Genomic DNA, 272,619 nt, shown 5'->3' on the forward strand with positions numbered 1-272,619 from the left:
GCTCACGAAAGCTTATGCTCAAATACATTTGTTAGTCTCTAAGGTGCCACAAGTCCTCCATTTCTTTTTGCGAATACAGACTAACACGGCTGCTACTCTGAAACCTAGTTCTTATGTTATGAGAAGGAGTAAATAACACTTCCTTATTTACTTTCTCCACACCAGTCATGATTTTATACACCTCTATCATATCCCCCCTTAGTCATCTCTTTTCCAAGTTGAAAAGTCCCAGTCTTATTAATGTCTCCTCATATGGAAGCTGTTCCATACCCCTAATCATTTTTGTTGCCCTTTTCTGAACCTTTTCCAATTCCAATATATCTTTTTTGAGATGGGGCGACCACATCTGCACACAGTATTCAAGATGTGGGCATACCTTGGATTTATATAGAGGCAAAATGTTATTATCTATCCCTTTCTTAATGATTCCCAACATTCTGTTAGCTTTTTTGACTCCCGCTGTACATTGAGTGGATGTTTTCAGAGACTATCCACAATGACTCCAAGATCTCTTTCTTGCGTGGTAACAGCTAATTTAGACCCATCATTTTATATGTATATTGGGATTATGTTTTCCAATGTGCATTACTTTGCATTTATCAACATTAAATTTAATTTGCCATTTTGTTGCTCAGTCACCCAGTTTTGTGAGATCCTTTTGTAGCTCTTCGCAGTCTGCTTGGGACTTAACTATCTTGCGTAGTTTTGTATCATCTGCAAATTTTGCCACCTCGCTATTTACCCCTTTTTCCAGATCATTTATGCATATGTTGAATAGGACTGGTCCCAGTACAGACCCCTGGGGGACACCATTACTTACCTTTCTCCATTCTGAAAACTGAGCATTTATTCCTAACTTTTGTTCCTTATCTTTTAACCAGTTACCAAACCATGAGAGGACCTTCCCTCTTACCCCATGACTGCTTATTTTGCTTCAGAGCCTTTGGTGAGGGACCTTGTCAAAGGCTTTCTGGAAATCTAAGTACATTATATCCACTGGATTCCCCCTTGTCCACATGCTTGTTTACCCCCTCAAAGAATTCTAATAGATTGGTGAGGCATGATTTCCATTTACAAAAAACATGTTGACTCTTCCCCAACAAATTATGTTCATCTATGTGTCTGACAATTTTGTTCTTTACTATAGTTTCAACCAGTTTGCCCGGTACTGAAGTCAGGTTTACCGGCCTGTAATTGTCAGGGTCACCTCTGGAGCCCTTTTTAAAAATTGGCATCACATTATCTATCCTCCAGTCATTTGGTACAGAAGCTTTTGATTTAAATGATAGGTCACAAACTACAGTTAGTAGTTCTGCAATTTCACATTTGAGTTCCTTCAGAATTCTTGGGTGAATACCATCTGGTCCTGGTGACTTTTTACTCTTTAATTTATCCATTTGTTCCAAAACCTCCTCTAATGACACCTCAATCTGGAACAGTTCCTCAGATTTGTCACCTAAAACGAATGGCTTAGGTTTGGGAATCTCCCTCACATCCTCAGCCGTGAAGCCTAATGCAAAGAATTAATTTAGTTTCTCTTCAATGGCCTTATCGTCCTTGAGTGCGTCCTTTAGCAGCTTGATCATCCAATGGCCCCACTGGTTGTTTAGCAGGTTTCCTGCTTCTGATGTACTTAAAAAAATGTTTGCTATTACTTTTTGAGTCTTTGGCTAGGCTGTTCTTCAAATTCTTTTTTGGCCTTCCTAATTATATTTTTACACTTCATTTGCCAGGGTTTATGCTTCTTTCTATTTTCCTCACTAAGATTTAATTTCCACTTTTTAAAGGATGCCTTTTTGTCTCTCACTCCTTCTTTTGCTTTCTTTTAGCATTTAATTTCCACATTGCAGACATGCCAGTGGTAACCAGGATGCCATTGTGCTAGGTGTTGCACAAGTACATATGAAAACATGATCTTTGACCCAAAGAGCTTACAGTCTAGGACAAGGGGCATACAAAAGTGGGGGAACATGTATACTATTTTATATTTGCAGTGTTTTTAATTATAATAGGAATAGTGACAACTCTCCCTATCTTTTCACCAACCTGTCCTTAATTCACTGATCTCTTATACACACCACAGCAGATGTGTAATTCTTAACCGTACTGCTACTGAGTTTCTTTCCTGATCATGAAAAATGAAAATCAAGGATAAGACCTTATATAGAAATTTTTAGATTAGATAAAATAGTTACACTAATTTCTTAGTACTAGGAACATTAACCTCCAAGAGAAGCAGGTGGTGGCATTTAATGAATGTGATATTTTTCTTTAGCTCTCCATTGAACTCTGCGAAACATACAAGACATGGAGTAACAAATAATTTGGCTGGGTTCTCAGTTATGTTCTGTCCTGTCATTTATTTACCGATTGTTACTCCAACGCCATACATAGGCTAGGTTATGAAGTGCAGTCTTGTTCAAAGGTTTATCATGTAGTTGGAATAACTGGTTGATGCAATAATAGAGAAAACATACAGAAATTGCAACACAGCAGCTGTCTGATGTTGAAAGAAGCATTAACATGAAAATAACCATTAGATAAAAATTATGAAACTAAATGGGCTATTATAATTAAGACATTCTTTGCCGCAGGCATTTTTTTTATTGTCACTGGCAAGTCACTGCTGAGCTAGTGTTTCTGCACTACTTTATAAGCATCTAGTTACCACTTCCTCCTTCACTGTGGCAACTTGAATATCCTCATGCCCTTTGCTCTGCTAAGCTTCCCAGTCTTGATACCCTTTTCATTTCCTTCTCCTTCCACCCGCCCGTTTTCATGCTTTCTGTGCATGACAGGCACTCCCACCACTAGTGCTCCAGGCACCAACCTTTCATTTCAGATCTCACTAAAAGACCCACCTCTGCTTGGAGCTCAACAAATAAAACCATGTAAAATATCAAATTCAAATGAGAGGGAAATGGAATAAAACACTAAAGATAGCTCGTTCCTCTGCATTCCCCCAATTAATCTTGTCTTTCTATATTTTCTAGACTAAGGCCTTTGAGGCAGGGGCTTTCTTGATCTTTGTGTCTAATGCAGCACCAAGCACTTTGTCTTCATTTATATAATACATAACAACAGATTGGTTATTAGGACCAGACTGAGCTGTGGCTAGAAGTGTTCAGTGCTCTTCGGTGGCGGGGAGAATTTGTGTGCATAGCCTCCTATACGATGTGCATGTGTTTATGCGCACAGCTTTCTGCCCACTTTATGCTTTCTCTGGGACCATGCATTTGTCAATCTACTGACTAGCATAAATTTGAGGTGCCTTAGGCCCTCTGCTCCTGAAGCCTGCTCTCGTTTATGCCAAGTGTCAACAAAGAGTCATTCCAGCAGCTGGAAATTGCTGGGGTGTAAAGAAATCCCAGTTATGCTCTTTGCATCGGTAACTGGGTGGAGATGGCATCGGAGCTACTACATCAGCTCTACATCACACAAGAATCTCCCTACAGTACCAGGATCCTCTGGTGACTAGATCCACTTGCTTGCGGGCAGTTTTGCAGATCCAAAGAGGCACAGAGCTGCTTCTTCAAGTTTCAGGAATCTGAGCTTCAGCCCCACAGACTCTTATCACAGTTGTTCCTTCTGATAAATGCAGATGCATCTTTTACTTTCTTCGAAGCCCCCAATTAGGCCCAGCAAACTTGAGTATGTTAAATATAAAGCTCAAATAGAACCAGTTAAACAGATAATTTATAGTGTGCCACTGGTGTACATGACACTTTACAGACAAGTGAGACCTTGGCCTGGGGAACTTACAACCCAAGGCCCTAGTCCAGCAATTGACAACTTATGGACAGAATAATGTACCCACCAAGGAGCCCCACTAGGAAGACCCCTTTTGTTGGATGGAAAAAAGGAAAACCACATGAAAAATAAGGGACAGTACTGTATTTTAAGGGACATTTTAGGGAAACACCATGTTCCTTAGCACATCATGTATTTTTCTCTCAAGTGTACATTTCTCCTGCCCTTAAGTATACAATGCAATTAGCATAAGCTTCAATTTAATGTCTAGAATGGTCAAGGGACAATCCTTAAAATAAGGGATGGGTGATCACCCCAAGCCCCATTGACTTCAGTGGGACTCCACGTAGGCGTAGCAATCTGCCCATGCATTATAAATTGCAGGGTTGGGGCCTAAATAAAGTGGAGAACATAAAAATGACAGACCAAGATGTGCAAAAGAGAAGGGAGGAAATAAGAATGGAAAATAAGGGGTAAATTGGGTAATCTTGACATTTGTATCAATGAGGTACAGTCATAAATGGTCCTCTTTGAAGCCATTGGGCTCCATGTGGGCAGAGGCGTCCACCCACATGGCACTCATTGCAGGACTGGGGCTCATATTAGCACCTAGTTTAATTTGTATGACTTAGCCACACCTATGCTGCTTCAAAGTTATTGTTAGTTTCTTTTAAAAAATCTGTTACTCCAAATCACATTTCTGTTTAACTAAACCTATTTCTCCAACTCACACAAGTCTCCCTGCTGATTAACATTTTCTCAAATAAAGTTAAAAATACAAGATGCCTCTCTTACATTAAGGAATCTTGCTAAGAGAAATTTCACCCAGTGTCCATGGAGACAGTGACTCCTACTCTCCCTATAAAGGAACTCCATACTCCGTACAGCTAATAGTCATTTGATTCCGTCTACAGAAATTAGCATGGCACTCAAGACAACACAGAGAAGCGTCTCAAGTATTTTAGAGTGCACCACTGAAGATTAACAGTCATAAAAACATGACCATATTCAGAGCACGTCTAATAAACAACATGGTACTAAAAAAAAACTGAAGGCCTCAAGTGCCTTGTTTACCAGGAGTAGAGCCAACATGATGTTAGGACCAGTACACATTTTTTACTCCCAATAACCCAAGTGTAGACAATACTAAATAGGCAGCCCTTCACTGATTGATCAGGCAATATAAGCCCTGATCCTGCAAAGACTTAAGCATGTATTTAACTATACACACAATAGACCCCATTGAAGTGAATGTGAATACTGGTGTGCATAAAGTTCAAAAGGGAAAAGTAGAATATTGGAACAGCAATAGTGAAAAAAAGCTTAGATTTACTGCTTTATATTTAATTGTACTTACCTATGCAGATATGCAATAGAATAGCGAATGAATACTGGGGCCTCATATTTTAGTCTCAAAATTAATTGAAATTGACTTGAAGAGGAATTATAAGATTGAACTAGATAGGAAAGGAATTTCAAGTGGATTAAAAACTGGCTGGAGGACCACAAACAAAGGGTAATGAAAGATAAACACCACTATTTTAATTTAGGAGCAGTTATCTGCTGCAGGGACCAGTGTTCAGCTCAGCCTAATTTAACAGCCTTAATTAATGATTTTATAACAGGGAGTAAACAGAATGCTAATGATATTTGTAATTAATACTAGCTTGGGAGGAGCTGCAAATACTAATGATGACAAAGAGATTATACAAAGAAACTTGGAAAGTAGAATCAGGAGGAGATCCAACTTGGAAAAAAATGCAATCTAATACATCTAGCATGGAAATATTCCAGAACAGATATTCAAACAGAAAGACTGGAAAGGCAGTACAGTTGAAAGAGACCTAGACGTGACAGTGGACAGCAAATCAGAACCAAGTGAGTAATACAATACAGCAGGGGGGAAAAAAGCCAATGCAATTGTAAACCGCACCACAGGGACATTGCACTATGAAGCATGGAGGCAACTGTATCTATCTCTATGGATATGGCAGATTTGCCAGCCCTAGGTAACCGTAAGCCAGGCCTCAAACAAATACAACTGACTTTAAGGTAATAGGATTTTAAAAAATAATAATAAATTTAGGGTTCTATTTATTTGCCTTCTGCTTTTTTAACCTTCAGGATTCATGTTTTCAAGCTTTCTCCACAACCATAAAGGCTAGAAATTTACTTTAAAAAACAGGGCGACAGGAAGGGATAGCTCAGTGGTTTGAGCATTGGCCTGCTAAACCCAGGGTTGTGAGTTCAATCCTTGAGGGGGCCATTTAGGCATCGGGGGCAAAAATTGGGGATTGGTCCTGCTTTGAGCAGGGGGTTGGACTAGATGACCTCCTGAGGTCCCTTCCAACCCTGATATTCTATGATTCTAAAAGAAAACCTAGAAAGTTGAGATTCTCACAGAATCATATTACTCCAAGAGCTCGGGCTTCACAAAAAAACACCTAAAATCACAAGAGTTGGCAAAACTGGTTTAATGCATACCTGAATGAAGTATTACATTAAATTGTGGGCACTTGGTGGAATGGACATTCTGAGAAGAACATGCAACAAATCTGAAATGCCCACTATCCCACTGAACTCCAAAAAGTAAATGTTTTGTTTCCTTCCAAACTTGAGAGCGAGCAGACCCCACAAATGATTCATTACTTTGTCCCAGTAATAACCCACTCTCCTATTCTTTCTCTGCTTCTTTCTTTAATAAGGTTTCAGAGTAGCAGCCGTGTTAGTCTGTATTCTCAAAAAGGAGTACTTGTGGCACCTTAGAGACTAACAAATTTATTTGAGCATAAGCTTTCGTGAGCTACAGCTCACTTCATCTGTGAGCTGTAGCTCACGAAAGCTTACGCTCAAATAAATTTGTTAGTCTCTAAGGTGCCACAAGAACTCCTTTTCTTTCTTTAATCAAAAACTCAACAGCTTCTGAGTGCCCTCTGCAATGGTAGTGATGTCTGAAAGAAATCCAAAATGGTGACCCGGACATTCATAGAATGAGTTCCTCCTCATTCTATGAGGGAAGGGATTGTTAATTAGGAGGTGGAACTAGGCCTATATGTATACAGCTCAGGATATGAGAGCAATGATTCTAGATTAGTTTTGAAGAAACAGAAGAGTTTCTCGCTGCTTCTCTTTGGTTGGTGAAAGTGAGAACAGGCGTTTGCATGGCACTGTTGTAGCTGGCTTCGCAAGACATTTACGTGCCAGATATGCTAAAGATTCATATGTCTCTTCATGCTTCAACCACCATTCCAGAGGACATGTGTCCATGCTGATGACGGGTTCTGCTCGATAATGATCCAAAGCAGAATGGGCTGACGCATGTTCATTTTCAATATCTGAGTCAGATGCCACCAGCAGAAGGTTGATTTTCTTTTTTGGTGGTTCGGGTTCTGTAGTTTCCACATCTAAGTGTTGCTCTTTTAAGACTTCTGAAAGCAAGCTCCACACCTCGTCCCTCTCAGATTTTGGATGGCACTTCAGATTCTTAAACCTTGGGTCCAGTGCTGTAGCTATTTTTAGAACTCTCACATTAGAACCTTCTTTGCGTTTTGTCAAATCTGTTGTGAAAGTGTTCTTAAAGCGAACAACATGTGTTGGGTCATCATGCAAGACTGCTATAACATGAAATATATGGCAGAATGTGGGTAAAACAGAACAGGAGACATACAATTCTCCCCCAAGGAGTTCAGTCTCAATTTTAATTAATGCATTATTTTTTTAACGAGCATCATCAGCATGGAACCATGTCCTTTGGAATGGTGGCCAAAGCATGGAGGGGCACATGAATGTTTAGCATACCTGGGACATAAATACCTTGCAATGCCGGCTACAAAAGTGCCATGCGAATGCCTGTTCTCACTTTCAGGTGACATTGTAAATAAGAAGCGAGCAGCAGTATCTCCCGTAAATGTAAACAAATGTAAATGTCTTAGCGATTGGCTGAACAAGAAGTAGGAAAAAAAGCCTTTTAAAAAGGAGGCTTGAATCTGAGGTTTTCATTCAGAACTTGAGGGACAGTCTCGAAGGCAGGAGCTGTCTGTGAACGTTAGATCCCCCCATGGCCTGTGATACACCGGGAAATTCTTCAAAGGCAATGAGTAACTTATATTAGAAAAGAGATTTTATCTACTATAGAAGTGTAAAGCCTGAAACTATGTCTTCATCTTTATTTCCTGTGTAACTTGTATATGTTTGCTTTCCCTTTCTATGTCATCTTTGAATCTGTGTGGTTTTACTAGTAAATAAATATTTTGTTTATTTTTACCCTAAATAGGTCTCTGTTGTGCAAAGTGCATTGAGTGTGTGCGCCAAAGTGGGCTGATAACTAAAGGCTGGTTTCACATCATTGGGGGATGATGAACCAGAGGGGAAATGTTTGAATGTCTGGTAGTTAAAAATTCAGGAAGGATGGATTTGGGGTTACTTGGGATTGGAGTGGCTGTTGGCGTTACCCTGAAAGGAATAACTAGGTTGGTGGAAGACAGGGCGAGACTTTGTGTTTGTGGGCAGAGATCTGAGCCAGAGCAGCACAACTTTAAAGCACTCCCTGGGTATGGGGCAGGTGGGGACAGGACCCCATACTGGTCTGGGTGATCCCCAAAATATCACACTGTGGAAATATGGTCTTGTGGTCAGAGTGCCACACTGATGGGTTGTATCCCAACACTGCCATTGTGTGATCTTGGTCAAATTACTTCATTTAAAAGAAAACTGTGAACTTGACAATCACATTTTTGTCTGAAAATGTACCTACAGTAGTTACAACTAACACCAAAGATTAATATAACAAAGAAGTTAGTGGAAAAATATTTTCTCTTTATTTTTCAGTAAAGACAACACATTTCAAAGCTCAGATTCTAAATGTTTAGAAGGCTAAAAGATATTAATAATTAGTAGGGCTGTTGAGTAATTGCAGTTAACTCACACGATTAACTCAAAAAAATTAATCGCAATTAATTGCACTGTTAAACAATAGAATACCAATTGAAATTTATTAAATATTTCTGGATGTTTTTCTACATTTTCAAATATGTTGATTTCTATTACAACACAGAATACAAAGTGTACAGTGCTCACTTTATATTATTATTGATTATAAATATTTGCACTGTAAAAATGATAAACAAAAGAAATAGTATTTTTCAATTCACCTCATACAAGTCCTGAAGTGCAATCTCTTTATCGTGAAACTGTAACTTACAAATGTAGATTTTTTGTGACATAACTGCACTCAAAAACAAAACCAATGTAAAACTTTAGCGCCTACAAGTCCACTCAGTCCTACTTCTTGTTCAGTCAACCATTAAGACAAACAAGTTTGTATACATTTATGGGAGATATTGCTGCCTGCTTCTTACTTACAATGTCACCTGAAAGTGAGAATGGGTGTTCGCATGGCACTTTTGTAGCTGGCGTTGCAAGGTATTTACGTGCCAGATATACTAAATATTAGTGTGCCCCTTCTTGCTTCAGCCACCATTCCAGAGGACATGCTTCCATACTGATGATGCTTGTTAAAAAAAAAATGTGTTAATTAAATTTGTGACTGAACTCCTTGGGGGAGAATTGTATGTCTCCTGTTCTGTTTTACCTGCATTCTGCCATATATTTCATGTCATAGCAGTCTTGAATGATGACCCAACACATGTTGTTCGTTTTAAGAACACTTTCACTGCAGATCTGAGAAAACGCAAAGAAGGTACCAATGTGAGATTTCTAAAAATAGCTACAGCACTGGACCCAAGGTTTAAGAATCTGAAGTGCCGTCCAAAATCTGAGAGGGACGAGGTGTGGAGCTTGCTTTCAGAAGTCTTAAAAGAGTAGCACTCAGATGCAGAAACTATAGAACCCGAACCACCAAAAAAGAAAATCAACCTTCTGCTGGCGGCATCTGACTCAGATGATGAAAATGAACATGTGTCAGCCCGCACTGCTTTGGATTGTTATTGAGCAGAACCTGTCATCAGCATGGAGACATGTCCTCTGGAATCGTAGTTGAAGCATGAAGGGACATATGAATCTTTAGCACATCTGGCATAAATATCTTGCAATGCTGGCTACAACAGTGCCATGTGAATGCCTGTTCTCACTTTCAGGTGACACTGTAAACAAGAAGGGGGCAACATTATCTCCTGCAAATTGTAACCAAACTTGTTTGTCTGAGTGATTGGCTGTAGTAGGACTAAGCGGACTTGTAGGCTTTAAAGTTTTACATTGTTTTATTTTTGAATGCAGGGGTTTTTTTGTACATAATTCTACATTTGTCAGTTCAATATTCATGATAAAGAGATTGCACTACATTACTTGTATTAGGTGAATTGAAAAATACTATTTCTTTTGTTTTTTTACAGTGCAAATATTTGTAATCAAAAGTGAGCACTGTACACTTTGTATTCTGCGTTGGAATTGAATCAATATATTTGAAAATGTAGAAAGCAGCCAAAAATATTTAAATAAATGATATTCTATTATTGTTTAACAGTGCGATCAATCAAGTGATTAACTGCAATTAATTTTTTTAATCCCTTGACAGCCCTAATAATTAGAATTTTGAAGTATTACAGGACACACCATGCAAGTTCCATTCTGAGTAAGAAAAATGTCCAGGTACTCTGAAAAATATTCTTATTTATCAACTGCGCTGAGGATCTGATGATGCCATAATCTTGGCTATTTTCCAATAGAAACACCCATTACTTAACTACTATGTCCTCCAGACACTTCATAGTCAGCATCACCTGTATGCGTACTGTATGATTTCATATTTGCTCAAAGTTTGACACGGCATAGTAAGCAATGACTTAGCCAATCACCTGGGCTTCAGCTATGGCTCTCAAAGGGATTATAAAGAAGGAAATGTACACAAGGAAAATCATATTAAGATAAAATAAAGTTTGTGAGAAAATGACCAGGATAATTTACAGCAGGGATTCAACCTACATTACCTACAGTAATGTGACTCAAACACAGCCTACATAGTTTTGCAACACGGGGCCCATGATTACTTTCAATATCATAGAATCATAGGGTTAAAAGAAACTCAGAAACTAGTCTAACCCCCTGCCAAGATGCAAGATTTGTTGTGTCTAAAACCACCCAAGACAGATGGCTATCCAGCCTCCTTTTGAAAACCTCCAGTGAAGAAGCTTCCACAACCTCCCAAGGCAATCTGTTCCATTGTCCTACTGTTCTTACGGTTAGGAAGTTTTTCCTGAGATTTTATCTAAATCTGCTATCTATGCTGTAATTTGAACTCATTGTTTCTTGTCCTAGCCTCTGTGGCAAAAGAGAACAACTTTTCTCAATCTTATTTTATGGCAGCCTTTCAAGTATCTGAAAATCACTATCATAATCTCCTCTTTTCCAAACTAAACATACCCAGTTCCTTCAGCCTTTGCTCATATGGCTTGCATTCCATTCCTTTGATCATCTTCGTTGCTCACCTCTGGATCCTTTCCAATTTCTCTACATCCTTTCTATACACTGGTGACCAAACAATATTATTATTCATACAACAATGTCCCTCTGAATGGCACTGTGAATTCAAATAAAAAAGGTAGACCTTTGCCCTGAGGAACTTACAATATAGGGAGCCTCAAACTTTTTCACAGTGTACCACAGTTTAATACAGTGGTTATCTTGTGACACTCCTTCCCTCTTATTCATGACAATGCAAATCAACTCCCCTCCCATTTGCAATTAAACAGACAACTTCCTCCTATTTGCAATTGTTTAACAGCCCTCTGGCAAGCAAGGCAATTGTTTACATGAAAAAATATTAGGAAGATACTGAATGTATTTGTATCGGTCTCTTAATGCAATTTAGTTACTGGAAATAAAGAGAAGAAACCGGTATTTTGTGAACAGCTAGCTCTCAGCAAACAACAAGCAACTGCTTCATGGACCATCAGTTGTTCAGATACCATAGTCTGAGAACCTCCAAGTCAGATAAAACATGACAAAGACACAAAAATCTCACACAGCACAGAATCATACCTTTATACCACAGTATGATCCTTTTCACTGTTAGTTGATCAACTGTTTCTTTCATGCAGTGGGGCACTTGACTTGGAGTTAAGAGACCTGGTTCTATTCCTGGTTCTGCCACTTAACTGCTGCATGACTATGGACAAGACCCTTCACCTCTTTGTACCTCAGTCCCCATCTGTAAAATGGGGATAATGATACCTACATTCCTTTGTAAAGTGCTTTCAGATCTGTGCTTAGGTAGCATAAGTGCTAAGAAGTGGTAGTGCCTAAACATATATATAAAGGTTGCAGGATATTAAGCACCGAAGAGGGGGATGTCACTTAAAACACAGGGCAAGTTGTCATCCTAGTGGAAAGTGTGATCTGTGGAGACCAGGCGTTAGCAAGGGATGATGTGACTGGTGTAGCACCTGATCTGATTATCACAGGTGACCTGTCTCCATTTAGTTTAGGGTGACCAGACAAAAAGAAAAGGAGGACTTGTGGCACCTTAGAGACTAACCAATTTATTTGCACATAAGCTTTCGTGAGCTACAGCTCACTTCATCGGATGCAACCAGACAGGGGGTGGGGGGGGTAATAGGAGCCCATATTAAAAAAAACCCAAAATATTGGGACTGTCCCAGTAAAATCGGGACATCTGGTCACCCTAATCTAGTTATCGCTGAGGGGGTGGGCATTATGTGGGCAGCCCATTGCCTTAGAGGCATCACCGTGCCTAAGAGACCACTAGCTCGCAGTCATTACATACACAGTACAGAAGGGTCCATGGGGCCTGTGTGGGCTTGCTGGGCTCAGCCTGTGGGGTAAAGGTGTGGTGGGGGGGGAGGGGGGTTGCCACTGCCAGATCCCCTATGGGGGAAGGGAGGAGGAGCTGCTTGGCTCCCTGGGGGGCAGGGGGGAGTGAGCAGAGGGAGGTGGGGGGAGGAGCTGCCCGGCCCCCTGGGGGGGAGGCGGGGGAGGAGCTGCCCGGCCCCCGAGGGGACTGGCGGGGATTGGGGCTGCCTGGCTCCCCGTAGCCCAGCGGGGAGTGCTGGGGGCGGGCGCACTTCAGGGCCCGGGAGCGGCGAGTTAAATATCGGCTCCGGGCGGCGGCTGCGCTCCGGCCTCCGTCCCTCCCTCCTTGCGCCGAGCCCGCCCCCGCCGAGCCCCGGGAGCAGCCAGGCCCAGGCCAGGCCCCGGCCCCGGCGCCGAGCGAGCCCCCGCGAGGAGCGGCCATGGCCGGGCTGTGGGCGCCGCCCGAGCCCCTGAGCGCGGCGCAGCTGAGGCGGCTGGAGCAGCATCGGTACAGCGCGTCCGGGCGCTCGCTGCTGGAGCCGCCGCTGCAGCTCTACTGGGCCTGGCTGGTGGAGCAGATCCCGGCCTGGCTGGCCCCCAACACCATCACCCTGAGCGGCCTCCTGCTCAACCTGCTCACCACGCTGCTGCTCATCGCCTACTGCCCCAGCGCCACCGAGCAGGTACCGCCGGCCAGAGGGTCCCTCTGCCGCCCCCTTCAGCGCCCCCCACCCCCCTCAGCCTCCCAGAGACGCCACCGAGCAGGTACCGCCGGCCAGAGGGTCCCTCTGCCGCCCCCTTCTGCTTCCCCCAGTCTCCTAACCCAGGCCGTGTCCCTGCTCCCCTCACCCCGCAGTAGCCTGTCCCCTTCGCCTGCAGTAACCCCCAGCCACCCCTCTCAAATCACCCCCCCTTGCCCCATACTGCCCCACCCCCAAGCTAATCTTCCCTCTACCCGAGAGCGACCAGACAGCGAGTGTGAAAAATTGGGACGGGAGTAGGGGGTAATAAGCACCTATATAAGATAAAGTCCCAAATATTGGGACTGTCCCTACAAAATTGGTCACCCTACTCTACCCCAACCACCCACTGTCATCCCCCCAAACTACCCCACCCTTTCCCCCACAGTAACCACCCTCCCATGCCCAGCACACTCCATAGTAATCCCAGTTATAACCCTCTCTAGCCAGCTCTCACCCCCTGCATCGTGTCCCTTCCCCCACTCAAACACCTTCTCCTCCTCCCTGCATATATGCTCCACTGTAAACAACTTCACTCTCTCCTGCATTGTAATCACTAAATCCACCTATGTTGTAACTGATCTTCTGCCCCCGCGGTCCCTGCTCTGACTGAAACTTCCCCCAGCAACTCTAGCGTTCAACTCACATTTTTCCCTGTAACACCTTTTGTGCACATTGTATATACTCGTTGTGTGAGAGCTTATAACCCTCTCTCTAGTGTAAATAACAGCCACACAAACACACCCTGTATTCCTCCTGCATACAGTAATCTCCAGGTGTAACACACAGCACTCACTGCAAAACAAATTCCTACACAAACTGAGAACCTGCCCCCATTTTAATCCCTTCCTACTGTAAACCCCAGGATGCTGTAAAAAACACACAACTGTAGCACTATATCTTCAGACAAAAAGAAAAGGAGTACTTGTGGCACCTTAGAGACTAACCAATTTATTTGAGCATAAGCTTTCGTGAGCTGTAATAATGCTCAAATAAATTGGTTAGTCTCTAAGGTGCCACAAGTACTCCTTTTCTTTTTGCGAATACAGACTAACACGGCTGTTACTCTGAAACCTATCTTCAGATAGTGTTTCGAGCCTACGCACACAGTAAATCCTACTGTGTTGCATCAGTAGTGCCCCACCTGTGTTATAACTATGTTTGGCCTTCTCTTTCTAGAAGGGACTAAACCATGTCTACGAAGGAAAGACCAAACTGTTATAATGCCAACCAACAGGGTCTGTACTATGTAGCTTAGTTCTAGCCGTATTGGTCCCAGGATATTAGAGACCAGGTGAGTGAGGTAATATCTTTTATTGGACCAACTTCTGTTGGCGAGACAGACAAGCTTTCAAACCACAAGAGCTCTTCTTCAGGTCTGGGAAAGGTACTCCCAGCATCACAACAAGGTGGAACAGATTGTTTAGCATAAATAATTAGCACGTATTGTAAGGGGTCATTCAAGGTAGAGTGGCCCGATAATGCTTCTGCAGTCGTAGGACAAAAAGAAGGGTTAGTGGGTTATATGCTGTTGTAATAAACCATAAATCCAGTGTTTGTGTCCAGTCATGACTTTAATATCTAGCAGAGTAATGAATTTGAGCCCCTGGGCTCGTATTTCGAAAGTGCTGTGGAGGTTTCCTTTGAGGTTGAGGACTGATAGGTTAGATATAGAGTGATGGCTTTATGAAGTGTTCACCCGCAAGTGATAGGGTGTTTTTCGTCTTTTATCATTTTTCTGTGTGAGTTCATTCAATATCGTAGTGATTGGTTTCACCCACATAGTTTTTATTGGGGCATCTAGTGCACTGGATGAGATAGATCACATGTTGTGATAGGCATGTGTAGAACCCATGGATCTTGAAAGGTGTGTTGTGGGGGGGCGGGTGTTGATCATTGAAGCAGTAGAGATGTGTCTGCAGGTTTTGCATCGGTTGTTCTGGAATGGTCTGGTGCAACTTTGAGTTGGTGCGGCCTGGTCTGTGGGGAGGTTGCTTCTGATGCTAAATAGTTTCTAATACTTTGACTTACTCCAAACCTCACTCGTTGGATGGGAAAGGAAACTGCCTTTGGGGGGATTAATTTCAAGCCTGTTTTTGACATTTCTAGAGAGAAGATTTGTCTTGTGTATTGCCAGCACTCATGGATTTTATCATGAGAGACACAATATTGGTGTCCTTAAGTCCAAGCTCCTGGAGTCATGACATTACATGAAAATCTTGGCTTTCTGCAATACTAAATGGTTTTTTTTCCTCACAATATCCAACCAATCTCATCTACAGTTCGGCTCCAAAGATGGGAGCACTAGTGTAAAGTGCCTAATGCTACTCTGTTAACTTAAGCCAGAGGTTCTCAAACTGTGATCCATGGACCACCAGTGGTCCGCAAGCTCCATTCAGGTGGTCCGCAGATAGTTCCCTCTAAGATGCACGCTTGGACAGCCACACACAAGAAAATGAAGGGCCACCCACCTAATTAGTGGAGCCATGCTGGCATGGTTCCACTAATTAAGTGCTTGGACCCTGGAGAAGATGCACATGTAAGGTGAGGTGGTAGCCTTGGGGGAATAGAGGTAGGTGGGAGGGGGCAGTGGGGGGGAATTTGGGATGTGTAGGTTTGCAGTAGCCAGAGAAAGAGGCGACTTTCCCCAGCTCCAGGGCTGCGGCTGCCAGGGAGAGATGGCCCTCCTTCCCAGCCTAAGTTCTGTGGCTGCTGTGGGTGGGGGAGAGACGAGAGACCCCCCCCCCAACCCTTCCCAGCCCCAGCGGGGGAGAGAGGGCACATCCATCACATTAGAAAGGTAAGACTACTGATACTAAAATGAGTTGTGTGCTTTTATTTATAGAACAAAAAAAAGTTATTTTTTTTTCTATAACGCTTTTATCCAAAGCACTTTACAATAATTAGCTAACTGTACAAACAACATTTGGAAAAATCATTAAGTGGTCTGCCGAGACCCTCAGCAATTTTCAAGTGGTCTGCAAAAAAAAAAAAAAAGTTTGAGAACCACTGACTTAGGTTATATAGCGTCTGTACTGGAGCTGGGGCTGTAATTTCCAGCTTGGGTGGACATACCTGTACTAGCTCTGACTCAGCTAGCATGCTAAAAATAAAATTGTAGTCATGGTAGTGCAAGCGCAGGAAGGGGGTAACTGGTCCAAGTACATAGTTGGGGTCTTGAATAGGATCATAGTTGGGGTGACTAGGCCCTCATGCTGCCATGACTGCACTTCTGTTTTTAGTGTATAGCACTATAGTGCACTAGCCCAATGAGATATTTTCCCCACTTTTTTCCATGGTGTTAATTTTATAAAAGATGAGTTTTGTAAAACCTAAATGCTGGGTCAGATTTCACCTGGCAGTCTAAATTAAAAATCTCATTCAACCATCACAACATCCATTGTAAACATGTAATATGAAGCAGGAACCTTTTATTCTGTGTTCTTGTTCTTCTTGTTTTAATTTAGGGGGTCATTTTATGCCTCCCATCACAACATTCTCTCTCACCAATGTATGCATCTCCTTACAACACAAACTCACTCTGTTATCCGACTCCTGTTTGTCCAAACAAATTCTGTCATCTTTTCATTCCAAGAAAGAGAGCATGAGCAGTGTGGGAGCCCTCTTGCAGTTCTGAACTACTGCACGTGTGGCAGGGGTGAAGAGGGCCTAGACTTTTCTATCACAAGGTGGAAACGATGGCCTTAGCCCTGCAAGTGCACTCACACAGTCAGACTCTTGCAGCGCCTCATTGATGTAAATGGGGCTTTGCAAAGGCCCATCTGCGCAGATCCACTTGCATGATCTGGATCTGACTTCTGCTGTGCTTTTGGGATGTGGAGAAACCTGTGTTAGGAGCTAAAATTAAACCTCCAAACTTGTTTTCACTTGTGACCCAAAATGTAGAACTCTTGCCTTCACAGGTTAAAGACTAAAGGGTTAACCTGCTGTTTTAAATATCACCCTCAGATATTTTCACTTCAGGAAAAATACATGTGGATCATACAGAAAAGAATTTACATTATTGGGATTGTAATAATGCAGTGAGATGGAATTACAAACTTGTAGTTAGTTGCAGCTTGGTATGTGGTAACAGACAAAAATTCCTCAGGGTTTATAGGAGTGCGGTTGTTCAGAGATCTGGCTTGTTCATAACTTTACCCATACCAAGGTTGAAACTGTGCTAGCCACAACAAATTGGAACATAGCTGTTAGGATTAGTGTATTACAGATCTTTTGATATTGTAACACTTGAGCATCTTGGCTTGTCTACGTGGTTTTTTTTTTTTTTTTATTACCCTAAACTTTTGCATTCTAGCTGTAGATTAAAGGCCTGCAAACTTATGTTTCTTTATTTAAAAAAAAAAAAAAGTTTTAGTTGGGCAAACTGAGAGAAGCATGCAGATTTGCTTTTTAATTCTTAATATCCAAATTGTTTTTATGCAGTGTAGTTGTACTGTGTCAGTCCCAAGATACTAGAGAGACAAGTTTCAGAGTAACAGCCGTGTTAGTCTGTATTCGTAAAAAGAAAAGGAGTACTTGTGGCACCTTAGAGACTAACCAGTTTATTTGAGCATGAGCTTTCGTGAGCTACAGCTCACTTCATCGGATGCATAGCATATCGTGGAAACTGCAGAAGACATTATATACACACAGAGACCATGAAACAAAACTTCCTCCCACCCCACTCCCCCGCTGGCAACAGCTTATCTAAAGTGATCATCAAGTAGAGCCATTTCCAGCACAAATCCAGGTTTTCTGAGAGACAAGGTGGATGTGGTAATGAAACACTTCATGAATTATTAAATCATTGGCCAACCTGACAGCATAGTAGTATACTTCAACTTCTCAACTCTACATAATTGGCCACAAGAAGCAACCTTTCCCATTATAATTGAGTGAGAGTCTTGACTATTTAATTGTGAGGAGTATTACAACACTGCATTTCCCTCTATAAAATTGTGACTATTAAAGAGACAAAAGATTCTATATAATTAAAGTCCCCTGCTAGTAGTACCTTAAATTACTGAAACTGAATTTTAATACTTTTTTTAAAAAGCGTAGGTAAGTGTAAGTACACATTTCATAATATATTTTAAAAGTGTCGGTAATTGAAAGTCCTGGATTGAGAGCCCTCAAGCCTTGATATGAGTTTTAAAGGCACAGGGGAAAGATGCACCAAGACTGTGACTCCGTGACAGGTCACAGGTCTCCATTCTTACTCCCAATCTCTCACCAAGAGTACTGTAGCATTTTGAGGTGTTTTCTTCCCAGCAGAACAAAGTTAATTGTTCACTGCCAAATGGGGATGGTGTGGAGGAAATACGCCTGCCTAATCCTGGAGCTTTACAAAGACACTGTGAGATAGTAAATGTGTGAACACTATGCATACACTAAAGGAAGTGATGCAACCCCTGGTTTCTTCTGATGGGTAGGACATGACAGTGATGCAACCTTAGTATCTTGATAAACATCTTCAGAACAGCTGCGACAACAGTCATCTGTTGTAGCACACTGACTGATGTTTGCCTTTTAATTGATTTTGACAATTTGATAGAAATTTCACCCCAGGTCAGACTGGCAGAGACTCTGAGGGTTTTTCACCTTCTTCTGCAGCATGGGGCACAGGTCACCTGCAGGTTTAAACTAGAGCAAATGGTGGATTCTCTATAACTTGAAGCCTTAAATCATGATTTCAGGACTTCAGTAACTCAGACAGAGCTTATGGCTCTATTACAGGAGTGGGTGGGTGAGGTTCTGTAGCCTGCAACGTGCAGGCATTCAGACTAGATGATCATGATGGTCCCTTCTGGCCTTAGTGTGAGTCTCTTACCTCCTGGTTACCTGCCTTAAGAACATAATTTCCACTAGAGAGACACAACTCTGTGAATATTAGCCATCCATACATTTCATAGTGATTACAATGACCAGTGGGCTACCAGGTCTCGGTAGAAATCTCTCATGCCACGGTCTAGTGAATTATAATGCATATGTCTGACCCAGGGGAGCTCTGAAAAACCTGTGCACCTCCTGTGCCCTCTGCCTGGTGCCATCACGAGATTCCTAGGTCATGGGGACGCAGTGATGAAATCTATCAAAAGTATAAACATAGTTTTTGATATTCAGGAGACTACTGTCAGACTCCAGAGGGTATAAGCAGTATGCGAGGAAATGGGAAGAAAAGCAGATAATGAAATTTTGTTTGTAGGTGTATCTCCAAAAATCAACCCAAAATAGGCCCTTTTTTTTGCAACTGGGCATGTGGGAAAGGAAATGTGATAGTACAGGATGACTTGAAGGTAAGAATATGTTGTGCAGTGGCCACAAAAAGGCTAACAAGTGTCACTTAGTTGTATGTCAAGAGAGCTCTTAAACCACCTTAAAAAATATTGTGCCTAATATTTGGCACAGAGTTAACAAGTATATAGTCAAACTCTTGAAAGAGTGCTTGGGAAGCCTATAAAGTTTATCAAGGAATTGGCTCTATCCTGTGAGGAAAAAAATCTCAGCTTTGTGTGTTCAGCCTTTAAAGAAAAGTAATATAGGACTTAAATGTACATCTATAAAAGGGTCTTTTTAAGAGTGGGTGAATGGGACGTGTTCATATTACAGGGAGATGGCAAAATGAGAGATGGCGATCCTCTGTGAATCGATGAGAAAGTAGATGTGATTTAGCTGCACTCTCCTGAATAATAATCTAATTATTAAGAATAATTACCAACTTAATTACTGGGTCCAACACTTCTTCTCTTTCGCTATTCTGTCACTATCTCTTTCTTTCACCATATCTTGATCCTTTTTACCATTTAGCATGCAGTAATTTTACCAGAGTCCTTTATTTACTCTCTCTGAACTTCCAAAATATCCCTCAGTTTGTAAACATTTTACTGGTGTTTATAAATAACTCCTTAAGGTTTCATTAAAAAACAAAGCTACTTCAAGCTTGCCAATTTAAAGCTGCTCAATGGGACAGAAAGACAGTAACATTAAATTTTAATTTTAAAATTTTTAATTATTTTAGGTTAATTTTCCAGGCCACTGGAACCTCTGTGTTCATGACATTACATAGCTTTAATTTCAGCATTTGAATGTTGGATTGATGCAAATAGCAGAATTATTTGTCTTCAGAGTGGGTCAAGAATCTGGACTCCTGAGCTATTTTGGCTTCCAGAAGCCTGCATCCCAAGAAAAGGTAAAAAATTCATAGGCAGGAGTTGTAGACCAAGCTGGATGAGCAAGCATCTCAGAGAGGTGATTAAGAAAAAGCAGAAAGCATACAGGGAGTGGGAGATGGGAGGGATCAGCAAGGAAAGCTACCTTATTGAGGCCAGAATATGTAGGGATAAAGTGAGAGAGGCTAAAAGTCAAGTAGAGTTGGACCTTGCAAAGGGAATTAAAACCAATAGTAAAAGGTTCGATAGCCATATAAATAAGAAGAAAACAAAGAAAGAAGTGGGACCGCTAAACACTGAGGATGGAGTGGAGGTCAAGGATAATCTAGGCATGGCCCAATATCTAAACAAATACTTTGCCTCAGTCTTTAATAAGGCTAATGAGGATCTTGGGGATAATGGTAGCATGACAAATGGGAATGAGGATATGGAGGTAGATATTACCATATCTGAGGTAGAAGCGAAACTCGAACAGCTTAATGGGACTAAATTGGGGGGGCCCAAATAATCTTCATCCAAGAATATTAAAGGAATTGGCACATGAAATTGCAATCCCATTAGCAAGAATTTTTAATGAATCTGTAAACTCAGGGGTTGTACCCTATGACTGGAGAATTGCGAACATAGTTCCTGTTTTTAAGAAAGGGGGGGGAAAAGGTGATCCAGCTAGCTACAGGCCTGTTAGTTTGACATCTGTAGTATGCAAGGTCTTGAAAAAAATTTTGAAGGAGAAAGTAGTTAAGGACATTGAGGTCAATGGTAAATGGGACACAATACAACATGGTTTTACAAAAGGTAGATTGTGCCAAACCAACCTGATCTCCTTCTTTGAGAAAGTAACAGATTTTTTTAGACAAAGGAAATGCAGTGGATCTAATTTACCTAAAATTCAGTATGGCATTTGATACGGTGCCACATGGGGAATTATTAGTTAAATTGGAAAAAATGGGGATCAATATGAAAATTGAAAAGTGGATAAGGAATTGGTTAAAAGGGAGATTACAGCGGGTCATACTGAAAGGTGAACTATCAGACTGGAGGGAGGTTACCAGTGGAGTTCCTGAGGGATCGGTTTTGGGACCAATCTTATTTAATCTTTTTATTACTGACCTCGGCACAAAAAGTGGGAGTGTGCTAATAAAGTTTGCAGATGATAAAAAGCTGGGAGGTATTACCAATTTAGAGAAGGACCAGGATATCATACCGGATCTGGATGACCTTGTAAACTGGAGTAATAGTAATAGGATGAAATTTAATAGTGAGAAGTGTAAGGTCATGCATTTAGGGATTAATAACAAGAATTTTAGTTATAAGCTGGGGACGCATCAGTTAGAAGTAACGGAGGAGGAGGAGGACCTTGGAGTATTGGTTGATCACAGGATGACTATGAGCCGCCAGTGTGATATGGCCGTGAAAAAAGCTAATGCGGTCTTGGGATGCATCAGGCGAGGTATTTCCAGTAGAGATAAGGAGGTGTTAGTACCGTTATACAAGGCACTGGTGAGACCTCATCTGGAATACTGTGTGCAGTTATGGTCTCCCATGTTTAAGAAGGATGAATTCAAACTTGAACAGGTACAGAGAAGGGCTACTAGGATGATCCGAGGAATGGAAAACCTGTCTTATGAAAAGAGACTCAAGGAACTTGGCTTGTTAACCTAACCAAAAGAAGGTTGAGGGGAGATATGATTTGCTCTCTATAAATATGTCAGAGAGATAAATACTGGAGAGGGAGAGGAATTATTTAAGCTCAGTACCAATGTGGACACAAGAACAAATGTATATAAACTGGCCATTGGGAAGTTTAGACTTGAAATTAGACAAAGGTTTCTAACCATCAGAGGTGTGAAGTTCTGGAATAGCCTTCCAAGGGAAGCAGTGTGGACAAAAAATCTATCTGGCTTCAAGATTAAACTCAGTAAGTTTATGGAGGAGATGGTATGATGGGATAACATGATTTTGGCAATTAATTGATCTTTAACTATTCATAGTAAATAGGCCCAACGGCCTGTGATGGGATGTTAGATGGGGTGGGATCTGAGTTACTACAGAGAATTCTTTCCTAGGTATCTGGCTAGTGAATCTTGCCTACATGCTCAAGGTTCAGCTGATTGCCATATTTGAGGTTGGGAAGGAATTTTCCTCCAGGGCAGGTTGGCAGAGGCCCTGGGGGTTTTCGCCTTCCTCTGTAGCATGGGGCACGGGTCGCTTGCTGGAGGATTCTCTGCACCTTGAAGTCTTTAAACCATGATTTGAGGACTTCAGCACCTCAGACATAGGTGAGAGGTTTATTGCAGGAGTGGGTGGGTGAGATTCTGTGGCCTGCATTGTGTAGGAGGTCAGACTGGATGATCATAATGGTCCCTTCTGACCTTAATATCTATGAGTCTATGAAATAGATATAGCTTTAGCAGACTTGAGACTGTCAACTAGGCCTAAGTATGGTGGGGGGTTTTGTGATTTGGACACTGGTTTACTACCAGTTAGATTGAGATCACCAACTCCTTTCTTGTCAGCTGCCCAACAACATGCAGGTCACTACCATCCTGGGTTAGCTTTGAAGTGGTGACCTTGGGGTGAAAGGCTCCATATCCCGTTTCCAACTCCCCCAAGCCATTCATGCCGACACTTGTTGCTACATTTTCAGTGCAATCTGCTTCCCCTCTCAGCAGGTGTTCTGTAGCGTTAACTGATATGGAGGAGCTAGTTATGGGGAAGATGAGAATGAAAACCCTTTGCTTCTCACTCTCCATGGATCCTGTCATGGTGGGAATTTATAAGGAAATGGAAAGCCCATACTGAGAAGGCGGGGGAAATTTTTAACTTGAATTCTAGCATATGTGTGTACATGTTCTAATCAGGGGAGAAAGATATTTATTTTATCAAACATTGGTTTGAAGTTGAGTGTAGCAGAACTGTTTTCCATTAAATAAACTCTCTTCTGACAATATGATCTCAAGTTATGACTGCAAACATTAGCATGTTCTCTTTAATTCAAGAATCCTTGTTTCAAAGTTTGATTTAAGAAATCAGACTGTTTCATTGTCATGTTTATTCTACTGAATAACCGTGGGGTTGTTGAAGCTGTCATTAGCTAACAATGAATACAGTAACAATGTGCAAGCTTTTTTTAATCTGTACAAATTGAGGAATTGTGATATGAAGCTTGTTACCTTTTCATATAAAGAAGCTCTAAAGTAAGATCCTTGATACAGGTTGCAAATCCAGCAATGCTTTGAAAAAAGGCAACCTTAAAAAAAGAGTGGGGGGCGGGAAAGGCTTGACTGATTGATTGTAGTATCCCAAATTTGGAAATACTAAAAATGTCTGTGTACAGGGAGAAAGTCACAGCATTGTCTTTCTGTGACAAAGTACAGTTGTCTTTACTTACTGTATCAAGCCATTGTTCTGGCTTTCTTCATCGTATTTTATGAAATAATTATTTAAAAGATTAAACAAGATAAATAGCAAACATACCATATAGAATGAACTGGAATTAAATAGCATTGTGACTGTTTAAGAATGTGACATGATAGCGTTTTCTTCATGATTGACCATTGAATATGGAGATTATGTATTCAGAAACAAATAAAATGCCAACTGCGAGTGAGATGTTGTTTAACAATAGTAATCTGTTTAGCAGTTTTATATATCCAGTGGCTTTAGAAGAAGGGAGGAGTGTGGGAAAATAGAGTGGTTGAGAGAATCTTATTAACAGAATTAGCACAGCCTACCGTTTTAATTCTGTGTATGATATGCATAATTGCTTTTTTGGGTAATCTGGACTATAAAACTATATTTTACACTGTAGGCAAATGGCTGAAAAGGGGAATGTATTGCAACTCAAGCAGCAGAGGGCTGGGCAACACAGCCAAGAATCTGTCCTAAGTCCTTCCCAAAATTGAGGGGCCTAGGGTCGTGGATTTCATAGACCTCAAAGGCTAGCCTTGGGCATCTGAAGGAGGGTATGTGTGTGGGGAGGGCTGTGGGGAGAACATTGAATAATACTTGATCTTTATGAAAAACTATTGACACATAATCCTAATGATTATTTTACATTTTATCTTTGCAAGGATAAGGGTTAGAACAGAGATTTTGTTTAAATGGGAATTTAGATTAATTTAGGGGATTTAAAAGTGCTAGGGTTAATCCAGAGTTGAGGGCACTTCTGGATTCTGAGGCTACTTGTCAAAAGGCCCTGTTCTTTCTACATGGGCACTTGCCTGTCTTCCCGAGGGAAGATGAGCTTGGATTTTCCCCTGTTCCTAGCTTACACATGTTTTGAAAGTCTTTGTCCTTTTACATCTTTTGCCTATAAAGATGATAAAACCATTTTGCCTCCTATTTAATAACTAGATTAATGGGAGAAAAAAACATAAAATTTAATTATTTAAAAATTTAATGTTAAACCTGTATTGGAGCAGGATGGAAACTAGTTTATAATCTTCCATTGGGTTACCATAATGCTATTTTGTTTTCTGCCTGCCACCAAAATGCTCATGTCAGTTGGAATTTAAATCTTTTTCATATCTAATTTAAAGATAATGCTGAAAGTCTTAAGATGCTAGACTTTTAATTTTCTCCTCACTTAATGCTATTTGGGAGGAGGGCAGGAACTGTTGGAGCCTCTTGCTTCATAAATCATTAGGTTTAGGCCTTTGTAAAAATGTGAGTCTAGATTTTTTGACCTAAAGATTGGTGGGGACTCAGAGTCCCTAATACTGTGTAAACTACAGTGAAAGTCCAAAAGTAACTGGTTTCATACCTGGTCCAAGAGAGACACTACTCTTTGAATAAGGGAATATATATATTTGACCGAATTGTTACAGATAATCAGTAGCAACAATCATGAATGTATATTTAAATATATCGCAGAGATTGCAAGTGTAATCTTGTCTAAGGAGTGAGAAGAGATAAGATAACCCAGCTGGAAAAGGAGAGCACTTACCAATCGGAAAAAAACATTTGACTAGAATTAGAATGGTAGTATTATTTTAAATTGAAGTAATACCAACATAAAGAGCATAACAGATTTTATATTATGACTACATAAGTAGGTACTCCCACATTGGAGAAGTTTAAACCCAAAGACAGTGGACGTGTTTAAAAATCTTGAAAGCCCGTATTTTCTAAGAAAGCTTCTAAAATTGTGCCAACTGTTTGCAGGTGCAAGTAGAAATTAGACACCTACAGTAACTACCAACACTAGTCCTACAATCAGATGAGTATCTAACTAAACTCTGTACTTCCAGAATTGCAAGTGCAATTTAGGGGTCAGGTTGACATCCGTTTACAAACTTAGCTAGAATATAATGAATTCTCAGGGCTCCTTAAGGTTTATTTTAGGTCCTGTTTTTACTTCTTATCTGATTCCTTTGTGTGACATACTCTGGAAATTAATCTGATTCTGTACTCATTACATTCAGATCCTTTATTTTCCCTAGAGTTTTCATTACTTTGTTTCTTCCGTCATGATGCTAGACAAATTTTAAAAAAGATTTAGCAATGGTCCAGATAAGGATTACTCAGCCTGCTCTTAACTAGGATGATGCTACTATTGCCTCCAAGTCAGAAGTATACTAGATTCTCATTTAGAAGTTTGTATCAGGGCTAAGGGGATTAGGAAGGGTTCCAAGTAGAGAGATACTGATAATCTTTTCTTTCTGAAAGTTATCTAAGTTTTGTTTTTTAAGTTTAAAAATTCATGGCTTTAAGTATTGTTCTTTTCTGGCTTTATGAGCAAGGCTTTTAAGCTCAAAATGGAATCTTCCTTAAATATGGTCTTCGTTGGAAGGTCTTGTCTTGTGGATTCCTGGGATGGGTCTAAATCTAATGCATGATTTGTTCTAAACAAACTGGTTCACAAGTGCTATGATGGGATATAACGAAGAGGGTTTAAGAGCAACTGTCTCACCATACTTTCATTTTTTCCCCCTTCTACATTCCCTTCCATGAAAACCTCCTCTCCTAACTTAGTTAAAAAAAGGTTTATTATTTTCAGTTGTCAAAGTTCTTCTCTTTTCTGGTTTGACTGAGACCACTGGCTGGTTTATATGGATGCGTACCTGTTGTGTGAGGTTTTATTTAAAGTGGTTTATTTCCTGGCTCTCAGCCCCACATCTACTCATTAATATTCAGTATATCCATATAATGTATAATTTGTTATCCAGATACACTCACTCACTCACTTTAATAAACAGACTTTGAAAAGAAATATTATCTATCTTGATTACGATGTATGTGGTACAGCCAAATTCTGCCCTGTTACACCAGTGAGCTCCCAGTGAAGAGGGATTGTAGAAAGTTCCTACGTAGGGGTAGAAGAGAATTAATTTTCATGATTTCTGATGGGTTTTTATCTATTTGATATAAACATCTTCCATGTAACCTTTGACTTTGTTTCTTCCCGAATAATTTTTTATGTAAAGTGTGATTGGTAACAACTAGGGGGCAAAAATGTGACCTGGACAGAAACTAGATTTGGGGATATATGAGAAAAAGTAATCAGTAAGTACTAATTAGTTTCAAAATCATACTGATTTCTGAAAGCTAAATCTCCCCTCTGAGATGGGACCACTACCATGGCAAGTCCTGCTAAACTAAAACCCAGTAATGAATGATCAAAAACAACCCCCAATCAATTTAAAACAAGAACTAAATAAATGATCAAAGTCTACATTCAATAGACAGTTGCTCTTCTTTCTTAAGAGAGAAACATTTATTTACTTTGGGAGAGATTCTGCAAGGCACAAATGGCAGTTAGGTGTCTGCCCTTTGAGCCTTGAAAATCTCCAACTTTGTCTATTTAAAAACTAAAACTTCTGTTAACAAATTACGTAATGCATTTTCTACTTTTAATTGCATATTAACTGAAATTTGATATACAAATATAACCAGTTCTCTAAATACCAAGGAAGAAAATAAAATTCAAAGTTAATCATCTAATTGACTTCAGAGAATTTGAATGAAATGCTGAACTTTTTTTTCTTTTTAAGAAGCTCTTTTTTGGTTGGGTTCTGTGTCCATAAACCTGGATAGAACCACTCCTACTAATTATGTGCACCTCTCTCAATTTTCAGGTGAGAAAACTGAAGTTTATTAATCTTGATGCCACTTTAGATAGCTGTATCTACCTAAACTTTTAGTTTTGTAAATGAAAGCACAAGTGTGAGGCTGCATAGATTCTGTTTCAGTGATGTAAACTGAGTAATTCATTTCAGATTTACTGCAATTTACAGTGCTAAAACTGAAAGAAGACTTTGGCCTGTCCATGGTAGTCTCTTAGCACGCTACTGCTCTGAAAGCTTTTCATGCAGAGAAAATCTGTAGTATGATAGATTTTGGCTAATAGTAAGTAATCTGGAACTGACAGTATTGATATTTATGCATCTGTTTCAGGCACCGTTTTGGGTATTCCTCTTGTGTGCATTAGGACTCTTTGTTTACCAGTCCCTGGATGCTATTGATGGGAAACAAGCCAGAAGAACAAATAGTAGTTCCCCCTTAGGGGAACTTTTTGACCATGGCTGTGACAGTATTTCCACAGGTAACTTTATTTCTTCATTTTTAAACTTGGGGGGTGGGTGGGCGGTAACTGGAAAAAACTAAATCCTAGTAAGGTACAGTCTGGCCTAATGGATAAAAACGAGATTGGGACTCTGGAGTCCTGGATTCTCTTCCTGGCCTGCTGGGTGACTATGAACAAGTCACTTTGCCTGTTGGTGCCTCTGTTTTCCATCTGTAAAATGGGAATAAGACTATTGACCTCATTTGTAAAGCTCTTTGAGATCTGCTGATGAAAAGCTCTGTATGAGAGCTAGCTGGTTATTACTTACTAACCTAGGGAGTGGGAAAATATTTTAGAAGTGGCCCTGAGACATGTATAATGCATGTTACCTAGTTCTTGCAGGCTTACATTGAGAGTATGAAGTGAGTGTGTTCCCTCTATTGAATCTGATCACTTTTTGTAAGCAATGCAGTACATTCCAAGATTTCCTTGGAGAGAAGTGCAGTATCGCCAGGCAGTAGGCACACCATCCTGCAGGCTTTTTTTAACATTAGCGTCTACAGTATACATTTCCACTAGATCCGAGATGACTAATACAAGTAACAATAAGGAATTAAATCTCTCCTGACCTGGTACTGTAGTTCTAACAATTTTTAAGTGTGTTTACTTTTCCTCATTTCACTTTCATAGTTCCTGATTATGTTGACGTGACTCAATCTTTCTAATTAGAAAAGGTTTCATTTCCTTTTAAGGAAGAAATCAAAATGATGGGCTAGATTGCTTCCATCAAAAAACAAAACAAACTAAAACATGCAAGTTCTTGTGTTTCTCTCTCCTGAAGTGATGCTTTTCTGAATTGCTGTCCAAGTCACAATTTTTAATTGGCTACTGCTTAATATCTGAAATTAATAGCCCACTTTTGTTGTTGTTTGTACTATAAACCTTAACTCATCTTGGCAATTTAGCATCAAATTAAAATTGAACTGCAGGTATTTATACTGTATCTAGCATCTTAGCTACTTATACAGCCCTCATCACTATTGTGTTCGAGCCACATAAGTAGCGAGGCCAGCCTTCAGTTCTTCTGTTGAGTAAGTTATGACAGATGTTTGATTAACCCAGTAAATAGGCTTTGGTATGTGTGAGGGCCCCAAGTCTAGGGACTGGGTCCTGTTCCTGCGGGGATAGGGTGTTGAGAGGATGGGGCTTTGCAGAACCTCCCCTGCAGTGACAGCTCCTGCAGCTCTGGTTACATGGGGCTGGCTCAGCTCAGCTCCCTACTCTGGGCATTGTCACCTCCAGGATCACACCACCACTCAGGTTTGGCTCCTCCCCCTCTGGGGGGAACCAGCTGGGCCAGATTTGTGTGAGTGGCATGACCTGGCACACAGGCATCACAGTGCCCCTCACTCATATTTGAGCTGGTTACCTTCCCATCATTGTGACGGAGGAGTAGCTGAGCCAAACCTGAGTGGCACTGTGATCCCATGCACCAGGCCACAACAGTCTCGCGGGACTGGAACTGTCATGTGATCCTTTGAAGCATTCCAGTTACCCAGTTTTAGGTCACAACCCACAGGCTGAGAAACCCTGACCTAAACCTAATGAAACAAGGAACACTACAGTGAGTGCTTAGCTGTGCGTGATGTAGTTAAGGTTACCCAAGAGTTCATTTTCTTGCCGTTTTCACAATATTCCAGTTCTCTAAAGATTTTGTGATGAGATTCCCTATATTTGATCTGCACTTGATGATGGTGTGATGTGTTCTTGTTTTTAAACAGATTTCAGAAAAAAAAAGTTATTTTTACAGTAATCTGTAACTCACTATCACTACCCTATAACCGTGTTACACAGCATGTGGGTATGTCTCCCTGGTTGTGGGGTGGGAGGGCTGAAAAGATATAAATTAAGATGGGTGAGCCTCTAACAACACATTATGGGGCTGTAAAGGGCACCATAGGTTTCATTTTCCTGAAGGGGGCTCAGCTTCAAGTTTGGGAAATGCTGACAACAAGTCACTATACTGTTGATGCTATTGCAATCAAACTTTGTCTAGTGTTCGTCTTTAAAATTGCAGGTAGTATAATTATTTATGACTAACCATGCTTATCTCTGCCTTTCAGTTTTTGTTTCCATTGGAGCCTGCATAGCTGTTCGACTGGGAACGAACCCTGACTGGCTGTTTTTCTGTTCTTTTGTGGGAATGTTCATGTTTTATTGTGCTCACTGGCAGACATATGTATCGGGCATGTTAAAGTTTGGAAAGTAAGTAGAACTCTTTTCAGAACTGTACATATTTGATCTTTGCATTTGACACATCAAGTTTTGACACATCTCATTTTACCTTCCACCCATCTCTCCCTCCCCCAACCCGCCAAAAAAAAAAAAATCTCAATCTCTGTTTTATCTGAAGTTCATATCTGGTCCAGAACCTGAAATTCATATCAAAACTGACATTCCTTTTTACAGATGTCCCTGAGACCTCTGTAAAATTGCTATTGATTTGCAATACATTAAACTCTTTTTACAGTAATGGCTTCGTAAAGTCACTGTTAGTCATTGGGGTGCACAGTGCTTCCCAGAGCTCCAAGAGCACAGTGGACACTTCACCTCACTTCTCCATTGTTTGAGGAGGGTGCAGCATTTATGCTTCGCTGAGCCTATCCAGGGGTACGTGGCCTGTGCTCTTCTACGTTGGGGAGGCTAGTCCTGGAAGTGATGTTAACCTTGTATATTCCTTACAATCGAGAGTACAAGGACCACGCTATGTCCACTCAGTCCTCCTTCTTGTTCAGCCAATCGCTCAGACAAAGCAGTTTGTTTAGGTTTGCAGATGATAATGCTGCCTGCTTCTTGTTTCCAATGTCACTTGAAAGTGAGAACAGACGTTTGCATGGCACTGTTGTAGCTCGTGTCCCAAGATATTTACATGCAAGATACACTAAAGATCCATATGTCCCTTCATGCTTCAACCACCATTCCAGGGGACATGCATCCATGTGTCATGTGTCATTTTCATCATCTGAGTCAGATGCCACCAGCAGAAGGTTGATTTTGTTTTTTGGTGGTTTGGATTCTGTAGTTTCCACATTGCAGTGTTGCTCTTTTCAGATTTCTGAAAGGATGCTCCACACCTCGTCCCTCTCGGATTTTGGAAGGCACTTCAGATTCTTAAACCTTGAGTCGAGTGCTGTAGCTATCTTTAGAAATTTCATATTGGTATCTTCTTTGCTTTTTGTCAAATTTGCGGTGAAAGTGTTCTTAAAACGAACGACGTGCTGGGTTATCATCTGAGACTACTATAATATGAAATATATGACAGAATGCAGGTAAAAGAGCAGGAGACATACAATTCTCCCCCAAGGAGTTTAGTTACAAATTTAATTAACACATTATTTTTTTAACAAGCATCATCACCATGGATGCATGTCCCCTGGAATGGTGGTTGAAGCATGAAGAAGCATACGAATCTTTAGCGCATCTGTCATAAATAAAGGGAAGGGTAAACCCCTTTAAAATCCCTCCTGGCCAGAGGAAAAATCCTCTCACCTGTAAAGGGTTAAGAAGCTAAAGGTAACCTCGCTGGCACCTGACCAAAATGACCAATGAGGAGACAAGATACTTTCAAAAGCTGGGAGGAGGGAGAGAAACAAAGGGTCTGTGTCTGTTGGTATGCTGCTTTTGCCGGGGATAGAACAGGAATGGAGTCTTAGAACTTTTAGTAAGTAATCTAGCTAGGTATGCGTTAGATTATGATTTCTTTAAATGGCTGAGAAAAGAATTGTGCTGAATAGAATGACTATTTCTGTCTGTGTGTCTTTTTTGTAACTTAAGGTTTTGCCTAGAGGGATTCTCTGTTTTGAATCTAATTACCCTGTAAGGTATCTACCATCCTGATTTTACAGGGGTGATTCCTTTACTTCTACCTACTTCTATTTCTATTAAAAGTCTTTGTTGTAAGAAAACTGAATGCTTTTTCATTGTTCTCAGATCCAAGGGTTTGGGTCTGTGGTCACCTATGCAAATTGGTGAGAATTTTTACCAAACCTTTCCCAGGAAGTGGGGTGCAAGGGTTGGGAGGATTTTTGGGGGAAAGATGTGTCCAAACTGCGTTTCCCAGTAAACCCAGTTAGTTTGGTGGTGGCAGTGGATATTCCAAGGACAAAGGATAAAATTAATTTGTACCTTGGGGAAGTTTTAACCTAAGCTGGTAAAAGTAAGCTTAGGAGGTTTTCATGCAGGTCCCCACATCTGTACCCTAGAGTTCAGAGTGGGGGAGGAACCTTGACAGCATCTGGCACATAAATATCTTGTTACGCTGGCTACAACAGTGGCATGGGAATGCCTGTTCTCACTTTCAGGTGACATTATAATTAAGAAGTGGGCAGAATTACCTCCTGTAAATGTTCTTTTTAATCTCTCACTAGAAAAAGGAAAAATAGTCCAAAACTAGAGGAATGGTTTTGTTTTTAAAAAAAGGGAGGTTATGGAAAAATCAATGCATCAATTTCATATCTAGCAAAATGCGTGTGACAAACAGATGTTCGATATTTGGCTGCCATTTATTCAATACTCAAAGTACATTTGCCTGCAAAAATACCGACCACACCTGTCTAATTTTAGTGAATATTGATGTTTGATAATCACATTGTTTGATAAATGGTCAGTTTCACTCAATTTAATAAAACAGGCCCTGGATGGTATAAAGACTCACTCTACGAATAAAACCTTGTTAAATAGAGAGATCTGATGATGATACTACTGTTTGTTTTTTGTTAAAAGCTTACCGTTGTAATTATCGTTTTGCTTAATATGTATATAACAGTGATTTGTAAGCTTGTTAAAATTTCCAAAATAGCTATACAGTACTAAAAAAAAAAAAAACTCCCAAGTTTTCTGTGCATAACTATAAATGATGATCAGGTATTTAGCAAGGTATGTTTTTGTTTTAGTTGGTATGTAGAATTTTGTGGTCACAGAAATCAGGTATTTTATATACATGGCGTGTCCTGAATGTATACATTTTAATTACCTAATCGTTTACTCCCATTCCCTCCCCCAACAAACAGATGTATGAACTAAGCCTGCTGCCTCTTTTCTTTCTAGGCTTGATGTAACTGAAGTTCAGATAGCCATAATAATCCTCTTCTTGATGTCTGCATTTGGTGGAACTACTATGTGGGACTATAAGGTAAGTGTATCAAGCATTCAGACTTTCACAGTTGTATCTGAAGCTGTCATGTGCAGGTGTATTGATGTTTAGTAATTGCTTTTCAAATCTTCTGTATTCAGCTTATGTTATATTTGTTAAATCTTATTTTTTATTTCAATTTTAATACATAAAAATGTTGCTTTATATATTTACTATAGGGTGCCTGTTTCCATGTAGTTCAGTACTGTATCTCTTGGATGTGATAGTGTGGTTTCCTATGCATGAATTTAGAGCTACACAGAGGAAAAAGACCCCATCTGCCATATATAAACTTTAGGCCTGGAAAATACATTTTGATTATAGTTCAAAGGAATCTTACCCACAGTCTATATTTTTCAGATGTAAGTTTCTGTTACATCCAATTTTTATTTTTAATTATTCCTGTACCATAAATTTCTGCTCAAAATTATAATTTTTAAAGTAGACTGTCTCAATTGTAAAATAAACTGACCATTAAAATCTACAAATCCAATGGGCTAAATTTTGCTTTATGCTGATGTAAATATGGAGTAACTGTTAAAGTTAATGGAGCTGCACTGGATTTACACTGGCGTAAGAGCTGATCTGGCCCTGTAACTTTAAAATGTCTACCCAGCAGTGTTCTGGCATCAGTATATTAAAAAATATTTCCAGCCTATTTGAGGGAAGGGGGAACAGCTCATATGTTTCATGTAGAATAGGACCATATAGGATTGAATGCAAATATTTTTAAAAATTGGAAACAATTTGAAGCCTGCTGTATATTGGACTGTAGTTCCTGTTCCTGGTGGTGGTGTCATCTGTATAATACACCGTACTAGTTGATTGGAATAGATATCAATACCATCAAGTTAATTTTGCAGTCTAAATTATTTTGGTAATGTTTTATTGTATCTGACTCATTCATCAATCTGGCAATTATGAAATGGCAAATTATTTTTAGAGGAAAATGTTCTTAAACAGTTCGGTTTTCTTCTCCCCAAATCGTTTTTGTTCTGTTTCTGAAACTATTAAGATTGAAATGCAAAGCATAAGTGGGATCTTCAGACTTCACAAACTTGGCTAATTGACTATATATTCTTTTTGTGTTAATTGGTGGATTGTTTTGAGATGCAGAGATCTCTGCCTTACATTTTAATGTTAAAGAAAAAACAAGTCTGTCTCCAAAAATATGTAGTCCGTGGTTTCAGAAAATTTATTGCTCCTCTTTTTTAACCCTTTGCTGCCTTGGAAGTTTTCTTGAAACTGCATTTGACTCTAAAAGGTAAATATTTTGTTAAATCTATATCTGGATAATATACATAATGCAAAGATGCATCATATAGCATACTATGTAATGTGATCACAAAGCAGGCAGATGGAGTTTGCATTTCCTGTGGTGCTCCATTGTGCTGACCAATGAATTTAGAAAGAACTATCCTTTTTCCTCTGACACAGATTTCTGTTCAATCGAATTTGAAATACTTAGCAAAGTATAAAAAGAGCTTTTTAAGGGTGTTGCAAATTCTAAAGCACCATAAAATACAGCTGAATTTCAAGGGCAGAATTTAACCACCTACTTCTCCAGGATTTAAACATTCCCCCTCCCCTCCCCCCCCCCCCCCCGCCTCCCACCCCCCCCCCCAAAAAAGGTATCCTATCATCTTAAGGACAGGACTGTATTCTGAAATTGTTGATTTGAGTATAAGTTTCAAGGAAAAGGGATAGTTAAAATAAAGCAATACAAATTGTTTTTGGAGATTTCAGCAGCAGTTTAACTTTTTCCAAGGAGTGATGTCCTTTAATTTTTTTTAAAAAACATTTTTCTTGCAAGATCCCTTTGATAGACCTAAAATTGAAGACTTTTCCTGTTCTTGGAATAGTGGGTGGAGCATTATTTTCCTGTTCCAACTATTTCCACGTCATCTTTGGTGGTGGAGTTGGCAAAAATGGATCTACAATCGCAGTAAGCTATTTTAGAATTTAAACTGTATTCTAATACTGGGGTGGGGAAGAAGCGGGTTACTGTGTTTGGCTTGTATGTTAAATTCTTACATTACAAAAAACTTAGTACTTCTGATCATCTTACTGAGTATTTAAGCAATCTAATACATTGATTCTACTGTTTGATATACCTTAATGCTGTCTGTAAAGCCATTAAATATATATGAATGAGACAGCTAATAACTCAACTGCAGTGGTAATCCAAGTCACATTTTCTGTATACCCTGGATTAGGGGTCTTGTATTGTCAGAGAAACTGCCATGAAGTTTGAGTTTATAAAATAGAATGGGAAAAAAAAGTCAATGCGAGTGGCCCTGCTGCACAGCAACTCAGGACCTGATTTTTTTTTCTTCCAGACATGTTGAGTACATGTGACTTCATTTGGCTTTAGTGGAAGTTGTGGTTGGTCAGCAGTCCTGAAAATTGGGTCCAAAAATTTATGGTATGATTCAAGTTATGATGAGAAATGTTTTCTGCTTTGTGTGTTTCAGGGCACTAGTGTTCTTTCACCAGGCCTCCATATAGGGCTAGTTATCACTTTGGCAATAATGATCTATAAAAAATCTACAACTCAGCTGTTTGAAAAGCATCCTTGCCTCTATGTCTTAACATTTGGATTTGTGAGTGCTAAGATCACACAAAAATTGGTGGTAAGGAATCTTGTTTGTTTGTTTTTTTATTGGATGTGTGTATTTGGTACTTTTGAGAGTAGTGCTGTAGGTGGGCATTGTGTAAGCTCTCCTACTCAACTCTGCTAATATACCCTGTTGGTTATTGCAGAACCTCTATTATTACAACTACTAACCTGGGCCTGTCAGAGACTGGCTGGAATTCACCAAGGGGACCTAACTGCCACTTGAGGTGGCCACGGTCAAAATTTAATCCTCAAAATCCTAGCTGCCTAAACTCCCTAGGCTCCTAATTTTCTGCTGGGGGGAAATGGAGACTACCAGCAGCATGCAGCTTAGCAACTAACTTTCACCTGTGCGTCAATGCGGTTCACAAACTAGATATTTACCACTATCTCTGCTGTGGGATCCAATCCAATAGATGTGCTCAGAGCCCTCCTTAGAGCATAGCAGCTGGATTGGGGTCTGCACAAAACAGCCTGAGGAGCAGGTCATGATGACTCTGCCTGATTCAGAACTTGGTTCTCCCGTGTCCCAGATGAGTGCCTTAATTACTGGGCTATGAGGGTGTCTATCTTGCCTGTTGAAACTTTCACTTTTATAAAATAATTATTCATTGGGCCAAAGAGGGGGAGAGTGCAACTTCATAACCCACTGGTTAGGGCACTAACCTGTTATGCAGGAGACTCAAATTCAAGGCCAATAGTCAAATATTTTGTACAAAGTGGAACAGCTTCAACAGGAGACATCAAGATCCATCCAAGAATACCCTTTAGCCAAGTGGTTAAGGCATTCCTGCCTTAACTTTTTAATCTTTAGACTAGGGCATACACAGAGTTCTTCTAGACAACTGAAAGTACAAGGTTATGTTTATCTACATTATTTTTCTTTTTCATTCGTAAGAGGGCAGGACTCACCAGACTGAGATCTGCCTTACCCAGACAGGAAACCACAAAATCAACAAGCTCGTTAGCATTATTCTGGATATAAATATTGGAGGACCTTTTTCTTGTGACTCTTTGTTTTGTATGGGTACATGCTTTGACTATTCCAAGTGTCTAACAAACCTTCACTGTAAAGCTAAATAGAAAAGTATTAGGTTTGAGTTGAGAAGCAACTACTTGGCTTACAGCAAGCATGGCACAGACTTGCTGCTTAGATTTCACAAGTGCATACAGAGCAGAGTAACAAGGAAGGACTCGATCCAGAAGGCTCAGTAAGACTGCTTGAAGGCGTACAAGGACTTGTAAACACAGCTAGTTACCAGTCAGAAGGGGAGAAGGCCTTTGGGAAGGAAGAGCTCTTTGTGCAGTTGTTACATACCTTTGGATCCAAAGGTAGCTTTTTCTACTTAATGGAAGTCTTTGTTATAGCTAACACGTTGACAGCACTAACACATATGACCAGTGTCACTGTTTTGTTGTCTAGTAGTCACATGAGCTTCATGGTGATGTCACTTTCTTTGTTATGGGTGGTGCGGCGAGAAACTTGCATACTTTTGCTGCTTTAATGTAAAGGGGTTCTAGGAGTAACAGCAGCAGCAATGCTGAAACTAACTGAGCAGCAAGCAGGCATGTATTAGAGGCAGAGGAGATAGGGTGAGCCAAAAGCATTTTTGTGGTGGTGCTCTTGGGCTCACCCAAAAGACCTTCCTAAATAGTAGCAGAGCTTAAAGTAACTTTAAATAGAAAATGTCCTTATAAAAAAAACTGGGGGGTTTAGTCAATTGAACAGGTTGACTGTCCCTTTTTAAGAGCATTATTTATTTGTACTGTTCCTTAATTTAAATATTTGTTACCATAATAGTTCATATTCTCAAAGTAAGTTTTTCATTGATGCCAAATGTCAAGCTTTGTAGCTATATCAAATCTTGTTTTATGTAGGTGGCCCACATGACAAAAAGCGAGATCTATCTTCAAGATACTGCATTTATTGGGCCAGGTCTTCTATTTTTGGACCAGTACTTCAACAGTTTTATTGACGAATATATTGTTCTATGGATAGCATTGGTAAGTATTTGTTTTAAACTTTAATTTACAAATCCACTGAAACAGTGTTAAACACTTATTTTCATACGGAGGTGTATATAAGGGGCAGGTTGAAAACTCAGTCCCTCTTATCCCATGCCATCAGTTAAACTAGTTGTTTCTCCTTTCTTGGCACCCAATACAGTGGTAGCTATTCTCTACAATTCATGGTTTGGGGCTGAAGTTTAGGACAAAAGAAAATCCTGGAGACTCATGCCATGAATTCAGGCTTTTGCTCTGATGTAAATGTTAACCTTAATTTAGCCGAGTAAGTTAATCATTCATTCAGATTGAAAGCTTTGTTAGCAGTGGAAATACAAATACATGGTTAATGTGCAATAATGGTTTTAAAAAGTCAAACTGAAGTTAAAAACTTGTAAATTAACATCATGGAGTATAAATCAATCACTTAAATACCTTTTTAAAACTACTGACCCAACAATAGATGGGATTAACAAAGATATTCTTAAAATAAATGAACATGAGGGCTGAGCTATAGGGTAGACCTTTTGGTTTCAAAGCTTTTTTTGGTAACATTAATTTGTTTTTGTTTATTTTTAGGTCATATCCTTGTTTGATTTGCTGAGATACTCCACTGGTGTATGCATGCAGATTGCTGCTCACCTTCGCATACATGTCTTCAGAATTTCATCACTTCAAGCTCCTGAACAGGTTCAAAACCATACTGACTGACTAGTAGTTCAAGCAGAAGAGGAGAAGCAGTTAGGGGAATAATGAATGAAGTAGATCCCCTTTTCAGGAATACAGACAAAGCTTTTCAAGAAAAGACAGTGAAAAGCTCAGTAATTTGCTCAGATAACCAATACGATTACTTAAATATAAAGTTGTGCAGAGTCTATTGTGATTTATGCTTGTATCATGAAGCATAAAATTCCTCCATTGTATTCTAGACATTGCAATCTTTACTTTTGATCATGGATTCATCAGTCAAACTGATTTTCTGCCATGCACTAGATTCTCCTTGATTGAGAAAAGATAACTTTTAATTCTGGTACATAGACTGACTACAAATCTAAAGTACTCAATACTAGAATTCTAGAGCTGCTTCGCTTCACACAAGAGGAAAAACTTTTCTAAAATCTCAAACTGCTGAGAATTGCTATGAAATTAATCAGATTTCCAGTCTGCGCCTAAAATAAATTTCAAATCAAGACTGATTAAAAATTAACCATCCAGCAACTCACTGCTGCTGTTACTGTAATACATGGTGTTTGACACTGTGAAGAGAAGTCAATGGAGCTCAGTGCCTGACAAATCCAAGCTTTTTTGTTTAAAAAAAACAAAACTACTGGATTTTCTCTTCCTGCTTCATCTTTTATAACAAACTCTGCCCACCAATTTCAAATATCATTATCTCTGTGAGTACAGGTTCAGGGGTAAAGCCTCCATTTCAGCAGTTACTGAAAATATATATTGCTTGAGTTTCCTTCTAAGGCTGGGCTTCTAGTTTTGCACCCATTATAATTTGTAAGTAACACTTAATGCTGAAGTACCATCAAGTATCTAATTTACAAGCAACATCAGATGGATCTAAATGGCATAAATTTTTGCCCTAGTTATTTGCACCAGTAAAACTGAAAGTGCAAATCTGCAGGACTAAATATTTGGCCTATATATTTAGAGATCTGATCAGCAACGATCCTTTGAACACAACTGTGCAACCCAACTGCCATCAAAATGTGTTCTCTATAGTTTTACTTTGTTATGGTAATAACAAGCTGTATATGAGACTTTTTAAGCACAGACTCTAAGGAATTAAGTATAACTTGTTAACTCATAGGAAAGCCTGGTATTTAAGTATAAAAATCTGTCTAGAAAAAGATCTCAAAAGATTAAGTACAAAACAGTGTATCAGACACTTCACTGTATTTCATCATAGATTATTATAAAGCAATATCCCATGTGATAAGAGAGCTCTGGCTGTGAAATGAACTGGTTGGTTAATACATTTGTCTATTTGAAAATACTGGCCAAAAATAAGGGTAATCTAAAACCCAGTGTTTAAATAAATGAGAATCAGCAGAAGAGATCTGACTTACTTTAGCTAAGGGCTAGTGACATTTCCACCAAATCTAATTTTTAGGTAGCAAACATAACATAGATGTCAACCCTAACTTTTCACTCCTCCAAGCTGTTTCAATAGACTAGTTACAAAAGCCCTTCAATGTGAAAGTACCCCTTATCAATTTCTGGCTTGCAGTTTAAGCAATGAAGAATGCAGTTCACAACATTCCCAAAGCTTGGCATATACTAAACGCTTTCACGTTTGTGAAGAAACCCACCAACATTATTACTGCAATAATATCATGATACAACCTGTTAGATTTCAAGTGGGTGAAAGCTCTCACCTTCATGCACCTGTGATGGTGTTTCTTACTGCTTCTAATAAACTTGAAAAACATTGTTTACCAAACATTCTGCATAAAGGTTATACTTTCTGGGCATGAGGTTCTCTACCTCTTGTTTATTATTAGAGAATCCTACTGGAAAATAGGATCATTGATCACTGCGATATTACATTACTGCTGTAAAATTGGACCTGTAATCCACCACTTGCCATCAGTGGTGCTGCACTTATGTGAATCACATGACTCCCCCGACCATCTAGATAAGGCTTAAGAGTTCATCCTCGTCACCCTGTTCAATAAACTGGGAGAAAAGCATCATGCACAAATGAACTTTTAACATTCATTTGCATGTATGTTGTTCATAAGATACAGAGTGAAAAGTAGTAATGACAACTTTAACAGTTCTCAGTGAGATGCATCAGTTGCTCAAAAATACTGTAAACGAGAACTGCTTAATGAAAGAATTTTCAGTGACTCAGCAGTTTCTCGTCCACAACAAGCTCAGCCTTATTTTCAGTAACCAGTAGGCCTAAGAAGCTTGTGTTGTGCTCTCAAAACAAGTTGCAATGTAGGGTATAGTTGTGCCTGTGGGTATTAATGTTGTAGGTAATACTTTCTATTGGACTGAAAAACATTTGTTTGACTATATCACACCAGAAAAGATCTTACACCGTTATCTGATTACACTTAAATGACAACTTAGAGATAATATAAGTGGAGTTCCATGACTTGGTAGCCACCAAAGATTCACACACTTTAACATGTCTTCCCAACATGTGCTAATTAGCACTGAATGAGTGTTTATCTGCTCTGAGTCCTAATAACTGTTGTGGAAGAGTGTGGCTGCATGGTGGTTACTAACGCAACATTTCAATCTCAGAGAAGTAGGCCATCACAAATTCCCCCTCTAGAACACTGTTCCCCTCTTCTATCCCAGTTTTAAACAGGGACAGAAAAACTGCCCTGGCACCATGAACAGCTGGCCCAGACTTCCCTATCCAGAAAATAGTTCAACAATAACTCCCTAAAAAATGACACAGGCGCCAGAATCTGGGAAGCAGTCAGAAAACTGGGGGAACCCAATTCCAAAATGTAAATATTAAGTAATGGACAAATATTTTATACAGAATCTCTACAGTCTGGTTTTGGAACCCTTTGGAAAACTACATTTTTAGGGCAATTCTAGAAAAGACTGGGAAAAAATCTCTCCTCTTCTTATGGACATTTTACTATACATTCTTTTATAGAATAAAAGCTAAAACTCATTACAATTGAGTGTAAGTTCCTCCAAGTTATATTTGTTAGTGATGTCAAGCAGCTAATGACCAAATTTTTTTTTTTTTTTTTTTTGTATTAAATCCAAATGTTGAAAATATTTCAGGGCTTTCCTAAGTTGTAAGAAATGAATGTGTATACAGTGGTTTTCTGTAAAACAAATGCATGAAAACTCCAACCTGGCTGTAAAGTAAATCAGAATTCACTGTACTGTGATATACAAAATATAAAGAATTTACTTTAAAAACTTAATCTTCACTAAACTGCTAATTCTTTCAAAAAGCAGCAAGAACTACCCTTCCAACTACAGCTCTGGAGATGGGCATCTGCTTTAGTATCTCTTCCAAAATGGTCCACAGGAACTGATAGTATATAGATGTATAGTGTTATCAATAATCACTGCAGACTGTGTTGTAAATTGTTGTTTAATGTGGCTCATTTAAACCAATTAGGCACGCTATGCTGTAAAGCCAAAATATCTGGTTTAACATGACTAACAAGTCTTGGCAAGCATATGTCCTTGTTAGTGCAGTAAAGTACAATGTACAGCTTATAATAAGGCTACTAATGATACTTCAAAAAAAACCCTCAACCATTACAGTGCCTAGAACAGAAAAAGAGTAAACAACAAGATGTAGTCTAATAACCTAAAGTACCAAAGAAATGTAATTCATATGTACCATACTTTTAATTCCTAAACTTTCCAGAATGTTATCCTGCTAAATATGCAAGATGCACACACACAACGTAGGATTATTTTGGTGGTTTCTTTAGTTCACAATTATAAAGTTGCAAAGGTACATTTTTGCATAACAGCATCAAGTTTTTAATGTGTCCTTTTAATCCTGTGATGTTCATTATTGGTGGAATTTTGTGATCCATTTTGCATTACTGCTGCCTATGGTACACAGATTCATATTCACCTGTTTCAAGAGGTAAACTTCTATTAACCTCCATACTGCTATAGTCTTGCATTTTATAACACTGCCTTAGAGTTAGAAAAGCAACTCTCACTGCAAAGAGGTTAAGGAGGATTCGGTCAGACATTTTAAAGACATATTAATAGTCTCTGAGGAAAGAATCCAGTTTGCAATCTCTTCCATTAAGAACATGAAAAAATATGACTATCAATTTCACTAGTAACATTATTGAAATAATACATGTAACAGTTTGATTAATAGGAACTCTTAAATTGGAATTTTAAAGGAACAGACTTATTTTTCCATGGCTAATGGCTATAATTGTATCATGTTACTTAGGTGCAAGTTGTTTCTTCACTGAGCCATCAGAATAACATGGACTGAAGAGATTTGCGAACAGTTGCCATCTCTTGCTGTTGCTGTTACAAGAAAGGAGATAACACTGAACAAATGCAACATTTAGGAAAAAAATACCACATCAGTCTGATATATTGAAAGAATTAAAAGTGAATGTTAAATGGTTTTTCTACTTAATGTTCTGTCTTTACATTTTTAACTGTTTTTCCCCATAAATCAATGCTAATACTTACAGTGTCCATCATGATTTTCTTTTGCAACATAGCCATTTCTTTGCGAAGTTCATTTTGTGCACCTGCTAGAAGGTTTTCATGATTTTTCTCTAGTTCTTCCATACTCTAAATGATAGAAATTATACTAAAACTGACAAATATTAGCAGTTTTATACTAAGCCCCCCCCCCCAGATTTCCAAACAAATCCTGTTCACAAACCGGAAGTAAACAAAACTCGCTGAGCACCATACACCACAGTCACTACAGAGTTCCGAACTGACCCGTCAGCCACACACCTCATTTAGAACCCAAAGTATGCAATCAGGCAGCAGACACACACAAAAAGGCAAATACAGTACAGTACTGTGTTAAATGTAAACTACTAAAAAAATAAAGGGAAAGTTTAAAATGTTTTTGACAAGGTAAGGAAACTGTTTCTGTGCTTGTTTCACTTAAATTAAGATGGTTAAAAGCAGTATTTTCTTCTACATAGTAAACTTTCAAAGCTGTATTAAGTCAATGTTCAGTTATAAACTTTTGAAAGAACAGCCATAACGTTTTGTTTTTACGAACGTTTCAGAGTTACAATCTCCATTCCTGAGGTGTTTGTAACTCTGAGGTTCTACTGTATCATAATTAGCAAGTTACAAAAGCGATCATAATTTCATGTTCCAGAGTTATCCCACAACTGGAAAACATGCAGCAATACTGGAAATACTTTTCCAGTTTACAACAATATACTGAATATTGATTAGACTGCCAACACCATGCAAAGTACCTTACCTGTCTGGTAGTGGGTTACAAGGGTATTGCATAAAGTTGACTTGCTGAGAGTAGAGCATAAAACTGAGTAACAGCTGAAAAGGGTATCTTGTAGCAGTAGTGTTTTAAGAAAACAACTACATGCTGAACACTAACAATTCTAACAGAAGCCAATGAGAGCTACAGGTGTAAAGTGCCTCTGATAATCAGGCCTGAGATATATTCCTCTTTTCCCCCTCCTGTATTCATACTTTAAATGCCCTGCACTGCACCCCTTTCACATACGATTTGGGACCTGTAATTCTGCAAATGCTTAAGATTGTCCATAACTTTAAACATCACTTGTCCCATCAAGATAAGTGGGGCCACTCAAAAGCATGAAGTTAAGCTTGTGTGTAAAGGTGTGCAGGATTTGAGTCTTGATTTTATTTGGAAGTTCAAGCACTAAAGTCATCTTTTATTCCATTCACTTTGCATCTTAAGTAGTAGCTGTAATTTGTCTAATTTTAATATTGCTTTTATATGACACATTAACTGAAAGTTTGAAAGTACTAAGGTATGGTTAAATAGGCTTTTATTTCGGATGTGTTCGTCTAATATTAAGATGATAGATAACTAGGTTTTAGTTTTGGTTTCTGTTTTAGCAATAGGGTATGAGAGCACCTGTTTTGTTTTCATACTAACTGTGAGATTTGAAACCTACTCTAAACTAGACTTGGTTGAAACTGACAGAAAAGTTTTCCTGCCAAAAAATGAGGTTTTGTGGGAAAAATGTCATTTAACAAAACAAATTTCCACTTCAGTTTACTTTTTAAAAAACCATTTCTGGATTTTCCCCTCACTCCCTTTTCTACTCTAACACTTAAGTCAAAGGGGATGGGGGGTGAGAATTCTGGACATCATTCATTTTACTGCACTCAGAGGGGGAAAACATTATGAAATTTGTTTTTCTACAAACAAACAAAAAATGAAACAAACCCCCCACAAGAAAAACACACCTTTCAAATTTAAAAAGTTTAATTAAACTTTGTTTATTTCTTTGAGTAGGTCTACTCCAAATTAAATTTCATTTTTTCTCTCTCTTTTTTGGTAGCTATGTCCAATTTTTTCAGAATGGTTATTAACTTTTACACTAATTTCAAACTAATACATTATATAGTAACTTTTTAACATAACCAGATTCTTCAGGTCCAGCTAACTATGAAACTAACCTATTGCTGACCACAGAAAATGCAAGAACAAAGACTCAAGTACTGCTGAAAACTTTTTTTTTAATTCTGTCTATGGTAGCAGTTAAACTGTTTTCTGTACCAGAGCTCAGGGAAATGTAGAACAGTGGTATCTTGGAAACAGATGGACCTATTCTGTGGTCTTAAACCAGCTTTGATTAAACAACCACATACTTGGTTTAAACTAGAGAGATACTATTTATATTATTCATCTCACCTATATTCATGTGGCTTCTGAGATGGGGGAGAAGGTAAAGATACAAAATAGACTCTTCTTCATTCAAAAGTTAGCAGATTTATCTTATTTTAAAATAAGTAGTGACCACTTTACAGTAAGAGTACATCTATAAATTGTATATGAAGGGTTAACAAGTGATGTTTTAATAACTTAGATAAACTATTGTTAAGAGTCCATAATCTATTATACATATTACTTATGTCTGTAATGTATTTAACTTCTGTTAATCATTTATTAACCATTTATGTTAAGGGTATGTTTATAAAATGTGTACCTCACTTTCAATATAATACCAAAATACATAGTGAACCAACAAAACCCCAGAAAGTCAGTTAAACTGAAGTGAATATTAACTGCCCCAGTTGGGCCCACTTTCACAGAAGACCCCTATTTTGGGCTGACTTTTGTTGCTGGCATCAGAGTGCATATTCAGTTTTAATACTGGTTTATTAAACGTAATACCTATTGTCCTGTGTTTGGAAAACTCGCCCAATCAAGCATAACTTCTTATCATAAAAACTATTTAAATTATATTTTAATTTACTTAATATGAGCATTTATCTTTCTACAAATAGCTATTTGTAAAAAGATTACTGACAATGGGTCACTATTCTATGGTAGCCATTCACTTTTAGTGAGACTGCTACCTCTAACACAAGCATAACAAACGCTAAATTTTGGCTTATGCTTTATTTTCAAACAGTGTGAAATATTTCACTATTTTATTTAAAAGAAGTAGTTTTCATAACATTAATCTAAGGCCTAGTCTTCACACAGACACATTGTGAACTAAAGTTCTGGTTACTCTTAATTTGATTTCAGTCTGATTAGTTTACCCTGGTAAATGTACAAATGCAAGGTAAACAGATATAAACAGTTTTAATCAGATGTATGTGTGCTCACACAGGAGTTTGACTGGCTTAATTACATCACTTTTTAAAACAGATTTTAGTTATGGGAGTACAACTTGGGTGTTTAGACAAGACCTTCATGGAAAATGGAACTGTCCTTGCAGGCTCCAAATTACCACTACACAAACATTCTTGGTTAATTAAAGGAACCATGTGTAAGGCTCTCTTACCAGTATCATCCTTAAATGGATTTTAATTCAATAATTATTGTAAAATATAGGGAATTTTAATCCTATTTTAACTGTAAATTTCAATGCAGCCTTACCTATGGAGTCATTAAGAATCCCTCTAACAGAATCATGGTCTAGCTTTAAAAAAGGTATATATACTGGACCTTTAAGAACTGCTCGTACAGCTGTTTAATTGTTTTCAGTCTCTGACTCTGAACTATTCTTGCTTGTTGAAAAACCTTCTGTTGCTGGCGAAACATATTCTAAAACACAAAGAAGAATCATGTTAATTGACAAGCAGTAGTTAGACAGGTCGATGCTGTCAGTGTTCAAAAGTATAAGTTCCCCCTTCACTGGAAATCCACGTTCTAGAATCTATAACATGGATCTTTGATAGATAGTGGGGATGGCAAGGAAAGGGGAAATGCTGTCCAAATCTATTCTCTAGACCTATGTTGCTGTCAGGGGACAGCACAACTTGCAAACTGAAGAGGAACACAATTTCTTCCAAGTAATCTAAACTGGTGCAATGTGCTCCCAGAGTAATTGTGCCCCTCTGCCATTATATAGCTTCCTTTCCCCATTATTAGGGTGACTGCTCTTGCTCTCTGTTCCCAGCGAACAGGATCACGTGTAAATGCTATAATTCCCCAATGTCATCCTACCCTACACAGACTTGGCATCGCTTCCCTACTTCCATCCCAAGTATAATGTCCCAGTCTCTCTTACCCTACCCCACAGTCTCTAGTGATTTGGGTGGAAACTTGCCCATATATAGCAGGACATTTAGGATCTGCTCTGATCTTCCATGGGAACCTTGCATCTCTGCACTGGGTCAGCATATGGCTCCTGCACATGAGGAGCATTTACCTCTATATTGATAAGCCTAGGGAGAGACACTACAACATCAGATAGTCTTTATCACCTCTTCAGTTTGCAATACAGCTGATAATTTATAAACATTTTACACTTGGGAAGTCCTAAAAAACGAAAGAAAACTTTTAAGACACTGTCAGTCCCGCATACAACATGTTTTGTCTGAAATTCACCTAAAAAGTGTGTTTATGCCTGTGGGAGGTTGGTGTCTAACAAGAATAATTAGCACTTGTGAATGTATTATAAAACAAATGTATCAAACAGTTGCCAGGCTAGAAACAAACCGCTAGTTTTTCTTCCTGTTCCTCTGCTTTCTGCATGTCCATATCCCATTGTTGAAATAAAGTCAAGAACTGCTGGGAATACTCCTGGTTGAGCTTCTGCCTATAAATACATCACAATAACTTCTAGCGTTAACTGATCACTTACGAAAAGTGCTATATATTATCATCCCCATTTTACAGGTGGCAAAACATGTCTCAGTTGGCATGGCCATTATAATTGTAGAGCCACTAATGCCAGAAGAAATACTTTAAAACATTCTGTTTATAAATAATAGTGTTTACATAGGATTAGAAGACGAATTGACCAAATGTCAGTTTCTTTGGGTGGAGGGTTTGGAAGTGGGAAGAGGAAGTTCTATTTTCTTGAAGTTGAAGACCTGGGGCTTGCAGAATTTTTCTACCAATATGTAGGGAATGGCACAAAATAAAGACCTAAGCTACTTTTGCTCATTAAAATGGTGAAATATAACCCTAAAAGGATTCTGTGCATCAATTTGAAAAATTGAGAACATAGACATTTGTTTATGGGTAAACTAATGTCATTTAAAATTATGTATTGGGCAGAGAGCATTTAAATACAACTACCAGGCCAATATCCAAATCAGAGCAAACACTATCAGAAATATCCAACTTGTTCTGAGTTTTTTAGGGATGTTTATGAAAAAAATTAGGGAGGTTGCTTGGACCAGCGACAAGTACCAGAGGTGCAAAGCCAAATACAGGTAAGGGGGCTGGCGTAGAGCCTTGAATACTTGCCATGCATTTTAGATGCACTTCTGTGCATGTTACAATTACCGAGATCCTTCTGTCTCCCTCCCCGCCCCCACAGAAACTGGGACCTCTCTCTCTCCATCTCCCCACAAAAACCGGGACCTCTCCTTCCCGCTCTGTCTATTGTTAAGGGGGTAGGAGTATTGGGTCCACAGGAACCACCCCCACACATGGAGAAGGGGAGGATGGGCACTAGGAAAGCTGCCCTACTATTCCACATAGGGCTCTTAATTACATTGGCCACTCCCACAGTGGGATCTTTGGCATAAAAACAAGAAGGTAGGTTTATACTGATTCACAGGAATTTAAATAAATTAGAAATTAATACATTGTGTGCGCATGTAAAATATTTTATCAATGCAGGTTTAAAATGCTTACATTACTCAGGGATGATAAACCAGGGCCAAGTCTACACTACCATGTTACTTCGGCGCAGCTGCATCGATGCAGCTGTACTTCTGTGGCACGTCTGGTGAAGATGCGCTATGCTGACAGGAGAGTGCTTTCCTATCGGCATAATTTCTCCACTTCAAAAAGAGGTGGAAGCTATGTCAGGGGGGAGAGTGTCTCCTGCCAACATCGTGCGCGGTGTGTACAGCACTTAAGTGGATGTAACTTACATCTTTTTCACACCCCTGAGCGACGTAAGTTACATTGACTTAAATAGTAGTGTAGACCAGCCCCAGGAGTGAGTTATACTAGTCCTTCCAAATGAGTGCCAATAAAACCTTCGTATCATATTGTTAAATATTTTGAATATGGTACATATTTTATAGGTGTCTGAATTTTAAATATTTTACTAGTACCGTTTTTCACCTCCCTTTGCCTTTAATGCCTGTCTTTGTGAGTAATTAAACATGCCTCAGAGAGAAAGAAAAATAATGAATTAATAGTTTAAAAAATCCTAAAGTTACCTAAGATTAGTTTTCAGTACATAATAAAACTTATGAGTAATACTTTTTAGTTTTTAAAAAGCATTTGACTTTTTTATAAACCAAACCATAAAATCTTACTGAAAACTTCTACTGGAAATTTTTCAGTTTTAAAGTGGAACAACATTTTGACCAAAAATAAAAATTTTGTGTTTGCTCAGAAACTTTCATGTCAAATTTCTCTTTCATAAAATGAATGAGATGTGTTACTCTATTACTGCTTATTTAAACAAAGCAGATGCACATAACCAGATGTTTGGGTAGAATGTCCCTTGTGGCCCGAGTAGATATGACACAATTCCTGATGCTATGACAACAGATTCTGTCATCCAGAAAAACAAATTGAACACATTTTTTCCAGCAATAACTGTAACTCTTACCTCTGTTCTTGCTGTGTTTTCCAAACATGTTCAATTTTCTGGTTACTGGTTTTAAGAGAAGCCTTAGTATACATTTCTAATCTTTTCCTCTTAGCCAAGAGAGCCTTGTTAATGTCAGCTGTATTTAGACAAATAATAATCAGGAATTGTATTATGTATTACAACAGACCTACTATGCATTTTATTCGGAATTTCAAAATATTTTACTATTACCATTTTTATATAACTTGTGCGTTAGTGAAGCACACACAAAGTTTTATCATTGAAAAGTTACTCATATGACTTTGGCTGCTGACACTTAAAATGTTATTTATTCAAAAAGCACTGACTAAAATTGATTTGGAAAAATATTTATTAAAGTTACTTGGATTTAAGTAGCAAAAGTGTGGGCCTACCAACGCTGTCAAAATCTTTTTAATGAATATAAGTGGTAAATAATTTCTCATTCTTCAAGCACATTAAGTAGCTCTAAAGAAGGATGGTTTGAGTAAACATCGCTGTTTTATTATTACATATATAAATTTGTTTGGAAGGGTATTAAGCAAATTACAGGTATACCCAATTTCATGCCTGTAACAACCACTTTAATCCTTCTGTTATATATTACTTCAAGGCTATATCAACTGATCTCTTATTGTCCCTCTATTTTGTCTCAGACTGATGTCTCATTGCTAGCTCCATTCTTAACTATTATTTCTGTGCAGATGGCATTATCTCTTTCTCTCAACACATTTTCTGATTACTCCATATCTCATCCTTTTACCTATCTTTGGCCTACATTAGGCTGCATTAACTTCCTATTATTTAATTATTCAAAGACTGAAGTAATCTTCCTGTTAGATTGCTCTGACTAGCAGAACATTCTTATATTTACCTCCAAAGCAAGAAATCTTTGGCATTTTTAAATTGTTAATTAATGCACAAGGGAGGTCCCTAAGATCCACTCCTACTTTGAGGCCCACATACAAAATATATTTATTCTATAAGACATCTATTTATATATGAGATAAAAATAAAATTATTACTCAACCAATTGTTGAGTAGATGAGTCATCTTATTGTCATGACCTGTCTTTCCTGTCCTCTTCCTTCCCACTTCTTTTTGCCCCTTTGTTACACAATATGTTAATTTATAGAATACATTTATGTCCCTGTTTTCTCACACCCCTCCTACATTCCTGATCTTCAGTTTGCTCCTTCACTGTGACAAAAAGGGGAAGGTGAGAGGGATAGCTTTTTCACTCATACTGCCCTGCCACTCTGGAAGACTCTCACCCAAATAACTACATAAGTTCTTGTCATACTTCATCTTTAAAATCTTCCTTTCTGCTTTAGACTGTGATTGGTATTAAATTCTACTCATGTATCCTTCCATTCTCTCTTCTTTGATAATTAGCCTATAAGAATACTTGCATCTTCACTATGTTTACATTTTAGCACTTATCTTATATTGTTCCATTTATGCATGTCCGTTGACACTTTCTGCTGGAAAATGGCTGTATCCAATGCTATAAAGAGTGATCACTTTACTCTGCGTCTCACATTAAACCTTTGATACTTTAATTAAAGTTGTTATTATAAAAAAAGAGTTAGACTATATACTTCCAGTGTTGTTACTTAAACATTAATATTTCTTAATTCAATACTATATGAATATTTTAAAATATACATACCTCCAAATCGTTCCAACATAGTCTGTACTTCACCCCTACAAAATATTGTGTTTCAAAAACTTGATATGACTATTTTTGTATAAATGACAATAGAATTAGAGCCATTGTATATACCTCAAAGTTTAACTGCCTAGTTTTAACATCTATCTATTGTATTATTATTTGTAACTGCTGACAAAATTGTCACTATTGTACAAGACAGAAAATGACAGCAGTACATGTCCTGAGGAATTTACAAGCTAAGAGAAATATGCACACATGATAGCATGCAGCGGGAAGTCCAGAGAGAGACTTGCATGATTTTTCAGTTATAGTTTTCTATTAACTAACTTCCTGGGGACAACAAGGGAGAATTCAGTCTGTAAGGGGAATCTGTTCGAGGAAAAGAGAGTGAACTGGTAAACCAAAATTGGGAGGAGAATTCTATATATAAGGATGATGAGGGATATGGGAAGAGGTAAATGTGCCATCATGGTTGGCATCACTGGAAGAGCAGAGGATGATGATACAAGACAAGGTGCAAGATGTAGACTGGGATGGATTTGCACAGCACTTTTAAGGAAAAACCAAGAAGATTAAACAGATATGTGTGGCAGTGGGGAAACTGCAGAGAGATTAAATAAGGGCAAGACATTCTGGGCAACAGGAAAGGAAGATCTCTCTTGTTTACATGCATTTTTTTTGTAAGGTACAATTTTCTTTGTACCATATAAGAACTGGTTTCTATCTCAATCCCCCCAGTCTTCACAGACTGGAATCTACTATCACTAACACTTATTCCAACTCTGTATATTTTCAAACATAAGCCTCAAAAGGCTGACTTTACTTATAAAAATAATTGGATCTTTTCAGGTAATAATGGACACATTTAATTTTTGAAGCATTACTGTCATTCTCAAGAAAAGTAAGAATTGGGGAAGAGGTTCAGCAAAATGATAAAACTGTCTAGGGTGGAACTCAAACTACCCTTGGGAGAAAACAAGAATTTTTAGAAGCCAGAAAACAAATATTAATAATTTTTTTAGCTGATAGTTACAGCTATTCAAAAGTTGGCATTGCTATATAAAACATAGAAGTTTTCCCTTTTTTAAACATAACTGTAGTCTACTTTACCAATATATTACTAATAGATTTTACTGTCTTTAAAAAAAATCTGACTAGAATCTACTAGGAGAAAAATAGGCATATTAAATTTCAGTAATTAATATCTATGTGGAAATTTTTTCTTAATAAAAATAAGTTTTTTAAGCAAATTACCCCACATCTTCTTCAACTACAGCATGAGGAGTCACTGAAGGTCTTTTTTTTCCATGTTTATCAATTACTGGAGTGTCACCTTTATATATTAAAAACAACAAAAACAGACACCACTTACAAAATATTTTGCTGAAAATTATTTTATTTAAAGGGATAATTACTTATGCATAATCCTACTTTCTTACAAGATCTCATCATATAGGATTTCCAGTCTTGGTTCTTAACTCTCTAGCATGAAACAAGTTGGAACTCCTCTAGCTCTTAGAACTTCGGCTATCTTATGCACTGGAATCTTGGACACAAATCCTTCCCCAGTGTTGAACTGGCACTGCCTCAGTTCCCCCATAACCTCCTCAGTCAGTTCCTGAATGCTCAGGCAACAATGGCTCACAAACCTGAACATTTTCCAAAACTCATGACAATCATCTCAAAAATGGAAATAATCTAAACCTTAAAAATAACAAATCACCTTAAATTGGAAACCTAAATTTGGAGGGGAAAAGAGGTGAGTGAATGGTAATACTTAAACTATCAAATTTCACAGTAAGTATCCCTTCTTTAAAAAGATTCCAAACACACAGGATTTCCACTACTGGATAGCAAGAAACCTGAGGGCTATCTCACACTGGAACCAGAAATATATATTGCCAAAAATGTATTTATGAATGTTTTCACATTTCTTAAAAAACAATATGAGCCAAAGTCCAAAGCGTCACTACACATTCCAAAGAACAAACTCCAGGGAGTGGGAGAGCTTGAGCATCCCTCTCAGAAATATTGTTAACATAGACTCACAAAACACAAAAAGGAGACTCTTCTCTTGATGCCAAAACCAAGCACTAGCTGCAGCACCTCAAGTACATATATGCAGAAGAACTCTGATTGTTTGAGAAGTGTAACAACAAAGGGTCACTTCTTTAAAAGCATGATCTGTGCTGTATCCAAAATAAATCAGATGTGATCATGCCTTCTTTAGGTTTAGTCCACCATGGAGTGATGTGACAAAGTCTTCCGAGTTATCAGCCAAACAAAGCCTTCATAGGCAACCCAACATCCTGAGTATGAGACAGCAGCCTCGGATTTTACTATCTCAGGCAAATACTTGAAAAGATTTAATTGAAACAAAGGAAGAGGGAAAAACCAATAAAGGACAGAATGTGCCTGTCGAAAGACTGCATCCAAAATAGGTGACAAAATCAGCTTAGAGTTCCTGGAGAGAACATCTTTGTTGACCGTATTCAGAAAGTAACTGAATGATACTGGAGGGAACTGAGGCATGGTGAGGGAATGAAACATTGGGGAGGGACTCATGCCTAAGTGCCAGTGATGCTCAGGGCAAAAAAAATAAAAATAAAATAAAAAAATCTTGGGCAATGGTTTTCAACCTGTGGTTCACAGATTCCTTGGGGGACCCTATACTATGTCTAAGGGGTCCACAAAAGGTGACTACGAAAATTAAGTTTCTGATCCCAAAAAAGGCATTCTGTTTTTCTGATAAATCAAAAGTATGTGAATAACCCCACCTCAGGTGAAAATCTGGAAGCACTGTCATTACCATAGAAGCCCACTGTTTAGCACCCTTCCTCATACTGTGTCAAATGCTATGCCAAGCACGCACAACATTTACAGTTGAATTCTTTAAGTCAGCTGTCAGTCTAAGACTTCTATGATAGGGGTCCGTGGACCGCAGGTTGAATTTCCAAAGGGGTCCACACCTCCATTCCAAATATTTTACGGGTTTGCAAATTAAAAAAGGTTGAAAATCACTGAACGATGGAGCTTCAAGCTCTCCCACAGTAGGAAGCTGAGATCAAAGTATGGGAATCCTGGTGTGATACCTTTAAAGATTACTCTGCTGTTAGCTCTTTTGGACATCAACTAACCTGCTAACAAAGCTAGCTGAAGGAGAGTAAGTACTTCTTACAATATAGTTATTGTCAATTCATTTTCTGACATGACATTAGACAGAAGCAGAACCACAACTGTGTAAGAGGAGCATTTCCAGTATCTGTACAAAACTTCTCTTTTGAAATCAGTTTTGTTGGCATCTGATGAAAATTCTGTAAAAATATATTTACACAAAATAATTGTTTTGATATATAATGTGCGAGGGACCATAGCTAAATGGTAATTACGCATATAAACCATGAGAGGATTGCAGCATTTGTGGCATGCCACCCAGTGACTAGGGAACTACATCATCTGCTGTTTGTGCAAACTAACTCTGTGCAAAAGCCTTTCATGTCACTCTGAAGGGCTGCCATCATTTGGTTGGTCAATTCTAAATTAAGTCCCACCACTGTATTTTTCTAACAAAGTATGTCCCTTATGACAAACTACAATTTCCCAAGACAGAAGCAAGAACTCCTTTACTGGCTGGCTGATCTCTCCTTCCTTCTCTTTCCCCTTTCCTCCCTTGTTATCTATCTTCTCTTCAGGCTCCCCTCTTGCCCTCTCACCCTTCTTCCTCAAGACTTCTGCCCATTTTTCTTACTGTTTTTCACTCTCTGCCCCTCCCTTCTTCCCACTGCTAGCACCACAATCCAAATCCCACTCTTTGACATCAGAACACTTTCCTTGCACAGCTAGGTACATCAATCGGCACCTGGTAAACAGGTAGCTGATCTGTGCATCATTCCTTACACCTCTTTGTCCATGTGGCTCAGACAGAGCAGATGGAGAACAATTTCATGCTTAACCAGAGGACAAGAGCATGCTGCTCTTGCCTGAGCAGTGCTTCCATGTCATCAATGGCCTACTGTGAACCACAAAACAAGAGCACCATCTTGGAGACTGAAGGACAAGAGAGAGTTTAAAAAAATCTTACTCTATTACAGGAACCAAAAAACCTCAGACATATAATTGCATACTACATGGAGTTGTTCCATTGTTTTAAAAAGTTCTCTCCAGGTGATGGTCAGTCAATCTTTAACTCAGAAGTCAAGCTATCAGTAGCAAAATTATGAAACCTTATTAAATAGGTAATCACTCTGACATAGAAACTACCTTGTTTTTATTCACCATCAGAAATGTCAACAAGAAACAGCATTATACTGTATCACTAACCTTTCAGTAATTTTAAATATATATCTCGATATATCTATAGATATACATGCACACACTTCATAAAACTTGATGAAAATGATTTCAGGGGACATACTGCACCTTCCCTAATATCTTCCTCTGATCCACTCAAGTTTTTCTTTTCCTCTTCCTGAAAGTCATAGGCACATAAGGCTTGATCTTCCTGTATTGGTTTACCAGCTTTCCCTGCATGCTTTCTTCCAGATGGTGCCATAATCAGAGGATTTTTCTCTACTGTAACAAATATACTGTATTTGTTAACCACCTCTTCCCATGATTTTTTTAAAGAGTAAAATTCCAGTGATTCCTACTGGAAATATGAAAAAAACAAAACAAAACAAAAACCTCTCAAGCCCACACATATTCATTTTCTGAATTACTTTAATTTTTAGCTACACTTTGTAGACTTGGTTTATAGTGTAGTTTGCATAAAGTAATACAATTATATATTTAAAATATTGATAGTGCCCCTGTAAATATATGACATGCATTTAGTTACTCAAAGCATTAGAGTTCTTATGTGCGCCTTTGTACAATAGTTAAAATGAATGTTTAAAATTACTTATTTTGAAGAAAAGTTATTAAATATCGTTAAAAGTATGTGTATGCTAAAATGACACTAAAAACCTGTCTTAATGCTTTCTGTTCAAGAAAATAACATACAGATATAGTAAAATGTGTTAGAGTGCATGGCTGTACTAAATTACATGAGCAGCATCTGGCTGTGGAGGTATTTTAGCCCCCAAGAAATTATTTTCAAGCCACCATTTCGGGTTCTTCTATGCATAAATGTGTTACGGTGATCTATACTTTTAAAAATTCCTTCAAAAAAAAATCAAGCTGACTTCAAACGCCCACTGACTTCAAAAGAGGTTTGTTTGAGCTTCAAGTTCATATCCCATAAGAGCAACACTTACAGGTTCTGCAAGAAACAGAAGTGTAATACTAATAAAATGCATATATTAAATCCCTTGAAAATTACCTTTTTTTAAATAAAGGGAAATTAAATTCAAAAACATATGTTCATGCACATTAAGGTTGAGGATTCAAAAGTTAAGGTTCCCACAGCAGTATCTCACACATGTAGAACTTCCTACTTCTGTTCTGGCTGTTAATTTTATATCTTCTGTTATACTTCCTGTTGAAAATATGTTTTATAATAAAACAAATAGATATTATGTGCAACATGGCCAAATTATACTGCTATAGGAATCTTAAAAGTTTGAAGATCAAACTTTCTGTGCTATGACTCAATTTCTATATTGTAAAATGTTTTATGGGTTTTTTTAAAAAGTATATTGTGTATGAAATTTTTTTTAAAACTTCCCATGATAGGGTTGCCAGTTTTGGTTGAATGTGACATAATCTTTAATGCCTGGAGACTCCAGGACAATCCTGGTGGGTTGGCAGCCCTATCCCATGATAAGAGACCCCCAAGAAATCATCTTAAAACACGAGAGAAAACTTTGGGACAAATCTGAAATTCTCAGCTTGTCTTTTGGCTTTCAGGTGCCCAAGTTGACACGGGTAAGAAAAATCAGACAGATCAAGTAATGAGGCTTCTCGATGTGTGGGTCTGGTGCCAAAAACCTGGTCAGCTTATAGACTGCAACTGTGGGTGTTGTGGGGGTTCCTAAATCAGGATTTATATTTACTCGGGCTGTCGATTAATTGCAGTTAACTCACGCAATTAACTCAAAAAAATTAACTGCGATTAAAAAATTAATCTTGATTAATCGCACTGTTAAATGATAGAATATCAATTGAAATTTATTAAATATTTTGGGATGTTTTTCTACATTTTCAAATATATTGATTTCTATTACAACACAGAATACTAAGTGTACAGTGCTCACTTTATATTTATTTTTGATTACAAAATATTTGCACTGTAAAAAACAAAAGAAATAGTATATTTCAATTCACTTATAGAAAGTACTGTAGTGCAATCCATTTATAATGACAGTTGAACTTACAAATGTAGAATTATGTACAAAATGTAACTGCATTCAAAAATAAAAAAATGTAAAACTTTAGACCCTACAAGTCCAGTCAGTCCTACTTCTGCCAATCACTCAGACAAACAAGTTTGGTTACAATTTGCAGGAGATAATGTTGCCCGCTTCTTGTTTACAGTGTCAACTGAAAGTGAGAACAGAACCCCTCCGTGTTGTATTTGAAACGAATATATTTGAAAATGTAGAAAACATCCAAAATATTTAATTAAATGGTATTCTATTATTAACAGTGCAATTAATTCTTTTAATCATGCCATTACTCACCATTCTTTTTTTAATTGCTTCATACCCCTAATATGTAATGCTTTGTGCTCGAGGCCCCTCTGTGGGGCAGGAACGTCTCACTCCCTCCAGCTAAAGCAGTGGTATTTCACAGCCAGACAGCGGGCCGAATACGGACCACCATATGCTTTTGAACAGACCCCAAAATCTTTTTGTCTACCTATTATCATTATTATTTTATTTTCTCGGGCGTGCGGATCTTGACTTTGCCTTGATGAGACATCTGGACCTTGACAAAAAATAATCGACTATCCCTGAGCTAATGTGACCCCGCTCCCCTTATACAGCCCTCCCGCCCCCCCTGTGACACAGTCACTGATCCAGGCACCTCAGTCTCACGTTCCCCCCAAAAGGTGTGTGGGGGGGGGGGAGTTGGGTCTTATTTCTTGTGAATATTTCTCTCTCCGCCCAGATCAGACTTGCAAGCCCGCGTGTGAGTTTCCCGCCGCCCCGAGGGAGTCGCCCACTTCCACCTCAGCGCCGCACCCAGCGCCTGGCGGGGCCCCGCCCGCAGCAGCAGCCCCAGCCGGGGGTGGTCGACGGAGGGGAGCGGCTCCTGAGGGGCAAAGGAGGAAGCCGGGAGAGAGAAATGGTTCGGGGGCACCTGCTCCTCGCCAGCCCGCTCAGCGGCTTCGCCCAGGGGGCTCCGGCCCCGAGACCGCGTCTCCCCGGCGCCCCTCACCGCACGGACCCAAAGCAGCCGCCGCCGCCTCCCGTCCCAACGCGCCCGGGCTGCACAGAGCCAGCCCGAGGCCGCGCGCGGCTGCGCCCGAGCGAGCCCCGCCCCCGCCGCCAGGGAGAGGAGCCCCTGCGAGAAAAGCCGGGCTCGCCCCCTGCGGGAGGGGAAACTTCTGAGCCCCAGCACGCCCCCCGCCAGAGCCCCTCACAGCCCAGCCTCATCCCTCCGCCCGGCTCCCCCCACAGCCCAGCCTCTCCACCACTACCCCCACATCCACCCTGCTCCCCCCCCAGCCCAACCTGTCCATCCCCCCTCTGCTCCCCCCACAGCCCAGCCTCTCCACCCACATCCACCCTGCTCCCCCCACAGCCCAGCCTCTCCACCACCCCCCCATCCACCCTGCTCCCCCCCCAGCCCAACCTGTCCATCCCCCCTCTGCTCCCCCCACAGCCCAGCCTCTCCACCCACATCCACCCTGCTCCCCTCACAGCCCAGCCTCTCCACGCACCCCCCACATCCACCCTCCTCCCCCCACAGCCCAGCCTCTCCACGCACCCCCCACATCCACCCTGCTCCCTTCACAGCCCAGCCTCTCCATACACCCCCCACATCCACCCTGCTCCCCCCACAGCCCAACCTGTCCATCTCCCCCCCCCCCGCTCCCCCCACAGCCCAGCCTCTCCACCACCCCCCCATCCACCCGGCTCCCCTCACAGCCCAGCCTCTCCACGCACCCCCCACATCCACCCTGCTCCCCTTACAGCCCAGCCTCTCCGCCACCCCCCCATCCACCCTGCTCCCCTTACAGCCCAGCCTCTCCACCACCACCCCATCCACCCTGCTCCCCTCACAGCCCAGCCTCTCCACACACCCCCCACATCCACCCTGCTCCCCCCACAGCCCAGCCTCTCCACACACCCCCCACATCCCAGCCTGTCCAACCCCCCCGATCCCGCCACCCACATCCACCCTGATCCCATCACAGCCCAGTCTCATCCATCTGCCCCACGCTCAGATCCCCCACAGCCCAGCCTCTCCACCCTCCCTCCACATCCACCCTGATCCCCTCAGAGCCCAGCCTGTCCATCCCCCATGATCCCCATAGCCCAGTCTCTCCATCGCCCCCACATCCACCTTAATCCCCTCAGAGCCCAACCTCTCCATCCCCATCCACCGACCCCTTCAGAGCCCAGCCTGTCCATCCCCCCACATCCACCCTGATCCCCCATAGTCCAGTTTCTCAATCCCCACCACACACCTCAAAGCCCAGCTTCTCCTCTCCCCCCACCACCACCCAGATAAGCAGTACTGAACCCCTCCCTCTTTTACCACAAACCTCCACAGTCATCAGCTCTAAACCAATTGGAGCAGGACAAAAACAACAGTAAGTGCCTTCCCTGCCCTAGCACAGAAACCTGGTCTCCCTCAACCCCCACTGGGCCACGCTCACTTTAGTGCTTAGAGGAGCTTTCACAATATAGTTTTGTCTCCCATAGCCAGTCACTCCTCCCTCTTCCCCCAAAAGGCAAATCCTGGTGCTTCACCCCCCACCTGTGCCCTGTGTGCTCCAGCACATTGACTCACTCAAAGAACCTGGGTAAAGGGACTGAATAGCCCCCAAATCCTGTCTGATTCACGTACACCAGCTCCTGGTCAATACGTGTGTCTCCCCATGGGTACCTACATCCACCCACCCCAACACCACAGACCCTTTCACTCACCACAAGCTCTCATCTCCAGGCACCTATGCATCCACTTCTCCACTCATACGTATTCACCCACCCTCTCAAGTATCCACATACATTTCACACACAGGGACCAAACCCACCTTCATGTATTCACATACATTTCACACACAGGGACCAAACCCATCTTCATTATCCTCCATGGGGTGTTTCTGCTTTCTGTGTTCAACAAAGTTCTGACCAATACTTGCCTTCTGCCACTGCTGTACATTGTGCTGGGCAATGGATGTTTGCCACCATCAATCTAAGAGGTGGCTGAATTTCAGAAGTAGTAAATATAATGTATACGGTAAATGTAAATTAATAGAAAAGATAGACTCCTTTCCTTGAAGGTCTAGAAAAGACACACCAAGCAAATACAGAACAAGACGATACACTAGTAGACACTAATCAACATCCAGAAATGTTTTATTGTACAATGCAACCATGCATAATTAATTTTGTAATAGCTTGAATTAGAAATGAATAAAAATAAGTATGTGATGTAAGTAGTTGAAGATCAACCAAGTGCAAAAATGGGATTTTAGTTATTCAGACAACTGAGAAGTTGGAAATCACAGTAAAAATAACAGGAAGAAGGATGATGTAACTTTTACAAAGGGAACTGTCAAAAACAGACATTTGTGGAGGACGCTGCATGGCACAAGTTTCTCTAAGTCCAAAAACGCTGCTCACATTTTTTTCTTTTACAGATGCATATTCTTTGGAAGATTAAGACCTTGTCTACACTGGGAGTTATTTTGGAATAGCTACTGCAGAGTATTCTGTGCAATAGCTATGCCCATCAAGTTCACAGTGTATAAAATCCTGAAGATTCAGTCCTTTCAGCAGTCCATGCATTCTTCAAGACAGGTTCACATCCTCTAACACACTCTGCAATTTACTAAATCAGGGGTGGCCAACCTGTGGCTCCAAAACTACATGCGGCTCCTTGTATAGGCACCAACTCCAGGGCTAGAGCTACAAGCGCCAACTTTCCAATGTGCTGGGGGATGCTCACTGCTCAACCCCTGGCTCTGCCCCCACTCCACCCCTTCCCACCCCCTCCCTGAGCCTACCATGCCCTCACTCCTCTCCCCCTCACCCCAGCCTCCTGCATGCCACAAAACAGCTGATCAGGAGGTGTGGGGAGGCGCTGATCAGGGGGCCTGCTGGTGGGCAGGAGGCACTGGGAGCTGGGGGGGAGATGATGGGAGGCTGCTGACGTATTACTGTGGCTCTCTGGCAATGTACATTGGTAAATTCTGGCTCCTTCTCAGGCTCAGGTTGGCCACCCCTGTACTAAATAATAAGAATTTTCCTGGTTCCAGTGTCACTCTTTTTACTGGTGACATGAAATAAGAGAGTGCTCTTGCACAAATTTAGTTCCTTTTAGCGTCTTACTAGGTGTTACAGCTAATAAGGACATTATATTTTAGAAAGCCTGACAGGATCTTCAAGTTAACGGTTCTAAAACAATGACTATGTTAAATATCTAAAAACCCATGAAAGAAAGAAGAAAATGAGATTATCTTGTTTCTAGAGCTCAAGTGTCAGCAGCATTCTTTGCAAAAAACACATTTTTGGATTAACACTTAGGAAAAAAGATATCTGTAAAGTGATATTTCTATAGTTTTCAAACTGATTCAAAACCAGAATAATCAATTTTACAATGATTTTACAAAGGTATTTGAAAATCTACCCTATTTAATATTTAATATTTAATATATTTAATATTTCTTCCTTATTTAATACTTTATTTAACATCTCACTTCCTTAAATGTGGTTTCTAATGGAAACACACAGGACCCAATTTAGGAAGGTACTTAAACACCTGCCTACCATATGAGCCGTCCCTGTGACTTCAATATGATTATTCCTGTGCTCAAATATCTTGCTGAATCAGGGCCTTAGAGCTTGATCTAAAGCTCACAAGACAATTCAAAGACTTCCAGTAACTTACTGGGCTTTGAAACAGGCCCTAAAAAAGGCCCCTTGAGACACTAGGTAATAAAATGTTAAATGTATTAATACTTTGCTAAGGGTGAATAAGGAAAAGAGCTGACATCAAAATATTTTAAATGTAAACAATATTTTTAAAATGTGATTTATTTATAGATAATTTTTCAATTTTACTAATAATTTACTTGCTCTGTTCCAAAGGCACTCACAAAGACAGTCTATCTCAGTATATTGAAATGGTATCTATCCTAGTTCTGTGAGAACATTTGTGCGGATGCAAGGGTTCACCCACACAGAGCTCCTTGCTGGACTGAGGCCTTAATAGCCTATTGTACAGTCATTTTTTAGCTTTATACTAGCAAATGTTACATTAATGTTCATGGTCAAATTGTTTGACGTCTCATATCTGAAGATTTATTTTTTGCCTCAAGTGACTCCTTGCTGACAAAGTTATGGACGACAGCCAAAAAACCCCTCAGCTAGAAGGTTATGACATGCATTTTACTACTTATGGACCAAATGCTAGAGACCATCTTTTTTGTTACAGTAAAAGTAATCCTCAACAGGTGATATTCACTAATTTTACTGCTGAAGAAAGTGATGCAATTAAGAGGATCAAAAGCTTTAAATGTAGCAAAGTTTTGAAAGTCCTTTCTCTCTGGACTTTAATATTGTTTCACATGCTAATTTCAGCATAAAATTTTCCTTTGATTTTAAGATCTATTGTATTTGAAACAGGTCACTTCAAAAGTAAATGTTTTTTAAATAAGATGACAAGATATGACCTTTGGGGCAAAAATGATATGAGTAAGCTGTCAGCTGCTGGCAGACATTATAGTGGTAGCATATTTCTGATATCCTGATTTATGAAGTGGCGATCATCATATGGCTCAGAACAATCATATTGCTTGTAACAACCATATTGAACAGAAAATTCCAGAAAGTAATTTAAGATTTTATTTCTCTCAAATCATGTAATGAATCTATATGCTTCATCATCTGAATATGATCTCAATGAAGTTTTCACCTCTCCCAATTATTTTATCTAGCTACATTACAATTATGTAAAAAATTCTAAAAAGTGAGCAAAAAGATAAAATATATTGTCAAGAACTTTTTATTTATCATTTGATTTCTACTCTCTGCTCTTTAACCTCATAGAAGATTAGAAATATCACTTCACTAGTTTTGTCCTTTCCAATTTATGAAATATTGGGGTAATATTTTCCTCCTACACCCAGTTTTTTTCAGCTCTGCTTCCTTTCCTTCTTTTTGATATCACTGTCACAGACATTGACACAGATCTGGAAATAAATTTTGTCAGTTAATTTATGCTCTGTCTGCTGGCTGGCTGGCTATTGGTGCAATAAAACGAAATAATATGAACCTAGTTTTCAAAAGTGTTTGCTTAAACTGCAGAAATGAATGGACATCCGTGCACTGACATGCCATCTGTATATGGAAATTCATGGTTTGCACATGTAACTTAGCCAAAAGTTTTGAAAAACTGGCCCTGTAGTTATTTTTCTTTAAATCATTTCTTGTACTCAAGTACTTTAAAAAAAAAAAATACAGTGCAGAATACTAAAACAATTTTAAGGTAGATCAAATTTTGGACTTAATCTACTTGATAGTGAGTGTCTTTTTGAAATAAAAAGTTTTAAAAATATAACTTTATTTCATCCTGGCTTTCCTGTAATTTCATTTGTTCAAGTATTCTACCATCCTTGACACTTTTGCCAAAATAGAAGACTTTGACAACTGAAAGTAGGGCAGATACAAACTGCTCATTTTATATGCTGTGTGTTTACTTTAGTATGTCACAGCATATTAAATACATCTGAGATCTTCTAGTATGAAATTCTAAAAAGAAAAATACAAATGCTTATATTTTAAAATGTTTAAAAATTAGATTCTATTTGGTTTAATAATCGGCATATGCCCTGGATAATATGAAAACAAATTAGAGTTACCTTTGAATATTTCTAATGACAAGCAAAGTCTACGGGAATAATAGGTGCGAGTAATTTACTAAATTGGATGTATTTTCTTTTCCTCTAGAGCAAAAACAGAATAAACCAAAATAACTTCATTGTTTATCACAAGACTTTAGTTACTTTTAAAACAAACCGAATATCTTACAGCACACAATGTATTGTATACTTCATACTCCAATTATAAAATAATTAGTGAAGTGATTTTAGAAGACTACTGTTAATAACTATGATTGCAAGTACTCTGTCAAAAATATCTGCTTGAAAAAAGTGTCTCAGTATTGTCTCCCCCTTAAAAATCTTGCTATCCTGACACTGGTCTGAAAGTATGACAGGATTGCCCGTGCTTGTCCAAATTTTAAAACATTAATGCTTCATATGAGAATATAATTACCAAATTCAGAAATGAAACATCGCTCTAATACAATGCAACATTAAAACAATATATTACTCATTCATATGGTGAGGCACTTTTGCTCATATATTTACAATGCTTGTAAAATAATAACATCCTAATCACTTTTACTTGACTGTAGCTCTCTCTTTGTAATTAGGCCTACAAACAATACCACAGTATTCCTGGCAATTTAATGAATTAGGTGAGAAATAAAATCTTTAAAATAATAGTAGTTTGATTCTTGATGATATCATTAGGATATGTATCATCCAATTCCTCATTAGAGACCACCAATTTGAGGTTGCATTGTTGCTATAGTTAAACAATGTAAATGTCATTAAATGTAGACTATATCTAATTGGGAAATTAAGCAATTATCCTCTGTTTTACTTCTAAAACTGGAAAAGCAGCATCAACACAATGTATTGATTAATTCAGCAATCTGCAAAATGCTTTGGAATGCAAGGTCAGGGATATCTTTCTAGTTAATCCTGAACAGTTAAACTTTCCAACATTTTACTTAGTTGGCAAAGTCCACTGCTTTAAATGCAGTTAGGTTCATTTCAGTAACCCTTTTTATAAAAAGGATAACATATCCGTGAGCTAATGCTTATAGAGTAAAACCAGTTGAGAACTGCCAATGCCCACTCCTTCTAACTTCCCCCCGTCTCATAACTTCAGGAGCTTGGGTGTTACACGCAGCGCCATGAAGGCTATAAATTATGGATATTTGACTTTTTTTCTTCATGTCAGACTAGCTAAATGTTACATCATAAAGACACTTCTCCAGTAACAATTTTAAATGCTTATTACATCTTGAGGTAGACTGATTTCGAAGCAAAGCTCTTCTACACCTTGATTCGCTCATGACCGACTTCCTTTTGGACCCTCCTCCTCGGAAAAAGCTTTCGTTTAAGTGCAATTAGCTGAAAAGTTAAAAAAATAATTAATATTTAGTTCTCCCAAGCATCAAAGGGGAACAGGTCATCAAATTTTCTTCCCACAAACCCCGTAAAACCTTGACCATTTCATAGCAATCAAGTATAAAAGACTATACGCTCAATTTTTTCACTACACAAGAGGAAGGGAGCAATTACTCAAACTCTCTTCTATTAGGCTTAGATGTCTCTATTAGATTTGTCAATGACGCTGGAACAATAGTGAGTGATTATTTCCAAGACTTATAAATATACTAAATATGAAAGTGCATATTTTAACTAGCTTAATAAAATAACTGGGCACAATTAATTACAAGAGGATTACCACAAATCTGTCTGTACTTAAATATAAAATTTAGAGCTTTAGTCCTTTCACTAAATTAATTATACCTTCAAAGCCAAGTTTTTATACAGCAGGAGTTTCCAGTAGCTAAAAAAGCTGCAAACTGGGAGAGTTGGGGAGGGGCAGCACACACAAGAGCTGTAGGTGACTTTTTTTTATAGGACTAAATAAAAATATAATGGGCAAGTTTTCAAAAATCACACTCTCCTCATCAGATCATGGAAAGAGTGAACAAGATTAACATAGCAGCATAGAACAGATACACAGGAAAAGAAATTGGACAACAGCATGGTTCATTTATTTTTTTCCATCAAATACAAACACTACAATAGAAATAAGGTTTATCAACAGGAAACATAACAGGCAAACATAATTTTCAGTGATAAGTTTGTTATCTAAGGCCCTGATCATGCAAACAAAAATATGTGATTAGTTCCACTGACTATGTTTGAGTTCAAAGGGACTACCCATGTGCATAAAATAATTCTCATGCCTAAGAGTTTGGCGAACTGGAGACATTTTCTTTTGGGACCTAGTCCAAAGTCCACTGAAGTCAACAGGAGTCTTTCTAATGACTTCTTCAGTGAGCTTTGGATCAGATGCTTTCTGCCCTAAGTTGGATACTGTCTGGACCAGCTGATCAGTATTTAATCAGTTTTTCCTAGTGTTATCTTACTTTGCTTTTGATTCATAGAAATATTTACAGGCTAGGATTTTCAAAAGTGACTGGTGATTTTGAGGACCCGAACTGACACACCCTAAATGGACCTGATTTTCAAAAGGTGCTCAGCACCCACCCTTTGAAAGTCAGGATCCTTTAAGGACTCGCAAGTAAGTCACCTGAAAAATGAGGCACCCCATAATCACGAATCACTTCTGAAAACTTTGGTTAAGGTGTCTTCCTTCCTTTATTGTTCCAAAACTTCTTTACTACATGTGTTTTATATGCCACGAAACAGTACTTCAGCTATTGCTCAAAACCCCTAAAAAAATTAATTCATTTTATAGAGACGACACTGTATACTACTAAAGTTGTGTATTTGGATGAAATTGTAACTTTTACCTGTTCAGCAAAAAATGAGATGACCGTAAACACAATCAATGTCACTAACACACAATGAGTCCAAAATTTTAGCTTGTCTCTGTATGCTCTCCTGTACAAAAATGGAAACAGAGTTTTATATATTAATGTTTGTACCTTTGCACTGACATATCATAAAGTTCCTAACATTCCATTGAGTAAAAATATCCAGATAAAGAGAAAAAAATATGCACTATTTTGTAACAATTTACCCCTATATAACTTGGTTTAAAAAGCAAAATGGTTATTTGTAAGATACATCATAAGGTCTGCACATATTTATCATAACAACTCTTTTCGGTTCCAGTGAACTGTTTTAGTAGCATGCTGGAACAGCTCTTGGGCCCACTCCACAGTATATAGTTTCAAATGTAAGGCCACTGTGTTTAAACATGGTTTAAACTCAATTGTAGCTAAAGCTGGATTTCTAACAGCATTTCATCATGCTCTAAACCAAGTGTTTTTCAACACTGGGTTGTCAGAATGTGGTAAAGGGTCACGTGTGAGGCCTGCGGAGGGGGAAATTCGGGGGAGAGCAGCAATGTGGAAGGCCCTGGGGAGGCAGCTGCAGAGCCTGTCCAGCACTCACCCCTCAGCAGCTGCTCTATACATTGAGTTAGATGCTGATACAACACAATAGCTCACACAGAATGTGGAAGAGAATCTGTAAAATTTACCATTCCTGAAGCTCATGCATATGAAGGAAGCGGTTCCGATATTCTCTTGGCAGCTCAAACTGAGACGGTATGGGAAACATTGATTCATAAAAATCCCGAAGCACTGCCTTCACTGTCTGAGCATCCTTATGATTGTGATCAATGTTGTCATTTAGGCAAACAAATTTTCTAGAAAAATGAAGAGTCAATGTTAGGATATTTCTTTTAGTATGATAACAAAGCTATTTGCAAACTGTATTTTTGGTGGATATAAATATACTTGAATACAGGTAACAGCACTCCTTATCTTTGCATTATCTGATTAATTTTCCAGGTGTTAGGAGTCAAGGCCTTCCTCATCCACTGAGCACGTAGGGTGGCAAGAAGTCCCAATATCTGTTGTACCTAACAACATATTACATTTGCATCTGTCCTGTACCATGTGTCTATGTGCACCACTGCCCTCTAATGAAATTAATAGCAGATGTTTAAGAGTGAGTCATCTCACAGCCCTCTGTTGATTATAAAGATCACAGAGAACAGAAGCCCCAAATTACACCACTAGCAAGATAGTTTCATGGGTCACTTGTAATTCATGTTATTTTCTCAATATTATAAATGATAGATTGATTTGCATTGTATTAGGTGCTGCAGCACAATACTAATAGTTAAACCATTTATATTGCATTTTTCAGAGGCTCTCATGTGAAGCAATGGAAGGTAACAGTTTTACTGAGGGCAAAATTTGGCCCGAATAACCTTTACTGGTGATGACGACACATAAGCCAGACAGAACATAACTTGACTTATAGACCCCAGGCTGAGCTTAAAGGTTTGGTAGTCAGAAAAAACTCCCACACTTTTACTGGTAAACTGTGTAACTCAAAATCTCATCTCTCTCACCAACAGAAGTTGGTCCAGTAAAAGATATTACCTCACACACCTTGTCTCTAGAATGTATACGAAAATCACCAATAAACCAGGATCCCCACAATGCCTCTTGTATAGAGTCCAAACAGAAAGACATTGAGATCTAGGTAGTGCGATTTGTTGTAACTGAAGCAGCATATAGTCTGCCTGACAGCTGTGTATCCTTGGCCACTCTGAGGTGGTGTTTGGCAGCAAAATGCCCTTTCCTACATATGGGCAAGGTTTTGTGCCCTATTTATATTGCAAGACAAAAGAGCCTTACTTTTTCCCCAGAGAAAGAAATCATATCTGGTAACATATGCCTGGTAACTGCTAACCTTTGTGAAGAAATGGGCTCAGTCAGCTGCTGTACAGTATAATGTGTCCTTTCAAATAGCGGAGAAAATAATATTTTGCATGTATTTAGCACCTGGCCTTCCAAAAGATCTAAAAATGGTTCACTAGCTACCTATGTAAAGCTTAACTGTCACCATGCTACTCTCTCTGGGGTGAAGGACACAGTCTACCTAGATCTTTATATTCTGCCCATTACCTTAGAAACTGTGTGGCAACCAGGACAACTGGCACACATTGCTCTACACAACAGTGTGCAGAAGAGAGATTTTGTCTTAGTAGAATTAAGTAAATCAAATGGATATTTAATATCCAACAAGATCAGAAAGCACCTCTGTTTTCAAGGTTTTGTCCAACAGACTGTCGGACAGCAAACAATGGAATTTTATTCATTTTCTTCACAAGATGGAAGGACTAGTTCAATTCTTTCAGGATTTGAAAGGGCAGGTCCAATAGTTCTGGGTATTCCAAAACTGATGCCTAGACCACAAAGCTCTCCCTTGCTTGGAACACTTTGTGAAAACCTTTTACATGGATCAGTAAATAAGCAAAAAATAATACTCTGAAGTCATCAGATGAAAAGCACTGGATAAGGCTTTACAAAGTTGGGTAGGTATTATCACATTTTACACCTGAGGAAAGAAGGACAAGGAGAAGTTAAGTGAGTTGCCCAAGCTCCCACACTGAATCAGTGGACAAGCTGCGACTACAACTCAATTCTTTTGACTCCGCATATCCTACTCTAATATAGAATGCTGTCTGCAAGTTACTCCAGAAGTGTAAGAGCAAAGGGGGAACTCTAGGTTAAGATTCAACATTTCTGTTTTCTTTCCACTCCTTGCAGAGTTAACTATAATTGAAGGTATGTCTACACAGCGAGCAGCAACCCGTAACAGGGACTCTCAGAGTGCGGGCTCACAAGGCTCATGCTATGGTGCTACAAATAACTGAGTACACGTTGCGGCTCCGGCTGGAGTTTGGGCTTTGAAGCCCATCTTCCTCTCTAGGCTTCAGAGTCCAAGCTCCAGCCAGAGCTGCAGCATCTACATAGCTATTTGTATTGCCATAGTGCAAGCCTGAGTCTGTCAACCAGGGCTCAGAGACTTGCTGCCACAGGCTGTGTAGAAATATCCTTAGACGGTGGGTAGGTGGGGCAGAACATTTGACACTATATACAAAGTAAATCAGCATGCTGATTTGGTAACAAAGGATCTTTCAAAAATGTTTAGACAAATGCCTACATACTGTAATATTCAGTGTCTTCCAATGTTTCATATATCATTTAAATATTATATGTACAAAACAGATCACAAAGTGGCCAATTCTTTAAAGCCTGTGATATGATGTTTGTGATCTGTAGAATCCTATTTAAGATTAAACTCTCAGCAGCAGCTGCTGAAGTTTTCTGCAAATTTCCAATGGTTTTATAAATATAAAAATTTAGCAATGGTTAATGAAAAAGTCAGATACACAAGTTATTCTGCATGACGGCATGAAAGTTCTTCACAATTTTCATCATGTTTTCTAGAATATTCAACACTTCTAGTTCATTACAAATATGAAAATTATGTGGCAGAAAAAGTATGGAGTGAAAATAAGTTGCAGTGCTAGTGACAGAATAGTTTTTATTTATGATTAAGACTGCAACCTGATGTTTAAAAAGTAATTTTTACTCACAATTGCCTTACACCTAATAAATATTAGTAAAAGCACCCTATAAAATGAGATGTTTGAAGCTATCTCAAGGGAAAATAAAGCAATCTCAAAACATAGAAAACAATTAATGTGTACCTGGGATTTTTTCTTATATCATCTAGCTGGCCAACTACATGAGAAACGTTGGTGCGGATCATTTTGAAAGCAATTTCTTCTTCTCCCATGATTTCAAACCTTAGTATTATTAAAACAATTTTTAGATTAGCATAACAGCATGAGTCAGGCATTACAAACATGACATTCTACAAATTAAATGTCTTATTGCTGCACTGCTCTACATCTGATTGTCCTTCCCTCCCGCCCAGATTTTAATTGTTTAAAATTTGGTTCATCTCTCAACATATTTACTCAAGGAAGCTAACTCACTACAACTGGTGCTCTTACACAAAATCTCTTTTCTGTACATTTTAAAAAAAATTGTTATTAACCTGTTGGAAAATTAAGACCTGAATTCTCATACTCACATTGGTTAACTAGTGGTCTCAAAGGAAGAACGTTAATGAGACTTCCTGTAAACTATGTAAGCCTCTACTATTTACAAAGTATGCTTTATTATGTTTGTATCACATATTCTTAAAACCAATCTCTCTCAATCCCTCCCCTGCCCCTTCACTCCCCACTCTGAAAGTCTGAAGGGAAAAAAAAAGAAGTATTTTAATTAGGAGGACTATAATTAGGATTAGGATAAAACTCTAATCTTACGACCAATTCCTGAAAAGATTCACACATCTGTTTAACTTGACAAAGGTGCATAAGTCTTTGCGAGATGTGGGCCTTACAGTTAAATGCAATAAATTACAAATATTGACAAAGCAGTAGATGTATGAAGTGTAAAGTCTCGGAAAGAAATCTATAGGCTAAAAGTGCCTTTGATGCCGTGTTTAACTGTCCCACAAAAGTTGCCATTCCTTTTTTCAAGCTGCCCCATATGTGTGGAACATTTTTCTTATTTTGTCAGGCCAGGCCACTACCACCTCCTCATTTAAATCCCTCCTTTTAACAATGTCCACAACACCAAGTAAGCCAATTACAATCACTGTATCTTATATTAAAAATTAATAAAACCACCAAGATGAGCCTTAAACTGAGTAACATAATTTAAGTGAAATCTCCCCACTGTATCACCCCCTGAATGCATCCGATGAAGTGAGCTGTAGCTCACGAAAGCTTATGCTCAAATAAATTTGTTAGTCTCTAAGGTGCCACAAGTACTCCTTTTCTTTTTGCGAATACAGACTAACACGGCTGCTACTCTGAAACCTATAATTAATTATATTGTGCCTCATCTTTCCTTGTCTCATTCTCTCCCTATTGTGTTTGTCACCTCATCTGTTGTGCCATGTCTAAAATCAGACTGTAAGCTCTTTGGGGCAGTGGCTTGTTTATGATCTCTGCCAAGCATTTAGGGCACTTTGAGATGTCATTAAATAAATAAATGGCCAAGTCCTGGACCAAGCAGCATCTGTGACCCAAGCCTTCAGCAGTTCTATAATACAGTAGAACCTCAGCATTATGAACACCTTGGGAATGGAGGTTGTTCTTAACTCTGAAATATTCATACCTCTGAACAAAACGTTATGGTTGTTCTTTCAAAAGTTTACAACTGAAAATTGACTTAATACAGCTGTACTATGCTAAGAAAAATGCTGCTTTTAAGCATCTTAATTTAAATGAAACAAGCACAGAAACAGTTTCCTTACCTTGTCAAATCTTCTTTTTAAACTTTCCCTTTATTTTTTAGTAGTTTACATTTAACACAGTACTGTATTGTATTTGTTTTTTGTGTGGCTCAGCTGCTGCCTGATTGCATACTTCCAATTCCAAATGAGGTGTGGGGTTGACTGGTTAGTTTGTAACTTTTAGATTCTACAGTACTGCTAGATTCTGTAGCCACTTAGGCAATGGGAGACAAGTTTCAGTGGCCTCCCAAACAGCTCTCCCACCTTGGAAGAGGAGTCTGATTGTCGAGCCCATCTGGCATATGCGGCATTGTGGAAATGAGATCATGAGTTCCATCCCGGCTGAAGGGCCGCCAAAGAAACTAAACAGGCTGTGCGGCTAGTCATTTTCCCTGGCTATTAGATCTGACAGAGCTCTGAGCTCAAGTGCTTAGACAGATTCCCAGCACACACAGGGCAGGACAACAATGACCCCTCCCTAAACCAACAGAAGAATCCCATTCTCAATTCTCAACACACCTATTTCCTTGCAAGAAATGCACAACGCAGCTAGGGCTACAGTAGCTTTCCTTTCTCCAGCAGAATGAGGAAATATGAGACTGGGATCCCCTCTCAAGCAGATTAACATATAGCACAGGCAAAGTAGAGGAAGATTCCTTCTGCACCCTTTTATGCCTGCACCCTTTTATGCCAGCAGTCCTTAGTATCAGTCTGTGCTGCATGCAGCTAATTTACATAGCCATCTGGAGCTATTGTACTCCTTACAGTTACTTAAACTAGGGCCAGGATTTGGCCCAAGGAAAGGAATTGAGGCGAAATAATAGTGATCATTCTCTGAAATACATGCAATATGAAAAATGTTTAGGCTACCAAAAGTGTATTATCACTGAAATTAAAAAATAACATATCCTTTTTGGTGGTGAAACATAAAACATAAGTAGCTATCTCAGCATCGCATTAATAATTCCTAAAAGCCTAGTGCCGCAAAAACTAAAATCTAAATAGCAACCAACGTTTGAAGATTGGAGCCTTGGCCACCAGGAAAAGAGTTGAATGCTGTAACAGAAATACCCAAGAAAAATTTTCAGAGATTCTCAGATGCTTTCCTGGAAGTATCTGAATGATACTATTAAATGCATCGGACTCCCCCTCCAGCTATCTCCCCCTCTGCCCACTTCCTTCCCTCTTCTTTTCTTTCCCCCTCCTCTGAAGTTTGCTTCGGTTCTTTATATTATTCTAATAAATTTTCTTCTTCAATTTCTCTGTACATAAAATAAGGATAAGGCCAAATAAGATTTAAAACTAACTGGATTTGTATAAACAATTTTTGTCTGTTTGTAAACTGTGTAATACAAATATAAGTTAGTTATTTTAAACATTCCTTTTACATATAATTAAATGTCTCCAGTATGGTGAAGGTTAGGTAGCAAATGGTTAACACATTATTAGAAGTTTATGTATAATTTGTTATGTTTCATTTGTGTATGTATAAAAATAAAGAAATAAAATTTAATAAAAAGCTAACAGAAAAAAATAAGTAGTTATTTCTGTTTAAGTACCACTAATAGGAAGCTTTGGATTAAATTTATTTTAACATGTACAGTGCAGTCTATGATCAATTATGCATTTTCACCTCTCATCTTATTACTATGTGTTTACAAATATTATACAAACAATTATAAAAAATAAAAATAATATAACATACCTATATTTGTTTTTGTCCTTGTATGCCTTACGAATTCTGTCAGTCACAGGTTTACAGTTAGTTACCAGATTTTTAGTCACTGGAGGCTGTAAGAAAATACAACTGGGGTAAACAACATCCTGGCATAACTGCTCTATAAACTATATTATTAAAAGTCTCCTGGAAAGAAATGCATTATAAAAAGAACTGAGTTCTACAATCTCCAGAGAACTATACAAAACTTTGCTCCTAGGATGAAAATGAGAAACAATCAGTTTGGTTAGAAAAAGAAGGGACGTTGGTGCATTCTAATATTAGTATTTGTTATACTTTCTATTTACAAAAAGAAAAGGAGTACTTGTGGCACCTTAGAGACTAACCAATTTATCTGAGCATAAGCTTTCGTGAGCTACAGCTCACTTCATCGGTTGCATCCGATGAAGTGAGCTGTAGCTCACGAAAGCTTATGCTCAAATAAATTGGTTAGTCTCTAAGGTGCCACAAGTACTCCTTTTCTTTTTGCGAATACAGACTAACACGGCTGCTACTCTGAATACTTTCTATTTAGCTTCTGCATTCCATCTCTAATACAATATTCACTAGTTGAAGCAGGCTGGACAGCTGATTTTGGCATTCCTGATGCAAGCCAGTCAATGCCAACTAGTAAAATTGGACAGGCAAGCGCTAAAGAACAGCTGATGGGTATTAAGCTTATTATTCCTAGTCTGAACTATGTGGAAACAACAATTCTGGGAACCAAATCTCTATTCCCAAGGGAAGTTTTCTACAGTGCTACACTGATTCCTACAAATTTAGCCCTTGCAACCCAGAAAAGTAAAAATAAATTCTGCCTCTGTGCTAAAAACAAACACTGTTATGTCACTATTTGAAGTGGACTTAGAAATGATAATGTTAGTACTCATGATTAGTGCTTAGATTAGTGACAGTTTATTAGCACTCCAAAGAGATTAAAATAATTTAAAATTGTTCCTAACTATTCAGACTTACTTTTAACTCTATCCCAAGTAAAGTTTATTGCCTCTCCTCAAAGTTTCACTTTACTGACAAACCTAGACTGAACCATTGCATAGTTTTGCAAACTTCACTCAGATGATCACAAAGGTGTGAATACCACAAAAGACAATGAGGTAATCTGGACTGCAACGTGTTGAATATCTGGAGCATTCCCAAATATACATTTACATTTCATCAGACCAGGTTGATGCGGTTGATCAGTATTCCGATTCTTGCTGAAGAAACAACTGCCAAGAACCAGCTCCTTTAGGATAGCCTGGTCCCCTTGGTACATAAATTCATGTATTTTAAAGGACTGTCATTGGAAGTAATTATTCTGTGCTCCATGATTTTCTCTGCCTAACAAGTTCATTTCTGAGTACAATGTACCACAAAGTATTGGTTTGAACCTATAAAGCCTTAAGGCCCCAATTTAGCAAAGCACTAGAGTACATTTTTCAAAAGCAACCTAATGACTTCATAACCTAATGGCATATCTACCCTACAAAACATCTGCCAGCATCGTTATGTCAGTCAAGGGTGTGAAGAGGTGTGATCACTGTCCTACATAGCTGTGCCAAAAAAAGCCTCTAGTATAGATCAGCTTATATGGGCAAACTGCAATTTTACTGGCATACCTCATTTAACTAAGGGGTATGGAATAAACACCAGCAAAAGATGAATTCACACTAGGAGCACTTTGCCATTATAGTACACTAGTACACCTAACCAGCAAAGCAAGCAGACATGCCCCAAGTCCCATTTTCAAAAGTGATTCAGGCACTGAAAGCCTAAACCACATTAAAAGTCAATTGGAGTTACTCAAAAGTATCAGAATTATGAGGAAAGCATCTCAAGACTAGGTACACACAGAGCTAATCTCTTCACCAAATTGGAGAAATTCCAGATCAAGACTTGCATAGTGCCATCAAAACCCTCAGATAAATGAGGACAGTGCATATTGCCTCTCTGGTTCAACATGCTGAACTACATTTCACGTTTTGAAAAAAGGACAACCTTATAAATGTCACGTATGTGAAAATTTGCATTCTTTACTTTTGTGGACAATATTTCTTGACCTTAACAACTAGAAGTGTGGTTTATAACAGTTTTATACCTAACATAAGAAATCTGCATACATGCTATATTTTTTGTGAATTATTCTTAAAATTGCGCAGGGAAAACAACCAATTCAGTAGATACAAGCTCAGGAAATGAGACAAAATGTACATCTTTTAGGCGAAATATTTTCTTACCAGATTGGGATCATAATAAGATTCCTGAGTTGGAGGAATGACATTAATCTGAGTGATGTTGGAAGGAAGTGCTTTAGAGCAATTTATCAGCATTTGCTCCAGACTTGTCAAATCCTGCCAGAAGGAGGAAAGAAATAAATCCATTACATATTTTCTCACTAACATGGTTCTATAATTATACTATATTCCTTCTGTATTCAGAATGTCTAAAAGTACCTTTAAAATATTAGCTACAAAATGTATTGGACTATTTTTGCACAAAATCAAATATAGGCTATACCCCAAATATATACCCCATATAGGCTATTATTCAGCAAGGTATTAAGTACGAGTCTCATTAAAGTCAATGGAGCTGCTCACCTATGTAAGGTCAGGCATATACTTAAATACTTGGCTGAATCAGGGCCACAGAGGCACAACCAAAGCAAAGGAATTGCCCTTTCCATTTGAACATCAATAAAATTGCACTATTGATGATTTCATGTAAATTTCAAAATTTGAAATAACTTATTAAGTTATTTAACAATGGGGAGGAGAGGAGGGAAGAATTGGAGAGAGAGGAAAAATGGTCTTCTCATTAAAGCACTGGCCTGGAACACAGGAGATCTGACTCTAGCTCTAGCACTGTCACTGACTTCCTGCATGATCTTTGGGGCAAGTCACTTACCTGCGTTGTGCCTCAGCTCCCTATCTGTACAGTGGAGATAATACACATTGTCTGTTTGTGTCTTTAGAATTCAAGCCCTTTAGGGCAGAGACTGTCTTTTTTTGTTTGTACAGTGGCCAGCACAATGGGGTCTTAGGGTGCTATCTTATTATAAATATATACTATTACACTACTTCCTTTCTCTCGCCACTCCACCTGCCTTGTCTATTTAGCTGTAAGTTCTTCAGGGCAGGGACTCGCTCTTATTATGCATATGCACTGAGCCTAGGACAATGGGGCCACAATCCTGGTTAGGACCTTTAGGCACTACCATAATATAAACAAATACTAAGTCATTTAACATTTTATTTTATATTATGTTCAAACCAAATGCCTTACTGAACTCAGAAGAAAACAGATTGCTCTTCTACTACAGCTAAAACATTAGTAATAGTTTCCCCTGAATGTTATTTTGAAAAAAAAAGGTAGCACATATTAAACTTCCATTGTATGTTTAAGATTTAAGAATTGCCTTATGTTGCAGTGTTTGTTTTCTCTTGCGATAATGATCATATTGAATTTTACAGCTAAAGTAATAACACAAATGGTTTCTGAAGAAAATGTACCTGCAAACTTAAGGGCAGTTCATGAATTCTTGTAGCCAATGTGCGAATCTCTCTGTCAGACAAAATGCCTGACTGATCTGTATCAACTTCATCAAAAACCTGGGAAATATTCAGTGGCTGAACTGCACTCATGAGGTAATAGAAATATGAAAAAGCAAACTGCATATCTTCCGAGTGTCTCACTTTGTGAAATGAGGTCTTGTCGAATTCCTCAGGAAACCTGTCCAGATACAATACAAATCACTTCACTACTTTGCCACCTTAAAGTGAAACATTCCTTACTGAAGAAAAGTACCTCATCTGAAGTTCAAAAAGTTCTCCAAAAACTACTTATTTTAACACTGTTGTCCTAATGAGGGAATAATTCTCTCTCCCCCCGCAAAATACAAGTTTAAGGAGCAGTCAGGCTCAACCCATAGACAGGTTTCAGAGTAGCAGCCGTGTTAGTCTGTATTCGCAAAAAGAAAAGGAGTACTTGTGGCACCTTAGAGACTAACAAATTTATTTGAGCATTATTACAGCTCACAAAAGCTTATGCTCAAATAAATTTGTTAGTCTCTAAGGTGCCACAAGTACTCCTTTTCTTTTAACCCATAGACAGTCAATCATCAACACAAAGCTATAAATTCAAGGGAGCAGACACAGAAGATAGAATTACAACAGCTCTGGAGTTTCATCTTATTTCAAACAAAGGCATACTCACATATCTTGTAGTTCTTGCATAACAATGCGGTCAATCATATGAGGCATGTGAGCAGGGACTTTCCGAGATGTAAATCCAAATTTGCTGTTTAGAAGTTTATTTACATATCGGAGGGAATCAGCAAATGTATCTTTCAACTGCCTGCCAATTCGTTTACCATCAGTAAAGTAAGACATTTCCTTAATTAATGCCTCTTCTTCCTAACCAAATGATAGGCATAACCCAGGGTTACATTATTAGAGATCCTAACACACATGCATGTTGATAATTCCAATGAAGTACTAAGCACTTTTCTATATTTGTAAAACTGTAAGAAGTGACAAATGTTTTTGATCAAGCAGTTGAGTTCTCTTTTTTTTACAGTGACAGTTTAGGCCTGAAATGTGACCTTCCTTAAAACTCTCATGCACCGACAGGAAATGACATATGGAACCTCATTTAATTTGTTAAATTTTAATAGAAAAGCCACTATTTGTTGCAGGACAGGTATGTAATATTGCATTCCCTTTGATGGCTACGCACCTACAATTAACAAAATCATGTCTCTGGAGTATGGATTCTATGTAGAAGGAACCTTCAATCAAAGATTAAATTTAAAGAGTTAAAATATCTTACATTTTAAATGGAGCACCTCTAGTACTTGAAAGCAATTAGGAGCAACCTCTGTCAAATGACTCTGTGTGTTCTACCTTCTTCCATTCTAGAGATTCCCAGAACAAATTTTTTGGGCTAGACATCTGGGAAGGATTTCCTCCTGTATTCACTTGATCTGTTCCTATAAGTTTTTGTTGGCATAATAAAACAGACACTTAACTTACCTTTTAGACCGAAAAATATAGATGGAATTTTTTAAAGATTGGATTTATACAAAAAATAAAATTTTGTATGTATATACAAATCTACATGAGAACTAATTTAAACCTTCCTTTGCAGTGTTGTAAACCTGAACAACTGCATTGTGCCAGTGCATGAAAACTAGAGTGCAAAACTAACTAAAACCCAACTAGAGAGAAAAAGTGAACTTGGACAGTTCTTTCATCACCCATGGAGAAGCGCAGAAAGTAAATGAACAGTGAAAATAACTAAAAGTAAAACAGATTTTAAAAATATCTCTGGGGTTTTCAGAATTTGCCACATAAGCAAAGAACGTTTCACTGTGATTTTCACCTTAATTGTATTCCATTAAATTATGCATAAAGCAAAGATGACAAATTTTCTGAAGTGATATATTTTGTGTTATGCATTAGGATACTCACATCAAGAAGATCTTGGAAATACTTATTTTTTTCCCATGGCAAAAAGCCTTGATCACTTCCAGTGTAATATTGAAGTTTCCTTCCTGGCAACACTTTGCTGCCTGCTGTATCTACGTTGGCATGCAGCTTGTTTATTTCCATTTCCTCTTTTTTCTCTTCCACAGTCTCCACATTTCCAATATCTTTCGACTTATGGGTTTCTTTTGGTATGAGTGCATTCAGTATTTTCTCTCGAGATCCATTTTTATTTCCCATGTTCTGGATTACAGGCATGGATTCAGAAATTGATTTTAGAGGAAACTGCCTGTTTACCTTCATTGTCACAACAGTACTCTTTGTAGCTACTGACTTTGAAGGAACTGCTTCATGTTTTTTTGTTACAGCTTCTCTTTTGCCACCGATTAAATCTTTATCAGGCTTGTGCCAACTGGTAAGGTTCTTTTGTTCTTTTACATCATCATAGATACCTTTCCTTTCCATGCCTGGCATCTTCTTTGTTTTTGTCATTGTAGGTAACATTTGGAAAGATCTCAGAAGAGCAGCCTTTGATAGATTATAACCTTTATGAGTGATATCCCCATTTTCTAGCTTTAAATCCAGGTTCCACAGAGCCAACCGAACATCTTCAGGGAGGAAAGAAACATTTACTGCTGGCATTACCACATCTTCAAGAAAACTCTCCTTTGTATTATTTGGACGTTTCCTGACTCTGGGAAAACGTTCTTCTTCAGGAATATCCTCAAAAATCATTTCAGCTTCTGATACTGAAGGTGTAATTTTAATGAAAGTGTCCGATTTCTGGGTGGAAGTTGTGTTCAATTTTGGTTCCTCTCTGGTATCAACCTCAACAGCTATCTGCATTTTAAACTCTTCATCATTTTTATCTTGAAATGTAAGATTAAAATAGATCACAGTTGCATTCATTCCACTGTGCATTACCAGGTGGATAGTCTTCCACTTGTTGGCAACAGAAGCATGACGTATAATTGGATTATCGCTATAAGCACCCTCAATTCCTTTCTTGGCTATTTCAGCAAAGCTGAAATAGGGCAAATATTCACCTTTTGGAATAATGTACTGGGTTTGATTCTGCTGGAGAGTCACCTTGTACAACTCGTCAAAGTGATCTGGAAAAACAAAGAATTAATAATTTATCACCCTGTCACTTTTCTTCAAGCCCGTTTTAAGCAGTAATCAAAATATCAACAGAGCGTGAGCTCAAAAATGGTAACTACAGTAACTGCCAATTTTTCTCATTCATTTAGCCAAATAATGGATCACCATTTTATAACATATTAAGATTTATAAACTTGCCATTCATTCCAGTGGCAATTCTAAAGCTGTGATCATCAGACTTTCAATTTCCACCTTCAGCATTTTTATGGCACGTTACCACTTTCTCTCATTTATTTTAAACTACAGATCATAACTGAAACCCCCAAATTTTGCTTTCACCACATTCTAATGGATACTTTTATGTTTCTTTAGATGAACTATACTACATCAGCATATCTTGGCTAGAGACCTCAAAAATCAACATGGCCAAAATGAACTTTTTCCTTCCGCCCTAATCATCTCCACCATTGCTGACAAATTCATCATCCTCCTAGGACGCTATGTTGGTGTCTTACTGTACTCCTCTCACTTTCTCCACGCCCCACATTCAAGCTCTCATCAACCTCTCATGCTTTTGTCCTTTCCGCTCTATTCCTACAACAAAAATCTTTTTGGCCTTCCTGCATCTCAGCTCAGCCCCTCCCACCTACATAAAAAGCTGCTAACATCTTCCACTTAACTACTATGACCACGTCACTCGCCTCTTTGAACTGGTCCATTAACTTCCTCTGGTCTTCAATATCAAATTCTAATTTCTTACATGAACGTTTAAGACTCTGCAAAACTTCACACTATGGACATCTCTGTGCTCTCATTTCTTTATACTGCTTGCACTCCTCCCAAGCCTTTTCGTATCTTGCTCCCATTCTCATCTTCATATCCTTTTCCATGCCATCCCTTATATTTGTAACTCCCTCCCTCTCCTAGCATCCCTGACATTTTCTCTTCCTTCAAATGATTCCCTGAAATATCATGTGAAGCCTTTCAATACTAGTTCAGAGGTAAGTATCTATAAATGTGTCACTGAGATTAGGCCATGGTGCTTGTGTGTCTGTGTTGAATTTTCTAATTTAAAACGTAAGCTTTTTGAGGCAAGGACCTTGATACTCTCTCTGTGTTCTGTACAGCACCAAACTCACTGTCCATACTTAATAAATAACTGCTCAAGAAAAAATAAAATCAGCCCCAAACACTCTTTTGAGTTTGAATTTGTTCATGAAACAACCACCCATACGCATTTTCCCAAGCTGGTAATATACTCACAGCTCTTTTCCCTCAACTCTGCAATGTGTCTTAACATGGGACTCCACAGGCAATAACTACAAAACAGTAACATACAGTTCTGAAGAATTCTCACATGAAGACTGTCAGTTATGTATTTTACATACCTTGCCCACAGTCACCAGCATCAAATCCACAAGAGAGGACATTGCATGCCTGGTCACAGAATTTATCTGCCAGCCAGGAATTGGCACAGCCCTGGTTACAATAAGAAACTCCACTGATTCCAGCACCAAACTGCCAGGGTGGGCCATTCCCTGCTCCGCCACCTCCACCACCACCCGCAATGTAACGACTACCTCCACTGTTCCCTAAAGGAGGGTAGAGATGTGGGGGGAAAAACATCCATTAAAACCCTTACTTCTGACACAGATTACTCTCCGCTACTATTTTAAACCTCATTTGTTAAAATTAGTTTGAAAAAAAAAGTAGACTCTTACATACTAACATCAAATCTTAACATTAGCGGATTGCTAACTCTTCCCCTATAAACTACTGTGAAATCTACCCTATGTTAACCCTATCCTGAATAGGAAACCCCTGGTCTTAAGAAGACCAATTTAAATATTGGTAAGGTTACCTATATTTGTCCAAATTTTAATTAAAGACAAATTTGTGGTAGGCAACTGATTTTTGCTACTCCCTTGCTGGTTACTTGAGATCAGTTTTCACTGTACATTCAACAGGAGCAAATTTATTTACTAAATATTCTTAAAGTAAAGTACAGTTCTGTGCTGCAAAGTGGCTTGCTATTATGGTGTTCCATGTTTTTTGTATTACGAATTTCCAGATACAGTTTCTTCAATTCACAAGTAATCACTTTTTTAATTCTTGTAAGTATCAGTACTGCACAAACAGCCTGGGAACTGAGAGTCAAGCTAGACTCTTTCCTTCTCACACATCACTAGTAACATCTTTTGTAAACTATGAAGTATGGGGAACAGAACTCTCTCGCTTGACACTGAGGTGGTTCTCGTTCTATTGCCCTGCGATGGGAAAGTGTCTGCATCCTGGCGAAGAATCTCCTCATGAGGGATTGGGAAGGTGTTTGTGGTGGTGGTGGGGACAGCATGTGAGAGAGAGAAATTCGATGGAGTAACCATGTTAGTAATTTCTAGAACCCACCTATCTGTCAAGACAGAGCCCCAATTGTGGGCAAAAAGTGAAAGACTTCCCCCAAAGATTTGTGGGGAGGAGGGGAAATAGAAGTGGTTGGCGTCAATAAAAGTAGGCAATTATTGACCGAGGCATCAAAAGTACCTCCTTTAGCAGGTGAGTGGGACTGGGTGGAGGTCCTGGTAGTAGAGGGTCCTGAAAATTGAGGTCTCTGAATCCTGTTGCTTGCGCAGAGGCTCAGCTGGGCACCTGTGGTAGAATGTTTGTGGAGAGGATGGTCTTTGCCTATACACCTGGCTGTAGTTTTTTCTTTTTGGCACCAGGGTATAAATTCTCAGGGAGTAGAAGGTCAATCTGGAGTCTTTCAGTGAGTGCAGAGACTCATCAGTTTTCTGGCTGAACAAGTTTGACGCAAACAGTAAATCCTCTCTGGAGAACCCCGAAAAGTGAAGCCAAGACTCATACCTCATAACTACACCAGTAGCAAGCCCTGTAAATGCTGCGTCCACCACATCCACTGCAGCTTGTAAGGATGTTTTTGCTACTAGCTTGACTTCTCTGATGAAGGATTGAAACTGGGCTCTGTCCTTGAGGGGAATACTGTCCTTAAAGTCTACCAGCCTAGATCAGTTGTTAAAATCGTATTTTGTTAACAAAGCCTGATAGTTAGCGATATGGAATTGCTGGCTCATAGAAGAGAATGCCTTACTTCCCAAAAGGTCCAACCTCTTTGAGCCCTTGTCAGCCAAAGGGTGTTGCAACTTTGCTCTTTACATGGCTGCCTGAACCACCAGCAAGTTGGGCACTGGCTGCATGAAAAGAAATTCAGCTCCTTTGGCTGGGAAAAAATAGCGCCTCTCAGCTCTTTTATGTGTGGAGGCGCAGGAGACTAGGGTATCCCAGACCACGGTGGCTGGCTCCACGATAACCTCATTTACCAGGAGCGCCACTTTGCTTGGACCTGTTGGTTGCAGAACATCAAGGAGACGGTGTTGGGAACTTGGACCTCCTCCAGTGGGATCTAAAAGTCATCTGCTATCCTCTGCAGTAGCTCCTGGTATTCCTTAGGGTTGTCCAGTGAAAATGGAGTGATCACTTAGTCCAGAGACGAGAATGAGATCTCTGTTGGTAGCGTAAATCTGGCTCAGTTTCCTATACTACTACTCTAACAGATCCGGCAGATGCCATGTGGGAGAGGTGCTGTAGGGCCCACGGACAGTTCCTGGGACATTTACCATGCAGGCCCCAGTAGGGCCAATATGAGGGATCAACAGTTTGAGAGGACCCCACAGCACCAGGTACCAGTAGTCCCTGGGAAAGTCACATCTGGGAGTAGGGCATCTGGATGTTTTCCACTCCCTCTCAGGGCTCATCTCTTTGCAAGGAGATGAAGAACAGGCCAGAGCATCTGACTCATCCAAGTCAGAGACCTGTTCTTGTTCTACTGGTAGGGCTGTCGGTACCGGAGGATGAAAACGCTTGCCTGAGGGTTGGAGCAGCGAGGGTTCCTGTGTTACTAAAGTAGCTTCATCCTCTGCTGTGGCAATGTCTCTCACAAGAATCAGGCCTGAGAGGAGAGAGGGCTAAGGATAAAAGAAGAAGATATCCTCTAGAAAGACTTAAGTGTCCCCACATCCCAATGTTCAGGGCACTCCTGCAGTCGGGAATGACAGTTCCGATGTGTCCCGAAATGTTGAGGGTGGATTGTCCTCCCGACGGTGGGCAGGTACCGCCAACATTCTGAGATGGAGCTGGAGAATGCCAGTCTTTATGTTTAGGAGTTGGAGTCAACAATGGGACTAATCCTTTTTCTTCTGTGCTATACCCTCCTGCCTGGGAATCTTAAGTGGTCCTGAGCCTTAGAATCTGTGTGCAGAGGCTCACACAACCCAGACAGAGACATGCATGGGGATCTGTCCTTGTATCCATGAGTGCCCTTTACTCTCATGCAAAGCCCTGGCTGATGATTCCTTGTGCTTGGCAGCTCCAGGCTCCACTCCCAAGTTCACACTTACTGGGCTGCTTGTCAGTCGGGGCCAATGTTCGGGGGGAGGAGAGAGAGAGTCAGTCTCCCTAGCCCAGATCAGCATGAGGTCTCATGACCTTCTCCATAAGCTCATGAGCTTCACAAGTTCACAGGGGAAACAAACGGCAAATGCTGCACTTTGCAGAGAGATGCATCTCACCCAAAAAGCAGAGGCAGTGTTGGTGGTTGTTGCTCACAGAGAAGGAGCGAGAGCAAGAGACACAATTTTTAAACACTGGTACTCTGGGCATAGTTCCAGACTGAGGGAAGGGATTCCCCTAAAGCTATTCTAACTATACTATATAAAACTCTTTAACAAAAACAAAACTATTTACAATATCTATTTACAGGCTTATAAGAAAGAAGCTGGAGAAGTCTGCACACAGAGGGTTCCGACTCAGGCCATGTAGTAGTAAGAAGGATCAAGAAAAGCATGGGCCTGCACTGCCTTTTACATCCTCACTCTGGAGCACAAGGAAGGCTATTGTGCATGTGTGAGTCAACAGACAATGCTTATTAAGAATCTTCAGACTCAGGAGCATGGCGCTCACACATACCCACATGGGAAATATACATAGGGACCAGCACTCAAAGAAGAACTCTGAACATTCACAGGAAATAGTCAGTAGAATGAAAAGATGCCGTTTTATAGAATAATTTTTTAGAATAAAATTTAACTTTAAAAGACAAAAACACTGACAGGACTTTTGAGAAACTCTGCAACAAGAGCATCTAGAATTATTTTAAAATACAGAGGAGAAAACATTCATCTGCATTCTAATCCTGTGCATACATTTACATCCCAAAGCTTAAAAACAAGATTTCCCTTTTAAGAAAATGCACCAAAAGCTCTTGTGCTTAATAGTACTCACTTATATAGCAGAGAAGAACAATTCCCTCCATAGCAAGACTTACAAGTGATATTCTATACCCTATATTTTATTCAGGAAGTCAGACTAGATGATCATAGTGGTCCTTTCTAGCCTTATATAAATCTATGAAAAACAAAACATCACCCTCATAAAACTAAGTATCTGACAGGAAGAGAAGTGGAAGGGGAAATAATGTTCCTCAGTGTGTTCACAACTGGAGAAAGTTATGGTGTTTAAAGGTGGATAAATGGATGTCAAGACAGAGCATGTTCTAGTTAGACCCTCAGGTCCACCATGTCAAAGACATGACCATCTGCTAGCTTCACACTGGACAGTAAGTACCCAAAATATGGATGTGTGTTGAACACAAATATTCATAAGGATCAGGCTTGAGGAGGTGGTCTAGACTCTAACCAGAGCATGCTCTGTAACAGGTTTTTAAAACATCAGGAAAAATCTGACAGAGAAGTGAGTGTGGATAATCTCCTTAGCAAAAGGAATGAATGACAGAGCATGTAAAATTTAAAAATTTACTAATCTCACAAAGTAAACTTTGTATTAAATACTCTGGCAAAACATTCATACCTAAAGTCCAATTTTAATTTAAAACCCAACTACATAATACTGAATCCGTGATATGAGAGAGAATACACAACTGTCAAAAGTATGTAAAATGCCATTATTAATCCTCAATCTTCCCTTAAAGAGGGATCCTGGTCAGAAGAATGATTCTGAAATTGATATCTTATTACTGCTATACTTCTTCTCCCTATATATCTTCTGAGTGATGTGTGCTTTGTTCATGAGTAAAACTAATATTTTACTACCATGAGAGCTGCAGAGCTAATAGACATTAGGGCTCAAATAACCCTCCATCTCATCTAGTTAGATCCGATACACAGAGCAAGATTTCCCTGTGTACTGCTCAAATACTGTAATTTGAAGCATGTTATTTCCCACATAATGAAATGTATCTTTATACCTGTAAGAAAGACCAATTTATTTTTTTTCTATTAAAAGGGGAATTGTTCATATATACAGGATAATCCACCAGTTACAGAATTTTTGTAAGAAAGTAGATTAATTAATTAGTTTCTCAATTCTCTTACCAATGCAATCCCCTCCATCCCAATCACATGCTGAATTATTACAGGCCTTATCGCAGTAACCATCTTTAATCCATGAGCCAGGACATCCTTCAGCACAGTTTGGCACAGGCCAAGTCAAGTAAACCTAGAAGGAATAATATTACAATCTCAGTTTTTCAGTCAAATAAGCAGACTTAGCAGCTATCTATGCATAGTGCTTTACATGTTCAAAGACCTTTATGAACAATAATTAATTCTTAACACCTGTGAGGTTGGTAAGTATTAACCCCTTTTACAGGTCTGCAAAATTAAGGCTCAAAGGTCCACACAGTAAATCGACTAAAGAGCCAAGAGAAGAACACAGGACCGCCTGACTCTCGGCCCTGGATTCATTCCCACAGACAATATTTATATAAAGGTTAAACAGTGTTTAAAAGATTAGAAAAAGTCTAAAATAACTGACTTCAGTTCATTTGTCAGCTGACCCAAAAGTTTCCTGGGGCTGCCTATTAGTCATGCATGTGACAAACAGATGTAGAACTAACATACTAATCATTAAGCATCTGATAATCTATGAGTTATATGTTTCCAAGAATTTCTGACATAACACAATGTAGAACAAAATATGCTTAGTTTACAAGCATTAAAAATGAAGCACTTTTTCTTCAGACCTTCCCACACCCTATTTAAACCCAGTTGTAACTACTGATCAGATTTCATGATAGAAAACTTCACTTGACTCCAGGTTATCATGAGACCTGACAAAACAGTAATAAAATGAAGAATTGGATGACAGCTCTCATTAGAGGACTTAGCTGAATATGTTTCAGAGTAACAGCCGTGTTAGTCTGTATTCGCAAAAAGAAAAGGAGGACTTGTGGCACCTTAGAGACTAACCAATTTATTTGAACATAAGCTTTCGTGAGCTACAGCTCACTTAAATTGGTTAGTCTCTAAGGTGCCACAAGTACTTCTTTTCTTTTAGCTGAATATGTGACTATTTACCTTTATTAAAGCCTACTGAAGCAGTTGAAATTTTCTGCTAGTCAACAGCAAGTTTTTAATCACCCCAAATTCCTGTAATTCCCACTATATCTTGATGCCAGTTTACTAACCACAAAATATGCCCAGGTTTATGATTTTATGGTGGTGTAAGGCCCATCCACACTAGACTTTGAGAAAGCACTCCTACTGGCGCAGCACTACCAGTGGTACAATGGTGGGAACACTAGCAAAGGCAGGATTTAAATAGTCATCAGTGTTTTTTAACCACAATCTCACAAAAGACCTGCTCTGACCAGGATTAGATGTACAATGGAAAAAATCTCACGTGCCCTCTTTACAGTAACACTTCTACTATTGCTATCAGCTGCATCAATGATAGTGTAAGGGCTTGACCACACAGACACTTAGTGCACGACAAGCCATGGTGTGAATATACAGCTCACTAGCCTACCACAGATAACCTGCAACCAGTGATGAGCTGCCAAAATCTTAACGGGGTCCCTCCTCACCCCAGGAGGGGGTCATTGCCCACCCCCGCCCCCGGGGACTCCTGCCCCATCCAACCCCCCCGCGTTCCTTGACGACCCCCCCCCAGAACCCCTGCCCCATCTACCCCCCTCCCCTGTCCCCTGACTGCCCCCAGAACTGGGCAGGAGGGTCTCATGGGCTACCATAGTGGGTGTCCACCCCTAAGAGCCAGAGGCACCTGCTGGGGGGCGAGGTGGGGAGTCCCGGAGGTGCTTACCTGGGGCAGCTCCCAGGAAGCATCCGGAAGGTCCCTCTCGCTCCTAGGGGCGGGGGAGCATAGCTGGGGGGGAGCAGGGAGAGTGGCCGCTCCCCCCCGATCACATCAAAGGTGGCGCCTTAAGCACTGACTCCCTGGGTGCTCTGGGGCTGGAGCACCCACGGGGAAAATTTGATGGGTGCAGAGCACCCACCGGCAGCTCCCCACCCCGCGCCCAGCCCCAGATCACCTCACCTCCGCTCCGCCTCCTCTGCTGAACGCGCTGCCCCGCTCTGCTTCTCCGCCCCCTGCCCCAGCTTCCCGCGAATCAGCTGTTAGGCGGGAAGCCTGGGAGGACTGAGAAGCACACGGGGGCTTCCTGCTCAGGCTGAGGGTGGCGGAGGTGAGCTGGGGCGGGGAGCAGTTCCCCTGCGGCCCCTCCCCGGGTTGCCTGCTGCGGCGTGGACTGCTCTCCTCACACCCCCCGCCCCAGCTCACCTCCGCCTCCCTGGGCCTAAGCGGGAAGCCGCGGCCTGCTTCTCAGCCTGCCCCAGCTTCCTGCACAAACAGCTGATTCGCAGGAAGCCTGGGGGGTGGAGAAGCAGGGCCGGATGGCACGTTCAGGGGAGGAGGCAGAGTCAGAGTGGACATGAGCTGGGGCCGGGGGTGGGGCGGGGAGCTGCCGGTGGGTGCTCTGCACCCACCGAATTTTCCCCTTGGGTGCTCCAGGGCTGGAGCACCCATGGAGTTGGCACCTAAGGCGCCACTTTTGGCCTGTTAAATTTAGAAGCCCTTTTAGAACCGGTTCTAAAAGGGCTTCTAAATTTAACAACCAGTTCTAGCGAACCGGTGCGAACCGGCTCCAGCTCACCACTGCCTGCAACCACGCACTAAAGGTTCCATAGAGCACTCTGACCTACTGCTGTTTCAAGCAGTAGATCAAAGTGCACCACGGAACTTTTTAGTGCATGGTAGCAGGATCCAGACAGACAGTCAGTGCGCAGCAAGCTAGTGAGCTGTACAGTCACCCCCAGGCTTGCCATGCACTATGCCTCCATGTGGACAAGCCCTAAGCAATATCATAGTCTAACGGCTAGAGCACTGGGATGGAAGTCAGAAGACCTGAGTTCTAATGATGTTTTGCCACTAAATTACTGTGTCAGCGAAGGCAAGACATTTCACCTTTCTCTGTTTCCCGCTCACCCTTTGTCTTATTTGGACTGCAAAGTCCTCAATGCAGGGCTGTCTCTTGTAATGTTTTTGTACAGCATCTAGCACTATGGGACCCCCAATCACAGTTGGGGTCTCTAGATGCTACTGTAACACTATAAAACATAAATAACAAATGTCACTAAGTTTTCCCCCCACAAGAAGTTTACTGTAGGCACACCCCATGGATGAAATCATTCTAGCTACTATTATGTTTAAACATGGATGTTGCTCAGATGTCGTTAGGCTATAAAAATGATACATTCATGAGCAGTAGTATATGATGTGGGTAGTAACTGGACATAGAGGCACTGAGTGTGTTATGGGTGTTTGGAGAGGAACTGGTTAGCAGCAAACCTAAACATGGAGATTTAGGAGTCATCTGCGTCAGTGTTATCGGGGGACCACTAAATCTACTGTCTCTTAAACAGACTGTTTCCCAGGAAACATAAGGAATTAATAAGCAAAAAGTGTTAGCCGCACAACCCCTTTCAAAGTTTACTTCTGTGAAAGAGGGCAAAACAACATGGAAGCAAGTTAAATGGCAGTGGCAACAGAAAAAAAATTATCCCTTACTGCCATACTTGAGGTGTACACAGTGCACCTTCACCCAGCGACATGATTACTGCAGAAGATTCCTCTCCAAGTTTTGAGCTTTAATAACCTATGTAGCTGACATCAGCTTTGTTACAAAGCTTTTGTTTGTGATCCATTATTTCCACAAGGGAGACGGGTGTCTTTACAACCTCACATGTTATTCCAGAGAAATAAAATAGGTTACAGCTATTTGGATAAGCAGGACTAACAAAGTGAATCAATTCATTCATGATACCTTCTCAGAATCCATACTAGAAGTACCTACTGTGATGGAAATGGAGCTGCTCTGCAGTATTTTAATACTATATGTTGACCTGTTTATTGGGGTGCTTACTGCATGAATATATTGGTTTAGTTTAATAGAGGGCTGAAAAGAAAGACAAGCAGAAAGGGAAAAAATGGCTCTGGATAAGCCAACCTTCAGCAAACACTGCAGAATTATTAAAGGAAAATACCAGTATTATTAGCTTTGATGATAATCCCTAAACACAGACGTTCTAAGGGTACACCAGGACTTTTTAAAAGGAATTCTCTTAGAGGGGAGTAAGAAGGAGAGTTGTTTGGGGGAAACAAGATTGTGATAGAAGCACCTGCTGGAGGTGTCTGAAGAAGTTAGGCCTGCCTTGATCATCAGCAGAGGATGGCAGTCATTGGATGTTTTAATCCTTTTTCTGTAAATGTTTTGTTCCTACTGTTAAAACAGTACTTTGGTTTTAGGGAGGCTGTTATGTCACTGAATGCCACTAGTATCAGACTCCCAGACAGACCTGCTGGGTAAGCACGACTGATATACAGGGTACTTTACCCAGGTCCCTGTCTAAGAGTGGGAGTTTACAGAATTCCAGCCCAGGAGAGGTAAAGATATGACGTCCGATAGCTGAGGGAGTGCACTCAGAGACCCAAAAGGGGACAGAGGTGCCGCTAGCACTGTTAGCATGACACCTACATTATACAAGCATTCTAAGGTATGGAAAACACTTTTTTTCATCTCTCTGCTACCAAATGTTTAATTTTTAAGAAAAAATATTTTTAGTCCTCCTTTCCTTTCATATTAGAATTTCTTCAATTTATATCACATTAGTGCAGAAAAAGTTTTTGCACTATTTCTGATTAATCTTGTTTCATGGTGACTTACCTTCTGACCCTTAGAGTGACTGTAAAAATCATCAGGCCATACATCCTTCCCAAACATAACATCATCATTCAGGTAAATGAACTTCTGGGAAAGGCCAGCAATACGATGAATGTGACTTTCAATGGCTGGGGAACTAAAAGTAGGCAAGTGACTCAAATTCTGAAATATGTCCTATTCAAAAAAAAAAAAAAAAAAATCACGTAGGTGTTTTTTCAACACACTTGTAAACTATCAGGTACATCAGACAACGCTTTTTATCTATTCAATGTAAAAATGAATTTAGACAAGAATAGTAAAGAGATGGAGAAAGAGACACAAGGACAGAGAAAATAAATAGGGAGATGGTAGAGAAGAAGTAAGTTTTACCATCGTCTCTCCATATAGCTAACAAACATACAAATTTCAAGCTTAAACTGTTTTTTTTTGCTCTGTCATAACTGGCCGACCAGCATTATTTGTACCTGATCCAAAGCCAACTGATGCCCATGGAAAGACTCCCATACTGCTCAGAGTTTGAGCATGCCAAGATACCCAAAACTCCAGTATTATTTAACCAAAAGCCAGTGATTTTTTCTGTTGCTGTTTGTTTGTTTAGTAGATTTGAAGGAATTTTTTAAAGCCAGTTTTAAAAGACACAACTAATAAAGCTTTTCAGGTATTTCTTATTTCCAGTAATAACAATGCTAGTCTATCCTGTCTTAATACAAGTTTATTGGCTTTCCACTGGCCCTAAGAAATTCTTTACGGATTGAGATTCAAACAGCATTTACTTTCCCTCAATTTTTTTTTATAAACAGACTTCATAAGGATATTAGAGACATACACAATTTAGCTGAAGCCTCTGGCTCTTTGAAAACAAAGAGTCAGTTGAAAGTTTGATATACCTTCTGTTGTCTTGTGAAGCAACAAAGTGAAATATAAAATGCAATATGTTTTAATAAAACGAGGGGAAATTAACATGGTTCCTTCTACCTTTGCAATAAAATGCAAGGTTTACTGAGAAAAAAAGGTGCATCTTAAAATCACTATGGAATCCTTTAGAGAGTTTTACCTGATGTGTTACTATAGTTATCCGAGGGTTATCCAGATTAAGCCAGGATGGAATCTGCCCATTAGTGATGATGAAAATGTGTCGAACCCAAGGGGCGTGCCTCTCTATTGATCGGAGGGAATATCTCAGCTCTTCATTATCTTCAAAACGGCTGGCTGAAATATCTTCATCCTGTTTAGACTATGAAAAGAATTAGACCTATATTTACACTTAATTAGAGAGTTACGGTCCCATTCCTACAAAGGTTTATATACGTGCTTAAATGAGGCAGTGCACGTAGTCTCAGTGAAGTCAATGGGATAACTTACAGTAAGCACATGCGTACGTCAGTGTTATGCAGGACGAGGGCTGTGGCTCTTAAAGGGTTTTAAGTATAATGAAAAAATACCATTATTCCTTTACAAACTGTCTGGTTTCACTAAAATACATTGACATCAGCTGGCTTTATACTGTTGACTACTACGTATCACCAGTATGTCCATGGATCATAATGGGGGCAGGCAGTTATTTGAGCAATCTGGCTCCTCTTTCTTCAAGGTCCCAGAGAGATACTACCCTATCTTCCCGGCTTATGATTAGATATAATTTTCCTGATCTCACACTCCCTCATGTGGTGGACTGACTCAAAGCCACATTGTATTTCAATTATTTTATGTTTCACGACATTAATGTATAAAAGGCATTTTTAATAGTTGTGCCTCTTGGTTCTGTTGTATTATATACTATTTATAAATATTTGTCATCCTAATGATTTGCTTGAATTGCCTTGTGCAATACACATTTTATAAAAACCTACTCTTTAAAAATCCTGGGTTCTTCTATGTTAAAAACTCCCAACAAAAATAGTTTATTGAACAGAAGAGGCACACAGGTCCCATCAACTATCAAATAAACTCAAATATTTCAGTATTTTCTTGTTAAAAAGACTATACTCAGACTGAAACCTCATTTTAAAATTTGTTAGGTAAGTCACATTGTGAAGTCACTATCGCAACACATTTAATCCCCCGAAAAAACAAACAAAAAAACCTTTGTTAGAAGACAGTTAACACTCCCTAAGGGAAATCCGCATCTACGTCACCCTTATAAGGAATGTCCAGTTAAGGTATCCCTCTTTAATGGATCTTAATTTGAATGACTACCACTTTCAAGGCAGACTCTAACCACATAAATAAGTCCTATACATCTCCAATAACACAATATATACCTCATACTCCTTAATCATACTATAGCTCAAAATCTTAACTCCCACCTCAGGAACACCAATATACATGCCTCTGAGACATCCACACATCAGCGAATGGAATAATGCATTATTTTTCCGTGAGGAAGTGAAGTCTGAGTTAAGGTTCTGCATTATAGTGAGAAAATATGAACAGTTCCCATAAGCCAAGCAAAAGTTCACAGACATATTCAATTTTAATTATAGGATTAATTTGTTGATTGGTTACAGCATATGACAAGACTTTATAATAAAATATATGCATTTGCTTTGTCTGTCTATATATATGTGATTTACTATAATATAAAAAGGCCTTGGAAGAAAGCAATTGACAAGATTATTTTTTTAAAAAAAATCTTTCTTTGAAAATAGAAGTTCCTCACTTCATTTAATATAATTTTGATAAAAATGGGCTTTGTCATTTGTTCCACAGAAGAAGACAGTTCTCTTTTACTGAAGTCTTCTAGTTAAATAAAAAGGGCCAAAAAAGTTGTTTCGAAAGCTTTTAGATGAGACACCATTAATATTTTGGCACTACTAACAGTATGTATATTATTATAAAAAAAGGGGGTAGGGGGAAAAGAAATGCCACGAGGAGCAAACAAAATGTGCTATTTTAACTAAGTCTTTTTCCCATCATGAAAAATAAAATGCTTATGTGAAATTAAGTATCTACTGAGACATGACACTTTTGTCAAATTAAAATAATCTGACAAGTTTGCAGACAATTTTACCAAAGTGTGTATGGAAGGCCAAATATTTTTGACTCAGTGGTCCTAAAAGACCATTTGATTAAGCTCCTCTCCCTCCAAACTCTTCTTTCCAGGTTTCAAGATCAGAGAGTTATTTTTTTATATGGCAGGAATAGCCAATTCCTAACAATCCTATAATTCTGGAAGAAATACTTGTTCCTTAACTGTATTTATTTAATCATACTCCTTGAAACTTACGACACTATACTCTTTACATTCCTTGGTGAAATTTACCTACCTGACTGATGGCACTGAGATCCCACAGTAAATAAGCAGGATTAAGTGTCAATTCTTTTCCATCTATAGTCATGTTCTTCTTAGCTTGCTTGCTCAGTTCTTGGAAACCCTTGGGGTTATTCAGTTGCAAGAGGGCAACGCTGGCTTCTGAATAAAGCTGTAACTATACAAGCAGAGAAACAATCTTTCATTTCTGGCACGTATCCACACAAGAGAGATCTTTCCCTTGCAAGCTCATTCATTTTTTTGTTGTATTTCTCTCGTGATCGTACTAAGAAAAGACTGAATGATGAAAACTTATAAAATATCAGCTATATTGTAAAGCAACCTAACAATGAAGGGCACCAACATGGTAAATGAACACTGACATCCTCAAATGCATGGCATGTTTCAGGAAGAAGAACAGAAACCTAATGCTGGGAAACTGAAATTTTCTTCTTTTTTTTTAATAGAACAATACTCATAAAACTTCATTGTGTGCCTGATATTACTGTTTCCAACTAAGTTTCTCTTATTACACTGCAATCCAGCAGCCATAAAACTGTGCTTGTGTTAGAAATGCTTCATTATTACATTAAATCATGCATTTTAGTCTTCCCACAATGAAATTCATATTTTTCTGAAACCTCAGTTTAGTTTATCATTAAAGGAACTATACCTTTTTCTAAAGTAACACCTTTCTGGGGACAGATAGGCAATTCAGCTATGCCTGTAACACGAAATTTTTAGAACGGCTGAAGGATCAACTTATGATCTCGAAATTTGATACACAAAAGACTTCAGAACTAATCCATTGGTGGTTCTCGGAGTCCTCAAACACGATTGCCAATCTGCTGCTAAGGTCATTCGTTACTGGGGAACTGTTTGATCTGTTAGCTGTTTTTATCTCTTGCCACTAGTTATTCTGGCTATCAGATTTCATAATGTGCAGGATGAGAAGGGGCTTACACTGGATGCTATATCTGACAGCAAATGTGGCTTGCAAAGGGCAGGAGACTGGTATGTTTTGCTAAAAGTAAAACCACCCAAGTTAAATGTTATAAGGATTTATTTGTACATTGTAGTGTGCAAGATTCAAACAAGTTTAAAATGCACAATTGTGTTTCAGTTCTCTAGAAGCACAGTGTATATATTTAAAAGCTGGACTGAAAATTTAACAGCGGCAAATATGTCGTCAGTTCCTCGGTGCTGTGCAAAACAAAATGTTAGCGCTAATAAAAACAGTTGTCGATTAATGCATATATTTTTAGTTGGCTGAGATTTGTAAAAGTAATTTAGTACTTTACAGTAATACTATATCAAGTTAAAAAACAATTGAACCATCCCACCAGATTTTTATATAACTATTAACTCCCTCGGACTAATTTTTATTTTCGATTAAATCTGACCTTTTCTGCCCCTTTTAAGACAGCACTTGTCACAGTGTTAGCACCCCATCCCTTAGCAATCAAACAAGCCCAGCTGTCATGCCTGTGACATTTTAAAGCTGTCGATGGTTTGACTCATATGCTATTTGATCGCTTTCAATCTGACTTATGAGGTTTGCCATTAGAAAAATCTAATAAATTGCAGACCTTCCAGGGAATCATTTGAACATACTGACGAAAGGATGGCTTCTGTAGTTGTATGGCTGAGGAATAGTTACGGTCTGCTCAGCAAGCAATCTCCAAAAATACTGATATGGAAATGCTACAGATTGCAAAGCTGCCATTAGTAGGCATGCGCTTTTTTTAGGAATACAACAATGTCATGCAGCCCCGGAGAATCAGATATCTGGCATATGACATGAACGGCTGAGATTCCCATTCCACCCACCCCAAAACGGTTTTTAAAAATATTTAATTTCTATTTGACTTGACCTTACCACCTCGACAAAACAGGGTCAGGTATTAGGAATGGCTTCCTGACTGGATTTACTACCAATAATTTTCCTTTTTTCATCACTATTATTTGTGCGCTCTAGCTGCTCCACATGTGACAATCCAAATGAGGGTAACAAACGGGGTTGGAAGGGATGAGGAACACAGCTATATGATAAGGCAGCAGTTCAGTTTGGGCATGTGCCCACCTAGGTTAGCTTAAGATTTTTCTCTTAAACGTAGAGATTCTGAAAAGCTTTTGAAGACAAGACAAAACACTGCTGAAAAAGAGTAGTGTGTATTTATATACCTACATAGTATATATGGCAAAACAATCTCTTGAAAACAAGGTAGCAGAGATAGGTTTTCTAACAAAGCAAAACACCCCCCAGAGTTTTAAAGTCTGACCAAAAATCCCTCCCACTCGCCATCACTCAATTCAGTCTCTTTACTCTCCTGTCCATTTGATTAGTTCCTACGTCACCATAGTCTGTTCTAGGCTAGACAACACCAAGCCCAATATATTTCCTTTGCAAGTCACCATTAAGAAACCCTGTTATTGAGTAAAAGCTGCAGACTGAATGACAAAGAGCAGGAGCGCCATCTCGTGTTAAATACGGCAGTTTCAATTGTAAGTGGAAATAAGAGTTCAAACAGTGGACTAAATATTAAAGCACACCTACCCGAACATGTTCAGCCCACAAAACAAATATGATCAGTAAGCATATTAACAGCTAACAGCGGACCAATAAACTTCAAGCTCATTACATTACTAATACATAAATTTCATAGGTAATTACCTGTGTGCTTTCACCCTGCAAATTCACATCTTGTATTAACACTCTTTAAAACTTCACAGCATTTTATGAACATTAATCCTCACAATGTTGCTGTGAGATATGTAAATAACCATTATCCTCATTTTACAGAGAGGGAAGCCGACAAGGAATTTAAGCAAACTGCCTGATGCCACACAGTGCATCGATAGCAGAGCCAGGTCAGAACTCATGAAGCTCCTGGCTCCTAATCATGCTCAGTCCTCTAGCCTACATTGTCTCTCAAGCTTATCTGATTATAGACAGAATGATCAAACATATTTCTGCAGGGTTTTTTATTTATTTATTTTTTAATTTCAAGATGTCCCTTACTCAATCACTGCTTTGTAAACATCACTTTTTCTCAACTCCAGTTTGAGCTCACCTATTACAAGCCATACAGAAAACTTGTGACAGCTCTCAAGAAAAGACTTTTACTGTCCAGATGGTAGAACTATTTTTATAGCTCTCCGGATCCAGAAATGTGTTGACTCAAGAAAAGAACAGATTTTATTAGACTAGAGTCATTAGCACTGTATGTAAATGTATCACCAGCTTCACTTTTTGGTTTCTAATGCCCTTCCCCTCTTTCCTTCCCCGCTCAAATATAGCCACCTTTGCTAATGGAAGTGATTTCAAAATTTGTTTACAGTCCCTTACTTGCAGCACTGCACTGTAAAATAACCACTGCAAGGGTGTGACTGGGAAACTGCATGAGAGTCAGAAGGGCCAGGGAACGATAATTCTGTGACAATTAACATACATTTAACTTCTTCCATGAGAATATCTCCAAGCATTTTACAAATGATATAAATAAAAAAATAAAAGTTAATATAGCAGAATTGTTTCAAATTTAAATACACACTGTAAAAGGTCCTCCTTCACTGTCTGTAGTATGAACCTGTCATCCCTCATCTTGGACCATAAGGTCTTTGAGTCAGAGACCATCTTTTTGTTTTTATATATTAGTGTGTGTGTGTGTGTGTGTGTGTGTGCGCGCGCGCGCAGTGCCTAGTGCAATGAGGCCCAGTTCTTGACTAGGCACTTCCACAATACAAACAAGGGTATGTCTACACTACAAAACTAAGTCGGCCTATATTAGGTCGACTTACAGCCACCGCAGTAATTACTGCGGTGGTGCATGTCTACACTACCCTCCTTGGGTGAGTGGTGTGCATCCTCACCAGGAGCGCTTCCACCGACCTAAGAGGGGAAGACTGGGCTCCTGCCAGGAGGCTCCTGAGTTCCTGGCAGGCTGCCCCCCAGCCCCCTTCCCTGCCCCGCAAGGTGTGGAAGAAGCCCCTCTGAGCTTCTCCTGAACCCATTCACTACCAAGAGAAAGAGGAAGCCATGCAGGGCTTCTCCTCCTTCCCCATTTCGCCACCAGGAGTGGGGGGAAGTCATCTGGGGCTTCTTGGCCCCTCATTTGCAGGGGGAAGGGGGAAGCTGGGCAGCCTTGTCAATTTCATGGCTCACTGAGCTGTGAAATTGACAAGACTGCCCCACTCCTGGCAGGGAGCAGGCAGGGGGCTCCTTGGCTTTTTGCCCCGGCTCCCACCAGGGATCAGGGTCCAAAGCCACCCAGCCTTCTCGTGCAGGCTCCCAAGCTGGGATCAAGGTCCAAAGCTGCCCAGACTTCTTGCCCCAGCTCCCAAATGGGATCAGGATCCAAAGCTGCCCCAGGCTTTTTGCCCCAGCTCCCAGCTGGCATTGGGCCTCAAGCCGCCCGGGGCTTCTCGCCCTGGCTCCCAGCTGGGATTGGGATCCAGCCACCCAGCTCTCCAGGGGAGCGGTGATAGGAGGTGGTTAGATATATAAGAAAACTGTGTGACATTAGGTATGTATCCTGTTAGCTCCATTATATGTCAACCATCCCCCTTGTCCCTATTCCTCTTATCAGGAGCCCTGGAGGCCCAACCTGTCCACTCCCACCCCTTGCTACTCTCTATTCCATACAGTAATTCCTCCTTCCATACTGTCCACCCCACACCAGAGATTTAGGATTTTTAGGATTGAGTGTGAGAAAGACAAAAAAAAAAAAAAAAAAAAAAAAGGGTGGGGGGGGGGGGAAGAGCTAATCAGAAGACTGCATTTTAGTCACAGTTCAAAATGTGGGGCAGGACTCCTGGGAAGGGAAGAAGAAAGGGTCCTCATGACCAGTAGTCCCCCGGCAGTCTGTGACATCTCTTGCCATGATTCCTCTCATTTTTGCTATGTCCAAAAAACATGGCCCTATTTTACAGATGGATAAACTGAGGCACAGACTGTGCAACTTGCCCATGGTCACATAAAGAGTAAGTGGCAGAGTCAGTAATAGAACCATAGTCCTGACTCCTAGTTTAGTGTTCTAACCAGTACAAACTTTTCCAAATGCAAAGAGAAAAGAAGTCTAGACAGGACCTTACATGAACAATGCAAGTCTTCCAATCAAATTTAGATAGGCAGGTACCAAGGGACTGTTCTGCCAGAGAGGAGACTGCTGTGAATGTGTCTTGGAGAAATTGACACAGCCAGTACTTCAGTTTTTGAACAACTGAAAGGTAGCAACCTAACCTCCACAGCTTGGACAGCCATTAGATACACAATCGTGGAAGCAATTTTGAAAGCAATTACTTGAGGCACTATCCTGATGTACTTCATGACGCAAGAACATAGATGGACGAAAATAAACTGAAGGGCAGGGGAGAGAAAGATGATGACTATCAGCAAAAGCCATAGTATAAGCTTGAAGGTCATGTACTGAAGTTTTGGCATCCGACTGGCCAGGATCTCTCTGTAAAAAGAATTCCAAAACAATGTAATCAAACTACTCTCCCCTGCAAGTTCTTACCATTTTTATTTTAGAGGCCAAGTTCTCTGGTAGTTTTGCTCTTAGCTGATTTGTCTCTTTGAATGTAGCTGAAAATCCACGAAGGAAAGCCAAATCTTGCATTAACACTAAACCTGGTACTTCTTTGTCTGTGGTCTACAAGAAAAATAGAATTTCTAGTTAGTTCTCATTTTGTTTTTTTAAAACCCACAGTGATTCACTCACACATCTCTCAAACCTTTCTCCAGATAAGAGAGCTAATTTTGACACCTAACCCAAACCTCAAAACTAGAATACTTTATTTTATTTTAAAAACTCTCTCACAATACTACACACAGGTTTAGGCAAACAGTGAAAGAAATACTTTTTAAAAACGTAGGAAAAGAAAATTAAATTTATACAACATCTGACAGTTTAGTTAAAAAATTTAAGTAATTAACTTAACTCTTAAATAAACATACCAAATAACCTCTCCATACTGTCTGTCTGCTGCTTTCTTTTAACATTCCAGAATGGGCATCTTCAGCTGAAATAAATAAATGGTTCCAGAGGTCACTATTTTAGTACATTCTATTAATTAAATTCATCTCTTGCAAATTAAAGCTTAAAATTTTACAAAAAAGAATGTGAATGGGTTACAGTGCCACAAGTTGTTTGCATTACTTATGAGTTATTGGTTAGGTGGTGACAACTTGCTTGACACTATACATTAAGATAAATGAAGAAGTTGTACCTGCTCTGAGAATCTTTTATATAAATGCTAAATACCTAGACACTGCTGTTTGTTCTAAGGTAAAGAATATTAATTTTTGGCAAGTATATAATTTCCTGTTGTACAGTATTGGATCTAGTATTTAGTACAATACATTCAAAAAGGTTTTCTAGGGGTTTATTCTCCTCTGTCTAAAAGATCAACTTTCTAAGATTATCAGTACAATACTGAAAATGTTATCGAATACAGCAATTTACCTGTAATGTCAAATTCATATAATAACTAATCTTTGCAGTGATATAATCCTTTTCAGCAAAGAATCCCAAAAAGCTTTATAACTAACTCTGGGAGGTAATACCATTTTACAGACAGACTGAGGAAAAGGAGTTAAAATGATTTGCCAAGGTCAAGCAGCAATTCAATGGCAGAGACAGAAATAGAGCACAGGAGACTGCATTCACAGTACTGTACAAGACAACATCACCTGAACAAATGGTTGGAGTCTGACAATTATTTTAAAAAAAATAAATCTGAGTTTAAGGTTTAACATAATGTTCTACCATGTTAGTGCCTTGTATTCGGTAGGCAGGCCAATAAAGGAGATGCTTCTAATGTAGTGGACAATGGTCCAACTTTCCCTGCTCCTAAGCATCCACAAGTGTCTGGAGTAGGAAGAGGACTATATTTTACAGGAGGCAGTTTATTTTCCCAGTGTAAGGGTCAGCGTGGTGTACACCAGTGGCTCTCTACCTTTCCAGAATACTGTACCCCTTTTAGGAGTCTGATTCGTCTTGCGTACCCCCAAATTTCACTTCACTTAAAAACCACTTGCTTACAAAATCAGACATTAAAAATACAAAAAAGTGTCACAGCACACTATTACTGAAAAATTGTTGACTTTCTCATTTTTACCATATACAATAAATCAACTGCAATATATATATTGTACTTACATTTCAGTGTATAGTACACAGAACAGTATAAATAAGTCATTGTCTGTATGAAATTTTAGTTTGTAGTGACTTTGTTAGTCCTTTTTATGTAGCCTGTTGTAAAATTAGGCAAATATGTATATGAATTGATGTACCCCTTGGAAGACCTCTGCATATCCCCAGGGTTATGCGTACCCCTGGTTGAGAACCACTGGTGTACTTAATAACCAACTATTTGTACAAATGTCTGAAGAGGTATGGAAAACTGGAGTACCTACAAAGGAAGCAACATGGACGTTCACAACATACAGGTGGGCAAAACTTCAAAATTCCACTTAAAAGCTTACAGGACTCAAAAAAATCAGCACCTTGAAGTACAGATTGATGAGAGTACACTCCTTCTGTCACAGTGGCCTTAAAGTGCATGTTTTTAAGAATTCCATGTGCACTTCAACAGGAAAATACTCCGTTAACAACAAACATACAGTTATGTCAGCTTTGTCAGCATGGCCTTTTTTCCTTTAGCTTTATTAAATGCAGTCTATTATTTGTTTACTGTAGCACCCGCTACATGGTAAGTGGTTTCCAGAGAGACAAAAAGGAACAGTCCACCAGGACAGACAGATGATGCTACAAAACAAAGGGCTGACCCTTTAAAGAAGGCCAAAGGCCCAAGCACAGCCTGCTGTTGATTTCAGCTAAGAATGGCGGCTAGGATAGGAAGGAATACTGACAAACCATGCTAGCTTCTTGGTCAGTCTAAAAAGAGCAGGTATGAAGCAAAATCAGGTGTGGGGGTATTCACCAAAAGAGCTGGACACGGACCCCAGGCATGGCTGCGCAGGAAAGGCCCTGTGAAAAAAGCTAGAGACTGGTCTGTGGTAAGAAATTGTTTGGATAAAGGCCCAGTTCACCTTGCAACGCTAGTACCAAGAAAAATATTGGTTTTCCCTCTGATGATTGAAAACACAACAAACCCGTTCTTACCTTCCTTAGGACTGTCAAAAACAACTACTGTCACATTGGTAGAAGGATTTTTTGGTTTTGCTATAAAGAATATATTGTTAGCAGCTTGTAAAGAAGGATGAACAGATTGCAGGTCCTTCAGAGTGATGTTGGCAGGCACGGCAGGGTCTAGGACAAGCATTGGCACTTTAATGCAGTGTGTCAATAAACACTCCAGGTGCTTCTCACTAGAACAAAATATCAAAAGTATATTTAATGCCAATAGAAAATTAACATATCGTTAACATTTGGGAGACACAATATACAGAAGTCTGCTAGCAGCATTTCTTTGAATACTTCTGACCATGTTGCTGTAAAATCTGACCCCTGTTATATTTGTAAGTGGCTTACTATTCTGGAAGAAGGAAAGAGGGTTGTTTTGCTAAAAAAAAATCCCATTGCTATAACTTTAACTCATCCACATTATCGCTGACTTTATCTCCTCACCACCCCAAAGAAAACCAGAAACAATTTTTTAAAAGTTCCTGTTTACTGTGTTAACATTTGTAAAAACTGTGGTTTAACCCAAATGATCTTCAAACTACAGCAAACCAAGCAAAGTGCCGTGCAGAATGGAGGGTGGCGATCTATACTATCCCTGCGCCATTAATAGCCCTTCATCCCCCAGCTAACCGTAAAAAGGCAGTTTTCCGAACAGCCTATGAGAAATCTGGCCCACAGTATGGACTATAATAACCAGATTTGCCATCCTGAAAGAAGGAATGCCAGAGGGGTGACCTTGGTAAGCATCATTTGTTCAGAGAGTACCACAACTTTCCATCCCCATATTTTTAAATATATTTTTAAAACATTGAGTCAAGTTCATATCAGAAAGGCCATTCTTGTTGGGGAAAGCCCAGACAGTGACTAAAAATCTTCACACAAGCATATTATGAAGCATTTAGAATAAAGCTCTAAACAGCTCGTACAATTAAATTTCAGATTTTATTCCCTTTGTCCATTTCCGGGAAATATTGTGGAAATCTTTACATAGCTCCTGAGACCTATGATCAACTAGAACAGAAAAGCTGTAATGTAATATCTAGAATGCAATACATACTGACATGGCACCTCTATATTATACGCAGTTACTTGTAACACTATGCAGGTAGAAGGAAAGGTGAACACAGTATAAAGGAGAGAATCTTTAATGCTTTTGGGTTATACAGGACTCTGTTTAATATATATTGGGCCAACCTTTAAAGTGTAAATTATGTGAGAACAGAGACAACAAGTCCACAATTTCTAAACATTACAAACTTTCACTTGTGGAGAAGCACACCCATTTTCACAATATACTCATTATCTTTGTTCAGTGCAAATATTTGTGATTTTAAATTGTTTGAAATGATACAAAAGATAAGAATGCACTGGTCACCAGAGAGCAAACATACCACATAAACTGAAATTAATTTCAAACAAAAACGTAAGCCATCTCTTGCTTTCTTTGACTTCATTATTTAGGGCTAAAAAAGTTTACCTTTTCTTAGGTGGTTCTGTTGTATTTTTCCCAAGCATTTCCCTAAACAAAAAAAAAGTTACATTAAATTACCCTGAGTCAATTATAAAGAATTTGGGCTGAATATTCAGACACCTGGGCATAGAATGTCTTGTGAAACTGAATGATTTCCATAACAGAACACTCCGCTATAATTACTCCAGAGGACATGAAGGAAAATGTATTTGCAGAGGAAGGAAACACATGATCTTGTGAATAAGGCATATGACAGGGACTCAGGTGACCTATCTGACTCTCCTCCAGCCTTCCCGTGTGAGCTTTGGTAAGGCATTCAATTTATGTGTCTCAGTTTCTCCATCTATAAAATGGAGATGATAATATTTCCTTACCTCACATTGGTATTGGGAGGCTAAATTTATTAATATTTGTAAAACACGAGGAAAAACTAGATTAGATTAGATTAGATATGCAAAAATTGTAAGGTTATCAGAGCCAGGATTATGCCCATATTGGAAAGCAGCTAGCACATTCTGACAGGTATTGCTATGTAAACAATAATAATAAAATATTAATAAAATGCCACATGAACACTGAACTTCACTTTTCAATTGGACAATTAATGTTAACAACCTAGCTACAGACCGTAACATATGAAAAATGGATGAATGTATTACCTTTTATTTACTTTTGTTGTTGTTGTTTTTAATTACAACTGAACACTTTAACAGCTTGAGTAACAGAATGAGATGATTTTCTAGGTGGTGAATAGATTAGGTAAAAAGCCTGAAGAGTTGCCCACCAAGAACTGAATCAAGTGTTCCTGGACAACATAACCTGCAGCAGCAGCAGCAGCATTTGTTTTCTGAATAGTGGGCTGCCTAGCGTTTGAAGTCTGTGGTGGATAATTTTATAATACAATCAAGTTTAAATAGGTGTGTCCAGAAAAAGTTAATACCTAAAAAACTGAAGCCTTGAATGTTGCAATGCATGATTTTCGCAGTTCCCTTGCCCTGTAGAGCTAACTAATCTGTTTTATATCTTCAAGTGATGTATATCCTTCTCTGCACAGTCTTAGTTTTTATGATACTCAAAATTGAACTTTAAAAGGAGCACTCGAGCACAGGTTTTAATAGAAGTTTTTAACAAAGCCCAAATACAAAGAAATGTTTCATTGTGCTTTCAAAAAGTTTGGCATAAATAAGGTTTTTCTCCTATTTAAAAAAAAACTCTCTCTTGCAGAGTTCTGAAACTAAACCAAATTTAGTTATTATTTACAGAGAGCCACTTTTGTGCATGGCACTTAAAAAACAAGAGATATGACAAGGTCACAATAAATTAATATTTTCTTTGTATTTGAAAGGCTGCCCGAATAGTCAGCTCTTCCCTGCTGGAAGGAGTTTTGAAAGAAGTTCATTTTGGTGAAGGCCAAGTGTATAAGAACAAGGAAATAAAACTGACAAGTCTTAGTTTGGCTGTCCATGCAGAGTAACATGGCAAAAAGAAAAAAGAAAATGGAGAGTATCCATTAAGCATTACTGCAGCCAGCTAGAAACAACTGTATTATGTCTCCATTGAACAGATTCTTACCTCATTATTTTCTGTTCTTCCTCCATCTGTTCTCTAACCTGTTGCAATTCTTTGATCAGCTCAATATCTGTGCCATTCACCCAGGTGTACACCACATCAATTGGCATGGGCAAACAGAGTCTACATAAACCACAAGAAAGAGCAGTATAACCTATTTACAAGTGTATGACAGTAGCATGGATTACATTGTAATACAAAAGACAGTTGAAACTCATTGACTCTGTGTTAAAAACTGAACAAAGTAAAACGCTGCTCTCTGTCTGTGTATTATCATCCCAATTATACAAAAGCTTTTAACACAACACTGCAGAAGTAAAACTAAGAGAAGGCGATAGACAAAGTGATCATCTGCATCAAACTTAACAAGTGGTCAAAATGTTAGTTATACTCAATGAGAGAATGCTTTAACATGTTCCTATTTCACTCCAATTTTTTATCCAATGACTTTGAATAACCTCCTATTAAAATAATCGTCTTTCAAATCCTCCACGTAAAGATCCAGGCACACTCTTAGTACATGGACTACTCAGATGAGGACAAAACAGTCTGAAGTACAGAGACTATTTTGAATCATGCCTTTATTGTTGGTAAATTATATAGAACAAGAGAAAAAAGACAAGACAAGGGATGAAATTCTGGTCCCATTGACTTAAACGAGACCAGGATTTCACTCCAGGAGTCTCTCTTGGGTAATAGCATTGAGTTTAATTAACCAACAGCTAAAAGCAGGGTCCCTAATATAGACTCTAAACAACAGCGGACAAATTCATCCCTGATCCAACTCTAGTGTCTTGAGTTGCACTCCCATAAGGCATCAGGAGAGATTACAGGTCTTCTAGCAAACTTGGTTCAGAAGCAGCAATAGCAGTTTAGAATAAATTAGTAAGAAAATTTACCTGAAAATTTCCTTTCTTCAAGTAATAAGGTCCACAGACCTGTTACAATGGGTACTTCAGCCTACTTGCAGCTTGGGGGAAGAACCAGAACTGACAGATACTGGCAACAGGGAAATGCCCCACCTATTGAAGTGCCCTCCAATTGATATAACTTCCACAGCCAGGATAATTCAAATCTACTTTCTTAAATTACATATTGCGCTAAACATACTTTCAGGAAAATTACAATTATTTTTCCTGCTGCAGAGCATAATAAATTCAACCTAATAACAAATCCAAACTCTTGGATGTCAATTTCCATTTCTATTCTGGATGATCCATTTGTTTCCAGGGTTGACTGGGTCTGTGAACCTTATTACTTGAAGAAAGGAATTTTTCAGATGAGCACAGATAAACTTCCCTATTTTTCTTCATGCCAAAGTCCACAGATCTTTTACACTGGGATTTTTATATCAGTGTGCCTTTAGGGTGGGAAGCAGGGTCATGCTTTAAATATGGACATCCAAAATGAGGTAGACTATATATAAGACCTCCATCTTCCCCTGGGTACTAAGGCATGGAGAAGACCTCTGCCAAAAGAAAAGAAATGGTATTAGCTAAAACTAGATGCCCAATATGTAGAATTTAGTGAACTAATATTATAGGTGTTAGAACTAGGGTGCTGCTTGAAGTAGTTTCCATTATATCCAGGGTTTACAGTTTTGTATAGTGGGGGTGCTGAGAGCGATTGAACCAATTGTCCAGCATTCCTGCTAATGCCCATCTAGCAGATCTCAGTACAAAAAAGACATGCCCTGAGATTATCAGTGCTTCTAATGACTGGACTCTGATACTTAACCAAAGAAGGAATGTTTCTTGAATTTACTTAGGGAACAAATTACAGTTGTGAGGACTACCATTCTGATATAAAAGTATAACAGTGGGTCTTATTAAAGAAACTCCCAACTTCACATAAAAGCTCACCTGATTAAAGATAACAGCCATCAGAAGGCCTATTCTATTGGCTAGGAAATATAATGACACCTCTTACAGGGGTTCGATTTGGGTAGTGCTGTAAGGAGCAGAATAATTCCAAGGTCGTGCTCTATGGCCATGCAGGGTGGGAATAAGGTTGATGCCGTAAGCATTTAATGTTGGGATTTGTCCAAAACTTCCTTGTTTTGAACACGCTGAGAACATTATAGTATAAAGACTTGACCAGGCTGCTATAGGGATGGCAGGAGGGGGATGAAGCTGAACCCAGAGACCCTTTACTGTACACTCTGTGTTGGCAGTGTCTGTGCTGTGTGTGATGCCCTCCACCCATGGCCTGCAGGGAACTGGAGGTGAAGAAGGTGGCTGAGGTCCACAATCAGAGATGAGGTTGCTGGTGTAGATTATGGGGACATAGGCAAGATCTTCCATCTGGCATGCCCCCCTTCTGGCTTCATTCCTCTGAGTTAAGATGGGAGAGGCAGGGCTGCCTGCCCCAGAACCAGTTCTTTTCTGGTCTTGCATGCTTCCCTTCCTGCCAGGGGAGGGAGCTGTGGTGACCACATCCAGCCTGGGATGCATCCTGTCCATCAGAACTCCTTTCCCACCTAGGGAGGTAACCCTGCCTAATCTGCTGAGAGGGAAACTGCATCCCCACATAGTCAGCAGAGCTCCCCAGTGAGACACGTGTTAAAGGGGGGAGCGAGAGACTCAACCCCTTAACCGTAGCCCCTGGCTTTCTGAGCTTTCTCCCCTTGAAGTCTGCAAGGGTGCCAGCCACTGCAAATGCCTCAGAAGGGGAGTTGGAGCTGAGGGGACAAATCTCCCAAAAATGCAGTTCTGAGACACGGCTGGAAATTAGCCAGAAAAATTATTTAAGATGAATTTTAGCAACAAATTTGAAATAAATTTTGGAATTTCACTCCAAAAATCTATGCAGCATGAGGGTATGGCAGAGCTGCCTGCCACCATGGGGGAAGAGCAAACTGGAGGGAATTTCAGGATGCAAGACTTTCCCCTGCTGTCAGTGACTGGCAGGGCTGATTCTGCCCCCAAGCTACAAGCAGGCTGATGCACCCACTGTAGTTGATCTGTGTACTTTAGTATGAAGAACAAGTATTTTAAACTATCCTTTTGGGGTTTTGCATTTTAAGGGCTACATTCTGCCCCATTACTCATGTGGAGTAGTTATCCTATGGATAGGCTACTAAACACATTCAGGGTGACAGACTGTAACCCTAAGATTGGACAGCCCTGTTATAGTACAGTAACTCCTCACTTAACGTTGTAGTTATGTTCCTGAAAAATGCAACTTTAAGTGAAACGATGTTAAACGAATCCAGTTTTCCCATAAGATTTAACGTAAATGCGGGGGGTTAGGTTCCAAGGAAATTTGGGGGGGCAGACAAAAGGCATTATATACTGTACTGTACTGTATTGTGGTTGGGAAGTGCCCCTGGCTTACCCCACACAGGCACAACCCGCTGCAGGCAAGGACGCTAGGAAGCAACTTTGCAGCAGCAGTGGCAGCTTACCCGGAGAAGAACAAGTGCCGACTTTGCTGGGGGATGCTCCAGGCACGCCTCTTCCCGTCACTGCTCCGCTCCAGGCCCACCTTTTCCCACCTCCTCTCCGGTGCACCCCGCATCCCCGCTCCTTCCCCACCCCCAGAACGTCCTAAGCGCTGGGAGGGAGTGGGAGGAGGAACTTGTGCAATGCTCCCTTGTAAAGTCGCTGCTCTTCCACAAAATCTTACATGCAGTGTACAGAGCAGGCAGCCAGACGACATTCTAAGGGAGCACTGCACAACTTTAAACGAGCATGTTCTCTAATTGAGCAGCGATGTAACTTTGAAACAACGTTAAGCAGGAGGACGTTAAGTGAGGAGTTACTGTATGACCAATTAACATCACAAATTTTCTCCTAACACACATCATTGTGGGAGAAAACAAATGCCCCACACTTCTACTGTCCATAGTCTTCACCATGATAGCTTTTAACTTTGGCTTAATCAAAAAACTACCTGATTCAGAATAATGGTTTTCAGTCATCCTGTTCTATCCAAGTCAACTGCATAAAATAATTTAATAATATGCATACACTTAAGCCAAAACCTGTACTTACAACCCAATGCAATTCCCCCTGTAATCAGAAATCAACTCCACTGAAGCAGAATTTAGTCCTTATCTTTCACTGTCTCCATCTAAACTTGAGTTTTTTGAACGTACAAAAACTCAGAATTTGATTGAACTTTTTTAAAAAATTAACACCCCCCTGCATAATAGTCTTTCAGCCAAAAAAGAAGTCAGCAAGGTCTGAATTTATAACAGACTTTTGTTAAACATTCAAACACCAAAAAGTACTCGCTAAATAAATATAGGGTTTGTTCCAGCCAAATAAAAATGAACTTCCAATACTGATCTGGATTCAACAGGTTTGACTAGTTTCTGTTAGGTTCAGTGCCGCTACAAAATTTAGTTTTAGCTAAGCAAATTTATTATGTCTATTCAAAGTCTTGAAATGCTGACACTCAATGTTAGGCTATTTATGATCTCAGAGCATTGTATTACTTTTAATCAGTAAGGCTTGAATAAATCTCTTAGTGAGATTGGTAGATTTGTGTTCTCACATGAATGACACGACACTCATGCCCTGAGAAAACAAACTCAATTTTCTCTTGATCTATCAACTGCTTTTAATATTGTTGACCACAAGGTGGTGTTGGCAAGGATAGATGGTATTTGAAGGGGAAAGAACAGAACTGCTCAACAGGACAGACATTAGCGGATAATTGTTCCACTGTCTCAAGAGCTCTCTCACATAGCAGTACTGCAGAGCCTTAGTCTGTCATTCCTGTTTAACGTGCACGTGAGGTTGCTAGAAGAGACTGAGAAACTATCTGGATTGCAGTCCCAGCAGCATGCGAGAAAAACTCAGGTCTACAGCTCAGCTTTACCAGACCTGGAGATAAAAGTTTAGTTAATTGGTTTTCCTAGCGTCTGGTCAGGTGTGAAAGTCAGTTAGCTGAAACTCAGATAAGACAAAGGTTATGCTGGAAAAAATCAATCACAGAAAATAACTGTTTCTGCAATTGTTCACAACCTAAAGGTGCCTTTTGGATCATCAGCTACTTCTAGGTGTTCAATATAGCAGTGGTGGTCAACAATGTTTTCTATCTTCACTTGGCTTGGAAGTTGCAATGTTTCCTTTTTTATTCCTATTCCACCACAGCTGTCTGTGCTTTTGTCACCTCTGGAATGGATTACAATAATGCATTCTGCATGAGACGACTCCTGAAACACACGGAAAGCTCTATGTCTGGGGACTACAGATATTCACTCTGCAGTAGAAAGAACGAGGAGTACTTGTGGCACCTTAGAGACTAACAAATTTATTTGAGCATAAGCTTTCGTGGCTAAAGCCCACTTCATCAGATGCATGCAGTGGAAAATACAGTAGGAAGAGATAGATAGATAGATAGATACACAGAGAACATGAAATAACGAGGGTTATCATACCAGCTCTAACGAGACCAATCGATTAAGGTAGGCTATTATCAGCAAGAGAAAAAAAACTTTTGAAGTGATAATCAGGATGGCCCATTTCAAACAGTTGACAAGAAGGTGTGAGTAACAGTAGGGGGAAAATTAGCATGGGGAAATAGTTTTTAGTTATTGTAATAACTCATCCACTCCCATTCTTTATTCAAGCCTAATTTAATGGTGTCCACTTTGCAGATTAATTCCAGTTCTGCTGTTTCTTGTTGGAGTCTGTTTTTGAAGTTTTTTTGTTGAATAATTGCAACCTGAAGCAAACACTCACCAGCAACCACACCACACAACAAAAACACTAATCCAGGAACCTATCCTTGCAACAAAGCCCATTGCCAACTCTGTCCACATATCTATTCAAGGGACACCATCATAGGACCTAATCACATCAGCCACACTATCAGAGGCTCATTCACCTGCACATCTACCAATGTGATATGCCATCATGTGCCAGCAATGCCCCTCTGCCATGTACACTGGCCAAACCGGACAGTCTCTACACAAAAGAAAAAATGGACACAAATCAGATGTCAAGAATTATAACATTCAAAAACCAGTTGGAGAACACTTCAGCCTCCCTGGACACTCAATTACACACCTAAAAGTCACAATTATTCAACAAAAAAAAACTTCAAAAACAGACTCCAACAAGAAACAGCAGAACTGGAATTAATTTGCAAAGTGGACACCATTAAATTAGGCTTGAATAAAGACTGGGAGTGGATGAGTCATTACACTAACTAAAAACTATTTTCCCATGTTAATTTTCCCTCTACTGCTACTCACACCTTTTTTTCAACTGTTTGAAATGGGCCATCCTGATTATCACTTCAAAAGCTTTTTTTCTCCTGCTGATAATACCCCACCTTAATCGATTGGTCTCGTTAGAGCTGGTATGGCAATCCCCATTTTTTTCATGTTCTCTGTATATCTATCTTCCTACTATATTTTCCACCAAATGCAACTGACGAAGTGGGCTTTAGCCCATGAAAGCTTATGCTCAAATACATTTGTTAGTCTCTAAAGTGCCACAAGTACTCCTCGTTCTTTCTGCTGATACAGACTAACACGGCTACCACTCTGAAACCTGTCACTCTGCAGTGTCACATGGAGTTTATTTCACCTCTGCGTCACGGGATTGCACTGGCTTCTGATATATTAATAGGTGTAATTTAAGGTGTTTTTGACCCATCAGACCCATCATGGCTTAGAATCTGAGTAACAAGAGCTCTTTTTATGGGTTGTGACTGGATGGATTATTCAGGCAGACAGTCTCTAGATTTGTATGTCTAGATCCTGCGAGTTTTAAGTGGAAGAGCATTGACTCTGGAATTTGCTTCCCTCCTTAGTCCAACAAAGCCTAAGTATGTTGACTTTCTGGGTATAGTGCAAGGCCTATTAACTCACTCTTCTTTTGAGGAGCTGAATTGAAAAATAATCTCAATTCCAATTCTTTCTTAAATAATGGGAGATTTTTAGTGCTAGTTTTGACTGTTAAAATGTATTATTTTTAAACTGTCACTAACAGTAAATATGGATATATCATATCAATTAGAAGTACAATATAAGCTACTATATTTAAAATGTGCCTATTACAGTACTGCCCTATGCAGCCACATAATTTGTAAATAAAATTAAGGAAAGAAACATTTTATGGTTATATGTATTTGGTTATAAAAATATTATGTCTCAGTTATAATACTGGTTTGACAAGTCTGTTCTCCATTAGCAGGGAATATAAAACAACCAGTGTCTACAAGATTAGAAAAAAATATCATCATAATTTCACTTAACTGTTTGTATGTGCGTAATCTGAAGGCTGCTTTTAAAACTGTTTCCAAACTCTCATCTATACATATTTTTTTTCTTAAAATGATTCCATATAAACCTAACATTGTTGTGGGATTAATGGTTACTAATAAACACTAATAAAAAATAAGTATTTTACAAAGGTTATACCTAATAGAGTACAGTGATTAACTATCACTAGGATTATTCAATAGCATTAAGAGAGAAAATTGTAGTTCTTTAGTCAATCTTTTTCCAAGTTTTTAGTAAATTTTGCATTGCCTCTTCAAAAAATAACTTACAGACTTTTAAATCTCAAAAGGTATGTTATCGTATTATTGTGCTTTAAAATTAAAAGGGAATAAAAAAGGCTACTTCAGCATCTTCCTCCTCAATTGCTCAGTATAAAGTCTCTCCACGAGGTGTTCTGCATAAAGCGGATCCCTTTACATATCTGACGTGGAATTTAATATTAAATGAAACTTTGAAATTTGGGAGGTTTCCAGTCAATAAAACAATTGTCTTATTTTTTTTTTTTAAAAGTGTTACGTTTACCATACTTCCTCCTCTCCCTTACAAGGCCCCACTTCCCAGTTGCCAGCCAAGGAAGTTGGGGGCGTCAGATCTTGTTTGACCAGGAATTGGGAGCGGATAGCTCTGAAGAGGGCATTTAGTTGCAGCTATAGGAATTTGTTGCTTCTACCTTTGGAGATCAGAGCCTGCCAGGCTCACCTCCTACAGCTGGTTCTATATTTGTGTGGTGAGGCTCAGAGTAGATAAGAACTCTCTTAACCACCTTCACCTGCTGGCACAGTCCTACTACAAGCCCTAGCTCTTTCCCCTCCCCACCTCAGCTTTCCAATTTCTTCCCATCTCCCTGGGCCCAGATTACAACTCTGCTACTCCATTCCCGATGCCTGGAGCCCCACTCTGTTCCTTCTTGGCTCTATATCTCCTGCATCTTTTTCCCTCCCCAGCCTCACTCATCTTCTTCCCCTCCTTCCCACCTATTTGTGGCCTTCACTTGCTGTGTCACAGTCCATTTTAATTGTATGCTCTATGGTACTGGGCAGGGACTATCTCGTCACTTGCTTTGTTTGGTACCTAGCGCTTTTTGGAACACTCAAATATTATTTGGTCATGTCCCAGAACGGCATACAATATAAATTCAACATGCCACAACAAGCAAGGGTTGTTAATAGATGGGGGAGGAAGGACAGAGGTGAAAATCATACAGTTAACATGTAGATTCTCACATGCAAGACTGAATCAGCAAGTTTTTAAGATTATTAATAAGAGGAGGAAAGTGATCTGTTGAACAGTTTTGGGGTAAGCATTATACATACCACAGACAGCATGAAAGGAAAACAAAGAGAAGGCAAGGAGGAGGTATTGAGGCTAATGTGTCTCATGGGAATGCTGAAAAAGACCAGGCTGGAGATGAAAGAAAAGCTGCAATGTTGAGCCTTAAAGGCAAGAATAAGAAATTTTCCTTGTCCTTACAACTACTTAGTACAATTTCTTATAATTATTAATAATAAAATCACCAGTTTTTTTAAATCACTCACAAAATAAAAATGTGTACTTTTTTTAAGCATAAGTATGTGTTCCTATGTACATAAGTCAAATTTTAACTTTATGATGTTATTGAAGAAAGTCACATCATAATGTATAATAGTTTGTCGAGGAATTCATAGATACTAAGGTCAGAAGGGACCACTATGATCATCTAGTCTGACCTCCTGCACAACGCAGGCCACTGAATCTCACCCACCCACTCCTGCGAAAAACCTCTCACCCTATGTCTGAGCTATTGAAGTCCTCAAATCGTGGTTTAAAGACTTTACGGAGCAGAGAATCCTCCAGCAAGTGACCCGTGCCCCATGCTACAGAGGAAGGCGAAAAACCTCCAGGGCCTCTTCCAATCTGCCCTGGAGGAAAATTCCTTCCCGACTCCAAATATGGCGATCAGCTAAACCCTGAGCATATGGGCAAGATTCACCAGCCAGATACCCAGGAAAGAATTTTCTGTAGTAACTCAGATCCCACCCCATCTAACAGCCCATCACAGGCCATTGGGCCTATTTACCATGAATATTTAAAGATCAATTAATTATCAAAATCATGTTATCCCATCATACTATCTCCTCCATAAACTTATCGAGTTTAATCTTAAAGCCAGATAGGTCTTTTGCCCCCACTGCTTCCCTTGGAAGGCTATTCCAAAAGTTCACTCCTCTGATGGTTAGAAACCTTCGTCTAATTTCAAGTCTAAACTTCCCAATGACCAGTTTATATCCATTTGTTCTTGTGTCCACATTGGTCCTGAGCGTAAATAATTCCTCTCCCTCAGAGATGTTCTTTTATTGTTTTTAAAAGGCACTACACCAGAGATCTAAACAAAGTAGAAAATGTACTAGCATTTTCCCAAAAACTGTACTGCCCTCTGCCGTAAACTGCTTGATCACTTGATATCTGAAAGAGGTGTGTTTTACTTTCCGTCCATTTAAATATTTGTTTACTTTCATGGGAACAATTCTCCGAAGTCCAATTTGTTGTGGGTCCCTCCTTTTCATTCAGTTTCATTTCAGAGCATAAACACAGACAGGACAGAAAGTATCAAAATCAGAAGTCCTCTATCTACAGGTTATACAAAAAGCAAAAGTCACATCATGTCTGTAAAACCTCACCAAAAGATTCCACCAGCCCCACACTGATTCAGCTCATGTGCTAAGGATATCCAGTTAATCATATTCCCAGGATTAGGTAACAAGGAAGACTTGTACTACTGTAGCTGACAGATGCAAGAAAAATACACCCCTAAACCAAAGTCATTTTTGGTATGCCAATTCCAGGAAAACTGCAATATGGAATAGCTAATTGTATTCAAATCTCCTGACAAACCTCCCAATACCGCGGACCCCTTCCTATCACACCTGACAGAGCAAGTGTAAAGACAAGCTAATGAACTCCAAATACTGAGCAGCTCTGGTGCCTACTGTGAAAACTTTAGGACTTGCCCAGTAACCAGTTACACTCATTCACTGATCCTTCAGCTCAAGAGTGGCAAAAGTCTCCTCTAAAAGGAAGCATTCCCTGAAGAACCAAAGCAGAAAAGAATTAGGCTGCACATTGCAAAACAGAAAACTGACCATATTCATACAACAATGCTGAGATTTTCATGCCCTTTTTGGACAGACCCCACTGTTTTATCTAAATCCCTGTACCCAGTTTACCATAGTGACAGGCATTTTAGAAAACGATATGGATAGGGACAAACAGACCAAAAAGCTCCACTGCATAGTTCTGCAGAAACATTTCAGCTCTAAACTAACGATTATCATCTAAAAGAGCTCCAAAAGTGCCCACTTTCCTTTATCTACTGATCTTTTTGGGGGTGGGGAGGTGAGCGGAAGCAGTGGGAGGTCTAACGCACAACAATAAAATGTACAGTAGAGAGCAATCCTGTACTAGCAGGGGGATGGACTACTTGATCTAACCACTTACCCCTACCCAACTAATTTATATGGTCCTATGACCCAAAACATTTTAACTCTGATTCAGCATCTGGTTTTCAGTGAGGTCCTCTTTTTTAGACAAGTTTCCAGCTGAGTTTACTGAGGCTAAAAGAAACCAAACGACTTACCCTAAGTAGCTTCTCCCACATTACAGCCCGCAGGCGTACTGACTTCCTGAACAGTAGACCCCATGATTATTCAAAACGTGAAATAAAAGACTCTAAGAAGCCTCCCAAGAGTTGTCACAACTGAAGAATAACTATTCATATGACTCAGGCTTCACTCTGATGTGACCAGTTTCTCTGATTTAAAATTATTCTGTTTAAAAGGGCCTCTTTCTCCATGCCTTGTGACATTTTCCACTTAACAATAACCTCCATACAAGATGAAGGAAAACTTACAACATATGGAAAACAAAACTTCCTGATACGTAAAAATAAACCAAGTTGGAACTTTACTTGTGTATTTATATGTACACACTTTAATATGCGAAATTAGTCACTTTTCCCTTCTGCAGTGCTAAAAAGAACTATTTTGTTCAGTCCAGACTGAAGTGCTAATGTAGTGTAAAAATTGCTATTAAACAAGTTTAAAATCCGAGTTCTCATATCACTATCGGTTCCAATTTACATTTTCTGATTTAATACATAAAGTGTAAAATCAAATACAACTTTAGTACAGACTTAAAATTTGTAGGAGGAAAAACATCCACCTATACAGTATGTTACTGCATCTTAAACATCTGGCAAACACACCAAATAGCTAAATATGCAACACTATAACCCCAAGAGTTACACCAGAGCTTACCGATTCTGAAATGATTTGCCAGCAACGTTGTCTCTATAAGAATCAAACAAAACATGATACTGGTCTCGACTCCACTCCAGGACAACCTACAAAGAAAGAAAACTTGGAGTCACATTCTTTTTAAATTAGAATTAATGATGATTTACTTCTCTCCCTTCAAAACCTTTACTATTTTATTTTTATATAAATATAAAAATAAAAAATTCAGGTCTGATGTGCATGTTAGTACACACAAACTGGAAATTAACCAAAGAAAAAATGTCACATTTAATCTCCAAGCACAGATCAAACCTGAAACCCAGGACACACTAAGTAATGACACAAAGAGAATGCCCATAGACTGTAGTTCAGCTGGGAGACATAAGGATTGCCATACCGGATCAGACCAATGGTCCATCTAGTCCATTATCCTAGCTCTGAGAGTGTTATTTTTGTTACTCTCCAGTTTGCCCACATCATTCCTGAAGCGTGGCACCCAGAACTGGACACAGTACACCAGACGAGGCCTCACCAGTGCCAACTAGAGTGGGACGATTACCTCCCATATCTTACATATGACACTCCTGTTGATACACTCCAGAATGGTATGAACCTTTTTCACAACTGCATCACATTGTTGACTTGTATTCAATTTGTGATCCAGTATAACCCTCAGATCCTTTTCTGCACTACCACCACCTAGCCAATTATCCCCCATTTTGTAATTGTGCGTTTGATTCTTGCTTACTAAGTGTAGTACTCGGCACTTGTCTTTTATTAAATTTCATCTTGCTGATTTCAGGCCAATTCTCCAGTTTATCAAGGTAGTTTTGAATTCTAATCCTATCCTCCAAAGTGTTTTCAATCCTTCCCCGTTTGTCATCTGCAAATTTTACAAGCATACTCTCTACTCCATTATCCAAGTCATTAATGACAATATAGAATAGTACTACACTAGACATGTGCTCCCAGTTTGACAGTGAATCATCAACAATTCCTCTGAGCACAGTCTTTTGACCAGTTGTGCACCCACCTTATAGTAATTTCATATACACCACATTTTCCTAGTTTGCTTATGAGAACGTCTTGTGAGACTGTGCCAAAAGCCTTACTAAAATCAAGATATATCACATCTACAGCTTCCCCCATCCACTAACCTACTACCCTGTCAAAGAAGGCAATTCGGTTGATTTGGCATGATTTGTTCTTGACAAATCCACATTGGCTATTACTTACAACCTTATTATCCTCTCGGTCAGGGGTGGGCAAACTACGGCCCAGGGGCCGCATCCAGCCCTCCAGATGTTTTAATCCAGCCCTTGAGCTCCCACCGGGAAGCGGGGTCCAGAGCTTGCCCCGCTCTGCATGGCTCCTGGAAGCAGCGGCATGTCCCCCCTCTGGTTCCTACACGTAGGGGCAGCCAGGGGGCTCTGCACACTGCCCCCTCCCAGGGTGCCGTCCCCGCAACTCCCATTGGCCAGGAACCGCGGCCAATGGGAGCTACGGGGGGGTGCCTGCAAATGGGACAATGCGTAGAGCTGCCTGGCCACGCCTCCATGTAGGAGATGGAGGCGGGACATGCCGCGGCTTCTGGGAGCTGCTTGAGGTAAGCACTGCCTGGAGCCTGCACCCCGGACTGCCTCCCGCGCCCCAACCCAGCCCCAGCCCTGAACCCCCTCCCACCCTCCGAACCACTCCGTCCCAGCCCGGAGCACCCTCCTGCATCCCCTCATCCCCAATCCCACCCCCAGAGTCCGCACCCCCCAGCCAGAGCCCTCACCCCCTCCCGCACCCCAACCCCCAATTTCATGAGTGTTCATGGCCCGCCATACAATTTCCACACCCAGATGTGGCCCTCGGGCCAAAAAGTTTGCCCACCCCTGCTCTTGGTGCTTACAAATTCATTGTTTAATAATATTCTGAAGTATCCAAGTTAGGCTGACTGGTTTATAATTCCCCAGGTCCTCTTTGTTCCCCTTTAGAGGGACAGGTACTATGTTTGGCCTTCTCCAGCCCTCTGGGACTTCACCCATTGTTGGATCATATTAAAGAAGTTCTGTATTAAAATCACAAATGAGTTTGACTCCCCATAGTTTAAATTCCAGGGTATTACTAATTAATAATTAGTTTTTTGGTTTTTGGTACTGTTTCTCTCCCTCTATGTGTGAAACTTGCAAGCTGCTAATTGCGTTAGTACATTCTAAGACAGAGTCTGTTCTCAAAGCAATTCACAGAGAGAGAGACTCAAAGCAATACTCTGTAACAACAGAAACAGCACCCAGAGACTCCCTGCCCCTTTGTTGTATTAACAATTGTGATTAAAATAGAGACAGAGGATGTATGTGGATGGATGCTTGGTGTGGATAATAACTGAATGATCAGGGAGGTGCCAGCCTAAGAATCCAGTGTCCATCGGCTGAAGAAGGCGTCAAGTGGAAATAACCAGAGGACCCCTGGAGGGCAGACTGGAATCCACCCAACAGCGTCAAGAATGGGAGAACCAAAGAACAAGATAACATCTAGCAGCACAGAGCCGTCAGGAATGTGCTATCTGCTGATTGATGCAGCAACAGCATGATGAAGCAATTCCCATAGACTGGCATAGGAAGAAATTCCTATAAAAATGGACTCTAGAAAGTGAGAACTTTGGGGTCTGATTCTGCAAACCAACTTCCAGGAGCATATCGATGAGCATCTGACAAGGCCCTGCTCCCTCCTCATGTCCAGGCTACCTGGCCAGTGGCTTGGCATGAGCAACTCCAAGGCTGGTAACTATGATAACAACCTTGCAGAACCTGTGTGTGTGTGTGTGTGTGTGTATGAATGAATGTGTGAATAAATATGAGATTGAATGGAATGTTATACCTATAACTAACCGCTTACTATGATTCTTTCTGTATTCACAATAAATGTGGTATTTTGCCTTTTTCCCTTTTAATAAGATCCTGCTGGTTTTTATTTTATTGGTACAACAATATCCTTCATGAATTCTTGAAAACAATCACTAACGGTTTTGAGATTGCTTCAGCTAGTTCCTTAAATACTCCAGTGTGAATTTCATCAGGCCCTGCCGACCTGAATACACCTAACTTATCTAAATATTCTTTAACATATTCTTTCCCCTAGTCTGGCTTGTGTACCTTCCATCTTTGTTGTTAATATTAACTGTGTTGAGTATCTGGCGACAACTTACCTTTTTAGGGAAGACTGAAGCAAAATGGGCATTAAATACCGCAGCCTTATTGATATCATCAGTTATTAACTCTCCTTACCCACTAAGCAGAGGACTGTGTCTTTCTTTTGCTCCTAACTGATTTTTCTGTCCCTTGCTAGGTATAATTCATTTTGTGCCTTCACTTTTCTGATTTTGTCCCTGATGGCTTGGGATAGCCTTTTGTATTTCTCCTTAGCAATTTGTCCATGTCTCCACTTTTTGTAGGATTCTTTTTTTATTTTCAGGACACTCCAGAGTTCCTGATAGAACCATATTGGTCTCGTTCTAGTCTTCCTATCTTTCCTTCATATCAGGCCAGTTTGCTGTTGAGCCTTTAATATAGTTTCTCTGAGAAACTGCAAGCTCTCCTGAGCTCTTTTTTTCTCTTAGATTTTCTTCCTATGGGACTTTACCTACCAGTTCTCAGAGTTTACTAAATAATTACCATAAAAGGAGATTATTTCCTCTCCCCCTCAACATGACACTACTTTTTAAAAATAATTCTTAATACTTCATACCAATTATTCACCAGGCTGGGTGCCATTTATATGGTTGCTTCTTCCTTGCATTAAAAGAGAACATCAAACGACAAAATAAGCTAGCATTCACAGAATACAACATTTCTAAAGCCACCTCCACAATGAGCTGAATCATTCATCACCGAAGTCAATGACAAGCCTCCTACATTGACTTACATGGGTACAGGATCAGGTCTAGTGTCAACTTATTTGGACCTACCACAAGCACATATAAACCTCCTTCCAAGTCTGCAAAAAAAGGCTCTTTGAAACCAAAACCATGCCTGTCAGTTCTCGTCCTTCTCACACACGGAGACAGAATTTACAAAAGAAGCATAACTTGCTCATTGCTATTTCAATGTGAAGGTAAATAAATGCTTATCTTAAAATAATACAATGCAAAAAATCTGTTTTTCATCTAAGTCTCTTCCCTCTCTCTCTAGCAGATATGCTGGTCTCCTCACAGTCTCAGAAACTAGTTTAACACAGAACTAAGCTGGCAAACAGTACTTTTTAATGTAGATGTTATTACTAAAAATGATGAATCCAAGCATAATCTACACTTTAGAATTCTGAGACAATGAAATCTCAATCATATTATGAATACAATTTTTGAGACAGAAGAGGGTTAACTGTGCAAATACCTTGTCACATATATCAGTTGAACCATAAGGACCTATGTGTCACCTTACAAAAACAAAGATTTATGAATCCCATGTCAACTTCACTAGCTGCTTTGACCTGCTAAAAGCAATGAAGACGTTAACTGCATGACTAGGCACTGGGACAAGTTTTGGGGACTTTTTCTTTTCTGTTTCCTTGCATAATGGTGGTACGAATAAGTATAATACGTGCCTCAATAAAAGAGAATGACAAAATGTATTATTCAACCAGCTAAATAGGAGCATCACCACTCCAAGCATATATGCAGTAATTTAAGATGCATTAAATCACATTCTGTGCATTCTGGATTATATTCTATAATTAAAGAACTAGTCACAGTACTATACGACTGCAGCAATACCACATTTTAAGATAAATGTCATGTTTGTCACTCCTGACGTACCCCTTTTTCTATGAAGAAGGCAGCCACATTCTGTTATTTGTATTACAGTAATGCCTAAGGAATCTAAGATTAGGACCCCACTGTACTAAGTGCCATATGAACAACTAGGAAGAAAGTCTCTACCCTGAAGCTATTGTATTAGTAATCCAAATATGTGTTTCACTCATGTTCCATCTACACAGGGCTTTGAACAAAGCTGAACCACCAAGAGAAGCTCAGTCAAAAATTGTCTATAACCAAACTCCGCCATAATGAAGTTCAACAACCATGTTCCAACCTAACTGTGGGATGCAATATTTAAATCTGGTTATAACACTTACTGGATACAAAAAAGTTTGAACTGTACTTAAATAGCACTGAGCTTCAACTCATAGATGGGGCTTGATGCCAACAAGCCAACTTTCACATATTGAGCTACCAGTATGTTATCAGTTTTGAATGATTTGCCTTATCTACCCATTTTACTGGCAGCACTAATGCCTACTGCGGTGGATTTACAGCAGGCAAACCCAATTTTGCTTAATTGCAAGTGCCACTCTGGCATCAGTATTAAGTTCTGCAACAGGATAGCAGTCTCCCTCTGTTTTATAATTGGATCACAAGCAATAGCTATAACTAAAGTACTATCACCCCAGTTCTGATAGCTCATAATTTTCAACATCTTCTTATGCTTGGTGTCTGCCCACGGGCAAATTATTCTAGAAACTTTATTCAAACACGATTCAGTCATTTTTAAGCACGAGAAGAGTGACAAAAATACACTCTTACCATTAAAATATATGTGACTGTTTCTGAACAGCTCTTGTGCTTAAATGGCTGAAGGGTAGCGAGCTGAAATGTGCAAGGAGACAGCCCTCACTGATAAGCAGTACCTTTGAGTGATTTTGTGAAGATCTGTTGTGACTTGAACAAATAGTGAGTGAAAAGTACATTTCAGGCAGGTGAAGTATATTTTGCACTAATATTTAGCCAGTTTTACCAGTATTCTAAATAGAATCCAACAATAGCCATCAAATCAAAATATCAATGAAAAACGCAAAAAGTTTGAAAAACAGAGACAAAGTGGTGGAAGTCTGAGTAATCAGCTCTAGTCAGGGCTGGTGTACCCACTAGGTGAACTAGGTGGCCGCCTAAGGCACCAAGATTTGGGGGTGCCAAAAAGGGCTCTGGCAGGATGAGCGGCGACGAGCTCGCAGATGGGAGGCGGCCGGGCGGAAGGGGGAGCGGGCTTGGGGTCGCCCCCCCTGCGCTGATCGCTCTCCCCCTGCCTTTCCCCCTGCAGGTGCCAGTCCCGTGCCCCGCCCCTGCTCCCCCGGACCCCAGGAGGTGAAGCGGGCAGCAGGGAGGGAGCACTGGACACCCGGACTGTGGGGGCAGAGCGAGGGGGAAGGCTAGGGCTGCCGGGGAGGGGGCTCCATGTGCTGCCCGGGGGGCTCTGCTCCGTGGGGGGGAGGCAGGGGCTTGCTGGTGCCGGGGACCCTGTGTGCCAGGTTCTGGGGGGAGGGACGGCGTGGCGTGGCTGGCTGGGGAGAAGGGGGTGGGAGAAGGCTGTATGCCAAGCTCTGGAGCGGGGGGCAGGGTCCCGTGGGCCGGCCAGGCTGAGGTACGGGCAAGCTGGGCCGGAGGGGGCTGCGTGCCACACTCTGGAGACAGGAGCAGGACTCAGCCGTGTGCTGGGCAGGGCTGAGGGGGAGGGGGCATGCTGTGTGTCGGGGGGGGGGGGGAGAGAAGGCGGGGGGAGGGTGCCGTGTGCTGGGGGAGAAGGCGGAGGGGGGTCGAAGGGGGCTGTGTGTCTGGCTGGGCGCTGTAAAGGGGGGACCCTGTGTGCTGGGCTAGGCTTTGTGGGGGACCAGCGGGCCAAGCCGGCCAAGGAGAGGGCTGTGGAGCGAGGCGGAGTGCGCTGGTCTGGGTTTGGGGGGGGACGACACTGTATGTCTTGCCAGGCTCCGAGGGGAGGCAGAGGGGTTGTGTGCCGGGGGGCTCTGGGGAGGGCTGTGTTCCGGGGACAGTGTCGGGGGTGGGTGGGACAAGCGTACTGCTTCACTATGGTACAAAGTGGCAATGACATCGCACGCAGCCGTTACCCATTCTGACAGACTGTTTATCATGCTAAGTTTACTAGTTTTCGGAGGCTGTCAACTGAAGCTAACTATTTTTCTTGAGTTGTTTCAGATCTAAGACTCTGGCAATTGCTGCTGCATCATTTCGCTAATACTTTGTGTCAACTGTGTGAGAGTCCGGGGGGGAGGGAAGGGGGAGCACAAGGTGAAAGTTTCGCCTAGGGCGCAAAACATCCTTGCACCGGCCCTGGCTCTAGTTCTACATGAAAAAACTCAGGACCTCTCTACAGAGCCCCGCCTTCTGGACTATGGGGATCTGAATAGCGGGGACACCAAAGTGTTCCCCTGTGTGAATATTGCAGCCGCAAACTAAGCGATTCCTAGTTCACATTGATGTACTCCTGTTTGAAGAGGACTACATTTAAAAGGTACCTAGTTCGCATTAACATAATCCTCTTCAAACAGGATTACATTAATGCGAACTAGGAACCTTTTAGTTCATGCCTGCAGTGTCCACGCAAGGGAATTACAGCTCAACACTTCAGTGCCCACCACTATCCACACCTCTATAGTCCAAACACAGGGGCAGTGTAGACAAATTCTTAGTCATGCATAAATAGGTGGCTAAATGCATTGCACAGTGAATTCATTCCCAAGGTGTTTAGCATAATCAAAGGGGGAGGAGTTAAAGTTGCCTGTCCAACCAGGTCTTTGGCATTTCCTGATTTTTCATTGCTGTTCAACTTTAACATTCCTAAATGTAGTTTATTCTAATGGAATTTTATCTAAGATGAATTCCTCCATTAAACAGAAGAATTAATTCTGTTCATCTTATAAACTGATAATTATTGACATATGCAAGCTTATAAAACTCTGGCATGTGACCACCATTTGTGGGAGATTTCTCATCCGTTATCAGATGTGCACATTGGATTTGGGGTTTCTAACTGCACATCACATGCAAACAAGTATATGTTTTAGTTTATTTTTAGATATGATTTTATCACCAGGAGTTGCAAAGGACAATGTAACATATACATTGCACAATCACTAGTCAGTTTCAAAACACAGGAAAATTAGTGGTAAGATACTGCTCTAAATGAATGCACAATGAAATAACAGTGCCCCCAACATGGGCTTCCAGCCTCTTAGCATCCATTTTACAAAAAGGCATACTTACCCTCCACAAACATTCTCTGTTTGATAAAATCTGGATAAATTCCCTAAGAAATCCTCCCGATATCTAGGTAGAAATAGAGAAAGTGCTAGAGGACTGAGATCTTTAAGATCTGAAGGGTATTTTTATGTTGCATTTGCAGGCCCGTGTTCCCTCTGATTCTATTTGATTTTGACAATCCCCCAAATTTGCAGTTGTCATTTTCAAAAGCTTGTGTTTATTTCTTTTTTGATTGTGTTGACCTGATATATAGTTAAGTGTGTTTACTGTATCTGTGCATATGCAAATCATTCCAGGCAGTTCAGCCCATTTGTTAGGAAAAAATTAAGTTGCATATTATTTACGGAACAAAAATATTAAAAACGATAAAAGCAGGCCAGTCAAAATACTGATGATATTGCTGAGCAGCAGGAGGTTGGAAATACCAAGTTCAGCTCTCCAGGCTGCAGGGGAGAAGAAGAACTCAATTCCCCTACTGTGGTAACAACCGGCCATTCAAAAGTGGCATTAACATAGCTCTAAAGAGAGCTCCAATCAGCCTGCCCTGATAAAAAAAAGTGATAATGATAAATCATCTGAAGAGGGAGGGGATGGAGGTTATACAAACAAAGAAACCAAGGCCTCTGAGAAAGTGAAGATTGTACCCAGTCTCTCACTGCCCAGGCCTGCTGAGACCATTCAAGATTGAAAGGCCCTTTTCTTGACATTTAAAATTCATACAATATTTCTGAAATGGACCAAAAGAAGAATGGCATTTTTCAGTAAAGACATATAGTATATTAGTTCCCTGTGTTCTCCTGCAAAACAAAATTGTACATGCTACTTGATTATAAAACTGCTTCAATTTTCAAAAATCTCAAGTATTTTATCTTAAAATATTAAACTGCAATACAAACTGCTTTCATGATGCAGGACTGCTAATCAAATTGGAGCTAGAGTCAACAAATGCTGATCACATTGAAAATCTAAATCCTGGCATGTGTTGGGTTGGATTTTTTTAAACTGTGATTCTTTCACAAGCTCAAGAGTCAACAAGAATCACACCCCACCCAGATAGAGGATTCATTTCATACTGTCAGCAATATCAAAGCATCATCATACACCTTTTCCTTTGTGTTATCTTGGCATCAGAACAGCAATTTCAGAGCAAAGTAAAACTACTTACAAAACAGGCAGTGTCTAACAAGGTTCTGAGACCAGGGTTCTATTCCCTAACCTTTCACTGACCTGCTGTTTCACCTTGGTCAAGATACTTCATTCCTTTATACCTCTGTCACCCTTCCCTCCCTTCTTCTTTCTTGTCTACTTACACTGTAAACTCTTAGAGCAAGGATGTCCCTGGCTATACTGGAAAAGAGGTGTATTTTTACATATTAGCTGTTTTGAGACGCGTTAAGATCTGTGTATAGACTAGAATATTGTAGTTTTAACACATTACCTGATCAAGGTGAACCTTACCTGAAACTTATTTACACTAGGCTCCTACACACGTGTTAACTAACATTTAAAAAAAACTCTCTAGTGAACACAAGGTGTATGTGTTTGTAGAGTGCTTAGTACAACAACAGTGCAAGGATCTCAGCTGCCACTAGGCAGTACCGATATACACACAACAAAAATTACTGTGGTTATGCTTGGATATAAGTTTTCTGCTTAGCATATTAAAAACATATAGCCTTACATACAAACTAGTAGCTGAATAAAGAATTTAAAATTAAGTTGCCTAAATCCACTTTCCAAAACAGAAGTCAGCTAACTGACTTGAGGGGTTTTACATATATGACCAAATTTGGCCTTAACTTACACTTTCAGTGAGGTGATCTTAATAGGTTGCACAGATGTAACATAATTTGGCCCGATAAAGAGCTCAGTAAGATATTAAAAATAAGGGTAAATATGACCATATTGAGTAGTGCCCCAGAACTGAATGTTTAATTGGCAATTTCACAAATCCCTGCATTGTGATTAGCTGAAGGGGATCCAATTTGCATTATACACAAATCCCTGTATTCTGAATATACCAAATACATCAAAATTCCACATTCAGTTCCCCACAGCAAATATGGCTGTCTCAGTGGAGAGCAATAGGAAGGCAAGAATGTTGCACGAGAAGAGAGTGGGAGTTGCTTAAGGGAAGAACAGCACTTGAGAGAGTGATAAATTCAAGACATCAAAACAGAGCATCCATGGGTGAAAGTGCTACAAGGTGTGAAGCAGGGACACTGGATAGGAGTGGCACAGGAGAAGTAGTGGTTGATGATGGGCTAGGGAAAGGCCTAGGAGCAAGGGCACTTAGGGGCACTGAACTGGTGTGCTGTTAACTTCTGCAGAAGGCAAGGTTGTATGGAGGCAGTAGCACCGTGGGTCAAGTGCTGTAGATGGGTACTGCATGGGGATACTGAAGAGGGTTCTGTGATGGTGCCGCAGAGACATTGGAGCAAGTGCTGCATACCATGGAGCAGCCAGTCCACTGGGCATGGGGGAATATAGGGAGGAAAGGCAAGAGCACAGGGGTGGTAGTACTCAGAGGGCAGGGGAAGCACTGGAGATGGGCATTTTGGAAACACAAGTTATAGGAGGGGATGTGTGGGTGCTTCTGCGTAGGCACAGGGTCCTGCATGGGGAAGCCAGCATACTGGGGTAGGTGCTGTGGAAGCACAGGGCATGACAGTGGAGATCGGGCATTGTATTATGGTAAATGTCAGAAGGTGGGGGTGGGGAGCTCTGCAGGAGCATCAGAGCTTGATAGTAAAGGGGAAAGAGGGTACTGTGGGAGGAAGTAATTCACATACTTAAGGCAAGTGTTTAAAGGCAGAAGCAAGAGGGAAGGTTGGGGAGGGGAGGGGCACAGTTGTGCTTCAGGGCATATGCACAGGGTGGGTGCTGCGAGGGTGCTCAGAAGGGAAGTGGGGGCTGCTACAGGGGCACAGGGTGCTGCAGAGGGAAGGAGGCAGGGACTCAGGGGAGCAGTGCTGCAGGGCACATGCACAAGGTGGGTGCATCAGGCAGGAGCACCACAGATGGGACTGGCTGGGCAAATGCAGACGGGGGGGGGGGGGAGAAAAGCAAGGGGGCGGGGTGAACAGGTAAGATGTGCGGGGGAGTTGCTGTGGAGAGGAAGGGGCCGGGGGAGCATGGCACACGGAGTGGGTGCTGTGCGGGGAGTGGGAACATGGCACACACACGGAGTGGGTGCTGCGGGGGAAGGGGGAGCATGGCACACGTGTGGAGTGGGTGCTGCAGGAGGAGGGAGGGCCGGGAAGTGGTAAGATGCATGGGGGGGTGCTGTGGAGCAGAGGGGGAGGGGGGGACCGGGAGAGCATGGCACATTCGCGGAGTGGGTGCTGCGGAGATGGAGCAAGGCGTGGGGTGGGTGTTGCGGTGGGAGGGCGCAGGGCGGACACGCAGGGTGGGTGCTGCAGGGAGAGGGGGGACCAGGGAGCGCGGGCGCGGACTGGGTGCTGCGGGGAGAAGGGGGGGACCAGGGAGCGCGGGCGCGGACTGGGTGCTGCGGGGAGAAGGGGGGACCAGGGAGCGCGGGCGCGGACTGGGTGCTGCGGGGAGAAGGGGGGACCAGGGAGCGCGGGCGCGGACTGGGTGCTGCGGGGAGAAGGGGGGACCAGGGAGCGCGGGCGCGGACTGGGTGCTGCGGGGAGAAGGGGGACCAGGGGGCGCGGGCGCGGACTGGGTGCTGCGGGGAGAGGAGGGGACCAGGGGGCGCGGGCAGACTGGGTGCTGCGGGGGGTGGAGGGGACCAGGGCGCGTGGGCGCGGACTGGGTGCTGCGGGGGGTGGAGGGGACCAGGGCGCGCGGGCGCGGACTGGGTGCTGCGGGGGGTGGAGGGGACCAGGGCGCGCGGGCGCGGACTGGGTGCTGCGGGGGGTGGAGGGGACCAGGGCGCGCGGGCGCGGACTGGGTGCTGCGGGGGGTGGAGGGGACCAGGGCGCGCGGGCGCGGACTGGGTGCTGCGGGGGGTGGAGGGGACCAGGGCGCGCGGGCGCGGACTGGGTGCTGCGGGGGGTGGAGGGGACCAGGGCGCGCGGGCGCGGACTGGGTGCTGCGGGGGGTGGAGGGGACCAGGGCGCGCGGGCGCGGACTGGGTGCTGCGGGGGGTGGAGGGGACCAGGGCGCGCGGGCGCGGACTGGGTGCTGCGGGGGGTGGAGGGGACCAGGGCGCGCGGGCGCGGACTGGGTGCTGCGGGGGGTGGAGGGGACCAGGGCGCGCGGGCGCGGACTGGGTGCTGCGGGGGGTGGAGGGGACCAGGGCGCGCGGGCGCGGACTGGGTGCTGCGGGGGGTGGAGGGGACCAGGGCGCGCGGGCGCGGACTGGGTGCTGCGGGGGGTGGAGGGGACCAGGGCGCGCGGGCGCGGACTGGGTGCTGCGGGGGGTGGAGGGGACCAGGGCGCGCGGGCGCGGACTGGGTGCTGCGGGGGGTGGAGGGGACCATGGCACGCGGGCAGAGTGGGCGCTGCGGGGGGGGGGTGGAGGGGATCAGGGCGCGCGCGCGCCGGGTGGGCGCTGCGCAGGGAGGCGAGCAGGAAGCGCGCGCGCGGAGTGGGGGAGGGGGAGCGGCCCGGCCGTTACTGACCTCTCCGAACTGCAGGGCGGAGACGAGGACGAGGACCAGGCCCCCGAGGCAGAGGCAGGGCCCATACCTGTGGGACAGGCAGGTGTAGGTCTGTCTCTGCAGGAGCTTCAGCAGCATGACCCGCCGACCACCATCACCCTGCGCCGCCCGCTCACCGCGCTGCCATGCGCCGGGGCGGGGAGGGGGGCCGGGTCCCAGCGCCTGGCCGCTGCCACCGCCGCCCACTGCCTCCGCCTCCAGCCCGGCTCGTCCCCGCCGCCGCTTCCGGGCGCGGGGTCAGGGCGCGGCGGCGATGCGAGACTCGGCGGCGCCACCCAGCGGAGCCGGCGCTCAGCCACGCGGCCTGGCCGGGCCTGGCTCCGGGCTTGGCAGCCCCCGGCTCCAGTGCCGCCACCCGGGGGCCACCCGCGCCCTCTCCCACTGAGGCGGGGTCCCATGGGCGACGGGCCAGGGCCCCCACAGACACAGCGCTCGCGCGTCCTGCAGTCGCACCCCCCCCCCGCCCGTTGTCTCCTCGAGCCCCAGCTCCGGGAGTCACGAGACTCCGCTTCCCTTCCAGCCACGTTCTTAGGCCTTGTGAGTGTCCTGCCTTTCTCCCCCGCGCCTCTTCTCTCCCCCCGCTCCAAGGCCAATAAAAAGGACACCCCCCGTGTCATTTGTAAAATTATCCTGGGTGGATGGTGGTTGTTGTTTTGGGGGGGGGGGGCGATTTGTGATTTTCAAAGGCAGAGGGTTGTCAATATTGAGTCAGTCCCGGTGATACCGATAGCACCTTTGCCACAGGAAGCAGGGGCGCTGGAACAATTTGTATAGTGGGGGTGCTGAGAGTCATTGAACCGAACTGTAAACCCTGGATATAATGGAAACCACTTCAAGCCGGGGGAGGGTGCCACAGCACCCCTAGTTCCAGCCCCTGTGGCGGGGGGTGGGGGGGTGTCACTGTAGCCAAACAAAAAGTCCATCCTGAGGCAAGCAGCCTGGTCATGGGCACAGTAAAATACAATGCCAGGAAAGACACCTTGAGCTCACTGTGTCTGCAGTATTGTGGTGACAGCACTTTCCTCATATACTTCAGTGTCTGAGAGATAAATTATGTAACATAGGTCTCATCCGTGCATCTATTAAAAGAACCATAGTAGTGACATTTCATCACTCATTGTTATGGGGAGAAAGTGGTGCCCTCTTTACTATCCCTCCCCCTCCCCCCTTAACTCATGTTGCCCTCTCCTAGCTTGTAATTCCTCAATTCCTCTTTATTCCCCTTTTAAAATATTGGAAAACATAGCACCTTTCTCCAGCACCCTAAGACCTCATCTGTCCTCTATAAATTCTCAAAGATAATGGCTAACAGTTTCAAGATCAAGGAAGTAGCTAAACCAAATAGGAGGAATTTCATCAGGCCCTATGGACTTGAATACTGCACATCTAATTTATCTAAATATTCTTTAACCTGTTCTTTCCTTGTTTTGTCTTGTGTTTCTTCCCCATTGTTTAATATTAATTGTGCTAAGTATCTGGTCACCATTAACCTTTTTTGTGAATATAGCTCCCACACGAAAACTACATTAAGATGAGTTAAGTTTTAGGAGAGCAAATCAGTGATTTAGAGAGAAAACAATTGATGGATGTTGTAATTATCCCATAAATCTAGTGTGGAGGTTGCACTTAAAAGAAATCCAAACATATTAAGGTAAGAAGTGCACAATTAAGGCACCCAGATAGCCTTAACTCTTCCCTGTATTGACACCATGCAATAGCCATACAATTATGAATGGATGAATGTGTGGTCAGGGTCCCAGATTAGAAGAAACTGATTATTAGACTCTTTAAAAACATTTTCTCCTCACATGGCCAGGGAGCCACCAAATCCAGCTAATTGCTGGCTGTCATAATGGCCCTTGGAAGCCATCAGCATCTGGCACAATTTATAGCAGTTCTGAAGCAGCTATAATTTGTACCACAGGCCTGGGGAAGTTTTAGAGTGGCTTTAAAACTACCTATGCCCTCTCCTGAGCTGAGCAAAGGGCAGAAGGACTAGTCCTACAGATCTGGCCCAGATGTTTTAGGCAATTAGGTAAATATTACATTTTTTAATTATAGAAATTAAGCTTTTAAACTACTTAAATTATTTGTGCTACTAACAGTACCTTTGATTGTTCAAATGGAAAATTCAAAAAGCTAAACTTAATCATTAGTGATATTTAGTTTTTACATTGATTTTTTTTCAGGACTGATAATAGCTCCAATCCTATGAGATCATGCATTTCCCTGACTGTTTAATACCTCACAAACTAAGATCCTGAAAATCCTTATTCATGCAGCTATACAAGGAGTCTATTGTAAGGACTACTTATGTGAATAAAGGTTTGCAGGATGAACCCTAAATTTACTCAGTTGAAAATAAATTAGTAGTTTTCATTTTTGTTTTTAATGTGTCATTTTCTGGTTCTCATGTATTAGCACAATGTGGCAAAATTTGAGCTGTAGACAGTGCAGGGGCATGATTAAATACAAACAACCTATTTTCAGTAACATTTAAGAAAATATGAAAACAGTTCTATTAATAGTGGGTCAACTCCTCAAGATTTGCTCCTAAGGGTTTCATCCTATGAAGTGTTGGGTGTCTCCTGAGCAAGGAGGGTGCTAATAGCTCACAGAAACCAGAGGGAGTCCTCAGCCTCTCACAGGAAGCACCTAGCACTTTGTACGCTCAAGCCCAAAACCATGTCAGATTCAGTAGTAACACAGTGATTTGTCATTTAATAGCACCATAATCTATCAGATATAATAATTAAGTCTACATTAGTTATTTGGTGTAGAGCAGAATTAAAGCTGCTGTTACAAGACCAGCATTCTCTGCTTTGAAAATACATACTCATCTTTGCCTCACGATTTATTGAGACCTTTGCTTTTGATAAAACAATTCCACTGACCTTATCTCTTAAATAAAAAGAAATAATGGCAGTTTTATGATAGATGGTGCTGGACTGCAGAGATATTCGGTGTAATGGAGTACCTATAAATCCACAAGTGGTATTTACAGTCTCCTGTGAATATAAATTGTTAATGTACATATGCTAATGTGAAGCTAGTGGGGAATTTCAAATCAAGCTAAGCATGGAGGAAAATTGCATGGGTGCTTTTGAAAATCCTATTGGGCCCTTAGGTGCTGTCAAACGCTAACTTTTAAATCTAATTTAAATTGAAATAACTTTTAAAAACTCTTGAGTCCCCAGATGGGTATTTAATAGATATTTATGCCTTCTCATGGTTTTGAAAATTTTGGTAATAGTGCATAGAAACTAACCTTATCTGATTAATATCCCAGTGCTCCAATATCTAAGCACAGAATGAGAAAAGCTAATTTAATATAACATAAACAGCAACCAATTCTTCCCTCTCCCTATTTTTGAGATTTTTGTATCAATTCAGGTGCTGGAGAGGACACAGTAAGCCACAGAGGATTACTGAAAAGTTTTCTGTGGCTCTAAAGGAGAGGGAGAAGACAGTGGCATTTAGAAACAAACAAAAGTTGTGACTGGAAACCATAAGATCATAGCAATAAAGATTTGAAAATCCCACTTGTGGAGCATCCAGAGGAGGCCTGAACACCAAGTCAGCTTGGGCATTCAATACTGAAAGCAGATTTTCAAAGAATAATCCCTACCCAGAAGTGATTATTCCCCTCTATTCTGCACTGGTGAGGCCACATCTGGAGTATTGCATCCAGTTTTGGGGCCCCTACTGTGGAAAGGTGTGGACAAATTGGAGAGAGTCCAGTGGAGAGCAACAAAAATTATTAGGGGGCTGGGGCACATGACTTATGAGGAGAGGTTGAGGAAACTAGGCTTATTTAGTATGCAGAAGAGAAGAGTGAGGGTCGGATTTGATAGCAGCCTTCAACTACCTGAAGGGGGGTTCCAAAGAGGATGGATATCTGCTGTTCTCAATGGTGGCAGATGACAGAACAAGGAGCAATGGTCTCAGGTTGCAGTGGGGGAGGTCCAAGTTGGATATTAAGAAAAACTATTTCCCTAGGAGGGTGGTGAAGCACTGGAAAGGTTACCTAGGGAGGTGGTGGTATCTCCATCCTTAGAGGTTTTTAAGGCCTGGCTTGACAAAGCCCTGGCTGGGATGATTTAGTTGGGGTTGATCCTGCTTTGAGCAGAGGGTTGGACTAGATGACCTCCTGAGGTCTGTTGCAACCCTAATCTTCTATGATTCTATGACTCCAGCAGACACCTTCAGGGATGGAGTTTCACTGAGAGTCCATTCAGCAAGAAGTCTATAGGGCAAAAATCCAGCCTATCCCAAATGCCTTTGGAGAAGCATAGAAGGAGGGACAAGCACTCGAGCACCTGAAACCTAGATTATCAAAGGCTTTACATATAGTCAGCGAAACCTTCAATTAGATCTGATTCCTTATTGGAAACCAGTGTAGATGGCAGATATTCACAGATTCCATTGTTCCTATACCAAGGAGAAAATGGCAGCCACATTAATCAGTTTCTAGAGAAGCCCCATTTGGAACAAATTACAATAGTTAAACGCACACATGTGAATGACCATAACAATGTCTCTGTTAGAGAGCAGACAACAGATGTTCCAGAGAACCCCAAAATGGCAATAGCCATTCTAGAATATTATTGCAAAATGAGCTTCCATGCTGAGAGCAATCTAGAATGAACCCTGCCTTCTGAGCCAGACTCACAGGCAAAGGCTTTACCCTATGAAAAGCAGCAGTAGATCCATTGCTTTTAGTGTCCTTTGTTTATTGAAAGTCTCAAAAAAGGAAAGCATTTTGCCTTGCTGCCAAATATATTAAATATAAAGTTAACAAGTCTTACTAAAATTAATAAGTTTTTTTAAAGACAAGTTGATATGCATAATGCTTTAGCCTAATTTCTTCAATGCCACACCATAATCTTGTCTGAGTTACTACTCTTTCCAGAGCTAATCCATATTTATTTGCTTTCTTTTAAATGTTACCATGCTCCATAAGGCCAGCTAATTGGATAGAATTAAAGAATCCTAATGCAATGAAGAAGATGGCACAGAGAAGAGGAGTTTGATATATTAGCTACTATGAAGCATTTGTGGAATGGATTATACAGAGAAGTGGTTGCAACTTTTTCAAAATGAAACTATGTTTCTGGTAATGAGCATCTAAGGAAGATTTTTGGGGGTGGAGTATTTAAACTGTGACATGTATGAGTGCTGCAAGGAACATAAAGTCTGCTCGGGATAGCCAGAAGTACCATACAAGTTAAGCTATGTATGTATAATGGTTAAGACAATGATTTAGTCACAGGTATTTTTAGTAAAAATCATGGACAGGTCATGGGTAGTAACCAAAAAGTCACAGCCAGACTTTTACTAAAAATACCCCTAACTAAATCTTACCTGCTGAGGGTGGGGAGGCGGTGCTCCAGTGGAGGCTGCTGTTCTTGGGAGTGGGGGACAGCCTGTGGCCCCATCACTGTTGATGCTGCTCCTGCAGGCGAGGGGGGCCTGTGGCACCTCTGCTGCTCCTGGACCACTGCTCCAGGGCAGCACCCGGAACCAGTTGCCTAGCCCCGCCAGAGCAGCATCCAGTGTGGCTGGCCCCAGAGCCACTCCAGTTACTCGGGTAGCCCTGTGGTCAGCCGCACCAGCCGCTGCGGAAGTCATGGAGGTCCCGGAAAGTCATGTAATCTGTGACTTCCGTGACCTCCATGAAAGATTTGTAGCCTTAATAATGGTTGGCCCAGGAGTCAGATGAGAGACAAGGAACTGTTACATAAAACAGTGTGGCTGAGATAATATCTTTTATCATACCAACTTCTGTTGTTGAGACACAAACTTTTGAGCTGACATGGAGCTCTGTTTCGAGAGACCATTCAAGGGGAAGTGGCCCCGTAACACCTCTCCAGTCATAAGGAGGAAAAGAAGAAAGCTTGGAGGGGAGTTAAGTGGGTTATAGATTTCAGTAATAAGCCATAATTCCAGTGTCTCTATTCACTCCAGGATTTCTAGTATCTAGCAAAGTTATGAATTTAAGTTCCCAGGCTCACCTTTTGAAGGTGTTGTGCAGGTTTCATTTGAGGATGAGGACTGGGAGGTCACACATATGCCTATCACAGAATGTGGCATACCTCATCCATGCATTAAATGCCCCCCAAAACAGCTATGTGGGTGAGATGAGACAGAATCACTGCACTCCCAAATGAACTCACACAGAAAAATAAGACAAAAACACCCTGTTCACCTGCAAGGTGAACACTTTTCACGAAACAATCACTCTATATCTGACCTATGCCATCCTGACAGACTGAGTAACCACATGAAGGAGCATCAGATTAAGTAGCAGAGCTAATTCCCCAGATGAGCCACAAGGAGGTGTTGCTGAGCGGTGAGTAGGGCAACCCTGTCACACTCAGGCTAGTGGGGCTGTAAAATTGTGCTGTAGATGTTTAGGCACAGGCTGGCGCCCAAGCTCACGGAGTCCCAGAGGCGCGATGGTCCCAGACACCTGGCTCCAGCCTGAGCCAGAACATCTACACTGATATTTTACAGAGAGCCAGAGTCATCTGACATATGCCAGCCACAGGTGTTTATTTGCAGTATAAACATACCCTTTAAGCATGGGCAGCAGGTATAACAGGCCAGGAAAGGCTCTGCCTTCTTGGGCTGCAGCCACTGCCATGGGACACTGGGCTGAAGCTGCTCCCACCCTGGGCCAGCCGGCGTGGCTAGGACTGCTCCGGCTGGGCCTCGGGTTGGTCGGCTGGCTGGGGAAGGCCTAGGGCTCCTCTGGAGATGAGGGACGGGGGTGTGGCTCGGGGTTCTGCCAGCCCAGGGCTTCTCCAGCCGGAGGGGGTGGTCCCAGGGGCAGGGCCTTGTGCAGAAGGGGGAGGGCCGCGAGGCTAGCCTCCCCAAAGGGGTGGGTCCACCTGCCGCCCATGCCTTTGAGTACATTTCCCAGACCTGAAGAAGAAGAGTGCTGAGTAAGCAAAATCAGTTGAGCTGGGTGCCTGGCACTGGGAGAGGAACTAGACAAAACTGAAAATTCTGATACATGATGGGATAATATGGTCATCATATACTATATTTATCTAAAGAAGTTAAACATGGTGGAGAAAAAAAATACATAAAGATTACACTGATTCTACTGAAATAAAACATCTAGGCGGAGAAGACCATAAACATACCTATAAATCACAGGTCATAAAAATATACTAATGGGAATGTGCTAACAAGTTTTTTTTATGAAAACCATGATAGTGAAGTCAAGATCCTGAACAGAATCAGGGAGGTAACAACAAAAACAGAGGAGTGACAAATAACAGTTTTTTTTGTTTTTCTTGTTGGGGGGAGCGGGGAAGAGAAGTCCTAGACAGGGAGAAGTTATTGACATCAATAACACAATATGACTTCTAGCTACCACGTATAAACTAAGTGAGTGTCAGGATGTAGTTTGGAGAAATAATTTCTTGTCTATCATAAAAATTTTTTGTAATAGCTGGGTCTGCATCATACAAGACTTCGTCCTAAATGCACAAATTCACATGCTTGAGCTAGTAAGTGATTATACAATATCATTGCATTTGACATCCTTGCAAGGATAAAACTAGTTTCTTTGTAAACATCACTATGCATGAAACTAAGAATTAATTAATCATGGTTTGACAGGAAAAGGAAATTACAATCCATAGAATAACGTAAGCACTGCTTAAGAAATAAAGCCTTATAGTCACAGATGGGCTACATACCTCAAAACAAAAGAGGGGGAAAACAGTATATGATTAGAGTTTATTCGGACCCAAAAACTATTTTAAAAGGAATTCAGTGTACATGAAGCTTATAGAATATAATATACAATAAGATGATGTTAAGAGAAAATGCAAAGGACATTGTGATACAGATGTTTAGATCCTACCTAATGTTGGAGAGCTGGAGGATTAAAAACTGAATGGAAGAGGGATAGATGATAGCCCTCATTCCAGATCCTACATAAGACTAATGTATGTGTTCAACTTCACACATGGAATAGTCCCATTAAAGTTAATGGGATAGTGACTGGTTATGTGCTTTAATAAAGTTAAGCATGTGCTTAAGTCTTTATATTGGAGCCTTACTGACCTCCCTCTCCTCATCACATCAGCAAATGGGAAAGGCATCTTGCCCTTTGTTGGCACAGCTGCCAGACTCCACTCACAGCTCCCACCTGATAAGAAGAGAGGAGCATGTGGATGAAATCCTGCTTCTATGTGAAATTCTGCTCCTCTGGCTCAGGTTGGGGTGAGGGTCTTTGGCCAGAGGCATTTGATCCATAACCAGTTTCACAGGTTTGGCCCTAACACAACTTAAAAAAACCTCTCCTGCTAATGGTTAAAGCTACATTGTATACCTGGTGATGGCTACAATGACCCAAGTCACTTGATGCAGAGTCTTCTCAGTACTTCATTGTTTCCATAGAACTGCTCAGATCTACAGGTTTTCAAAAAGATACATGATGCACAAACCCACTAAGTATACATCCGAGTGCAAAAGCTCCACTGCTTATACGTTCAATTGTTAAGGATGACATGGCTTGTTTTTTAAATTAGAAAAACATTGCTGATTAAAGGAATGTTAAAGGTGGTAGAGTCATGGTAAAATGAAGGGGTCTTAAAGGTAACACGCAAAGGAAAAAACTGTGACACCCCCTCCCCCTTCTGTGAGGTGTCCAAAGCAGGTGTTTTCTTTTTGCCTTTTAAATGAAAAAAACCCTCACTTCCCTGTTTGTGCTGGAGGTCTCCTTAGACTCAGAGGATTAGAGAACTAAAGTGAGACTGTTCCCTCCGTTTAAAGGACAGGTATGCTGAATCATTAACAAAGAGCTCTTCCTCCAGGTGTTCATCATCATGTGTTTGGTTTAAAATGATATTAATAGAACACAAGGTTATGAACTGTTTGACTAAAATCCCTCCCATCCTCAATCAATAGTTTTGGTCTCCATCTCTCATTTCCTGTGATGATATAATCCTACTAGTTCTTCAGTCTTCCAGGGAGCCTCTAGCAAAAATCATAGAAGTTAATATATATCTAATGTAAATACCCTTACAGAACTTCTTTGCATATCATACAAGCAAAACAAAAACCTTTGTATACCTTTATTTATGAGCAATTTTTTTTGTGAATAACAGAAATCATAATAGATTTTTTTTACATCAGTATTTATAAACATACCAAAAACAAATAACAGGACAGATTCTGACTGCCACCTAGCCCCTGGCCAGAGCCTGAATGGAAGCCACCAGATCTCCTTAGCTGGGGATCATGCTGGTAGCCATATATGGTTCATATACACCACTTTCCCAGCCCCAGTCTAGAGGCAAAGGAGGCATTGGCCTCAGCACACTGTAGTCTAGCAGTCCCCAGATGGTGGACAACCTCTTGGGGTTGCTACCATTTTGAGTACTTTAGAGCAGTTCCTATGTTGCTCTAATTTTAAAAAGGGCCAAGATTGGCATCAAGCCAGCCCCAGGATCCATGCAGCTGTAACTGGTTCCTTTGTACTTTGTCTCAACTGCACTCAGAAAGCAGGGAGCAGCTGAAAAATCTAGTGCAATACACACAGTTCAAATTCCCCTCACCCAGCCAGTGCTTAAATACTATCATAGGCATAATAGAACAGGTCTAGATTTGATAGATACAAATTTCAGATAAGCAAAATATGCAAACCTTATCGAAACAGTCTGTCTAGATTTAATAGAGAGGTTTGTGGTTTTCAGTATTTTGGATTTTTTAGCCATTAGTCAGTCCTTGGGCTTTCAAACCAGGCCTTGTACAAAGTGCTTTCACCTGACTGGGTTTCTGCAGTTGTGAGTAACGGCAATATCCAGTACTCCTCCTCTGAATATCCCCCCTCGGAGTTCATAGCCAAACTCAACATTTGTGGCCTCAAGCCAACAACCTCTGAATAAACTTCTAACAGTTTAGCCCTATTACCAGCCTTCCTCCAAACAATGATGTACAAAATGCAATGTAGAGTTACCATGGTGATGACACCACCATTGCCATATCATTGTAGGACTGAGGATGCCAGCTTTACAACACTGAATGGCAGTTTTTAAAATGCTGGGGAAAGCAACTGTGGTTCAATTATACCAGAGTATTCCTGTGTTGTAACCAGGTCCCTCAACCCGTTAGTATCTATAACACATGTTGGAACTAATACTGAAAATTATTAATATGGGAAATCACACAACACCAGTTTAACCATAAATTCCTTTATTCAATCCAAAGGCCAAATGGTACATTAGGCAATAACTCTAAACATGTCTAACAGCCTAAAAATAAGCAGTCACTACAGACAATACAGTAACAAAGAATTCATAAGCATGCGATCAATATATGTACAAATGGGCTAGATCTAGGCTGACCGTCTCATTCTGGTATACTCTAGCATGATCAGGAAGGGTCTGATGAAGAACATTCAGATTTATGGCTCTCTTTCTACCCTTCATTTAACTTTAGCAAAAACCCAGTTTGAAGCAGTTTATTCTTGCTACTTTCCTTCCTCTCTGATCTTCTCTTCTCCCCCCACCCCAGCCCCCACCGCTTCCCAGCAGAACAAGTGGAAAGGTTTGGACCTGTTTCTTTTAAGGCAGTTTTTCTTTGTCTTGTTACTGCATCTCTTTATTTTATTAGTTACATCCTACATATGTCCTTCCCCACTACTTATAATACTTATACTTATAATACGACTTATTATTCTAAGGGCTTTTTTTTACTTGCTGGTTGGAGCCTTTTCCCTACTAACCACAAACTATAAAGCAAATGTTATTTTCTCACAATATACTGAAGTTCAATTTGGAAAAGTAACATTTTGTCCTTGACATTCCACACGGATTTTCTCTATGCTCCTGCACTGAGCTAGTTGAGATAATAGCCCTCTGTGTCTTGTCCTGTTCCAGGCCCCTCGACCTGTACTGGCTGCAGTACTTCCACAGCTCACCCACACTGCAGCGGAAGCCTGGCCCAACTTACCTTCACGGACCGTTCCAAGAGGAAGAATTTCCATGATGAACTTATAGTTGAAGTTCTGGACAGGGCCGACAAGCTGGTCCAGTACCAAAGAGAAAGGTACTTGCGGCTAGAGGAGAGACAAGAGGAAAGACTCAGGCTGGTTGCACACCTTGAGGATGGGGTTTCAGCGCGGGAGCAGGCACTCGATTCACAGCTCCTGGAACAGGAATGGCAGTTAAGGGAGGAGCTCAGCGCTCAGCAGAAAGAGCTGTTTGTGCGGCTGATATCACTAATGGCTGCAAGAGCGTCAGCTCCTGCTGCATCATCCAAGTCTCCTGTGTGGTAGGATGTGATGCAGTCCAGAAACAGCTTGGAAAACTCCATGGCTGGGTTGCCCATGCAATCAAACCCCAGGAGTGGCTGGGCAGAGCAACTTTACCCCATGCCACCCTCCATATTGACCCACTCTCCTAGGGATGCCTCCACCCCAACCTGGGCACGAAGGGCACAGCAAATGGGAAAAGAAAGGAAAAAAGAATGGGGGCAGGGGACATGCAATGGTAGGGTGTTTCTGTCTTGTACCTGTTTTCACTGTTTGCATTTATTCATGCACTTTGTTTTTCTGTTTTGTTTTTTTTAAGGTACTGTTGTTACTGGTGTTTTTAGTGTGGTAATGTCAGCTGGCTTGCCTGGCACTGGTTGAATGTTGTATTTTTCTAATACATATTTATAAATAAACTTTTTTTTAATTAATCAAGAAAGTTTATCACTGTATCACGTCATACAATCTGTATTTAAAATAATAAAGGTGAACACATGGTCAGGGACAATTAGGAATTAGTATGCAAACACTGTTTCTCAATATGTTTATCTACATCAGTGGTTCTCAAACTTATTTGATCAGGCCCCTCTTCCTTGTATCTGTAATCATTTACACGCTCCCCAAGTACATATACTGCCACCCAGCTGCAAAGGCAAAGTGGAGAGTAGTGGCTGCCAGCTGAGCACCCAGCTCTGAAGGCAGCACCGTGCCAGCAGAAGCACAGAAGGAAGGTTGGCAATGTGGAAAGTGATATTTGTCAAATTCCCACATCTCCCTTGGCAGGCCCGCCCCATAGTTTGAGAACTGCTGATCTACATCAATCTATACTATGATTCACACCATCCACCCTTTTCAGAAGTGGTCTTGGCATTTATAAGTACACTGCATGACAATCAACACCCACCTCCCCAAGTATTGAAACCCACTACAATAAGCCCATCTCCATCTCGCACAAACACATTCATAAAGATACTATTTCCCGCACTTCTATTAGGCCATGCAAGACCATAATGTGGGAGCACAAAGCATCCCTGACTTCTATTGCCCAGGTGCATCTAGCTCCAGCTGTGCTAGGTGGACTTTCTGACTGAGTGTACCAATTCAGTGGCCCCTCGTGGTCATGGGTCCATTCAGCAGAAAGGGGCTCACCTCTGGCTTCACAAAGATTGTGAAGAGTACAGCAAGCCGGACAGCATTGATGACACTGGAATCCAAATGGGTCTGTAGACATCTCCACAGGATTTCAATCTGCCAAAAGCACATTCAACAACTATTCTACATCTGCTGAGAGTGTAATTAAACCTGTCTTTTGCCAGGGCCTCTTAAATCATGGTACAGTTTCAAAAACGAAGATTTATGACCGTGTCATTTGGTGGGAATAGTGTCTGAGCCTATCCATGAATATAGACTGTGGTGGGCAAAAAACTCTGCCATCATGAAATTCCCCAGTGCAACCCATGTTGTCATTCATAAATTTCCCTCTGTGGTCCACAATGGCCTGCATAACAATGGAGTAGTCCCCTTTGCAGTTTAAGTACTCATGTACTCCTTAAGAAGGGAAAACTATGGGTACATGAGTCCCATCAATGGCACAGTTAGGAAACTCCATTCTCTCAAAACCAGCAATTACTACAGCAGTGGTTTTCAAACTGCAAGTCGCAACCCAGTACTGGGTTGTGGAATGTAAGACACTTGGTCGTGGCGGATCTGGTCAGCACCGCCAACTGGGCCAATAAAAGTCCTATCGGCAGTGCTTTCTGGCTAGGGCAGGCTAGTCCCCACCTGTTCCGACACCACACTGTGCCCCAGAAGCGGCCAGTAGCAGGTCCAGCTCCTAGGTGGGGGGGCCATGGGGCTCTGCCCCTGCCCCGAGCACCAGCTCCACACTCCCATTGGCTGGGAACTGGCCAATGGGAGCTGGGCAGTGCCTGCAGGCGAGAGTCGCACTGAGCCATTTGTGCGCCTCCACCTAGGAGCGAGACTTGCTGCTGGCTGCTTCCGGGGCCCAGTGAGGTCAGCGGTGCCAGTCCTGACAGGAAGCCTGCCTCAGCACCCATGCTGTGCCGCTGACCCGGAGTCGCCTGAGGTAAGCCAGTGGCCCAATCCCGTGCCCCAATCCCCTGCCTCAGCCCTGAGCCCCCACAAACACATAGCCCCTTCCTGCACCCCAAACCCCTCATCCCTGGCCCCACCCCAGAGCCTGCACCTCCAGCCCAGAGCCCTGACCCCCCCACAGCCCCCTCCCACACCCTGAACCCCTCATTCCCAGCCCCACCCCGCAGCTTTCACCCCTGCACCTAAACCCTCTTCCCCAGCCCTGAGTCCCTCCCAAACCCCTCATTCCTAGCTCCATTGGGTCACGGGCATTAACAATTTTCTTCAACTGGGTTGCCAGAAAACAAGTTTGAAAACCACTGTATGGTTGGTCTTTTATGCCCTCCACCTTGGGGTAAACCACACCGCTTATTGCCTCAGAAATTTCCACTACTACTTTACCCATAGTCAAATTTTCAACACCAAACTGGTTGGCAATGTACCTGCAGCAGCCTGGGGTAGCCAGCTTCCAGACAGTATAGCAACCTGCTTCTAGATCACAATGGTCACCCTCACACTTTTGTCTTTACGCTGGAGGCTTGCGGCAAGCTACTCACAGAGCTCTAGAGATGTAGCTTTTTTCATGCAAAAGTTCTGGACCCACTGCTGGTCATCTCAGGTTTGCACGATAATGTTAACTGGTCCCACCAGGTCTGTGCTCATGGCCCTGCTCCAGAAGCACAAGTCTACTTGGGGGGCATCAGCTGTACCAAGCAAGCGTCATAAGCACTATCAGCCAGTTTGAGTCTGTCACATCTGCATCTTCCTCCTCTTGCTCCATCATTAGCTCTGTCAGGTGCTTTTGATAGTTCAGAATACGCGGCTGAAATGTCAACCAGCATCTCATGGAAGCTCTGCCTTTTTCTTGACACAGGAGTGAAAGCACACGCAAAATAAGTTATTTAAAAGCCGCCTCTTTCATGTTGCTGGTGCTGGTAGCTGGGAACACACAAACCAAAATAACAGCTTGGCAGGATGTGTTGGCAGCTATTCAAACTTCCTGTAGCATGCAGGATGGAAGGTCAAGTTTTCCCACACTGCACCATGGTCAAAGGGCTACTCCAGCCACATCTCAGGATGGCACTAGGGAGTCTGGGATATGGTTGGTTTGACTTGGGTCTGCATGCAGCAGTGTGGATGCCAGAGCTCTACATTCAAGCCTGGATTAGAAATTTTTTAACCTAGAATTAACAACCAGTGTAGATGCTTAAACCCTGGGTTCTCTAACCCAAGGTCAGATGACTCAAGTCCCACTAACATGGGGTTTACATTGCAATGTAGACATACCCCTTGTGTCCAGAACTGGCTTTTGGACCTCTTATGCCTTGTTTTCACTCAGCAAAAATTTGTGTTCTGAATTCATGTCCTGCAAACTTGTGTTAAAATGACACATTGCCTTGTCTTCACTAAGAATTTACTGTGCGTTAGCTAACATGAGCTAGCTTTTGTTCCTGGTGAGGATGAATACACAAAGCCTGTGGACATGGGCCTTCCTCTTGTAGGGAACTAGAAAGGAGAATACAAATCTGAGCTTTAATATTTTTAGACAAAATATCCAGCCCTTTTCTTTGCAAAGATAACCTGGAAAACATTTTTTTAAATAAATCAACATAAGCTGGTCACAGATCAAAATACTTTGCAAAAGCATTCTCAGGGCAGTGCAGCTCACTGCAGTGCCACAAACCTGGAGAACACTTCAATCTCTTTGGTCACTCGATTACAGACCTAAAAGTTGCAATTCTTCAACAAAAAAACTTCAAAAACAGGCTCCAACGGGAGACTGCTGAATTGGAATTAATTTGCAAACTGGATACAATTAACTTAGGCTTGAATAGAGACTGGGAGTGGATGGGTCATTACACAAAGTAAAACTATTTCCCCATGCTTATTCCTCCACCCACCGTTCCTCAGACGTTCTTGTCAACTGCTGGAAATGGCCCACCTTGATTATCACTACAAAAGGTGCCCCCCCCTCCGCTAATAGCTCACCTTAAGTGATCACTCTGGTTACAGTGTGTATGGTAACACCCATTGTTTCATGTTCTCTATGTATATAAATCTCCCCACTGTATTTTCCACTGAATGCATCCGATGAAGTGAGCTGTAGCTCACGAAAGCTTAGGCTCAAATAAATTGGTTAGTCTCTAAGGTGCCACAAGTCCTCCTTTTCTTTTTGCAGATACAGATGAAGACAGCTGCTACTCTGAAACAACTCCTAAATAGAGACCTGTTGGCTCCCTGCAGCCAGTTGGGCAGCTGGCCAAACAGGCGATTCTGTTGCAGCCCAGCTGGCTCGTTACCCAGCCTGAGCTAGCTAGCCTTAGGCTCAGCTGAGGGAACTCTTACTTAACCCAGCCAGGGTGCTACAGCAACTGGCCTGTTGTTAGATAGTGTGGCTACTCTCCATCATGACAAGCAAACAGAAGGGAAATAACTGGAGACTAGATCACTCAAGTTAATTCTATAACAAGATTGTACCATAAAGCTGAAAGGCAGCTGGGGGGGAAGACATCTAAGGTGTTTCTCTCTCTTCCCCTCTCTTTTTATGTAAAATAAATGTTACCATTCGGATGTGTCCCAAAGAATCATCTCGCTACTCTCCTCATCTCCTTATACCAGCTCTGTGCTCCGTGGGGCGATAACGGTGGCTAGAGATAGGGGCAGTTAGCAAGTCTGCTTCAAAAATGCCAAAACTAACTTTGCGGCAGTCAGTCGGGGAGTCAGGGCTTGCTGGGGCGTTCACGCCAGCCAACCCTGAATTCCTCCGTGCAGGAAACAAAAAGGGGAAGCGAGGAGCAGCAATATCCACGTGAAGGGCAGAAACGAAAGCGAAAGGGGACCTTGCCCTCGCGCGCGGTAACGGTGAAGCGCTGCGAACAAATCCATGGGAGAAGTCTCTGGGTGAACTTGGGGGCGGGGGACGAAAGCACTAGCTGCTTTACACTGTTACCCAATAAATCATAAGAGAGAGAGAGGAAGACCCACGTCAGGAGGGGGTGGAGAGAGAAAATTCCTTGAATGGGCTTACTTTTAGAATGTGCCAGGGGCCAAAGGACTAGATAGCTAAGCCTGGCTGTGAGACTGAATAGACCCGTGTGCCTGCGTGTGAGAGGGGACAGTGCGGGGAGAGACGCGGGGTGCCTGGGAGGGAGGCAGCCCTGTGTGTGTCGTGCCTGTGAAGAGAAACAGCCCCGTGGAGGGGAAGACCTGTGCGCGGGAGAGAAGGGACTAGCCCCGTGTGCGTGTAAGGGGACGGGGCCAGCCCTGCGTGGGGAGGAAGAGCGAAGAAGCCCCGAGTGTGAGAGAAGGAACAGCCCAGTGTGTGTGTGTGTGTGTGTGTGTGGCGGGAACAGACCGTGCAGTTCTGGCGGGGCTGGGAGACCCTCTCTCGGGGTGTCTCTGGAGAGCGGGGGGCTGGCAGCCCGTCCTGGCTCCTCCGCGGAGCCTTGTCCCATCCGCTTTGTGACTTCACTGGCTCCGTAACAAAGCCCGCTCCTCCACCCCGCCCGGCCGCTCCTGCTGCCCGGCGCCTCCCGTGCCCGGCCGGGGTGGGCTGCGGCCGCGGGCCCCCGGGGCAGGATGCTGTGCTTCATGCCGGGAGTGGCCTTCATCCCCGCGCTGCTCGTCTGCTGGTCCTCGGCCGCCTTCATCATCTCCTATGTGATCGCCGTGCTAGGGGGGCACGTGGAGCCGCTTGTCCCCTACATCAGGTGGGAGCCCCCTGCCCTGCTCGCTGGAGGGGAGGGGCAGAGGCCGGGGCTTGCCCCCAGGTTGCAGAGCCACAGGGCTCCGAGGCAGCAGCCCTCGGGTAAGGGGCAGCGGAAATGGGGGCTGGGATCTGGGGGATCAGGGAGCTGGGGCGTAATATTGGAGGCTGCCGGGAAACCGGTGGAGGCTGCAGCCAGGGGGGTGGAGGGCTGGAGTGGGGGGAAGCAGTTGAGCCCGCAGCCCAGGTGGCTGGGGAAGGGGGGAGGGTGCAGCGGGGGGAGGGGCTGAGGTTTTAGAAGCTGGCGGGGTGGGGGCAGGGAAGGCCACTGCGCTGACACCTCAACGGAAAGGAGAAGAATCCCGCTCTCCCTGCCGAGGAGAGAGGGGCAGGGAAGTTGGTCTCGTCCTAGAGCAGAGGCTGGTCCCCTGGGTGGCTGCTTGCCCCCAGCGGGAGGAAGGAAACACGTATTGCAGCAGGGCCCCACCTGGCAGTTCTCCATAGCATAGAGTAGAGCCCTTTGAACGCGGGGGAGGCAGGACCGCTCTCCTTATACCAGTTATGCTTCTCGCGAGTCCTGCTTCCTTCATGACTGCAGAGTACAGGGGTTAAACAAGCCTCCCCTAGGCCGAAGCCACTGCAGTGTCCTACTTATCCTGGTAAAACTCTCTCGGGTATTGGGAGTTTTGCCTGTGCCATGAGAGCACTATTTGGACCCAAAGAGCAACAATGTGGTTCAAGGATCTAGAGAGAGTCTGACCTTATTTAAGAGCTGGTGTCCTGCAGTATTTATAAAAAGAAAAGGAGTACTTGTGGCACCTTAGAGACTAACCAATTTATTTGAGCATGAGCTTTCGTGAGCTACAGCTCACTTCATCGGATGCATACTGTGGAAACTGCAGAAGACCTTCTGAAGAAGACCTTCTGAAGGTCTTCTGCAGTTTCCACAGTCTTCTGCAGTTTCCACAGTATGCATCCGATGAAGTGAGCTGTAGCTCACAAAAGCTCATGCTCAAATAAATTGGTTAGTCTCTAAGGTGCCACAAGTACTCCTTTTCTTTTTGCGAATACAGACTAACACGGCTGTTACTCTGAAACCTGGCAGTATTTGTAGTCTGTGTAGAGAGCCCAGAATCTGATATTTTCATGGCCGGGTCTTTTAGAGGATGTCTTTTAAATGTCATCTTTGTTTATGTGTTGGGTTACTGAACCAAGACTGAAGCAATTTTTATGGCAATGTTTGTTTCTCTCTTTCCCTGATAACTTAGCATTCTTACAATTAAACTAGATGGGGGATAAAAGTCATTACTGTACATCAGAAAGGGATGGGAGGGCATTTGTGTGAAATGCCTTAAAATATTATATTTTATTTTCTACTTTCAATATTCAAGTACAGTTAAGTAAAATACAGTTACTCATAGTATTGACTTTATTCATATTTAATATCTGAATATTTTGGAGAATAATTATTTTGATTTAGTTCCTAGAAGGTTAAAAGTGACTGGCAAAGGGGAGAAATGCATTTGTTCCCTTTTTTCCTTTATGGTGTGAAAATAGAATCTAAAAGGCAGTGTGGGGCAGAAGAGGTTGTATAGTTTTTCCCCTTCCCCTGCTTGTGTTTTTTTTATATATATTTCAAATCCTGTTTAGGCTGGAAGACTATGGCCCCAATCCTGAAAATACTTACGTACCTTTATGGACATGAGTAGTTTCATGAGACTACTGTAAACACATAAAGTTACTCACATGTGTAAGAGTTTGCTAGTTTGGGGCCACGGTGAAAACTGGAGAAGTGGTATAAATGATGACATCAAAAGACACAAGAAAGATGAAAACAAGGAGGCATCCGGTGGCACCTTAAAGACTAACAGATTTATTTGGGCATAAGCTTTTGTGGGTAAAAAGCCCACTTCTTCAGATGCATGGAGTGAAAATTACAGATACAGGTGATTTATTTGGGCATAAGCTACCCACGAAAGCGTATGCCCAAATAAATATATTAGTCTTTAAGGTGCCACTGGACTCCTCGTTGTTTTGGTGGATACAGACTAACACTGTTACCCCTCTGATACAAGAAAGATGAGTCATTAAGGGCCTTGGGCTTGAACTTAAAAGATATTTAGGTGCCTAAAGATGCAGATCGGCACCTAGCAGGATTTTCCAAGGCTCTTAACCTCATGGGAGTTAGGTGCCTAGGTATTTTTGAAAATGCCGCTGCATACCTATCTGCATCTTTAGATGCCTATACAGTATACCTTTAAAAATCTTGCCCCCCATCCAAAGCCCACTGAAGTCAATAGAGAGCTTCTCATGGACTTGGATTTCAGTGGTCTTTAGATCAGGTCCCATTGGCTTATGTTCATGAGAAAGTTGTATCGCTTTACCTATACCTGTATTGTTAAAGTGGTACAACACCAAGGTGTGAACACACTTATGTTGGTATAAAGGTGTTTACAATGGTATAGATATTCCCATATGGGAAGAGGAATAATTATCCAGGTCTAAATCACCTTTTTACAAATATAACTCTGTTCACACTAGGGCTTTTACAGGCATAACTGTTTGGGTAAAAGAAACCCCACATCACTAACTAAAATAGTTATACCAGTAAAACTTTTAAGCATAGACCAGGCCTTCTGGTTGCTTCTTATACCAAACACAATCATGTAACTGTTTACCTTGTTCTTCCCACACTTCTCCCTGGTTCATCAGTTTTTCTCCGTTTATTGTCTTAATATATGGGCCCTGCTCCTGTAAATATTTGCATGCTTATCTTTAATTGTTTCTGTGCTTAAATGTTTGTAGGATTAGGCTCTAAGAGTGTAAACTCTTTGGGACAGAGACTTGGGTATTTTAAATTACACGTATGTATGTACCCTGCATAGCACAATTGGGGCCCTGATCGGAGCCTCTAGAGCAGGGGTCGGCAACCTTTCAGAAGTGGTGTGCCAAATCTTCATTTATTCACTTTAATTTAAGGTTTCGCATGCCAGTAATACATTTTAATGTTTTTTAGAAGGTCTCTCTCTATAAGTCTATACATACGACAATAGTTTAGTAATACAATATAAAGTAAACAAGGTTTTCAAAATGTTTAAGAAGCGTCATTTAAAATTAAATTAAAATGCTGATCTTATGCCGCCGGCCCGCTCAGTCCATTGCCAGCCTGGGGTTCCGTTCACCTAGGCTGGCAGCATGCTGAGCGGGGCCTGTAGCCGGGACCCTGGCTGGCAAGGGGCCGGCAGCCAGAACCCCAGACTGGCAGCAGGCTGAGCGGAGCCGGCGGCCGGGACCACAGACTGGCAGCGGGCTGAGCCGCTCAGCCCGCTGCTACTCAGCCTGCTGCCGGTCTGGGGTTCTGTCCGCTGGGTCCTGCCAGCCAGGGTCCTGGCTGCCAGCCCTGCTCAGCCCACTGCCGGTCTGGGATCCTGACCCTGCCCACATAGAGTGGTTACTTACCTTCTCCCTGGTTCTAGCCCATTCTCTTCCTCTCTCTGCACTGAGCTGAGGGTGGGAGTGCACTGAGCACAGGGCTGGGGATGAAGGAGCAAGCTGAGGGTTGGGGTGCAGGGTCTGGCTAGGAGCTAGAATGGGGGAGTGGGCTCAGGGTTGGGGCAAGAGGTTTGGGTGTGGAGCGCTTACCTGGGCAGCTCCCATTTGGTGCGAGGGGTGGGGGTGGGAATGTGGGGGGTGCAAGAGTTAGGACATGGGGTGTGAGGGGGCTGGGTATGTGTGGGGGGTGCAGGAGTCAGGGCTGGGGTGTGTTGGGGGTGCAGGAGTCAGGGCAGAGGGCTGGGTGTGTGTGAGGGGGTTGCAGGGGTCAGGGCAGAGGGCTGGGTGTGTGTAGGGGGGTGCAGGGATCAGGGCAGGGGGCTGGGGTGGGTGTGAGCGGGGTGCAGGGATCAGGGCAGGGGGCTGGGGTGGGTGTGAACGGGGTGCAGGGATCAGGGCAGGGGGCTGGGTGTGTATGAGGGGGGTGCAGGGCTCAGGAAAGGGGTCTGGGGTGTGGGGGGGATGTAAGGGTCAGGGCAGAGGGCTGGGGGTGTGGGCTGGGGTCATGGGGGTGCTCCTAGCCCCCTGCCCAGAGTGGCTCATGGCAGGGGGCTGGAGGGGATGTGCCCTGATTCCACCCCCCTTCCCCAAGGCCCCGTCCCCACCTCTTCTCCACCTCCTCCCCAGAACAGCTCCTCTTCTCCCCTTCCCACGCAAGGGCCATCAGCTGATCGGTGTTAGGGAGGGAGAGGAGGAGGGGCAGGAACGCAGCACGCTGGGGGAAGAAGCGGGGGAGGGGGGAGCTTGCCTGCCCTGCAGCAGCAGCCGGCAGGACCAAGCTTCTTCATCCTGCGGGGCGGGAGAAGAGCGGGGCGGGCAGGATTTTTAATGGCATGCTGCTGCCTGCCGGGGTACCAGCCTGGGTTCAGCAGCCGGCTGAGCGGGGCCGGCGACTGGGACCCGGCAGGCAGCAGCGTGCCATTAAAAACCGGCTCGCCTGCCGACCCCTGCTCTAGAGGCTACTGCAATTCAAATAATACATAATACTAATTAAGAGGGGGAAGAGATATTTATTCCATTTAAAACAACATTGTGTATTTATTTACACCTATTTAACTTCAGTGACATTCTGAGTCCAGGAAGCCTTTGGCCTTGCAAACACAAAAATTGTACTGCTGTAACTATATACTCCTGGGGCCATTCTGCACCAAAAAAATAAAAGTTCTGTGCCAAGAAGTTAAAAATTCTGCAAATTTTATTTGTTAAAATAACACTACATAATCATGACAGTTTCAATTATTTTGGTAATTTATTTCAAAATACCTGTCAGCAAGTATGTCTGTAACAATACAGACACACACACACATTCCCCCCAGGAGTAGAGTGTTAAAGAAACCCCTTTGACAACCTAGTTCCTGTTTCTCTGCCCCCTTTCCTCCCGCCCTCCGAGCCCATCCGGGGGGCAGACACCCACAACCCCTCCTCCCCAGAGCCCACCTGTGGGGCCCCCCAGCCAATACACCCAAAACCCTGCTCCCCAGAGTTCAACCATGGGGTGACCTCAACCCAGATCCCACACCCTCTTCGCCCCCAGAGCCCAGCTGCAAATAACCCAGCTCTGCCGCATCCAGTTGTCCCTAGTGGCGGCTAGCCCATTTCTGTGGGGGGAAAGGAAATTCTGCATGCACAACATTAATTTCTGCAAAATTCTACATTGCAGAGTGGTGCAGAATTCCCCCAGGAGTAAACTATACCAGTATAGCTAAAGCAGTACAATCCCCCTAGTGTGGACACAGTATTACTGGTGTAAAGGTGTTTATTCTAGTATAGCTCTTCCCCCTCCCCCCAATGGAAGGGAAATAAGATACACCAATTTAAACTTAAACCACTTTTACAGTGGTATAACTGTATCCACAATAGGCATTGTGCTGGTATAACTTTTGGTTTTTAAAAAAAAAATCACACTCCTAACTGACAGTTATATCATTACAAGAAGTGTATGGAGATTAGGCCTAAGTTATAGATTCAACGCCTTTACCCTTCAGTGAAGGTGTTAAGGTCTCACATTAAATATCCTTCTATCTTCCAGGAGATCCTTCAATAAAACTAGGGAAGACCAGACTTTATAATCTTGATATGTCTAAGATTTTAAATAAATACATACGCAGGAAACCCCTTCAGAAAATACGCCCTGTCAGTTCAGAGCAGCATAGAATTGCATTGGTGGAACAGGACATGCAGCAAAATTTGGCAAAAAATCTTTTAATAGTTATGAACTCAACTGATTTTGATAGATGACTGATTCAGCGTTCTGTGCTCTTCAGGATGATATGGTGATTCTTGCTAAACAGCTGTAACACATTGTTATACTGTTTAGTACTTGCTTCATTCCTTTAGTTTAATAACTAGCTTAATCAGGGGATTTAGCCATAAGTTAGCATAATTAAAGTGAAAGGGGAAGAATGTTGCAAGATATTTCAATTGTGTAATATGCCAGTCTTGGCTCATTTACTGGATATTAAAAAATGAACTAGTTCTCTTGAAAGGGGAGTTCCAGTTAGACAAAGCAAGATATTAACAGGTTTGATTCAAGTTTTCAGTTATAATCATTTTTATTTCATAAATACCCAATATATGTCCACTCATAGCTATTTCAGTTGTATTTCTTTATGATGTAACAGATATGTTAAGACATAGGCCTTGTCTACACTGGCCAGGACACCTATATTAATATCTTTCTAGCAAACTGCTTAAACACAGTTGGTAGGAAACTGCTAACAGGACTTCACAGTCTACCATATACAGAACCTAAAATGGGGAGTGGATGTAGGATGGGTGGTGAGTCCTTTTCTTTATGCTGCTCAGAATCTAAACTGATCTTTACAAAAAAGCTTGAAGTCACTCAGTAGGATGTACTGGGTTGAATTTTCTGGCTCATTTTTAACTTGGTGGCTTAAATACTCAGTCAGACTCCTAAGGATATTTTCCGCAAGATGGTACTTTTTGGATCAATGAATGTCATAGTATGGAAGTATATCATGCCAATTCCTTGTGATGATAAATGTTGGGATTTCATTTTGAAGCAGAAGAATTTGACTTTATAGTAGGCATATAAGGTATTTTCTGACAGTGAGTGTAAATATTTTGGATCTTAAATATTCATTCCCTTTCCCCTCCATACACTTCAAAATAATATTTGATTCAGCAGAGTTCTGAGTGGAAATCTTAAACATTAATATTATAATTTCTCGCTAATTCCCTCATTTTATCCACAGTGGGTTACCCTTTACCTGTACATTATTGTAAATTAAATTAATAGCAGGTTTTGTTTCATATGCGCTATATACTTTTTTCCATTTAAAAATTTCTATATGAGGAATGAAAAGGAGTACTTGTGGCACCTTAGAGACTAACCAATTTATCTGAGCATAAGCTTTCGTGAGCTACAGCTCACTTCATCTTCATCGGATGCATCCGATGAAGTGAGCTGTAGCTCACGAAAGCTTATGCTCAGATAAATTGGTTAGTCTCTAAGGTGCCACAAGTACTCCTTTTCTTTTTGCGAATACAGACTAACATGGCTGTTACTCTGAAACCTGTCTATATGATGAATGTAATTTCATCTTAAATCTTTCTCAACTATAGGCTAAAGCAAATCATTTGTGTAAAATATCTACAATAGTGATCCTGAAAACATCAGTTATGCATTTTAAGGTTTCATTTCATGTTAGTTTTATTCTTTATGGTGAAAAGTATAGAATTAACATGATTTTGTCCCTGAAAATCCAGTACTGTACCTTATGGTTACATTGTAGATGTGCCTATGATATTGTGGTATGAAAAAACAATCCTTTTTAAATACTGTACATATTTGAGTATATACAGCACTGAGTTTGCTTGAAACTGTAGAACTCTATAAAATTTAGTTTAAGACAGCTTTCATTCAATAATGAGTGGAGCTCAGTACAATTTAAAATTATTTGGACTGCTCTTAAAATGTGAAGTGTTCCCAGAATTTCAAATTACTGCGTACTTCATGTGTGCAGATTCCATTCCTTTCTCACCTGAAGCTCTTCAAAGGCTTTGAAGTAACCATGGTTCAGTACTTGGGTTGCATAGAACAGTTTCTAATTTGCAGAAGTACTTCAGAATTGTCTGAAGTGGCTCACTTTGGAAGTAAGTTTTCTGCCGTTTTTATAAAACTACTCCAGGCTCATGAGGAAAATATCAAAAATTCAAGGTTAAAAAGGCCTTGATAATTAAAGCAAAGATTTCAAATACACCTACACTATTAAATGAGAAATTAAGGCAACTTTATTGTTTTTACCAGGTTCAGTGTCAGGTAAGGAATGTGTGATTATTAAAAAGTATGTGCTGTAGCAAGTCTTTGACTTGAACGAGCATAATAACTAGAAGATAAGATGAATAGAAAATCTTAACATTGTCCTGAGAGGCTGTACAAACTCTAAGATACTGATTAAATGCTGAAGTCTCCCAAGCTATTGCTCTCTGAACCCTATTAGAATTTTTATCCATATGTGCTGGGAGTCAGTATGGATGTTTTCAGTATTCGTTACAACAACTTCACAAAGAAAAGGACTCACATCACTATCGTCAATGTATCCATCTAGTTTCTTGCCATTCTTGACCAGCTAGCCTAATTTGCAAGGAAGTGAGAGACAGACTATGCACATCAATCATTTGGGGGCAGAGGGAGATTGTAATTCTCCGATTTAATTTTGAAGGTCTATTTCCAGTCTTCCTGCTTGAAGTAAACAAGATGGCCAAACTTTTTTTAAAAAAGGCCACTGACTTGGGGTGCCTTGGCTTTTTAGGATGCCTGATTTGAGGGAGTGGTGTTGAGCACCCACAATTTCAGTTGAAGTCAATGGGAACTTCAGATGCTCAGTACTTATGAAAATTAAACCAAGTTGGGCAGTCAAAAACTTGAAGCAGCCAAGTCAGTGGCCATTTTTGAAAATTTGGTTGTAAATAAATGGAAGTGGCAGAATAGAAGGAATCTAAGTACAATTAAATATTCTATATTAGTTTTCTGGGCGTTTGACCCTTTTTCTTTCTATCACAATAAAATAAGGAATTGTTTGTCACATCAGTGGTTACAAGGATGAAGGCTTCTCAAAATTACTGAGTAGTGAATTGGTGGCTCCTTTCAAGAAGATAACCAGTAAGAAAAGTGGAAGGAGAGCAGGGAGTACACATCACTTAAGTGAACCGCTTGTTCAATGTGCAATACCAGCAAGGATCATTACGGTGTATATTGTTTAGTGTACTATAATTATATGTATACTGTAAAACCTACATTTATTTATTCCTGGAATTTTAGCAAGAACCTTGACATTTTTGCCATTAAATGACAACCATATTGCTGCAGGGGTGCTGGAACAATTTTTAAAGTCGGGGTTCTGAGAGCCATTGAACCAAACTGTGAACCATGTGTATGATGGAAACCACTTCAAGCCAGGGAGTGTGGCACGCACCCCTAGTTCCAGCACCCATGTATTCCTGAAGAGAAGACTTGTGTGGATATAGCAGAGACTACCTTACTAAAGTGCCTCTAATAAAATTGTTTTACTAAATACAATAGCAAGCTAAGGAGGGAAAATTGCAGAGCTTATGTTTTGAACCAGTTGCAGGTTTGAATGTTAACAGTGTGCTGTAGTCTTGATTCTCCTTTCACTTTACAGCAGTTTTACATTCATATAATATCACTGATTTCAATGGAGTTAGTCCTGATTTTTACTATGTAAATGAAAGGAGAATTGGGGCCCTTCAGTTCTATCATTTTAATGTAGCTGCTCCGTCCTTTTATCAGTCAAAGGCAGAGCCACACATCTAGGGAGAGCAGGATACTGAGGGCTGGGGTGTGAATCAGAGTACAACTCTGCCCTTTGATAGCAGAACCATCTGTAGGATCCAACAGTCCAGCACAGAATCATATGTTCCCACAAGCCTGCATACTGTCGATTGACGTCTTAACTACAGTACTAGCTTAGCTGGCAATTGACATATAAAATGGCATTGACAGTGCCATCCTCCGTAAAGTTCACCAATGTCCTTCTAATTAGCTGCTGTTCATAGATACCTTTTGTGTAACTCCAGGTCATCACAGCTCTGTATGAGTGATGAATTGTGGGAGGGATATAGCACAGAGACTGTGTTCTATTGTAAGATAACCATTCAGTTCGACCAGTAAAGCCTTAGACAGGCAACAGAGGACATTATATTTCCTTGTTTAAATGTCTGTCTTCTTAAAATAAAACTACATACAAATGACATTTCTTTTAGGGAATTGTATAATTGAGGACTTCAATCTTACAAGCTTCATGAACTAACTTTTTTGTTCTTCTTGTTTTAGTGACACAGGAACAAAACCTCCAGAAAGTGGCATATTTGGGTTTATGATTAATATTTCAGCATTTTTAGGTATGTATGGGGTATTTGGTCTGAGCATATTAAGGGCCAAATTCTGTCTGAATATCAGAGAACCTGGATCTAGAAGTAGGATGAGTGCTGGTTGCCCCTATTCTAGTCCCCACAAAATACTGCAGAGAGCCTACTCCAGAACACTATAGAGGGAACTGCAGAGTGCCACTTTGGGGTCAGTGAGTGTATGGTATGGATCAATTCTCTGGTCTACTAAGACTACTTAATCAGTGCAAAGTGGCCTTAAAGCAGCTAGAAATGCCCAGTGGAAGAAAACTGTCAGCTGATATAAATCTGGTTGCATCAATTGCTCCCCACCACAACCCATAGTATAAGGGAAAGGAGGGGCCAGGGTGGGTGTGGAACCAGGAGAGGTGTGGTAGAACAGTGGTGCGGGCTCAGCTATGCCTGGTCTTCCACTGGCATAAGGTTCCTTAACAGGTTGGATAAAAATCAGTGATTTTGATTTTTTTTTAAATATCTGATTTTTAAAAATTTAAATTAAATATAGGTTTAGTTAAAAAAATAAATCTATTCAAAATAACATTTGAAATTGACAACCTATGTTGAGGCCTAAACTTACTATAATCTATTAAAATAATTTAAATTAAATACAAAAAGGAAATTAAGCTGCATATTTGCTGTTTCAAAGAAAGTGAAATAACTGAAATGGTTGAAGTCACTGGCTAAGCACCTGGAACCAGAATTTGTTGACACGCTATACCAGCTTTTGATAGCAGTGGCCTCTTCTGCAGGTGCAGAGAAAATATTTTCATCATTTCAGTGTATTCAACTAGTTCAGTTCAATGACTAGTTCATTCAAAAGGGAGTTGAAAAAGCAGGAGAGCTTTTTATCCTCTTCCAATTTATGAATAAAAACAGGTGTGAGAGAATGAGCTCTACTAGTTCTAAAATCTTGAAGGACATGGTGAATAGAAACATTCAATTCACGAACTGCAGGCAATACTTCCTTTAATAAATAAGTTAGTTTTAAATGTAAAACATGTTTTGATAAACATTTTGATCAACTTTTTAAATGTATCCAACACATTTAAAAAATGCCGGTTTTGTGTACTTTTAATTGAATTTGAATATCCATTCAAATAGATTGACACAAATCACAAGTAAAAATTAGTTATCATCTAGTAAATAAGAAATGCACCATTAACTATTTTCTAACATAATAAAAATGTAAAAAATAAGAATCTGAATAAATGTAAGTTTAAGCTATGTAATTACTTAAATGTGTATAGATATAATGTATCCTCCTGGTGCGCAAAAAGAAGAACCAATTTAGTATAAAGGCTATATTTAGTTGTAAATTGACATGTTTCAGTGGTTACCACCAATTTGAATCAATCTGTCTTATGAAATTAACTAAAAAGTACACATGCAAAACACATTGGATTATTTGAATCCAGGTTTCCTGCTTGCTAATTAAAATCATGATCAAAATCAGTGATATAAATTGCTTTGATTTAAATCAATCCACCCTGTCCGACCCGTCAGGAATCTTGCAGCGGGGCCAGGCGGTCCTGAATCAAGGAACTGCAACTGACTGCGCACCCTCCTCTCATCTGATGGAGTGGAGAATCTAGGCCTGTATATTTACGCATATATGTTCCCCAACCCCAAAATGGTGTCTATACACAACCTCCTTCTCCAATTATATCACCTCTAAAGGCCTATCTGCATAGGCAAGTTTACTGTGTTGGGGAAATTGTGTATAACACCGTATGATTTGTTCTTCCCTATGTAGACAAGTCCTGAGTTATGAACTGTGTTGTTATACTGTTCTTTACAGAGCCCGATTTACAACATATTGACCCCCTCCTGTTATAATGCAATTCTCTGATGCAGTCAATTTTCATATGTAAATAGGTCTCTGATAGGAATTAATTGAGTATTAGGGCCTATAGATTGAGTATGAGCCTAAAGACAGTGATATTTTGGCAAAAAAATATCTGTATACACTAGTTTGGAGGGCTCTTATGGCAAGGGCTAGTCAGAATTGGGCCCCAAGAGTTAAGAACAATTTCTGATGACATAGTTGGGTGCACTTTTTTTCCTGTTACATCCAACAAAGAAACTATATGCTGGTCATTAACAGATGTGGTTCCCGAATATAGATATCTATCAGGGCAGACTAAAGTCTAATAAACTGTCCATCTTCCAACTTAGTGCTCATCTCCCTGTCATAACCTTTCTTAAGAACATAAGAATGGCCATAGTGGTCAGACCTAAGGTCCATCCAGCCCAGTATCCTGTCTATCGACAGTGGCCAATGCCAGGTGCCCCAGAGGGAGTGAACTTAACAGGTAATGATCTAGTGATCTCTCTCCTGCCATCCATCTCCACCCTCTGACAAACAGAAGGTAGGGACACTATTCCTTACCCATCCTGGCTAATAGCCGTTAATGGACTTAACCTCTATGAATTTATCCAGTTCTCTTTTAAACCCTGTTATAGTCCTAGCCTTCACAACCTCCTCAGGCAAGGAGTTCCACAGGTTGCCTGTGCGCTGAGTGAAGAAGAACTTCCTTTTATTTGTTTTAAACCTGCTACCCATTAATTTCATTCAGTGGCCCCTAGTTCTTATATTATGGGAACAAGTAAATAACTTCTCCTTATTCACTTTCTCCACACCACTCATGATTTTATATACCTCTATCATATCCCCTCTTAGTCTCCTCTTTTCCAAGCTGAAAAGTCCTAGCCTCTTTAATCTCTTCTCATATGGGACCCGTTCCAAACCCCTAATCATTTTAGTTGCCCTTTTCTGAATCTTTTCTAATGCCAGTATATCTTTTTTGAGGTGAGGGGACCACATCTGTATGCAGCATTCAAGATGTGGGCATACCATGGCTTTATATAAGGGCAATAAGATATTCTCCATCTTATTCTCTATCCCTTTTTTAATGATTTCTAACATCCCATTTGCTTTTTTGACCGCCGCTGCTCACTGCGTGGACATCTTCAGATAACTATCCATGATGACTCCAAGATCTTTCTCCTGATTAGTTGTAGCTAAATTAGCCCCCATCATATTGTATGTATGGTTGGGGTTATTTTTTCCAATGTGCATTACTTTACATTTATCCACATTACATTTCATTTGCCATTTTGTTGCCCAATCACGTAGTTTTGTGAGATCTTTTTGAAGTTCTTCGCAGTCTGCTTTGCTCTTAACGATCTTGAGCAGTTTAGTATTGTCTGCAAACTTTGCTACCTCACTGTTTACCCCTTTCTCCAGATCATTTATGAATAGGTTGAATAGGATTGGTCCTAAGACTGACCCTTGGGAACACCACTAGTTACCCCTCTCGATTCTGAAAATTTATCAGTTATTTCTACCCTTTGTTCCCTGTCTTTTAACCAGTTCTCAATCCATGAAAGGCTCTTCCCTCTTATCCCATGACAACTTAATTTACATAAGAGCCTTTGGTGAGGGACCTTGTCAAAGGCTTTCTGGAAATCTAAGTACACTATGTCCACTGGATCCCCCTTGTCTACATGTTTGTTGACCCCCTCAAAGAACTCTAATAGATTAGTAAGACATGATCTCCCTTTACAGAAACCATGTTGACTTTTGCGCAACAATTTATGTTCTTCTATGTGTCTGACAATTTTATTCTTTACTATTGTTTCAACTAATTTGCCCGGTACTGACGTTAGACTTACCGGTCTGTAATTGCCGGGATCACCTCTAGAGAGAGCCTTTTTTAAATATTAGCGTTACATTACCTATCTTCCAGTCATTGGGTACAGAAGCTGATTTAAAGGACAGGTTACAAACCATAGTTAATAGTTCCGCAATTTCACATTTGAGTTCTTTCAGAACTCTTGGGTGAATGCCATCTGGTTCCGATGACTTGTTACTGTTAAGTTTTTCAATTAATTCCAAAACCTCCTCTAGTGACACTTCAATCTGTGACAATTCCTCAGATTTGTCACCTACAAAAGACGGCTCAGGTTTGGGAATCTCCCTATCATCCTCAGCCATGAAGACTGAAGCAAAGAATTCATTTAGTTTCTCTGCGATGACTTTATCGTCTTTAAGTGCTTCTTTTGTATCTCGATCGTCCAGGGGCCCCACTGGTTGTTTAGCAGGCTTCCTGCTTCTGATGTACTTAAAAAACATTTTATTATTACCTTTTGAGTTTTTGGCTAGCTGTTCTTCAAACTCCTTTTTGGCTTTTCTTATTACATTTAATTTGGCAGTGTTTATGCTCCTTTCTATTTACCTCACTAGGATTTGACTTCCACTTTTTAAAAGATGCCTTTTTATCTCTCATTGCTTCTTTTACATGGTTGTTAAGCCACGGTGGCTCTTTTTTAGTTCTTTTACTGTGTTTTTTAATTTGGGGTATACATTTAAGTTTAGGCTCTATTATGGTGTCTTTGAAAAGTGTCCATGCAGCTTGCAGGGATTTCACTCTAGTCACTGTACCTTTTAATTTCTGTTTAACTAACCTCCTCATTTTTGCATTGTTCGCCTTTCTGAAATTAAATGCCACAGTGTTGGGCAGTTGAGGTGTTCTTCCCACCACAGGAATGTTAAATGTTATTATATTATGGTCACTATTTCGAAGCGGTCCTGTTATAGTTACCTCTTGGACCAGATCCTGCGCTGCACTCAGGACTAGATCGAGAGTTGTGAGTTCTCTCTCCCCTTGTGGGTTCCTGTACCAGCTGCTCTAAGAAGCAGTCATTTAAAGCATTGAGAAATTTTGTCTCTGTATTTCGTCCTGAGGTGACATGTACCCAGTCAATATGGGGATAATTGAAATTCCCCACTATTATTGAGTTTTTCATTTTGATAACCTCTCTAATCTCCCTTTAGCATTTATCGTCACTATCACTGTCCTGGTCAGGTGATCGATAATAGATCCCTACTGTTATATTCTTATTAGAGCATGGAATTACTATCCATAGAGATTCTATGGAACATGTGGATTCATTTAAGATTTTTATTTCATTTGATTCTACATTTTCTTTCACATATAGTGCCACCCCCCCTCCCCCACTTTACGACCTGTTCTGTCCTTCTGATATATTTTGTACCCCGGAATGATTGTGTCCCGTTGATTGTCCTCACTCCACCAGGTTTCTGTGATGCCTATTATATCCTCCTTTAACATGAGGCACTCTAGTTCACCCATCTTATTATTTAGACTTCTAACGTTTGTGTACAAGCACTTTAAAAACGTGTCACTGTTTATTTGTCTGCCCTTTTCTGATGTGTCAGATTCTTTATGTGAATGTTCCTCGTCTGATGTGGCCCATACTTTATCCTCTTCCATCCCCTCCTCCTGACTAAAATCTTGATGCTGGCTGCATGGTTGTCAACATTCTCTGCTCTCTAAAATCCAAATTGTAATGGGACTGAAATGACCCTGTTTCCTAAATTGTCCCAAAGTAATTTATGGGAGCAACTGGGGAAGATAGTATTGAGGAGACCCTTTCAGAATAGCATCTGAAAATAATACATGTAGAACTTACTACTTTTTTAGTCCCCATTCCCACTCCCATCACAGTAGAATTAGAGAAGATGTAATTCAGTGCATAGTGGTTTTAAGTGAATTTTGTAAATGTATATGTAATTTCACCAAAGAAAATGAAAAAGGATAACATAATTGCATGGTAAATGAAAATAAATCTTTTGGGGTGTTTTTTTTCTTTCTGTTTTTAGGTGCAGCTACAATGTACATCAGATATTTAATAATAGAGAAGCAAAACGAATCATCACATTTTATGAATCCTTCATGTAACTTAATTACATTGTGTATTGGATTGCTGGGCTGTATTGGAATGGGCATTGTTGCAAATTTTCAGGTATGGTCCAATTTTAATCACAAATCTAATTTTAAAAGTTTTAACCATAAAAAATTATAGATTTAAATGGTTAATGCTGTATTTATGGATCAGTAAATTAACAACATGAAAAACAATGTTTTACTTCCATCTGTTCCACTAGTCTTCCAAAGGAAATATTTGGCTCCTAACTCTCTTAAGGCCATGTCTACACTAGAAACTTTTGCCTGTGTAGCAGTATCGGTTAAGTATACTGCTACACAGGCAGTTTACCTGTTTAGCTTATTCTACTATTTAGCTGTTTAGCTGTTTACCTATAAGTTACCTGTTTAGCTTATTCTACTATTCTAATATCAGGACTGCTTTGCTGATATAAGTTACACCAGGCAGGTTTGCTGGTCTAGATATACTGGCAAAACCTTCTTGAGTACAGGATAGGCCTTATTCACAGGTAAAGACAGGGTGTAAATAGCACCAGTCTGCAAGTTATCACTCTAGTGAAACAAGTGATCTGTTAAGCCTTTCAGGTTTAGAGTGGAGGGAAAAACAAATTAGGTCTTCTCTACCCTAGCTTTATTGGCAAACCCTCCTATTGTAGATTCAGCATATACCAACAAAAGCTGGGACTGCTTATATGCTTAAAGTTAAGCACAAGTGATAGTACCTTCCTTTTTTGAATGAGGATGGACTTAAGCATGTGTTTAAATGCTTTGCTGAGTCAGGACGCATAGGAACACAGAAGACCATGCAGTTTAGAAGGATATGTGAAGGTAGATGTGACCTAGAGCACAGAAATTTTGCAACTGTAAGAAGTAGTGGGTTGTGAGCTAGGCTGAAATTTGTGTGTGTTTGTGTGTACGTGCAACTTGCATCTTCCTGCTGCCTGAGAAAGTAAGTCTTATTCTAAGAACACTTGAGTGGAAATATTTTGTTTTTATGTCCAAAGCCATTATAGTTTATACTGTAAAAATTGTAAGCAAATGACTAAGACAATTTACTAATCCTATGTCTTTGTTCACTTCTCTTTCTTTTAAAAAGAAAACAGCACACTTCCTGAGCTTAAAGATACTTGACCACATTGGGTAATTAGTGTTCTCATAGAGCAACAGAACACACACCATCTATTTAGAGACCAAGTAAAAGTATATTTTGTTCAGCTAGTCAGCTTTTTACTCATCAACTGATGTCATGCAGGATGCAGCAGACTCCAATTTGGGCTACAAACTCAGGTTTTATTATGCTCTCCAGGCTGGTAGACAGTGGGGACGTTGCAGAGGTGAGGGCAAAGTCTGTACCTATTTTTGGAGTGCTGACTAGCAGGGAGGGAGACTGGCTGTTCTACTAAGAGAACTTAGAATCATAGAATATCAGGGTTGGAAGGGACCTCAGGAGGTCATCTAGTCCAACCCCCTGCTCAAAGCAGGACCAATCCCCAACTAAATCATCCCAGCCAGGGCTTTGTCAAGCCTGACCTTAAAATCCTCTAAGGAAGGAGATTCCACCACCTCCCTAGGTAACCCATTCCAGGGCTTCACCACCCTCCTAGTGAAAAAGTTTTTCCTACTATCCAACCTAAACCGCCCCGCCCCCCACTGCAACTTGAGACCATTACTCCTCATTCTGTCATCTGGTACCACTGAGAACAGTCTAGATCCATCCTCTTTGGAACCCCCTTTCAGGTAGTTGAAAGCAGCTATCAAATCCCCCCTCATTCTTCTCTTCTGCAGACTAAATAATCCCACTTCCCTCAGCCTCTCCTCATAAGTCATGTGTTCCAGCCCCCTAATAATTTTTGTTGCCCTTCACTGGACTCTTTCCAATTTTTCCACATCCTTCTTGTAGTGTGGGGCCCAAAACTGGACACAGTACTCTAGATGAGGCCTCACCAATGCCGAATAGAGGGGAATGATCATGTCCCTCGATCTGCTGAAAATGCTCCTACTTATACAGCCCAAAATGCCATTAGCCTTCTTGGCAACAAGGGCACACTGTTGACTCATATCCAGCTTCTTGTCCACTGTAACCCCTAGGTCCTTTCCTGCAGAACTGCTGCCTAGCCACTTGGTCCCTAGTCTGTAGCAGTGCATGGGATTCTTCCGTCCTAAGTGCAGGACTCTGCACTTGTCCTTGTTGGACCTCATCAGATCTCTTTTGACCCAATCCTCTAATTTGTCTAGGTCCCTCTGTATCCTATCCCTACCTTCCACCATATCTACCACTCCTCCCAGTTTAGTGTCATCTGCAAACTTGCTGAGGGTGCAATCCATGCTATCCTCCAGATCGGTAATGAAGATATTGAACAAAACCAGCCCCAGGACTGACCCTTGGGGCACTCTGCTTGATACTGGCTGCCAGCTAGACATGGAGCCATTGATCACAACCCGTTGAGCCTGATGATCTAGCCAGCTTTCTATCCACCTTATAGGCCATTCATCCAGCCCATACTTCTTTAACTACTGGCAAGAATACTGTGGGAGACCGTATCAAAAGCTTTGCTAAAGTCAAGGAATAACACATCCACTGCTTTCCCCTCATCCACAGAGCCAGTTATCTCATCATAGAAGGCAATTAGTTTAGTCAGGCATGACTTGCCCTTGGTGAATCCATGCTGACTGTTCCTGATCACTTTCCTCTCCTCTAAGTGCTTCAGAATTGATTCCCTGAGGACCTGCTCCATGATTTTTCCAGGGACTGAGGTGAAGCTCACTGGCCTATAGTTCCCAAGATCCTCCTTCTTCCCTTTTTTAAAGATGGGCACTACATTTTTAAAGATGGGCACTTTTCCCAGTCATCCGTGACCTCCCCCGATCGCCATGAGTTTTCAAAGATAATGGCCAATGGCTCTGCTATCACATCAACCAACTCCTTTAGCACCCTCGGATGCAGTGCATCCAGCCCCATGGACTTGTGCTTGTCCAGCTTTTCTAAATAGCCCTGAACCACTTCTTTCTCCACAGAGGTCTGGTCACCTCCTCCCCATGCTGTGCTACCCAGCGCAGTAGTCTGGGAGCTGACCTTCTTAGTGAAGACAGAGACGACAAAAAGCATTGAGTACATTAGCTTTTTCCACATCTTCTATCACTAGGTTGCCTCCCTCATTCAGTAAGGGGCCCACGCTTTCCTTGACCACCTTCTTGTTACTAACATACCTGAAGAAACCCTTCTTGTTACTCTTAACATCCCTTGCTAGCTGCAACTCCAAGTGTGATTTTCGCTCCTGCATGCCTGAGCAATATTTTGGGCCCAATGGACACTTTGAGGTTCTAATATCCCTTACCTCCTTATATGCGTCCCAGGCTTGCTTTCTGTATTGTCCTGCTTCACCTCTCTCAATACCATTACTCCTCAAACATTTTAACTACAAATATTTTTGAGGTACCTTGAACCAGAAATAGTCCCTCCCTTTGCTACTGCCCACTTGCTGGTAGCACACTTCATGCTCCTAAGATGCCAGGTCTGCTCCTGGTGGTCCCCTCCTTCTCTTTCTCTCAGTACATGCTTTGGAGACAGAGCAGAGAGCAAGAACCACCAGACCAGACAAAAGAAGTGTTACGGGAGCAGAATAGGCAATATCAGTACAACATCAAGAGCTACCAGTACTGCAATGAAGAGAAAAAAGTAAGATAGTAAGCAGAATGACATGAATGTGCGGTTGGAAATCTTGCAAAACAGAAGGTCTAGAAATATTTTATTTAAAAAAATACAATAATAAACTTCTCCTAGCCCTGACCAGAGATCAGAAAGAAAAATTTTGATCTCTGCCCATTATCTCCTTTTTTATTTTAACTTTCTCTCTCCAACTCTTTTTTGTTCTTTCTTTAAAAGTTTCTTAATAAGGTTTTGGGATCTTGTCAGAAAGCATAAGATGAGTTCTCACTGATTCTGACATTCCTTATTTTACTATTTGGACTGCAATACAAACCAACTAAAGTCAGAGCCCCATCGTGCTTCATGCTGTACAAACACATAATAAGGTACAGGTCCCTGCCTCAAACAGCTTACAGTCTGAAGAGACAGGCAAAGGAAGTATCATCCCCATTTTGCAGACAAGAGAAAAGAGATATTAAGTGGTTTTATCAAAGGTCTCCCAGGAAATCTGTTGGAGTGCTGGGAATTGAACCCTGATCTTCTGGGACCCACGCCACTATCTTAATCACAAGACTGTGTTACCTCTCTGAGAGTTACTTCTTAACTAGATGAAAATGAGATAAATGAGCAAAGTCTCATTATTACCTCACTCTCATTCTCTGTGCTGGATGAGGAAAGGAATACACAGAATTGCATGGGAACTCTTCTGAAAGTAACTGATGTAAAAAACATCTAAATTCCACCATTTTTCCCAATTCCTTTCTAGCTTGAGAGAAGCATTCTACACCACAGTATAAACTCCTGCTAGAGTTGCAAAAGGCCATCCAAACCAAGTGTTTTGCAATTATTGCAAAGTTCCTGTGTTAGTGCTTCTGCAAACCTAGTAGAAAATCAGTTGATTATGTCCCTTGAGGGGAAAAAACTGTGGGATGTTATGAAGTATTTCTTTAATCTTCCCTGGGATGTCATGTAGCCTGCTGTACTTTATCAATAATTTACCAAAAGCCAGAGCCAAACAGTATGTTTAAATAATTTACAGCATTTTGCAAAGTTTGTTAACAGCTTTGATTTCACCTCTGAAATCCGGATATTTGAACTTTCATTTATTATTATGACTATCCTCGTATAGTAAAGTTCATTCTTAGTAGAATTAATCTGTTTCAAGCCATTTACTGTGTATAGAATACACTAATAATTCATTGTTTGCCAGTTTCCTCCTGTGACTTAATGTGATCACATATACTGTAGGTTTTTATATACTGAGAGTAGAAGATTTCTCATTTGGAGTGGAGGAAACCATTTTAATGAGGCACCAAGAGAGAAACATGTTTTTTGTTGGAATGGAGAGGCTATTTTCCCATCTTTTTGTTCTGCCATGTTTGTTATGTGACTTTCTGATAACAAACTCAGTCATATATTGTTAGGCCACAATATAGGCACATTTTGTTTTGTACACAGTATTGTGCGTGTATAGTAACCTAACAATGTACAATTGTGTATAGGGAAGGAACAGAGAAGAACAGTAATAGGCAACCAGAGAGAGCTGAGAAGAGAGATAAGGCCTGTGAGTTAGCAAATCCATGGATGGTTTCAAAAACTGAGGAATACAGTTTTGCAAGTATTAAACGTTGGATGTTTCAGGCTAAAATGTCTCCAGTGCAGTGTCCAGCTCTGTTAGTATTACCTTCAGGCAATATTTTGTAACAAAAGGTTTACACGCTATAGAAATTAAATCATATAAATCACGCTTTGGATCTTAAAAATAATCCCTGTTATTGATTTGTTCTATCAGTAGCAAACAAAAAACAATTTTGGCATAAAACTCAGAGAGGGAGCCCAGTCACATCATTAATTTTGATTCTCATTTGATCTTGCCTGTTTTACATTCTCATCTCTTAATGAGGGCTGTCAAACGATTAAAAAAATTAGTCACGATTAATTGCAGTTTCACTTGCACTGTTAAACAATAATGGAATACCAATTTAAATGTATTATAAATATTTTTGGATGTTTCCTACATTTTCAAATATACTGATTTCAGTTACAACACAGAATACGAAGTGCACAGTGCTCACTTTATATTATTTTTTATTGCAAATATTTGCACTGTGAAAAAGATAAACAAAGAAATAGTATTTTTTCAATTCACCTGATACAAGTACTGTAGTGCAATCTCTTTATTGTGAAAGTGCAACTTACAAAACATAGGATTTTTTTTTTAACATAACTGCACTCAAAAACAAAACAATGTAAAACTTTAGAGCCTATTAGTCAAAGCATGAAGGAGCATATGAACATTTAGCATATCTGGCATGTAACTATCTGGCAATGTTGGCTGTAACAGTATCATGCAAGTGCCTGTTCTCACTTTCAGGCGACTCTGTAAATCAGAAACAGGCAGCATTATCTCCTGTAAATTAAACAAACTTGTTTGTCTTAGTGATTGGCTGAACAAGAAGTAGGACTGAGTGGACTTACATGAGGTAAATTGAAAAATACTATTTATTTTATCTTTTTTACAGTGCAAATTTTTGTAATAAAAAATAATACAAAGTGAGCACTGTAAACTTTGTATTCTGAGTTGTAACTGAAATCAATATATTTGAAAATGTAGAAAAACATCCAAAAATATTTATAATAAACTTAAATTGGTATTCTATTATTGTTTAACACTGTAATTAAAACTTCAATTAATCACGACTATTTTTTAGATCTAGTTAATTTGTTTTGTGTTAATAGCATGCATTAACTGCAATTAATCGACAGTCCTACTCTTAATTTATCTTATCTCTTTTGTTTATTTATGTTGTATTTTGGGTACAGCCTGCATGAAAGACATGACAAAATAAGGACCCAATCCTTCAAATTTCTGAGTACCCTGAACTGTCATAGATGGTGATGGGAACTGGGGGTCTTCAATACCTTGGGTCCTACAGTTGTATGGTATAGTAAATGAACTGAACAGTTATTTTTATTATTAATAATAGTACTTGGCTCTTACATAGCACTTATCTGTAGATCTCATAAAGTTTTATGAAAATATGTATCATCCCCATTTTACTAGCGGGGAAACCGAGGCACAGAACGGTTATGTGATTTCCTTAAAGTCAGAAAATCAGCCGAAAAGCTGGAATTAGAACCCAGCTCTCTTAACTACCCAGTGCAGTTCCCTAACCAGTAGATCATACTGTACCATTAACTCACTTAGAAAGTTCATGTATGGTGGTGGTTTGTTCTTCTCTAAACCCTCATTTTTCCCTAGTTAGAGAAATAAGTCAACATGTAAAATGCTATAGTAAGGCTGAATGAGACTGGCGGGAGGCGGGGACTTCATTCTTTCTCTCTCCAAAACAAGTTGCTACATGTTTTGTGAAAACACTTCAATTTCACACATGCTGTGAATTTTATAATTTGCTTTTATCTATACAAATCTTGTGAGCTCGGTTGTAAATTTTTAATCAGTAAAATTAGTTGTAAGGAAAGTTTTTTGGTCATTTTGGTACTGGGGAAGGCAGGGTGGAAAGTATAATTTTAATGGTTTCAGAGTAGCAGCCGTGTTAGTCTGTATCCGCAAAAAGAAAAGGAGTACTTGTGGCACCTTAGAGACTAACAAATTTTTTTGAGCATAAGCTTTCGTGAGCTACAGCTCACTTCATTGGATTCATGCAGTGGAAAATACAGTGGGGAGATTTTATATACACAGAGAACATGAAACAATGGGTGTTACCATACACACTGTAATGAGAGTGATCTGGTAAGGTGAGCTATTACCAGCAGGAGAGAAAAAAACCCTTTGTAGTGATAATCAAGGTGGGCCATTTCCAGCAGTTGACAAGAACGTGTGAGGAACAGTGTCGGGGGGGGGGGGGGAAATAAACATGGGGAAATAGTTATACTTTGTGTAATGACACATCCACTCCCAGTCTTTTTTCAAGCCTAATGTAATGGTGTCCAGTTTGCAAATTAATTCCAATTCAGCAGTTTCTCGTTGCAGTCTGTTTCTGAAGTTTTTTTGTTGAAGAATTGCCACTTTTAGGTCTGTAATCGAGTGACCAGAGAGATTGACGTGTTCTCCGACTGGTTTTTGAATGTTATAATTCTTGACGTCTGATTTGTGTCCATTTATTCTTTTATGTAGAGACTGTCTGGTTTGGCCAATGTACATGGCAGAGGGGCATTCTGGCACATGTTGGCGTATATCGCATTGGTAGATGTGCAGGTGAACGAGCCTCTGATAGTGTGGCTGATGTGATTAGGCCCTATGATGGTGTCCCCTGAATAGATATGTGGACACAGTTGGCAACAGGCTTTGATGCAAGGATAGGTTCCTGGGTTAGTGTTTTTGTTGTGTGGTTGCTGGTGAGTATTTGCTTCAGGCTGGGGGGCTGTCTGTAGGCAAGGACTGGCCTGTCTCCCAAGATCTGTGAGAGTGATGGGTCGTCCTTCAGGATAGGTTGTAGATCCTTGATGATGCGTTGGAGAGGTTTTAGTTGGGGGCTGAAGGTGATGGCTGGTGGCGTTCTGTTATTTTCTTTGTTGGGCCTGTCCTGTAGTAGGTAACTTCTCGGTACTCTTCTGGCTCTGTCAATCTGTTTCTTCTCTTCAGCGGATGGGTACTGTAGTTGTAAGAATGCTTGATAGAGATCTTGTAGGTGTTTGTCTCTGTCTGAGGGGTTGGAGCAAATGCGGTTGTATTGTAGAGCTTGGCTGTAGACAATGGATCATATGGTGTGGTCTGGATGAAAGCTGGAGGCATGTAGGTAAGTATAGCAGTCAGTAGGTTTCCGGTATAGGGTGGTGTTTATGTGACCATCGCTTATTAGCACTGTAGTGTCCAGGAACTGGATCTCTTGTGTGCTTAAATAAATACATTTGTTAGTCTCTAAGGTGCCACAAGAACTCCTTTTCTTTTTATAATTTTAATGGTATTGCTCCTGAATGCTCAGCAAAACAGCCAGAAAGTGTGGGCGGAAGATAACTAGCAATGTCTCCTAAAAGCAAAAGAACTTCTGTGAAGGTGAACAGAGGTGAATCAGGTGTTTTGTTCTCTATTTTTAATCATACATTATTTTAAAATACAGAAGTGAAATACAATTGGTGGGATGGTGTTAAGAAGCGACTGACTATTAAAGGAGAAACTCCTCAGAACATGATGAGTTAGGCAAATTTTCTGAGCCCTTTTTTAGCATGTATGGAGGTGAGGGTGAAAGGCAGAGACGGTCCAAGAAATAAGTTAGAAAAGAAGAGAACAGTGGTGCTGGTAGCAACACCTGTAGTTAAGCTTGCTTAACACTTTCAATTTTAAGACCCTGTTTTCATATATAGAAAGCATGGTGGGGAAAAGGAAAATTTAGATACCACAGTACTGAACATAGTATAAAAATCTAAACAGAATAAAACACAATGGGTGGGGGGCGGGGCGGGCAGAAGGAGTGAAGCAAAAGGGGGGGAAGCAGATGTTGAAGACAACAACAAAGTAAAATTACACCATCATAGGAAAGGAAAAGGAGAGAAAGGTGGCTTCATGCCGGGAAGGGAAAGAAGATATAACAAAAGCAAGGAAGACGTGTTCTATTAATGCTGCCTTGCACTGCTCTGGTGGCAGAAACCAGCTTAAAAGCTGGTTTAACTAGCTATGAGAAGATTTCTCTGGCACAGAGGTTATTTAGATCTGGCATAGTTTAACATATGCGGTTTATACATTTAGACAATCCAGGAAGTTCTTTTGACTGGCCATATACTTTATTTTACTGTAGGTTTCACTTCCAGATATATTTCAGAGTGAAAGAATCTTCAATAACCTGGATATCACAACATAAATAAAGATGGCTGATGACATGGAAAGGGGAAGGAGCTCAGGGGGTGATAGAGGGATATGGAGATTTACACTTCAAAGTCACTGGTTTGGACTGCTGCACACCACCCTCCCCCCAGCTTTTATATTGCACACTGTCTGACTGACCATCTGAGAGTGGGGTATTTGAAGTGACCTGCCAGTTCTAGTCTCTGACCAGCAGTGAGGAAAAACACCACCAAAACATTTCATTGACAGTTGCAGCAGAAAAACTAAGGACTGGCTAGGTATAGAGAATATGAACTTATCACTCCTCAAACCAGTCCCTCAAATATAAAATGAAGACATGTTGGCAGATAGTATAGGCAATCTTGCATCATCTGTGTGGTACCTCTTTTGTGGGAAAAGCACTCAGTTTGCCAGTGCCTTCAAGCTGGCATCTTTCACAATCACTGAATTGTTCAGGTGGTATTTGGGATTTAGCTGGAACTGGTGGAGATGGCAGTGTTGTCTGAGTTCTTTTCTCTGGCCTGGTTCAGGTTAGATATCTCTCAGGATGATGAAGGCCCAATGTCCCAGGAAGTGGTGGGGCAGCAGCCAAGATGGTGAAGCTCACCTCAGTACCCAAATTTCCCTCCCCAAAATCTCTTTAAGGACCCAAAAAGGGAGTGATGGATGGAATAGCTAGTCTCCTCATTTTTTCTCCACCAATTAGGCCTAATTTCCAACACATCAGTTTTTGTTAATTGATTTCTGGTCCTCTATTCCTCTTGTTTACTATTTAACATTTTAACATGGTCCTTGAGTTATATCAGTCAATCTTTTTGTTCATACAAATTCAGTCTGTCTCGCTTTTTCTCCTTTTCCCTTCAACAACTGTTGTTTATAGGTTATTGACACATTCCTTAACCTTTCCCTCACCTCCCACAGCAGAGCTCGCAATTAGGACAGATCTGTAGGCCCAATTTTTACAGCCAGTTTCTAGGCACTACTGTAATATGAATAATAACAGATAATCCCTCTGCTGATTCTTTTTCCAGGAGTTATCTGTTCCCAGCGTCCATGATGGAGGAGCTCTTGTGGCTTTTGGCTCTGGTGTTGTTTACATTACACTTCAGTCTGTCATCTCTTTCAAGTCATGTCCACAATGGAACAGTCACTGTACATGTTATATAAGGATAGCCATCTCTATCGTGTCATGCATAGCTGTCATTCCCAGTATCCTTTTTGTGTATCACATTGTATCTTTATATGCAAATGTTCTTCCTCTGACATTAAACCACTTCTAAAGTAAGATAAATGCCAGGCTACTGCTTATATTGCAGATGGAGCACCATGTTTAGCAAGTTGGCATTGTAAGAAGCATGAATGGCAGTTACCGGATATTTCTAGAAGCTACACCTCAGTTGTCAGTAGCGTACTTAAGTCTTATGCCCTTGTTTCCTACTTTTTTTTTTTTTTTTTGGTTGGGGGGTAGGGAAGAAAGCAAAGGGGATTCTATTCTAAGAGACAGCTAGTGAATGTAAATACAACACACAGTGCAGCACTCATGTACAAGAGTTAACCCTATAATAACCAGCCACCAACACACTACATACAGGCCAAACTACCCTGTAAGAAACAAAGAGGGCAGGTGGGAGCCTACCTATATTTGGCCCTCTGACTGAAGAGGCAAGCAGCCATCCTTCTAGCCTGTACTGTCTCCTCCTGGATAAACTATCTAGCCATCTTTGGAGTGTTAGGTAGAGGAACTAAATACTGAAATGCATAAGTTCCCATTACGTAGGCACTTTCTGTCTCAATTTCCTCATTGAGTTCCCAAAAATAATCCACACAGTCTTTCTGTCCACTAACTTCCCTGCTTGGAATCTGCATTTATTAACAAAACAATCCTCAACTTGAAGTTCCAACATAAAGGGCTCCCAGCTCTCTTTAGCTAGAGTCCTTCCACAGACCAGTGCCTTCCTTGTCCAACTCTGTGACTCCAAGAAATCAGCAGGCAACCTCCCTCTGCTACTGTCCTGGCCCTCCCTTGCTTTCTCAGGGTCTTACTCCCAGGCTGCTTCTCTGGAGTCCTCAGCTTCTGTTTAGACCTTTCTTCAGAGCCTGCCACAGTAAGCCAACTTAATCCCTCTGGTTCCCTTTCGCCAAACAGTTCTCTGCCCTTTATGAGGCTCACATGTTTCATCTGCCCCCAATCAATCCTGCCCCCTCTGGCTAGGATATAGTTAATTAGCATATAGAGGTGTGATTGAACAGGGTTGGCTAGCCTCAGGCCTCCTGGCCCTGAAATAGGCAGACCACCTTGCCATCAGAGTATGTGCAATAATTTACTCCTGGAGGAATTTATGTGCCAAAAAATTAAAAATTCTGTGCACAATACTTTAAAATTCTGCAAATTTTATTTGTCAAAATAACACTACCTAATCACACCAGTTTCAATTAGTTTGGTAATTTATTTCAAAATACCTGTTAGCAAATATGTCTGTAACAGTACAGAGACACACAAAAAATTCCCCCAGGAGTAGAGAGTTAAAGAACTCCCTATGACAACCCAGTTCCTGTTTCTCTTCCTCCTCCCAGAGCCTAGCTGGGGGGGCTAGACACACACAACCCCTCTACCCCCAGAGCCCAGCTGTGGGAGCCCCCCAGCCCAGATATCCCCCAGAGCCCAGCCATGCCCCCCCTTGCCCAGATACTCAAACACCTCCACACCAAAGCCCAGCCATGGGCCCCCCCGCAGCCCAGACACCCGCCCCACTACCCTCAGAGCCCAGAGAGAGAAATAGCCTGATGCTGGGTCACAGGCTTGTGTGGAGTTTCCTGCACACCACTGTCTCTTTCCCTCAAGGCATGTGGGGAACTGCAGCTGCTGGGAACCCTCTAGTTCCCTTCCCCACCGCCTGGCAGTGTCTTCTATGTGCTAGCTGGGCTCTGGTGGGTCCAGCGGCTCCCAGTAGCAGCCAGCAGCATTGCAGACAATTTCTATGGGGGAAAGGAAATTCTGTGAGCACAACATTAATTTCTGCAAAATTCTGCATTGCCCAGAGGCACAGAATTTCCCCAGGAGTAGCAACAGCATGCAGTAATTGAAGTTATACAAATGTTTCAGAAGGCAAACTATGACCTAAGGTGCTCACATTCACAGCTTCTCCAGCTCACAGTGGTGAATATTGTTAGCTCAACACAGGAATATGATGGTTGTTGTCAAGTATACTTCTTAAATTTGCAGCTTCTCTCACTCATGGTGGTGAATGTTCATAATGCAACTCATGACTGACCCACATCACTATGTTGGCTAATACCAAGTATATGTATGTACTGGTCTTCTTGCTTCAACCTGTTTCTTTCAACTGTTTTATATTTTAAATATTTGTAATAGCTTTGTGTATGTGAAGAGGTCAGAAATACTAGTTTGTAAATCTGGTAAGAAATCCTGCTCTGGGAAAACGGAAGTTTATTTTATTATGCTGCCTGGCCATGTAACATGGAAACTAAAAACAGACCAAAGATGACAAATAATATTCACTTATTTCATAATCTGTATAATTGCTGACTGTTTTGTGATTCTGCTGGGCTTGTGACAGCTGCAGTGTTAGTGAGAAAAGGAACTCTGCTGTGAAGTTCCTGTTGAAAAAACGTTTTTCTTGTATATAAAATATATATTTTATACATATAAAACAAATTAAATTTTACTTAAAGAAAAGTTATGATCACTTGTGCGCCAACTACTCTATTGGTGCATTCAACCTAATTGACAGGACAGTGTTCTTGTATAAACTCGTTACTATGAGCTGCTAGATATGAGTCACAGCATCCAAGCCTCTGGAAGAGAAATCACCTCTGTTGATCATTGTTTTAATCCTTCTGGTTCAGATGAGTAAACTAATGAACAGGACTACTACTCATTGACAGGTTTCAGAGTGGTAGCCATGTTAGTCTGTATCAGCAAAAACAATTAGGAGTCCTTGTGGCACCTTATAGACTAACATTTATTTGGGCATAAGCTTTCGTGGGCTAAAACCCACTTCTTCAGAGGCATGGAGTGAAAAATACAGTAAGCAGTATATATATTACAGCACATGAAAAGATGGGAGTTGCCTTACCAAGTGGGGGGGTCAGTGCTAACGAGGCCAATTCAATTAAGGTGGAAATGGCCTATTTTCAACAGTGGCCTATTCTCAATAGTGACAAGCTCACCCCTTCTTGTCAACTGTTGAGAAAGGCCACTTCCACCTTAATTGAATTGGCCTCATTAGCACTGAGTGAAACCATTAAACTTCAGGCTAGAAAATGTTTGGGGGGATTTTTTTTTCATTACAGTGCTAACACCACCCTCATCACAGGACTAGGTTCCCTCTTGCCACATATAGCCCTAGAAACCAAAAGTTGATCAAAGGTTGGTCATGAGGATCCTACTCTACCTCTTCATTTTGGCACCCACAATTTCCCTTTTATACTGAACTAGATGGCCTCGGTGGTCATTCTTTGGCTGGGAGACTTGGTGAACTTCCTTCTTAGAGGCTAACCAGAGTGTCACCCCACAGATTAGGGGCCTGCACCAAACCCCACTGAAGTCAATGAGAATCATTCTATTGACTTCAGTGTGCTTTGGATTGGACTATAAAAGATAAGCAGCGTTCACACAAATGATTACACATCTTAGCCATACAGCCAGGGTCTACTCTTGGTTTCTTCTCCTGTCCATAAGAATGCCTCATCTCACCCTCCTCCTTTGCAAAGACCCCTAATCTTATTTATTCAGAGTGTCTTTTGCGTTGATCACTATAAGATGCTTTGTGGGAATATACTATGTTTGCTTGGCTTTTTAATATTCTGTTTTTATACTGCAGTGTAACTTGTTGTTTGGTGTCTTCAGTCTTAGAGAATGGGAACAGGGGATGCATTATAAATAGAAATATTTTCATTATTATTCATTAAGCAATTTTTATGATTTCCTTTACATTATTTTTCCCAGTGATTGCATGTGCGTCATTAATTTCCATAACAAAAATTGACTGGATTCCAGGTGAAAAGGTAAACCCTTAGTAGGTAACCAATTTAATCCTGCAGTCTATTAGCTTGGGTATGCGATGCTATGTACTTTTAGGCACATGTAAGGACAAGAGCACAAGGAATTTAAATAGTGTATGACGATAAACAAGCTGTCAAACCTCTGGCATTTCCCTATTTAGGGAAAAAACAGTTAACAGCTGGGCTTCCTAAAATTAGTGATTGGGAAACCTCAAAAGAGTTGGATTTTCATTTTAAGTAAGCGCCCAAAGTTCCAGACAATCTGATTATGCAAAATTGAGTGAGAAATCTTGTGATAAAACCTCCCTAGAAGTGAGTTGTTCAGCAGTTTTACTTCCTTATGCAACCACATCCTCAAAAAATGAAATAAATAAAATAATCAATCTGATCTTCAACCCTCAGGAATATCTTGGTTTGAATTATGGATGACAGTTTAGCTCTGGTCTTTATTTTACTGTACTTTTTCAGCATCTCTAATTAAATCCTTGCCACTGATTAAGCATTTAGGGTCAGATCCAAAGCCTGTTGCAGTCAATAGCAGTCTTTCCATTAACTTAAATGGCCTGTGGATCAGGATCTTAGAGCACTTGTGGTGATGACTGGGAAGGATCTCAAAGTTGGATTTGTGGACAAGCTATACCACAGGAGGGAGTACTTTCTCCACAAATGAAGTAAAAGAATGCAGTGCCTGCATCTTGTTACTAAAGTTTATAAGGGTAAGCTGGGCAACATGCTTAGACAAAACAGTGGAAAAGCAGCTGAGAAGATGAATCTTCACAAGTTAGATATTTTTAATAATGTCAAGCTCCTGTGTTTATTGTGTTATGGGATGGGGTCCTTTTATTGAAACATTTGGCATATTTCAGAAAAAAACCCTTTCATTCTATTTGTCCCCCATTACAAGAGAGCTTCTAGCACACCTCTTTTACAAAACACTCTGGGTGCAGGCACAGTACATGTGATAAGGATGGTCATCACTAAAATGTCATGTTTTTGCTTGAGGCCTAGCTCTACTGACTTCTGTGGCTTTGAATGAATGCCTTGAATTTGGGCCATTGTCTCCATCATATTTAACATTTAATAGGAATGATTATGGCCAAAGTGAACTTATTTTTATATCCTTCTACTGAGGTTTTTTTTCCCTACAGTTTATTAACTTTATTATGCAATACATATTATTTAATGGTAGAGTATGCAAAGCCTGTAGCGGGGTGGCCAAACTTACTGACTTTCCGAGCCAAATATGATAATCTTCAGACGTTTGACAGCCAGGCATGCCTCATTCAGCTTGTGGCTTCAGCCCTGTAGAATACACCTGCTGAGGCTCAGGGCTTCAGCCCTGCGGGGCACGCCTGCCGGGACTTCGGGCTTCAGTCCCAGTCCTGCGGAAGCCCTGAGTTTGGCAGGCGTCTCCTGTGAGGCTGAAGCCTGAAGACCCACCTCCCTGCAGGGCAGGAGACCTGAGCTCCCTCTTCCCCACTCTGGTAGATAGAGAATGCAGGGGGTTGGGGTGGGGGCAAAAAGGGGGCTCTGAGAGCTGCACTTTAACTGTAAAAGAGCCGCATGCAGCTCGCAAGCCACGGTTTGGCCACTCCTGGCGTATAGGATATTTAGTACTCTGTGAAAGCTTAAACCTGTATTAGCTTTCAGGAAACAAAGCACTGGGCAGATCTTCTGAGAATCAGTCTGGATCAGATATTTGCTGAAATATAGGTGTTTGGGAATGGGGAAGGAAAAGAGAATTTTTTTTTCTTTGCTAATTTTTAAATTTTGGTTTTTAAATAAATAGAAAGATATTGATCTAACTGGAAATGGAGTGACTTTATTATATATAAAGTTCACTTCTCTTCATGAAGGTGCAATAACTTAAAATGTTCTGGAAACCTATAATTTATTGCACAATTTATAAACTTAATACTGTCAATTAAATGTGTTTATTTTTACTGGCTGTGTGTTACATATGAAGTCACTAGTTTTGTTATGCTTTTCACTATTTCATAATGGTACAAGTGATGTATACATGCGATATATAGAATATTGGGTACGTTTTCCTTTCTTCACTCTTACAGTACTTTTAAAGGAGCTAGTCCTGCAAATTTCTGAGAGTCCTCAACTCCTGCTGAAGTTGACTGGTGTCGTGGGCTCTCAGCATCTTACAGGAAGCATTCAGCACTCTAGTCCAAATAATAAACATCCTAGAATAAAAACATTTGAGCATTGAATACAGGAGTTTGTTTTTGCTGCGGATGACATCCTCAGAGTTTTCAAACAGAACTAGTTACATGCCACAAATAGACAAATAAGAGTAGAAGGGACCTTTTACCCAAGCAGCTGTTATTCATACATTCCACGTCTTTCCAAGGTGGATATCACGCTAAATGTTTTTCTCTACCCAAACCTAAAGGAAAGGGCAATTCCAAAAACTTAAGCAAGACCAGCCATTTGCAGGTTTGATATTTCTCTACATGAACATTAATGAGAATTTCTATTTTTGTTTGATTTGCCATTTCTGTCTACCATTCCGTGTTGATTTTGTTTTAGTGTTTTATATGGAAGTGTGTTTTGTTTCTCATTTCCATCAGGATTATACTTACCATTTTGTGAGTGCAATCTGCGAATGGACAGTGGCCTTTAGTTTTATCATCTTCTTCTTAACCTTCATTAGAGATTTTCAGGTTGGTATTTATGAGCCTAAGCAGTAGTTTAAAAGGACTATCAATGATATAGTGATAGGTACTATAGAAATTAATAATTTTTAACCTGAGCTAGAAAGGTTAAAGGTATTCACACATACAGATTTTATAACACACAGAGCTCATTTCTGGTTTCCACCAGGAACATTTTTACTTTAATTATATAATCATTCAAAATCCAGTGCTGGTGCCAGATCCTGAGCCCACTTAGATAAATTGATAACTTTACTCATGTGCTTATGTGTTTGCAGGATCAGACCCTGTAAATAGTAAGGTGCACATGTATAACATGGCACCAAAATAAGTGAAGTAACTCACTTTGACTTGGGTTTTGTTTATTTTTTAAAACATTCTTTGTTTTTAAGAGGGATTTTATGTAAAAATTCACTTCATTTCAATCAGACTCCCCCTTTTTTTTAAAAAGTTGTTCACTTTGATTTATACTGTCCAATAATTTGTGGACGGATGTACTTATCATTCTTTTCCCCTTTTTAACATAAAATACTTTTACAAATTTTAAGTGAAAACTGTCTAGTGTGGAGAGATTGCACATTGATAGAACTGAGCTGATGGTTTAGTATTGAGCCTCTTGCATACTTACTGCCAGACCACCAACTGTATATCTGTTCTCTGAAAATAGCATATGTGCATAATGCATTCCTAGACACAGCACACTACTTGCTCTCTCTGCCACCAGCAGGACTCTCATATTGTGGCCAGACAACGGAACAGTCAAATAAACACAGGGCTGGGTAATACATTTTGAGTTGTGTGCAAGCTTCAAATTACACACAACTCAAAATGTTATGGCATTAAAGATTTAACCAAACATATACGCACATGGTTTTATTAAAATAAACAGAAAATGCAAATATCTTATCCTAATTTAAATCCTACAATAGAATATGAACAAAATATGAAAACTGTCAGATTTAGGCACTCAGAGAAGGGGTAAGTCTTTCAACACTGCACACAGTTCACACACTGCAGTTTCAGACTCCAATCTCTGACACTTCTTAACCAGCACAGACAGAAAATCAACCTGTATATTACAATTCAAACACCAAACTCAAAACAAAAATCTTTTCCCTTCCAAAATTCCAAATGCTTTCATCATGTTCTACCTTTTGCCAAAATATCCCAATGCAGTCGCTGTGGTCCCTAGTATTGCACAGCACAATACTATGTAATTAATTTATGTTAAAGTGATCTTATTTTTCCTATAGGGAGTTACCTTAAGGATATCAACAGAAATGCATGAAGACTTCTGAAAATAGAGAAATTCTATTTTTATCAATGAACATTGTAGGGTTTTTTTTAATTAAAGAAAATGTTGCAGTGAAACAAGGGATTTCAGTGCTGATATGACATGAAGCCACTGCATCAACTCTGCAATCTGCAAAATCCTATCCAAGGAGACCTTTTTAATACTAACATTTCTAAATGTATTTTTCCCCTGAATGGGCTCTCTTTACTCTGCATCCTTGCAATATTTTATAATTTTTAATACTGTTTGATAATTTAAAAAAAGGTACCAAAAGGTGACCTGTAAAAGCACTTTCAAATTCTGTTACAGTGTAAAACAGAGGGTCCTCAACTTTTCACTTTAGAGAAATGGTTTTTCCATTAATAGTAGTCTGATTAATGGCAGTAGTCTTAAACTAAAAAGGAAAATACGGTTTGCATATTATTTGCAAAGTGTCAAGAAAGTGAACAAAATTAAATCAGTTTAATTTTAATTAGCACGTTAGATTGTGCTTTTCTCCCACATTCCGAATATTTTTTTGTCAAGGTCTATGTTCTGTTAAGTTGCAAGACACTGGGTGGGAGGAAGATGATGTTGTGAGCAGACATAGGTAACTTTGTTCCAAGGCCTACAGTTTTATGGTTTACTGGATTTCAGTACTTATACTGTCAAGCTAATGGGTACATTATAAATATCCTAGATGGAAGTCTGGACTGTTAATATTGCTTGAAAAAATGTTTTCTGCTCATCAGTTTCTTCTTCCCTGTAGAAGGCTAAAAGCTTATTTTAATGGTGGCTATGAGGTAGCTTAAAGCTGAAGAATGTAATGGGAAGGAAAGGGATAATAAAATATTACTTTTCAGAAACAGTCAGAGGGAAATTGGATGCTTTGAGATCTTAATGCTGTTTGACTAGCATGGGCAAAGGTCTTCCAGCATACCTTTCTAACCAATGACAGCAGAAGGCAAGCCTACCCTTGAGTCATCAAAAAGAGAACTGAAGAGGGAGGAGGGGAGCCACTTATAGTTATATAAAGGAACTGAATATCATTACTGGAGGGCATCTAAGATTGAGATAGGCCATGGGATATGCTGCTAAATATTTTTTACTATAAATCTTTTTATACCTTGTTTTTTAAAGAAACTATTACTGCATTTGAAGAGTCTGGGGTGGAAGTTTGCTATAATAATTGAAGAGTCTGCCCTATTATAACTAACCAGGACCTAGCATTTGCTAGTAGCTGGAGGCAGAAATATACTTCATGCACTACAGAGAAAAGACAAAATTTCATTAACTCCATACAGGGTACTAACCACTGAGCTATCAGGCTAGTTCAGCAAAAATTGTACTTTCCAGGGCATATCACAATCATTTGCAGAAATACTGGTAATTGTCGTTAGGGGTTAATTTTATATTAAATATCATGTACACTATCAGTGAAGAGTGATGTCTAAGACTTGCCAGCTGCTAATGCACCCTTTGATATGTATATTAAACTTAAAGCCAAATTCAGCTGAGTCTCCATTTTTTATTAACTTGGAAAAAAACCCGACAAAGTTTCCTTTTAAGATTCCCCACAGCCAAAATAGTGTGACTTTTTTCTGCTTGACAGCACTGGCGGCTTTGCTATCTGTAGCGTTCTGTTTGCCTTGAATTTGAAAAAGTGTAACCATGACGCCTCCTGTTGAAAACCTAATCCAGACAATAAATGCAAGAGATGTGCCTGGCTGATTAAAGAATGTGTGTCGTATGGGGAAAGAAGACACAATGTTATATAGCATTTATAGGACTCACAATAACTTCAAGGAAAGGGGAACTTCAAAAAAAAGGAAAAACAGGATTTAGAAACCTGGGAAAAGTTAGGAAATTTGCATTCATAGACTCAGTATGAAGCACAATGAAGAATATTTCATTAGCATGACAGAAGTAATGTTAGCCACATGTGGGATGCTTATCCTGTATTTTCAGTCATAGAATCTTGGCACCAAACACATGCCAAGCCAAGATACGGAACCATAAGGAGGAAACACCACTTGCATGATTAAATGGCAGTGCACACAAGTTTATTCTGGCCAAATAACAGAAATTCAGCACAAATAATACATTAAACCAAAAATGTGGTAAATTAAATAAGAAGAAAGCTGAACAGCAACTAGCGAAAGACACATTCCCTGTCTCCCTGAGAGTCCACTCTGCCAGCCCATTTTTTACATCTGAGCCAGAATTTCCCCCTTGCTTAAGGAGCTGCATCCAACAAGAAGAGTGCTGCATATGTAACGCCAACAGACTCCGGTCCTCAGCGGGCAGGATCAAACGGGGGGTGGGGGGGGTGATTGGCCCTGCTTTGAGCAGGGGGTTAGACTAGATGACCTCCTGAGGTCCTTTCCAACCCTGACATTCTATGAGTCTATGACCTCTGGAGCTAAGTGCATGAGCTAAAAGCCAGCTGGCTGTTAGCTAAGGCTGTAGAGCAGACTCATTTTATCTCTAAGTGGTCTCCATGCCACTAGATGGGGGGCACCACCACACCCAGAAGGTATGTGGGTTACACATACTCAATCCTCTGCACAGTCCCAGGCAACACATTCCATTGATATGTTTTCCCCCTTGATATGCTTGATGGCACACCCTACTGTATCTGATAACTATTGCAAAGTTTTACTTTGTATAACAAAATAATTATTCCCAATAAAATAAGATTTACACTTGGGAATCTCACTAGATTCATTAGCGTGATGGACTGGATATAATTTCAGCTGACAATATGCAGTTCTTATACAGCTAAGACAGAGACATAAAGACATGAAATGTAGGAACTGAAATCCTTTAAGTGAAAGAGTCTTGCCCTGGAACAACTAACACACAGTTTCCTCCAACACTGTCTTGGACGGTATTTGGTGTCTCAACTCTGGGACTGACTAGCTGGGTGTTAAGTCCACTGAAATGGTGGTAAAAATACATTCCATTTTCAATGGCCCTTCTTAATCAACAAAGCAATTTCATTTCAAAGGATCTCTTTGGAAAGTATTCCTAATCAAGCAGAGAACAAACATGCAGGTAATTAACACAGGGCTTGATTGTAAGTTTACAATCTGCCCTATGTGAGGGACAAACCATAGCGGTGACAACACAAGGGCAAACCAAGAAGGGAAACTGACTGAGTCACAATTCCTGCCCTGTTTTCCCCTTTGCTCCAGGGAAAGTAATCTACTGCGGGTTTATACCAATGAATTATACCGCCCAGCTGTGCTGCCCACCTGCGTGGGGTGGAGGGGAAAGTAGCAAAATAGCAGCCCCCGAAAGGCTGTTCCTTTCTACACCCCTGTACAGTGACCCATGATGTGGATAGCCTGTACAGGAGAGTAAAGGGGAACTTGCACCCTGTCATGAAGACAGGCCACAAAGCTGCCCATAAAGTAAGACAAGGTGGATGAGGTAATAGCTTGTGAATCCTCAAAAGCTGGCCTCTTTCACCAACAGAAACAGCTTCAACAATACTGCAAACAACCTAATCATAGAATCATAGAATATCAGGGTTGGAAGGGACCCCAGAAGGTCATCTAGTCCAACCCCCTGCTCGAAGCAGGACCAAGTCCCAGTTAAATCATCCCAGCCAGGGCTTTGTCAAGCCTGACCTTAAAAACCTCTAAGGAAGGAGATTCTACCACCTCCCTAGGTAACGCATTCCAGTGTTTCACCACCCTCTTAGTGAAAAAGTTTTTCCTAATATCCAATCTAAACCTCCCCCACTGCAACTTGAGACCATTACTCCTCATTCTGTCATCTGCTACCATTGAGAACAGTCTAGAGCCATCCTCTTTGGAACCCCCTTTCAGGTAGCTGAAAGCAGCTATCAAATCCCCCCTCATTCTTCTCTTCTGCAGACTAAACAATCCCAGCTCCCTCAGCCTCTCCTCATAAGTCATGTGCTCTAGACCCCTAATCATTTTTGTTGCCCTTTGCTGGACTCTCTCCAGTTTATCCACATCCTTCTTGTAGTGTGGGGCCCAAAACTGGACACAATACTCCAGATGAGGCCTCACCAGTGTCGAATAGAGGGGGACGATCACGTCCCTCGATCTGCTCGCTATGCCCCTACTTATACATCCCAAAATGCCATTGGCCTTCTTGGCAACAAGGGCACACTGCTGACTCATATCCAGCTTCTCGTCCACTGTCACCCCTAGGTCCTTTTCCGCAGAACTGCTGCCTAGCCATTCGGTCCCTAGTCTGTAGCGGTGCATTGGATTCTTCCGTCCTAAGTGCAGGACCCTGCACTTATCCTTATTGAACCTCATCAGATTTCTTTTGGCCCAATCCTCCAATTTGTCTAGGTCCTTCTGTATCCTATCCCTCCCCTCCAGCGTATCTACCACTCCTCCCAGTTTAGTATCATCCGCAAATTTGCTGAGAGTGCAATCCACACCATCCTCCAGATCATTTATGAAGATATTGAACAAAACCGGCCCCAGGACCGACCCCTGGGGCACTCCACTTGACACCGGCTGCCAACTAGACATGGAGCCATTGATCACTACCCGTTGAGCCCGACAATCTAGCCAGCTTTCTACCCACCTTATAGTGCATTCACCCAGCCCATACTTCCTTAACTTGCTGACAAGAATACTGTGGGAGACCGTGTCAAAAGCTTTGCTAAAGTCAAGAAACAATACATCCACTGCTTTCCCTTCATCCACAGAACCAGTAATCTCATCATAAAAGGCGATTAGATTAGTCAGGCATGACCTTCCCTTGGTGAATCCATGCTGACTGTTCCTGATCACCTTCCTCTCATGTAAGTGCTTCAGGATTGATTCTTTGAGGACCTGCTCCATGATTTTTCCAGGGACTGAGGTGAGGCTGACTGGCCTGTAGTTCCCAGGATCCTCCTTCTTCCCTTTTTTAAAGATTGGCACTACATTAGCCTTTTTCCAGTCATCCGGGACTTCCCCCGTTCGCCACGAGTTTTCAAAGATAATGGCCAAGGGCTCTGCAATCACAGCCGCCAATTCCTTCAGCACTCTCGGATGCAACTCGTCCGGCCCCATGGACTTGTGCACGTCCAGCTTTTCTAAATAGTCCCTAACCACCTCTATCTCCACAGAGGGCTGGCCATCTCTTCCCCATTTTGTGATGCCCAGCGCAGCAGTCTGGGAGCTGACCTTGTTAGTGAAAACAGAGGCAAAAAAAGCATTGAGTAAATCAGTAAAACAGACACTTGATACACTCCATAACAATCTTGTATGCTTTCTGACATGCATCAGTGTTAAGGGGACATTTGATTAAATTGAAAGGAGACCAACTGAAATCTGATAAAAGGAAATACTGGGGACCAGCAGGAAGCTGAACAAAGATGGCTGCCTGAAGCCTACGCTATTCAGGAATAGTGAAGTAATCTGCCTCCATTGACTCCTTAAACCTACTAAATACTCCAAGAAAGCAAAGCACATGGTAGCAGAGAATGGACCCTCCAAAAAAATCCCAAAGTTTTAAAAATCTGCCTCACTAAGAAGCGTGTTTCAGGCTCACACTGGAGAGGCCCTTTTGATTCTAAGTGAAAACATGGCAGCCAAAACAGGCAGGAACGACAAGGCTAAAGAAAATTAACTGGCCACCAGAATGAACCTCAGGGAATTGATCTCTGCACTTAAGACCATGATGTCCATAAGTATAGCAGTAAAGATGAAAGTTACTGATAGAGGATCAAGTAACTGTGCTATAACCTGGCCTAGGAGAAACAAGTGAGAGAGACAGATGCAGAGCTGCACGGGAGCACCGCTGGAGCAGAGAAAGAGCGATGCAGCTTAAATTAGATGAAATAGAAACTAGAGCAAGTAGAAACAACATTATAATTAAGGGGTTGCCTGAAAATGCTGAAGAAGGAAATCCAGTCTTGTACGTAAAAACTCTGATAGCGGAGTTGCTAAAGCTGAACTGTCTGGTAAAGGTGAAAGTGGCCAGAGCACATACGGCACTATTCTCTCTATTGGGCTTCATAACAGACTCAAAGATCTGATTATCAGAAGAATGATTTAATATTGAAAGAAGCTAGAGGTTATTTAGATCTTATATTCAAATACCTTCAGCTACAATTTTTCCAAGAGCTTTCTACTCTAACTTTAAAAAAAAAGAAGAGAGATGGGGAAATTACAGCTGCACTCAGGAAGGCAGATATCCACTACAGATGTGGATTCCCATTTAAGCTCCTATTCAGCTTCCAAATAAGTATTATACAGTAAGAGACTTAAAACGAGGGAAAACTACACTCCAGTTATTTGGGATAGAAATCCAAATCTCGGACACACAAGCAGATACTCTAGAGGTAGAAGCTAATGATAAACTGCTAGAAAAATCATGGCAGATGGTGAAACCCAGGAAAAGGAGAGTAGGAAAAGAAAAGACAGAGAACATACTGGCAACAGCAGAGTGAAGCTAAACAAGGAGGGTCAGATATCTGAGGATTAACTTGAAAATTAACCAGAAGGGACTTCTTGAAAGTCATCAAAATTGGGGATAAATATTGGTGAAATTGCTTTGAAAGAGGAGATTGTATACACATAGATGGACATATCCAGTCATTAGAAAGTATTGGGATATGATTTGTAGCCAAATATTACAAACTGTTGGTTATGTATTACCAAATGATCCACTGGTAGTCCTCCTGGGGCTCCCTAATGGAAATGCTCACACTCAAAGAAATAAAAAGTTAATCTCTTATTTGCTAGTAGCTGCTAGACACTGATAGCCACTCACTGGCAAAAGAAAAATAGTCCAAAACTAAAGGAATAGTTCTAGAAAATAGGGGAGACTGTTTTTATAAAAAAAATCAATGCATCAATTACATATGCAGCAAAGTAGAGGCAAAATAAATACTTAGATGATGTTTGGTTATGATTTATTCAGTACTCAAAGTACATTCATCTTAAAAAAATAAGCACCACTTGTCCAATATTTTTGAATATTAACATGTTATAGATATGCCAATTTGATGACTATGAGTAGAGTCAGTAGTTTCACTCCATTTGATAAAATTAATCACAAACAACATGTCCTGGATGGTAGAAAAAGGATCCCTCTGTAATATGACAACACCCAATTAAATAGATTTGATTATTACATTACTGCAAAATATTTGTCTAACCAAAAAACCCAACAACTTACTGTTATAATGATTGTTTTGTTTTTAATATTTACATGGCAGTGTTTTGTAAACCTGTTAAAACTTCCTAAATAGTTATACAAAGGAGATACTTTTTCATGCAATGCACAATTGTGGGAATTCAGTGCCACAGGATGTCATCGAGGACAAGAATTTAGCAAGAATTATAGATGGTAAAGACATTTATATGGATAACAAATATAGAGATTTATAAAAAAGTTAATACAAAAAGATTGGGAGATATGCATGCTTCATGCATCAGGTAAATCTCTAATTACTAGGGTTTAGAGCATGGCTTTCAAAAGAGACAGATTATCCCATATCTGCCAAATTTAGAGTTTCTTTCACCTTCCCCTGAAGCAGCTGGTACTTGCCACTGTCAAAGACAGAATCCTGGACAATACCTAATTAAAACAATCTCTTCCAAGATGCTGTTGATTCCACAAAGAAATTGAAATATACCTAAGCAGGTAATGAGGGCCATATAACAATAAATACACTATAAGTTAAAAAGAAGGCTAAATAAACAAAGAAATGCAAAAAGTAATAAAAACAGCCGCACAAAAAACCCAGGCAAAGGGGAGAACTGGCAGGTTTACAGAATGAAGCTTTGAGAGTGTAAAGAAAGAAAGATGGACAAACATACAACATGCATTCTCTTAGTTTTCTCACTCTCTTTTTTTTAATAGGAGGCAGAAGAGATCAATGAAGGGGCTGGTATGCTGTCTGAGGCTATGTCTACATTACAGATGTCAGCCAGCATAGCTATGTGGGTCGGGATGTGGAGATGTGATCCAGTTCCACATAGCTGTGGTGGCAAAAGCCCATACTATAGATGAAGTTATACTGGCAAAGTTGTACTTTTACCAGTACAGCTTGTTTAACTGGCCAGGCGGAGGGGGGGAGTGGGGCTGGAATAAACCATACCGATGAAAATGCAGTTTTGCCAGTATAAGATGTGTCCACACTAGGAGCGCTTTGCTGGTATAGTATGCTGGTATTCCTATACTGATAGAGTGCAGCCGAAGAAGTAACAAATATGAAATTCACCCCTACGCAGGAAGACACAAAGTTTATGCACCACTTAGGGTTACATGGCACATAGGCCTTCTGCATAGGGGTGAATTTCACCCCAAGAAGTCTTTTGCCTCCTTCAAAAGTCAAAAAAGGATTTTTTCCAGATTCTTTGGGCAATATATTTCCTTTCATAGAATTGGACCTTTCCTCCTTCCTTAGGCACTCAGGGGCAAAGGATTCTTTGACCTTTTCTGCACTTCGCAACTCTGATAAAGAAAGTTCTAACAAAATATTTAAAAGCTCATTTCAACATGGGAAATAGCAAAAGAAACCGCTGATACAAACTATATTTAAAAAGAGGACTCAGGGATGATCTGGAAAATACACACGCACAAACTTGACCTCGTGAGCCTGATCTTCAGTTGATGCAATTACGTGCAGTTCCACTGAAGCCAGTGCTGAGAATCTGGTCCTGAAAGTGGGTAGGACATTGGAAGCACTGACCACAGAACAAGAGAGAGAATTTAATCAGCATCAGTGGCAAGAAGTAACAAAAGGAAATCCATGCCCACGACTCTAATGCATCTTCTGGAGAAAAATGAGTAAGAATCAATAGTGATGACGCTACAGTGGACATAGTTTACCTAGACCTCAAAAAAACATTTGATATGGTACCACATAAAAATCTACTCTGTTGGCTCAGTGCTATAGGACATGGGAGCAGCTAAATAATATCTGCTGAGGAGACCAGAAACAAGGGTTCTAATACACAGAAAAGCTCACATAGATCTGTAATCTACTTGAATTGTAAACTCGTCTGAGCAGGGACCATTTTTTTGGTCTGTGTTTGTACAGCACCTAGCACAATGGGGTCCTGTAGGAGGGGATTTGCAAAAACTCACTGCATTGGTTTAACTCTGAATGGAAGACTTAACATTGACCTCAATGGAAGAAGATTTAAGCCAATGCTGAGCACTTTTGCAAGTCCCACTCACAACGTTAAGCGGCAACCCATATAAATTTCACTCCTGTCAGTTTTAGCACTCTTAAGTAGCCCCCTATAGAACTGCAGGCATGTTTCCTTTGTGTATTCCCTATACAATCTCTTATAGTTATTCTCTGATCTGTGCTTCCAAATATCTTACTGATTGTAAAGGGTGTGTAATTTATTTATTAATTTATTTTACTTTTGAAAGTATCAGCACTCATAAGAATGGCCATACTGGGTCAGACCAAAGGTCCATCAAGCTCAGTATCCTGTCCTCTGACAGTGGCCAATGGCAAGTGCCCCAAAGGGAATGAAAAGACAGGTTATTACCAAGTGATCCATGGCCTGTCACCCAGTCCCAGCTTCTGGCAAACTCCTTTAGCAAATTATCCCTGTTAGGCTTCATGGAAGAAATGTGTTTTAAGAACAGATGTGAAAGAGGAGAGGACCAGGGGCTGTACTAAACAAGTCTCTTACCCATTCACCACATTCAGTTACATATGTACTTTAACTTTCTGAATGGGAGGCAGCAGGTACATTTAGTACAGCGTAGTTCTTGGATTGGTGAACTGAAACAGTTGCCTGGAAAGCTTGGGAATCTTTGAATCACTTAGTTAACACTAGTATTTAGTGATATTATTCTGTAAAAAGGTTAAGTTATAAAATAGGTAATATACAGAACAGACCACTGAAGGCAGCAAAAGTAGTTGAAGAGTAAATTGTAATAAAAATGAGGTGACCGAATGACAAAAAGAAACATTCTGTTGAGTACAACTGCTACTTGAACACAGCCTAGCCTAGCTGTAATATGTGGCTTTCTTTGCCTATATCATTTCCCATGTGTCTCTGCTTCTGTTAGCTTGTAAACTCTACAGGGCAGGATCTTTCACAAGGTGTGCACACTTAGCCTGAGAAGGCCTTTGCTGCTAGGTGTTATTAAAGTAACTATGATGTACGTTTTCTAAGGAATGGAAGAGGTAGAGGTCTATCTGTAAAGTTCAATCAAAATTTGGAAGTAGTGCTGGAATGTGCAAAGGTCCCTTCTACTTTTTAGTGGGGAATATGGTCAAATCCTACAACATTTAGGGTTGATATATTTATGGTTTCAAAAAATACACAATAGATGGCACCAATAGACCACGTTCTCACTGTGCATTTCCCACACTCAGGAAGAAGAAATTATTAGCTGTCTTTGTAACTCGAATACTTTTGTAGATAGTTTCCATTTCAATTTAATGGACACTGGCCCAGTTAGTTTCTTTTCCTATACCTCTAGAGAAAAAAGTATTACTTTTCATTGTGTCACTTTACTTTAAATTGCTTTATTTTCCCTTTTTTCTTTTAATCTGAGTTCGTGCACTTTACAATTGCAAAGGCTGGTTTTAAAATGACATTAATATTTAAATTGATTTCCGTTATCTGCAACAGAGAAGCTGCTTGCCATATGATAGTTTTACCAGTAGCAAAAACATGCACCTAACGTTGCAATTCAACTTGCAATCCAATTTGCATTACGAACCACCTGGTCTTGGGGAGTTTTCCATGCTTAGTCTCCCCACAAAGATGAATTTTGTTTAAAAGTTTGAACAAAATCTTTTCAGCATTTTCAAATTAGGCATCTGAGAATAACACATTTTTTGTATTTAAAAACACTCCAACTTGTTTTTACAAATATGTAGGAGCATGCCCTTGTATCTAGAGCGCCTCCCTGTGTCCAGGCATCATGCTGCAGGGTCATTCAGTTTCATTCTCCCTTCATTCCTTCCAGCATCATGGTAGTCTATCATCTTACATGACCTAGTGCTTGGCTAAGTCCCTGCTCAGTCTATCCCCTTTCTCAGTTAACAGAAAAATCTAAAAATATGGAACTCAAAGTCCAATGGTTTCAGGTATAGTCATTTACAGTCATATATAGTAATCATATCTAATTAATTTTTTCTTCTTGCCTTTCTTTTAAACAAGGAAGTTAAATAGGGGAAAGTTACAGCAAGATGTTATGGTTTAAAATTTGAACAAAAAAAGAGCAAGAAATGCAAAAGTTATATTCAGCAAAATTAACTCTACCACACTGCACATGAGGCCGCATAGCCTTTTAGACTGAGCATGGTACTAGAAGCTTGGCATGCATGACTCACTGTGTGGTTTGGACAAGTTGTGTTGGACAAAATTTCCAAATGTCCATTAATTTTGGATGCTTAATTTGGGGGATTGATAGGCAGATATTCAGAGATGCTCAGCATCCAAGACTGTTACTGACTTTGATTGGGAATCATGGATACTCTTGTGTATTGAGAGGATGCTTCTGAAAATTTTGACCTTAACCCTCTTTGGGACTTGGTTTCCAATCTGTAAAATGGTGTTGTAAGGATTAATTGGTGAATTTACACAGAGTGCTTTAACAAGGTAAAAAACTAAGTACAAATATTATTACTACAGCGTATATCCAATAGAGTGGGAACTTCCTACAGTGAAATACATGTACTTCTTCTCCCCCCACCAGCCCAAAGTTCATTGTAAGTGGAGTGAACTATCAAAGGAGGTCTACCCAGTGAAACAACTCTCCTCTTCATTCTGGAAGTGGTGGCAGGCAACTCTCTCTAGCCCTAAATTTGTAGTGGACTTTAGCAGCTGGCAGATCTTGCTGCAAGATTGTATCTTCACTTCCACTTACGGAACATCAAACATTTGAATTAAGCTTGATGAATTTCATGATATTTTCAAATAAATTACCAGACATATTTTCCCCACCATCATTCATCCAGTTCTCCTCCCAGTAGAGGGGAGCTGTAGCAACACCACCAACTTTGCTCCCTGAAGCCAGCAGAAGCAGCAAACCAATACTAGGAGCCGCGATTTCCCTTTACTTCTTGACTCACTCAACAGTGGCAATTTCCCTTCTGAACTTGTTGTATCAACTAGGCAAGGTACTAACAAGCTTCAACAGGACTTGATTTTCAAAGTGGAAACCTCTTTACCAAGCTGCTGCGGCACCCTCTGTAGTTCTCACCCAGCTTCTCAACTCCCCCCCCTCCTTCCTGTTTCCTGTCCTTTCCAACTCCCAACAGCCAGTGCTCCCAATTCTAATAATTACAAGCAACATCTAAACACCACACTCCCTCCTCTCTTAAGAAACTCTCCCAATTAAAATAAATATTATTGTTCTAACCAAAGGAACAAATATGAATCAAGACACTATACTATTGGCAGAAATATTACACTGAATACACTGTAGATACTACATAACCTAGTCTCTAGTCCACACAGGTGGTCGTCTGGGTCTGACAGGCCGTCTCTCAAGCCCCGGTTCCAGTGCAATGTCTTGTTGTGTTGGTACTATGGTGAAGTCATCCAATGCAGACTGGGTGTTGGCATAATCTCCTGTTGGTGCATAGGCAGGTGCAAGATAAGAAGCATTCCATACCCGCCCATCAGAAAGTCGATAGGTGTAAGGTCCCTTCTTCTCTATGATTTTAAGAGGAGCTGTGAATTTATGGTCCCCTTTGCATAAAATGCCAGGTTTTCGTATTCTAACAAAGGAACCACACTCAAACTTTGGTTCCTTAGCACCCCGCCGCTTGTCTGTGAAAGCCTTAGACTTTGCTGGGTTCTGTTCTACTGTTTTTCTCACATCATCCTCATTTGGGGCATCAGGTTGTGCCTTTAACAATCCAGCAATGTTCAGTTTAGTATTCATCTGTTTCCCATGCAGTAACTCTGCGGGTGATCTTTGCATTGTGGCATGTCCTGTAGCCCGGTATGCTTGCAAGAAATCAGTAGTGAAGGGTATCCACAATCGCCCTTCCAGTTTAGCCATTTGCAAACTCTTTCAAACTTCTGTTAAACCATTCAGTTTCCCCATTGACTTGAGGGTAATATAGGGATGACCTTCTGTGTAAAATGTTCCTCTGTGCTAGAAAAGTTTCAAACTCCAGGGAAGTAAATTGACTACCATTATCTGAAACCAGTTCTTTGGGGTTACCTTCCCTGCTAAAAACTGAAGAGATGAACTTAATTACTGTAGCAGAAGAGATTTGCGATGTAAACGCTACCTCAGGCCATTTACTGAAATAGTCTATTAAAGTGATGGCATAATGGCAGTCAATAGGAGCAGTATCAAAGAGTCCTAAAATGTCAATTGCCACTTTTTCCCATGCAGATTCAGGAAGAGGAACAGGCTGTAATGGAGAGGTACATGTCACTGCTGTTTTATCATGCATTTGGCACGTGACACAGGATTTTATGAGTGCTTCAGTTTGAGAGTCCATCCCTGGCCACCAATACAGATCCCATAGTCGTCGTTTGGTTCGGACAATTCCTTGATGAGTATCGTGTGCCAGGTGTATGAGTTTTGACTGTAATTCTTCTGGAACAAGGAACGGTGTGTACCTTACAGCACACAGCCATCAAACAAAGAAAGTTCATCCTGAACTCTAAAATAAGGCAGCAAAACTGGGTCAAAGTTTTTAGGGTGACTGGGCCATCTCTTTGTCAGAAATTCCCATAATTTTTGTTGAATTGGACACGCTGAACAAACAGCTTGAAATTGTTCTCTTGTAACTGCAGTGAGAGTGCTTGTAATAAGCACAACTACTACATCCTCATCCTCCGGTGGACCATCTGGTGAAGGCAAAGGCAGGCGAGAAAGGCAGTCAGCGACCACATTTTGGTTTCCAGGCTTATATTCCAGTTCTTCATTGAAAGAGAGTAGTCTTGCAGACCATCGAGCAATATGGTATGCTGCTCTTCCCAGTCCTTTTGTGGTGAGCAATGTCGTCAAAGGGCTATGGTCTGTGTGCAACTTGAACATGCGGCCCCACAGGTAAGCTCTCCATTTTTCAGTAGCCCATACACAAGCAAGTGCTTCTTTTTCAACTGTAGAATATTTTCTCTCAGCATTACTTAGTGTCCTTGAAGCAAATGCAACAGTCCTCTCTGTGTTGTACTCACGCAGTTGTGTGAGAACAGCCCCAAGTCCATAATCAGAAGCATCAGTAGTTACAACTGTAGGCAATACAGGACTGAATAGTGCAAGTACTGGACTATGTACAATCAAGTCTTTCACCGTTTCAAAACTAGCTTGTGCATCTGTTGTCCACACTAAGGTTGAACTTCTCCGTAGTAATTCCCGTAACTGTTGAATGACAGAAGCATCACTGGGAATGAATTTTGCATACCAGGAGGTAAGACCCAAGAAGGAATGTAAGAAGGAATTTGTAATTTTGCAAATCTGTTGGAGGAGGAGCATTTGAAATTGCCAGGATATGATCTGGATCAGGTTTTAGTCCAGCCTGTGAAACTGTATGCCCCAGAAAGGAGAGTTCAGTTTGCCTAAATTTGCATTTGGACCTATTGAGCTGGAGGCCTGCTGTGCTGATGCAGTTTAGTACAGACTGCAGGTTATTGTCCTGCTCCTCAGAAGTATTTCCAAACATGATAATATCATCCAGATAGCACTGAACTCCATGTTGATTCTTCAGAATCAATGACAATTTTTTGAAAGGCACTTGGGGCAGATTTGAGACCGTATGGAACACGTTTAAAACAAAATAGTCCCTCATGTGTAATAAATGCTGTGAGGTCTCTGCTATCTTCATGCAACATAACCTGGTGGCATGCGCTCTGCAAATCAAAAGTAGAAAACATCTTTGCTCCACGGAGTTCTGCAAATACTTCTTCTATGTGAGGAAGAGGATGGCTGTCAATCACAATAGCTTTATTTGGCTCCCTTAAGTCCACACAAAGGCGAATGTCCACCCTTCTTCTGCGTCACTACTATAGATAAAATCCATTCCAAGGAGTCAATCTTTTCAATAATGTCCTTTTGAACAAGTTTTCTAACTTCCTCTGAAACAGCTTCCCTGACTGAAAATGGTAAGCGCCATAAATTCTGTCGTACAGGCATCACATTATTCCGCATTTTACCTTTATGCAGAAACCCATAAGCACAGCTGAGTTTCTCCTCAACCTGGTGTTGGGTCCCAGCTGAAATTGGTATGTGTACCGCAAGAGTGCTTTGCTGAGGAAGATCAATTTGTGCATTAACTACCCTGAGATTTAAAGCAGCCAATAAATCTCTGCCAAGGATAGGAGTGCCTTTGTGGACAATGTAGAACTCTGAAGTTACACAGCAATCACCAAAAGTAACTATTACTGGCAGGCAGCCATGTACTGGAATACGGTTTTTCAAATAGCACACCAAGCGAAGTTTGGGTTCAATAAGGGGCACATCTTTAAAGTAATGCAGATAGATGGAATCAGGTAGTATAGATACTGCTGAGCCAGTGTCCAACATTAGCTGAATAGAGTATGGTTTGCCTGAGGGTATGGCGGAAACATTTACAGTGCACTTTATCTGTTCTGGAATATGTGCAGTAGTGATTTTGTCCACGCTCAGCACAGTAACATCTGGTATTATAACTGCATACACCTGTTGATTGAACTGGCTACGGCGACATACTTTAAAAAAATGTTTAATCTTTTTGCAATGATTGCACTGAGCTACTTTTGCCGGACATCCTGTCTAGCTTGCAAGGTGTTGTGGGGATCCACAGCAAAAGCATGCTTTTACTGTATTTTGAATTTGCTGATTCGGTGGCTTTTCATTAGTTTTCCTCTTGCAATTGTGTGTCTGCAGTGGTAGTGAACTTTTCTGCAAAGGAGTCACAGCCTGGACAGTGCCTCCTGTACCCATGCTCATTATTTTGGCTTCAGCTGTAGCTGACTCAATCTGAGTAGCAATGGTTATTGCTTTTTCTAGTGTAAGTTGTGGTTCTAGAAGTAAGCGTTCTCTTACATGAAGCATGGTTGTTTTCTCAATGAGCTGGTCTCTAATCAGCTCATCTGCCATATTCCCAAAGTCACAACTTACAATCAGACTCCTCAGGGAAGCAATATACTGCATAATAGTTCCCCCTGGTTTCTGCTCATGCTGGCGAAATCTGTAGCGATTAGCTACTACATTCACTTTTGGCACAAAAAAATTCTTTAATGCAGTGAGTGCAGTCTCATATTTATCATCTGCAAGGGGAAAAGTGTAAAATATATGCTGCCCTTCTGCTCCAAGACAGTGGATTAGTAGATCACGCTTTCTTACTTCAGAAATCTCTGTATTACTGATTGCAAGCAGATAAGTCTCAAGCATATGGATCCAGGTAGTAAAAGCAATTGGAGGCTTACCTGGGCTTTGCAGAAAGGGTACAGGTGGGTTCAGAGGCAGAAGATCCATCCTCAGTGCCAAAATGTTGTAGCAACCAGGCAAGGTACTAACAAGCTTCAACAGGATTTTATTTTCAAAGTGGAAACCTGTTTACCAAGCTACTGCTGCGCCCTCCGTAGCTCTCTCCCAGCCTCTCAACTCCTCCCCCATCCTTCCTGTTTCCTGTGCTTTCAGACTCCCAACAGCCAGTGCTCCCAATTCTAATAATTACAAGCAACATCTAAACACCACAGAACTCGGGCAGAGGAGTGAGGGAGGTGATCATCCTCTTTGGAGTCCAACACTTAATGGATGATCTTGCACCACTGAAGTTAATAGGAGTTTCTCCACAGATATCAATGGGAACCTGAACAGGGCCTCAAAGCACTGTTCAAGTTACCTTTACTCAATAGCCTCTCAGCACCATAAATCATCAAATATAATATTTTGGCATTCCCTTTTAATTTTTATTCCTGTCAACACATTATTCCAGAATGCAATCTGTGTGTGCCAGAATTATCCACAATAGCAAAAACCTCAAACCTGTACTTCTCTTCCTCAGAATCAGGAAGTGGAACATTTGTTTGTTAAAGCCCTAAGGAAGGACAGTGTTGTCAAAAACTTTGACTAATAATGTTTTACCTTCCAAATAAAAATTACTTGCAAGTACCAGGCCAGATTCATCCCTGGAGTAACTCCACTGACATCAATAGAGTTAAGTAATTCCATTGATGTCAATGGAATTACTCCCAGGGTGAATTTATCCCATTCAGAAAGTACAAGAGGAGCCACTGACGTGTGCAACATCATTGCTTGCCTGTGTTTTTAGAGGCAGAATTCAAATGATTTCTGTAGAAAGACCACCGGTGTATAGTAAGTATTCTGATGCTAATATCAATTAAGGAGAAATCGAACTTTATTCTACTGATATCCTGCAAGGTTAGGAAACCAATATGCAGCAAAGAAGTGCGGAAACATTTTAATATGACTCGCAAGATCAAAAGCTCTTGATTATAAGGCATATACACTATCTGTGGCATTTGTATATCTCAGGGCTTGTCTACACTACCGCTTAAGTCAATGTAATTTACATCACTCAGGGGTGTGAAAAAACCACCCCCTGAACAACGTAAGTTACATCGACTTAAACCACTTAAACCAGATGCTCTCCTGCCAACATAGCTTCTGCCTCTCATTGAGGTGGAGTAATTACGTTGATGGGAGAGCGCTCTCTCGTCGACATAGCATGTCTTCCCCATACGCACTATATTGGTGCAGTAGCACAAGTGTAGCACAGTAGTGAAGATAAGACTTTAGTGCATAGTTGGAACCACTTCTTATTTTCCTTTTGTCTGCTGGTGACTGGAGAATGCAATTCTAGCACAATTTTGCAATCTCAAATATTCTGGGATCAAGTCAAACTGCTCCCTAAAATGGCCCAGTGCACAAATAGCTCAAAGCTGCTGCTATTCAAAATCTTCACCATAGAATCTAAAGACCTGAAACATGGGGTTTTGCAGCCAGGTCTCTCAGTGTCACAGTGCTGGGATTTCAAGACTGGAAAATACCACGGGATCCTGCAAACCTAGGATTGCTTATTATTGTTGTTTTGTACTGGGTTTCATTCATGCAGGTGACCCTGGCAAAGTCAAACACTAACATTTTAGAGTGTGGCATGAGTGTTCCTTTTTGTGGTTGCTATTGTCCTTCTCAAAGGTAGTCTTCCATTATATAATAATTTCACTCTGTTTAGTCAAAAAAAATCTTGTTTTCATTATAATTAGACAAATAAATATGGAAAATAGTATTGTTACCTGTGTTACCTGAACTAGGTCTGTACATAACACACCTGACTCTGTACTCCTTTGAATGGATTTTGACAGTACCTTTTGATTTTAAGTGAAATGATTATTTCAGTTAATCTCTCAAGTGAAAAAAAAAATCTCTCTTGTGCAGAGGACCAGCACCACTCACACCCTCAAAATAAAACTCAAAGAGTACAGAAGGTTTTCTCATGTAAATGGGTGAATTTTAGCCTGAGCAAACTAAAATTCAGCTCACAAGCCCTGTATATGGATATAAACTTTAATTTTTAATGTAATTGTTTTGCTTACCAAATGTACACATTCACAAAGTCGGAAAAATCCCCGCTTTCCTAGAAATGCACTGGAGTCAATGGAATACCACCAGAAACGAATCTGGCTCAGAGGGATTAATAATGGTAAATATACATTATGGTTTTGTAAGCAGGGTAGAAAAGATGGTGAAGGAAGGTCAAGCTCTAAGCCTCTGTAGTTGTACTTTTGATTATGAAACTGTGCTTTTCTCCCTGAAGACATGAAAATGGACTGTCCTCTTAAAAGCTGAAGTGTATAAACACATGGCATCAGGACAATGCCACAGATTCAAGAAATATGATTTCTATTGGGTCTCTAACTTAATTTAGTTTGCATCTCAGCATAAAATGTATATGTGTAAAGACTGTCATAAAGTGGTAAGATCGGAGAGACACCCAAGTAGCTGCAGGAGAAGTTTTGAAACAGCTGGAGATGTGAGAGCCAGGGTTCAGAAAGCTTTCGTTCTCTTGTGAATATGCAAGCTTTCCTTGGCATTTGCTCTTTTTGGTTTGGGGGATAAACAGATGGCACCATTTCTAAGTCCTCCTTTTGTCTACTGTCGTCATTCTGTGTTACATAATGTTCATTTCACACAGATTGCATTGGCAAAGTAAACTCTTATAGCATGTTAGTATTAGTATGTGGTTTTTGTTCTCCTGTTCCAGAGTCATCTTTCATTATGACAGTCAGCAAATTAGTCTTACTTCCCTCCATTTTGTAGTGTTCTTATTCCAGTGCCTGGGAGATTTAAATCAGTTCAGGTATTTTAAATCACAGGCACTCTCAGACCTGACTGCCTCCCCAAAACAACAATGAACTGAGATCCTCTCTACAGCCAGCAGCACTGCTTAATTTAACAAAGGCTACACTGAATATTTTGGGCAATTATAAAATTTACCATACAGCAATTAAAAGTGAGATTGCCAATGTTTTCAAAGGGTGAAGCTGGTTCTTTCAATACCACCCTTCACCAAATAGCTTTAAAATCTGAATATTAATATTACAATCACAGAGTCATCGCCCCCGCCCCCCTTGTGCTGAATTTAAAAAATGCCTATTGTTTGCCGTAGGCAATACAAAATCCCTATTGCTACTTTCCTGGAATTTAGACAAAAAAGAAATGGTAACAATCAGATTTTTAAAAATTAACTTGCAACTTTACCCGGCATCTTCGGCTTACGCAAGGAAGCCAAAAGTCATTGTTGCTAGAGAAAATAGTATGTCGTGGCAATCTAAACACTCCAGAAATATTTTCTGGTTACACAATTATTTAACAAAGTTAAATACCAGAAAGGATTGTGAGGATACACTAGAAAGACAACCTAGGAAACTGGCCATTGCAATGGCAGATAAAATTCAATATTTCCAAATAGAAAGTGATGCACAAAACAAAGAGCCTAGCTCTGCATATTGCCGAGAATCCCTGAGGGACGAAAACTCTCAGCACCTCAGGGGATTGGTTCCTAAACCATCTGGATTAAATCCATCCCCACACAGAGGGCTAGCACAAGATTTATACACAGCTGAAGACACATTTTGGCCTGTTTTGAGAGCTTACACAGCTCTTCAATGGTGCATGGCCTGACACTAACTTCCTAAACTGAGCTGAATTTTCCCATGTGAACACACTGATAGATTTTTTTAAACATGTTACTGTTAATTCAGAACCTAAGAGTCACTGTGGGCAGCTCCATAAAAGAGTCTGCTTGATGTACTGCAGCAGTTAAATGATCAGGTAAAATGGGGTTTGTGCCCCATCCTATGACTTCAAAGAGAATTTAGATTGGGCCCATAGAGAATAATACAGATACATTATGATGCAGTTATACAAATCAATGGTACATTCTTATTTTTGTCACCTCATCTCAAAAACCATAGATCTAGAACAGGTTCAAGGAAAGTCAATGAAAATGCTCAGCGGTAGGGATGACAAGTGGGAAGAGAGGAATGATGGGAAGGAATGACTTAAGAGAACAAGGGCTTGATCCAAAACCTATTGAAATAAATGAGTCTTTGCACTGACTTCAACAAGCTTTGGATCAGGCCCTCAGACATGAGACGGCAGATGCCATATAGAAGTGAGAGCTCACCCTCTGGAATTAGGAAGAACCCTCCCATCAATGGTATAGTACTGCACAGTTTGATGCACTATGGAGGTTTTGCACCTTCCCCTAAGCATCCACTACTGGCCATTGTTGGAGAGAGGGCATTGGTCTAATTCCATATGGCCACTCAAGTTTTTTTCTCCCCGCAAAATGACAGAAAGGGGCCCAGGACAGAACCCTGTGGGACACCCCCCAAAAAGTGGGAGAATGGAGGACCCTTCAAATGAGCCACTGAAGGAAGCGTGTGTTCTTAGTGACTCTCTCCTTTCTCCTCATGCCCTGGAATGAGAGTCTAAAAAGGGTGGCAATGTCTGGATAGTGAGTGGTGTCTTGTTTTGTGATAGATGTTCCATTCGCAGGCAGTGAATTCTCTCTCCTGGATGAGACTCAGCAGTGCATGCAAGTCTCTCACACAGGACACCACTAGAAGGGAAGCAGAAACTCCAGATATTCTTCACTGGCAATTTAAAAAAGGCAATAATGGGCCAAACCCTCAGCTGGGGTTAAACTACAAACTTCTACTGAATTCAGTGGACTTACACCAATTTATATCAACAGAGAATCTGCTCAGTGTTTTCAAAAATTGCCACTGCTAATACCAAGTGGCAGGAAGAGCCACAAGGCACTTGGCCCTGGGCCAGATAATGAATAACAAGGCCCTAGGATGACCCTTTGACACAGTTACCCAAAGGATGGAGAACTTCTAACAGCAGAGGCTGCACAAGTGGCAGCAGCTTTTCAGACCAAGCAGTACCAGGCTGTGTTAGAATGAACGGAATACATGGCAAGAACACACACACACAAATCTATGGAATGTATCATCAGTTCCTACGTGCAGCGCGCAGGTAGTGGCTGTATTTAGACTATTGACAACCCGTCATTTAATATAAAATGTTGCAAAAATGACCTCCTGATCGGTATGTGGTTTTGAATGTTCATTAATGCTCATGTTCAAGTCATTGCTAGATTATTGCGATTTGTTCTCAGGAGTTTTTGATCACAAAGATTCAGTTTCTTCAGAAGGCAGTAGCCCACATACTTGCAGATACCAGAGCGCTCAGTGTATACATGTATGATCTCCTATGGGGAGGTTGTTGTAAAGTTTCATAATGTTTTGAAAATTCTATTTTTAAGGTTTATACAGGATCTTCCCCAACATGTGGGGGTGACTGTTTTTCAGCATCTAGTTATACTCATTTTCAGTGTTTATTTTTTGGCTCCTTTTTTGTCTTGCAACTTCCTCAAAAAACTGGGTGGGCTTTCTTTATCTGAATATTAAATGTATGCAGAAACAAGCTGTTGCATTAGTAATGAAAATATAAATACAAAAACTGTTTTCAATCTCATTTACTGTTTACCACCTGCATTCCAACACAGTACACAAACACACACACAAAGCTTACTTTGCTGCTGCTATTTACAATTACATATGAACTGCAGAGACGATAAACAGGAAGTGGTACAGGGTGCAATTTACAGCGGACATCGTGAACAACAAAAATTCCAATGAAAATTCCTTTAAAAGAGCCTTGCTATTTTTGGTCACTTTTTCCAGTAGGGTTTTTTGTTTTGTTTTTAAAACTATTTCTTAAGAAAAAGAATGTCGCAATTGGTGTAATTTTATTGGATGGTTCTGATTTAAACTGAAAACCAAGATCCTTAAATAAGCTGGATTGATCTGCTCTTATCTTATGCTCTTGCTGTTTCAGAACTAGCTGGTTACTTCTATTTGTCCTAAATTATAATCTTGTGGTGATGGGAACTAGAGTTTTCTGTAAATAACCCCCTTGAGTTGGAATGCACTTTGCATTACAGTTTGCAATGCTCAATCCTTGTCACTATTTCATGTTTGCTGCTTCTTTTAATTCTTCTTAATTATTGTTCACATTCATGCTTGTATAGTCATTTTTCTGGAAGGATACTGTAAAATACTACTCTGCTACTGAATGCTATACTAAGCACACTGTTTAGATATGTGCAAAAATTTGTGATTTCTTTGTCCCTATTTGAAGCCATGAGTCAAATACCACGCATATGCTATTGGCCAGGTGCCATATGTTGGATTTTTTTTAATGCGGAATGTACAGCCACTAACACATCTGTCTTTCCACACAGAAAGAGAAGATTTGTTTCCATAGGCTGAAATGTTTCTGAGTCATCCATAAGTACTTAAATGTAGCTGGAAATTGGCAGAATATGATTGGTCTCTTCTGTTAAGTAGGCCATCTGCATGTATTGTATTCCAAAACAAGGTCATGGGAAGGAAAGTTATGAAGTGAGAAATTGCTTGTGTTAAGTTTAAAGTGCTCAAAGAACAAGTATTGTTTTAAGAACAAAATTAGTTACTCTGCCATTACATCAAGTCTTACCAGGCTCCTCTTTATTCAAAAAGCTGGTGCTGTTATTTAATAAGTTGGAGCAAGCAGTAAATTCCATTGTTCTTCAGAGGCTGTGGTTTGATCCCCAATACCAAATTATTTTGATTACTGAGTTGGCATATACCGTAAAACATTCCTAAAATCAGTAGACGGATTCTGAAAAGACAGCTTGTAGCTTTAAAGTCTCTTCCAAATTAATGAGTTCCTTATGGATGGTAATGCCATAGCTGTGAGAGGGGATGAAGAACCAGGAAGAACTGTGCACTTTTAACACAATCACTCTGTTAAAATTGATTTTTTGTTATGGAGAAGGAATAGAAGACACAACAGAGTGCTTAAAATTTAGCATCAACAATAAGACAAGTTCTCACAATCAGTACTCGTGGGGGAATTCTGCACCAAAAAATTAAAAATTCTGCAACAAAAAATTAAAAAATTCTGTGCACAATATTTTAAAATTTTGCAAAATGTTGCATATTTTATTTGTCAAAATAACACAATACAATCACACCAGTTTCAATTATTTTTGGTCATTTATTTCAAAATATCTGTCAAAAGATTCAGCAACTGTTTTTTGACAAAAAATTCCTTACTAGGCATATTAATACAGAACTCTGAATAATAATTAATTTAAACTACAATGGAGAATTGTATTTCCCGCACCTCTCAGAAGCAGTGCAAAGGCTTGAGGGAGTCAGGGGTAATGGAGGAACTGTGGGAGAGGGGAGTAAATTGCTGAGAAGGAGCCTGGGTGTGAACTTGGAGGGTTGTTGGGTATGGGTGGGAAAAGTATGGAACAGGTTGCTTTGGGGGGTGGGGAGGAATTGTTAGGGAGCTTCCCCCATGCAGACTCTGGCTGACCCCTAACCTCTCCCATTCAGTCAGGCACATCTGCCCCTGTCCCCATGTGTCTCTGTGCCCCCACCAGCCACTCCCCTGTCCCTATGTAGCTCTGTACCCCCTTCCCCTCACCATGTAGCCCTGTGCCTCCACTTCCATTCAACCCCTGCCCTAGTCTGTCCTCCCCCACTAACCCTTCTGAGCCGCTGTCTAAACTCTCCAGCACCCAACACAGTCTGTCTCCCATAGTCCCTGTCTCCTGACCTGGCCAGACAGGCGCTGTGAAGAGGGCAGGCTCTTTCTCTTCCCTCACTGGCAGGGAGCTGCTGCTGTGTTCAATCACCACAGCTCCCTCTGGTGGGCAAAAGGAGGAACTGCAGCAACATTTGCAGAAGCTTTTTTGTTCACAAAAAATTAAAACTATGCACAGCTCATTATGCACACATGCAGTAGTGCAGAATTCCCCCAGGAGTAAACCAGGCTAGGTGGTAAATATAGTTTTTTGCCCTGTGATAGCCAACTCCCACTGACTTCAGTGGGAGTTGGATCAAGCTCGGGTCCTGCAAATGCTTACTGCTACTTGGTGAGGGGACCTTCAAGATCCACTTCTACTATGACACCTATACAAAACAGCTTTAGGAAACTGAAAATAAGGGGGCAGGTAGACAGCAGTGATCACTGATACCATTAATATCTAGTGTATTTTAGCTACTTAAACCCTGTGAATTGTTCTTGTAGTTAGTCTGTATAACTGCATGTTCCTGACACTGCTACCCTCCTCTCCAACTCCCTCTCTTCCTTACTCCCACTTGCATGTTTTGTCTATTCTGAAAAAACTTATGAGACTGAAGTAGAGCACCTGCGTTTGTAGGATGGGGGCATTAAACTAATTTTTGAGGCTGTGACTGTGTTTTGGTATAGGTTTGCAGAACACATGCAAAATGGACCCTGATTGAGTATCTGGGTACTACTATAAAACAAAATTTTAAAAAATGGTCTTTTCCTGAACAGAGACTACCAACTGCACCATACAATGGGCATAGCTTTGTAAGCATCACAGAGACATCTGGATGACACTGTGAGCCCCATGCTAGCCCATCCTGTCCCTTGAGACTACTTGGCTCATCACAGACTCAGAAGGCATGTGGCATTGCATTAATCGTCTGTTCAAACTTCAAATCTAAAACAGGTGCCTCCGGTAAGAGAAGATCAGTTGAATCCATTCATCTAACAATAGAAACCAGCGTCGAAGCTGACACGAGTTTTGTGCTCATTTACAGACCACCAAAGGCTACAGGGTTAGAAAGAAGCTCCCTGATACCTTGTTGGCAATAGTGGTGAAATACCAGACAGATTTGCCAACATGGGAGATTGCAATATTATTGTTGATAAGACCACTGATGAAAAACCCAAGAAGTCACTTCCTCACTTGCCTCCCTAGGCTTTTTCCCAGATCATCTCCAGTCCAACCCACACAGCTGGTCATGCTCCAGACCTGGTCTTTTGATTAGATGTCAATATCCCAGCCATTGTCTTGGACAGATGATCATCATCAACTCTCCGAGCCAACAAGAAAGACCCCTGATCCTGATTCAACCATGAAGACTCTTGGAGCCCAAATTCCAAAGCCTGCTAAAAGCCAGCATCTCTTCACCCACAGGACATGGTGCCAAGGATCTTGTGAATCACAATCACTGTGCTCTAGCCTCAAACATTGACAAACTGGCCCCCAAATAGTCCCTTCCTTCCTATTGCCAACACTGATCTTGGTTTTCAAACACGCTTTGCCAGATGAAGAGAGTGGGACAGAAACTTGAGCAGCAATAGCAGAAAACAAAGTCTGAAACAGACAGGTTGAAACAAAGAATTTCTCCAAGCCTATGCTGAAGCTATATTATAGGCCAAGGGAAGCCTCCTTTTAGCCTCCATTACAGATGCCAAACCCCACCGTAAGGATCTACTCAGGATGGCAAACCACTTCTTTAACCCTGAAAGCCTACAGGTCATAACAGAACTGAGCACAAAGTACTGCGAAGAACTATCATCCTACTTTGCTGAAAGTAGGCATGTTTGGAAGGCTTCTCAAACAGGATGGATTTGCTCCCTCCATATCAGCCAGTAAACAGTCTGCTTGCATTTGGTACATTCACTCTACAAGAAGTATTGGTCATGGCCCAAGAGCCTGACACATGCCACTCTTGGTTTGTGAAAAGGTCATGAGCAACCGGTGTCACTCATGACTGAAACAGCCAATGCCTCACTCAGAGAAGGAAACTTCCCTTCTACCTTCAAACACACAATAGAGGGACCAACACTGAAGAAATTTACCCTGGATACATTGGATCTCGCCAACTGCCACCCGCTATCCAATCTTTGATTTCTGAGCAAGCTCATAGAGAAGCTAGTCAAAGGCAAACTACAGACTCATTTAACTGAAGCCAGTGTCCTAGACATGACACAATCTGGATTCAGCCTATGACATGGGATGGAGACAGTGTTAGTGGCATTGGTGGATGATCTCCCACTGTTGATGGCTGGAGGGCAGATGTCCATTCTCATCCTCCTCAAACTGCAGCATTTGACACTGTCAATTATTAGAAACTGTTGTTCCACTAGAGAGAGGTGGCAGAGGTGCAGGGTTTGAGTACTTGCTGGAAGGATGCACCCAATGAGTAGTGATGCGAAATTGCACCTCTGCCACCAGACCTCACTTGTGGAGTCCCACAAGGATCCATTCTCCCTCTGGTCCTATTCAAGAGCTACATGCAGTCACTAGATGAACTGGTAAGCTGACATGCAGTCAAGTGCCGGCAATATGCAGATGATATACAGCTCTACGTATCCTTCACTACATACAACTACACTACTACCACTAACACGGCCCAGTGGTTGGATGAGATCAGCTCATAAATAAAGAACAGCTGGTTGAAACTGAACAAGATGGAGAGATGCTGGTGGGCAAATGAAAACATTTTGAGGAGTTTGCAGCCCTGGTGCAGACTCCTTTGGTTGAAGGTACACACCCACAATTGGCCAATTCAGTCTGTAGTTTAGGATAGGAGTGCTCCTGGGTTCTTCACTGACACTAAGCTCTTGCATAGCAGCATTTGCAAGTAACATTTTCTACCATCTGGCAAAGGGACTCTGTCCCATCCTGGAGAATGATAACCTGGTTTCAAGTTATAAATGCCTTTGTCACCTCCTGGCTGGACTATAGTAATGTAACATATCTGGGAGAACTTTCTCAAGAGCCAATATCAGCCTGTGGAACAAATGCCCGCAGACACTAAAGACCATTACAAACGACCCCACCTTTCACTCCAATTGGAAGGTGTACTTCTTTGATGGTGCTTTCTCTAATACAAACACAGAGCGGCATATGCATATTTTAAAAAAGCCTAACAAAACAAAATACATTACACTAGGGAGAGGAGGAGAGAAAGAATGTCAGATATTAGTCACAAGATTTGATACACTTACTGGAAGGCACTCAGATACTACAGTGATGTGGGCAGTATAAGACCTGTACAGAATAGAACTAGACATATTTTCTGGGAATTAGACAGCCATGCTTCTGGGTCTGATCCAAAGCGCATTCAAGTCAGTAAGAAACTATCTATGGACTTTGGATCAGGGCCTCACTCCTGACTATACATAAACCAAATTGAATCTCAGGTCTCCAGAGATGATAGGATTAACCACACTGTACATTCAAGATAGGAATGGCAATAGGCCTAATGGCAGAGCCCATTCTTTCTGAAACAAACACCTACTCTGAGCAAAAAACCAAGAACTAAAAAATTTTGTTTGTCTGTTTCCTGGAGACAGGCCAACCAAGTAACGAGAAGTAAAATGTAAACTCCAAGAACTCTATGTGATACCGAGATTTGTTTGTTTATTTTTAGAACACAGAGAAAAAAGGGCAACTATCTTGTATATGAACTTTACAGTGTAAAATAAATATATAGCTAAGAAGCAATGAGGCCCACAAAACCAAAGCAACAGTTAGTTCAAAACTTGAGCAGAGGCACAGCTGTCACAGTGCTGACCTTGCATTCTTTGAATTTCAAAGCAAAACTTAAGTCCATCAATATTTTCATATTTGAGTAAATGGAAATAACCAGCCTGTACTGCAGATACTACATTTCATTTAAGGTCAGTATTGATTCAGAGGAGTGAAGTTCTGAACAGCCTTCCAAGGGAAGCAGTCGGGGCAAAAAACATAACTGGTTTCAAGATCGAGATTCATAAGTTTATGGAGGGGATGGTATGAGGACACGGCCTACAATGGCATGTAGCCCATCGGTGACTGCCAGCAGCAAATATCTCCAACAGCCAATGATGGGACACTAGATGGGGAGAGCTCTGAGTTACTACAGAGAATTCTTTCCCAGGTGTCTGGCTGATGGGTTTTGCCCACATGCTCATATTTGCCATATTTGGGGTCGGGAAGGAATTTTCCCCCAGGTCAGATTGACAGAGACCCTAGGGGCTTTTCACCTTTATCTGCAGCATGTGCCACAGGTCACTTGCAGATTTAAACTAAACTAGTGTAAATGATGGATTCTCTGTAACCTGAAGTCTTTAAATCATGATTTGAGGACTTTAGTAACTCAGTCATAGCTTATGCGTCTACTACAGGAGTGGGTGGGTGAGGTTCTCTGGTCTCCAGGAGGTCAGACTAGATGACTACGATGGTCCCTTCTGGCTTTAAAGTCTATAAGTCTAAATTAAAATCAGAATGACAACCATGCTGGGACAAGCGAATTACTTCTATGTCATGGCACACTGATACCACATCATCCTCTCCAATATAGAGACTGATTCAAAGTTATAAACTTCCATAACTGTTTGAGATTATGGTTTTAAAAACCACTCCTTTCAGTGAGCCTTGATTTTTCAGAAAAGAGAATCCTTACTAAATTTGCAGGTTACAATTCACTAAAGAGCATTTGGAATTGCAACATATAACTTTTCATCTATTGTTTTAATCAAATTATACACAGAGTCTAAAATTAATTTCTGCTTCTAGATAGAGAGCCGTTCCCGCCAGATAAACTTGCTTGCCTTCAAAATTCTTTACAAAAAATTTGCAATAAGGAGCTGGGGAATGGGCTGGTGGGCAAAGTTTTCAGCAGAGAAAATGTATTCCTTAAAATATATATTATACATTTTCTCTGCTGAAAATTTTGCTCATCGCTGAGGTATGCAGATGCAGACAGGCATCGAGAGTTTAAGCCTCAAACAGAATAATGAAAAGTGGGAGCTGGGGTAGGATACCTGAAATACAGAAGGTTCCAAGTCCAAGATTTGAGCCTTCGGGGAAGACTTACCACAACGGGGCCCAGATCCTGATAAGGGCTGTACTGCAATACAAAAAATAGCCAACTGCTTTCCACCCAGATTTACTGCACAAGTTCTTCAGTCACTATAAGCCTGGTCCATACAAGGAAATTTCTCTTAGAAGTTGTCAAGGTTCCTTCCCCACTCTGAACTCTAGGGTACAGATGTGGGGACCGGCATGAAAGACCCCCTAAGCTTAGATAAAAACTTCCCAAGGTACAAACTTTGCCTTGTCCTTAAACCATATGCTGCCACCACCAAGCGTTTTAAACAAAGAACAGGGAAAGAGCCCACTTGGAGACGTCTTCCCCCAAAATATCCCCCCAAGCCCTACACCCCCTTTCCTGGGGAGGGCTTGATAAGAATCCTCACCAATTTGTACAGGTGAAGACAGACCCAAACCCTTGGATCTTAATAATAATGAAATATCTATCAGGTTCTTAAAAGAAAAATTTTACTTAAAGAAAAGGTAAAAGAATCACCTCTGTAAAATCAGGATGGTAAATACCTTACAGGGTAATCAGATTCAAAACATAGAGAATCCCTCTCGGCAAAACCTTAAGTTACAAAAAGACACAATAACAGGAATATACATTCCATCCAGCACAGCTTATTTTACCAGCCATTAAACAAAAGGAAATCTAATGCATTTCTAGCTAGATTACTTACTAACTTTACAGGAGTTGTAAGGTTGCATTCCTGATCTGTTCCCGGCAAAAGCATCACACAGACAGACCAAACCCTTTGTTCCCCCCGCTCCAGATTTGAAAGTATCTTGTCCCCTGATTGGTCATTTTGGGTCAGGTGCCAGCTAGGTTACCTTAGCTACTTAACCCTTTACAGGTGAAATGGTTTTGCCTCTGGCCAGGAGGGATTTTATAGCACTGTATACAGAAAGGTGGTTACCCTTCCCTTTATATTTATGACAGAATTTCTCACCAGTTCAGTTACAGTGGTATCAATAGGGCCCTTTGTATTCAGCTTCTATTTTTATTTTTTTGGGGGCAGATTTTTCAGCGTTTATTACCACACCAACAAAAACAGGTGAAAATCAGTGCAAAAACTATTAATAATTTTTCTGGGTAAATATCGGGGTTTATTTTGATGGATGGAAAGAGAGGGGAAAAAAGTATTCAGTAGATTAATGCTTTGAATTCCATTCATCAATGTGGTTTGCTGCAGAACTAAAAAAGAACTCAAAACACAATGCCATCTCTAAGTTTTAGAACACAATATATTTCTATTCCCCAAATAAAACTTTTCATTTAAATAAACAGTTTACTGTTGTACTCTTAGAACTATTAGCATATAAATATTTACATTTAATAATTGGGCTACACCATTTGCAGTGCATACACTCAGCTTCATCCTTTTCTCCTGATTTTGTTTTTTTTAAACTTTTGAATACTTCCTTGTGTTCTGAAACATATTCTGATACAGATTTTTGTTTTCTTCCCATTTTAGTGTGTCAAATCTTTAAACCATTATCTGCTAACAGCTTGAAATGTTGTAGGTGGTGAGTGTGAGATTCATCAGTACGTTCAGATGTGCATGCACTTCAGAGCTTACGTGCATGCCTGTTTGTTTATTGTGTGTATCTTCTAGAGTAATACATAGCCTTACTTCAATAGGCAGCTTTGCAAATGCACACAGACGAATGTATTATTGTAATACATATATCTCATGCAATGTATTTTTTCCTAATAAAAAAAGTTAGTTTTTACATATTTGAATGATACAAAAGTAGGGTGAAAATCAGAAAAAACTGAATAATACTTTTTGTAAAACCCTGGAATTTTTTGGTACAAATTGTTTTAAACTGAATATGAAGGGGCTTAAGTATTATAATAATAATAATACTTAGCTCTGATATAGCACATTTCATCTAGTTTCTCAAAGGAAGATGTCCTCTGAGCAGAGTTGGACCATAGGGCACTTCTAACACCAGCCAGTGCCTGGAGTCCAGCCCGCATAAGGGCTCTCACTATTCCTTCCACTGCTAGAGCTGAATCAGCAGGAGCAACAGTGGAATTTTTTTTTTAACAACAATCCTCATGTGGAATCCAGAGAGCCTCCCAGTCTAGAAAAGGCCTAAACTTCTGTAACGATAGCACCTGCATGGCACCACTCTGTAGGGTGGCTCTGGCCTGCTCTGATGGGCACCTGTTCCAAACCACCTGAAGTAAACATCCTCCCCCCACCCGAAAATCACAACAAATATAGGTGTCATAAACATACAGCTAAGGGTAGCAGAAAATCCCTCCTTTACCTGTAAGGGGTTAAGAAGCTCAAATAACCTGGTTGGCACTTGACCAAAAGGACCAATAAGGGAAGAAGATCCTTTCAAATCTGTGGGGGAAGGTTTTTTTGTGTGTGTTCTCTTGTTCTCTCCGGAACAGACAGGGACCAGGGCAGGAAAAACCATCTCCTAAAACCCTACCTGAAATAAGCATCCAAGATTACAAAAATTGTAAGTAATAGCAAGGAAATGCGTTAGCTTGTCTTTTGTTTTAGCTTGTGAATTTTCCCTATGTTAAGAGGGAGGTTTATTCCTGTTTTTTTGTAACTTTAAAGTTTTGCCTAGAGGGGAATCCTCTGTGTTTTAAATCTTATTACCCTGTAAAATTATCTTCCATCCTGATTTTACAGAGGTGCTTCTTTTACTTTTTCTTTATAATAAAGTTCTGTTTTTAAAAACCTGATTGGTTTTTAGTGTCCCAAAAACCCAAGGGTCTGGTCTGTGCTCACCTTGTTCACCTATTTGGTTGGTATATTATTCTCAAGCCTCCCGAGGAAAGGGGGTGAAGGGGCTTGGGAGGATATTTTGGGGAAACAGGAATTCTAAGTGGTCCTTTTCCTGAATCTTTGTCTAACTCACTTGGTGGTGGCAGCAATCCCGTCCAAGGACAAGGAAGAATTTGTGCCTTGGGAAAGTTTTTAACCTAAGATGGTAGAAATAAGCTTAGGTGGTCTTTCATGAGGGTCTCCACATCTGTACCCTAGAGTTCAGAGTGGGAGGGAACCCTGACATGGTGGCAGAGCAGTGGGATAATTTTGAACCAGAAGCACAGACCTTAGGATTTTAAAAAGGACACATTTTTTCTTTTGGCTGCTTGAAAGACAGGGAGGTTTTTTTTTTTTAAAAAAAAGGACACTTTTTTTTTTTTTTTTTTAAGTGAGAGCAGCTGGAGTTTTTTGTTTTCTTTGCCTGGAGGCAGAGTAGTTAAGTCCTGCAAGAAAATTCACAAGCTAAAACAAAAGATAAGCTAACACATTTCCTTGCTATTACTTACAATTTTTGTAATCTTGGATACTTATTTCAGGTAGGGTTTTAGAAGATGGTTTTTCCTGCCCTGGTCCCTCTCTATCCCGAACAAAACAAGAGAGCACCAAAAAAACCCTTCCCCCAGAAATTTGAAAGGATCTTTTTCGCTTATTGGTCCTTTTGGTCAGGTGCCAACCCAGGTTATTTGAGCTTCTTAACCCCTTACAGGTAAAGGAGGGATTTTATGCTACCCTTAGCTGTATGTTTATGACAATAGGGAAGGGAAATATTTATTTATAGGTGAATGAATGGAGAAAAACAGCAGAGGGGAAAGACAGGGCAAGCAGTAAAATAGGGTTATATCAACATGAGGACCAATGGGCCCAGTGGTGTCGCAATATAAGAAGATAAATGCCGAGCACTATGTCTAGACTCAGAGTTCAGGAACCCTGCACAGAGTTCCATTCAGGCAGTGAGTCGTGGGTGTTCTTGGTGTCTTTGGTGCCAGTAAACTTTCCCCAACAAATCCCTCTGGCCAGTGCTTAATTTGTAATGAAAGAAGTGTCAGGGATCAAGCAATTTTTTTACTTTCATGACTGACATGGCAACCCCAGAGGTGCCGGGGCTATGAACTGCCAAGCTGAGAGGTGCCGGGGCTCAGCCCTGGCAAAAATTAAGCACTCTCTCTGATGCCCTCTTCTGCAACTCTCCACAAAACCGCAGCACTATAACTTCCCCACTTTATTAGCTACAGCCTCCCTCCTTGTTCCCAATGCAAGGTCACAAGCCCCTGTGCTCACAGCCCCATATAGTTGTGGGTGACAGTGATTTTAAGTCTAGCTCTGGTTTGTCCTTCCCAGGTGATTCTTCCTGGCACAGTGTTCCTCCTGGTTCTTGTCCTGGGATGTCCCTCATCGGCTGCTCTGTCCTTCCTGGTCTTCAGGTTGGCTCTTGGATGCTGTGTGACATGAGGGCCTGCTTGCTGTTGGCCCTCTTGTCTGGAGCTACAGACACCTACATACCCCTGTCCTCTCCCTCTCTTGACTCCCCTCCCCCGGAACAACCAGAATTTCCTCTGCCTAAGGATGTTTTAAAGAAGGCATGCTCTCTAAATCCCAAGGGATTATACTTCTATTGTAAAAACAGAAATTAAATAAAAATAGTTCTCAGCCCTTCTTTGTCTATCATAAAGCAGCAAAATACGGCTCAAGGCCATTCCTTTACCCTGCCCCTACAGCTCCCCCTTGTTTTATCTGTGGCTCTTCCTTATTAGCTAGTCTGCAACATTTGCCCTGGTATCTTTCACCATCTGAACCCTTAGTCCAAGGCCTATATCCATTAATCTAACCATAACAAAGGAACGTCAATACTAAAAATAATATATACATTTTCCTCTGAAGATTTTATAGCACTTTTGGTGTATTTTCTTAAAACAAAAAAAACGTAAACCCCAGAAACCCACACATTCATTTGTATTACCACTGAGAATCAGATCCTTATGATTTTGTTCTGTGGAAAACTGTGCTCTGGCCTTAGAGCTTTGACACTGAGTTTTTATTTATGAGTCACTTGTACCCAAACCAGCAGCCTCTGGAACTGGAAGCTGTTAAATTAGGCCATCTAAACAAAACAAAACTGGGAATTTAAAAAAAAATCTCTAAATAAGTTAGCTAGAAATAAAGGTCTGATCTTTACTTCTCACTGAAGCTTTGTTACTAACAGGATATTGTTCCTTGCTGATTTTCAAACTCTGATGCCTTTTTCTTTTTAATTAGTTTGAGAGAGCTTGGCTGATGTATACAAATATCCAGTTCTGCAGAATTTTTATAACCTAATTGGGCAGTTTCTAGTTTGCTGGCATGCCTGCCCAGTTGTGACAGTTTTATACAGTAATATACTCGTTGTTTGGTGCTCCTGTTAAAGAGAGGACACCAAGCAAAATTTTGGGATAGTCATCTCTTTATACAATCCCCCACACTTTTTAATGCAAATAATACACGTGATACAGTATAAAGGTTTTACCAACATGAGTTTGGAATGGCATGCATTATTCCCTTGTGGCTTTTCCATTCTATCCAGGTGTATGTAGATTCTTATGCCACATCCATCATCCTGGATTCTGAGCTCCTGTCTGTTTCACCAATCATGGCAGAGGCAGGGATAGAATCCAATTCTCCTGAGTGGCACTCAACTGCCTTAACCATAAGATCGTCTCTTTTACCACAGTCCCCTGCCTCATCCATGACACACCTTCCAACGTCTGCAACAAATGAGGAAGGGGTCCTACTGAAAACAGCCTCCATCACACAACCCTAATTCATCCCTGGAGCCGGTCCATTCTGTGCACTGACTGAAGCAGGGGTCCGTTGAAAAAAACCAGTATGTGATTTATGCCATTAAAGACTGGAACATAATGTATTTGCATAAGTGGACTGCATTAAAGTTGAACAGGCAACCTTAATTCTGGCAATTCCTAACTTTTGATTGCTTGACTACACAACTTAATAAACTATGTTCAAAGAAAGTTAATGTGCATTTTCCAAGGTTTTAAAAAAGCAAACTGAAATAACAAATTCCATGATGTGGCACCAGATTAACCTTCCTGATAACCCATGTGAGGGTCAGAACTTTTAAATCCAGCACATAGATCTCTGCTACTAGAGCTAATGGTATAAAAGATAGTAGTAGTAAGTTATCGTCTATGTGGACCTGAACTATGGGGGGGAATGGGGCACTTTGCCCAGTGGGTTTCACAGACATTCGTTACCAGCAGAGGAATGGTGACGTACTTGCAGAGCATGGAATAGAACCCAAGATTTTTGGATGTGCGCTCTACTGGGCACAGACTCTTCTGCCTGTTCCCCCTAAGCTTGACTTCTTCTGCCCCATCCCCATTCCACTCCCACCTACAGTTCCTTATCCCAGCCCCAGTCTCCTCTCCTCAGACTTATCTTAGTCCCCCGTCTCCTTTCCCAGTAAGTTCGTTTCACCCTTTTGGACTCGCCACTCCAGTCCCACCCTGCTCTGAGTCCAAGTTCCCTGCTTCCAGCACCTTGTCTGATCTGTCTCATTCCCTGAGCCTCCAGTCATTGCCCCGCTCATATTCCCCTGATCCTCCCCTGTTCCCAGTCCAAGTCTCTTTGCCTAGCCTGTGGCAGTTATCCCCCTGCATGCCAATTCCTTATCACATCTGTCTGCCCTGCCCACCTCTACCAGTTATCAGTTCCAGTCTCCTTGCCCAGCTGGTCTTAGCCTTCTCACCACACAAGTCTCCTCAGTTGCTCCCAGTCCCCCTATTTCCCTTCCAAGCTCTCAGTCTCCTTGCCCAAACAGTCCCAGTCTCCCCACATATACCAGTCCCAGTTACCACCTCCACTCTGCTCTAGTAGCAGTCTACTCCTTCCCCCAGGCTCTATGTCCAAATCTATTCCCCACCTTCCCAGGTTCAGCTCTTGTTCCCCCCGCATCTGAATCAGGTAGCTTCCTCCTCCACTGCCTGGGCCCACCAGGGGGCTCATTGAGAGCACAAGAGAGAGAGGCCCCCTGCTCTCAGCTCTGGTGCCCAGCCCAAGCCTGGCCAGGAGCAGCCATTATAGGGAAAGCATGCCAAGTGCAGACTGACTGGGAAATGTAGCTGTGAAGCTCTAGTAAGTCTCTACTAAGCATATATGAGCTATGATTTTTCATAGGCTTATAACATGGCCAAAATTGACTGGATTTTCACAGGGAAGGCAAAAAGCCACATCCCTAATAGAAAGGTCACCTCCCTTCCAAATTTCAAGTACCTGTCCCAAAGCATGCAGGTACCAAAGCTTCTCCAAAGAAAAATTATTTATTTTTTACCATGGTCAGAACAACATATTCTCTAATCTAGTCCTTGAAAATGGTTGAACTGTTTTGACTGACATTTTCCAGAAAAAAATTCAGCCATCTTGTCATAGAAAGTTTCAGACAAAATGGTTAAAGTTTGGCAATGTTATTAAAGCAAACAGGGTCTTGTAATGAGAAGTGTTAGCCAACCTTAATAGGTAGCATTACCAGCTCAGCCTACAATAATATTGTACTCACGTTTGTCCACTAAATGAGGCTTTAAAAAAAAAAAAAAAAGCATTGCTAATAGCCTCAGTAACAGAATAAGTTTGCATAAAGATCTGCAAAATCAGTAACCCAGCCCCTCCAAACAATGAAACTTTAAGGCTGAGATAAAAAGCCACAAAAGTCAGGAAATTCACGAGTGAGGCTCCTCACTCTGACCCCTTCACAAGCATCCTGATCCATCCCTGTTCTCCCTCACCATTCCAAACTCTGTGCCTTTGCATAGATCTGTTATGCTGGGGCTTTTCATTATATAAGCCCAACACCAAATTTGTGTGGGGCTCTTAGCTTCTTGAGCACGAGCCTGCAAATTATGTTAGCCTACTTATTATTACTACTAATTATGTTAGCGCCTCTAATTTAACAAAAGGGTAACAAGGTTGTGGCCTGCCCTAAAGGAATTGTCAGGGTGTTACCAGGAGGCTTGTCTCCGACTTGCAGAGGGTTCCCCAGAGCTAGCTAGTCTTGCTAACCCCTGAAAGGACATGGATACAGACTTCTGCTCAAGAATTGACACAAGCAGTAATTCTTTGAAAACAAAAAAGAATTATTTATTTTTTAAAAAATGAGTGGTTACAATGTATTTAATAAAGCAAGGGAGAATACATAAAACAGAGTAAAACGCAATAGAATTACATTTAAAGCATCGTATACGTATAATAAAAGCGGCGCACCAAAATAAAAGACAGATTATGTGGAATACTCCTATATCACATCTAGAGGATACAATAATTACAATGTAATTACATTTAAATATTACCATTCTGTGAGAGGAGATCAGCCAGTCGCAGAATGGGGTGGGGTAGACTTCACTCAAACACAGGCATCCAGCTTTATTGACAGACAGACTCAATCATTCCTTAGTAACAGAAAAAAAACAGACTTACACTCTTCCTTCTTCAATTCCCTCTGTTACGTCTGATGGGCCTTCTGTTCTGTCAGTAAGATGTTACACAAGCGGAAGATAAAGGTGGCACGCTGAACTGCAGCTGCTACTTCAGAAGCTGTGGTAGCGATGGTTGCTGGCTGCAGGTAGTTGCTTGGTTGTTACGGAAGCCATTGCTATGGTGACCTTTAGAGTTCTGCTGCTGCCTTTTCTGGAATCTTCTTAGGATGCTGCTGCAGTTGCTGCGGTTCTGGCCGCTTCTTGAGGCTTCTGATCTTCACAAACCCCCAAAACCACAACACTTAAGCCTGCTGGCGGTCGGCCTTGTATACTGGTTGCTCTCTCAAGGTCAGTTCATTAACAAATGAAATAAATAAATGTTATTTCTTCCACCTCTCTCTGCCAAACCTGTCAGCCAAAGCCCCTATCGCCCCTGTTCTGAGAGAGAAGGTACTCTCTATATATTTTCCAGAGAGTTCCTCCCGATTGGCTGGAAGAGAGGGAGTCCTGCCCCACCTTACGCTACAAGGCTCTGCTCCCTGGCCTTAAAAACAAACAAACCTGTGTCCTGGAGTCCTCCCTACCCTCCAAATCCAACTCCTAATTCCTTGGGACCACTTCCTCTCTTCCACTATCAGGCCATTTCCTAGGCCTTTGTTCATTTCAGCCCCCTAGAACTGAGTCTTCTGGCCAGCTCTATTCTTACAGGGCCCATATGCCCCATTATAGTCTGAATCTGGTTTGGGTTGTATTAAATATTGACCAGATTATTAGTAAAATGAGGTTGCAGGTTTCTTGATTCTACTTTGATGAGATGACTATAACATGCTTAATTTACAAATGATATTTTTCCTAATATAACTATTAATATAATTGAAACTGCACAATGTCAATTAAAATTATTTTCAAGAAGCAAATCATTTGGGTCCCAATCCTGCGAGGATGCACTTAATCACATATTTTACTTTAAGCGCATACTAAATCCCAGCAGTTGCTTAAGTCTTTTGCTGAATCAGGGCTCAGGTGCTGAATATTCTCAACCCTCATTGACTTCAATGGAGAGCTGAGGGCATTCAGCATTGGTCCTGAGTAACTACAGAAAAATAACATGTGTCACTAACAGCGTACTTTCAAATGCTCTTAAGACAGAAGAAATTTTTGTTACTAATTTTCAATCACACTAGAAATTTTGTTGCTACTCGATCAAACTACCAGCTAGTATAGTTAAAAACAAATCCTGCTGCATACTCAGTTTTGTTAATTCTTTGGCTTTCAAAAAAAAAAAAGAAAAGAAAAAGAAAAAGAGTATACCCAGTAGATCCAAAACCGTATGTAGGTCACCGAGGTTGCACAAATGAAACCAAACAAAGTGAAATTATTCTGCTGTAAATAACATGTGGTTACCATTTGTTTACAATTTACTCCAGCTATGAAAGCAAGCTGAACATTTTGATGTGTTACAGCCATTTTGTAAAGAATGCAGATTATGGAAAGCACAGGCAGCATCTGCTAATTTAATGTCACTAGTATAGCTGAGTCTTGATACCCTACTTTTGTTATTTGCAAATAAATACAACTTTCTTTTAAATAATGCTGGGTGTACTTTGGAATTGCCACGGCCCAAGACTAATAGTTAATCATAGTGGATTGGTTTTGTACATTTTTGACTGCACTAGGGGCTATACCATTTTACACCAGCTGAGTTTCTGGTTCCACTGCAGTTATCAAAAATTTAAAAACTAATGAAAATAAGGCAAAAACAAATGTAAAAACATAACTAAAAAAGCACATCTGCACCCTGTTTTACTTCTTTATGAAATAAAGGCTTGAAGGTTTTCAGGGAAAGAGATCCCACTGAGGCGAGTTATTTGGGGTCATTGTTGACAACAGGTCATTTTCTTAGCATAAAGGATTTCACTCCTGGAATTATGATAATTTACCTGGAGCATCAGAGGGGAGGGATTCCTTAGTAAGGCATTGTTGGAAAGAGGTGTGCAGAGGGAGTGTCTGATTGCCTGTGGAGGATGGAGAGAAGACTGTTTCAGTGCCAAGTTTAAAATGTCATCTGTTTTCACTATAGTTCTATGTAACAAAAATAAAGTATGGTTGGATTTTTTTTTTAAATGGGAAAGAATTTTTTCCCCATCTCTCTTCTAATTCAAAAACAGCTGAAGGGATTTGTTTGGACTTAGAAAAACTGAACTAAAAAAGATGAATATTTTGGGAAGTTAGGTGTGTGAAAAGAGGGGTTTAGAACAGAAGCTTTTCTGAAACCTACAGCAAGCACTAAGCCCCTCATTATATCTACTGAATTTCTAAAGAGGGTTGTGCTATCCCTTCCCCCCTCACCTCTGCTGAAGCTCCAATCTAAGTGCTAATAAGAGAAACCGAACTCTGTGCTGCTCTGACGGCTAAGTGTCTTGCAATAAAAGTATATTTAACCAAATCCTTTCTGAAAATACCAAAATACTGTACAAAATACATCCTGGAGTAGGACAATAAGTGGAGGATGATTAGCTAACATGAAAAAGGATTGGGCTCTTGTAAGGCAAGATGCCGTATCAACAACACTGATGTCTTGTGGGTGAGAATCGCAGTAGGTCTGGATAAAAGGCTGGAATTTAGAATGAATGGTAATGAGAATGCTAATGCCAAACCAGAAGGTTAACACAAGTTGCAATAAGAAAATTGACATTTTTAAATGTGTTCAGCTGCTTGGAAATGATCTTTTCAATATGTTTGTAATTTGGTGAGCATGCCAGCCTCTTGTATACAATGTCTGTTCTATAAACTAAACTGAACGTAGGTCAATGGTATTATGAGCCATTACCACTCTAATCAAAGAATATGCAGATAATGGCTGTTAACGATGGATCACGGAGCTTCATCTCTTGCCATTGATAATGCCAGCATTAGTCCGGGGTAAACAATCTAGCATTGCTCAAGGGTTCTTGGCAAAGTCCTCCAATGTCATCCTCTGGCACTCACTGAATCACGGCATTGAACAAATAGCACAGGATGCAGCAACTGAGGAAAGCAGAAACTCTTTCAGTGTTCTTCCACTCTCCCCCGTGCCACACTCCTCTTCTTGTTAAACAGACACACTGGATACAGCAAAGACCACATGTTCATTTGGAAAGCAGGGGGATACATAATCTACAACTGGTTAAAACATTAACTGTGTGTGTTTAGTTTCCTACATCAAGGAAAGATTCCTATTGGTCCTCAAAACTAGTATAAATTTGAGACTTTACTATGAGAACATAACTAAGCATTTGGGAAGACTCATGGTGGGAATAAGGCATAAAGTTGTTGGAGAATGAAGTAAACATACTATTCGAGAGCACACATGTAAAAGCAGAGAGGAAGAATGCATCCTTTGCTAGATTTATCATTTATGATAGGTCTTCTAAAACATTCCATAGCGTCTCTCTTGGCAGCAGTGTGATGGTAGGATCATTCAATACTCAGTTTCTCACTGTGCTGCAAGATTTCATGTGACCATGTGGTAAAGCCACTGTTACTACAGAGCTGCTGATACAGAAAAGTTTATATAAGAGTTATGATTTATTTAGACCAGATTTTGATAAACAAGACCAAGTACTAATCCATATGTATGTACAAAAATATTTGATCTCCATCTCTTCCTCTTTGTGTACTGTTTTTCCATTCATTTTCTTCACTTTATGAGCCTGCAATTCTCCAATAAGAGGCTGCTTCCAACATCATGAACCATTTTACTAGGGCTTTTGGCTTCACAGACATAGTCCAAAGATATATTCAGGAAGAAAAAAGGACCATCAAGCTAAACAACACAGCACATATCCTCAGATGGAGTGTATTACAACTTCCAACTAGAAGTTCCTCTGTCATTTATATAGAGAAAGGGCAGAACAGCAAAGATCCATACTTTCCCCAAGAGTAAGGATGTTCGGATATGAAGTTAAAAAAACAAAATCTTAAATTAAATATATAGTTGTCCTGATGCATTTTGTCCATACTCATGGTCTAGTTTTGGATTTAAATTAGAATAGTATTTTCAAATAGTGGTTTAAGCCAGTAGTTCTCAGTACATGTACCCATAGTGGTACACAGAGGTCTTCCAGGGGGACATCAACTCATTTAGACATTTGCTACATACAAAGCACTAGCGAATTCAGTACAAATTAAAATTTCATACAGTCAATGACTTGTTTATACTTCTCTATATACTACACACTGAAATGTAAGTACAATATTTATACTCCAGTTGACTTATTTTTTAATTATATGGTAAAAATGAGAAAGTAAGCCATTTTTCAGCAATTGTGTGCTGTGACACTTTTGTATTTCCATGTCTGATTTTGTAAGCAAGTAGATTTTAAGTGAGGTGAAATTTGGGATATGCGCAAGATAAATCAGACTCCTAAAAGGGGTACAGTAGTCTGGAAAGTTTGAAAGCCACTGGTTTAAGTGACTATTCTTAAATCATGAATGTACAGAGTTGGTTGGGAATGTCTCAACTTCCAGTTTTAGTTCTATCACTCTCACTCCAAGTAGTCAGACAAATTACTTCACCTCTCTACTGCAGTTTCCCTATCAACAAAATAACTTACATATCCTCCTTAAAGGAATATTTTATTAGTTAGAGGGATTGGATATTTATACAAACATCAAGAATATCCAGAGGTATAACAGTTAATGCAAAAGCATTTGGAAAGGTTGAAGCCCTCATACTTCAGGGTTTAAATTAATCTCTTTTAGGGATTAGGATGAGACCTTCATATGCAGGGCATCTTCCTCTGAAGCACCTTTTCTGAAACATCCAGTGTTGTCCACTGTCAGGCAAGATATTGGATTAGGTGGACCACGTTTGATCCAGTACGGCAATTCCTAAGTTCCTATATAGTGCTTTGAACATATAAAGCACTACATACATGTTAAGTATTAATAGCACAATATTTTAGACATGAGACATAAGAGACCTGCAAACAAGATCCCAAATTTGGTGGAAATAATTAAAAGAACCATGTGTACATTGTTCTGCAGATAAAGCTATATACAGAAATTCCAAGATGAATTTGGAGGCTAGATTCCTGATGAAACTTAAGCCTGTGATTTACTTTACAATGCTCTGCCATGCCACCACTATAAAAAGCAAAACGGATTTCAGTAAATGTACTAGATTGCAAAGGAGTGTTGATGCTGATCCTAGTGACCAAGTATTATATTGCCTATGAAGTTCTTATTACTTCATTGACAAAGCAGCAGACCATGAAGTGAAGTGAAGAACTATTTATTTCATTTATTCACAAAACGGGAAAAAAATCCCCAGAGAGCATGGTTATCTTTTCCTTTCATTAGGGACTGACTGTAAAACTCAACTGCAGCAATAGGATTTTCCCGGCCTGATATCCAGAACAAACAAGTCAGTCAGCGATAGAAACATATTAAAAGGGGCAACTGCACAAAGGTTAAAATGTTGCTGTGAGCTTGAAGCATCTCATATCGGTGCGTAACTAAGTGTCCCTATCCTCGCACCCGTCACCAGATATTTAAAAATCAAAAACAAATAATGTCAGTTTGCAAGAAGGACCATGAAACTTCTTTTCAATCTGCAGCTGATCAGGGGAATTGAGTGGAAGGACAGCCCAGTGGTTTGGGTGCTAGACTAGGACTTTGGGAGACCCAGGTTCAATTTGCTGATCTGCCATAGACTTCCTATATGACCTTGAACAAGTCACTAAGCCACTAAGTACAGATGGGGAACTGAGGCACAGTGGGGATAACACCACTTACCTACCTCACAGGGATGTTGTGAAGATAAATAATAAAGATTGGGATCACTCAGATATTGCAGCAATGGAGGTTTTGTAAGTACCTTAAAGAGTTATTCCGGCTATGAACTGAAATAGCCCTCAGGTCTATAAAATGTAGCATTGCCCTAGATAGAAATTTAAAAATATCTAAGACTTGGCTGCAGAAAGGTGTATTTTTATCTGAATGTCTTTCACCTCATTTATTCTCTACTGCATCTTTTAGCAATAAATTGCTGCTGGCAACTTCTTTTTAAAGCAGGCTTACCTGGAAAGCTAGCCTTTCTGTTGAATGTAAGACTATGTGAAACTTGCATGGACCCAGGATGAACCACTCTCTCGCACTGTTTTGCATTGCACAGAACAACAGAAATATCAGGGTTGGAAGGGACCTCAGGAGGTCATCTAATCCAACCCCCTGCTCAAAGCAGGACCAATCCCCAACTAAATCATCCCAGCCAGGGCTTTGTCAAGCCTGACCTTGAAAACTTCTAAGGAAGGAGATTCTACCACCTCCCTAGGTAACCTATTCCAAAGTTTCACCACCCTCCTAGCGAAAAAGCTTTTCCTAACATCCAACCTAAACCGCCCCCACTGCAACTTGAGACCATTACTTCTTGTTCTGTCATCTGGTACCACTGAGAACAGTCTAGTTCCATCCTCTTTGGAACCCCCCTTCACGTAGTTGAAAGCAGCTATCAAATCCCCCCTCATTCTTCTCTTCTGCAGACTAAACAATCCCAGCTCCCTCAGCCTCTCCTCATAAGTTGTGCTCCAGCCCCCTAATCTTTTTTGTTGCCCTTCACTGGACTCTTTCCAATTTTTCCACATCCTTCTTGTAGTGTGGGGCCCAAAACTGGACACAGTACTCCAGATGAGGCCTCACCAATGTCGTATAGGGGGAATGATCACATCCCTCGATCTGCTGGCAATGCTCCTACTTATACAGCCCAAAATGGCGTTAGCCTTCTTGGCAACAAGGGCACACTGTGGAATCATATCCAGCTTCTCGTCCACTGTAACCCCTAGGTCCTTTTCTGCAGAACTGCTGCCTAGCCACTCGGTCCCTAGTCTGTAGCAGTGCATGGGATTCTTCCATCGTAAGTGCAGGACTCCGCACTTGAACTTCATCAGATTTCTTTTGACCCAATCCTCTAATTTGTCTAGGTCCCTCTGTATCCTATCCCTACCTTCCAACATATCTACCACTCCTCCCAGTTTAGTGTCATCTGCAAACTTGCTGAGGGTGCAATCCACACCATCCTCCAGATCATTAAAGAAGATATTGAACAAAACCAGCCCCAGGACCGACCCTTGGGGCACTCTGCTTGATACTGGCTGCCAACTAGACATGGAGAAGACCGTGAATGCTTATTGAATGGAATAGGTTTAGCCTGCAGGAAGCGTTTAAGGACAAACCAGAGTTAGAACCAGGTAACTAGAGGATTCTAGGATAGGAAAGAGGGCTAGGGAAACAATTTTGAAACTATCTAGTCCAAACCAATCTCCCATACTTAGTACTCATTGTTTCAGCAGGTGCACTGTGCTTCGCTTCCCTTCCCCTTCCTGGCAGAATCACAGCCCCTCCCTCAGCAATGAGATAGTAGTAGCATGCAGATGAAGTTGAGGCTGGAGGCCAGGTGGGAACGGCACATTCCTGGCACCACAGGAACAGGATTGTGATTGGCAGCTCAGGTAATTCAGGTGGAGAGGGCAAGACTTCACATATTCAACAGAGGATCTAAAGAGGCTGAGGAGGGGAGAGGGGGAATCTCTCACTGAAGCTAAGAGGGAGGGGATCGTTATTTCAGCTTCTACACTTCAGTTTAAAACCAACAGGCATGTTTAGGATTTTCAAGGTTAAGTTATATTTCCACTGAAGTAGGAACAATAACTGAAGTGCAGATGGCAGCAAGATTTGTGTAAACCATACAAAAGAACTGACCTCTCCCCCTGCGCAGAAATGGTAGCCGAATAAACCAAATGATTCCAGCATGCCCAATAGCAAATACTAGTTATAGTCACATACAAGCTTCCATTTAAGGCTTGTCAGTCGTAAGTGTCTGAAATGCCACCGTTAAAAACAAACATTTTAATCCATGTTTTCTGAAGTAAATGAAGAAATTCAGCTGTTCAATTATTAGTGACCAGAGAAAAAATCGTTTAGTTTAAAATGGACTCAATTCACGTTAATTTAAAAGTGGCATTACAAAAACAAATTAAAACAACCTCTGAATGGTCTTGCTAAATTCCTCTTGAGGAATAATCTCTGCTATATCTGAGTTAGATATGTTGTATCTTATGTTTGGTGAGTAACAATTTTAAAAGATTAACCACTAACCCCACCCTTTAGGTGACCCTTTATGTGAGCAAGGTCAGAACAATCTGCCAAAGATATGGTGGAAATTTTTAAATCATTGAAAATTTTTAAATTTTTAAATCATTGAAAATTTTTAAATCAAGATTTAGAAATACAGCCAAAGATCTGTTCTAGGAATTATTTTGGGAAAGTTCTATGGCCTGTGTTTATACAAGGGGTCCGATTAGATGATCACAATGGTCTCTTCTGGCCTTGGAATCCATAAGAAGAGACAAGGTTCTGCAAAGCAGTTTCTCTTGCCAGGGCCTAACAACATGAAATTGCCCTTGATAGGAGCCCATCCTCTGCTCACTTAGGGTGTATCTACAATGGAAAAAGAGGCAGAAGACAGGACTTGGCTTTCAAAAGTGCTGAGTACCCAGCAGCCACCATCAACTTAAAGCAAGAATGCAGGTCACTACTGGGATTTCAGTGGGAGCTGCTGGATCCTCAGCAGTTTTGAGAGTCAGGTCACTTATTTAGTTGCCTAAATATGGACTGAGAAGTCTATTTGCTCCTCTTTTTAAAAATCTTGCCCCCTCCCCACAAAAGACTATCACTACTTTAGCACATTCAGAATCAAGATATGTAGAAAAATAAAATTTATGTTTAGAGACGATTACAAATCCTCCACAGTTAGCCTTATGTAACAGTGTAAAGTGATCACTGTGCAACTCCACCAATGAGAAAATGAAATGTAAAAATGTTAACTTGTTTTAAATAAGATTATGACAATTCTGTGAAACAGTCAGAGCAAAAAGAAAAGGAGGACTTGTGGCACCTTAGAGACTAACCAATTGGTTAGTCTCTAAGGTGCCACAAGTCCTCCTTTTCTTTTTGCGAATACAGACTAACACGGCTGTTACTCTGAAACCAGTCAGAGCAAAGATTTTCATATTCGTTATACAATGAACAGTCACAACTTGTTTACAAAACATAGCTTTAATTATATACACATGCTTCAATCAGTTTCAAATAGACTTCATGAAGTACCAGTGTCTTACTATATGTGAAAGAATAATAAACATTTAAGTTCTGACATAACTATTTATTGCTAACGTATCTTAATACTTATTACTTGAGCAAATGCTAGCTTAAACTTCATCTATTAATACTCACTAGTTATTCTTTAGTGCACATAGGCTTTCATATGGGTTATAGATATTTTAAATGTAGAGGTTATACAGAGAGGCTGTGTCCACACTACAGGAGCTACAGCAGCACAGATACAGCACTGCAGCTTTGCCACTGTAATGCCATAGTGTAGAAATTTTCTATAGCGATGGAAGGGGTTTTTGGAAGAATTCTTCTGCCAACCTAGCTGTGTCTATATTGGGGCTTAAAGCGGCTCAACTACAGTGCTCAGGGTGTGAATTTTTTCACATCCCCTATGTGACATGCGTCGCCAATCTAATTTTTAAGTGGAGACCAGGCCAGAGTTTCTCTTCCCATTGTGCTTACATAAGAGCTGTCCTTAAAAGTTACAGAATGAGCAGATGACTTGCTGGAGCAAAGCCTTTATCTGAAGCACTGCTCAAGGCAGGAGGATGTAATGAGCTCTCTAATAAAACCTGATACGTTTGCTCATAATCAAAGCTGCAGTTCTAGTCTTCCCTCTGTGTTTTAAGATGAACGTGAAAAGATGTTATTTAAAAGATCCAGCCAATCTAGTAGTTCTGCTGCACTTAGCCTAACATTTCAGTGTAGGAATTCAATTGTGACCCACTGAGACCAAGTACACTGAAGAATTTGATGTAAAATGCATGGTATCATGCAAGTCTTACAGAATTTCATGCTGTTTGGTCCATACAGTGAATTAAGTGTTTTAGAAAAAGATATTTGCTCTGTGGATAAGTCAGGCACAGAATGGGTTTCCTCATACCTCCTCCCCCCACCACGTAGCTTTACACTGGTTCAAAGACATCAACTCCAGAGGTGAGAGGATAGTTTATCATCTGGGTAAAATGAATCCTTGGCTTCTCTGCTGAAACTATCAAAAAGGACACCAATTATAAGAGGGTTTCTTGTCCCACAGAAGATGGACTAAGACCACAGATCACTTCAAATGAGCCAAACAGCTGTCAGAGGATGGTTTCTACTTTTGGTTATTACTGACCTGTGTCACAGTGAATAAGTGGTGACAGGATTCAGTATTCCGTTAATAATCTTCCAGTAACCCATTTCCTTCACAATGCCATTTTCAAAACAACTCGCTGGAGTTGTGTAACCTTGTACTCCAGTCTAATCTGGATTTATACAGATTCATTTTTTTTTAAACACAGAAATTTCTTTATCAAACTTTATATCAAATTTAGTCTGAAGCCAGAATACCAGTTTACACTTTGAAAGTTAGAGTTAATTTTTCTGAATATCTGATTTTTAGATCAGTTTGCAATACAGAACTCATTGTGTTCATTATAAAACAGCTAACTTTTGTATTTCTTGCTGCATCATTTAAGTATAAAATCATAGCATAAGAAACATTACAGTGCATCAGTCTGAAATTAGGCCATTCCAATTTGAAAAGCCTAGCCTGCAAGCTATGGGATAGGAAGAATGAATTTAGATAAACAAAATGTTAAATTACAAGTCTAATCATATCAGACAAAAGTCTTTATTAGACTTTCACAAATGACAGTTTAATATATAAATAGTATTTTTTACTTCTGAAAGACAGAAGAATCTTGTATAAGGCCTTCTCAACTTGTGATAATGCATTATGAGCTATACTGATTGGGCTCTTAGTTCAGGTTGAATGTGTCTGTCTGTTAAAACTTCCTGGAAGAGAACACGAGGACCACAGCACCAAAAAAGGTGTTTCGTTTTGTTTGAGCCATATGAATAATTATTTACTATTCTCCTGCTATAATATAAAAAGCATGGAATATATAGCACTTATCAGAAGTTTTAAGGCAGAAATCAGTCTCTTTAGTCACTAAATGAAGATTCACTGTCAGAACTTTCTTCTGCATTCACTTCATCTCCCCAGGCAGGCACTAAGGCATCTGGTGTCCTAAAAGTGAAGGGAAAGATTACACTTCGTTAAATTCCAGGGGAAAAAAAAATATGATCAAAATGCTACTAATAGCTTGGTTTATTTAGCAGCTTTCACCATAAATTTACACAGCATTTTAAAAACAAAACCTGAGTTTACAATCTAAAATATAAAAATATATTGGGTTAGAACCACTTCATTTTCAACTGATGTGTAACTTAAAATCCAGTGGACTGCAAGCTCTGAAGACCCAGTAGAGTTCAGATTGGAGACACATTAAGAGATCACCAGAAAATTCCTTAGCCACTAAAGAAGTTTGACTGGCACCTGAAGAGAAATCTGAAAGCAGACACTGTTGATTAATCCAAATTCTTGTACAATCTTCAGGAGTTCTAGGACCATTACAGAATGGAACATGCTGTGCACCATTAAGCAATGAAAACAGTACACGACAGGAAGTGAATACAGTACATAACTAAAACAGTAGGATAGTTTTAGGTAGGCAAGAACAATTAATCACTCAGACTGGAATTTGGCTAGGATACCAGGACTGAAAATCTGACTTGCAGAAAGTCTTCAATGACTACAAGCGGTCAAGCTTCTTGCATTTACTCTGAAATACAGGAAGTAGTGTATTCTTAGATATGCTAACACCATGCCAGAACGTTTGTTCTGTGTAAACTCTGGGGAAAGCGTGCCACCTAATGAAACACCAGTATCACTTCCTGCAGGACCTGTTTTTTTTTGGAAGTCCCCCAGCCAAGTATTTCCCAGGCTCAGTCCTGCTTAGTTTGTGAAATGTGACAAAGATAAGTGCCGGATGGGACATCACTCCTGGTACAATTTGACATTAAGTGTGTACATAGGGATGGAAAGTACCTATATTTGAGAGTAGTGGAGGGTTCAAATGAATGAAAACCAACTTCTCAGTTCATAGTTAATTACCACCTGCAAGATACATTAATATAGAATCAGATATCATAACTGCCAAGTCAATCATGCCATAGTATCCCATATCTAATGGTCATCTCCTAATACCTGCCACAGAGGTGCTTTCCAGCCTCAATTTTGCACATATTAAATCCACTTGAATTCATTTGATTTAGATGCCTGAAGTGCCTATACTGAGTCACTTGATGCGTTATAGCCCTATGAGAACACACAACAAAGGTTCTGCTTTCCCATGCACATCCCATACGAACAGCACCCCTCAGGATTATTCCTTATTACCATGGCACTGCAGCAATTTGATCTGTAGAGACCCGCAGACAAGATTAGGGCAACAGTGGTTAATCCCTGAAGTTCAAAAGTACAGGAGAGGACAAAATAGGATGTGTAAGAAAAATAAAAAATAAGGAAACATGGGGGAAGGAAGGGAGGAAAGATTCAGAGCTAAGGTCAATATGAAATTTTAAAAGTCACAGGCCAATAGTGGAGAGGAGAGATGATAGAGAAGGAAGAGAAACTACATCCCACTAGAAACAGCATCTCTTTCCAGTCAGAGAGAGAAAGTGCTGCCTTCAGAAAAGTCACTTCAGACACTGGGAAGCAGCAGGGAGAGACTAGACCACCTGATTTCTGGTATGAAAACTGAAGAAAGTGCCATAGTACCTTTTTAAAAAGGGGAAAAGGGAATAGAAGAATAGGCCAGGCCAAGCTAAAGATCTAGCGACAGTGTGACTGCCATGCAGGAGGACAGTTAGATTTCCATGGCCCTGGGAATGGGCCTCCCTTCTCTAACCCCTTCTTGCAGGGCAAATGGAAGGTTGGGAAAGAAGGGAAGACTGCCTGTTTTGGTACCAAAACGCTTTCAAGTTGTATCTGTTTTTCAAAACAAATTTTCCCCAGGAGGAATCCTTCAAGTTTTTGCTTGCAGATTTAAAAGCAAACTTTGCCAAACAATTAGTTTGCTTTGTACAGGTAAGTTATCCACATAGAGATTTCCATATCAACAATTTTAAGACCATCTGCCTGAATGTTAGTACTTTGCAGAATCTTAAAAGGGATTGAGGATGATCCCAAATGACGTATAATTCTTTCCCAGCATTTTCAAGCCAATATCCGCGACATTTTAAAATAAGGAACATGTTTCAACTTCTAATGGGCAGCCTTTTCTGGTTTAGTTTCACTGTTAGAATCCTGCCTTATACACCTAGACATAAAAGAGGGACATTTACAAAAAATTAGTAACAAGTGGTAACATTTTAAGAGACAAAAAGTGCCTAGGATTTTCAAACAAGGTTTTGCTGACTACCTTCTACCTTGCATTTCCACTGTATGGGGTTTTTAAAAACAGTCTTACTGATCAGACTAGTGTATAGTATTTTAGTAGTTATTCCTAAAGACACAATCTTTACCTTATTAAAAGAAAGTGCTTGTTTCAGGATAGGCTGTTCAAAACAAGGTATGTACTACAGCTGGTTGAAATTTTTGCCAAAAAATATGTAGTTTTGTCAAAACTGAAAAATTTTCTGAAACTATTTTTATGAAAAAGTTTCATAAAAAGAATGATTAAAAGGTTGAGAATTTCATTTTGTTTTGGTTTTACCATTTTGTTCCAACGAGCATTATTCTGAGTTTTCCATTTTGTTCCAACTTTTCTTGTAGTTGGTCACATGATGCCCTGTGTGTTCACTGATTGGCTGACTACACAGTTTCAGATTGGTTCACCCTTGTGACTGAGGGTTTGGTTGTGTTTGCGTGATGCCATGCCTGCAAGAAGAGAAAGCAGCCTGCTTTCTGCATCAGCATCTTTTTGAGAAGATTCTCCCAGCCTAGTAGATTACAGGTTCTCTCTCTGAGCCCTGTACCTGGGGTGGTTCTATTGCTGTAAGAGGCAGACTTATTTAATTCATTGATTTCACCTAACCCTGCCATGGTTCAAGCCTATCAGAGGCTCGTTCACCTGCACATCTACCAATGTGATATATGCCATCATGTGCCAGCAGTTCCCCTCTGCCATGTACATTGGCCAAACCAGACAGTCTCTACGTAAAAGACTAAATGGACACAAATCAGACGTCAAGAATTAGAACATTCAAAAACCAGTTGGAGAACACTTCAATCTCTCTGGTCACTCGATTACAGACCTAAAAGTGGCAATACTTCAACAAAAAACTTCAAAAACAGACTCCAACGAGAGACTGCTGAATTGGAATTAATTTGCAAACTGGACACAATTAACTTAGGCTTGAATAAAGACTGGGAGTGGATGTGTCATTACACAAAGTACAACTATTTCCCCATGTTTATTCCCGCCCCCCCCCCCAATTGTTCCTCAGACGTTCTTGTCAACTGCTGAAAATGGCACACCTTGATTATCACTACAGGGTTCCTGCCCCGCCACCCCACGCTGTCCTGCTGGTAATAGCTCATCTTAAGTGATCACTCTCCTTACGGTGTGTATGGTAACACCCATTGTTTCATGTTCTCTATCTCCCCACTGTATTTTCCATTGAATGCATCTGATGAAGTGAGCTCTAGCTCACAAAAGCTTATGCTCAAATAAATTTGTTAGTCTCTAAGGTGCCACAAGTACTCCTTTTCTTTTTGCGAATACAGACTAACACAGCTGCTATTCTGAAACCAATCTTTTTCAGTGGATCCAGGAGACTGCAGCATGTGGCTGCTTGCAAATAGCGTTCTTGCATGGTGCACTTTTGAGTGCTAAATAGGCAAGCTTCCAAAAGTGGTCCAGAATGGAGAAGCTCTGCAGCACACACAGCTGGAAGTGAAGGTATGGGAACCACCAATATCCACTTTGCCCGAGGCACACAGCTCCTCTGAACAGGAATATTTCCCTGTGGCACAGCTGACCACTCAGCATGGGGGTGGTGCTGTTGCTGGTGAGATTAGTGGCATGCCTCCACTTAATCCAGCATCACATGAAGTTGTTCTTGTAAAGGCTGAGACACAGCAGCAGGCCACTGGCCAGAGACCATCAGCTCCCTCTAAACACTCTGTTCCACTATTTCACTTCCAGAAAGGATGTGGTTGGTATTGGTAGTCTCAGCTCTCAGGTGCAGTATGGGGGCAGTGGGGAGATGGGGAAAGAGGAACCCGCCTCCATCTCTGCTCGATATAGCTCTGGTGGGAACTCCAGGGGGGGGAAGGTTGTGCATTTTTCTCAGCAGCAAGAGTCATCACGAGCTATAATCCTCCAATCCCTTCCTGAAAATGCAAATAAGCAACTGCATTGCAGGTTTGGGAACATTCCAAAATTGACACTGTGGACATTACCAGTGCTATTTGCCAGCTCTGCAAAAAGAGGGAGAGACTACGCTGTGATCGAGCAAGCTCAGGACTTGAAGGAAAGCTAAAAGGCACTCTAACTACTAAAGAGCAGATGTTGACTGTGACACCACCAATGCTTTCCACAACTTTGTCAGCTAAGCCCTGCAGTACCACTCAACAGACCCTAATGGAGTACAGGGGGCAAAAATATGAATGCAACAGTGAAACTGACCAGAGAATGTGTGAGAATGCTGGCCATGGACATGCTTCGTTCTTCCCACATGGAGGGTGAGGGCTTCAGATGCTTTGTGGCTGCAGTTGCCCCCAGGTGGCAGATCCCTAGCTGCTCTTATTTTGTCTAAAAGGCAGTGCCAGACCTTGGTGCTGCTGTGAGAAGTGCAGTACAGCTTGGACTGGTTAACTGTGAAGGTGGGAGCATGAACCTAATCATGGATATGTGGACTAGTGGTCAGACAACTACATGTCTTACAGTCCACTGGAGGAGAAGGGAAAGACTAACCATAGCACCAACAACATGAACATCTTCAATCGATGGGATGCCACGCTTTGCGTATCTGGATTTGATAAACAGCTAAATCCCCAAACATCTTGGACAAACTGTGTACTGTCTAGGATGCCTACAGCCTCTCAAACTCTTTGCTGGGTTTGTGGCAAGAGATAACGGAGTGAGCATCAAAAAAGCAGCGCATGATGGTGGCTTCACGTGTCCCTTGCATTGCTCACTGCCTCAGGCTGATTGTGAGGGAATTTCTGGATGGGGATACAAAGTTGCAGGCACTGCTGTCAACAACTAGAAAGCTCTATGGCCACTTCAGCTATCCCGTGAAGCACGCCACAATCATAGAGAGATGCAGGAGACGCAAACTGCCATGTCACTAGATGAAGCAGGTGATCACCAGAGGAACTCCACCTTTACATGATAGAAAATCTCTATGACCAGAAAGAAGCAGTGGTAGCATTCTACACCTCTGGGCCCAGGCTAGCACAGCCAGATACCAGACTCCATTTGGCTCCCTTCCACTGGCTGCTCATGAAGAAGCTAACAGAATCCTATGGCACTTGGATGAGGCCACAAAGGTGTTAAGGTGATGACTGAATCAGCCAAGTAATTCCCCTGCTGTGCCTGCTGGCGAGAGAAGAGAGACAAAAGTAGACCAACTTCCAGGAACAGGGTGACATCATTGGGAAATCGCTGGTGAAAGTAATGCTGTTTACTCTTCTGCAAAAATCACCATCTCCAACGAATCAATCAGAAGCAGCACTACTGGCTGGCAATATAACTAGATCCCCCAATTCAAAACTACCATGGGTTCCTTCCTTTCAGTAGAAAACAACTTTGTCACTTAGGATTTAGATAACTCATTTAGGTGTATGTGTTTGCTTGCTTTAACACACATTTATTTTTCCTAGTTAATAAACCTTCAGATAGGTTATTCTAGGATTGGCTACATGCACAGTCTTTGGTGTAAGATCTAGGGTTCCAATTGATCTGAGGTAAGTGACTAGTCTCTTGGGACTGAAAGAAACCTGAATTTTTGGTGTAAGTGACCATTTATCACTAAATCCAGTTTGTTGGGGTGGTACGATAGACTGGAGAGTACAAGGGGACTGTCTGTGACTCTATGGTAAGACTGTTCTAGTGATCCAGGAGTTCACATTCATTGCCAGCTTGGTAAAATCTAACTGTAGAACATACTACCTGTTTGAGGTACCTGCCCTGAGATAGGCACTCTCGGTCATTATCCACTCCAGATAGCATGACTGAAGCCTTTAAGTGCATAGCACTCCAACTCTAATATAAAGATAGAAGTATTACTTACTCAAGGAGATCTGGGTCTAGCCCCTCAGAAATCATTTTGTTTCTTATTGCCATTACAGGAACACCCTGTGAGGGAGGGGAAAAAAAAGTGTTTAAGTGGTATACTACTACTACTAACCAAAAAGTGAAAATCTACTGGAACAAATAGACTCCACAGTTGCTTTTAGGCACAGATCATGTGCAATGCTTTTCTGTGCTGACTGAACCATATCACTGCTGTTGAATAAGTATATGGAAACTCTTTAGCTATGGTGGCACCTGGAGCAACAGGGCAAATGTTCATCATTTTAAGCTTCGGAGGGATTTCTCTACTTAAACAAGGAATAGAGAGGGTGATCTGCATTTACAATTGTAGGCATCAGCAATACAGCTGACACCATTAATATAATATATGTTCAAAACCAAAATTGTTGCACTTTCTAAACTTCATTGTTCAACCATTTGCTTTTTGCTACATCCCCTTCATCATCTGTATATTGTCTGTTTAAGATTGTAACCCCGTTTGGGCAGAGTCAGTCATTTTACTATTACTGAAGTGCCTAGTACTCTAAGGCTTTGACCTTACATATGTGTAACTACTCACAATAAAATTATGCACGTGCATGTTTAACTTTAGTCCCTAATACAGTATTCATTCTTAATTTATAGCAGATGTTCACGTATTTTCTATCTTACAAAAAATTAACAAGTCAGGAAAGAGTAACAATCCAAGGTTATTTAATTCATAAAGACACTGCTCCATCAATATTTTCCATATGCTTTAAAATTAGATATTCTAATAGGTTATAGTCTACAAAAAGGGCAAACTACTTGGTACACAAGATGAAACTAGATTTGTTTGTGTTTAATGACTTAAAAGTGAAGTTAGCAATTACATGTTACAATGCCAAGAGTAACAAACATTCGACTGTTTAACAGTGCAAGAAGTGGGACTGAACCCGATAACTGAACACACATCCTTTCTGCCTTTATGTAGCCAGTCAGGAGGGGATTAAAAAAAAAGATGAACAAACTTTAAAGGATTTTTTATTTAAAATTAAAGGTGTTTTTTTTTAAACTATTAAATTAAATATGACAGGTTGTCAATGTTAAGACCTACACTTACTAAAATCTATTAAAATTAAATATTTAGTACATATTTGCTACTAAGTTTTAAAGAAAGTCAAACCACTGAATCGGTGGAAGCTACTGGTGAAGCACCCAGAGTTTGCAGAAGTGTTTAACCAGCTTTGGACTGCAGTGGCCTCCTCTGTAGGTACAGAGAGCTTATTTTCTTCATTTCAGTTTAATGACTAGTTCATTCAAAATTAAGAAACAAATTGGGAGTTGAAAAAGCAGGAAAACTGGATTTCTTCTTCTTCCAATCTGTGAATAAAAACTAGGTGCGAGGATGAAATCTACTGGTTCCAAAACCTTGAAGGATTACTACAGATAATACTTCCTTTAGTAATACATGATTAAAATTGATATTTAAATCAAGGTTTCCTGCTTGCTGATTTAAATCAGTGAGTTGTCTGTCACCCCGTGGCCAGTTCAAATCTGGTGCAGAAGTAGTAGACAAGTAATATTTTACACAATGGCTGTTCAGTGATTTATAGGCAATGAGATTGAACTACCCCATCATTGCTAGTAGTCCCTTCAAATCAGGGTTAAAAAGGTTGATCTCATCTACAAAAGCACTTCACTAGTCATTTTCCCACCATCGTCTAGCACTGGTGAAGTTTCACTTTTAGCAATAGAGGAAGTCCTAGAGCAGACAGGGTGCAGATGTGGGGGCTTCTAGTTTATTGCACTGAATGCAGCATGTATAATTACCTATCTCATGGACAGGCGGTGTACGTGTGCATTCAGTGCAAGCAACTCATGGGCCTAAGAGATCAAGTACAGGCTCTTTAAATCAGAATGGCTGAACTGGAGGGGCTAAGAGAGACAGAGATATATAGATGAGACTTTCAGGGACACAGTAGAGCAGTTCCACCCCCCAGTCTGATTGCCTCCGTGCTGTTAAGGAGGATGAAAATCTGGAGGAAGGAGAACACCAAACTGGAGCAGAGGGAAACAATCCCATAGTTTGGACAATTCTTCCAGATGATGTCATGGTCTCATCTCACATTAAGTCTACCCCTCTAGGGGAGGGGAACCTAGTTATTAGGAAGAGACAAGTAATAGAAATGGGGGATTCCAGAAGATGGCCAGGAGAACTGCATGGTGAAGACCTCTCAAGATGTCTTGATAGACATATATGGATGGTCACACATAGGTACCAATGACATAGAGAAAGGTAGGAGGGAGATCCTGGAGGCCAAATTTAGGCTGCTAGGTAAGAGATTCAAGTCCAGGACGTCCATGGGAAGCATTCTCCGAAATGCTTCCATTTCCACACATAGGGCCACTTAGACAGGAAGAACTGCATGGCTGCAATGAATGGATGACACGAGGGTGTTCAGAGGAAGGATTTAGGTTTATTAGGAAGTGGGACACCTTTCGGAAAAGGAGGAGCCTATACAGAAAGGATGGGGTCTACCTAAACCAAAACAGAACCAGATTGCTGGCATGTAAAATTAAAAAGTTGTAGAGGAATTTCTAAACTAAAGAGTTGGGGAAAGCTGACATACAGAGGAGCACATTGTTTGGACAGAGCCACCCCTCTGGGAAGGATTTAATAAAGGGGATACTCTATATCCTTGTAAAGAGAAGAGGATAGAAGTTGATAAAGTACAGTTAGGAACTAAAGTGAAACAGTCAAAACCAAAAAAGTATCCCATTCAATTACATCACATGAAGGCAGACAACTAAATATTGACAGATTTTATAAGTGCTTGTACACAAATGCTAGAAGTCTAAATATTAAGATGGATGAACTTGAGCACCTGGTATTAAATGAGGATATTAATATAATAGGCATCACAGAAATTTGGTGGAATGATGATGATGATCATCATCATCAATGGGACACAGTAATACCAGGGTACAAAATATATAGGAATGATAGAGTAGGTCTTGCTTGTGGGGGAGTGACACTGTATGTGAGAGAACAGAGTCAAATACAGTAAAAATCTTAAATAAATCAAACTGTACCACAGAATCTCTATGGATAGAAATCCCATGTTTGAATAATAAGAGTATAGCAGTAGGAATATACTACTGATCTCCTTACCAGGATAGTGATGGTGACTGAAATGCTCAGGGTGATTAGAAAGGCTACAAAAACAGAAAATCCAATAATAATGGGGGATTTCAACTATCATGTTGACTGGATTCATGTCACCTCAGGATGGAATGCTGAGAAAATTTTGACACCATTAATGACTGCTTCTTGGAACAGCTAGTCCTGGAACCCACAAGTGGAGAGGCAATTCTTGATTTAGTCCTAAGTGGACCACAGGATCTGGTTCAAGAGGTGAATAGCTGAACCACTCAGTAATAGCAACCATAATGTAATAAAATTTAACATCCTTATGGGAGTGGAAAAATACCAGTGAAACCAACCACAGTATCATTTCACTTCAAGAAGTGCAACTACATAAAGAATGAGGAAGCTAGTTAAATGGAAATTAAAAGGAAGAGTCACAAAAATGAAATGTACGCAAGATGAATGGAAGCTATTTAAAAACACCGTAACAGAGGCTCAAACTAAATGTAACCCCAAATTAAAAAAGGGGGGGGGGGCGAAGAGGACCAAACAAAACAAAAAAGGCTACCACGGCTAAACAGAGCAAAAGAGGTGGCTAGAGACAAAAAGGCATCCTTTAAAAATTGTAAGTCAAATTATACTGAAGAAAACAGAAAGGAACATAAACTCTGGCAAGTTAAGTGTAAAAGTACAATGAGACAGGCCAAAAAAGCATTTGAAGAGCAAAGAGCAAAACAGACAAACTAAGAGCAAAAAAAAAATGTTCAAGTATCTCAGAAGCAGAAAGCCCACCAAACAATCAGCAGGGCTACAAGGTGATAAAGGAGCACTCAAGGAAGCGAAGGCCATTGAGGAGAAGCTAAATAAATTCTTTGCACTGATCTTCACTGCAGAGGATGTGAGGGAGATTCCCACACCTGAGGCATTCTTTTCAGGTGACTAATCTGAAGAACTGTCCAAGACTGACGTGTCCGTAGAGGTGGTTTTGGAACAAAATGATTTAAGCAATAGGTTGCATATCACAGTTAGTAGTTCTGCAATTTCATATTTGAGTTCCTTCACAACTCTCGAGTACCATCTGGTCCTGGTGATTTATTACTGTTTAATTTATCAATCTCTGTACCTTATGACTGGAGGATAGCTAATAGGACACTGATTTTTTTAAAAAAAAAAAAAGACTCCAGAGGTGATCCTGGCAATTAAAGGCCAGTAAGCCTAACTTCAGTACCAGGCAAGTTGGCTGAAACTCTAGGAAAGAGCACAATTATCAGACACATAGATGAACGTGGCATGCTGGGGAAGAGTCAACATGGCTTTTATACGGGGAAATCATGCCTCACTAATCTATTAGAATTCTTTGATGGTGTCAGCAAACACATGCACAAGGATGATCCACTTGAGACTTTCAGAAAGCCTTTGACAAAGTACCACACCAACAGCTTTTAAGCAAATTAAGCAATCATGGGTTAAGAGGGAAGGTCCTCTCATGGATCAGTAACTGGTTAAAAGATAGGAAACAAGGTAGGAATAAATGGTCAGTTTTCACAGTAGAGAGAAGTAAATAGCAGGATCCCTTAAGGATTTATACTGGACTAGTGCTGTTCAACCTCTGTAAGTGATCTGGAAAAAAGGGGTAAACAGTGAGGTGGTAAAAAGAAGATACAAAATTACTCAAGATAGTTAAGGCCAAAGCTGACTGCGATGACGTTCAAAGGGATCTCAGAAAACTGGGCAAGAAACTGGCAGATGAAATTCAATGTTTATAAATGCAAAGTAATGCACATTGAAAAAAAAATCCCAACTATACATACAAAATGATATGGTCTAAATTAGCTGTTACCACTCAAGAATGATCTTGGAATCATCATCAATAATTTTCTGAAAACATCTGCTCAATCTGTAGTGGCAGTCAAAAAAGCTAGCAATGTTAGAAACCATTCTGAAAGGAATAGATATGACAGAAAATATCAATCCCACTATGTAAATCCAGAGTGTGTCCAACCTTGAATACTGTGAGCAGTTCTGATCTCCCCATCTCAAAAAAAGATATTAGAATTGGAAAGGGTACAGAGAAAGGCAACAAAAAAGATTAGGGGCATGGAACAGCTTCCATATGAGGAGAGATTAAAGAGACTGGCACTTTTCAGTTTAGAAAAGAGACGACTAAAGGAGGATATGAGAGAGGTCTATAAAATCATGAATGGTGTGGAAAAAGTGAATAAGGAAGTATTATTTACTCCTTCACATAACACATGAACCAGGGGTCACCCAATGAAATTAATAGGCAGCAGGTTTAAAACAACATAAGGAAGTACTTCCTCAGACATAGCACAGTCAACTTGAACTCATTGCCAGGAGATGTTGTGAAGGCCAGAAGTGTAACTGGGTTCATGGAGGATAGGTCCATCATCAAAGGCTATTAGCCAAGATGGTCAAGGACACAACTCCATGCTCCGGGTGTCCAGCCCAGGGACTGGATGACAGGGAATGAATCACTTGAAATTGCACCGTTCTGTTCATTCCCTCTAATGCCTCTGACACCAGCCACTGTTGGAAGACAGGCTACTCGGCTAGATGGACCATTGATCTGACCCAGTATGGCCATTCTTATGTTCTTTCCATCATGTTATCTAATTTATTAACTGGCTACTCATGTGTGTCATGGCAGAAGTGGATCTTCAGGAAATATTAGAATGCTGAAAGCATAGAGAGCCCATGCAGTCCTCCAACTCATGAAGGGCATTCCAGTTGTAAGAGAGCTTGGGAACAGTTGTGGGAGAAGCAGACAAATGTGTTGAGGCAGGCACCATCAGTGGAGTGGATGTGACTAGAAGCAACAGGAAAAGGTGGGAAAGCAAGAAAGGGTGATTTACACAGGGCCTTGAAAGCAAGGGCAAGAAGCCTAAACTTGATGTGGAGGAGGAGAGTAGAAGTGAAAGGATTCAAGGGGCGGGGTGTGTGCGCGACACTGGTCAGATAACAGGTAAGAAAGATTATTTTAGCAGTTGTGTTTTGTATGAATTGGGAGGCACAGAATAAGGTTACCAGGAAGAGCAGACAGGAGAATATTTCAATCATAAAGGCAAGAAGTGAGGGTCTAAATGAGAGTTTTAGCAGGAACTGGAGGGGAAAAAAAAAAGTGTTGGAAATTATACAAGAAGGAGTGGCAAGATTTAGACACAGGCAGGATCTGAAAAACCAAATAGGCTGTTGGAGAGGACTCCCTTCCTGAACCTGCCAGTTGTGAGCCTGGGTGACAAGGAAGACTGTGGTGTTGACAGTGGTCGCAGAGAAAGAGGGAGCAGAAAGAGTTTGGGAGGAAACATCAGTTCAGTTTGGGCCATGTTAAGCTTATGGCAATATATCCAAAAAGAGAGGACGAGTAAGACTAAGCAAGAGGAGGAAAGTTGGGAGTGGACAGGTAGATTTGCAAGTCAACAGTGTAAGATGGCAAGCTGAAGTCATGTGAGCCGTTATTACTGAGAAGAGGACAAAATGAGAAAGGCCGGCAGAAAAGGAGGACCTCCTAAAAGATACACTGAAGGTATGGCCAGAGAGGCAGGAAAGGACAACTATTAATCCGGAACATTTCAAGGAACAATTAGAATGGGAAAATAGTTAACAGATGCAGCAGGAAAGAGGACATGAGAATGGAAGCACAATTTAAAATGACTCCTCTGAATATAATAGCAATATATAAATTCAAGCCTGAGCGTGCACTGGAATGTAAGCGGTCAATTATACATATGTTAAGATTTAGAGAGAAAAATGCCTTCCTTTCATTGCAAACCCTTCAACAGCTTGTATGCTTATTCAGCAACACCTAAACATTCTCCTTCTGGACAGGATACCCTAGAACAGTTTGGCCCACAACATTTTGAAAGGAATGTTCCAACAGTATCTGCTCCTGTGTTTCCACTAGTACTGCTCAAAGAAAACTTGTTGCTTTGCCATCCTCTGCTGCAGAGGTCAAGAAACACCATCTGGATGACTGCATGCCAAAAAGAAAGTGTCTAGTTTCTGATCTCCAAGGGACTGAGCTTCTGGTGGTCTAAAAAGGACATGGGAGACCTCAAAAGGTAAATGAACAGCAGTGTGGGATTTTCTGGCACTGAACAAATACTGTTTGTCCAAGGTAAGTAAAAAAAAAAAAAAAAAAAAAAGAAAGAGCAGGCAGTCATGACCGATGGATTAGAGAATCATGTCTGTACTACCATCACAGGAGACAGAACACAGAGTGCCCAGTCTGGTGAAACGATAGCAATGCTAATTTTGTTACTGTGATTAATATTTTCCTGTGTGTGCTTGCACTGAAAAAAAATCACAATTCTAATTTTATATATAAGTGATCACTTTCAACAAACAATTAAGCTCAGGAGTTTGTAATATAGTGTCAGATATCGATTAATTTACTTTTATTACTGGGTGTCTCACAGCTCTGTTGCCATCTGCCACATTGAAACTTCAACCCAAAGGTGGTGGTGGTGGTGGTTGTTTTTTAAATGCATAAACCCTTTGGAGTGATACACAACTACAAAATCTCTAAAATTCTCTCCTGAATTTTAGGATTCAAAAGTCCTGGAAGCTAATTGTTTTAACAACTAAATTAGAAAAACAGAACAATTAAAGCTTTTGCACTTGTGTTGTAGCAGTTTCAGAAAACATCAGACTTGTCAGCTTTTACATGAATTTGTTATCTGTGATGAAAATACAAGAAAGGTGTAAGCCTGTGATGTTCCTATCCAATTCTAAACAAGTAAAAAATTCACTCATCTGGGATTTTTTTTTTTATTAGCAGGTAATTCCAAAATACTACCAATATCCCTAGCCTAAACCTTGTGTGTAGGTTCAGCTACTTCTAGGGTTCCTAGCCTAGCCAAGTGAAATGGGAACCCATACTCACTTTCTCAATACTTAAATATTGGCTCAGACTGAACAAAAATACCAGACTTACTATATAGGTTTTGCCATATCTGATCAGACCAGTATTTTATCTGTTTTGATATATCAACAAAGATTTTGTACATAAATCCAGTAAGGACGGGTTCTGATAAGTGCCCAAGGAATTTTTGTTTGCAGTGTTGTTGCAGCTCTGTTGGTCCCAGGATATTAGAAAGACAAGGTAAGTAAGGTAATATCTTTTATCGAACCAACTTCTAAGAAGAGTTCTGCATAGTTCGAAAGCCTGTCTCTTTCACCAAGAGAAGTTGGTCCAATAAGAGATATTGCATCACCCACCTTGTCTCTGTAAAGGCATTTTTATTTCTTATTTGGAAGAATATTTTCTTCCAGAATTTTATGTTTCAGAATTTCTAAGAATACTGTATTATAAAAACAATGTTAAGGATAGTCTTCACCCACAGCTTCCATCAATCTCATGAGAAATTGGAAGTGGTTAAGATGAAAACACACATACATACCTATCCTTTGATATAGTGAAAAGTCTTTATTTGCCAATATTCTAATTTAACACACCAAACACTAGATTTATAAATCAAGTAAAAACAATGTGTCTAATGGCCAACGTGAGGGGAATTTAAGACCATACCAAACTGAGTGTTCCTCAAAAAATATGAACTACTAGTTTGGAGTTTTGTGAATAAGTTGTCAGATTTGAAAAATATTTCCATTCACGACCAGTTTTTTTAAAGACTTATTGCAAGGTAGTTGTGTTCCTTCTAAAATTTAAGATAAATTTATTTTTAATCCGAGTGCTGTATTTGATCTACCCACCACTACAGATGCTTCTTTTATAGATCAGTAAAAACATATTTGAACTTAAAACAACAAAACTTTCCAAGTAATTCTCTGCCCAAGAGTTTTTTCTGTCTCTACTATATTTGCTAAATGTTTCTTAAAATAAGTGAATGACCTGTGTGTTCATAAACAGGAACTTTATGGTTAATTATGATGCAAACAGTGTCCTCATTACTACAGAAATGTAATACAAATAGAAGCTGCAGTGTGCATGGATGGCTTAGAATGATGATAGAGTTTTTATTTACATCCATTTATGTCTAGGCCAGGTCAGCATTTACTACCAGTCTCTCTACCCGCGAGAGATGTTTAGTGGGCCATGTAAAATAAATTGGTGATTTCAGTCCAGAACCTGATTGGCAGATGTTCACAGGAGCATGAGACAGAATCACCAACACAATTAGCACACTTGCTTACAGCATTAGAAAAGTAAATGACTGAACAGGCATGGAAATGAACCATTCTTTCTATCTCAGGAAGCAGTCCCTCCACACAGTTATGACAAGATGGCAGGGAAATCTGCACTTGCACTAACTATGCGGCACCTAAACTGAATAGAGTACCTTAGTTTTCATTGCCTTCAATCTGGCACTTTCAAGATTGTCTTCATGTAGGCAAATGTAGCAATTGTATACAAAGTATGAAATATTTTATTATATCCAAGTGTTTAAGTTCTGCTGAAGTCTAATGAAAATTCCTAAACTAAGAACTATGTCAAGATGGAGTCATAGTTGAGTGCACGTATTAGTAATTTAAAGGTAAAAAGCATTACAGGGATGTTATTTTCCCAAAACCTGGGTTTTTTTAATGCTTGGAAATTCAGAGTTAAGGTTACATTTAAAAGAAATCCAAAACAAGTTCAGGCAAGAAATGTACAGTTGAGGCACCCAAATGACTAACTCTCCCTAGTAGCAATTGCATGCGATAATCATATGATTAAGGCATTTTAATGTTTAAGATTAAATATCAATTTTATTTAGGCTAATCTGCAGGGTAAACCACAAATGTTGTAGCAAACCAACACCTCCAAAATGTTACTTCATCTACAAAGCTAGTCTTAAACCTAATTAATTTTAAATACTATGAACATTGTATATTAAAACTGTTATAGGGAACAAGTAAACCTGTATCTTATTCTAAGTTTAGTAACACATACTACGTATTTATGACATTACTGTATTCTTCACAGGTTTTAGACTGGGATTTTCAAAAGGAGCCAAAGCGAGTTAGGTATACAGATGCCACTGAAATTCAATGGGATTTGGGTGTCTTTCAACAGAATTTGGGCACCTAACTCCTTTAGCTTCTTTGAAAATCCCAGCCTAACACTGTACATGTAGAAGAATATTACTGGGTAGTTATGCTAAGTCAAAATGGTAATTACCATTGAACATGTAGAATGAACTGGATGGTAGAAATAAAGTGTATTTATCTTGTAATTAGATGTTTACTGTTTATAATTCATGAAAAGAGTATTTGTGCCTTGCAAAACAAGTTTATGTGAAATATTAATGCTTTAGAAGCAGTGTAAGAACACATTAAACCGTAAAATGTGACACATTGTACAAGGAAGCTCTTGACAATCTAATGTAGCCAATATTACATTGCTTTGCAGGGGATCACTGCAGTTTTACCAGTGTACATCCAGTAAATGTATAAACATTACCTGATCAAACCAGGCCTACAAGCTAGCTATTTTATTGTTTTAGAGAACAGCTATCCTCATAACAGCTTTGCTGCTTAATGAACATATTGCTTAGTAGTTTATAATCATCTTCTCATGATAGAATAGGGTGACCAGATAGCAAGTGTGAAAAAATCAGGACAGAGGGTGAGGGGTAATAGGCACCTATGTAAGAAAAAGCCCCACATATCTGGACTGTCCCTATAAAATCGGGACATCTGGTCACCCGATGATAGAATTACCTAGTACTACAATCACTGCTGGCAACAGCTACATGAACTGAGATAATTCATTAATCAGGAGAGAGTAACTTTAAAAATATTTGTTTGAACAGAATGTCTTGGCAAATACAAATAAAAAGCATGTTGACTTTTAGCATGGAAGTTTGACTTTCCTACCACACCATTTATTGCTGGCAATGGAGTCACCAGGACTGCCAGTACAAAGGATAAATGTGGAAAGTGAGATCTCACTCAGTTACTAAAATCAATGTAACTATGTATAAAAGACTTGGGTACCCTACTATTAATAAATCAAGCATTAAAGCAACAAGTTAACGTAGTGTTCTCCTCCCAGCAGTACTACTGACCCCAAAGTGTTCCAAATAGTTTGTAATAAACTAGCCATAAGCTGCCAATTTGTTACTCAAAAAAAAAAAATTAAAAGAAAATTTCTGGGACAGCACCGAGGTCTGGTGGTAGATCCCAAAAACTGCACCAAGTTTGAACCTTGAGTGCTTTGCTTGCCATTAATTCAATTGCAGGGAAGAAGGGATGAATTACGTGGTTGGTTCTGTAATTCATATCTCTAGGATCTCCAGCAAAACAGGAAAAACCAGATTTACATTAGATATTTCAAATGTAAATAAGTAGAGGGAAAAAAATCTAAACGTTGTTCATGCCCTATTTATACATGAAGTGCCAGCAAAAATAGGGCTTCTAATTTTAGGTTTAACACCGATAAAATATAAAATTGGGGGTGCCTATCTTCTACAGTTTTGCAATTTGATTGATTTTTTTAAACTTGCCTACCCATAAAATCTCTGATGTAGTGGTACCTGTGTTGCGTCTGTGTGATCGGGTATATTAATGATACCACTAACATGAAATTAAGCAGAAATGTGCTCCCGTGCACATGGCTGATATCTGAATAGACAAGTAAATAGTCTAGCAGTTTTGGATCCATAACTAGATCTAGTGTTACACTTTACTTTGCCTGAGATCATAAGATTTACTCTAGCTTTTTTCAAGGTATAAATTGAGCTAAGAGGCTTATGTCACAGCAAATGCAATACATATGAATATTCAATTAATTATAACAGTTTTCTGCAAGTTAAAGTCATGAGGAGCACTTGAGTTACAATTGTTAGAAAAATAATGGAGACCAGTGAAGTGTTCTCTGGGAGGGAGGAATGTAAGAGCAGGAATATACTTTTCCTTTCACTATAGCATTATTTTCTTAAATTTAAGAATAATTAGTCTATTATATATATAATCTAAGATGGTGGTTTTCAAATGGGGCCACTGGTGCTCAGTGGATCACTTACAGGTCAAATAGTGCTGGCTCCTCTTTGTTTCAAGTCTTTTCATTACTAAGAACAGCCTGGATGGACCACTTGATAGATGGGGCTGAAAACATGGAGCAACAGCCAGTCTATTTGCCTTCACGTGGAATCAATGCTACTTAAGGGGAAGAGGAAACTGGAGCTATCAGTGAGACAGGAGTTGCCAGATGTCGAGAGAAATACCCCAGGATAAAGAGAACCCAGCTGCAAAGCAGTATGTATGTCCATGGTAAAGGGAGAAGGAAAAACAAACAAGAGAAGAGAGGAACGGAATGGGTGAGGGACAGAAAGAGCAAAAGTAGACTGATCCCCCTCACCCCTCCCCCAAAAGATATCATAATAGTTAAAATATATACATTTTCCTATTACCTTCACACTTAATGCTACTGTAGCTATCAGATCTTGCATGAATGGGAGAAGTGAATAACAGAGGTGATGGTCTACAAGATACTCTATTTAGAAGCGGCCCACATTAAAACAATGTTTGAGAACCCTCAGTCTGAAGTGCTGCATATTTTCCCAACTTCATTTGTGATATCCTATCTGCCCTTCAGATAGGTGCAACAGTCAGAAGTTACCATAATAATAAGTTTGTGTAAATTAGGAAATCAGTTATATTCATATACGGCTACAAAACAGTTTCATCATAAAAAATGTAAAGGAATTTCAAATGAAACTAGAGAAAGAACAAACAGACTTACCACTTGAACCATTTTGAGATATCTGGCATATCTTGGATCCTTGGCTACAGTCATGACATTTTCTGCTGCTGCTTCTGTTTTCTGTTGTCCTACCTCATGTGTGCTATTCTGCTGTATACAGAGAACACTGTATATAAATCTTGAGTAACAACACGGACCAGGAGTACATAAGGAGAGTTCAGCTAATAAGATTTGGGAGTAGGGTAAAATTAGCTCCTCTTTGCCCCAATGGACAGACTATAGACTTCTACATGTACACACCCTGCCACTTGGAATTACTTTCATTAGTGTTTGTCACAATATATTTTTGTAGAGAAACTATTTTGAATAGCATAAATAATTTAATTATATTCAAAGTTTGTGTGTTAAAGAAGTCATGAAAAAGCTGTCAGGCTGATGATCAAAAGCAATTCTGCTTCACTCAGACAGCTTTATTACATATCATTCAGTTGATTCAAAGTACTATACCAAAGAAGCTATGATTTTTCAAGTGTTTCATTTGCCTATGTCAGAGTAATATTGACATTTCTAAAAACAAAGTCTTAAAAAAGACTGATCGTGTTGCTTTAAATTGTACACTTATCCTGAACAGGTCATTCATAAAGGACATTATCTATTAACTACTTTTTAGGTATTTATGTCTATCTTCTACTGTTTTGCAATTTGATTGTATTTTCAAACTTGCCTTCCTATAAAGTATACCATGTAGTAGTACCTGTGTTGTGTCCGTGTGATGTACACGGCCGGGGGACAAGCGCCCCTCCCCCAGCCCAGTCCAAAACCTGCTGCAGCCAGGGGACAGGCGCCCCTCCCCTGTCCGTGATCTACTGAGGCTGGGGTGCCCAGGTGCTGCTGCAGGGAGAGAGAGAACTGTCCACCGTAGCCCCAGGGAGTCCCACTGCACCCCAAACCCCTCATCCCCAGCCCCATCCCAGAGCCTGCACCCACAGCTGGAGCCCTCACCCCCTGCACCCCCAACCCTCTGTCGCATTCCTGAGCCCCTCATCCCCGGCCCCACACGAGCCTGCAACCCAGCCAGAGCCCTCACCACGCCCCACACCCTAACCCTCTGCCCCAGCCCTGAGCCCCCTCCCATACTCCACACCCCTTGGCCTCAGCCTGCCACATTAATTTTATTATGGGCACTAATATGGAGGTGATGAATCACATCACCTCCATATTGGTGCACATAACAAAATTCATTCCGCACATTAGGGAAAAATTAGGGAAAACTCTGGAACCCAGGGTAGAGGGAGACTGGGTTCCCCTTCAGGTCAACAACAAAAGGTCCAGGGCCTTCACTAGGCAAGGTTCATGAGGTCTAGAATCTCACTTTAGTCCTAGCACATAGCTGCTGGACTATTACTGAACTGGACTCAATTCTACCTCAAAGGGATGAGACTAAAAAGTAACCTGGCTGGAGGGCAGAGTCACAAAACAAAGCAGGCTGACTAGGGGTATATCTACACAGGGATGAAAGATGCATGGCATGGGCGCGGCTGGCCCAGGTCAGTTGACTGACTCGCAGGGCTAAAAATTGCTGTGTACATGTTCAGGCTTGAGCCTGAACTCTTGGACCAACCACCCGACATAGTCCCAGAGCTTGGGCTCCAGTTTGATCCCGAACGTCTAAACCACAGCTTCACAGCTCCAGAACCTGAGCCTTGTGACCTAAAGGCAGCTGACCCAGACAAGTCATGGGTTTTTTTTAATCCCTGTGAAGACCTGAACGGTGGGTGGGTCAACAAGGCTATGGAGAGGAAAACCTTGACACCACCACATCCAGCCACAAGATGGGTACACTGGCTGGTGAGTCACTTTGTCACAGTCTGAATCAAGAACAAAGCTACACAAGTTTCTGAGAAGCTTACATTATAGAAATCACAATTTCACAGGTGGCACAGAAATTGTGAAAATGACCCCAAACTATGATCTTTAAAAAATAATTTAAAAGCAAATGTCTACAAACTTTTTAGTACAAAAAATAAACTTGGCTAGTCAATTTCAAGCACAGAACAAATTTTACAAGTAATGTCAGTCAGTTTGGACTAAGGTTACTTGTAAAATTCATTCCATCCTTAGCCCTAATTACAGGACATTAAGATGACATTTTCAGTTGCCAGATGCCTACTTGATGCTACCCCTTGAATTTTTAATACTTGGCTCTGATACCACCGCCAAAGTGGCAGTGGCTCATCATCAGAATCCTGAGATATTTATCTAGCTCATAATTTCCCCATGTTGTACTTTTTACCTTTAATGGATAAGACTAACATGGTAAATTTTTACCTTAGGTAAAACATTTTAATTGCTATTTGAGTAATCTGCATAGCACCCTCTAGTGGTAAAATGTATAAACTACATTTTCCTTTTTTCAAGCCCTGTGCCAAGTGTTCGAAAGTCATGTTATCAGCAAGAGACCATACATACTAGAGAATCAACAAAGATTCTCTTATGTTGTCAGTTATAGACACTGGACAAAACTAGCTTTTAAAGAAATTTAATTAGTTGTGTCAGAAATTTTAAAACTGTTTGTAAAATTTCATTGATATATCTGTTCAACATTTAATATGTATTGTTTCAGTCAAACATAAGGAATCTTAACAATAATATCCACTACACATACTGAGATGAATACAAAACCCACAATACTAAATTCAAAATCTTAAAAAAAAAAAAAAAAGCTTGAGTCAAGCAGATTGTTTTGTTTGTAGGCAGAATATGTAGAGAGAACAAATTTCAATTGTATTTGACTAGATTTTAAAATCCTGAACATTGGCACAAATTAAAAATATTCTTTTATACTAACACACCAATAACTCCCAAATGACTCATGTTAGTCCTAACTTATTCCCCATATAAACTGAGTGTTCTCACTTAAAGTTATGAAAAAATACAAAAGATTACAGGAAGTACTTTTGCTAATATAATTAGAACATTATCTTTTTGCACTAATGTTTCCATCATTTACCATTTTGATCTCCAATATTTGGACTTGGGAGGACAGAAAAAGTTTAAGCTATTAAACTCATTCTACCAGGCTTTGTTGTTAAATTGTCCATCTGAAGATATGAACCTGAAGCCCACTTTCAGAAATATGTAATATTGCTTTAAAATGCAGAGCCAGTGGAAGTAAGTTAAAAAGAAGAACTGCTAATTATTGACTGATATGACTGACATTGTGCAGTACTGCCTAAGAAACTCTCCACCTTTGCTTCTACTTTGCTATTTCCCTTTGGGGTCAGTGTAAATGAGCAGAATGTGTCTAAAAGTGAGACAGATTTTTTTCATACCACAATTCTGCAGATGAATCTACAGTTACTAAGCATTAATAAGCCAGGAAGAGCAACAATCTGTTGAATTTTCAATAGTGCAGCCATTGTCACTTCACAGCAACTCCTGCCAAGTTTGAGCCTTTACCCATGCTCTGGGCTGAGGTAAACTATTACACTATAATTGCTATAAAACAGAGAAGAGTGGGAGACTGAGGGTGAAATGATCAGGAAAATCCATCACTTCTCTATCTCAAAAATAAGGCAAGAGAGTTTTGCTTTGTGAAGTGGCCAACAGGAATGTTAATTCTTAATAAACTGAGAGTGTGTTTAAAGCATATCTAGCCTCCTTTATGCTGATAATCATTTAGTATAAAAGTGCTCCTCTAATAAACAGAGGATTTAATAGGGCAAGCACGTATCTGCAATAGAAAGTGCTAGAAATTTGTTGGTTTCAGCTGAAAGCTCAGATTCTAAAAAAACCAGTAGAACTGGAATGGTGGGATTTGAAATTTTAATCTCATGCATGACTTTATGTCCCTGACCCCCTTACCTACCTAGTTCAAGCTGACCTTTCAGTGGGATTTAAGAAAATGTAGGAAATAATTTTTCAGTATAATATTTTTATTCAAACATAATTTAACAAAAAAGTGTAAGAAGCTTTTTTTTTTTTAAAAAAAAACACTTAAACATGAAATGGAAAATGTATTATAGAGTTAAAGTTTGGTCTGATTTTTTCCTTACACATGCTTGTTCACTCCATCTTGTTCAACCAAGAGGAAACACTTTCTAGGAAGAAGTATATTTTTTAAACTTTGATACTTACTTCTGACTGAGGAGATACAGATACTGAGTGCTGATCTGTAGTGGCTTGTGGAACTGGACCATTTGTAACACTGTTCATATTTGCACTGGACACTTCAAATTTGACATCTTCTAAGCCGGGAATAGATGACAACTGAATGCAGAAGACAATTTTCAAGTAAACTCTGAGTGTAACATCTTAAGTTTAACCGATAACATGCATTCCTATCACCTAGAAGTCAGCACATACACCAGTATAGCAAGGAAATCAATTGATAGTGCCCATGTCAGCAAGACAATAGTTTGCTGTTTCCTCATTCAGGCCTGGTCTACTAGAGTTGCGTGAAATTTTTTAGACAAATAGTTAATTAGCAAAAAGTGTGTTTCACTTGACTCAAAATTATGGTGAATCCATATCAAGTTCACAATTGTTTTGGCCCCAAAAATATTTTTCAGGACTTAGTGGTTAAAGTAGTCATCTGAAATGTGGGAGACTCAAGTTCAATTTGCCCCTCTGCCCGATGGGGAGAGAGGATTTGAACAGGATTCTCCATTACAGGAGAGTGCCTGAGCCACTATGCTACAAGATATTGTGAGGCCAGTCTCAGTATCTCCTATTGAAACTGTTCCACTATGTATAAACACACACTGAAGAAAGGACTTGAACATCCTAAGTGAGTACACTAATTGCCAGGCTACAGAGTCATTCTGGTTCTCTTTCCTTGGACCAATAACTACTCAGTATCATTTATAATCGCAATTTGTAGTCATTCATGATTGCTTAGATTCTGCAGACGTTGACAGCATTGGATATTCATCCAGGACAACCCTCCTATTCAGCCTGTATAAGCAGGATTTTTCAATGCTTCTATTTTACAACCTTCAAGAAAGATTAGATAGCTAGCTAGCTAGATGATAGATAGATACACACACATATGGAAACCTTCTGATTATACTTAAACTTTTGCACTCCCAAGTTTGAGTTAATTCCAAACAGAGGGCCTGCTTCTAGTGAAATCAAGGGGGTGTTGTTACTAATGTCACCGGAAGCAAGACTGGGTCTAAGTTTTATATTGTTTTTTTCTAATTAATTGATATATATTTTTAAGTAGATGACTACAAAGCTGTATCTTTTGGTCATACAGGATACATTTTTTCATCCAAATTATATATCTGTCTTCAATTTGACATAGTTTAGGCCATACTTTTAATTAAAGCTGTATAAACCATCTAGTTCTTAAAAATAACTTTTTACTTTATGTGGAAGTTGGTGGAAACACACCCAACCATAAACAAATTAATCCACCAAGGTCTAGTGACATTAACCCCAAGACCTTTACTTTAAAGTAGATATAACAGTTAACAGAGTTAGTGTGGTATGTGCAGTTTTGGAGCAAATTACGTATTGTAATAAGGATAAAGCTGTATTTAATCTTTCCCTCCTCCAAACAAAAAACTTAACAGAAGACAGTACTAAGGATAAAACCAACATCACCTTCTACTACATGCTGCCTGCTCCTTTGTTCCATGCTCCATGGCTGTTTAAACTGTACATTAAGTGGTAAAGCATGAGAAAGAAGAGTTTGCAGCAAGTTTTGATTTAGCCTCAGCTGTAATTTAAAGTTGTCATACTGACAATTTATTTTAATACATTAAATTCCATTACAGCACAATTCTGATGACAATTGTACTTCAGTGCAAAAGTCTGCTAATTATAAGGAAATCTGACTTTGAGCATTGTAAACAAAAACCACCAAAACACATCTATATATACATACACACCTTTGCATCCAAAATGTTAAGCGTTGTTTCAATTTGTTGGATACGGAGAGATAGAGCTGACAACTTCTAGGAGAGAAAAAGAATTAAGACATGACAGCACTGTTCAATGCCCTTTTAAAATCCAAAACTGGCAATGGTAAATCAAGGAACATGTAGACAAACAAGAAATACACTTATGTCCTCAACCTATTGAAGATGCAAAATAAGTGACATGGCAACCCTTGTTAGAACAAGACCGAAGTGTGCTAACTATACACCAAGAGACACTGCTTCATGTTGATTCCTATATAGCATTTGTTGGCATTTAAAGTAATTTCATTACCTACAGCTCTTTCTCCATTAATAGCAACGCTGCCAAAAGGCAGTAATGGGTATAGAGAGAGACTACAAGCAAATGAGTACAACAGTTAATGAATCTTACTCAAGGTATTGGGTAATGAAGTTAGACATACTGTATCCTCAGAGTTACCTGCTTCAAAGAACTTCTATCAAAAAATGTGAAAGATGAAAGGTGAGAAGTAAATGACATATGAGGAGGGACTAGAGGAGGAGAGACACAAATCAGAAAGAATACAGGAAAGTGAATGGGAGTCATTTACAGTCAAAACTGTTGGTAAGCCAGAACAAACTAAAACCTTGCCATGCTCCAGTTCCATCTCACAAGCAAATTTTGTATAAAGTTCTTTTAAAATGTAACATATTTAAAAAAAATTAATCCACAGGAACTGTCACTGCTTTATCTAACCATTGCTATATCTAGCCAGACCATCCCAGTAAAGTCGGGTAGCAGTATGTAGCATTTTGACTGCCTTCTGGCATGCTAGCAAGATTCTGCCCAGCTCATAAGCAGAACTTTAAAACCTCAGAAAATGGCAATCCTTGCCAACATTTTAGAGAAATAAGAGGGACAGAGTATCACAAAAATTACAGTCTTTGGACTTGTTTACAGAGGAGTCTTTGTAAGAAGACAAGAATGGCCATACTGGGTCAGACCAAAGGTCCATCCAGCCCAGTATCCTGTCTGCCGACCGTGGTCAATACCAGGTGCCCCAGAGGGAGTGAACCTAACAGGTAACGATCAAGTGATCTCTCTCCTGTCGTCCATCTCCACCTGCTGACAAACAGAGGCTAGGGACACCATTCCTTACCCATCCTGGCTAATAGCCATTAATGGACTTAACTAGATAAATTCATGGAGGTTCTCTTTTAAACCCTGTTACAGTCCTAGCCTTCACAACCTCCTCAGGCAAGGAGTTCCACAGGTTGACTGTGCACTGTGTGAAGAACTTCTTCCTTTTATTTGTTTTAATCCTGCTGCCCATTAATTTCATTTGGTGACCCCTAGTTCTTTTATTTACTTGTTCCCATAACATCTTTTCCTTATTCACTTTCTCCACACCACTCATGATTTTATATACCTCTATCATATCCCCTCTTAGTCTCCTCTTTTCCAAGCTGAAAAGTCCTAGCCTCTTTAATCTCTCCTCATACGGGACCCGTTCCAAACCCCTAATCATTTTAGTTGCCCTTCTCTGAACCTTTTCTAATGCCAGTATATCTTTTTTGAGGTGAGGGGACCACATCTGTACGCAGTATTCAAGATGTAGGCGTACCATGGATTTATATAAAAGCAATAAGATATTCTCCGTCATATTTTCTATCCCTTTTTTAATGATTCCGAACATCCCATTTGCTTTTTTGACCGCCACTGCACACTCCGTGGACATTTTCAGAGAACTATCCATGATGACTCCAAGATCTTTCTCCTGATTAGCTGTAGTTAAATTAGCCCCCATCATATTGTATGTATATTTGGGGTTATTTTTTCCAATGTGCATTACTTTACATTTATCCACATTAAATTTCATTTGCCATTTTGTTGCCCCATCACTTAATTTTGTGAGATCTTTTTGAAGTTCTTCACAGTCTGCTTTGCTCTTAACTATCTTGAGCAGTTTAGTATCATCTGCAAACTTTGCTACCTCACTGTTTACCCCTTTCTCCAGATCATTTATGATTAAGTTAAATAGGATTGGTCCTAGGACTGACCCTTGGGGAACACCACTAGTTACCCCTCTCCATTCTGAAAATTTACCAGTTATTCCTACCCTTTGTTCCCTGTCTTAACCAGTTCTCGATCCATGAAAGGATCTTCCCTCTTATCCCATGACAACTTAATTTACATAAGAGCCTTTGGTGAGGGACCTTGTCAAAGGCTTTCTGGAAATCTAAGTACACTATGTCCACTGGATCCCCCTTGTCTACATGTTTGTTGACCCCTTCAAAGAACTCTAATAAATTAGTAAGACATGATTTGTCCTTTACAATAAGTTAATCTGCTGGTGTGTTGTTGTTGTTTAAAAAAAAAAAAAGCCACTTGGGGGTACATACAAATTCAGCTGCATAATATTATATGTCTTGTTTAATTTGACAAAAGCCAGGAAATTCAAATTGAGGTCAGTGTCAGACTCAACTCTGAATTTCCTGGCTTTTGTCAATTTAAGTCAGGGGCTTTACATTTAATATAGTTTTTGTACTTAAATTCATTTTATTATGTTTCACAAAATTAATATTTACCCATGGTTTAAAACATGTAGTTTGAGCATGAGACTTAACAGTGTTTGTGTGTGCTGATTAAATATATAGTTCTGTTTTGGAAAGTGTGTATTTAATAGGCATCCTAAGGAGATATTGCGGTCCTATGGCTTCACAGAAATCTCCCAGATTTTGGAGCACTGACAAAAATTCTATTGAGGTAGTCAAGCTGACACGAATACCAAGATCTTCCTCTGCTAAAAATCCAGAATTATGTTTAGTTTCTCCTCCTCAACCCTTTATGCTGGCACAATAGCCAAATATTACATTTAAGAGTCAGGAGGATGACTCAAGGCAGCATTAACAGATAACAATCTTTCATATCTGTATTGTCAAATACAATTTGACTAAATTGTTAGCACTGGATATGACTGTTTGGTATTCTAAAGCAAGCTAAAGGACAATCACAAAAAAGCTACTACTGACACCCTCAGCAAAAATGATGAGGCAAGAAAACACACTGAGACCAAACTAACAGCTCATCTTCAGAAGAAGCCCTTTCAGAAGGAAGACAGCTTGCATGGTGCTGCTTGTGGCTAACCAGAAGACTTTCTTGTGCTGTCAATATGCAACATTTTCATAGGCACTAAATTCACTTTGAAAACCCGTCACTGTCGGCTGACTTTAGCAGTTTGAAAGAACAGAAACTAAAAACTGGCTCACATTATGAACTACATGTCAACTTTTTTCATCATTAGTCATTTTAAAGCTATAGGACAAAAAAACATCTTAAATCATTACCCTCTTTAAAAAAGGATTCAGAAGGAGCAAGAGAGAGAAGTCAAAAGTTGGATAGTTTGGTGATACTGGATAGTTACATTATCCAGCTATGAAGTAGGATCAGATTTATGAAATGGACCCAGTTCCCCAGCTTCAAATAAGCCACAGCAAATGTTTAATGGCTGAGCCATGCTGAAGGAGGTAATGCTGAAACTTCATCATCTTCCTCCTTACTTCCAGTTTCTTGGTAATGTACTATGTGTATGTCTAATCCTACACTATCCTCAAACTCCCAGTACTTTGAAGACCAAAAAAAACAAAACAAGCCCCCAATAAAGCATATAATGACACCAAAAAAACCTAATCTGATGGCTTTTTATTAGACTTTTGATTGAGATTAAATGGACTGAGATATTTATTTCACAACTCCACACAACCACCACTACTAATGTTTAACAGGTACTTCTGCTGGCAGTTTCTGCCAAAAGAAAATGGAACTGAATAGGCATGGAGAATGAAGTACCCTCTCAACCTGTGCTGGTCTCTCTACTTCATGGTTGAAACACATCAATAAGGTAGGAGAGTTTGCACTGCTGCCATTTATATCATACCTGCTTTGTGGAAGACAACAGTCTCTAAGACTGTCAAATCATGTAAAATGTCCAAACTTCAAGACTTAATAAAAATGGGCTATTAGCTTAGTAAAATTAGAGGTTTCTCATACACAGGTGAAGAAATCTGCACTAGTCCACTTACTCAGCCTAAACCTTAAGTGGACAGTGAACTAATTCTTTCAACTCCAACTAATATGCATAGTCAACTGGCACTGAAAGATGCAGAAATCAGAATACTATACTAGTATATGTTCATCCATGTGAAGACTGATGCAAAGTGATGCAATATGAACATACCTCCTCACAAACAGTAGAAAAGCGGTTGAGAAACTGCACTGTGTGAACCACAAACTGGTTTAGAAATGCCACAGTTCTTTTCTGCTGAATAGCTGGAACCTGTAACAAGAAGATGAAATTCAATGAAGACAAGTGCAAAGTACTTCACTTTGTAAGGAATAATTAAATGCAAAATTACAAAGTGGGAAATAACTGGGTAGGTGGTAGTAGTGCTGAAAGAGATGTGTAGGTTATAGTGGATTGCCAACTGAATGAGTCAAGGTGATGCAGTTATGAAAAAGCTAACATTAATAGGAATGTTGTATGGAAGACACAGGAGGTAACTGTCCCACTCTACTTGGCACTGGGAACACACACTCAACTTGAGTACTGCGACCAAATCTGGGTATCAGCTTTAGGGGATGTGGACAAATCGGAGAGAGTCCAGAGGACAGGACCAAAAGTGATAAAACATTTAGAAAACCTGACCTATGAGGAAAGATTAAAAAAATGGGACATGTTGAGTCTTGAGAAAAGAAGAGCGAGGGGGAACACGATAACATATTTGAAGACCGTTAAGGGCTGTTACAAACAGAACTGATCAATTGCTTGTTGTGTACACTGAAGACAGGACAAAAAGTCATGGGCTTAATCTGCAGCAAGGGAGATATAGATTAGATAGTCTCAAACTGTGGGTCAGGACCGCAAAGTGGGCCACGGCTGGTGTTAGACTTGCTGGGGCCTAGACGCGAGGCTGAGGCTGAAGCCTGAGCCCCAGCTCCCAGGGCTGAAGCCCAAAGGCTTCAGCCCTGGGAAGGGGGGCTAAGGTTACATGCCCCCTGCCCAAGGCAGAAGCCCTTGGGTTTCAGCTTTGCCCCTCTCCTCCCACCCCCTTGCCCAGGGAGGGCTCAGGCTTCAGTCCCCACTCCTGGGGTCATGTAGTAATTTTTGTTGTCAGAAGAGGGTCATGATGCAATGAAGTTTGAGAACCACTGGATTAAACAGTAGGAAAAACTTTCTAACTATATGGGTAGTTAAGCTAAGAAATAGGCTTCCAAGGGAGGTTGTGGAATCCCCATCATAAGAGGTTTTTAAGAACAGTATAGACAAACCCCTGTCAGGGATGGTCTTGGTTTACTTGATCCTGTTTCAGTGCAGGGCACTAGACTTGAGGACTTTGAGGTCCCTTCGAGCCCTACATTTCTATGATTTCATACTCAACAGATCGGCCAATGTTCTCATAACTCCTAGCATTAGAGAAAGCAAAGTGTTTAGATTTGAGATGGTATCCAGCATTAGCTTTAGCTCCAATAGCATGACATTAAAGATCGTGTTAGACACTAACTAGAGGCAGGAAAAGAGGCATGAAGATAATTGGAACAATGCGATTTTAACATCCTGTATTTCACAGAGCAAGAAATGAATGCTATGTACATCATTAGAAACACATTCCCGGCTTCTGAATGGGGTTGTATAGAATCTACTTTATAGCCCTGAATACTCAACACATAAGATTTTTTGAATTGCCACTGATTTCTCACCCATGTTTTCTCTTGGGTTCAGGACCTAAAATAGCAAGTCTTAAGACAGTGTAATATTGTGACCCCGTGTACAGTATCTCTATAGTGAGATAAGCTGCCTCACCTGTATGTGACTCAGCAGCTGGGCTTAAATTGCCCTTAAAAAGACACTGAGTGTTTGTAATGGAATTTCATTTGTTTATAACAAAACTAAGCTTTACAAAGTTTGTTTATACACATTATTAATGGTCCAAGAACATGAATCTCTTTCTTTTTAGATATCACACAGAAATACACTGGATACCAAAGTGAAGGAGCAAAAAGAACAGAAATGGCCTGATACTGCTAGTTGGGGAGGAACTGCTTCACCTCACAGTTTTTAGCTAGGAATGAGCATGGAGCAATGACACAGGACACTGAAGTTGTGCTCCCCAAATAGTTTGCTACTACAGTTATTTGCCACAGAGTTTAATGACCAGAATGCAAACCAATACAGGAGACTGCCATCAGGAAATACATAGTTTGAGGTCAATATTACTTCACTGGCATGGCACGCTACATACCTGCTGAAGTATAATGTGCAGAAGAGTCCTGCACAGAAGTGCAAACACAGTTCCCTAACGTAAGATTTCAAAGACTTTCACGTATATGAAGGACTTTCACCTCACATACACCTCAGGGCGGCGGCGGCGGCGACGGGGGGGTGGGAAGAGAAAACACCAGCGACTCGCTCGAGGTGACTCGCAGGCTCCTGCTTTACAACTAAGGCTCAACTTCCCCCCCCGGAAAGGGAAACACTCCTCGGTGTGCGGGGAGTGAGAGAAGAGAAACCACCATCGATCCGTCAAACTCAGCCCCCCGCCCCGGAGCGCTCTGCTGGTGGGGCTGGGCAGGGGGCTAGCGAGGATCACACGCCAGGCAGAGGGGAGCAGGCCCCAGGGGGAGGGGCTCTCCCAGCCCCCGCGCCGGGGGAGCTGAGGTGAAGGGGGAAGGCAGCAATTGCCCCCCATACAGGGAAGTGTGGGAGGGGTGAGGCCGTACCTTGGTCAGGTCGATGCCAGAGCCCACGAGAGGCAGCCCATCCTCATCCATCCCCAGCGGCCAGAGTCAGCGGTCCGGGGGGGGGGGGGGGGGAAGAGGGGGACAGCTGAACAAAACCACCACTTCCCCCCACCAGACCCCAGCCCGGAAGTCTCCGGCACTCCGTACCAAAATTAACCTCTACCCCCGGATACAAAACCAGCTCTGGGGGGCACGCCTGGACGCCGCTAGAGCGGACCGGTGTTCCGGCGCATGTGCACAGGCAAGGGGAGAATGCGGAAGACACTCTGTCGCCCCAGTGCATCATGGGAGTTGTAGTTCGATGGGGCCCTGGCGAGGCGGCAGTGGCAGTTGTAAGACTGCGGCCCGCGGGGCGGCTCTGACACTAGGTTGCGCTTCTCACCCCGTGCTCGGCCAGGGCGTGTCTAGAGGCGCCGGGCGGAGGGGAGGACGCGGATACATGCCCCTCCCAACCCTCTCTGGCCTTCCCCCGGGCCGCTCCCATGCCCTAGCCTGCCCATGTTGTGGGTAGCGGGGGATCCGTGAGCCCAGGGGACCCACCGCCACCACTTCCAATTTTATTCCAGTTCCATTTTGTAGCAAAACAAGCCTCCTCCAACACCGCCAGAGTAGCTGTCACAGGGGCGATAACCTAGGGTGACGAAGTGTCCAGTTTTTGGCCGGACCACCCGGTCGAAAAGTGATCCTGGTGGCTCTGATCAGCACCGCTGACCGGGCCGTTAAAAGTCCAGTCGGTGCTGCGGCGCTAAGGCAGGCTAATGCCCACCTGTCCTTGCTCTGCGCTGAGCCCTGGAAATGGCCAGCAGGTCCGTCTCCTAGGTGTGGAGAGGCCACAGGGCTCTGCGCACTGTCCCCAACCCAAGCACCATCTCTGCACTCCCATTGGCTGGGAACCATGGCCAATGGGAGCTGTGGGGGGAAGGGGTGTGCCTGCGGGCAAGAGCAGAGCACAGAACCACCTGATGTACCTCCTCCTAGGAGCCGGACCTGCTGGCCACTTCTGGGGCTCAGCACAGAGTCAGGACAGGCAGGAAGCCTGCCTTAGCTCTCCCGCTGTGCTGCTGACCGGGAGCCACTTGAGGTAAACCCACACCCCAACCTTCTGCCCCAGCTCTGAGCCTGCACCCTTGCCCTCACCCCCCTCTGCCCCAGCCCAGTGTCCCCTCCCATGCCCTGAACCCCTCTGCTCCACCCGCCAGCCTGGAGCCCCCTCCTGCACTCCAAACCCCTCATCCCCGGCCCCACCCTGGAGCCTGCACCCCCAATTAGAGTCCTCACCCCCTCCCTCACCCCAACCACCTGCCCCAGCCCAGTGAAAGCGAATGAGAGTAGGTGAGAATGAGCCACTGAGGGAAGGGGAATGTAGTGAGCGGGGGGCAGGGCCTCGGGGAACGGGAGTGGCAGGGGCATGACTTTGGGGTGGGGCGGGTCTAGGGTGTTCAGTTTTGTGCGATTAGAAAGCTGGCAACCCAATGATAATCACACTTCACAAGGCTTGCATTATTTAATCCTTTTATATTCCAAGAGACTTACTTGGTTTCTTCAGCATTTCTCCAGAATCTTGGCCCATGCTACAAATGGGCTCAACTGAGACATATACATCAGACAGAGACACAACAGCTCAGTGTTCAGTCTTACAAAGCTTAATGCAAAAACAAAAGTAAGAGAACTACTAATATGAGAATCACTCTTTGCGGATGATTGTGCCCTCCTAAGGGAGATCATCAGTGCATCGTAGATTACTTCGCTGAAGCATCAAAATTGTTTGGCCTCACAATCAGCCTGGAGAAAACTGTGGTGTTGCACCAATCATCTTCACTGCTCTGTGCCATATCCCTTCGAATATCCATTAGTGGAATGGATGGATCCAATGATGGATCTCTTAACAAAGAGATCACAAACAGGATACAGAAAGCTTCTCAGTTATTAGGAAAGCCACGTAACAAAGTCCTGAAAACCCACAACATAACCCTCTCAACAAAAATAAAACTTTATAATGCTTTTGTGCTCACATCTCTCTTCTATGGCTGTGAGACCTGGACACCATACAAATGGTATATCAAACATCTAGAGACCTTCCATATGCGATCTCTGCGTGCCATAATGAGGATCCGCTGGCAGGACAAAATTACGAACCTGGAGGTTCTCCAAAAGTCAAATGCAGTAAGCATCAAGGTCATGCTGATAAAAGCCTAACTACGCTGGGTTGGACACATCATTAGGATGCCTGAATTGACTCCCCAGGAAAATTTTCTATGGAGAATTGGCACAAGGACATCGTAATCGAGGCTGCCCCAGAAAGCGCAACAAGGACAGCATCAAGAAGAGCACACACTTCGGTGCAATAAAACCAGATGATCTTGAGAAGGCTGCGTTAAATAGATCAGCATGGCGACATACAACACTCTAAGATCTCCAAACCTTTGAAGAGGACAAAAATAATTGATAGTTAGCTGCAAGGGAAAAGTGTCATACTACTGCTATAGCTACCAAGACGCTCACCAAGGACTTTACTCGATCTGCTCACAAGCCTGTGTGTCATGCTTTGGACTTCGGAATCACTCCAGAATCCACAAAAAGAGAGAGCATGAAAATGTCATTGTCAAACTGATGGACTACCCACACACGTTCCAAGAGAGATACTGAGTTTCTTCAGCATTTCTCTGAAATCTTGGACTGATAACAAATATATGACATCTCCATAATCGAGCAAGACCATTCTGATGCTTATTGTTAAATATCCTGACTGAATAATAACTTTTTAAAAACCATAACATTAACTTTAAGAGCACAAACCAAATAAATAAAATCCCATAGTCCTTCACAGAGCTATAACTCCAGCTACGTAAATACCACAGAAGTACAAGGGACTGAGTAATTCTGCACAGTAGGCTTTTTTAAGTGAAGTGGGGGGAAAAGGCACCCAGGCCCCTATGCAGCAGTCCATCCCTATTCAGCAAAGCACTTAATCACATAATAAACTGTAGGCCCATGTTTAAATCCCATTGACCTCAACAGGATACAATCACACTTTTAAGATTAAGCATTTGCTCAGTTGCTTTGCTGAATAGAAAGGACTTAAGCACATATGTAAATGTTTTGGCGCATTGGGAATAGCGGCAGCATACCTCTATACAAACTCTTTGCCTCTGACCAGACCCACAAATTCAGAAGATTGACTTTACTATCTCAAGATTAATGTTTAATGATGCACAGTATAGGACATTCAGGTGAGCTGACCCCACTCCTAGAAATAGTTATAAGACTGTACAGATTTTAAAAATAAAGATTCACCCTTGATAAGTTTTTCTTTATATGAGACTAGTCACCCAGTGTTTATATTTGTCAAATATATTGAGCTACTTTTGTGTTACGTACCCAGTGTGTCTTTCAAAAATGACTATGAATGCTCAAGGGTTTGGCACCTCCAAATGCTGGAAGCTTAAAATTGTAGACTAATGATTAATTTTTTCCCCATAGAGCTTCTACATAACTGGAGCAAAGAAGGCTGAGGTTAGGTCCTGAAAAGCAGTGACTTTGTAAAGGATTTAGATACCCAGCTGAACATCAGCTCCTAGTGTAACACTGTGGCTAACACAATCCTTTGATATTTGAACAAGGAAGTATTGAGTAGAAGCAGAGAAGCAGCATTACCTCTATGTATGGCATTGGTGAGACCATTACTGGAAAAGTCCATCCAATTTTGGTGTCTATATAAGGATATTGAAAAGGGTTCAGAAAAGAGCAATAAGAATGATCTAAAGCCTGGAAAACCTGCCTTACAATAAGAGACTTAAGAAGCTCAATCTGTTTAGTTTATCTAAAAGATGGTTAAGCAGTGACTTAATCTTGGTCTACCAGTACCTACATGGGTAAGAGATTTCTGATAGTGGATGGTTTTTTAATCTAGCAAAGTCATACTAAGATCCAATGGAAGCTAAAGATAGACAAATTCAAATGAAATAAGGAACACCACCATTAAACAGTGGCGTTAACTAACCCTTGGAACAATTTACCTAAGAATGCAGTAGCTCTTCCATCACTTGAAGTCTTTAAATGAGGATTGGATGTCTCTTTAAAAGATATGTTCTGGCTTACTGTTTCTCAACTGGTGGGCTATGACCCCCATAGAGCTCAAGAAAGACACTGAGAGAAATCACAAGGTGCTGAAAATTTTAATGCAATCTAAAGCAAAGAAAATCTCACTCTCCCACTTCTTATGTCCTTTTCCCCTCTAACATCAAGTATTCTCTGTCAACCTGTTGAAATCTGCACACAAATAAATTATATAGGCTTATTATGGTTATCATTGGTACATTTTTACTCTTACTTTTATAGTAAATGTAAGGAGGTCACAACAATGTTTAACATCAAATAAGGGATTGACACCCCGAAAGGCTTGAGAAACACTGGTCTAGCTCAAGCAGAAGTTATGGGTTTCATGCAGAAATTTTGGGGTGACATTCTATGGCCTTTCTTATGCAGGTGGTCAGACTAGATTATCATAATGACCCATTCTGGCCTCAACAAATCTATTAATTTTTGCTGTTGAATACCTGGTGAAAAATCTTGGAAAAATAAAATTCTCCAGTCCTGATATTTAATTATGTCCATTTTCCAAGCAGTCCTCAGTACTGTCTATATTAGTCTTTGAGGTTACAGAAGTGAACTGTTAACATCTCTCATATTCTGGGAACTGTCCAGCCAAGGAGAAAGTATGTGATGAGCTTGTTTAATTTTATTTTTTCCAAATAAATTTAAATTTTCAGGGATCTACATTTCATCAGGCTAAACTAGGCCTTTATCTTCCATATCTTTTAGTTGTGGGATAAGCCATTTTTTTCTCTATTCTTGCTTAAATCTTTGATCTGGTCCTGTAATTTCATCACAGTCTATTCCAGTTGTGTAGTGCTGTGGGCACTGATCCAGTTCTTAACTTATGTGCCAGATAGTTGCTTTCTAACTTACTGGATAGATCAAGATTCCCCCTTCCCTATTTTTTGTATCACACCTCATTTAATCTTCTAAAATAGCTGAAATTAGCAGAGATATAGCCCATTAGACTTTATACCATCATGGCACAAAGCTGTGTCCTTCATATTTTCTCCTTCAACTTCTACAATGATCTGCTATTCATTTTGCCCCCTCCACTTTTCATATTCACTTCACTAACTCCAGGCCAGAAATTCTGCAGAGACATTCTAAGAAATATTATCTGCCCAGTTTTTACTAACAGGAAGAATCTATAGCTTGTAAAATGAAGTTTAAATCAGGCCCAGTGGGTGATCGCTGAGCCATCATGTCTTTCCTCAGACTGTGAAAAACATGACCTATGCCCTCCCACTAATTTTTATTAGTGCTGCTTCCCCAGTGTATCTGTCCAATATACTATTATAATCTCAGTTTATTAATCCAGTTCCTTAATTACACAAGCATATATTCTGTCTTGTCCTGGAAACTTGTGTACTATACATTGTTTAAGATTGCCTGAATATACTAAACTAATTGCTTTGTGGTCACTGACTCCCAGCTTTCCTACCCCCTTTATAGCTATTAGCAAGAGAGAGGGGGAGAGAGAGACAAAAGCAAAGAAAAAACATATCTTTCAGATGAGGTTTGAAAAGATGTGGAGCATCAATAGGCTGGAGAAATAGAGGAAGGCTGTTCCAGTTGCAAGGAGCTGAAAGGAATAAAGTTCTTAGAGTACCAGTGGCAAGATAGCATGAAGTGGCAGAGAGAAGGCAGGTGCTAAGTGAAAAGATAGACTAAGAAAGCAAATAGAGTTATTTCAGTTTTATTTATTTTGGACCTCAGAATCCCTCTTGCTTTCTTTGAACAGTTACACATCTAGTCTGAGCAATTATCATACATTTTTAGGGCGCCTCTACATTCTCCCTACCTTGGTCCATCCCATGTGAAATAGGAAAGGTCTCTGAGGGAACATAGTATCTATTGTGGTTGAAAATGTTTGTGTGTTACATAGCAAATCTATGCCTCACATTTTCATTACATAGACATCTGTGGTATATGGAATAGGAATACTGGTAAACTGTGGCCTTAAAAGGCAGTTCTACTCTTATAAAATGACTGTAAAAATGGCATTATGGAGTTTCCATCTATATTGTCTCAATAACTTCCATATCAAGTGTGCTAAGTTTATAAGGAAAAAGTGGTATTCCAAGTAGTAATGATACAAACTCAACTTGTGTTTCTTTCCTCATGCGTCTTCCCCAGTAACAGAGATTTTGCAGGCCAAATTCTGCTTTCAGTTACACCTGTACAATCCAGTTGTGTGCCACCAAGTTTGAAAGTGTGTAATGAGTCCGTGGGCCTGTGCCATAATCCACAACTACCCCCATCCCCAGCAGTGGCTAGGGTTGCCAGGTTTCCGGTTTTCAACTGGAATGACTGGTTGAAAAGTGACCCTGGAAGCTCCGGTCAGCACCGCTGACTGGGCCAGTAAAAGTCCGGTTGGCAGCACAGAGAGGCTAAGGCAGGCTCCCTGCCTGCACTGGCCCTGGAAGCTGCCAGCATGTCCAGTTCCTAGGTGCAGGGGTGGCCGCTGCCCCCGCCCTGAGTGCCGGCTCCGCAGCTCCCATTGGCCGGGAACTGTGGCCAATAGGAGGTGCGGGGGCGGTGCCTGTGGGTGTGGGCAGTGCATAGAGCCCCTGGCCCCTCCGCCTAGGAACCGGACATGCCAACCACTTTGGGGAGCTGCCTGAGGTAAGTGTTGCCCGGCCAGAGCCTCACCCTGAACCCCTTCCCACACCCCACACCCCAACCCCCTTCCCCAGGTCAGAATCTCCTACTACACCCAAACTCCCTCCCTCCTGCACCCCAACCCTCTGCCTCAGCCCTGAGCCCCCTTGTGCACCCCAAAACCCTCATCCTTGGTCCCACCTCAGAGCCTGCACCCCCAGCCAGAGTCCTCACTCCCACACCCCAACCCCCTTCCCCAACTCAGAGCCCCCTCCAGCATCCTGAACCCCTCACTTCTGCCCCCCCCCCCCGGAGCCTGCACCCCCAGCCAGAGCTCTCACCCCCTCCTGCACCCTAGCCCTCTGCCCCAGCCCGGTAAGGGTGAGTGAGGGTGGGGGAGAGCGAGCGAGGATGGAGAGGGGAATGGAGTGAGCACGCTGCAGGGAAGGGGGGGGGCAGGGCAAGGGTGTTCAGTTTTGTGCAATTAGAAAGTTGGCAACCCTAGCAGCAGCGTGAGATTTGTAGTGGTTTAACCTCCCCCAACCTCCATTATGTGCTGCCTATACCCTAGGTATTTCAAGTTGAATGGACATTTGGCAATTTCAACCTTCTTTTTCCTGTGCCTCAGATCCCCAGCTGTTTAATAGGGATAATACCATCTCACTTCAGAAGGGGGTTGTGAAGATATATTGATTAATATTTGTGAAGCAGTCAGAAACTAAAGTGATGAACACTATAGAGCATATTAATAATTTTGTGTTTAGGGCAGGCTTGGGATAGTGTGTGTGTAATAAGGCCTGTGCCCACATATTGAATGTGGAGACAAAAATTATTGAATATCTTCCCATTTACTGAATGCGGCAGGGGTCTCATGAAAAAAATAGTATGTGATTGTGTAAATAAAGACTGTAACAAAATGCATTTGCACAAGGAAGGCACACTGAGGTTGCACACATAACCTGACTTCTGGCATTTCTGAACTTTTGAGTGCTTTATTTTGCAGACTTAATGTTCTTCTAACAAGGTATTATTTATGTGATCATGTGTATAAACTGTAGTGCCAGGTTCATTCAAATTTTAACAGCTGGATTCCATAATATTTTATCCCCAGTGAAATTTTGAAAGGTGGTAAAAGCCGTATAGCTAATATCCTCACAGATGTCTTCAGAACTTCTGAAATACATCTTCTGTGCTGTTCAGCACCATTGTGTTTGTGCAGAGGCCTTTGACTCAGTGCAGAAAAGTACAATATGTTGTTTTCCCTAGTGTTCAAAAAGAAATAGCTCATTCCTTTGTGTGCATGTTTGTTTATGTTAGGGATAGGGAAAGAGTAGAGGTCATTGTTATCATCATTTCTAAGACCTGACAATTCCAAACTTAATGAAGCTCCTACTTGTTTGTTCTTCTTCAAAAAATCCTTAAAGAATGGTTTTAGAGGCCACTCTTTTCACAGCAGTAGATTGGAAAAATTGGTGGAGCTGCATTTGGTAGAGATTGACTATTGTGGGGCTCTACTAACCAAAGAGAGTAACATTATCTTGTACAAGATTCTGAAATGGGAATACCTTCTATTTACATTTTGAAAAAATGGCAGGTTTACACTATATTCTTCATTAAACTTAGCTGAATCCTTACTTAGAGCTTCCTGCAATAACCTGTGGCCTTTACTGTACACCAGAGCTAAATGTTGTCAGAGGGCAAATTCAGAGCTAGCTAGGCAGACACAGCAAAGGATAGGACTTCTCGTACAAATAGAGAAACATACATGGGCTGGGATGGTGTCCCTAGACTCTGTTTGCCAGAAGCTGGAATGCGCGACAAGGAATGGATCACTTGATAATTACCTGTTCTGTTAATTTCCTCTGGGGCACCTGGCATTGGCCACGGTCGGAAGACAGGATACTGGGCTAGATGGACCTTTGGTCTGACCCAGTATGGCTGTTCTTATGCAAGGTAACTACAAAGTGTTTTGAAAAGGTTCTCAAGCCAAATACATGATACAAGAATAAAAGCATCCCAGGAAATTCAGATTATCTATTTTTCCTACAAAGGAATAAGGAGGGCAATAAAAATACTTAGTTTTATTGTGTCTGCTTGATCTAAAGTAATAGAACTGATTCTTGTACAGGCAATCACATATTACTGCTACTGAGGCTACAGAAAGCGTGTCTGTTAGGCACTTGTTATGAAAACACTTGTGCATGAACTTAAGTTTACTCCTGTGAGTAGTCCCATTGATTTCATTCCTTCTTGTGTGTATTCTTTAAAATATGTCCTGTTCTCTTTTTCTCATTGTTAAGGATATGGCTTGGTCATGGAGGTCACAGATTCCATGATTTTAACAGATCTTTATGACTTCCTGCGGTGAGGCTTGGGCTTCAGCTTCCGCCCCGCCATGACCATATCCTGATTGTGTACTTTTTTACCATAACTGCTCTGTGAATTTTGTCTAATTTTACTGGGACAAAATCGTATCCATACTCATTGTAAGTGACTTGTCACTAAAATCTTTATAAACTCACAATATACAAGTTTCAGAGTAACAGCCGTGTTAGTCTGTATTCGCAAAAAGAAAAGGAGTACTTGTGGCACCTTAGAGACTAACCAATGTATTTGAGCATAAGCTTTCGTGAGCTACAGCTCACTTCATCGGATGCATACTGTGGAAAGTGTAGAAGATCTTTTTATATACACACAAAGCATGAAAAAATACCTCCTCCCACCCCACTCTTCTGCTGGTAATAGCTTATCTAAAGTGATCACTCTCCTTACAATGTGTATGATAATCAAGTTGGGCCATTTCCAGCACAAATCCAGGTTTTCTCCCCCCCCTGCCCCCCCACAAACCCACTCTCCTGCTGGTAATAGCTTATCTAAAGTGACCACTCTCCTTACAATGTGTATGATAATCAAGGTTTCAGAGTAGCAGCTGTGTTAGTCTGTATTCGCAAAAAGAAAAGGAGTACTTGTGGCACCTTAGAGACTAACCAATTTATTTGAGCATAAGCTTTCGTGAGCTACATGCATCCGATGAAGTGAGATTTCGTGAGCTACATGCATCCGATGAAGTGAGCTGTAGCTCACGAAAGCTTATGCTCAAATAAATTGGTTAGTCTCTAAGGTGCCACAAGTACTCCTTTTCTTTTTATGATAATCAAGGTGGGCCATTTCCAGCACAAATCCAGGTTTTAACAAGAACGTCTGGGGGGGGGGGGTAGGAAAAAACAAGGGGAAATAGGTTACCTTGCATAATGACTTAGCCACTCCCAGTCTCTATTCAAGCCTAAGTTAATTGTATCCAATTTGCAAATGAATTCCAATTCAACAGTTTCTCGCTGGAGTCTGGATTTGAAGTTTTTTTGTTGTAATATAGCAACTTTCATGTCTGTAATTGCGTGACCAGAGAGATTGAAGTGTTCTCCGACTGGTTTATGAACGTTATAATTCTTGACATCTGATTTGTGTCCATTTATTCTTTTACGTAGAGACTGTCCAGTTCGACCAACCCTGGGCGCCCCATCATCTCAGGCATTGGCACCCTGACAGCAGGATTGTCTGGCTATGTAGACTCTCTCCTCAGGCCCTACGCTACCAGCACTCCCAGCTACCTTCGAGACACCACTGACTTCCTGAGGAAACTACAATCCATCGGTGATCTTTCTGATAACATCATCCTGGCCACTATATATGTAGAAGCTCTCTACTCCAACATTCCACACAAAGATGGACTACAAGCCGTCAAGAACACTATCCCCGATAATGTCATGGCTAACCTGGTGGCTGAACTTTGTGACTTTGTCCTTACCCATAACTATTTTACATTTGGGGACAATGTATACCTTCAGATCAGCGGCACTGCTATGGGTACCCGCACGGCCCCACAGTATGCCAACATTTTTATGGCTGACTTAGAACAACGCTTCCTCAGCTCTCGTCCCCTAACGCCCCTACTCTGCTTGCGCTATATTGATGACATCTTCATCATCTGGACCCATGGAAAAGAAGCCCTTGAGGAATTCCACCATGATTTCAACAATTTCCATCCCACCATCAACCTCAGCCTGGTCCAGTCCACACAAGAGATCCACTTCCTGGACATTACAGCGCTAATAAACGATGGTCACATAAACACCACCCTATACCGGAAACCTATTGACCGCTATTCCTACCTACATGCCTCCAGCTTTCACCCTGACCACACCACACAATCCATCGTCTACAGCCAAGCTCTGCGATACAACCGCATTTGCTCCAACCCCTCAGACAGAGACAAACACCTACATGATCTCTATCAAGCATTCTTACAACTACAATACTCACCTGCGGAAGTGAAGAAACAGATTGATAGAGCCAGAAGAGTTTCCAGAAGTCACCTACTACAGGACAGGCCTAACAAAGAAAATAACAGAACGCCACTAGCCGTCACCTTCAGCCCCCAACTAAAACCCCTCCAACGCATTATTAAGGATCTACAACCTATC

General features: G+C 40.8%; 5 protein-coding genes and 1 long non-coding RNA gene across 35 annotated transcripts; 2 read left to right on the plus strand and 4 right to left on the minus strand.

Annotated features, from left to right (window-relative positions):
* The first annotated feature begins 12,711 nt into the window (after positions 1-12,711).
* On the plus strand, positions 12,712-42,914 carry CHPT1 (choline phosphotransferase 1). Of its 3 annotated transcripts, XM_037879459.2 has the most exons (10): positions 13,068-13,199; positions 27,424-27,507; positions 27,827-27,974; positions 30,059-30,200; positions 33,042-33,126; positions 34,940-35,071; positions 35,601-35,759; positions 37,622-37,747; positions 38,327-38,437; positions 42,669-42,914. In XM_037879459.2, exons 2-10 carry the CDS (start codon positions 27,484-27,486, stop codon positions 42,711-42,713), a joined length of 972 nt encoding a protein of 323 aa, XP_037735387.1. In that variant the 5' UTR covers positions 13,068-13,199; positions 27,424-27,483; the 3' UTR covers positions 42,714-42,914. The 3 variants fall into 3 exon arrangements, with proteins under 3 accessions (XP_043397655.1, XP_037735382.1, XP_037735387.1); XM_043541720.1 differs by lacking the exon at positions 27,424-27,507 and having other exon boundaries at positions 12,712-13,281; positions 27,861-27,974; XM_037879454.2 differs by lacking the exon at positions 27,424-27,507 and having other exon boundaries at positions 12,715-13,199.
* Positions 39,068-58,516, minus strand: SYCP3 (synaptonemal complex protein 3). 7 transcript variants are annotated; one of them, XM_043541736.1, is made up of 11 exons: positions 58,307-58,513; positions 58,239-58,258; positions 56,383-56,387; positions 55,547-55,699; positions 52,382-52,460; positions 51,125-51,159; positions 49,453-49,570; positions 47,370-47,469; positions 46,374-46,472; positions 42,920-43,024; positions 41,442-42,748 (listed from the first exon to the last, which is right to left on the minus strand). In XM_043541736.1, exons 4-11 carry the CDS (start codon positions 55,677-55,679, stop codon positions 42,695-42,697), a joined length of 723 nt encoding a protein of 240 aa, XP_043397671.1. In that variant the 5' UTR covers positions 55,680-55,699; positions 56,383-56,387; positions 58,239-58,258; positions 58,307-58,513; the 3' UTR covers positions 41,442-42,694. The 7 variants fall into 7 exon arrangements, with proteins under 7 accessions (XP_043397662.1, XP_043397667.1, XP_043397698.1 ...); XM_043541727.1 differs by having other exon boundaries at positions 39,068-43,024; positions 58,307-58,516; XM_043541756.1 differs by lacking the exon at positions 46,374-46,472.
* Positions 58,517-60,579: 2,063 nt separating this feature from the next.
* Positions 60,580-130,408, minus strand: GNPTAB (N-acetylglucosamine-1-phosphate transferase subunits alpha and beta). 9 transcript variants are annotated; one of them, XM_037879492.2, is made up of 22 exons: positions 130,127-130,392; positions 125,541-125,603; positions 117,524-117,609; positions 105,992-106,111; positions 104,426-104,467; positions 102,928-103,133; positions 100,758-100,822; positions 100,318-100,452; positions 94,815-94,976; positions 92,603-92,773; positions 91,552-91,722; positions 86,903-87,026; positions 81,887-82,090; positions 79,383-80,509; positions 78,127-78,326; positions 77,424-77,643; positions 76,152-76,265; positions 73,903-73,988; positions 70,594-70,692; positions 67,561-67,728; positions 66,866-66,956; positions 60,580-65,447 (listed from the first exon to the last, which is right to left on the minus strand). In XM_037879492.2, exons 1-22 carry the CDS (start codon positions 130,241-130,243, stop codon positions 65,370-65,372), a joined length of 3,849 nt encoding a protein of 1,282 aa, XP_037735420.1. In that variant the 5' UTR covers positions 130,244-130,392; the 3' UTR covers positions 60,580-65,369. The 9 variants fall into 9 exon arrangements, with proteins under 9 accessions (XP_037735420.1, XP_037735416.1, XP_037735426.1 ...); XM_037879488.2 differs by having other exon boundaries at positions 92,603-92,782; XM_037879498.2 differs by lacking the exon at positions 125,541-125,603 and having other exon boundaries at positions 92,603-92,782; positions 130,127-130,408.
* Positions 130,409-139,497: 9,089 nt separating this feature from the next.
* Positions 139,498-146,376, minus strand: LOC119563840. The gene is made up of 3 exons (XR_005222518.2): positions 146,098-146,376; positions 143,978-145,040; positions 139,498-142,688 (listed from the first exon to the last, which is right to left on the minus strand). It is a non-coding gene; the product is annotated as an uncharacterized LOC119563840 (long non-coding RNA).
* A 51-nt stretch (positions 146,377-146,427) lies between these two features.
* On the plus strand, positions 146,428-183,076 carry DRAM1 (DNA damage regulated autophagy modulator 1). Of its 4 annotated transcripts, none has more exons than XM_007072274.4 (7): positions 146,428-147,244; positions 157,109-157,176; positions 162,869-163,011; positions 173,413-173,590; positions 177,351-177,409; positions 179,989-180,081; positions 181,326-183,076. In XM_007072274.4, exons 1-7 carry the CDS (start codon positions 147,114-147,116, stop codon positions 181,368-181,370), a joined length of 717 nt encoding a protein of 238 aa, XP_007072336.2. In that variant the 5' UTR covers positions 146,428-147,113; the 3' UTR covers positions 181,371-183,076. The 4 variants fall into 4 exon arrangements, 3 of the variants coding, with proteins under 3 accessions (XP_007072336.2, XP_027690279.2, XP_037735465.1); XR_006289183.1 differs by having other exon boundaries at positions 146,498-147,244; positions 177,351-178,122; positions 181,326-181,368; XM_037879537.2 differs by lacking the exon at positions 146,428-147,244 and adding an exon at positions 147,282-147,342.
* A 44,734-nt stretch (positions 183,077-227,810) lies between these two features.
* On the minus strand, positions 227,811-261,697 carry WASHC3 (WASH complex subunit 3). Of its 11 annotated transcripts, XR_005222526.2 has the most exons (8): positions 261,419-261,671; positions 258,879-258,977; positions 254,653-254,718; positions 252,893-253,024; positions 248,795-248,905; positions 235,957-236,021; positions 230,762-230,830; positions 229,774-229,900 (listed from the first exon to the last, which is right to left on the minus strand). XR_005222526.2 is itself a non-coding variant. In XM_027834475.3 (7 exons), the coding sequence occupies exons 1-7, from the start codon at positions 261,467-261,469 to the stop codon at positions 229,816-229,818; spliced, it is 609 nt and encodes a 202-aa protein (XP_027690276.1). In that variant the 5' UTR covers positions 261,470-261,697; the 3' UTR covers positions 227,811-229,815. The 11 variants fall into 11 exon arrangements, 7 of the variants coding, with proteins under 7 accessions (XP_027690276.1, XP_027690277.1, XP_027690278.1 ...); XM_027834475.3 differs by lacking the exon at positions 230,762-230,830 and having other exon boundaries at positions 227,811-229,900; positions 261,419-261,697; XM_027834476.3 differs by lacking the exon at positions 230,762-230,830 and having other exon boundaries at positions 227,811-229,900; positions 248,795-248,902.
* Between the last annotated feature and the right edge of the window lie 10,922 nt (positions 261,698-272,619).

Source organism: Chelonia mydas, chromosome 1 (assembly GCF_015237465.2).
Source record: "Chelonia mydas isolate rCheMyd1 chromosome 1, rCheMyd1.pri.v2, whole genome shotgun sequence".
NCBI classification, from domain to species: domain Eukaryota; kingdom Metazoa; phylum Chordata; order Testudines; family Cheloniidae; genus Chelonia; species Chelonia mydas.

Coding starts and splice junctions, on each gene's coding strand:
- CHPT1 (XM_043541720.1), top strand. CDS start 12,957: ATGGCCGGGCTGTGGGCGCCGCCCGAGCCCCTGAGCGCGGCGCAGCTG. Junction 13,282..27,860: donor CCAGAGACGCCACCGAGCAG/GTACCGCCGGCC, acceptor TGTGTGCATTAG/GACTCTTTGTTTACCAGTCC. Junction 33,127..34,939: donor CTACTATGTGGGACTATAAG/GTAAGTGTATCA, acceptor TTTTCTTGCAAG/ATCCCTTTGATAGACCTAAA.
- SYCP3 (XM_043541732.1), bottom strand. CDS start 55,679: ATGGCACCATCTGGAAGAAAGCATGCAGGGAAAGCTGGTAAACCAATA. Junction 52,461..55,546: donor AGAGGAAGATATTAGGGAAG/GTGCAGTATGTC, acceptor TAATATATAAAG/GTGACACTCCAGTAATTGAT. Junction 49,571..51,124: donor TATGTTGGAACGATTTGGAG/GTATGTATATTT, acceptor GTCTAAATACAG/CTGACATTAACAAGGCTCTC.
- WASHC3 (XM_027834475.3), bottom strand. CDS start 261,469: ATGGATGAGGATGGGCTGCCTCTCGTGGGCTCTGGCATCGACCTGACC. Junction 253,025..254,652: donor TTAACATTTTGGATGCAAAG/GTGTGTATGTAT, acceptor TTCTGCATTCAG/TTGTCATCTATTCCCGGCTT. Junction 236,022..248,794: donor ATCTCAAAATGGTTCAAGTG/GTAAGTCTGTTT, acceptor CCTCCCTCACAG/GGTGTTCCTGTAATGGCAAT.
- GNPTAB (XM_037879488.2), bottom strand. CDS start 130,243: ATGCTGCTGAAGCTCCTGCAGAGACAGACCTACACCTGCCTGTCCCAC. Junction 104,468..105,991: donor GAAGAACAGAAAATAATGAG/GTAAGAATCTGT, acceptor TTTTTTGTTTAG/GGAAATGCTTGGGAAAAATA. Junction 70,693..73,902: donor AAGGACAAAAACAAATATAG/GTATGTTATATT, acceptor AATAATACTAAG/GTTTGAAATCATGGGAGAAG.
- DRAM1 (XM_007072274.4), top strand. CDS start 147,114: ATGCTGTGCTTCATGCCGGGAGTGGCCTTCATCCCCGCGCTGCTCGTC. Junction 163,012..173,412: donor GCATTGTTGCAAATTTTCAG/GTATGGTCCAAT, acceptor TTCTTTTTCCAG/GAGTTATCTGTTCCCAGCGT. Junction 177,410..179,988: donor ACTGGATTCCAGGTGAAAAG/GTAAACCCTTAG, acceptor CATTTCCATCAG/GATTATACTTACCATTTTGT.